This window comes from Zootoca vivipara, chromosome 4 (assembly GCF_965207765.1).
Source record: "Zootoca vivipara chromosome 4, rZooViv2.hap1.1, whole genome shotgun sequence".
Lineage (NCBI taxonomy): Eukaryota > Metazoa > Chordata > Lepidosauria > Squamata > Lacertidae > Zootoca > Zootoca vivipara.
In genome coordinates, this window is record NC_142587.1 from 83973748 (window position 1) to 84262105 (window position 288358).

At 43.1% G+C, this 288358-nt stretch overlaps 3 protein-coding genes and 1 long non-coding RNA gene across 8 annotated transcripts; 3 read left to right on the top strand and 1 right to left on the bottom strand.

The window, feature by feature from the left end:
• Positions 1–7391: 7391 nt before the first annotated feature.
• Positions 7392–238059, bottom strand: GRIA4 (glutamate ionotropic receptor AMPA type subunit 4). Of its 5 annotated transcripts, none has more exons than XR_015949708.1 (17): positions 237398–238059; positions 235948–236106; positions 136489–136728; positions 83562–83746; positions 66751–66804; positions 64209–64367; positions 63082–63249; positions 61442–61546; positions 53759–53869; positions 42073–42279; positions 38015–38385; positions 35376–35574; positions 32672–32919; positions 18341–18455; positions 16179–16293; positions 13281–13415; positions 7392–8544 (listed from the first exon to the last, which is right to left on the bottom strand). XR_015949708.1 is itself a non-coding variant. In XM_088668342.1 (17 exons), exons 1-16 carry the CDS (start codon positions 237483–237485, stop codon positions 11077–11079), a joined length of 2679 nt encoding a protein of 892 aa, XP_088524468.1. In that variant the 5' UTR covers positions 237486–238059; the 3' UTR covers positions 8407–8544; positions 11029–11076. The 5 variants fall into 5 exon arrangements, 4 of the variants coding, with proteins under 4 accessions (XP_060129839.2, XP_060129838.2, XP_088524469.1 ...); XM_088668342.1 differs by lacking the exon at positions 18341–18455 and adding an exon at positions 11029–11211 and having other exon boundaries at positions 8407–8544; XM_060273856.2 differs by lacking the exon at positions 18341–18455.
• LOC148686028 (uncharacterized) lies at positions 9640–17823 on the top strand. Its single transcript, XR_015949709.1, has 3 exons — positions 9640–10286; positions 16239–16463; positions 17707–17823. It is a non-coding gene; the product is annotated as an uncharacterized LOC148686028 (long non-coding RNA).
• A 14012-nt stretch (positions 238060–252071) lies between the features above and the next one.
• Positions 252072–254252, top strand: LOC118085564 (disintegrin and metalloproteinase domain-containing protein 20-like). Its single transcript, XM_035116365.2, has one exon. The coding sequence runs from the start codon at positions 252096–252098 to the stop codon at positions 254250–254252; it is 2157 nt and encodes a 718-aa protein (XP_034972256.2). The 5' UTR covers positions 252072–252095.
• Positions 254253–280647: 26395 nt separating this feature from the next.
• Positions 280648–283725, top strand: LOC118085517 (disintegrin and metalloproteinase domain-containing protein 20-like). Its single transcript, XM_035116256.2, has one exon. It carries the CDS (start codon positions 280648–280650, stop codon positions 282814–282816), a length of 2169 nt encoding a protein of 722 aa, XP_034972147.2. The 3' UTR covers positions 282817–283725.
• The last annotated feature ends 4633 nt before the right edge of the window (positions 283726–288358 follow it).

Below are 288358 nucleotides of genomic sequence, written 5' to 3' on the forward strand. Positions count from 1 at the left end.
GCTGGAATAGGGGTATGGTGAAGGGGTTCCTCTGCTCCTCAGTTGTTACTTGGTGTGAGCGTATTACACCACTCCTCCATGAACTACCACTGTTGTCTTGAATGCCTTGGCTATTCATTGAATTCACCTTAATTCCTTCAGTAAGTGGGCTGTGGTATACTGTGCCTGGTTTCCATTCCCTCCCACCGCACCCTATAATTGTACTGCTCAATCATTAGTCAGTTGGATCATAAGGCGTAGAGTTGCCAATTCATTTCATGCTGTGTAATGCAATACTTTAAAGTCTGTAATTACATTACACAAGGCTTATGATCCATCCTGAGATAGCTTGCTCTTGATGGATAGCACCATCAAGGAGAGCAGAAGAGCTAGAATGAGATGGGGAAAGAGTACAATTTTAATTTGACTCTTCTGTTTAGGAGTTTGAACACTGCTTTTCAGTGGGATAGTTATCTGCTGGGTAAGAAGATTAAAGGATTGAGAACTACCAGAGTTTCACACTCTAAAAGTTAATTTAGCTGCTTTAAAGTTCTGTTAGGTGATCATTTCCACAAACGAAAATCCATGTTTAATAGAAACACAATTCATTCTGTCACAAACAAGCCATATAATCCTAGCAGAGGATCATCATACACTTTCAACCTGATTGCAACAGTCTCCCATTTGGAGTGGTGGTTCTGATAAATAATCTGGCCGTGAAGTGGCCATTCAATGAGGCTTGTGCATAGGCTTCTTGTCCTTTGTAGTTGTTTGGGCATTTCCACTGATGTATACGTTGGAGCCTGCTGATTGCCATTACTTGGTTTTCAAATGAGTGGTACGGGGTGAGTTTACATCAGGCATCCCCAAACTTCGTCCCTCCAGATGTTTTGGACTACAATTCCCATCATCCCTGACCACTGATCCTCTTAGCTAGGGATCATGGGAGTTGTAGGCCAAAACATCTGGAGGGCCACAGTTTGGGGGTGCCTGGTTTACATCATAATTTCTGTTAACAGAATATATCCTTACCAGTAGAATGATGGAAACATCTGTCTCTGTCTCTAGGCATGATGGATCTCTGCAATTTGTTTTCTCTTACCACCCTAGGCAAATTATTAAGTGGTGGATTTCCCAGGGCATGATAAACACAGTTATGACTTAAAGGCAAACAGGGTTCAAGCCCATGAAGAACTAAGGCCTCATGAATAATGATTTGCTAATAGTAGTTATAACTACCATGGTGGATGGGATATTCAGTGATGCCCAAATATTTTCATATATGGACTCTGGCAATTATATCCCACCAGTTATCAATGGAAGCCACCGTGGTGTAATGGGTAGAGTGAATACTGAGATGTCACTGAGACTTGTGTTTTGTGGCTCATAAATTTTGATTTCAGGGACTTTTACCACTTAAACAGGTGAACTTTGATTATTCTTTGACTCCAAGCTGGAGAATGATGCAGTTCCTTCTCTCTCTAATATACTCATCACACAATTCCTGCTTTCCACCATCCAGACACCCATATCCCAAGATTGATGCTCCGGCATAGCATGTGGGAAACAGCAAAAAGGTTCTCTGTAACTTGCAGGTGCCCAACTGAGAAACAACTTTCCTTCTTTCCTTTCTCCTGTTTTCTACTAGAACAATAGCAAAGCAAGAGGGTGGGAGGGAAAAAGAACGAGTCAGAAGAAGTTTTAACGTTCATCAGACACTGGGGTCTGTTGTCTTGGCAGGGTCCAAATTGATTTAGATTGTATAGGCTTATGTTGAGCTGTTTCCCCATTTTTTGAGGTGGGGAATAGCTTGGTTTACTCTGAGCCATTCTGCAACATAGGAGCCCACCTATTACTAGCAGAAACATGAAACATGAGTCTCTATTTGCAAACTTGGACTAGTTGCTATCTCTTGACCTCATCTCTTGGATGTGAAGAGAAAATGGTGGTGGATGGCAAATCTGCACTACCCCGAGCCCCTGAACCCCAGTGGATGGGACAAAAATATAAGCAATGCATACGCATCATCTCCAGTATTTATTGTTGCAAAACAGCATATCTGCTAGAAGCACATCAGATGATCATCCACATAATGGAACTACTGTGTGTGAGAATAGCTCCTTAGTGAGGTAATTCACCACCAATAATATTTTGCTTCATACATTGGGTCCAAGAGCTGAACTGATATGCGCTATGCTATATTTTTTTGTTTTAAAACTCGTGTGTCTAGAATCCTGCTGAAAACATCAACCCTTTCAAAGCCCTTTCATCTTGGTGAAGAATAAATCACCTTGGAGAGCCGAACTTAGAAGTCTTTACATTTTAATATTTTCTGCTAATGAATGCTGATGTCTTAGATTGCCCTGGAGCCTGAACTCCTCTCTTTATTCACAGAGCAGACTTTGAATAGCTGACAGCAGAGGTATTTTGTCTGCAGCATCCTGACAGCCTGCTTCCTTTCAAGTCTAAGGAAATGTGGGGGAAACTCGCATCTCAAGCACCCATGTCAATCTGGAGCAGGACTATGTAATACGACATTTACACTTGAGCGAGTTATGAATCCGGCATATTGATTTAGCACACCCACTCATGCTGGGTAGGATGGAGAGAGTTCATGCATTTACGAACCAAAGATACAGTAGCACACATGGCAACCCCACAGTATAGATGCAGTGTGTGATGTGAACGTGTGAGTACAAAGTAGGCCCAATTGATGCAATACCTTCATAATCGGTTAACTTATCCCAGAGCCTTTGGGAGCGGAATGTCTCTAAAGCAAGAACTGCTATGTAAAATATTCATACTTTAAACAGATGCAAATCCCAGCTCCTCACAGTACGCAATCTGACCTCAAGACAATATGAACTAATTCTACCATTCCCAGCTTTAGGAAACATTTTCCCTTGGGTACGGTATAAATGTTGCTTCTCACCAGTTTTCCCCTTAGTGTGACAATTGGCAATGTTTGTGTCCACTTCTGCTGTAATGCAAACTTCCTCCTCTACCCCAAAACCAAATTAATTCAACTTTGGGCAGAATACACAGCAGTCTGTGTCTTGCTGGGACCCTAGAAGTCTGTAGCTATGGTGGTATTTTTTATATTTATTGTATTTAGCAGATGCGGGTGGCTTTATGGTCTAAACCACAGCCTGTTGGGCTTAGAATCATAGAGTTGGAAGAGACCACAAGGGCCATCCAGTCCAACCCCCTGCCAAGCAGGAAACACCATCAAAGCATTCTTGACATAAGCCTGTCAAGCCTCTGCTTAAAGACCTCCAAAGAAGGAGACTCCACCACACTCCTTGGTAGCAAATTCCACTGCCGAACAGCTCTTACTGTCAGGAAGTTCTTCCTAATGTTTAGGTGGAATCTTCTTTCTTGTAGTTTGAATCCATTGCTCCGTGTCCGCTTCTCTGGAGCAGCAGAAAACAATCATTCTCCCTCCTTTATATGACATCCTTTTATATATTTGAACATGGCTATCATATCACCCCTTAACCCTCTCTTCTCCAGGCTAAACATACCCAGCTCCCTAAGCTGTTCCTCATAAGGCATCGTTTCCAGGCCTTTGACCATTTTGGTTGCCCTCTTCTGGACACGTTCCAGCTTGTCTGTATCCTTCTTGAACCCTGGTGCCCAGAACTGGACACAGTACTCCAGGTGAGGTCTGACCAGAGCAGAATACAGTGGTACTATTACTTCCCTTGATCTAGATGCTATACTCTTATTGATGCAGCCCAGATTATAAGGTTGGCAATTAGAATCCCCACGACAAGGTGAGCTCCCGTTGCTCTGTCCCAGCTCCTGTACGGTAGCAGTTCAAAAGCCTACCAGTGCAAGTAGATAAATAGGTACTGCTGTGGCAGGAAGGTAAAAGGCGTTTCTGTGTGCTCTGGTTTCTGTCATGGTGTTCCGTTGCGCCAGAAGCGGTTTAGTCATGCTGGCCACATGACCCGGAAAGCTGTGAACAAACATTGGCTCCCTCGGCCTGAAAAGCAAGGTGAGTGCTGCACCCCATAGTTGCCTTTGACTGGACTTAACCATCCAGGGGTCCTTTACCTTTTGTACCTTATTTATTATAAGCACTTGTCTCGGTAGTGTTAAACTAGCAAGCTTTTGAGCTGAACCTCTTGTCCAGAGAGGCTCAAAACAATGCAGCAGCTTGGAGCATTTCCCTATCAGGCTCTGCTTGGATTTATCCAAAAGTTTAAATCTGGCATGCAATCCTTGGAAGAGAGGAAATTATTATATAGGAGTCAACATTAGAAGTTAACTGAAAATGGTAGCTCTTGAGTTTTACCTGTCTCACCTGTCTCACCTTTTGGCTTTGTTCCTGACATCATGACATGGAGCTTTCTCCACTTCACGCCACTGTCTCTGTCCTTAACTAGGTAGTGGCATTAGGACCTGAAATGTGTTAAACTGCACATTTCTTTTGCGGGGAGGGATGTTGCTGCAGTGAAATGAAATTACTGCCTTGTGCCGGCTCCTCCCCACACACCCCAAAATCACACACCCCATATATACATATTGCTTCTTGGGCTCCTTGACAGAACACGTATGTTACAAATATTATAATGCATAGATACACAAAATTATATATAGAAATAAAGCAAATGAAAAATGAAAATAAAACTAGCTGGACAAACGACAAGCATATTGTGATGTTTGACATGGTATTCTCTGCATGTCTCCAGATCTATCCTCCCCAAGTCGTCCTCCCCAATCTTTTCCTCATCCACTTGTGTTAAGTCACTCCTTCATCTTCACCATATCTCCAATATATAACATCTCTGATTTTATACAATGCTCAGGACTCAGGCCACACATTGCATCTTCTAACAGAGGGATGCTGCTCCTGAACTTCTTAGGGAGGTGGAACTACTAAGAGGGTCTCCTCTGCTGCTTAAGGCTATAAGCAGTAAGGTGAGCACCTTGAATTGAACCAGAAACCAACTGGCAACCAATGCAGCTGGTTTTAAACAGGGGTTGTGCTTTCGACTTCCATTTCTGTGCCAATAGTACTGTGCCATCATTCCAGACTACAGGACATGCTGGGTGGTGCTGATGGGAGTTGTAGTGCAGCAACATTTGGAGGACCACAGATTTCACATCCCATAAATTGTTCTATGGAATAAGGCACGGGTGGGAAAACTTTTAGCCTCGTGGGCTTTCCGATTAAGGAAAGGTTTTGTACTGCTTCTGGGAAATGATATACAGTGGTACCTCTACTTACGAATAACTCTACTTACGAATGTTAACTACTTACGAATGGACCTCCGTCCGCCATCTTGGATGCGGTTTAGATACGATTTTTTCTACTTACGAATTTTTAGATAGGGTTGCTTCGACTTACGAATTCTTTCTCCCAATGCATTCCTATGGGATTCGACTTACAATTTTTTTCGACTTACGAATGTGCATTAAATTCGTAAGTAGAGGTACCACTTTATAATGAGATGAAAAAGATGTTGAAATACACATTTATTAATGTGTATTTCATTTCTACTTGGTATTGTAGATAAGGATATTAACAGACAAGATAACAAACTGTTCTTATATGCGACAACAGCAGCAAGAGTACTATTGGCTTGGATGTAAGGACTGAACTTGCTCTTAGTTGTCTTGGAGAATTAGCATTGGAAATGTAAAACCATGTGGGTCTCCTAAGAAACTTGGTTCTATATTCTTCAAATGGAGGGGTGGGGAGATCCTGAATTGGGCCTCAGAGTTCATTTTTCATACTCCAATATTCTTGCAGAGATATATCAATTACTAGTCCAATGCAGGATTTATTAACAGCACAGTCCTTTTTTGGGTTGCACAAAGGGAAAACCCATGCTCTTTTTCTGCTATACCAGGTGGCAGGGATCAGAAGGGCAGGGGGAATTCATATTACCCCAATAATCCAATAAGGGAATTAGGTGGCTCCTGTATTTTGTGTTGGGAGATATAGCACAGCCTTTCCTTAAGCTACAGATTTGCTGGTGAGAAGAGGGGAAAACTATCACAAATAGAACACAAAAATGGTGCATGCAGATGCACACAAATTGAGTAGTAAATCCATTGCATAAGTGCATGTTGTTAGATGTACAATTTCCCTTCCTGGATTGGGGTCAGGGGAAGCTAGTTCTCAATTCCAGCAAAATCTATCTGCCCATATTGCTGATTGACTGACAACTAACCCATCTTCCTTTCTCCCCCTAAGACCGAGTCACTCTCTCTCTCTGTGTTTTCATTAAGTTGCGGAATGCACATTTAATTGAATCAAGGCACCTTTGGTCCTTCCTTTTTTTAAGAAAAGAAAAGATAGGTAGCCCTTCTGAACCATAGGGAATCAAGACAGACTACCAAATCAGTATTTGAGTCACTGGCCAATATGTCCATCAAGTAGGTTGTGATAGCAAGGGAAGCTGAGCTCAAACTGCAGCAGGAGGAAATATGGATCCAGTCCCAATTTGCATGCATGCTTGTCTTGGGGTAAATGACAGAAACAACCAACCCATTCCATTAATAAGCCGTGTCTGCGTGGCCAGAAAGAAAGATAGCTCAGGAAATTGAAAAATTCTTTTCCCTGAGTCTTGTATAGAAGCAACCAAGGGGCCACACATCAACTGTGAATGTTTTACGTAAATCCAAAATTTCACAACAGTCCCTGGCTGTTAGTAGCTGCCACCTGCCTGCTGCAGCTCAGTCGTAGAGCACCTGGGTTCCAGGTTCAATCCCTGACATTTCCAGGCTGGGAGAGAACCATGTCTGAAACCCTGGAGAGTTACTTCCTGCCAGTGTAGTCAATACTGGGTTAAATAGACCAAGAGTCCATTTAGAAGTCTTACTTTGTGACTGACTGCCTTATGTTGGGGCTTTGCAGATGTGCAGCCAAAAGCCAAGAAAGTGGTTTAGGGACCAGATCCTTAGCAGAGTGTGGACTGTGCCTCGTGACATCTCAGAAGCCAGGGAAATTGCTGAACATTGTTTCCAGTGCTCAGTGGTGACCTTCAGTGCCTTACAAAGCCTCCCCCATGACAAGCAGAAGCAGAAAATATTATGCAAAACAGAAAGAAAAAAGCTGAATAGACTATGCAATAGTTGAGCATAACTTGCATAATGTATGCAAGATACAGAATCACACATTTTTGCTGTTGCGGGATTTGGATTCCCTCAGAGCAGATTTATTTTTAAAGCCCAGGATACATATATCCCTGCCTGCTGTACATATGATTATTATGCTGGAGTGAACCAGTAGCAAAGTCAAGAACAGTCCATTGCTTCTCTGGCCAGAAACTCAAGCCTGGCCACACTTCTTGGCGTCAGAATGCAAATTCGTCTCAAATACAATTTGCCCTCAGCTCTATTGACCTGTTGGGAACAGCATTCCTGATAGTCAGAAAACCACTCCAGGTCAGCAGGTATTAAAAGAACGGTTGTTGTTTTATTCTTTTTTGGTGGGTACAAAAACCACAGTTTCATACACAGAACAAGATTATAAATAAAAGCGGTAACATGAGTGACCCGTAGTCTCTTTTGATTCTATACTGCAGACTGATGGTGTTCTCTAAACTTATTGGTTGGTTTCTTGTAGTTAGACAGATGCAAATCCATGGAACACGGAATGATGGGACAGAATGAGGATGACCAACAATGTTTATAAAAAAAAAGTCTCTGAATTTTATTACAGTGATGACATTTTATATCAATTATTGCAATGAATTGTTCCCTAAGATGGTTAGAAAAAAGAATTGTGTTGTCCTCTACTGAATTTACATCCGTTAAAAAGCAAGCATGTTTCAATATTCCTCTTTTTTCCCCCAAAGAAAAAAGTAATTAATTTCTTTTATTTTATTTTTTTCACAGGATTTACATATTTATTTTCTTATCACAGTTTAGTGACTTGTTTCCACAGCCGGACATTCTTCCCACTGTGTAATGTTGATCTTCGGGAAACACAGGTAAGCATGTTCATTGACTTCTATAGCAGTTGGTTCTCCGCTTTGCCAAGACAAAGACCGAAAGGTAGCCTTTTCCTCATGTGTATTCTTCATAGTTTTAATGCGCTAAATCGGCAAGTCCTATTAGTTGGTGGTTTTTGTTGTTTTTTTAAAGTCCACTCAAGTGAAATTTGTCACTGTTAATATTCCTGTCCCAACCCCGCCTCCCCCCAACAAAACTAAATTATGATTCTTTTTTTCCTGATATAAAATCTGAGTTTGGGTTTCCGAGCTGAGACCATGCACACACATTTGCTGCTGCTGATGTCTGGCATGCCAGGACGCCTTTCCCATGCTCAGCCCATTTCTAAGTTCATCAATGACATTTCCCCGTGTCGTGTTACAGTCCATGCTGTATTCCCGTCAGTCACTGACACAGTTTAATTAAGGCACTCGGATATTTTTTTGGTTTTTATGGTAGGTCTGATGCAATTACCGCCAATCCTGAACTTTGTCTCATTGCAGATCCACTGTGTACAGCCTTTGGGCAGTCGGGAGTCAGAATGCGTCCGTTTTCTCCCATGCTCCCTGTGATGGATAATCTGGCTTTGTTTCGTATGGCTTCAGAAAAGGTCAGCTGGGAGGCAGGAGAAAGGGGAGAGAGGGAGAGAGGGAGAAGAAAAAGGAGGAGGCAGAAAGGAAGTGTTACAATATTTCTGTTCCCCAATAAAACCAGTGCACAACAAACACCAAAAATATCTAGGTGTAGACATCTGCATTATCACGTTAACTGTTTATATAATAATATAGATATAAGTGCATTTAACACACTCTTTTTAAAAATAATAACCATAATCAATGCTCTAAAAGAGATTAAACCGGAGATTCTCATTCTGTTAAAATTTAGTAAAAGTCAAATCGCTGTGGGCAAGTGTAAAATGTTACTTAGTTGCCCAGTTTTCCTAGGAATCAATCTCTTGTTCCTCCCCTGCTCCAATCCATTTTCATGTATATGTGATAGCAGTAAGGCTCAGAATTTTCTCACAAACTAGCATGTAACTCTGAAGTCTGCCAAGCTGATATTATCTAGTTTACTGCATTTTTTGAATAATAATAAAAAAGTTACAGGCTTTCTGTACATTTAAATAAAAATCCAGCCAAAGTTAAGCTCCCTTTAGCCCCATTGATTTAAATGAAAACAAAATCCAAATATATGCTAATCTCCACAGAAATAAATGGGACTTAAAAGTGTTTGACTTTAGCTGAATTCTTCCTTCCTTCCTTCCTTCCTTTCCACTTCTACCTTGATTTCCTTTCAGTTAAAATTAAGACCAGTTGCAAATACTTAAAAGGCTAATAAAAACAACAGCTGTAAAAAAATAATATTGTATATACGTAATGTGAATAATTCAGAATCTGTCTCTTTAAATAATAAAAAAAAATGGTTTAGACCTGCCTGGGAGTAACCGCCCTCCTCTGAACTCAGTGGGACTTACTTCTGAGCAAACATGCATAGAATTGCACTCCAAGGCTGGAATCCTATTGGGGGTGAGGGTTGAGGCTTTCTTTGAGAAAGAAGCATCTCATTGTTTGCAGTTTCTTTTTCTTTTTTTTAAAGGCCCATTTATTTGAAACGGGACATTGGCACCACTAAGTTGTTGGACTGGGGCCAAACTCTCCAATAAAAGGAGTATATTTGCTGAAATCGTGGCAATAATCTGGGCTACACGTGGCTGCCATGGGACAAGAGCAACGCACGCACACACACGCACACACACACACAGGCCCAAAGCAGGACATTTATGGTGGATTAAGACAACCCCACCCCTCTCCAGTAACTGAGATTGTCCCGAGAGCACCAGCTATAAGGTTTTTTTTTTGTGTGTGTGCCTTGGGTGGTGCCTACAAATGAGCAAGTGACCCTCCTTGACTTTGCATGCAGAGCATTGGAGGGAAACGCTTAGCTTCTGGGGGAAGCCTCCTGAATCGTCCTTGAGAAAAGGAACAGAGCGAAAATGGAGAGTTGACAAAAATGTGGGAGAAAAAGGAAGGTGGTTGACATATCTCTTTGCTTTTCGAGGGATGGGGGAACCTCTGGATCTGGTTGCACATGCATCCTTTTCTTGCCTGAGACCTGAGGAAAGCTTTAATTATATTTGTTTTATCGTGTTTCTATAATCGCCTACATGAACACAACTCTCAAAGTAGCGTACAAAGGTGACGAACGAGCAAACAGATTAAAAGCAATTTAAAACAGAAACACCGAATCACGAGGAACATGGAAAGATACAGAGCTACTAACCAGGGAAAGCCTGAGGAAACCGAGATGTTTCTGCTAATGGATGGAACCACCCAATCATTGGCACCTTTACTGGACAGGTGAATGCTACATAATCCTAGTTATAGATGAAGCAAGGGGTGGGGGTGGGGGTTTAAAGTGCTTTTTGTTTCATTAATTAGAGAGGTTATATGGTACAAAGGTTGCTTCCCGACAGCCTGTTCACTGCGCATTCTCCCCGATGTGTTTAGATGAGGTTTGTGGGGCGATTAGAAGACATTGGCTTTGTATGGAGTATTTGTTCTGAACTGTTTGCAGGGGGTTTAGAGAGTGTGTTCTGTCACTCTCCTTATTGCAAAAAGTCTGATTTTGGGCAGAAGCCAGCTTGTTTTGCAAGGCCAAAATCAATTTGCCCTCTGCCTTTCTGCTTAGCTACTCTAAGAAGCTACCTTTGGAACAGCCTTCATGTAAAATGGTTATGAAGGCTGTCATTCACTACATTACCCAGTGCCCTCTATGTAAAAATCCTCATGAAAAATATCTGAGTTTCGCCACAATTCCCCCCAACACCAGGTGAGTTTGTGTGCTTTTTGCTGCCGTGCGTTAAAAATGGTTTAGCACCTTGAACAAGTGGAGCTGCTGCTGGAGAAACAGAAAGAGGAAACCTTCGAGAACACACAAAGGTTTTGAAAGCCACGTTCCCTCTTAAATTGTTTCTGGCAGAAACAAAAGGTAACAGACAAATGGGCAAGGAAATCTTTTTGGAAAGGGAATCTATACTTTCCCACTCCATGTGCACCAAGCCCCCTCCCACGTCTTCTTCACCCCCTCCTGGAAACCCACCTATTTCTCGGTGCTCTCCAGCTACAGTGACCACACGCCAATCTCTGGTCATACTGTGTTTGTTCTGCATTGTATGGTTCTGTTGTGTATCGGCTGTGCCTTTTGGCTGCAATCTCCTTGGGGCAGGGGCCTGCTATTTGACAGGCACACTTTGCCTGCTGTGCAGTGCCGTGTGCTCCAGCACTGCATGAATAAAAATAAAAATAATAAATAGAATGCCTTTCTTTTTAAAGTCTGAAGTGGCAAAATAAAACACTTAATATTTACACGCTTACACCTAAGCTTTATTTTCTCTGTGTGTTTTTTAAAATTGCCATATCACTGGTATTGTGGGTATTATTAAGTTGTACAGTCATACCTCGGAAGTCGAACAGAATCCGTTCAGGAAGTCCGTTCGACTTGTGAAATGTTCGACTTCCAAAGCGCGGCTTCTGATTGGCTGCAGGAAGCTTCTGCAGCCAATCGGAAGCCACAGAAGCCCCATCGGATGTTCGGCTTCCAAAAGAACATTTGAAAACTGGAACAATCACTTCCAGTTTTTGATTGTTCAGGAGCCAGAATGTCCGACTCCCAAGGTGTTTGGGAGCTGAGGTATGGCTGTACTGAGATGTGTGTGTTTTAGGACCCAATCTATTCCTGTGATTTGCTTTAACTGTTTTAATCCTGAATTTTAAATGGTTGTAACCTGCCCTGGGACCTGCTGGTGGTAGGGCAGGTAATAAATTTAATCATCAGCACCCTACTATGCACATCTACTTAGAAGTAAGCTCCATTGACTTCAATGGAACGTATTTCCAGGTGAATGTGTGTATGTTGGATTTGAGCCTTTGTACCTCACTGCAGATTTGACAATCCTAAATATTTCTGGCTCAAAGATGAAGGGGGATAAGAAAGAAGACAATCAGTGCACTGGTATGCTTTCCTAAGAGCAGCCACTCTCTTTCCTTCAGCCCCGAGTAGCTCTCTGCTTGTGACAATCAGGGCACTCTTTTCTATGAGCAAAAACTGCCGTTTTGCTTGCCACCCTGTGCTAAAGAATTTTGCCGTGGCCTTCCAAACTGCATGCTGCGAGGCACATCAGTTTCAGCTCACTGGAGGAAATCTTCTTGCAAATGCAGTAAAACTAATTAGGCAGCACAATCCTATGCATGTAGACTCAGATGTAAGCCACATTTATTAAGGAGATGCTTTTATTTTTTTTAAAGAAAAACATTGTAAAGCCCTGCTGGATCAGAGCAATGGTCCATCTGGACCAGAGCAAAGGTTCATTTAGTCCAGCATGCTATTTCCCTTATTAATCGGTTGCCTCTTGGGATATGTACAAGCAAAGCATGAAGACATTAGCCTTCTCCTGTTGCTGCTCCCAAGCAGCATGCCGTCTCTGATCCTGGGGGCTGCATAGAGCCTTATGACCAGTAGCCTTTGATAGATTTATCCTCCATGAATTTGCCTAATCCTTTAAAGCCATCCAATGAAGAGGTGGTCAACACATCCTGAAGCATCACCTTCCCCAAATTTGTTACACACTTATTCCAATGGAACATTTCCCCAAACAAGTAGGGAAAGGATTGCGCCAGAACTAACTAAACAGACTATCTACAGAGAACATCCAAGAACAGAAGAAAGTGACTTCCTCAAAACCAGGTGCACCAAGCCTGAGTCTTGATCCTCCTTCATATATAAAGCACCTAGAATTATTTGTTTGAAAAGCCATCTTCTCTTATGTCTGCCTAGGATCTTAATTGCCCTCATCCTTCATCCAGAAATATAAATGTTCACCATGAAATCTAAAATTTCACATGGCTGTAGATGTCACTGCAGATTTTTTAAAAAATAGATATATTTTTAAACCCATGGTATCCAATAGAGTTCTATCTCTCTATATATATCTTGATGCATTTTTTTAAATAAAAAGCACCAAAAAAACCCCCTTGCAATGCAGATGTCTATTAGCAACATGTAGGAAAGTATACTAAACATCTGCAGCCAAAATCAACCGAACCGTTTGTTTGTTTTTTCCAAAAGAGGAAGCTCTCTTGATAAGCAAGCAGTTACCAGCACTGGACAGACAGGGCACAACACCGCATGACAAGATGATGATACGTCAGCCACTCACTGTAGTAGGGCCCTAAGTCCTACCCCTAAATTTTAACACTCTCGGTTCCATATACGTTGTAACCTTCTCTATAAGTTGCTAAATTCTGGGTATTCTGCGAGGAAGTTGGATTAAAAGTCTGTGCACTCTTTGCCACCTTCATTCTCTTCGCCTCTGCCCTGGATTTGTAACAGAACTCTATCAAAGCCACCAGCATAGCCAGGCCCAGGCCTCCAACCAGAATGTAGAAGACGCCCGCAACATTGCTGAGACTCAGGGCGCTCGTCTTGTCCTGGGGAAACAAAAAGGGGTGTGCGTGTCAGATCAGAGGCGCGAGGCGGCTGGAGAGCAAACAAACAAAACAGTACGCTACAAGTACAGAGGCATAAGTGACGGCTTCATTGAAATACATGGGGAAAGGTGGCGGCGGGGGGGGGGGGGAGAGAGAGAGGCACTGACAAACGTCTTCTGAGATAATTGCCCTGCCCTCGCTTGCAAAACAAACATACGTATATAAGCAAACAATTTGTTTTCAAAAGCAAAAGATTACATGTGCTTAACCAATACTTTCAGATGCAATTAGCCCCTTGGTAATGAACGGCGGTGAAATAGTCTACCACAATTAACCGCAGCGTCAATAAAGCATATCTATCCTCTCTTGACTTGACGTTTAATGGTGGCCTGAACACGGGGTTGTTAGAGGATCATTAAGTAGCCTAAGTTATCTATGGCATGGCTCCTTTTAGGATAGATATGCTCCGATATATTTATTTGGAAAAGAAAACACCAGACCAGTCTTCCGACTGATGGTTAAAGAAAAGGTCCGTTACATTTAAATCACTCCTTAAAATTCAGGCAAACAAATTTGCTGTCACAGCTCCCGAGCCTCGTGTAGGATGTGAGCTAGGAGACAAACGAGTCTTTCCTCACAAAGCACAGCCTTCTCACTTCCTACTATACTGCTAAAGGAGAAGGTTGCCTAGTTTGGAAAGCACTTGCAGTGGGGTGGAGAGGGAGAGGGGCCTGGAGAGTTGGAAATTCAGGGAACAGTCTTGCTGCATCTGCAGAAGTCCATAAACAAGCGTAGCAGCATTCTCTGGATCGGGACCACTGGCTTGCCTGGTTTTCTCAGGATTGTTGTTTAAAGTACATATTATTTCTATCAGAGGAAGCTGCCTTGTATTGATTCAGACTTTATGTCCACCTAGGTCTAGTCAGTGGTCAGGTGTTTCAGACAGGACTCTCTCTTAGTCCTACCATGCCAGAGATTTAACATGGGATCTTCTGCATGCAAAACAGATGCTCTGCCAATGAGCTATGACCTCTTCTCACTAAGGGACTGCAGTGCTGATGCAGTAAATTAGATGCGTAATTTTTAAAAACCCATTACATTTTGTAATTTAAGACATTAATCTTAGTGTTAAGTAAGCATTTCAAATCGGTGGATGCTTTCCATCCTGCGAGTTCGTGTGGCCACAATCCACTGCCAATTTGAATGAGCGAATGGTATGAACACGAGACTGCACACTTGACATTTCAAGATTTCAAAAAGATGCATGTAATTGTACATCATAATGCTTTAGACTTTTTTTTTTTAAAAAGGAGTTGACATTATACCACACATTGCTATACTCCTAATTAAGCAATAAACACTTTTTAAAAAATGGGCTGAGAGTAATACAGTAATACTTGATTTTTATTTTTTTTATTCTGAGCTATGTGGAATTCGCACACCATGATGAGCGCTGAGTTCAGTTGCTGCAATAGTTTAAAGATGCATTATTCAATGTTCCAACTAAAGGCTGGGCAGGTGCAGGATGAACATCTTTCCATGTTGTTCATGTTGCGATGGGGGGCGGGGGCGGGTGAGGAACATAGCATTTTAATCTGCCTCCAAACTTGTTAGATTTGCAAAACACCTTCAAGAGAGATGGCCTTCCTTTTTAAAATGTGAAGTGGCAGGAGTCAAGTTGACATCGATGTACTGCCAGATGTTGGAACAAGGTACCACTAATTGGGGGTATCATTTTGCTATCATTTCTAAGACTGATCAACAGGACCATTCTGAACCTAAGTGGTTCAAGTTGGTTAGAGCGTGGTGCTGATAATGCCAAGGCGTAACCGGCTGCACATAAATGATACTCTTCAATGTATATTTCACAATATCAAAGGTTTTCTCATGCAAAATCAGCATGTAAAGATTGACAAAGTAAATAAAAGTCCAAATAAACCAGTTCGTTCATAAAGTCCCAAATTTGAGCTGTTTCTAATCCACATATGCCTCTGTGTATTCAAAAGGCCCAACGAATCCAAATGGAAGCTTGCTGCAGTTCCACGACAAGGATTTCTGGAATAATCATCCTGTTTTGGGCTTCGTCAGTGGTACATGTTTCATATAATGTATAACGAAATAATGGCTCTCATGACACATATATACATTATATGAAACATGTACCACTGACGAAGCCTTTGATATTGTGAAATATACATTGAAGAGTATCATTTATGTGCAGCTGGTTACGTTGTGTGTGTTTGTGAATGCCTTTCATGTAACCAAGGTTTGGTGTTGGTTTGATAATGCCAAGGCTGCAGGCTCGACCCCTGTATATTCCTGCATTGCAGGGGGTTGGACTAGATGATCCTCAGACTCCCTTCCAACTCTACAATTCTATGACTCTAAGTCCATAAACAAAAGACCTTTTAGAAAAGCACGTTCAGTGAGTGCTCCATAACTGAGGTGCTACCATGCCCTTGTATAAACCGGAACATCTTTTCTTTTTAAAAGTAACTTAAGGGTTCGGCATTTGGGGACATGCCTGGGACGAAGCTGGTGTTGAAGGGCTTTAATTTAATTAATGCTTCGCCTATGTTTTGCATTTCTCATGCAGGGTTTATGAATCCAAGGGACCACTTCATCTTGCCCCCCTGGGGTTGGGAGGGAAAGGATAAGCGCCTTCTGTGTGGTGCCTGTTCAATAGCTCATTTATTTCCATTCCTATGTGAACATTAGCTCCCTCGTGAACACAATAGCGGGTCCCGAACTGCAGCGACTGACCTTGCTTCCAGAGTCCTTGGGTCCACATTCCCCTTTATCGTACCACCATTTGTTTTTCAGCTTGTCTAAGACGCCTGCCTCACTGAGTTTCAGAACGGCAAGGTTTACAGGAGTTCTTCACGTGGGAAATAACATAAATAACATTATATATGTTATTTTATGTTATTCAAGTAAAACTACATAGAATCGCATTGCAAAGTGACGGAGCGGAGGCCACAGAGGCTGCTTATGTCGTGCATAGGGTTAGAGACAGACATACGACTGGGACCTGCTCCATCGCTTCAGGTAATGGGCACATACTGCTGGGGAAGGCTTGCGAAAAAAAATTGCGTGCAATTACTGTGAACCCAAAACTATTGGCTTTCACCGACACATTCAGTGGCCGACCAATAAAACGCAACCAGATGTTGGAAATGTTTCCAGATTACCAGATTGTCTATCTGTTGTCCTCAAACTCACCTAGCCTGACATTTGAGCAAAATATCAACTGGACAATTTAGGTGGCAGACCAAAGCTGGGAAGTAGGTTCCATGAGGTTGCAGAGTAAATCTGTTTAGGCTCACAATGCGCACCTATATGGATGTGCCTCCCTATCGTCGTATATTTCAGTACTCAGGGAGGATGTGGCGTTAGACTAAAACTGCCTCCCATGGAGGGTACAGATGGCAACACCCTTGATCGTTGTTATATCACCAACTAAAGACCTGGGTGTTTAGAGGAAGTCGGTAAAGATGGGTGACACCTGAAAGTTATGTTATGTTGCACTGATCGCTGCTATACTTTTAAACTGATTTTTATTTAATTTCATTGCATAATGATGTTTATGTTATAGCTGGGATCATTCGCTGACGGAGAGCGGCCTACAAATTTCATTTAAAAAATATTAGAAAGCTGTGCTTAGAGCACAGTATGTTGTGTGTCCCCAGGTCTACAAATCGAAACCCTACTGAACCATGCCATTCCTATGGGTGACACTGGGCTTCTTCCAGCTTTTAAGTTCCTCCACAGGGTTGTTCGAAAGATGACATGGAATAAGCCAATGGGTTATTTGGGGGAAGGGCGGAGTATAAATGCGATTGATAAATATAGATAACATAAAGGAAACACTCGCAATCGCATGATGTTTATGAGAGTTTACTATTATCTTCCCTATGGGAACTGACTGGCCCTTTGAGCAGCCAGGGTGGATCATAAAAATAAAGATTTATTTATTAATTTCTTAAATGTCTATACTGCCCTTCATCCAAGGATCACAAGGTGGTTTACATAGCAAGGCACAAAAATAACACAACAGAGCTTGGGCCCCACTCTCACAAAACTACGGTTCCCAGGTTTCGTTTGCAGAAACCACAACAATAAATCCACTTTTGTGTTGGTGTGCCCTAGAGGGAAATCATAGAAATGAGGCTATCCAGGCAAAGCCTGGCCCCTTCAACTAGCTAGCCTGCTAGTTGCCACCCACCCAAGAGTTAAAGAGAGTTTTTTGGATGAAGTAGTGACTGTAACCATGGGGGTTTTCTTTTTTCAGTGAAAGACCAGGGCTGTCTCTGTGGCCTACTGAAAACCTTCCTCTTCCAACAAGGCTTTTAAGGAGAGATCTTCCCCAGTCTGCATTTGTGCTGCAATTAAATGTTTTAAGTGCTTTCTGGCCTGTGTGTTTTCTGCCTTCTGCTCTTTTGGGAGGAGGGGCAGGACATAAATTTAATAAATGAAACAAAATAAATAAGTTGGCCCACCAACCTCCAGCTCCAGTAAAAACCAGTTAGTGATGCACAAGCAGCCTAAGTCATTCACTTGGAGAGACAGGGAGCTAGTTGGGCTCTTGTGATATTGTCTGCTGTGCTGTGCTAATGTCTTCTGCTGCATGTTCACCAAGCTGCTTTGTCCCTACCAACTTTTGGGTCAAATCTGTTTTGATTTTTTAAGAGATTCCAGGTATGACATGCGAAACGGCGATTTGGATTCCCAGGCCAATAAGTTGGGCTTGAGACTCAAAGAAGGATGCAAATATTTTTGCTTTGACAGTAATTGCACACATCTGGAAGTTGGTTTTTTTTTAATCAATGCCGTCAAGGATTTCATGGCAAGGAAGGAATGAGCCCCAGCAGATGCACCAATTACTCTACATACTGTTTACCCGCTTTGGTGACATTGAGGCTAACCTTGGAGTCACCTCCCCCGCTGCCACATTCTCCTTTGTCGTACCACCATTTGTTTTTCAATTTGTCCAAGAGGCCTTGTTCATTCAGTTTTAAAACTGCGAGGTTAACAGCATTTCTTGAAACGATAAAACATATTTTGTAAGAAACTGCATAGCCGTTAAGATGTTAGAAGGAACGAGGACTTAAAAAGCTCTTTTATCCACACACTAAATAAACCTCTCATTTGCATATTGTAACACACCTGTGGGGAGGAAGAAGCATGCTGGCGAACCAATTTGGGAAGGGAAAAATGCATTTTTTTTTTCAGTGGAGGGCAGCTTTATTGCTCAGTGCTTAAGTAAGGATAATATGATTTTGTAAACCGATAAAAAAAAGAGAAAAGGAGCTATTCATATATTTTCAATGTGGTGATAAAGTGCAGCCAGGATATAGAATTTAGATTGTGTTCATCCTTTCCCCTACAGTTTATAACAGACAGTAAAAAAGAAAAAGACCTTTGATTCAATTCCTTTAGCAGCCAGAGAGGCATGATTGTTTGTTGTACAAAATATGAGTATAAAATTTCAGTTCCCTTGAGCTGAAATAGTCAGCTCTTGTACTAGCATTAAAGTCTGGTGGTAAAGTGTGAATTAAATAGGTGTACAAAATGCGATCATGCCCCCCCTGCTCTTGTGCGAATCTCTACTTCTTTTTACAACTGTCCCAAACATAGGTATATGATGCGCAATTCAACCAAAGTTAAAACATATTGATTCCAATGGAAGGGATCCAACACTCCCATTAAAAACAATAACACTTAAAATGTGCTTAGTGTAATTATATGTGGATTATGCCCAGATGATAAGGCTACCTTATTGTTTATGATATTATGTTAGAGGCAGTGTCACTAGAGAGAACTCACCACCAGATATCTAAGGGAGATTGCTTCATGGAATTTAGGATAATGGTAGAATTGAAAACAGAGCACTTACCTGACACCATTGGGCTTCATATTGCAACAAACTACCCTAGACTTGGCTAGGGGCTTCTAGATCCTGGCATCCATGCATGATGTCATCAACATGCACCAGGGCTCTGAGATCCATCCCTGTTCCACCCACAGAGGAGAACAGGCAAAGGTTGCCTCGGTGTTTCACTGATGTATCAATGAATTCCAAACAAAACTGAACTTCAATTTTTGGAAACACAGGGTTGCTAACAATGGGAATCAGATAGCTCCTTTAGCAGAGGCTCTTGAAATCACTGTGGATAGGATTTCCATGGCACCACATTGTCTGATGCTATCTAATGCCCAGTGGACACTGAACAGCAGGTTTAAAGCAAACTGACCTTGCTTAATGAAAACGTTGGCCATGTGGCAACATGTAAAAATGCAAGGCAGTGATTTCATCCTCTGTCAGTGACTGTATTTTGCTGAGATTAAAGCTTAGAATTGAAGCTGTTGTAGATAAGCAAAGGAGCTCTCAAATCCAGAAACTTATTCTGGATGTAGGTGTTTTGTGGCCCACAAGGAGTTGGAAGGCTTCTCATTTTAATCAAAGCTTCCAGGCTGAAGCCTATAAGGGCATGCTGATATGGGTTAAGCAACAGGCCAGGGTACTCTTCAACTGGTCAGGACCACGGACAGCTCACCACAGGCCTGGTTAAAAGGTAAGGATAGATCAGGCATCCCCAAACTGCGGCCCTCCAGATGTTTTGGCCTACAACTCCCATGATCCCTAGCTAAGAGGACCAGTGGTTGGGGAAGATGGGAATTGTAGTCCGAAGTTTGGGGATGCCTGGGATAGATCAAAGACAATCCAGTAAGTGAAGAGTTTGGAGTGTTATTCTTGTGACATTTTGGAGCCAACTGTGAACATCAGTAGTTGGTGGAGGACTATGTGGGCTACAACGGGCTGCACCCTCATGCTTCAGCCCGAAGTCTCCTACTGCCTCGTGGACATGGCAAAGTGCCCTACTGAGTTGCCAGTGTCCTGGAGATGAGTTATGGAATCAAGGGGATAGGGCAAGGCAGAGGATGGAGGCAACACTTTCCCATTGTGGCTCCTCCAGTGCAGGCATGGGGAGTGTGTGTTGTCCTCCACATGTTGTTGGCTATCCATTGTGTACACTTAGTTGAGATTCCAGCATTGGACTACTAGATGATCCTCAAGGTCCCTTCCAACTCTACAATTCTACAATTGAACTCCCATCAGCACAGCCAGAAAGGCTAGTGGTCAGAGATTATGGGAGCTATATAGCCCCGGGGGGAGGGCATGTTCTCCATCTATGCTCTAGTGCGGGGTTTTCCAAACTTGGGTCTCTAGCTGTTTTTGGACTACAGTTCCCATCAACCCCAACCACTGGTCCTGCTAGATGGGGATGATGGAAGTTGTAGTCCAAAAGTAGCTGGAGACCCAAGTTTGGGAAACTCTGCTCTAGTAGGAGAGTTACTATGGAGGATATGTCCTTAGGTGGTTCTTGCTCCCAGTCCTTGCCATCTTCCATCTTGTAGAACTCCTCCTCTGATAGAGGGGGCTCTTGGGCCGTGACACCTGTACTGGTTATACCTTTGCCCTGATGATGCCAACTCATTAATGTGGACCACATAAGAGAGCATCTTTATAGGTCAGCTGTTTTGGAAACATTTTTTTGCCCTTTACTGCCTTTCATGCACTTTTTTGGGGGGGGGGGTTACACAGATCCTTGGTTTCACAACTGTCTCTTAACAGAATTGACCTGAGCCTAATTTCAGTGGCTGTTAAATTTGCATTACCTAGATAGTGAATACAGATAATGTAATTACTTGTCTGTTCCTGGAACTCAAAATGCAGGAATACAGGCTGTGGTGTTAGCGATAACACTCTGCTTTTTTTGTGGATAAAGCCTTTGGGGCTACGCTTCTTAGGCAATCTGACAAATGTAATTTTATACACGTACTCTAATTATGGTTTGTGATCAAGAGGGAGAGGGAAAAGAGCAAGACTGGACTGAAATTGTTCATTTGCTTCATTTGTTCCAGGAAGCAACTGCTTTTGAACTAGAGATATTTATTATGGATTTCCAATTAATCATTTAGATGACAATAGTTTTGTTTTCAGTTAGTACCTCAACCCAACCTTCCCTTGAGTATTTCCAGCGAACTGGAAATACATGGGGTGCTTTTTCTTGAAGATTTCAACCTCTCTTTCCATCATGCTGAAAGTCAAAACAAAATGCTACTCTGTACACAAGGGGTTGGATCCGGTATAGCACCAAGTTACTCATTCTGTCAGCACAAGGATGGCACTTCTCACTCTCTTTCTCCTGTATGCCCCCTAAATCTATTCTGCGTTTTCCATCAACCCTGTGGGGCAGATTTGGGGTGGGTGTGGGTGGGGCATGTGCAGAGGGAGGAATTCCACTGCCCAAGGATAAATCCTTGTGCTGACAAGAACATGTTAGGTGGATCCCACCACCCCTTGTTTTCCCCACTTCTTTTTTAAAAAATTGAGGACCACCGGACTCCTGAAACTTAACAGGTCTGGGTTTAGTCACTGCTTGGGTAGGTGGTTACTTCGTAACCACATGCAAGATGGAAGGAAGATGTAATGGGCAAGTTAGGCTGATAGGCAGTACTGGGCTGAGGTAACCCAGTGAATTTCATGGCCAAGTGGGGATTTGAACACTGGTCACCCAGGCCCTAGTCTAACACTCTAACCACTGTACCACAATGGCTCCCATCTTGCACTAGCAGAACAGAAATACTGGATGCTGCCCTGAATGTCTACAAATCTTATGCTAATGACTTATAGTACCAGGATATGTCCTCTTCCTATTTAGAGAAATTATCTGTCAATTGAAAAATTTTCAGATTTACTTGATTTCTTAAAAGAAAAACAAAGCAAAATCCATCGCGGGGCGGGGGGGGGGGGAAGAATTACTCACCCTGGCCAAAATTCACTATTACGGATCAGGAAGAATAAAACTTTTCCACTTACTTTTTTGAGGAAGGTGCAAATTGCTGTTGATAGTCCTAAAATAACAATTAAAAAACTCTATAAAAGCTAATCATGAGAGGGTTATTTAGTAGGGTTATTAGCCATATCCATAGACAATTTCACAGCACAATAAGAAAAAAAATGGAAATAAAAAGGAATGAAGTAAATGAGATTTTTAAGCGCCTCTCATTGTTCTGAAATTAAGCTCAAATTGGTTATGAATCTAACCACATTGCATTCCTTGCTATATCTAACAGGCCATGTAAAAAACACTTTTGTTTCACACTGTCTCTTTTTATAGCAGTGTAATTAAGATGCAACCCAGTGTATCAAAATAAGCTGCTGTCCACTTTGCAATGAAACAATATTGTTCTTCTGGCACAATATTTTACACCTGCCCACCCGAAGGAAACTTCTAGAAGGTTCATGGAAGGAAATGGAAATATTTTTCTTAAAACAAAACTCTCAGAAATACCCAGGGTTGTGCAGGCCCAGCTAAGTTGCTCAGGTTTTATTTTATGATTTAGAACTACAGTACATAACTCTATCACGGAAGACAGTAAGCTTCAATTCAGTGCTTTTAAAGGGGCACATTGGGAAGTCATAATCTTTGAACTGAATCCCACAGAGTAGTTCTCTCAGCCCCAGTCCAAAGATAGAGCTCCTTGCAAGTAGAAACTGTCTTTCCCCTTCAGTGCTAGGAAACTCCACATAGATTTTCTCCCTGGACATGCAGAGCTTACCCACCACTGAATATGGAAACTTCTGCACACATGGAGCTTTCCTGAGTCCACCAGAGCCTCAGCTTGCAAACCATGATTGGGGGCTATATCAAGTAGCTATAGGCAGCCAGTAGGGTTGCCAGACTCTAATAGAGGACAGGACTTCTGTGCCTTTAATTGCCCTGCTCTCTTTTGAGTCTGGAAACCTTAAAGAGAAACCAGCAGACCATTTGCTTGGAAATTAAACAAAGGGTCTGCTGGTTTCTCTTTAAGGTTTCCAGACTCCAAAGAGAGCAGGACAATTAAAGGCACAGAAGTCCTGTCCTCTTGAGTCTGGCAACCCTAGCAGCCAGTGCCAATAGAATTCTATGAACATTTCAGCAAACTCTCTAACTGTGAAGTTAGAATGCTCTGTCGCCAAGTTTTAAAGCTTATGCGGAAATGTACAACCAGAACATTGTCCTGAATGTGTTTTTGAAAACAGCAGCACATTGTGAAGGTTCCCCCCCCATCTGAGCCAGCCCAAGACATTCTGCCACCTGAAACAAGGGACAAGATGGCACCCCACTCACAAAGAAGCTGACTAAACTGGCCATTGAAACTTATTTCAATAATGGCAGCGTCTTCTACCAAAACTGAGGGGAACAGGCCAGGCCATGTGGTGCACACAGTTCTGTCCTCAAACACCGCCCTGCTGCCGTCTTTCCCCAACATCTACTGCCTGTGGTAACTACCTTATTCTGCCTAATGGTAGGGTTGGCCCTGAATACAAAACCACAAAAAAACCTGATCCTTTAGTCCTGATAAAATGCTCCATGGGGCTCTGATTTCCTGACACTTTTTTTTTTGGTGTCATTCCCTTTACAGACCCCTTAACTGAAAGTATGTCACAATGCTAATACTTACCTGTTTTGTTGCCCTCTGAAAATGGCACCCCTGGGCAAGACATTACTTCAAACTGGTAATCTCAGTTGAGAAGAGGCTTTCTAAAATTGTGAAAGCTGCAACACTATTTTTAAATGCAGAGATCTTGGAGACCATTAAAACAATGAGCTCAGCCCCCACTGAGGCATCTTAGAGAATCAGTTGTATGATTCCATGATTTTATGGCTACATAGAGGATTTTTGTTGCCGTTGCAAACAGAAGAGAAAGCATTAAAGTGACCCCTGACCTTATTCATGTGAACTGCTTGCCATTTCACTATTATCTTAGCAGGATAAATCTTTTTAAATGTCAGAATCCCCACAGTTTTCCCCTCCTGTTCAAGGCAGAGTACACTTGGCCTCTTTTCCTTTTCCATTTCCATGGCGGCTGCTATAAAGAAATATAAACTGTTTGCAGGTGCCATAATTTCCTGAGCATTTTCACATTTTAAGACCCAGAAACCCTACTGGCAAAATACGTAATGGAAAGAAGAAAAAAGATGTTAAACTTGTGCCATCAATAAAAGCAATATAATAAGCAACAGTCTTTTGGGCTTGGGGATATGCAGGGCTTTTTTTAAAAAAGAAAAAAGAAAAAAGATGGAACTCAGTTCTAGCCATTGCTATTATAAGAGAACAAGGGAGGTGTTCATGGTGAGTTCCAGCACCTCTTTTTCTAGAAAAAATAGCACTGGGGATATGACATGCAAAATCGGAGGAATCTATTTTGGCCAAAAGCCTAAGACGCACCTTATCATCTTGGTGAAACTGTATAGACCAGGATTCACAGCTTTAACACACACACACACACACTTTCACAAGATGGTGCCAATCAATTTTGATTGATTAATACTTTCCTCAGGTGCTTTAGTGCCATCTCTCTATATAAAGAATAACTTTTATAACAAGTGTATCTGAAGAAGTGTGCATGCACACGAAAGCTCATACCAAAATATAAACTTAGTTGGTCTTTAAGGTGCTACTGAAGGAATTTTTTTATTTTATAACAAGAGTAACACATTCCTTATGGTATATTCTGTGGACCAGAGTTAGAACAAGTCAACAATGGGTAACCCTCCATATTTGTTCTGTAGGAAATGGTAATCAGAAGTACACTTAAAGACTCAAGTTGCATTAGGTATCATGGCAGAGCAATGGCGTTCGGGTTGGTTTAGACTAGAGCTTTTATTGATGGAGTGAGCTTTGCTGGATAAGTTGCTGGATATTTCATTTGTGGCTCTCTGTACTGAATGTAACATTTTGATTTTAACTATTTCTGGTCTGGATTTATTGATTTATTGAGTTGTATGATTTGTGTTAGGAGACTCTTGAGAGTCCCATGGACTGCTAGAAGATCAAACCTATCCATTCTTAAGGAAATCAGCCCTGAGTGCTCCCTGGAAGGACAGAACGTGAAGCTGAGGCTCCAATACTTTGGCCACCTCATGAGAAGAGAAGAATCCTTGGAAAAGACCCTGATGTTGGGAAAGATTGAGGGCGCTAGGAGAAGGGGACGACAGAGGACAAGATGGTTGGACAGTGTTCTCGAAGCTACAAACATGAGTTTGACCAAACTGCGGGAGGCAGTGCAAGACAGGAGTGCCTGGCGTGCAATGGTCCATGGGGTCACGAAGAGTCGGACACGACTAAACGACTAAACAACAACAATGATTTGTGTTAATTTCTCCTGTTTTATTGTGCCGGTCTCACCAGGTGACATATAACCTTTTGATTTAAAAAGTGATCAAGGTTGAGAGAGAACACATTACGGTCATACATTATTCAAGTGAAACACAATTCAGATTAGTTACAGGTAGGTAGCCGTGTTGGTCTGCCATAGTCAAAACAAAATAAAAAAAATTCTTTCCAGTAGCACCTTAGAGACCAACTAACTTTGTCATTGGTATGAGCTTTCGTATCTGAAGAAGTGTGCATGCACATGAAAGCTCATACCAATGACAAACTTGGTTGGTCTCTAAGGTGCTATTGGAACACGGGTGGCGCTGTGGGTTAAACCACTGAGCCTAGGGCTTGCCGATCAGAAGGTTGACGGTTCAAATCCCCGTGACGGGGTGAGCTCCCGTTGCTTGGTCCCTGCTCCTGCCAACCTAGCAGTTCGAAAGCACGTCAAAGTGCAAGTAGATAAATAGGTACCGCTCCGGCAGGAAGGTAAACGGTGTTTCCGTGTGCTGCTCTGGTTTGCCAGAAGCGGCTTTGTCATGCTGGCCACATGTCCTGGAAGCTGTATGCCAGCTCCCTCGGCCAATAACACAAGATGAGTGCCGCAACCCCAGAGTCAATCACGACTGGACCTAATGGTCAGGGGTCCCTTTACCTTTAAGGTGCTACTGGAAAGATTTTTTATATTTTGTTACAATTCAGATTAATCTCACTAAACATGTTGCCATATTGGTGAATCCATAGAGCAAGTCAGGAGAAAAAAACGCTGCAAGTGCTAATAGCTTTTAAAATGAGAATTGTGGTGGGGGTTGAGGGAGGGAGGAAGTCACATGTTTGATTTCAAAGGTAGGCTCCCTTATATTCATAGAATCATAGAATCATAGAATCATAGAATCATAGAGTTGGAAGAGACCACAAGGGCCATCCAGTCCAACCCCCTGCCAAGCAGGAAACACCATCAAAGCATTCCTGACAGATGGCTGTCAAGCCTCTGCTTAAAGACCTCCAAAGAAGGAGACTCCACCACACTCCTTGGCAGCAAATTCCACTGCCGAACAGCTCTTACTGTCAGGAAGTTCTTCCTAATGTTTAGGTGGAATTTTCTTTCTTGTAGTTTGAATCCGTTGCTCCGTGTCCGCTTCTCTGGAGCAGCAGAAAACAACCTTTCTCCCTCCTCTATATGACATCCTTTTATATATTTGAACATGGTTATCATATCACCCCTTAACCTTCTCTTCTCCAGGCTAAACATACCCAGCTCTCTAAGCCGTTCCTCATAAGGCATCGTTTCCAGGCCTTTGACCATTTTGGTTGCCCTCTTCTGGACACGTTCCAGCTTATCAGTATCCTTCTTGAACTGTGGTGCCCAGAACTGGACACAGTACTCCAGGTGAGGTCTGACCAGAGCAGAATACAGTGGTACTATTACTTCCCTTGATCTAGATGCTATACTCCTATTGATGCAGCCCAGAATTGCATTGGCTTTTTTAGCTGCTGCATCACACTGCTGACTCATGTCAAGTTTGTGGTCTACCAAGACTCCTAGATCCTTTTCACATGTACTGCTCTCAAGCCAGGTGTCTCCCATCCTGTATTTGTGCCTTTCATTTTTTTTGCCCAAGTGTAGTACTTTACATTTCTCCTTGTTAAAATTCATCTTGTTTGCTTTGGCCCAGTTGTCTAATCTGTTAAGGTCATTCTGAAGTGTGATCCTGTCCTCTGGGGTGTTAGCCACCCCTCCCAATTTGGTGTCATCTGCAAACTTGCTCAGGATGCCCTCAAGCCCATCATCCAAGTCATTGATAAAGATGTTGAACAAGACTGGGCCCAAGACAGAACCCTGTGGCACCCCACTAGTCACTACTCTCCAGGATGAGGAGGAGCCATTGATGAGCACCCTTTGGGTTCGGTCAGTAAGCCAGTTACAAATCCACTGAATGGTAGCATTGTCTAGCCCACATTTTACCAGCTTCTTTACAAGAATATCATGGGGCACCTTGTCAAAGGCCTTGCTGAAATCAAGATAGGCTACATCCACAGCGTTCCCTTCATCTACCAGGCTTGTAATTCTGTCAAAAAATGAGATCAGATTAGTCTGACATGACTTATTTTTCAGGAACCCATGCTGACTTTTAGTGATCACAGAGTTTCTTTCTAGGTGCTCACAGACTGTTTGCTTAATGATCTGCTCTAGAATCTTTCCTGGTATTGATGTCAGGCTGACTGGGCGGTAATTGTTTGGGTCCTCTCTTTTCCCCTTTTTGAAAATAGGGACAACATTTGCCCTCCTCCAGTCTGCTGGAACTTCGCCTGTTCTCCAGGAATTTTCAAAGATTATTGCCAGTGGTTCTGAAATCACCTCTGCCAGTTCTTTTAATACTCTTGGATGTAGTTCATCTGGCCCTGGAGACTTGAATACATCTAAACTAGCCAAGTATTCTTGTACTACCTCCTTACTTATTATGGGCTGTGTTTCCCCTGCTGAATCATCTGCTCCATATTCTTCAGGTCGGGCGTTGTTTTCTTTCTTGGAGAAGACTGAGGCAAAGAAGGCATTGAGGAGTTCTGCCCTTTCTCTGTCCCCTGTTTGCATTTCACCATCTTCTCCTCTGAGTGACCCCACTGTTTCCTTGTTTTTCCTTTTGCTACGGACATACCCATAAAAGCCCTTTTTGTTGCTTTTAACCTCTCTAGCGAGCCTGAGTTCATTCTGTGCTTTAGCTTTTCTGACTTTGTCTCTACACGTGCTGGCTATATGTTTGAATTCCTCTCTGGAGATTTCCCCCCTTTTCCATTTTTTGTACATATCCCTTTTAAATCTTAACTCAGTCAAAAGTTCTTTAGATAGCCAGCCTGGCTTCTTTAGGCACCTTCCATGTTTCCGTCTCATTGGTATTGCCTGAAGTTGTGCTTTTAATATCTCCCTTTTAACAAACTCCCAACCATCATGAACTCCCTTCCCTTTTAGTATTACTGTCCATGGGATTTCACCCAGCGTTTCCCTAAGTTTTCTGAAGTCGGCTTTCTTAAAGTCTAGAATTTGGACCTTAGAATGCTTGGTTGCTCCTTTCCGCTGGATAATAAACTCCAGAAGAGCATGGTCACTCCCACCTAATGATCCTGCCACTTCTACCCCACTAACCAAGTCATCACTATTGGTTAGGACCAGATCTAAAATGGCTGATCCTCTTGTTGCTTCTCCCACTTTCTGGACAATGAAGTTGTCTGCAAGGCCAGTGAGGAATCTGTTCGACCTTATGCTCTTGGCTGAGTTTGACATCCAACAAATATCAGGATAGTTGAAATCCCCCATTACTACTATCTCACTTCCTTTGGAATGCTTGGCCATCTGTTCCAGGAAGGCATCATCTGTGTCCTCAGTTTGGCTTGGGGATCTATAGTAAACTCCCACAATGAGATCACTGTTGTCTTTCTCTCCCTTAATTTTGACCCAGATACTCTCAATTTGGCTTTGAAGTTTTAAATCCTGGATCTCTTCACAGGTATACATATCCCTAACATATAAAGCTACTCCTCCTCCTTTCCTGTTTGGTCTATTTCTCTTAAATAGATTGTATCCCTATTAGGCTAATGAATATCTTTGAATATTTCAAAGATATTCATTAGCCTATCTTTGAAATCAAGCATGTGGCAGGGAGCTCTCGCTTTATTTCTCCCACACCGTTTATGACACACTTCCAGCAATGTTCCGATAAATTATACTTATTTTTGAACCTTCATTGGGGAAAATGCCAATGGGGAATATTACTGAGTTGGTTTTATGGTATGTTTACATTTAAACTAACATGCACCAACCATTTTCTACATAAACTTACATTTATTTTGTAAAACTAGTCTGAAGTTCTCCCCCCCCCCCTATTTTTCTGCACAATGTTATCATAGAGTAAAATTTTATTACAGCTGAGTATAATTTTGGAAAGTGAGTTCTTTTTTTTGGGGGGGGGAATCTCCAAACAAAGACACATCTCAAATTCAGTTTAGTTTCTCATGGAAAATTTTTCTGAATTGGGCAATAGTGCACTCAAAAGCATTGAAAGAAGCTGACTCGTATTCTTTGTTCTACTGTGATGGGCTTTAATAATTTCAGTCTGGGTTGGATTGCATTGAATTATTATAATAATATGGTATTTTGTTCTCTGTGTTCAATCACTGTTATTATGAATTGCTTTGAGATGAGAGAGGCTTGAAGAAATAAAGGAACGAAGAAAGAAAGCCTGGGTGTTAGCTCCTGGCCACTTGAAGGAAGAAAAACAATATTGTATTTGAATTTGGAGCTTATATACAGGAAAAACAGCAGCAGAAACTCTAGAGACAAATAGCCTGGTGGACAATAGCCTATCTAGAGACAAATAGCCTGGTGGACACAGTCCAGTTTCCACTAGGTTGAGTGAATAAACTACTTTGGGGGAATCTTCTAATAAACTCAAAGCACAGTTCAATCACCTAGGTAGTTTTTGTTCTTGCCTTCCAAAGCACATAGACTGACCGTGCGTTAAGCAAGCCAGGGGCTAGCAAGGACATTTGCCCTTTAAAGCCACAATGGAGGAATAGAAATGGATAAGGAAGGCCAGCCTTCTCTAATCCCCTTTAGGTTGTACCAGTGATACAACTCTACCTATTTCTAATAACTTCCAACTCAGTGCTATTTACCAAAAGGAGCTTTGTTAAATTATAGATATTCCCTGAAGACTGACAGCAACGAACGAGGAACGGCATTAAAGTTTCAGCTACATGGAGCTAAATAAACCCTTTGAGAACAGCTACTGTATATTACCAAGACAGAGATGATTGTTCGGGGAGATTTGCTCCCTCAAACAAATAGCAGGAATTTTGTTTAACAGCAACCTCCACTGGGTGCTCATTGGTCGAAGTAGAAGGGTACAGAGACGAACGGTTGATTGCTTTCTAGCTAGGTTTAAGTGTTTGCTACTATTATTTATTAATTAAATCAATTGCACCCTGCCTCTTCCTTCCAAAAAATATTAAAATCATAAACAATACCAAAGTCAGACTCAGCCATACACTGGAGCATGACATTCTGAGAACAATTCTCCCTTTCTTCCCACCCAATCTAATAAGCGATTCTCTCTTTCCTCATATTAGAGTACAAGAATTCTTTTGCAGTCATTTAGCAAAAGCAGAAGTGTAATTGCTCCCGCTTGGCCTGAAAGTGGTTAGGGACACCGCCGACTTTCTGTCCCTAATGCAATTTCCTGTTCCTGTGATTTTCTGTTCCTAATGCGAAACCCACATTGTCAGGTGTGCAAAATCAAATACCCAGTAGTTCAAAATCAAGTACCCAGAGTGCAGTAGTTAATGAAATAATTCCACAACAACTTCTGCTCTCTCCCACACCCGTGCACATTCCACACCACCCCCAAATCTGGAGGATTGGGGAACACCCAGAACAATTTAAGGGGGTGCATGGGGACGAAAAGAAGGAAGGAAAATCCCATTACACAAGCGGAAGTTGTTCCCAAAGTGCAAGGAGGTATTTGTACTACACTGAATACACAACGGAGAGTGGATGAAAAATAGGTTGCAAACCAATTGTGAATAATGATATTGTTATGCAGTAGTAAGTGTGGAATATGCCGTGAGTTTCTTTCAATTCTTGTGATTTTGTATCTGTTGGGGTAGAACGTATTGGGAGCCAGTTTGCCAGACCGGTTCCTTTATTTAAGTAAATACTTTGGCTAACTAGTTAAGCACCATGATCAGCATAACCAAAGGAGTTGCTCTGTGCCATAGAACAAGTAGGCCTCCCCTGCCCATCTAGCTACTAGGTAGGACAACAAAGCCACTGTAATTCCCCAGTAGCCCTTGGTGAAACTAGGGGCTTCTTAAAGCCAGATGATTTGCAGCAACACAGCAGCTGCTAGAGGGGAAATCTGGGCATTTTGTGGACACATCTGCCATTTCACATTTTTCCTAGCTCGGCCTTCCCCAGTCTGTAATCCTCCAGGTGTTTTGGAGTCCAAACCCCATCAGTCCCAGCCAGCATGGATTATGGGATTTGTAGTAAAACATTAACTGGAGGGCAGCAGGTTGGAGAGATTATCCATGTTCCACACAATGTAAAACGAGGCATTTGAATTTTTTCATTCAAAGCTGCCACTGTTTCCAGAATTCAAAAGGATTTATGAGTTATTCCATCATCAGCACACATCAACACAACTTGGGAATCAAACTGATTCGTGGGGGGGGGGGGGGAAATACATTTGCATCTTTGTATGTAACAGCAAAGACATGAAGGAGAATCGCATGCATGTTTACTCAGAATGAAGTCTCCTATTTTTCAGTGAGGCTTACTCCCAGGTAGGTGTGCATGGCATTCCCATCTAAAGTTGTAGTCTAGTGTTCACTTACTTGTGAGTAAGCCAAATCAAACCCATTGGGACTTACTTCTGAGTTAAAACACATAGAATTGCACTGTATGGTGCGTTAGGTTCATACGGTATAATTTTGCATCCATTTTCTGAAAAAGTTTATTTTAAAAATTGTGCCTTCGAAGTCAGCAATAAAACTGGGAGTAAAAACGGCAAGGTTTTAAAATATTTTACGCACAAAAAGACACTTCAACAAAGGACTCACTGAGGCTGTTTTTGTCTCAGTCATACTGTCCTTTTGAGATCATGGCGGGACAAGGAGATTCTCACCTAATGTTTGGCCATCCAAAATATGACAGGCTAAAGCTGCTCAGTGCTATCATGTAATTCAGTAAAATAAAAAAACCTGTTGAGCCCGAATAGCACTTGGAGCTACATTTTTGTCTTGAGGAAAACTTGGAAGCAGTGTCTGACCAGTTTGTTTTTTATATGGCCTTGATAGATATGCACCAATTGTGACTATTCGGTTGTACAACCGTTACCTCCTTGTCGATCGAAAATGGGGAATGGGAAAAGGAAGAAAAAAAACGAACATACCATGTCCACAGAACAACACAAAAAGAACTAGATTAGGGGCATCAGGGAAGGTGGAATACTATAACAACACATCTTATATTGTTATACTATTCCACCCACCTTAATGAAGAACCCTTTGGTGTGGCTACGCCATAGCCTTTCGAATCCAGATTTCCTCCCACTTTCATGGTGTCACATGGCTTGCGCTGCTCAATGTATTCATTCATGGTGGACTCCAGGAGGAAGGCAAACTTGCCCTTGGACTTGCGAACACGGGCAACTCCCTCAGCTGTAGTCCTAGCGAACACGGACGGGTCTGTTGTGCTCATGTACGCCCACATCTTTTCGTACACTGCTATTTTAGATCTCTGAAGGAAATTAAAAGGAGATTAGATGCAGCAAAGGAACGAAGTTGCCACAGAAACAGGTGACAATGCATAATGTATCAGGAGTCAGGTGTTTTTGATCATTCCATGGGGGTGGGATGGGGTATACCTTTCGATAGCATTAGAGTCATTTGTAGAAAGATGCTGCTGTCCTGGCATTGCTTACCGCCGCACATGCGCATAAGTTTTATGCGCAGCCATGTTAAAATCATTTCCAGGCAGAATCCACGACAAACAGAAGAAATTATTTGAGGATGCACTAATCAGGTGTCAGAATGACTGGCAGGAAATGTAATGATTGCTAAGTGTAGCCTTTTGTACAGGTTGGTTTGATGCAAGCAACAAAATCTGGCTACACACAGGGCTGTGCAAGGAAAAGTTGCACCGACTGTTGATGTGTGATACAGCCTGTGCATTTTCTTCATGGAATGGTCCCATCCTGTGCAAATACGGTAGCCACCTCTGGATCATTCATAGAGGAGGTCATTTGGCACTACATGGGAGCATCGAATCTACCCAAAGTAACTCTTACTCATGCTATCTAAAGGCCAATTCCGCTATTCACCAGCCCTGCTAGACCTGCTAATAAAGGGAAAAGGCTAGGAAACAGCTGAATAGCACCAACATAGCCAGTTGATAGCTAAATATCCATTTCCGATGGTCAGATGCAAGCCTGAAATACTTGCTTGATAGACCCACCTTGAATAGATTTGCCAAAGGCCTGTCTATGGCCATTACCTATTAACTGTCTATTGCCCAGTTATCACCCTAGTGAACGGAAGGCAAAAAGAAACTCAGAATCTGCACTAAGGCAAAAAGTCACTAGTGTAGTAGAAATAACTAAATTCACAAGACATGCACAGTGTATAATGGGTGCATATGCAGAGTAAGAGAAGAAATCACACCAGTGAGAAAACCGGGAAGCTTTTATGTAGGTCTGAGGAGCACCTGTTCAGACATATTCTTGTTTTAAGAGGCTTAGCTTTTGAGAATGGCTGATCTGCCTACAGCTCCCCTTCTTGGCTAGAGCTGGGTTATGGCACAGACAATGAATCACCAACAGGCATCCTTTGAGTTTCACATTCAAACCCCACTGCAGGCTCAGGTCCTGGCAACCAGGGTGGTGGCACAGGAAAACATCCCTGTGGGGCATGTCCCAAGGCCTTTTTGCATTCCTCTGGAAGTATAACAGGGCTCAAAGAGGACATCGCTCTAGAACAGGCATCCCCAATCTGCGGCCCTCCAGATGTTTTGGCCTACAACTCCCATGATCCCTAGCTAACAGGACCAGTGGTTGGGGAAGATGGGAATTGTAGTCCAAAACATCTGGAGGGCCGAAGTTTGGGGATGCCCGCTCTAGAAGCTCCCTTAAGGGTTGTGTCAAACAGCTGAAACATGCATTGTCTAGTGGTTCTTATACAGTTTCATTGAACTATGTTCTATTCATATTTAGGGCAGAAGGCCATGGGTAAAAGTGATGGAGGACACTATTTAAAGTACTATTATACCACTTTAGCAGTCATGGAGAATCATGGGGACTATAGTTCATTCTGGGGATTTTAGTTCTGTGAGGTCAGCACCCCTAATAAACTGCAGTTCCCAGGATTATCTAGGACCTTTAAAGTGGTGCAATAGTGTTTTAAATGTATGGTGTGGGTGGAGCCTAAGAAATTTAACCATTTGCTTAACTATCCTATCAAAGGCTGGGCTGTTTCCAATGTTTAAGGGTCTATATTTAATGGCAATGAACACAATCCTGTCCAAGTTAAACACTTTCAAGTCTCCATGGCCAAGCATATAGTGGGGCATAAGAGTCCTTAATTATGCCCAGTAATTTCTGTCTCCAGGCTTCTAGAAAAGGGTAAATTTTATATTTCTGTAGCAGAAAAACAAAATTAAAGTAACATGAATAGAAAGCTTTACAAAATGAATGTGGTTAGGCAAATGACTGGAACAATATCTCTTATAGTTACAGACTTATAAAGCATCCCTTTTGCTTCATTTCAGTGCCTGGAATTACATTATTATGCATCTTTTCACCAAAGGGCGCCTTCAAAAAAACCCGTAAGCAAAAGTGAACCCGAAAGACCCCTTGGAATCATCATATATACTCCGTACTCCTTTTCGTCTCCATGCTGTGGTTTGCAATCAGCTAGCAGAGCAATGCTATCTTAATTACCTCTGCCTCTACAATCCCTAAGGGCAGTTCCTAGCCTGACATGTCAAGATCAATATATTTGCCACAAATTAAAATGATTGCAAACGCCAACAAGTGGAATTGGAGTTTTTTTTAAAAAAAAACACGCAATGCCAATATTGTAGGAGCTACAAGACCACAAATCTGATTTTCCATAATGCATCATTATTCCGACTGCGTTCCGAACGGTTCCCAGGTAGAGAGCAAGGGAAACAAGAACCTAGTAGGATTGCCAACTTACCCTGAAGAATTCTTTCGTCGACCCGGAGTCCAGGGTCCCATATGCAATTTCGGTTTGTTTGGCGAGGTCTTCTGCGCTTTCTATGGGGGAGACCATTCGCTCAACAGTCAAGAAAGCCGCAAGGTTAGCGGTATAGGATGAAATAATGATGAGCGTGAAGAACCACCACACACCTCCAACTATACGACCTGAGAGGGATCTAAACATGAATAAGATAATGCATGTTTTCCTATCTCTTGGCCAAGGAGAAAGAGAAAGAGAGAGACAGTGAGAGATACCATCATTACAGGAAATTTATTCGCCAAGCAGCAGTAACCGGGACTGAAACGTAACAGGACCAAAGTTCTGTTTAACCAAGCTTCTCCTGATATCCGGGGCTCAATCCAGGATACAGTGTGGCGTATAAATAGAAATGCAACATAGCTCTGAGTTTTAATTATATTTCTCAAACGAGAAAGCAGCTGCTACAGCAGCTGGAGTTCAGTGGTTTTCGAACTGCGTTCAGGGGAATAACAAGGCGCCTTGCAAGTTTATGAGTGAAAATATCATTCGCTGAAGGGAAGCTTCTTTGAAAGACAAGTTTGCCCACCACGACTGATCTTCCTCTCAGTAAGGGGGGGGTGTTGAATGGCTTGCAGGACACATTCTCAGTTAGTGAGCCTCAAAATACCCAGCTGTACATGGTCTGAGATGGAATCCTAAGCCCTGTGCCAGGGTTCTTTGGCAGACAGGTCTGTAGAAAGGATTGAGTGAAGGCTGGAAGTTTTTAAAACAGCCAGGCTACATTACCTTCTGTATTCCAGGAACATATTCTTACGTACTTAGCAAGGTATGCTTAAAAAGAATCCAGCGTGCTCTGTATTTGTTAGGACACCATATGAAAGAATACAAAACAAAGATGCCTGCCACCTCTAATCAAAATGCAGACAACATGGTCTATATGTATCCAATTGGATAGCTACCAGGAAGAACTCTTTGGATTTTCATGGCAAAATTGACCATCTTTGAAAACTGTTTACACCGCAGTCAATTCCATTAACTTTATAAAGTCTAGACTTTATAGACACCCAAACAGGCACACTGCTACCTGTTGCCAGGTTTGCCTAGAAATGAATGAGAACAGTCCTTATTCAGAGAAAGTCAGTGATGCTTAAGTCCTATTGAAATAAGAAACTGATTGGGACTCCTTTAAGGCAGTGTCTTGGGTCTGGGACCCTGAGAAAAATAGCAAAATGGCTTTGTTTTCACATAAGTTATATGCACCTTTGACAAATACTGGTAATACTCCACTATTGAAAAATATATATATGCACATTTCAACACAAAAACAGAAACTCACTCAAATGCAGCCCAGGCCTCATGAAATCCCTAGTTTCGCCAGGACTAACATCCAACAAACACCCTCTGCTTTGTATCCTAAGTGTGTACTCCTGTATGGAGGTTTCGATATTGATTTCTGTTCAGCATGGTTGCACCCTAAATTCTGATTCTCTAATTTACGTTCCACCTGCTGCATTTTCCATATTACCTTTGGTAGTCTGAAGAAATAATTTAAAACAATGCAGCTGTTTGAAGATTGCCTGCATTTGAGCATGGCCTAGGGTGGACATGTGGAATGCCTAATGGTTATGCAGCCCGATAGTTGTGAGATGGATGGGGAGGGAGGGAGGATGGAGATAAGCGGGGGTGGGGGTGGGTGCTGTCGAGGCAATGGAACAGATGCTACTTCAAAGGTAGATAGTCTAGGAGTGTAGCTGTTGATAAGTGTGCATGATCCATGCGTGCATGCTATGACAAAAATGTAAACCAGTTAGCTTAAAGTTCTTTGTTTGAGAAGATGTGTTAGAGTTCTTTGTACTATGCCCTGGACATCTCTTGCTCCCACTTTACTTGGTGGGTGAGGGATCCTACTGTAGCAGTGAAATAAAGATTTCCCACAGCAGTAGCATTTTGGCTCAAGAAATGGAAAAAACAGAGCAACTGAAATGCACTGGGAAAGCATTTTCATTTTGTCGTCATGTAATACAGAGGCTGCTGGCTTCATCCCAAGCCAGAGCTGGCCAATGCCTGTGTTTTGGGGGGACCCACTCTGCTTTCCATACGGGTCTGGTTGCCAGAACACACAAACTACAAGCCCCTGAGTGATCATATGCCACAATAAGTTTGATGTTACCTAGTTGTGAGGATTTCCCAGATGTGGCGCACCTACGCATAACATTATGTACAAACGTGCACATTTACAAACAACATACTTATTATATCCCAAATCTAAAATAGAGATGCGGCATTAAAAAATAGAATATCCATTACAATCCTTTCCCCCTACCAACCCAGGAGCTGCCAACTGGCTGTACCTATCTACTGCCATTAACACAATCCCTGCTTTGCAAAAATAAAACGAATACCGTGAAACTTTAAAAACTACAAGAACCTGAAACGTACGAAAGGTTTAAAAATGATTCAATGTGCCTGCCTGATTTGAAAGGGAGGCAATTACTCAGAACACGTTAATGAACAGAAGAATCAATTTTTAAACAGCGGCAAGCAGGTGGCTGTCCTTTGTGTACTGTATTGTGTATTCTCACCGCTGATCATAAAATATACATTTTTTAAAAAAACAGGTATTATTTCATACCAACCTGGGAGAAATATCACATCCTTGCTGCATGAAGGCACCCAGGGAAAACCAAAGGCTGTTGAAGATGCCAAATTCATTGGGAGGCTGGTCACTGGGCCCTTCTTTGCCGTCCTCTGGCTCCTCTGTATGCCACTCATATGGACTAAACCTGCTCACCAGGAACAGGACAACACTGACCCCAATGTAGGCAAAGACTATGCACATCCAGATCTCATAGGCTAAGGGGTCCAGAAAGGAAAACACTCCAGGTTTAGATTTCTGAGGCTTTTTGATCATAATGGATATGCCCAGACTCATAAAGGGCTTAGAGAAATCGATAACCTCCTCTCGTACCAAAGTGATGGTCAGAGGCGCGACAGCAATCTCTGCTTTCTGCAAAGAGAACCCAAATAACTACAGATTAGGGAAACATGAAATGGCACAAATTGTTACGCAACAAATGAATGCATTAGACTTTTGCCCTCTTAAAACTAAAGGCCAAAATGGATACCAAAGAAAGTGAATCGGGGACTGCGTGTGTGTACATGTGTGTATTCTTATTGCATAAATATCATTCTATAATCTATTATTGGTAGCATCAATGTCTCTTTGATCATGAAACTTGAAAAGTGCCTGGAGCTGAAGGAGGAAGTTGAATAAATGACAGTCTTCCTCACTTCCTCTTTCAGCTCTATGGCCTTCTCAAGGCTCAGATTAATTCTGCTAGATCCAACTTTTACACAGATCCCTTGAAAAGAGTAAAGCATGTATATACACTTCCTCTCTTTCTGTCTTGGTGGTGGCGGGAAACACCTGACCCAGGGGATGAACTGGAATGGTCATGCAAATAGAAATAGGTCATGCCATTTGAACTGGGTTTTAGTTTTTTGCTTTTCACCTGATTTTTCAAATATTCACCTCATCTTGAACTAATTTAAAGCATCGTGCTTATTTTGAACTAACCTACGGGAGGCCAGGCAGTGATGTAGCCTGTACAGCACCTCTCTGCACACTATGTACATTCCCAGTGGGCTTACAAAGCACACTCAAATGTTACCTTGCTTGTGGAGCCAATTGTGTGCAGCCTGGAGTTCCATGGGGCTTTGGACTGCAGCCAGTGCCCTCAGTTCTGAAGAGCTTTTACAATGTCTAGAACAGAGCTTTCCAAACTGTGTGTCGCAACACATTAGTGTGTCGGCTACAGGGTGTAGGTGTGTTGTGCGAACGCTCTTATAAGGGGTTAGTTTAACCTCCGGTTTGCTAGTAAAACTGTGTCGCGAAATGATGCATGTCTAAAAAGTGTTCCACCAACATGGAAAGTTTGGAAAGCTCTGGTCTAGAAGCTAATCACCTTCATGTTAAACTTTTAAGAGTGCATGGCTCCATTAATCAGAATGAGCAAGGCTCATTATCAGCTTTTCCCATTTTGACAAAGCAATAAAAAAAATAGGGATATCCAATAAAAAGGCATGGTTTAAAGTGTGGAATCTCTTGAATGCTGCCGCCTGTTTCAGTGGCTTAATTCACATTCTCTTTTTTCCTTCTCAAATATTCATTTTCAAGGAAGCTTAACAAAATGCAGCATAAAGTACTTGAACTTCAGAGCCTCATTCTTTGTTAGACTTTGACAGAAATGGGCAATGACCTCCTTATTCATCATGCAGTGAGTGGATAACATTCCATGGCAGAAGAATGAATATTTAACCAGAATTGACTGGAGATTTTGAGAACACCTGCAAAAGGTAGCTAATTGCATTCATCACTAGAAAGTGCTTTGATGAATAAGCTCATCACTAAAGATTATAGTGTTGTGCAGATAATATTTTAGTCATCTAGATTCATCAGAAAAACAGCAAGGATCCCCCTAGCTCTGGAGGACAGTGTTCTTCAGATATCTCAATTGGTAGAACATGAGACCCCTTACTCTCAGGCTTGTGGGTATGAGCCCCGCGTTGAGTGAAAGATTCATGCATTGCAAGCATGTTTAAAATTTCAGACATAGTCGACAATCCTATCCACAATTACCCAGGAATAAGATCACAGTGGAATTTTCTTTGGAGTAAATAAGCATTGGATTGTGCTGCGTACCAATACAAAACAAAAATATATTTGAATTCAAATAAATAAAAACAAGCTTTGGGTATTGTTACAAGGATTTTATTGCTTGCCTCCAATTTGTGTTCGGGAGTGAACCAAAAATGGGTTTGGCTAAAATGAAGGGCCATCATAGGTTGAGGACTGTTTCAAACATGATACTGCTTTCTCATACAGAGGTATATTCAAAAGTGTCAGGACATTAGATGATAGGTCAATCAGTAGAGCATGAGGTCCTTCAGGGTCGTGGGTTTGAGTCCCACGTTGGACCAAAAAAAAGATTCCTGCATTGCAAGGAATTGAACTAAATCAGGCACCCCCAAACTGCGGCCCTCCAGATGTTTTGGCCTACAACTCCCATGATCCCTAGCTAACAGGACCAGTGGTCGGGGAAGATGGGAATTGTAGTCCAAAACATCTGGAGGGCCGAAGTTTGGGGATGCCTGAACTAGATGATTCTTGTGGTCCTTCCAGCTCTACAATTCTATGATTCTATGATCACCTCCCAGCCATCCTCAGCAGGGCAGTTCATAAAAAACTTTTTGTTGAAAATGGCTGCTCCAAAGGTCCTCTCTTACTACACTAGGGATTATATCGCTATATCTGAAATTTCATGCATATCAGTTAATATCTTGACCCTGCTCCACTGAATTGAAATTTCACCCTTCACGACATAGGAAAACGGCCAAGTAAACAGCTATTTTCATGGAGGAGGGTCAAGATATTAACTGATATGCATGAAATTTCAGATATACCCTAAGACGTAGCCATAAAATAAGCCGTAGCAGGATTTTTAAGTTTTCAAGGAATATAAGCCATACCCTGAAAATAAGACATAGTGATAGGCACAGCAGCAATGCCGGCCGCGGCAGGAGGAGGAGGAAAAAAAATAAGACATCCCCTGAAAATAAGCCATAGTGTGGTTTTTTGAGGAAAAATAAATATAAAACGGTGTCTTATTTTCGGAGAAACACGGTAGCTATATAATCCCTAGTGTACTAAGAAAAGACCTTCGGAGCAGGCATTAAAAAAAAAAAGTTTGTTATGAACCGCCCTAATCCTCAGTCACTCAGTGAGCCAGCCAGTCTTTGAAGCATCTCCAGCCCTGCTCGCAAAGTTATGCTGATAAATGAAAATTCCTCTCTCCTCTTCACTCTTCCTAAACAGCAGAGCACGGCTCCAGTCCACCCAGCACAGAGATTGTTGGAACCAAACCCAGTGCTGTTTTTCTGGGGGTACACATACCCCTAAACATTTTGTGAATCTTTGTGCCTTTGTCCATTTACTGTATTTATTTTTCCTGTATTTGAACTATAAAATGGTGATTTTCTTGAGAGTACCCCTAAACATTTTTAGAGAGGAAAAAAAAGCACTGGTCCAACCATTGTTCCACCATTACTGTCTACACTGATAAGCTTCAGATCGGAGTCTTTTCCAGTTCTAGAGTTGCCGGGGATCGAACTGGGGAGCTTTTGTATTTGAACCATGATCTCCACCAGTTGAGCTGCAGCCCTGTCCAGCAATGAGAAGGTGGGGGGCGGCAGAGACAGAAAATGCAGCCTTATCAGTCTGCTTTTCAGGGAACACTTTCATACCTCACTAGTTCACTTGCAGTGTCAAGATGCATTTCCATATTTTCCTAAGTGATTAAAAGGGAATGTTCACACTCACTAGTTTAAATGTTCTGAGAAATGATCCATCAACAGGGAAATTGTTTTAATGTCCCTTCCAGCATGGAAATGCAATTTTCTTTCCAAGCGAAGCATTTCCTGAACATACATGCACAGTTTATAAAAGAGGTTGTGGCGTGCCACCTGCGTGTCTATTACAGCTCGGAGGTAATATTTAGATTATTCATCAGGGATTGTCAACATTCATATGTCAACATTTGCCAAGGAAAGTGCTGGGCAATCACTGGGACGTATATGACAACTACACTCATGAGAAGTTGATGCAAAAGTTGGCATCAAAAATAGATATGCTTACCCCATACACCAGTTCTCCCACCATCCCATTCCAGATTTTTGTGTTTGGATCCCTTGCTCCGTATTTTCCATCAGGAACAATAGCAATTTTGTACTTGAAGCCAATATGCTTTGCAATTTCTGATGCCAGGTCTACACAGTATCCTTCATACTTGTCATTCCCTTCAAATAGCTCTCTGTTTTTTTTCCACATAACATATGGGGCTTCCTACAATGAAAGAAGGAGAACTGTAAAAGATAAACATATAGCATAGCCTGTCCAAAGGTACATGTTATTTACCACCAGCTGTGTCATATTGAAAGGTCACATCAGATATTATTGAACTGATCACAAAATGGAAAAAGAAATCCATAGGAAATCTATCATCTATCTATCTTTCTGTCTATCTGAAGTATACTCGGAGTCGAGAGTGAATTTCATGCTCTTTATTCAGCTCGTAGTCATCAAGGAGAAGAAGAGAAGAAGAATGCCCTTTTCCCCAAACCATCTGCTTATATACATTATTTACACAATGGGCTTTGCCTGATTGGCTACTTCAGGGCTACACCTGCAGGCCAATCAGGTTGCGGATTCACTTCTGCCAGCCGCCTGATTGGCTGCTCCTGCAGGCCAATCAGGTTGCGGATTCACTTCCACCTGGAGTCGGATTGGGTGGCTCCTGCGGACCAATCAGACTGCTGATTCTGGATCCTATTGTTCTATGATTCAACTCAGTACATAACACTATCTATCTATCTATCTATCTATCTATCTATCTATCTATCTATCTATCTATCTATCTATCATCTATCTGTCTATCATCTACCGGTATCTATCTATCTGATTTGCAACACATGACATACAATTGTCCAGTTGAAATCAAAACCCAATTTAGAATTTTTTTTATCCTTGGGCACATAATAAGAATGACAAAATTAATGGACTAGTTGCTTTTAAAAAATTCTTTACAGCCATATTTTAACAACTTTGTTTATATGGATACCTTATTAACTTATATTGGAATAATTTTACAAAAAACAAACAGAAAAACACCCCTGGATATAGGTGCCTTTTCAATATGCTGAAGGAAGTATCAGCTACCCCTTATAATTCAATAAGCAAAACATAGCACTCACTGGGTTAGATCCAGACAGGCTGTTCCATGAGTGGAAGTTGCTCCTTCTGTTCATGGAAGGCTCCAAGATCCAGCAGAGGCTCCATGGCAGAGATAGGGGAGCCTTGCCCCCCCCCTGCACTATGTCTAATGCTGCTCTGGAGGATTGGCCAACCCACTACAGTTTTTCAGGGAGCAAAGAGGGCTGCAGGAAGGCGTAATCAGTGGAGATAGCCTATTTCTCTCCTTCCTCCTGAGCCAGCGAATACCTGCTGAGTACGTCTCTGGATCCAACCCACCATTGGGAATGTTTTAATATTTTTTTTTTATTTCCATTCCCTATAGAATCAACACAAGCAGAACTTAAAGAGAACTAAAAATAAGTAAACAAGCATGCTATTCATCCACAGCCCTGTTGATTAAAATCAACCCATACCAATTAATCAACCACACCTTAGCTGATTAGTGTGTAAATTTCAATCACGCAGTCCTCCATTTAAGTGAAACATAAGGAAAGATTGCATCCAAAGACTCAGATGTGTAGACTCAAATTCTGTTCCTTGGAGATTCAGAATTCTGTTCTTTGACTTATAGTTTAATTAGCTGCAATCAATCTTCAAAACAAACGAGGTCAACCATCATAGTGCTTATTTTCCCACGTGTCTCGTTGCTCTCCTAAAGCTGTTTCCCTCTCTTTCCTCCTAAAGCTCTCCCCACCCCCCCGAGTTCTCAAATGTGGTTGTGAGATCATTTCTCCTTCCCCACATGTAGTCAGGGGGGAGTTCCAAATAGTGTATTAAGTCAAAAATCCAAGCACCATGCGAAGATTTACATGGCATTTCAAAGGTACCATTTTTGAATGCAGTCTGAACATATTTGCAGTTGCCTTTTATCAAGTTAGGGGAGTGGGCCATATGGACCAGTACTGTCTGCTCTTAAAGGCTCCCCCATGTTCTCAGGCTCCAGTATGAGAGATCTTTTTTCAAGAGGGCATGTTGTTTTGTGTTGAATTTGGAACTCCCTGGACCCAACTAATGAGTTCTAAGCAGGGATGTCTGCAAATTCTGATGACAATGAACATGGGAGTGGAAACTGGCAATGTTCACTGATTCATCCCATGTTCAGGATGGAAATCAATCCAGTGAATGCGACTGGTGGTCACCGTTACTGCTGTGGTTTGAATCAGCAGATTGATTACCCCCTCCCGCCGCCACATATGTGTTGTGTTTTCTTTGCACTGAAATGAGTGGAACATGTAAAGACAACGGGATTACATAAGTTACACAATTAGTTATGTAAATTACACAAGTTATATAATTAATCGTGTGAAGTATGTAAGTTACACCATTTCCCCCCCAGTAGCCAGCAAGGTGAATTAATGTAGTTTTTGGCAGAATATGATCTGCAGTGGAATGGAAATGATGCTGCTTGTGACAAATGCAGGGTGGGATGGGAAATTATTCATTATTACGCCCCAAGCAAACACAAAAAGATCATTGTAACCATTATAGGCAAACTGAGAAATATTTCGGGAAGATGGTATTTTCACTATTGTACATCTTCATTTTGACATTGTGTCAATGCCTTTTCTTTGTGATTTCAGTACCTTATGTAGCAGCATCCCTGCGTTACCCGACGTATCAGTTCAGATATTATAGATTTAAGATTTCATTTAAAAAGGGGGGCGTTTGGCAGTGCCACATCACTTACATCTGATGACCAGATAAAAGACACGGAGGTTGTTGCCATTAAAGTCACCATTTGCCAATAGTTACCTCGTAACGGCTCCTCAGTCACAATTCAGTTTTTCCTCATCAACTCTCATTTGGGCTGAGCTGTGGCAACAGTTGGCAAATGTTGTGCCTTCAAAGGATAACCATAGCAGCCCCCTGCATTTGTGTCCTGTCCAAATAGATTATGCAACAATACACAGCCAAAATAGGAACGACTCAGATATTTACTGGAGCTACAATGCTGGAATTATTTGGAAAGCAAGAAAACTTTCATTCCATCTTCAATGAAAAATAATGGGTTCCCAAGGTCAATATTGTGTAAACCAGATAACATTCATCATTCGGAGCACGACGCTACCAATTATGGTTGTTCTTGTTTCTTTTTGCGGCTTCTGGGGTTCTCGGGAAGCTTATTATGGGATTCTCAATTAAACGATCAATGATAGCCTCTTCCTTGAAAAGTAGATCCCCCATATTTACCAATTTTCTTCTGCAGCATGCTGATTCGGAGGTATTGTGCTTGTTCTACAGGACACTCTCAGTTCATTTAGTGATGGAGAGGTCCTACAGTACTAGCCAGGTGAACTGACACTGTGCCCTAGAACTTATTGCAGAAATCTCCTGCAACATGCAGACAAACTGATATCAGGACCATCGACCTAAATAAACAGCCAAAGCATCGATAAGGCCAGGAGTTTAACTAAACAAGAGCATGGGTTCATTTTCATGGAGACACACTAATATATATCCATATTGTGGTCAGATAATGGTCACACACTACATGTTCAGATTGTGATAACCAAAGCTTACAGAAAATGCCAGCCCTTGTGTATGCTGTACTTTCAAGCTTGTTTCACGTTGTATTCAACTTTTGCCTTTGGAAAGAACAGCATTGCCAGTTGGGATGACCAAAGGCAACCCCCACACCCCTACAGTGAGAAGTGGTTCACTCCATTATTCCCCCTCCCACCTCATTCCATGCTCCTTCTTTTGCATGTGTACACCCAACCTTTGTTTGTGGAAGTTTTGAAACTTATGCAACTGCAACTATCTCGACACTGAAAGACCAATCATTACAAGGAATACTGTCTAATTTATATTGTAACAGGGACTCAAGGTGGGGGAGGTCGGGGGAGTCCAAAGGATAATGATCAAGATTTAAGTTAGAAATTTTTGTTTTTGATATTTTTGTATTTTGTAGTTTGTAGTTTTTTCTTTTTTGTTTTTTCTTTGTATTTTTTGTGTTTTGTATTTTTTTGTGTGTGTGTGTTTAAAAATCTTCCATAAATATATTTTTTTTAAAAAAATGAAAGACCAATCATTACTAAAAATAAAAAGTGCACTATCTCCTTTGCAATAATATCAGATCACCCCATTTCTCCTGTGGGCCAAATTTCAGTTGCAGGAACTCATTCAGAGCAGTTATATCTGAAACATTTCTAGAAATCCAGCAGAGAGATAGTGCCTTGCAAGACGTAATACTCTGCACACTTAGGGTACTTTAAAATGTGCTTGGGAGAGGTTTAGCTTTCCGTGATGTGCCCATATATACTTCCTTTGTCCCACTGTAGTTAAGCAGGCTTTGAAACCATACAAATACCTTCAATCAGAAGCAAAAGCCGGGTAAATTCAGTACTACCGGTATGTTGTGTGAAGGGATCCAACAAATGATGGCCTTCTTAGCCACAACTACTTGAAAAAGCTAGATTGTTTATGTGATGAATGCATAAATCATTGTTGGCTCCATCAGGCAACCCATTTTGATTTTGATTCCTGCCACACAACGGCTACAAAACTAAACACATATTGCGAAGATATCCACCCACCATTTGGTCTGATGCAGTTTCTAATTACAATAAAATTAGAACACTCTGGAGGAGGTTTATGAAATATAATTCCACAGGAAATCCACATTTCAAATGATTAGTAACAAAGTATGAACATAGATCATCAAAGCGGTACAAGCTTTACTTACAGAAATCTGGTATCTATAACAATGGTTAACATTTAAAATATACAGCTTGCTGTTTGCAACAATAGATTTATCAGCGTAGAGAAATCCTTCACAAACTTGCCAGTACACAGCTCATAATTAGAAACTAGGGAATGTTGTAAGAATAGTCTTTTTTTTTAAAAAAAGGACATATATTATCTCTATGCTTAATTTATACTCAGAAAAAATAATCTTGCACTTCCCAGAGAACTGCAAAGCATATGCTACAGTATAGAAAAGACATTAGTCAAAGGTTTGAAGGTCAGTCTTGCAAATAATAATAATCACCCGCCTTGTCATATATAATAAAACATTCCATGGGATTCAGTGGGAAGGCAACCTCTGCAGCTGAAGTCTATGTTTGGTAAATATGGAAGAATCAGGTTCTCCACACTTTTTCTGCTAACTGCTGTGTAGTCTGAACCTATTGGTCAAAACCTGGAGCTGAACTGGTTGCAACCAATGTTCCTTGTTAGTTCATCTATCTGAGCACCTACGTAGACCCTCCCTGACCGTTGACTTTAGGAATGTACCATTAAACAGATTATCCTCTCCTGCCTTCACCTTCCCAAGCTTGCACGGCCCAGTTCTGACGGTGCTCTAGCATACTTCAAAGTCCTGACAAAAGTTTTTGCTGTGGTCTGTGATCGGTGGAGGTTAGTTTCAGTCTCTGTGACTTATATAAGTGAAAAATATATAGGTAAAGTTGGTATTTGTGTTCTTCAGCCAGGAACTCTCCCTGCCTTCCCCTTCAGCACCCAAGAGAGCAGAAGAAACATGGATGCCATGGATGTAAAAAATGGGGGACACTCATATTTTTCTGTACAATTCTCTTGTCATGAAGTCCTGTTACTCTGGGGGGGGGGTGAGGGGTTGCTTTATTGCAATTCAAAAATGCACTAGCAAGCAGCCTGTGGGGTAGCCACTGTGGGCTATGAGCAGGTGCATGACTGATTTTGGAGCTTTTAAAAAAAGCCCTTGGAATGCAATGGCCTGATCCAGCAGGCTCGTTTCATGTTCTTATGATCATGTGGATTTTAAAAGAATCTCCATTTTAAATCCACATGGAAGCAGGATAGGCTGAAGTTAGTCCCATCCACATGTAGAATGGGGATGAACTGTTCTTCAGTGGGCCCCATCCACCCAGATTCACAATGAGGCATGGATTCCGGAAATGTGAACAAACCTGTTCACATGTGAACAAACCAACAGTAGTTTAGCAGCTAGACGCTGCAGCTATTTTATAGAGAGCAGCTTGTTAAATATTCTAAAAGCAAAACGGAAACGTCTGATCCAACCAAAGCACTTTCAAAATCCCATTACCGGTAATTTCAGTATCAAGAATTTAAGCAAAATATTAATTTTCCCATTCAAATCGGCTGTGCTTAAAATGGCTTGACTCCAGCAAGATTGTTTCTTCCTAACAATCGCTTTTATTCATATGCAAATCGAAGCAATTAAACACTCAGTTAAAAGATGCACAATTACAGCACAACACTAGACATATTTACTATTAAATCCCATTGTGTTGAATTTACTCCATAGTAAGTGTGCTTACTCTGGCAGCATCACTCACCAATTGTATACAGATTTACTCAGAAGTAAGCCCCATTGAGTTCAATAGGACTTACTCCCAGGTGCAATGCTAAACCCACTTATCTGAGAGTAAGCTCCCCAAACCTCAACGGGGCTTACTTCTGAAGAGACATGTATAGGATTTGTACTGTAAATCAAGTATGTGCCTTCATTATACACCTTTAGGCGCCAGGCAAAAACGTTACTCTTTAACCAGGCCTTTGGATGACTGACATCCTGTGCCATTTTAAAATATGTTGGGGGTATGTTATTGGGTTGTTTTTGTATTTTGTATTTTCTGATTTCATCCTGTGAACTGCCCTGAGACTTGTGGATATAGGGTGGTATACAAATTTAATTAATAATAACTACTACTACTACTACTACTACTACTACTACGATTTCTTTAATCAGCCAACACCCCCAAAACACTGAATTAGCAGATAAATGCACAAGGGAGAGAAAAAGAATCAAAGATGTTGTCCATAATATCCCCAACCTGATGCCCTCCAGAGGGTTATTCAATTAAGTTTTACTCAGAGCAGATGCATTGCAATAAATAGATCTAACTCAGTCATGTTTATTATGTTCAGTGGATCTACACTGAGCAAAGCTTAGTTGAATACCACCAAGGGGTTTTGCTAGTACTAGCAAGGAATGCTCATAAAACACAAATGGAATAGCTCCTTCCCTGTTCCACTCTTGAATACTAGCCTAGATGTTTTGGACTACAACGTCCATCAGTTCTAGGCAGCATGGCTGGCCAGGGATGATGGGAGTTACAGTCCAAAGCATCTGGTGAACACCAGATTGGGGAAGGCTGGCGTGTACTTTTAAGAAAGGACTCATTTGTATTCATTATGTGGATTTGGGGTCTGTTATGAACTGTTTTGTGGAATTATCAGGGGATGTTTCTGGGATCTGGGTTTAGACTAGGTGTTCATGATTCGGTACAGTTCTTTAGCATCCAATAATTAATTCACATGTTTATCCTCCCCCTTTTAGTTTTTGTAATTTAAGAACACGGCAGGTGATCTCTACATCATTAAAATTATTGCGCTACATAAATGTTAACTAAAGCTCTCTATTCTTATATCAGCTTTTTTTAACCCCACTAACAGCAAATTCATTTTTCCCCCACATTAAGGTAAAACAAAAAGCTAATCACATTTGCTATACAACTAGAGAACATATTGTTTTCTAAAAGTAGAACATGCTGATTTGAGCGGTGTAGATTAAGTTTACTGACATCCTGTGTCTACGAATGAAATAGCACTGCATCAAATGAAGCACAGGAACATACAAAACCAGAGGACTCTAAGCAAACTGCCAAATGTTTTATTAAAGCATGCCATGCGGGAAAGAGTTACTAATAAATAGATATACCTGCCTTCCAGAAACGGAAAAGCCGAGCATTACTGATTCCTAGGAACTATTTAATTAAATGTAGAAGTGGACCCAGATCCAATTTCAAAGCAGTCCCAAATCCCGTTTTTCCCAGTGGCATTGAATTAACTTTCCTTTAATATGAAGAGGGAAGTGAATGGGACATGTCACTCAAAGCAGCCTTTTCCACTTGCTCGCGTTACAGATGAAAGCACATTCACAAGATTCTGAAGATAGACCACAGCTAATTAAATGGATCTGTATATATACGTGTCTGAAGGGAGTGACGATGCTATTGCTGCAAAGCAGCACAGGTCACTGTTTGTCTTCAGAGTTACGTGCTGGTGCTCAATGCCTATAATTAGTTGGGCCTTGACTGTAGCCACGTTTATCGATTGCAACTCAACTAGCATAGGGCGAACTCTTCTTATACCAGATGCTTTGTGTGTGTGTGTGTAGGGCGGAAATTCCATTGCAGCTGCAATCTGGGACAGAAACCTGGGCGATTCTAGATGGGGCTGAATCATTACTGGACTCTAGAAGGTTGTGCAATACAAAGCCTAGTCCCCACAGCCAACAAAGCACGGCAAGGACATGGAAATAGTATTGTAGAGTGGGGAGCCTGGGACCCTCCATATCACAATCTACCTTGGATCATGCTGGCTGGTAATGATGGGAGTTGGGAGTCCCAACAGTAACTGGAGCTCCACAGCCGTCCCTGCACTACTGTCATGACACCATACACATGTTTTTTTCCTTAGAAGTTAACATGTGAAGAGATGTAATTTGGCGTAGAGATACCTTTACGTTGAATCTATTGGCGTTACCATTTGGCTACTGAGCTTAGTAATAAGCACCTGATTGTACCAAACACATATGATATAAGCTGAGTTCTCTGTATATTCTGTGGTCCAGGATACACCTGCTTTCTGTTTATGTGCAGTGGGTGCCGTGCACTGGACTTAATTCTTTAAGCACCATCACGTAGCAGTCTAAACATGAAAAAGTGGGGACCCTGGGTAGGAGACGTAGGTGTGAATGTTGCCTGGGAATGTCCTGGGCTGTGTCACACCATCTTCCAAGCTACATCTCTAATAGGTTGGATCTAAAGGCTCCTTTCCTCTGACAGAAGGAATCTTCCTCCAATGGAACAAGTCCTTTCTTCAGGCAAAGGAGTCTTTCCGTTTCAGAAGGACACATTTCACCACAGGAAACTCCTTTGGGTTATGGAAGGCAATCTTTAGGTCCAACCTATGTATTCGGAACCTGCTAGAAAGCAGCAAGTCACCCAGCTCTGTTCTGGAAATGTTTCTGCCCTGACCAACGTTTGTGGTTCTGGGTCTGGGAATAAGGAAGTTTAGACACTGTGCACGAGCCACTCCATATGAACAGCTCATTACAAGCGGAGAAGCAACACAGAAGTAACTTTCACTTGCACACTGAAGCTCAGCCTTAACACAATGGAAAGGGCACAGACTGAAACATTTAATAAGTTTTTCCCCTCCCCGGCTTTTGTATAGTTTTGTTTAACTCTGAAATGGCATGCTAGGGGAAACCTTGGCATGCTACATAAAATTCATTCAGATCCTTGGTTTGGAAAATGAAAATACCAGTCCTAGGACTGGTTGAGTTATTTTGCAGAGAACATTTATTATGCACATCAAAACGCTTCGCTGCAAACGAGACAAGACACTTTAAACAGTTTCTTTCCCTTGCATCCTGCTTCTTTCTCTTTTTGCAAGCACTGCTTAGTTGCTCCTAAACTTGGAAGTATTTTACAATGATTTACACTGTACATGTATGAAAGCCTTAATTTAAAGACTGGCATGAGAGGGAAAAAATGCAACTTGAAATCCCCATCATTTTCTTCATAGCTTGGCCAAGTTGAAGATTGAATGCCACCTGTTTTAGGCATTTCAGAATAGTCACAGAGCTTTTTTTGTTTTCCTTGATGATTCAGTGCCTGGTCATCCAGTCAGAGGATCAGAAATCCATATGGAAAAATATAGCTCAATTCTACTATACTGGAGGTTAACGCTTGAGCCTTAGTTAGGAATGTTCACGGCAGCATGGGACGCTTTTCTTCCTTGATCAATTTCTTAAAATAGGATTCTTCATCAGAGGCTGAAAAGAGGAGGACTGTACTGAAGTATGATTTTTCGATTACTGTGTCTTTTTTTTTCAAAGGAAAAAGATACATTTTTTTTATAAGTCCCATGCAAAAAAAGAATTACGCAATTAGGTTAGGTTTACACTCATAATTCCTGTACACAATATTAGTTCTTTCCACCCTAGAATGACCATTCTTAACAGGTTGATATGTCGTGATGGCAATGAATGCGTCACCATACTCAAGTCTCATAAACAATGCAACAGCTAATGGTGCAGAGAAATCCAGTCCCACACACTTTACCTTGGATTGTTTTCAGTTCATCATCAATTTAGAAATAAAATTTAAAAACAAAAATCTGGTTAAGGAAGACTAACACCACGTAAAGCACTCCGTGTTTCTTAAAACAAACCTTGTCTGAAATGGTTGGGGAGAATAATAACCCCATTTTTTTTCTAATGAGACATGTGAAAAAGACCAGTACAAACCAAGTTGGGGGGGGGGGGGAATTAAGACTATTCAGGTAAAGGTCATCCTTTGCCAGTCTGCTTTGACACACATCAAATTTAAAGGGCACGCCTGACTTTGGAAGAAACAAAAATATGTTAGCTATTCCCTTCAAGAGGTACAGCTTCCAATTCTGAGATCTACAGATCCCCTTTTTTATTGCTGATAGTTGTGAGTAAATGGTTACATTTTTGATTATTTCCTTGGTATTTTTAAAATGTAAAATTTCGTGATAAGTGCAGCAAATAATAATATAAAACATACTGGCCATAATCCATCCAAAGTCCAAGACTTTTTAATATCCCACTGATTATTAGGTGAGAAGGACCACAGCAGTTTTAAGGACAAGATTCCATGGGAGAGGAGGTGTCGCTACCTAAACCATGACAGGTCATTTTCCCCATTCCTCCCCACCTTAAAAAAAAATCCCTTCAAATGACTAGAGTGGCAGAGAAAATGTGCCATATCTAGGGTTGGTTTATGGTGGATCCAAGGTCTTCTCTGACACACTCAACGTGCCACTGGGATGCCCTGTTTCCAGGTCCGCTGGTGAAACTTTCTGCCACCATATTGCACAGTGGGGAGTGGGGCACATAGAATGCAAAGGACCCTCATCTGCCTTCTGTGCAAGCTAAGAACTGCTCTTTTAAAGATGTACATTTGCATCCGAATCAATGGTACTTAAAAGTGCTTAGCTTTGGATGTATTGTGGCGGCTGTGGTTTTGTCAGTGATATCTTGACATGGCAAAAATGACACAGAACCGGTGTCTGAGAATCAGCTTCTGTTCAAAGGCATGCTTTCAAAAATTATGCATGTTTCCATTTTGCACAAAGAAAAATGAGTAAATTGTTCTAAAATGAACTAACTAGCAAAAATGTATTGATTTGCTATAAGAGTCAGGGAACCTGCATTTCTTGCAAATTGCAATGCGTAACAAACATCCACCAGGTACATGTATTCCTCTATGTTTTTTTCCCCTTTAAAAGCAAAACGGAAAGCATTGCAAAAAAAAAAGAGAGGGCTATGTTACTGAAAGGTAGCTTTTTTCTCATTTCAGAACTTTTCATTTTTTGTATATGGTATACTTCATAACTGAAACATTTTAAATACAGCAATAATTTGTTTTGATCAAAGAGGACTTTAAAAAAAATATTAAAATTGTTATTTTAAGATCTTTTATCTGCCACTCTTCTGTTAACTTGCCCACTCTGATATTTACTTTGTGGGAAATCAGGCAAATATATGGCTTATAGGCTTGCACTTTATTCCTTTCTTTTTTAAACTTACCATAATTGTGGTTACGATTACTGTTCTGTTCTCAAGAGCTGACGTGTCATTTCCCAATGTAGGCTCATGCTGAATCAAAACGAATTTATCCATATCATTCCAGTAACCAATCTGAAACACATAAATGCAAAAATTAAGTTTGCATACATATATGTGAATGATATGATTTGAGCACCATGTTCCCCTTGTTTGGGATGATGTGATTTATTGATTATACATAACCAGATCTTCCATGGGGGGGTGGGGTGGCAGTATTGACTAGGGGCTCATCCAGGCTTCCTTTTGTGCTGAGTTTCTAGGCACAATTCTGGCTTTTAAACCGTGTGTCTGAGTCTTCCAGTCTGCTGTGGAGGGAATGGCGGTGCGCTCCATGTCGTCCGAGTAAAGGACGACACAGTTCTGGCTGTAAGGGCTCCGGGGGCAGTGCCAGGGCTAGGTGCCCCTCGGAAAAAAAAACCCACAGATGAGTGGGGACCCCAGGGGTCCAGCAGAGCGTGGAAGAACTCACCGAAACCCCTGATCTGCTCGCCGTTGCTTTTGCGAGGAGGGAAGGCAGGGGGTTGGACTGGATGGCCCTTGTGGTCTCTTCCAACTCTACGATTCTATGATTCTATTCTATGATTCTAAGGCGAAGAGGCTTGAGTCCACTCACAGCTCCATCACACCCTACAGCCGAAGCCACATGCTGTCATCTTAAGCAGTGGATCTTCCAATTAGAGGTAAAACCAAACAAAGCTTTAAATAAGAGAATTTGGCATAAATTAACTGACTTGGCAAAACGGAAGCCAAAAAGGAAGCCAGCTTCCGATTTCTGCGGACAGGCTCTGCAAGGGAACTTTTTGCGAATGGGAGCAGAGCAGAGCAATTGCAGCTAATGGAGAATCTTTAGCAAATTGCAGTTTCAAGAGACTCTTTTGGATACATATTGACTACAGTGGTGTCAGTTTGCCCTTCAGAGGGTGACTTTGTGATATAAGTTAACAGTCGGTGGAGCTACAATTTGCCAGAGTGATATCTGGCAAAAAAGACTGCTGTATGAAGAGATTGGATATACAGGATTTAAAGTCCCAAGCCCTGGAACTTGGAGGCACAAAACCGAGGCTAAGTAGGAGAATTCTCTATTTATACTGAGGGAGGAATTCCCCAGAAAGGAAAGAGAACCTGGAATAGTTGGAGTTGGATTGAAATAGAAGTGCTTACTGAGACCAGGGGACTTTATTGCAACATTACCTGCCAGCAAGCGACTTCTTTACACCTTCTGACATTTTTGGAACCATATCTCTTAGAGTTTAAAATTTGAAGACTCGGCTTATAATATACTGGATATATTGGATTGCAAAGTTAAAGATTTGGACTACAATATATTGGATTACAGGACGCAGGTGGCGCTGTGGATTAAACCACAGAGCCTAGGGCTTGTTGATCCGGTCAGCGGTTTGAATCCCTGCGACAGGGTGAGCTCCCGTTGCTCGGTCCCAGCTCCTGCCAACCTAGCAGTTTGAAAGCACGTCAAAGTGCAAGTAGATAAATAGGTACCGCTCCAAGCGGGAAGGTAAACGACGTTTCCGTGCACTGCTCTGGTTTGCCAAAAGCGGCTTTGTCATGCTGGCCACATGACCTGGAAGCTGTATGCTGGCTCCCTCGGCCAATAACGCCACAATCCCAGAGTCGGTCACGACTGGACCTAATGGTCAGGGGTCCCTTTACCTTTTCATATTGGATTACAAATTAAAAAGTTGGCTACTCTCCATTCACCACCATCTTCTGGAAAAGGAAAGCTACTGAAGAGAAGTATATAATTCTGTACTGACTCCTCGGTTTGGTTTGTTAAGTTTTTGTATATATTTTATGTCTGAATGTCCTGTCTGATTTGGGCCTATTAATTTTGACAAGTTTGGTTTAGGTACTTTCACTTCTGGGGAGAAGTAGAAAATGCAGCTATGGCTTGAACAGATCATAATAAAGATGTCAACTGTGAGAAAGACCTCTAGTATAGACATGGAAAAGGGGAAACATGATACGGGGGCTGTTACTAGGAAGGCCTCCATTGAGAGGAGATGTGCAAGTGTACAGGAAGAGACAACAACAGAAAAAGCAGGGAAAGCAGATTAAATGACTTTCTCACACAGCAATTTTTGGAATTTAGGAAAGAAATGGCCCAGTCAATGAAAAGCCTGGTGCAACAAGTGCACTCAGACTTGGAAAAATCTACTAACTTATTGATGGAACAGTTTGGGAAACTGGGTGAAAAGGTTAACAACTTAGAAATTAAGCTTGACAAGTTGAAAAAAAATACTGAGGGACTGGGCCAGCTAAAAGAGGAACAGAAAGCTGCTATGGGGACTGTGGGAGGCCTCCAAGAAAAACAAAATGATCTGAAAGCTCAAATTCTTCTTTTGCAGTTACGAGAGAGGGGGGAAACCTCGAGGATAAGGGGATTTCAGAGGAAGAACAGAACTTAGAAACATATATTGCAAATACAATTTCAGAATGGATGGGGGAGAGTAAAGAGTGGGTGGAGGAAATGATTGAGAGATGTTTCAGAGTCCGTACGAGGGAAACTAGACAGAGAAAGCAGCCAGGAGATGTCCTATTAACATTTGTTACAAAAAAAGCAAGGGATACAATCCTTCAAAAAAACAAAAAAACATTTTGAGGACAATCTTGTGGTTGCTGGACAGAAAATGGATATTTTTAGGGAAACACCTTTTAAACTCAGAATGAGAAGACAGAGATACCAACTCTTGACAACAGCTCTGAGAAGAGTAGGCATAAGATACAAATGGGAATACCCAGAGGGGATCTCATTTACATTCATGAAAAAGAGTCACAGGCTGACAACAGAAATGCAGGCCAGGGAATTTTTTTGAAAAACATAGAAGAGACCTAGATACCGGCAGTGTTATGTCATGGCGCTTTCCCAAGGAAAACCCACATTTTACTTGGAAAGTGTGGCACAAAAGGAAGTCTGGATGAAGATCTGTGTAAAGAGCTATGGTGATTTATTAAGTTAGTGAGTAGTATGGATTATTTTATACCAATGGTCAGGATTATGGTGGAAAACAACATTTATCAATATGCCATTTATCACTTCACTTGTAAGTCATAGACCTCCCAGGCCAGTGCTCACACACCAAAGTTTTGACTTATCAAATGTACATTCAGTTTATGATAAAAAGAAACAGAATTGAACAAACAGGAAGCCCACTGTGTGTATGTTTGTTTTCCCAGAAGAAAGCATCTGATTTTAATGGGATTTACTCCTTCCAGTTCTGTATGTACTTACATGGAAATTTTTCACAAACAGCACAGAGGGACTTATGCCAGAGCAGTAGTCTTCAAGCTTTTCAGACCCAGGACTCACGTTTAGTCCACTGGGGACCCAGTTACTGGTTGTTGTTGTTTTTATTAAAAAAACCACAAATATTTGCATGGTGATAGTCCTGCTATTGTGACCCACTTGAGGTCAGGCAGAGATCCAGAAGTGGATTTCCAACCAGCCATTTGAAGGCCAATGTTACATAGCAATCATATATATGGTTGGTCTACCAATTAATTATCGAAGAGAATTAATTAATGTAACAAAGGTTAAAATAGAAAGCAAGCAAGTGGACCCACATTTGCTTCGATTCATGCACACTTCTGGCTTGTGACCCAAAAGTTGGCAATAGGAAATGTAGTCAGTAGACAAGAGAGAGGAAGTGGTATAGAATAAGTGGTTACCAGAGAAATCCCAAAACCAAGCATCTTCCTTTTAAGGTCTACTCATATGTGCATCAAATTGATGCTTTTGAATTATGGTGCTGGAGGAGACTCTTGAGAGTCCCATGGACTGCAAGAAGATCAAACCTATCCATTCTTAAGGAAATCAGCCCTGAGTGCTCACTGGAAGGACAGATCCTGAAGCTGAGGCTCTACTACTTTGGCCACCTCATGAGAAGAAAAGACTCCCTGGAAAAGACCCTGATGTTGGGAAAGATGGAGGGCACAAGGAAAAGGGACGACAGAGGACGAGATGGTTGGATAGTGTTCTCGAAGCCACCAACATGAGTCTGACCAAACTGTGGGAGGCAGTGGAAGACAGGAGTGCCTGGCATGCTCTGGTCCATGGGGTCACGAAGAGTCGGACACGACTGAATGACTAAACAACAACATATGTGCAGAGCAATGTGGAAGCAACTGAGGAAATGGAGTTCACCTGTTCCCTTCAGTGAGCTGAAAAACTGCAAGTCTCCTGCTTCTATGTTACATTATTTCTCTTTGGAGGAAGTGATTTGCAGAAACAATTGTTGGTTTGATCATCAGAAGCAAATACAACTTCTTGGAACACACTGACCTGAGTCATGGGGAGCTGATGTGAGCCAAGTGGGACATTTATATTCTCTGAGATTCTTGTCCGTTATTTGTGAATTATTCATCTCACCTATCTATAGAGACAAGATTCACGGTATGCTTAGCATTCCCATAGCTACACCTATTCCTTGCTTGTTTTTCCGGAAAATGTTGCAAGTGCAGTTTGAAAGCAATATCTTTGGCCCAACAGAAGCTTGAGTGGGTTTGGGGGGGCATGTGCCAATGAAACAATAATGTTAAATCCTGCAGATGACAACTCAGGTTCATAATTTAATCACACAAATGCATTTGTGACTTTGAGTAGTGGCACATTACGGGAATGTTTCTTTCATTGACACTCAAGTAAAATGGGTGAAGAAAAAGGTTTGTGTTTTTTTTCTCTCTCTCCCCCTGCCCTTTTCTGTTCTGGTGAACAGAATGCCATGAGTTTATATTGCTGAAAGAATCATAAATCATGAAACACAAAACATAGGAAGCAGGGATGCACGTTGGCAATAGAAGTGAAAACCTATTACATTGCTTGTGCTTATTTCTGATGACTTGCCCTTGATCAGAACAATGGTGCAGCAAATGAAGTATTGTGCCTTTGGAAGTAACAAATGCTAGATACGTGTGAGATGGTGATGACTGGCTTCTGCACTTGGTACCTTCCCTAGAGTCTATGACCACAGAAAATAAGGCTGGATTTTACAGGAACTGGAAGAATTTTTATTCCTTAATTACTGAGCCGTACTATCCAGATAAGCACCATTCACATTTTGTACTTTAAGCAGCAAGAACAGAGCATCCAAATACCTTTCAACGAATAGCTAAGAATAAAATGTGTAGAAAGAAAAGTGAGTGAGGAAAATACAATAAAACCATGGACAGGCAAAGCTTCCCAAGACTTTGGGTATCTTGGCTTATAAAGAGGCAACATGGAAAAGAATGTGTGGCAAAGGATACTAGACATAACTCAGCGGCAAAGAAAGAAGTTCCTTGAAATAAGCAGTATTTAGAACTTCGACCACATCTGACATGCTATCAAATACAAAGAAATTATAGCTTGGTTCCCGAGTTGCCCTTCTGCACTACAGCAGAGAGCTGTTCACAGGAACTTAAATCCAAGCCACGTCTGCAAACCAACAGGGGCTAATCCTTTCAGGATATTGATTTGAAGACTAAGGGGATTTTAGCTTTAGTTAACATCTATTTCCAAGATAGGATGGAAAATAAAAATGGGGGGAAATGTTCTCTTTTGTTTTACACATCCGGCCTACTTGTGGAAATGAAATCTCAGTAGACTTGCAACTATGTAGTTGTAGACTTTAATTTGCACTCTTCCCTTGCTGGGAGCAGCAGGGATCTGCAGCTTATAAAAAATTAGAGGATAGGCTATCGCTCTGCAGTAGAGAATATGCACTGCATCCAGGAGGGTCCCAGGTTCAATCTCCAGCATATCCAGTTAAAAGGATGTTAGCTGCCCGGGGAAAGATCTCAGACAAAAACTCCAGAGACCTACTGCTAGTCAGAATAGAAAGTATCGGAAATAAATGAGTATAAGGTAGTTGTTGAGGTTGCTGCCCGACTGGGGTAAAGGCAAGAAGACAGGTGTCAGGGACTGGCTGGGTGAAGAGGACTGGAGGGAGACACTAGCTGAGGATACTCCAAGGGAAACCCCAGAAGAGGAAGGCTCAGAGCCAGGGGGGATTGGTGGTGGAACTCTGAGGAGCAGTCAGAGGGAGAAGATTGGGAGGAGGTGCTTAATGCTGAAGGAGCAACAGGGTTTAGTGAGCAGGGAGAGCCGGTGGCCAGGAGCAGTTCAGAATCCGAGGCTGAAGCAGAGGAGGGAGGTGAAGAGCTTGATGAAGAATCATAGGCATCTTCCTCTCCTACTGTGATTAGCTCCCCTCCCTGCTGGTCCCCAAGAACGCTCAAGATAATGAGGGCAACAGAACAGTGAGCAGAGGTGAGCAGGAGTATTTTGAGACTGCTTGGGCAACACCCAGGGATGGAGACTTAGAGCAGTGCAGAGGAAGGAGAGCAAGACCTCTTAGGAGCAAGACCTGCTAGGAAGTGTTGCTGAGTTGTATGCAGCAACTCTTAGTGTTGATATAAGAAAAAGCAACATCGTATAGAACTGAACAACAACGTGACTTTGACTCATAAACATATTATCCCTTGAGCACAGGCAGGCACAAATAGCACACTTCTTCCCTCAGAAATCCAACCTGACAGACGGAATTACAAATGGAAGCAGAAAAGAAACTCGTTTTACTGCTATTGCAAGGTTCTTCCACCCCAAAAAACTCTGCCTGATTGGGGGGGGGGGGGTAGCCAGTTCTTTGAAATACCCTAACACACTTTTTCAGGTGTTTATTTTTGGCCTGCAGCAAGGATACCACTGCAAAGTGATTGTCTGACCTTGGACTCTTAAGCTTTCTACCTTCATTTCTGTTTCTTTGTACCTCTGAATTATCATGCTTGTGAAAAAACAATTGTTGCAAAAAGCAAAATGAAAACGGAAGACCTCATAGCAATCAGCAGAGTCCATCTTTCTCAAAAGCACAGGCATTATGTCATATGGGAATCTGCATGCATCAGTTTAACATAATGACTCTGAAGAATCTGCATTTGTTTATTTGCATTGCTGGGTAATGAAACTTCAATGGCGCGATCTTCAGGTTGGATTCAGACTTAGTCATGCTTTATTAAAATGAATAAGTCCCGCTGGGGCCTACTCTGAGCATGACTAGACTGGATCCAACCAATCAATGGGCTTGGTTACCATGCCATAGACTGAAAATCCAGAATGCAGCAGCTAGACTGGTGACTGGGAGTGGCCGCCGAGACCACATAACACCGGTCTTGAAAGACCTACATTGGCTCCCAGTACGTTTCCGAGCACAATTCAAAGTGTTGGTGCTGACCTTTAAAGCCCTAAATGGCCTCGGTCAAGTATACCTGAAGGAGCGTCTCCACCTCCATCATTCTGCCCGGACACTGAGGTCCAGCACCGAGGGCCTTCTGGCGGTTCCCTCATTGCGAGAAGCCAAGTTGCAGGGAACTAGACAGAGGGCCTTCTCGGTAGTGGCGCCTACCCTGTGGAACGCCCTCCCATCAGATGTCAAAGAGAAAACAACTACCAGACTTTTAGAAGACATCTGAAGGCAGCCCTGTTTAGGGAGGCTTTTAATGTTTAATAGATCACTGTGTCTTATTTTTCTGTTGGAAGCTGCCCAGAGTGTCTGGGGAAATCCAGCCAGATGGGCAGGGTATAAATAATAAATTATTATTATATGAATGAACTAAAGAGTGGAGAACAGCTTGGAAGAATGGGCTGGCACATACCTTTCGAGGGCCATTGCTCTTCAGTTCAAACACATCCATTGAATAGTTGACTCGGCGGCCATAGTGGTCAAACTGAACATTTCCCGTAAGTCCTTGTATTCGAACCTTGAGACAGGAAATAAATCAAGGCATGGATAGTTAGTAAAAAGCATGGATGGTTGCAGTGCCTTTATGTGTGCGATAGGACACTCTGTTGAGTGACCTCACTGCAACATTGCGCACCAGCTGCAGCTTCTGGGTCAACCTCAAAGGAAACGTCACATACAGGACACTACAGAATCCAGTGTAGAGGCTTCCAGTTCATGGGCCACAGTGGCCAGGCTTCCCTGGTCCAGGAATGAGCATCATTGGCATGTGCCCCCTTGGAGATTTCCCAGGAGGGAATGTGGCCCTTGGGAGGAGAAAGGCTCTCCAGTTCTGCAATAGGGAAGAACTTGAAATAGGGTTCATGTTTCTGCCTGCCGCCTTGTGCTTAAGCACCACATCTATCACATCACTTAGGAATTCTTTAAACTCCTGAGACTCCCCCTGCTTCCCCCACTTTAAATAAAGACAAATATTGTAAATGTGTACCTTTCAAGCAGCAATCTTCCTTTGTCCTGCATTTTCATTGATACCCAAATTGCAATAAATTCTCACCACGCGCGCATAGGCAGAGAGCTGCCTGCAGCGACTTCTTTTCAGTGTCTCTACAGTATGCTCATTTGCGTTTGCAAATAGTTTTAAAATTCACTGTAGGCTCCCTTGCCCTCTCTCGCTCCTTCCTCTAATCCAGAGGAGGGGAACCTTAGGCCCAGGGAACAAATGTGGCTATCTGGTCCTCAGGAATCTCCCCAGGTCACTTCTCTCTCCAGCCATGCTCCACATCACCAAGTGGTTTTGCCTGTCTGGCATGTGTCGTTGATCTGCAGTAATACCTCTTCTCTGCCTGGATGCACAGATGTGTTTTGTATGTGTGCAAACCTGGAATGTTGCCTCTTGCACAAAGGTAAGAGCAGCATCTGCCTATACCTGCCACAGGTGTGTGGTCCCAGAAATGTTACCTGTGAGGAAATGTATCCCCCAGGATGCAAAGGGTTTCTTTCCTCTGCTCTACTGCAACTGCCCCTCCAGGATAAGAGAGATTTGAACATTTCAAGCCTCTTTTTTCATCAGGAACGCAGAGTCCTGACATCAGGGGGGAATATTTCCTTTTAAATGAAATAAGGAAAGTGAATGATACCTTTCTTTTTGCGAGTTACACTGGGCCAACAAGCCCAAATACCTTTTGAGGTGACAGAAATGTGTTTGGCATGCAGTAGTACCACAAAAAGTTCAAACAGCTCTTAAGAGATTTTTTTAAATAACAAAATCATTTTGTTTTATCAGTGTGATGCAAAATGCATGGTTAAAATCATTGGTTCAAATTCTTTCAGTAAAAACATTTGAAAAGGAAATTTAAGCAGGCTTTCGGTTCTGCCGAAACATTTAAAACCCTGAGCCAGTTACAGTAGCTTAGAGCTGCTCACCCGAAATAAACAAAAAACAAACAGTCACAATTATACAACAACTGCTAGTCACTTTATGAGTTTATGTTTTCCAATACCCATACAATGACATCAAAAAAAGCAACTGGGTTTAAGCCTTTGCAAGAACCACACCTGTTTCAACGTTCTCTCCATGTCAATCCCTTGGCTCCACGGTGCAGCTGGGTTTGCAAGACAATCCCCTGCATTCCCCCTCCTAGAAATGTCAATTTTCTGCCTTCGAAGGTTACGGAATGTCTCAGCCATCACAAGCACTCCATCGTAGGTTAGAGCAGAGGTATACTAAGAAAATGTAGAGATTGGGCATCAGTCTTAACAGTTTTGTTTTGTAAGGAAACTGATTCAACATTAAGAATCTAAAGGTAAAGGGACCCCTGACCGGTCGTGACCAACTCTGGGGTTGCGGCGCTCATCTCGCGTTATTGGCCGAGGGAGCCGGCGTACAGCTTCCGAGTCATGTGGCCAGCATGACAAAGCCGCTTCTGGCGAACCAGAGAAGCACACGGAAACGCCGTTTACCTTCCCGCTGTAGTGGCACCTATTTATCTACTTGCACTTTGACGTGCTTTCGAACTGCTAGGTTGGCAGGAGCTGGGACTGAGCAATAGGAGCTCATCCCATCGCAGGGATTCAAACCGCCGACCTTCTGATTGGCAAGCCCTAGGCTCTGTGGTTTAACCCACAGTGCCACCTGCGTCCCGGACACTAAGAATATATGTATGAACAATTTTCTCTCTCTCTCTAATGGAGGCTGAAGCTGAGTAGAATGGTTTTGTGGACCAGAGTTTGTGCCCCAAAGCAACTCTTATTCTTGAATGACTTCATTTTAAATAGCAATAGTTGCTGTTGTTGCTAATAATAACTGGGGCACCTTTTTAATAGAGCAAAAGGTTTTTAATTTACTGCTTGAACGGAAACTAAACCAAAGGGAGTCAATCTGGTGGCTTCCACATGCTGCTGAAGGACTACAACTCCCATCAGCCCGAGCCAGCATGACTGATGGACAGGGACGATAGGAATGGCAAGCCAACAAAAACTAGAGGGCACCACATTGGCTATCCCTGAACTAAACACACTGAACCCTGCAAAGATCAACCCAAATTATTTTAACACCCACGCCAGGAGATGGATAGCATTGACAGTTGCTGCAGTGATAATTATTTTTTTAATGTGTGGCAAGTATGCATAGTTTAAGTTAACCTATTTGAGCAGTCATTTTAGGATATGTTGCAGACAAGTACCTTAGGAGGGGTCTCTGACCCTGGGTATTCCCTCTGGTCCAGTTTCTTCCACCGTTGCATGAGTTTGGCAACCATAGGCGTATTAAAATCCACCAGCTGAAACCCTGTGACATTGGCCCCTCCATGCATAAATCTGTCCAAAGAAATATCCTTGAATCCCTGCAAAGATCAATCAACACAACACAAGTTGAAAATTCCCCACACACTTTCAGTGACCATACATAAACAGCCATAATGTAAATCACATGAACAAGGACTTAAATTAGAATCATAGAATTGGTTGTGACCCCAAATGTCAATGTCCAATCCCTGCAAATGCAGGAAACTTACTACTATAGCATCCCTGATATGCGGCCATCCAGTCTTCACTTAAAACATCCAATGAAGACGTGTCTCTCACCTTCTGAAGCAGTTTGTTCCACTGCTGAATGGTTCATGGTGTCATTAAGTTCTTCCATATGCTTATTATTAATCATTTTTCTTATTGTTTGAAACTACAGCTCTGGGTCCATCAGCTTGTGCCATGTGACAGCCTTTCAAATATTTGAAGGTGGCTACCCTATAAACTCTTAATTCTCTCTTCTCTCTGCTCCTTGGGCCTTTCCACACAGGACATGCACCCCAGGCCCTTCACCATCTTTGTTGCCCTACTCTAGTCAGTTCTAGTTTGTCAGCATCCTTCTTGAACTGCAGTATCCAAAAGTGCTTCAAATAAAGCCTGGACAAAGCAAAATACAGGTGAAATTCTGAAAATCAGAATATCGTTGAAAAGGGCATTTAATTCAGTAATGCAACGTAAAAGGTGAAACCAATATATGAGATAGATGCATGACATGCAAAGCAAGATAAGTCAAGCCTTTATTTGTTGTAATTGCAATTATTTGTCGTTAGGGGGGTCAATTATAAATGGAATGTAATTAATGAAATGTAATAGCAATGTTTATTTTTGTATTATTGTAACTATTTGTTTTATTGCTGTGAAATTTCCAAAAGAAAGCATTTGTAAAAATTAAAATAAAAAAATAATAAGTTGCATTACTGAAATAAATGCACTTTTCGACGATATTCTAATTTTTCGAGTTTCACCTGTACACTAGCATTACTTCTTTTGATCTGGATATCATATTTCTCTTGATGAGAGTTGCATTATTAGCCTTTATAGTGACTGGATCATATTTAGTTATTTGTCAGCTAAACCCCCTAGGCCTAGATCCTTTTCACATGACCTGCCAGCTAAACCCCAGTACTTGTGATTACAATATACTTTAAACAAAATACAAGTACTTAAGAATGAAATCTATTGCAACAAAAACTAAGTCCTTCAGTACCAGCTACTGTGGCTACACAGTACAGTACACAGTACACAGTACAGCACTACAGATCTCTTCCCCATTCCAGATGATGAGCCAAACATGTTCCAACTAAATGTTCACAGACAATAGCAAGATATTCAGCTCAAAAGACTTACTGGTGCCTGCAGTTAAGAGTAATCCCACCAGGGTGAAATAAATAACAGTGGAAACAATTGCATTTTCCTAGTGAATATTTTTCTGTAGCTGGAGTACTTGGAAGTTTTTGCAGCAGAATCTGGTATTTCTGTATGCAAGTACAGAATGAAGAAATGGCTGTGGTTTGCTGTTATGCCATCTTGTTATGGTTGGAATGCTGTTTTTCTGTTACTTCTTGTCTTTGGACTGAATTCTGTAATCATTATAACTAAGAACAATGGGATTGTGCCGAAGAGGAGGAGGAGGAGGAGGAGGAGGAGGAGGAGGAGGAGGAGGAGGAGGAGGAGGAGGAGGAGGAGGTGGAGGAGTTTGGATTTGATATCCCGCTTTATCACTACTCTAAGGAGTCTCAAAGCAACTAACATTCTCCTTTCCCTTCCTCCCCCACAACAAACACTCTGTGAGGTGAGTGAGGCTGAGAGACTTCAGAGAAGTGTGACTAGCCCAAGGTTACCCAGCAGCTGCATGTGGACGTGAACCCGGTTCACCAGATTACGAGTCTACCAGCCTTACACTACACCACGCAGAGTACATTTATTTATGTACCCATGTCTTTGCTACATTTGCATCCCATCTCTCTTCCGATACATTCAAGGTGATTTACAATTTAAAACAATAGCATACAACCTAAATAGAGATAAACTTGAGCAGAAAAGGGAGTGCAAAGAGAAAGGGGGGAAAAGCAAATTCAGATACCAATTAATATATAATGTTACGTAACTGTTACAATGAGCTAGTCACCTTTGATGCAACCGTGTGTGTGTGTGTGTGTGTGTGTGTGTGTGCGCATGCTAATGGGGACAATTCCAGTAGGTGAGTAGTCATATGGTTTCAACCAAGTCAGTGGAGGAAGCCTTGATGCATCAACTCTCCCTCAGTTGCTTTATCCCAGGAGCAAAACTATCTGTGAGATATTCTGATCCCCAATGAGCCAACCTTATCTCACTCTTTTTGACTGCACAATCTCAATTTAATAAGGCCATGAAGGATTTTGCCACCCAAGCACGGTTAATTCATAAAAAAAATGTTCTTACCAGGTTTGCAAGGATGTAATGATAGTTTTTAACATGCTTTCCAACACTCACAATCTGTAGGAAGAAGGAAAGAAAGAGACCAATGGATACAACATTACTTCAAACAGTGGGTATCGCTTATGACATATAATTTGGGTAACATAATGTTGAGATTGTTTTACCTCTTCATCAACATTACAAAGGTACCTGACAATTTCAGTGCCTAGATGTTGGAAAAGAGCTCAAATAATCCCAAATGTGAATTAAATTTCTGCCACGTTTCTGTGTTTTTCACTCTCTGTTTCACTAGCCACGCGAACGCTACCTTTGGAGGATCAGTTTGCAACTAGTTACAGAAGTGCAGGTTGAAAAAGCTATCAAAGGAGTATAGCAGAAAATGTCCAGGTTTGTCCTAAAGCAAGGTCAACCAAAGTTCCTCAAAATCAGAGCAGACAGATCTACAGAGAAAGTCAAGAGTTCCTTGTAAATGAAGATATGCCAGAGAATTTATTGTACAAGCCATCAACTTCCCTCACTCCACCCAATCAATGAGATGAAACCATCATATCAAAACCACATAAACATGGGCATGTGAATTCAAATCTGGATCATCCATTGAGTTGCCATCAGCCCTGTAGACACTTTTGGTCATTTGTAAAATATTATTTTGCACCTTTCTATTTTATTACACCTTAACTCCTGCTTTAACTATGGTTAATTTTTTTCTGCTGCTCTGTTTTATTCTGCTGTTTTTTGTATCTTACTGGTTTTAAAAACATTGTTTGTTTTTTTGTAAACTGCCACAAGAGTCTTATAAGTCAAAAGGCAAGGTACCGTTCCTTAAACACAGGAATAAATTAATATGGATCCCTCAAAACAAAACAACTCTTTCCTTTAAGTATTGTGAGATGCCACCCACAATCTATGAGTGGTGTGAGATTCCAGTGAGTTTTAGAAGCTCAGGATTCCTGTTTCCTTTTGGAAATAAGGTACAGCGAGACTATGGTGTCTTTAGGATATATTTTATTTACACATATATACAACCTGAGCCATGATAAAGGGGCCCACAGCATTATCACCTCAAGAGGGTCTTGCTTCTCCTGTATCAGCAACTTTGAATTCAAACTGACTTCAGCCATGGCTCTGACACTCTCAGCAGCTTGCTGACTTTTACAGACTGCAACCACTTTCCCCTTTGTCACCTCCCAGCCAATTCTAAAGACTCTCCTTCCAAAACTCTTCTTTGTTTTCCAGACTAACTCAGAGCTAGAGGATGGGCTTCACCAAACTGCCATCTGGCACAGACTTTACCTTCTTAATGGTTTTTCCAAATGGGCCATTACCTTCCCTTTGTCTTTCTTAATGGCTCATCTCCCAGGCAATTACCAGGCTGGCCTGTCTATTCCAGCAGTTGAATCTTTGCTGGATCCAGGCATTAGAATGGGGGGGGGTTGGTGGTTTCCAGGCATTCTGCCTACCCCAGAAAGCTCACCAGTCTGCTATTTTGTAGAGACATATTCAAGTTAAACACCTGTTGAAACATACTGCCTCCCATAACAAATGACAATGTTGCTGAGGTTTCTCCTGTACGACTGTGTGGCATATCCACTGCCTAGATAAAAAGGAAGACTTGCTGTGTTATAAATTTGTAAGGGGCATGGGGGCTTTTCACAAGTAGAAGGTTGAGACTAGAGTGGCAATATTGTGGCAGGAACAGCAACAATATATACATGGAAAGTGATGAGATTTCTATGCAGCACCTGAAGCAAAGATAAACCTTTCACAAAGGCATCCACAAAGTATTTTAAAAGCCTTTGAGGGAGGGAAAAAAAAGATGATTCACTGAGTGCAGGCGAACATTCAGTACCAATGCAGTAGCGTTGAAGTTAGCCTTTGGAGAAAGGCTGCAATACAACAGGTTTTACGGGTTCATTGGAGGAAGCAGCTGGCATTGAGGTGCCTGTTGATAGTTTTCATTCCAAGATAAAAAGCAGAAGCCCTAGCCAGAATACAACTGGCAGTGTATTCATAACTGGAAGACAGTAACTCTCCCTGCCTCCCCACCAAATGCAGAGGCAGGCTAGAGTGTTACGTTTACAAAGAAAGCACCTAGTTATATGGGAAAGGGGAGATACAAAGGACATATCAAAAAGCATTAACAAGTACGCTTTCAGCAAGTTTCCTGTAAAAGTGTGGGTTGCACTGGCTATCAGTGGGCTGATGCACATCTCCAAAGCTCTCCTCAGGTGGGGTGATGCCCTGCTGGGAGATGCTCTGAGGAAGAATGCTTTTGTACATGGTTCCCGATTGATCTTTCCCCTGTGGGTTTATGCAGATGGCTTTTTACAAAATTCTCGTTTACTTAACTGAAATCTCAGCTATCGCTATTTTATCCTAGATATGCTCGCTGACTTTTATATTTGGATACGTGCATGTACGTTTCATTATGGCTTTCTATTCCTATTTTAACGAAGGATTTGTGTTTTTTTTTTTAATAATGTGAACATCAACTACGAGGCCTTTATGTCACCGCTGTTATAACCACTGCTAAGCCTGCAGTTGTTTTAAACATCAACTATAATAATCCTTCTCATTAGGGGGACCCAGGTGGCGCTGTGGTTAAACCACTGAGCCTAGGGCTTGCTGATCAGAAAGTCGGCGGTTCGAATCCCTGTGACGGGGTGAGCTCCCGTTGTTTGGTCCCAGCTCCTGCCAACCTAGCAGTTCGAAAGCACGTCAAAATGCAAGTAGATAAATAGGAACCGCTACAGCGGGAAGGTAAACGGCGTTTCCATGAGCTGCTCTGGTTCGCCAGAAGCGGCTTTGTCATGCTGGCCACATTACCTGGAAGCTATACGCCGGCTCCCTTGGCCAATAATGCGAGATGAGCGCGCAACCCCAGAGTCGGTCATGACTGGACCTAATGGTCAGGGGTCCCTTTACCTTATAATAATCCTTCTCATTAGAGTTCTTTAGGCCAAGTTATAATGTAAGTTTATTGTTCCAGCCAAAGGCTAGAACATACAGCAGTATTTTGGCACCATAAAGGCTAACAAATATTTTGTGATATGAGCTTTTCTAAGCAACAGCCTGCTTCATAGGATTGTCAATCAATCAGAAAAAGCACACACTTGCTTTCTTTAAAGCCAATTACTAGAAAAGCAAGAGGCAAAGATTGTGCCTTCTTCTCTCTCTTTTTTGGACATAGACATATTGCTAAGCTCTGCCTCTGCACTTGCCCAAACCTTGTAAGCATTTGCCACTGTACATGGAAATGATCATATACTAGTATCGAAAGTGCCTCACGTGCATTAATCCTTGCAACATTCTATAAAGGTTGGGTAAGGATTATTTCCCCCATGTTCCAGTGTGTATGTGTGGATAAGGAGGTGGAGGAAGGATGGAGAAAGAGAGAGAGCTTGCTTACTTAAAGCTGCCCAGTGAAGTCACAGCAAAGACAAGATTCTAACTGGGAACTTTCTCATTTGAAGTTCAATCTTTTAACCATTATGCTCAATCAGGGTCAAGGCATAACTAAGCTGAGTTCAGCAATCCTACATTTTTGCTTAAGAACATTAAGGTTGAGTCACCAATGCATCATTCTGGACTCACAGCTGTCCGTGGAGGCGCAGATCAATTCTGTGTCCAGGGAAGCTGTCTATCAGCTCCATCTGGTACGCAAGCTGAGACCCTACCTGCCTGTGGACTGCCTCGCCAGAGTGGTGCATGCTCTGGTTATCTCTCGCTTGGATTACTGCAATGCGCTCTATGTGGGGCTACCTTTGAAGGTGACCCGAAAACAACAACTAATCCAGAATGCGGCAGCTAGACTGGTGACTGGGAGCGGCCGCCAAGACCACATAACCTACATTGGCTCCCAGTACGTTTCTGAGCACAATTCAAAGTGTTGCTTTTGGTGTTGACCTTTAAAGTCCTAAATGGCCTCGGTCCAGTATACCTGAAGGAGCATCTCCACCCCCATTGTTCTGCCCGGACACACACTGAAGTCCAGCGCCGAGGGCCTTCTGGCGGTTCCCTCACTGCGAGAAGCAAAGTTACAGGGAACCAGGCAGAGGGCCTTCTCGGTAGTGGCACCCGCCCTGTGGAACACCCTCCCACCAGAGGTCAGAGAGATAAACAACTACCTGACATTTAGAAAATACCTAAAGGCAGCCCTGTTTAGGGGAATTTTTAATCTGTGATATTTGATGTATTGTAATGTTTGTTGGAAGCCGCCCAGAGTGGCAGGGGAAGCCCAGCCAGATGGGCGGGGTATAAATAATAAATTATTATTATTATTATTATTATTATTATTATTATTATTATTATTACCATGACTAGCAAAGAAAAACAAAACAAAACCAAAAAACCAACGCTGATGTACCACAAAGAATTTAGCAACAAGTTAGAGGGAGGGATTCAACACCATGCTATGAAGAACATCCTTTTTGCAGAAGCACTACAGCCTGGCAGACAGAATGACCCCCCTCTCCTTCTCCCTTGTGCTGTTTGTGCAGTTCTCCTAAACTCCATGCCAAGTTAATTTTTGGGAGGTGCAGGGGTGTGGGGGGAGTGGTAGGGGGAAGCCTTGCTGTGCAAGCAGAAGTCCTTGTGCAAGGCCTCCATAGGTGGCATTCATTAGGTTAATCCCACCCTAAAATGTTTATTATGGCATATGCCAGTAATAAGGAAACTGTATTCGCCCCTGTATCATCCCTCTCTATCTGGCCCTTGTTAATCTTCCCAGGCTATACCCTATCCCTAACCACAGCCCCTCTAGCCAGGCCACATCCCCTACCAGTCCTGCCTTGCACCCTTTGTGTTTTGCCTAGCATGTGGACCTAGAAGGCTGCCCAGAAGGGAATTCCTTTCTACTGAAAAAGATTCCCCATACCTTTGCACGGACCATGGACCACTTAGCTATCTTCTGCCCAACCATCCTCTATGATTCTTTGCTCCCCCACCAAACTCATCGTGTTCTTTGTCTTGGGGCCATTGGCTAAACATTGCAGACAGCAATGGATTGGAGTACTGATGTTGATCTGGGGCCAATAGACTTGGAAGAACTTGCCATTTTAGGGTTTTTTGCAGGACATTTTTGGGAAGACATTGCATTAATCGATCCTCAAGCCCATTATTGTCTGTAACTTCTTTTGTTACAAACAGTCATTCTTCTAGGAAAATACAGCTAAGAGGGATGTTCTTTGTGTGTTTTTCCATTAGGCACATGCATACAACATTACATAAAGAAGTTACCAATCAAATCTGAGTTTTAACAGAAAAGTTTTTTAGATTAACAGGGTTTTTTGCCTCTCTACAATAGAGCACCAAATATTTGTGCAAAGTGGATGGATCTCTTAACATTCATTTCCATTTATACTTTCAATTCAGAATCTGTGGGTTGTTTTCATTATGACTGTGTAACTGGAGACGAAATGAAAGGTCTACTAAGTAATTATTGATAATTATGTGTGTAGATATATTGGGGCAGAAGAGTGGGAGTTAATTAATTTATACCTGCTATCGCATTATCAATGGAGCTGATTAGCAAAGAAGTTAAGTCTATTTTCAAAAATCAGATGGTCATTTCTATGGGAACAGATTCACGCCCAGTTAGGTCCAATTTGGTCCATATAAGCAAGCAAGCAAGCTTTTGAAACGGATCAGGATAAAAGTGATTTTCTGCAAGGGAATTGGAAAATTCAAGGGCAGAGGAGCAGAATTTTGGTAAGGTGGAGCGGTTGAGAAGGCACCTTCTTAAGTGTGGCAAAAGTTTGCACGACAAAATGCAGCAAAACTGCTAAAACATCACACTACGCCAAGAGGTCAGAAGCCTACTTCCCTGACAGGTGGTACACAGATGGACACTGCCAGGTGGGCTGCTGAGAAACATTTTTTAAAAAACCAAAAACACAAACAGCAGCATATTTTGCACTGGAATCAGCATTTGAATGAGTCATTGCAAGTAGTGCTGAGTTGTGATTTCAGTGGAAGGTTTCTTTGTCTCCCTCCAAAGCACCCCCAATCTTTTACTAATCTTTCAGGGGCAGCACCAAAGGTTTTTGTAAGGGGAAGGGCTTATAGAGAACAGCCCCCCCCCCCTCATCAGAAGCAGCCCATCTCCAAGCAGTCATGAAAGCGAAGGGGCGGATGAGGAAAGTCAGGAGACGGAAAGGGAGTGCCAGACCTCTGGCAACATCCAAGAGCCCCTGCTCCACAGGCAGGAAGAGAGGGAGAGGGAAAGAGAGGAGAGGAATCAGGCAGACCGCAGACCCTTCCCCCCTGACACCGGAATTGAGGAGGAGGAGAAAAGGGAGGAGATTCACTGTCCCGAGGCTTTTATGTTGGTCCAAATCGCGGAAGGGGGCAGTGCCGGATTCTGATTCGGAATGAGGAGACATGAAACCAACAGCTCACTACACTGTAAATAATGTGCACTAATAAAGACTTCTGAATGACAAGCATGTGGAAGGTCGTTACTCAGGAGTAGTCACAACAACCCTGACAGTTTTACCCGGAGAAAAGGGAAGGTACCAGCCTATCCTGAGGCAACAGGGTCAAAGAGTGATGAAAAAGCCACTTCAGTACAGCAAGGCAGGCACAATCAGCCTGGTTGCTTCTTGTGGCAACATGACAGGCGGAGCTTCAACTCCACTCTCCATTCAGAATGAGGACAATGCGAGGGTTTTTGTTATGTACTGAGCTGAATCCTAGAACAATAGGATTCAGAAACAGCGGGAGCTACCCAATCCAACTCCAGGTGGAAGTGAATCCGCAACCTGATTGGCCTGCTGGAGCAGCCAATCAGGCGGCTGGCAGAAGTGAATCTGCTACCTGATTGGCCTGTAGGAGCAGCCAATCAGGCTGCAGGCAGAAGTCAATCCACAATATAATTGGCCCACAGGTGTAGCCCTGAAGTAGCCAATCACGCAAGGCCCATTGTGTAAATAATGTATATAAGCAGATGGTTTTGGGAAAAGAGCCATTCTTCTTCTCCTCTTCTCCTTGATGACTATGAGCTGAATAAAGAGCATGAAATTCACTCTCGACTCCGAGTACATTTCACTGGCGACGAAGGTGGGATCCTGCTGAGCTGACCGCCACCACGCACTGCACCGCAGCACCGTCACCTGCTGCACTGCTGCATCGCACCGTGCATCCAGGCTTCAGCTCCAGGACCCAAGGAACCCAGAATGGCAACCGACAGCAGCTTCTCGCCATTCAAACCAGCATCAGGAGACTGGGAAGGGTACGCCGCCCGTTTCAACTTCCTCCTGCAAGCGAAAGAAGTCACCAACGATGCCATGAAGAGGGCGACATTCTTCAGCGTCTGTGGAGAGGAGACGTTTGAAATCGCCCGGGCTCTCCTTGCACCTAGAGATGTCGCTACCGTCTCTTACAAAACAATAATGGAACGGCTGAAGGAGCACTTCTCACCACAGCCCTCGGTGGTAGCTTGCCGAAATGCCTTCTACGCAAAGCGGCAAGCCCCGGGGGAAACCATAACTGGGTTTGTGACCTCCCTCCGCCAAGCCGCCCTGCTTTGCAACTTCTCAGAGTTGGAGAACATGCTTCGTGACCGCCTCGTCGGTGGCCTGAGGGACGAGATGTTGCAACGACGCCTCTACGCCAAAAAAGACCTCACGTTCCAGATTGCTCTGGAGGAAGCCCTGGCAACCGAAGCCGCCGAGAGGTCAACGCAAGAGGCACGACCGGCCCCGCCATCCCAACCGAGGGTCTACCACGAAGACCTCACCGACGAATCCGAATCTGACAGGGAGGAAGTACACCGAGTACAGCGGCGCACTCAAGCAGCACACACACCACAGCAGCCTCGATGAGAAGGAGGGAACTGTGCAAGCTGCGGGGAGAACCACGAGAGGAGGACCTGTCGTTTCCGCAACGCAGAGTGCAGGCAGTGCAGAAAATTGGGACACATCGCCCGGGTGTGTCGGGCTCGACTCACCCGTCGACAAGCATCAGATGACCGACCCAGGAGCCCCAGGTCACACGGCACCATGCACCAAGGCAACTCGACGGAGATCACGGACTACCAGGTATTCCAGTTGCCCCATCCCAGCACAGAGAAAATTTATATAGAGGTACAGATAGAGGGAGCCCCATGCCGCATGGAGCTGGACACGGGTTCAACTCTATCCATAATCTCGGCCCGAACATTAAGGGAACTGTGCCCTAATGGGGGTCCCAAACTAAGGCCGGCCCCATTCACCCTCCGGGACTTCCAGAAACGTAAGGTCCCTACAATGGGGGTGGGGACCTTCAGGGTGCAATATCGAGGGCGAAAGCAACAATTGGACTTGCTGGTAGTTAAGGGCCCCTACGTTAGCTTACTGGGACTGGCATGGTTTGGACCTCTGGGGCTAGCCGTTACCGGGGTGAACCGCACTAGCTTACAAGTGGACGTGGACGCCATATGCAAAGAGTTTCCAGGGGTTTTCGATGGGGCATTGGGACGATATACAGGACCCCCCATTGCCCTACAGCTAGACCCCGCGGTACGACCCATCAGGCACAAGGCCCGCCGGGTCCCGTTCGCCCTGAAACCCCGCATAGACGAGGAATTGGACCGACTCGTGGAGCAAGGAGTGCTGGAGCCGGTGCCCAACGCCCCCTGGGAAACTCCAATTGTCACACCCGTCAAGCCTAACGGTTCGGTCCGCATCTGTGCAGACTACAAATGCACCATAAACAAGGCTCTCACGGCCCATGCATACCCAGTGCCAGTGGTCAGCCATGTCCTCGCCACCCTGGCTGGGTCAAAAATCTTTGGCAAACTGGACTTGGCCCAAGCGTATCAACAGTTGCCTGTGGACGAAGCCACAGCAGAGGCTCAGACGATTGTGACGCACAGAGGGGCATTCAGAGTAAAGCGGCTGCAATTTGGCGTTAGCGTGGCACCAGGCATATTCCAGAATCTAATGGACTCTCTCCTTAAAGGGATTCCTGGCGTCACCCCCTTCTTCGATGATGTACTGATCGCCGGGCCCACACCAGAGGAATTTGAGGACCGCCTCCGCTCCGTCCTGCACCGTTTCCAGACGGCGGGCCTCAAGGTGAAGCGGGAAAAGTGTTTACTGGGAGTGCCGCAGGTGGACTTTCTGGGATTTAAGGTGGACGCAGAAGGGGTCCATCCAACCGGTGACAAGGTACGGGCCATTTGTGAGGCCCCAGCGCCCAAGAGCAAGCCCGAACTTCAGTCATTCTTGGGACTATTGAACTTTTACCATGCCTTTCTTCCGCATAAGGCAGCGGTAGCGGAGCCCCTACACAGACTCCTAGATAAAAGGGCCCCTTGGGTGTGGGGCCAGCGACAAAGGGCCGCATTCCAGGCAGTCAAGGACTTGCTCGTCTCGAACTCGGTCTTGGCACACTTCGACGAGAGGCTGCCAGTGGTGCTGGCATGCGACGCCTCTCCCTATGGCATCGGCGCTGTCCTGGGACACCAACTCCCGGATGGAAGAGAGGTGCCGGTGGCATACTTCTCCCAGACGCTTGCTGCAGCCGAACGAAACTACTCACAGATTGACAAGGAGGGTCTGGCAATCGTGAAGGGCGTAAAAAAATTCCATGATTTCTTGTACGGGCGGCCCTTTACCATAGTGACTGACCACAAGCCGTTGCTTGGCCTGTTTGCCCCCGAGAAGCAGACCCCCCAAGTGTTGTCTCCACGTGTCCTCAGGTGGTCAATTTTCCTTGCCGGCTACCAGTATGCACTAATCCACCGCCCTGGGAAGGCGATGGGCCACGCAGATGCCCTCAGCAGGCTACCACTACCAGAAACAGGCCCCGACCCAGCGCCTGCGCAAGAGGTTATGACCCTGGAGCTGCTTCCCGACCGACCCATTCAGGCACAAGAAGTTGCGCACCATTCCACAAAAGATAGGGTCATCTCCCGGGTCCTGGACTGGGTGTGGCGAGGATGGCCCAGCAGCAGCCCCGGGCCAGAATTCGCTGGCTACACAAACCGCAAACATGAACTGTCGGCCCACAAGGGGTGCCTGTTATGGGGAAGCAGGGTTGTTGTTCCCCAGCCCCTCCGCAAAAGGGTCCTCACAGCCCTACACGAGACACACCCAGGGGTAGTGAGGATGAAGGCCCTTGCCAGGAGTTATGTGTGGTGGCCGGGGATTGACAGAGAGATAGAGGCCTGGGTCCAACACTGCCAGACCTGCCAAGAATCCCGCCCGGATCCCCCAAGGGCCCCAGTCCAGCCCTGGGAGTCCGCCCGACATCCATGGTCACGCTTGCACGTGGACTTCGCTGGCCCCTTCCAGGGAAAAACATTCTTCATAGTGGTGGATTCCTACACCAAATGGCTGGAGGTCGCACTGGTACCGTCCACTTCTACGGCGGCAGCCATCCGGGTACTACGTAAGCTTTTTGCAACCCACGGGCTCCCTGACACCCTCGTCTCGGACAATGGAACCGCATTCACGTCAGAGGAGTTCCAGACCTTCACAGCGCAGAACGCCATCCGCCACATCCGCTCAGCACCATTCCACCCTGCCACCAATGGCCAAGCGGAGCGCATGGTGCGGACCACCAAGGACAGCCTCCGCCGCATGACACAAGGGGACTGGGAATACCGCCTTGCCGCATTTCTTCTAGCACAGCACAGCACCCCAAGCACAACGACGGGCCGGAGCCCAGCTGAACTACTAATGGGCCGGCGCCTTGCAACTAGACTGGACCGACTTCACCCCGACAGAGCTCAGGATGAGGTAGTGGTGGGGAAAGGCAGGAACCCCCGGACATTTGTGGCCCAGGACGCAGTGTACGCAAAGAATTTTGGGGCAGGCCCAGCATGGGTACCCGCCACAGTCACCAAGGTGACCGGTCCCGTGTCGTACGAGGTACTAACGGAAGGGGGGCAATGTTGGCGCCGCCACTGCGACCAGCTACGGCGACGATTCCCAGGAGGAACCCGGGAGGAGAGCGGGACAGAGGGGTCCCAAGGGGACAGCAGGGCAGTGAGGCCTGTAGAGCGAGAGGGGTGGGCAGGGGAAGCAGAAGCAGTAGGCACAGAGGGGCGCCCCGAGGCTGGAAGGACACCGGAACCAGAGCCACAACCTAGTGGTTCAGTGGCGCCAGACCAGACAGCCCCGGCACAGCCAGCAGCCTCGGAACACGAGCCAGAACCAGAACCCCTGACCAAGGAACACCCCAGGCCACAACGCACACGGAGGCGGCCAGCAGACCTTGGGGACTACGAATGCAACTTCCCGGGCAGGACTGGAACTTAGAGGGGAGGGGTGTTATGTACTGAGCTGAATCCTAGAACAATAGGATTCAGAAACAGCGGGAGCTACCCAATCCAACTCCAGGTGGAAGTGAATCCGCAACCTGATTGGCCTGCTGGAGCAGCCAATCAGGCGGCTGGCAGAAGTGAATCTGCTACCTGATTGGCCTGTAGGAGCAGCCAATCAGGCTGCAGGCAGAAGTCAATCCACAATATAATTGGCCCACAGGTGTAGCCCTGAAGTAGCCAATCACGCAAGGCCCATTGTGTAAATAATGTATATAAGCAGATGGTTTTGGGAAAAGAGCCATTCTTCTTCTCCTCTTCTCCTTGATGACTATGAGCTGAATAAAGAGCATGAAATTCACTCTCGACTCCGAGTACATTTCAGTTTTGTTTGCTGCAAGTGACATTGTCATGTAACCACATCTGATTCCCTACGTGGGATTGTGATTTCATCCCGCTGGTCACTGGATTCCTCATGGGCTTGGTGTTAGGCAGCCAGAAAGAATAATATGCAGTCGCAGAAAGGGGTGCTCCTGAAGCAGCAGCTCAACCAGGTAGCAAGGAAGATGAGCAAAGGTGTGTACGCTGGGGAACATATTGGACTCTCAAAAAAACCCTGTTCTTCAGGCAGGTTTGCTGGCAAAATATCCATTGCAGGAGTGACTGTAACATTTCAAATACCCTATTCTATGTCACGTGTATAACCGTATGGTTAAGTTAGTTGCAATATATCCCATTGGCATTCATAGTTCTTGCATAACATGGCCCGAATTCCTGTTTGTAAGAGCCCAAATAAGACAATTTATTGATGAGCTCAGTATATTTATGGCTATTGCCTTTGGAGGAGAAAATGGAGTCCAAGGAAATGATGTTGATGTTATTCAAAATAAACACACACATTTTTTCACCATCATCAAAAAGCCTGCAAGCACGGCACTCTTCCGTCAAGCAAATCTTTACCATTTAATTCACAAAAGTTCATGTAGCTTCCTTTGTAAGAAAAGTGATACAGAACTGTCAAACAGAGAAAGTATTACCATAGTACATAAGAGTTTACTGTGCAAAGGAAGGAAGCCGTTTATATTATACCCCTGCACTACAGCAGAATATTCCATACCCTTAATAGGTCAGCCCTTTGTATCCAATCTATCCAGTGCTATACAAAGCAGTAGGGCAAACTGGAATCATGCCAGAAGTACAGGAAGGAAAAAGTGAGGAAACAAACCTTATTGGCTGCTGAAAATTCCTGCCTACCAGCCACGAAGGCTATGTTTTCCCTCCACTGTTGGAAGGAATAGGCTTCTTAAAACCAGTTGCTGGGAATCACAAGTGGGGAGGGTGCTCAGGTTCTGCTTGTGGGCTTCCCATGGGCATCTAGCTGGCCACTGCGAGAACAGGATTCTGGACTAGATGGGCCATTAACCTGATCCATCAGGCACAACTTAGGTTGTTTTCTAAGCCCTAAAGAAGGAATGTGATCCTCCACCTACAAGCCAGTGTCTGATGTGAAAGGAAACTAGATGCTAGCAGAAGATATCTGAAACATCTCAAAAAATTATGACCGGGAAAGGGAGATATATAAACGTAATAAACAAGATTTTTTTTTCTGCAAACAATTACCGTAAAATGCACTTTCAAGACTTCTTACTAAACGCAAACCTTGCCACTATTTTGAGGCACCTGCCATAGAAATCTGACTTCTAACTCCATTAAAGTCAATGACAAAAACTCGTATTGATTTCAAGCATGATGGATTATGCGTCAATCCTTCTTGGTGGGTGAAGACTATCAATTGTGTTGAAGGAACAGGTTCCATTCACAGTTCAAGAAGCCCAATTATAAAGATTAAACTCAGGGGTGCAAATTGTACAAATAGTGCAATATTAATTTCTTGGAAATCAATACTAGATGTGCACACATCTCTTTTAGCACGGGAATCCTGCCTGCAAGCTGAGGGATGATACAAGGATTCCAGGGGGACATTTATATCCATAGCGCAATGCTCACTTCATGAGTCCCATCCCACTGAACTGGGCGAATGCATTTATTAGTGTATTTTACTATTTCTGTTGGAAGCCGCCCAGAGTGGCTGGGGAAACCCAGCCAGATGGGCGGGGTATAAATATTATTATTCTTATTCTTATTATTCTTATTATTCTTATTATTATTATTATTATTATGCAGGATTGGACTGTAGATCACTTGTTATCACATGACACTAGGATTTGGGTCACAGTAGTCACATTAAGATTCAACACTACACCATAATTTGCTTTCACCATGGGTTGTTGAAGAAGCTAGGATCCCAGTTGCAGACAAGTGATTGCAAATGATTGCAGCTAAGGAAGGGGAAGGTTCCAGGGCAAAGCACAATCCTAAAGCTCCTCTTTGTTAGCTCTCTCCTCCCCAATCCTACTGAACCAAAGTCCTTACTGCTGTGGGCATTCCTTCAATAAGGATTAAAGTCAGGATACTGGGTTTTACTGAAACACACAGATTTATTTGTTGGTCCCAAACGAACCATAGCTAGTTGGCTGGGGTGTGTTCTAAGCCAAACAAACCATGGTTTAGCACGATGTCCAAACCCAGCCAGTGTATATATAAAAAGCCATATAGTCATCAGTCAATCGATCTATGAGTTTATACTCAGGTATTCAAAAGCTTTGCAGATTTACCCTTCATACTATGGTGAAAATGAGGCACTGGACTGTTTAAATCAACAGCTGCAGTGGAAAACATTTGTTCTCTTTTTTTATAAAAAGATCATTTTCATTCTCTTTTAGAATGATAATGAGATTTGATTCTAAGGTATAATGTGCTTCAAAATACATTCAGAGCCCTGCAACAACAAACAAGTGTGCAAAATTTGTTTCCATGGTGGTACCATTGTTGTCTCTGCAATGGTTGTAGAAACACCTAAATTTCGAAATTTGCCACATCACTTCCCTCCAATTTCTTCATCTCTATAGCTGTCTTCAAAGGGGTCAGAAAGCCTTTTTGCACAGCTTCAGAATCACAGCACGTCTGTTTCTTATGCAGGAAACTGCGTTAAATACCTCAAGCATGCCCCGTGAACAAATATAAAAACAGCAGCATAACAAAATAGCCTGCAGCACCACTAGGTGGCATTGCTTCACCAGCGCTGCTGCAAAGAATACTTTGACGAAACCAAGGTTCACGTACCCATTTGTTTTCAGCTCTGACAGAATTTTCAATCAAGGAGGATTAGATACATATGATTTATGACCTTGTGAATTATTCTAAGGTTATCTGAATGCAGCTTAGTCTGGATTGCGAGTCTGGTTCACATCTACATATACTTGCTTTCTCTAGACTTGATTTCCATAGAGTTTATGAACTGGCAACCGAATGTGTGGACTGACTCAACAAAAGGAGCACTGCATTTGAGGTGATGCAGGCAGGGAGGAGATGCGAAAGCTCCTAATTGTGATACTGGTGCTGTGGCTTTCTAGCTTGTTGATAAATGATGTGGAGTTCGTTGGGAACAGTGAGGCGCCCAAGGGTGATGATGACACGGAATTATTTAGGGTGGGAACAGCCAAAAAAGGACAGTGCAGAGCTCTCCTTACAAGGACATTTCTAAACTCAGGGATGGTTATTAAAATGGCAAGTGCAGTTCAACATAAGCAAATTTCAAGCGATGAGCATCTATACCTGTTGGTCAGCACACAGGTGTATACTGATCTGCTCAGAAGACCAGGGCAACTAATGTAGATTTGAAGGGAGGCTATATTTCAGCAAGTGTTTTATTGCTCCTCAGTGAGGATGACAAAGGTGGTTCCAGCTTTCATCTTCAGACTAGAACTGGCTTCAGGGCAGGGATTGTCCTGAATGGTTCAGCCAGCTCAGCGTAATGATGGGGAATATTCCCACCTTGCTCACCAGCTCCAAGAGAAAGAGAGAGAGAGGACGGTTAGGGGAGGCTGCTTTGGAGGTGAGTGGCCATGATACTTTGGCTAAGCATTTCCAAAACAAGCCTCAGCCTCTCACTGCATTTCCAGAGAAGGTTGGGGAAGGCTGTTTTGGTGCAGGATGGTTGAAGCACCCCGAGATAAACAAACATAGGACTGCACCCCCAAGTCTTTGATCTTGTGCTACATCTTGCTGAGCTGGAGGAGGCTATTGCTGAGCTTAAGGTGATCAGCCCAGAAAGGATGAGATGGAAGAAAACTTGGGTCAAGAAACTTACCTGAAACATGCCTGAACGCCTGTCTTGGAGGGGGGGAAAGAGAAATGACCCCCCCCCCCTGCCTGGAGTGTGAGAAGCAGCAATGCTTACAAGGCCTTAGTCAAGCTGTGATGGTGCACTAGTTTGAAAAAAGATGGAAGAATTGCTGCTCCATGTGTCTAGCACCTCTGAGTGACCTTTGACAATGGAAAACTGTTTCTGGAGTTGCTTGTCCCACAACTTGTTCCCACACAGAACAAATTTTAGTTGTGAGTAAGAGGGGAATGGAAAAGGAACCTGTCCCCTATCATGTGCAAAATAAAAAAATTCCTTCAGTAGCACCTTAAAGACCAACTAAGTTTATATTTTGGTATGAGCTTTCGTGTGCATGCACACTTCTTCAGATACTATCATGTGGTTAGGGCAGCTGGGATAATGCTTTCGCTAGAGGGTTGGTGGAGTTTAGGTGCAGCAGTGTAGGATTAGGTAATGGTTAAGTTGTAGTTGATTTTAGTTTTGCTTATTGTTGTTCTGGGTAGAGTTTATTAATGATGTGATCATGACAGGTAGATTTATTTAAACCCAGACCTTCTCTCTCTCTCTCTCTCTCTCTCTCTCTCTCTCTCTCTCTCTCTCTCTCTCTCTCTCTCTCCGTGTGTGTGTGTGTGTGTGAGAGAGAGAGAGAGAGAGAGAGATTATTAAGGCTGAAGGGGCGTTCAAGGGAGTGGGAGGTGCAGCTCATTTGTCTGCCCCTTCACTCTCTTCTACTCAGCCAAGGTCCACTAGTGTGTAGGACTAGTGTAGTGTAGTGGTTAGAGTGTTGGATTAGGGCCTAGAAGGGCAGGGTTCAAATCCCCGCTGGGCCATGAAGCTCACTGGGTTACTTTGGACCGGTCACCAACTCTCACCTCAGGGTTGTTGTAAGGATAAAATGGGGAGGGAGAGAACCTTTGTAGCAACTTGAGCTCCTTGAAGGAAAGGCGGGATATAAATATAACAATAAAACAAATAGATAGTGAATGTGGGTTTGGCTGGACAAAAGCACTGGGAGCTTCAGGCGAGTCTTGTAGAGGATATGGGGTGGGTTCAGTTCCCTTTTGCAGTATCAGCTGTGCCCCTGCTGTATCTGTGTGCGGGACGCTTTTTTCCCTACTGGACTGAGAAGCTGCTTGGTGGGAGCTTCACATCAGTGTGCAAATGGATCCAGCGGTGTAGAGTAAACACCAGGCTGTGTATAAAAGAGTGGAGGGAGGAAGCGCATCATGAAAACAGTCCTGGCCTTGATTGGCAAGGTAAAAAAACGAAAGGCAGAGGAGAGAGGCCGCTCCTCAGGGGCCGCACTAATGTGTTTGCAGTGACATTAAAAGCAGGCATTACCTGTTCTAAGAGATTCTGAAGCCTCTCTATTTCACAATCTATTACGAATTTCTTTTCCTGTCTCCGGTCCAAGTCTTCTAAAAGCTGCCTGTAGCTTGCATCATTAAAATTCTCCACACATATGGCGCTGACTTGCCAGCTTTTTTCTCCTGCTGTTTCCATAATAGCTTGAAGTATTGAGTAACCTGAAAGAAAGGGACACAATACACTAATGACACAGTCCTTGCATTCTGTGGATCATAAGACTGTTTAATCAACATCAAGTTCCTTACGGAGCTGGTGAGGAGTTAAGATTTACAGTTACTATGTTGTGCTTTCTCTCCTCTCCTTATTATGTACACATACTGCGGCTGTCAATCCTTTAAAGACTCCTTAGTTCATTGTGTGGGCAATCCAGAGAAAGTCAGGCACACAAACCTAATTCCCACTGAAACCCGCAGGACCCAAAGGGCACTGTTACAGAAATAGTTACAGGTAGGTAGCCGTGTTGGTCTGGCATAGTCGAAACAAAATAAAATGTCTTCTTCTTCCAGTAGCACCTTAGAGACCAACTAAGTTTGTCAATGGTATGAGCTTTCGTGTGCATGTGAAAACTCATACCAATATGTGTGCATTTCATACCATTCAAGAAAGAAGATTCCACCTAAACATTAGGAAGAACTTCCTGACAGTAAGAGCTGTTCGGCAGTGGAATTTGCTCCCAAGGAGTGTGGTGGAGTCTCCTTCTTTGGAGGTCTTTAAGCAGAGGCTTGACAGGCATATGTCAAGAATGCTTTGATGGTGTTTCCTGCTTGGCAGGGGGTTGGACTGGATGGCCCTTGTGGTCTCTTCCAACTCTATGATTCATACCAATATACTCATACCATATCTAAAGAAGTGTGCATGCACACGAAAGCTCACACCAATGACAAACTTAGTTGGTCTCTAAGGTGCTACTGGAAGAATTTTTTTTAAAAAAACATTTTTTGTTACAGAAATGTTCTTTTGATTTCAGTGGGAGTTGGCACCCCTGATTTCACCTGCATTGCATCCTAAATCACAGGTAGCCTACCGATGTGTGTCCGGGCATAAAACTTTATCTGACCAAATTTTAGTCAATATGTAGTGAAAAAACAAGTTTCCATAGTTTGCTCACAATTCCCCTTGTAAGCAGGGGGGGGGGGGAGTGAGAGACCCCCACCTGTATTTTATATACATTTATAGTGTATTTTCTCTCCTGGAAAGACAGACCTCCGCTCTGCCACTCTGCCTTTGAGGGAGTTTAGAGGAATAACAGTTTATTCCTCTGCTCACTTTCTCCTCACCAATCGATGACCTCATTCCATCCAAGTGCATGTTCTTCATATCTGTGAAGTCCATGCCACTAAGTGACACCAACTTCATTTTACAGATCGTTCCAGGACCTGGACTAGTATTTGGAGAACAGAGTTGTCCTCAGGGGTACAGATATTCGCCATCCCCAATGCGCAGCTCAATCCTATAAATGTAATTTTATTCAGAAGTAAGTCTTATTAAAGTCAATGAAACTTACTCCGAGGTAAGCGTAAATCATACTATTAATAAAAAAGCCTCAACATCTGTATAACATTTTCAAGTGCCCAGGGACACTTCACGTACATTATCTAGTTGTACTGTAAATCTTACAGCAACCCTATAAAGTACTGTAATTCAGTATTATCATTTCTCATGCTGCATAGGAGTTCAGCCTGAATTCCTAAGTATTTCCCATATTTAAATAATGATTATAGCATCTCAATTTAGTGATATTTTGAGGATGTATTCCAATGGCAGCATTTCAGCTGGCTAAATACCATAAGTGATTTTAATGATCGAGGGGAAATTATGTTATATGTGACTCTCAAATTATACAGTGTACCTTTAGAAGATGCACAAAACTCTAATTCTCAGATTTAGGCAATGCTGGTTGCAGAATAAGACACTGTTTGCTACTTTCTTTATTTCTATAAAATTCCTCCTGTTGCGGAGGAATCTAAAAATGCCATATCATCTTTGGATAAAGGCCTTTCCCTCCTGGCACAGCTGCCTGAAGTACTCTTGTACGATTTTTGTGCACTTATTTATTTTGCTGCATCAAGCCATCTATCTTAAACCTGCTCATTAACAACTTAGTTTGCTAATATACCAAACGAACAGTTGATATCTTCCCCCCACACAATATGCACACTTGAAGCATCCATTGGCCATGTTCACACATAATGCTAAGCTAGACCATGACTTGCATGAATGTGCAAATGTATGGGTTCCAGGGGAGAACCCGCCCCCACCCCAAACTTTGCTTCTCTCTGGTTTTTTATCTCAGCATAGCATGACAGCTAAGCTAAACATTGGCCTAGCACAGGCATCCGCAAACTGCGGCCCTCCAGATGTTTTGGCCTACAACTCCCATGATCCCTAGCTAACAGGACCAGTGGTCGGGGAAGATGGGAATTGTAGTCTAAAACATCTGGAGGGCCGAAGTTTGGGGATGCCTGATCTAGTCCAACCCCCGACAATGGAGGAATATGCATCTGTCCCTTACAGGGACTGAACCTGCAACCTTGGTTTTATCAGCACAACACTCTAACCAACTGAACTATCCATCTACAACAGGCAACCCCAAACTTTGGCCCTCCAGATGTTTTGGACTACAATTCCCATCTTCCCTGACCACTGGTCCTGTTAGCTAGGGATCATGGGAGTTGTAGGCCAAAACATCTGGAGGGCCAAAGTTTGGGGATGCCTGGCCTAGCATGTCACCAGAACTCAGGCTCATGGTTAAGCTCTTTCCTCCTTAACCAAAAGGTGTAACCAAGGTTTTCTACAGTTTGTGGTTAAGGTTCAGACAACACACAAATCTAAAAATGACCAAAACAGTTCAAAAAATGGCATCTGAAGAAGTGTGCATGCACACGAAAGCTTATACCCAGAACACACTTAGCTGGTCTCTTATTTTGACTGCGTCACACCAACATGGCTACCTACCTGAATCTCAAAGAACCATGTGGGTGAGAGGATCCCAGAAAATGACAGGCCACTGGCTGTGATTGCACATAACATGAAACCATTATTTAGTGCTATGGAACAAGCCTGAGCAAAGCCTTGGTGGTCATAATACTCTTCTCCTCTCTCTTTGTCCCATGCTGCTAGGAGGAGAACTTCTGCCAGCAATTAGTTTCAGTTTCACAGAATCTTGTCGCTGCTTACAAACCAGAGATTGTGGTTTATAGCAAACCATGTGTTATAAAGCTGGCTTGGTTTGAAATGGACTAGAGTTTGTGATAAACTATGGCTCTGATTCATATGCAACAGCGAAGAAGCTTCTGCAAAAACAAAACTGAACATTGGCCAGGTCTTTTTTCTGACAGCACAGGATGAGGAGGAAGCGAGGGTTTGTCCCAGCTCATATATGTAGTGCCAAATCGTTATGTGCAAAATGGGCTATTTACTCAATGATGGGTCTGAGTAAAATATTTAACCCATATTTGTGCTATGTGTTATATAGTCATAAGATTAGTCATTAATAATATCACCATCATTATTATTTTAAAGAAATAAACAGGGATTACGCTTCTCTGGCTTAGGGGGAGATTTTGAGCTTTAATTAATTAATGTTTATAAAGGGTTTTGAGCTACATGAATACAAGGCATATTGAAACTGCTCCTCTTGTTCTCAGACGTAGTTAAAGCAGATGGATTATTAGCAATGGAATTAACCTGCCTTTCAATTGCAAAGCCCGTTTCGTTCCAAGTTCACGAGGCAAAAAACATTGTTAGAACTATTTGCTGCTGTTCGGCTTCCCTTTGTTATTTTTTATGCTTCTTTTATTCACTTAACCACCCCTGGCAAATTCTGAACTCCACAAATACTGGAATGTTCCTTTGAAAACAAAAACAAAAAGGTAATGTCTAATTAAGCCTCCAAATCAGAACTACGACAATGTATATTACTGGGCACAGCAGCATGGAAGAGGTAACTAAATGTTACGTGTGGTTCCACGTTGCATGCTCTTGTCTTGACGTTTCAACTCCCTCTCTTCTCAGGCTACTCATTCGCCCTACTTTGCACCCAGGGTGTTTATTGCTTGACTGGAACATGTCCTTGAACTCTGTTAATGCCTTTTGATTTTCCAGAAAGAGGACATAGAGGGGTGAGTGTGGAAACCGACCACCTAGCGTGGGCGCACTGAAGTATCACAGAATGCCCAGCATAAGCCTCTGCTGGTTCTCAGTTCCCTGTCATAAGCACAGCCATTTTTATAACTCCGTGCTCAGGAAATCTGATGGTCCCTAATTTAACAAGGGATGAAAGCCCAGCAATGCTGCTTTTTGCTACCGGCTTACTCCCTTGCAAACAGAGATGAGCAAAGGGTTCCTCAACCTTCTCCACTCAGAACCAACAGCAACAGAGGCTTAGGCAAAGGGTAGAAAAGCGCCATAGTTCAGTGGTACAATGTGTGATCTCCTTTGCCCTACTGGGCTGGAACCACCTGCTATGGTCAATGCATTGCTACTCTCCACTCTTTCTTGCCAATGCCTCATCATTCAGATCACAGGGTGGCATCAGGCCGCAAGTTCCCCTTGCCCCTGAAACCATTGGTTGCCATTTGCGAACAGGTATGTGGCAAGTTTTGCATTAAATGTTACTGGAGGAGAAGAAAAGGGACTCTTGATTTTAAACACTTGCCTTGTTCCAATGGCCTCAATTTTAGCCAGCAAAATTGGCTGAGCACGAGCCTCTGTGGATCCTCCAGGCAAAATGTTTTATAATGGTTTTCTACACATACTTCTGAGAACGCAAATATTTTAAAGCTTACAATCATTACAAGAACCCACAATCTCACCTCAAGTACATGAGTTAGATTACAGGTTAGCACTTCAGATCGTTTTACAAATGTAAATTTCTTGACATGACGGGTGAATATGTTTCCATAGTCAAGGTTAATTTTTAACCTGAAGTCGGGTTTTTTTTTTTTTTGCAGGGAAAGAATGAAGAATTCTTTTTAATTACTGCACAGTTATTCAGCTGCTTCTGTAGTTATATACTCCTTTTTTTTGTTCTGCTTCTCTATAATTATCTTTTCAAATCATGGCCAGATCCTTTCCAAATAATATATTCTTAGCCTCATTTCCTATTCACTTCCATATATAGCTCCGTAGTTAAAAGAACATCAGGATTTTATACATGCTCATGACTCACTGGTGGTGTTAACTTTGAATTGATCTTTGGTAGTGACCCAGTCAACATTTATTTAATCCTGTTTCTTGTCACAGATTTGCTTAGGTTCAGTGAGAGAGTCATTCAGAAAATCAGCTGGTCTTCTTTTCGAATTCAGACTTGGAACCTTGACTCCCATTAACAAATTATGGGAGACACGATGCTGGAATAGTCGGGTCCTTTTGCCTGATCTTCCTATATTTCTGACTTACAAATGCTTTATGAACAGGTGGCTCAGCCAGGAAGGAAGATAACAGGGCCAGCCAACAATGGCTAGTCAAAGATTTCTGGGAAAGTTCAACACATGACCACTCCATCCATTGTTTGTTCCAAGAATAAAATATTCAGAGACATACTGTCTCTCTTAACAGAGAAGTTCTATTTAGCAATCATGACTAATAGTGACTGATAAAAGTTATCTTCCACAAATTTATCCAACCCCCACTTTAAAGCTATCTAACTCAGCCATCAGAAACACCTTGTGGTAGTGAATTATATATGTCAATTATGCACTTTGTGACAAAGTACTTGCCTTGCCGGAACAGAATATACTGCCCATTAATTTCACTGGGTGACCTTGAATTCTAATACTATGAGAAAGAGAGGGAGGGAAAAGCTCTGTCTGCTTTCTCCATACCACATGCAGTTTTGCAAACCTTTATGGTGCTATTGATTGCATTCCTCCCCCAAACAAAGGCCTCAAAGGCTCCAGCCTTTCACCATAGCAAAGATACGGCAACCCCACTTTTCATTTTTGGTTTGCCCTTTCGCTCCTGCAACACCCACTTTGCACATTGGACATTCCAGGTTCGATCTCTGGCATCTCTAGATAGGGCTGGGAAACATCTTGCTTAAAACCCTGCTGCCGGTTAATGTAGACCAGCCTTCCTCAAAATGTTGTCCCCCCAGATGCTGCTGGACTCCAACTCCCATCATTCCTGAGTGTTGTTCATGCTGGTTGGGGATTATGGGAGTCAGGAGAGCAACAGGTTAGAGAAGTCTGGTGTGGTCAATACCATATTAGGTGGACGAATGGTCTAAACATAAGGTGATCTGTATGTGGCTTAACCTGCAGACATTTTGAAAGGCATTACTGCTCTATTTTTAAGATCCTGGGTTTTCCCCTCTAGTTACTTATGGTTGATTCAAACCCCATCACTCTGTAAGTGTTGTCTCACTGTGTGTCACTATTCTGAATCCCTCCCTGCTTCACAGGAGTTTTACTGCAACCTGCTCTGTGGCCCAGCAGACAAGAGACAAAGCCCATCCCAAGGCACAAAGGGACGCAAACATTACACAACGTTACGGTCAAATCAATATAAAGGGACTCACATCTTCCACTGCTCAGTAGTGTGACTACTACCAAATTAATGAACAGTCCTGAAGTCTAGTCAATTTTTATACCTTTGTTTTCCTTTATTATAAAACACGCCAGCAAGGAGTCTTCTTTTTTTACAAAGCATACTAATGGTGTGGGGAAATAGCTTAACTTTAGGACCCATTACACTGAAGTGGCGTAAGAAATTGACAAAAACAATAGAAGGAAAGGAAGAACGTTTATTTTCCTACTGCAAAGGTTTCTAAGAAGTAGTTAGTAGGGGGTGTGAGCAAGGAAGTTGGAGGATGACCAGGGCTGGAGTTAGGTTTGATGAAGCCCTAAGCTACTGAAGGTAATGGGGCCCTTTATATGTCACAGTTTTTTGTGTTGAATATATGCTATGGTAATTTATGGACCTAATAGGTATCTAAAGCCATTTGCACATAACAAACTATGTATTTTATCAAAGTAATTGTTTAACTGAAATACAATTAAGAAGTATCCAGGTTTTTTTCCTTTAATTTTTTGCCCCCCCCCCAAGAGTGGGGTCCCAAGCTATAGCTTGTTTAGCTTATATGTAAATCCGGCACTGGGGGTGACCCTCAACATTCTTCTAACATTGTGTATCCCATCAAATGCCAACAGTGCCCTTCAGCTCTCTATATTGGACAAGCAGACTAAACCCTACGGCAAAGGATAAATGGACATAAATCTGACATCAGGAATCACAAGACAGAGAAACCAGTAGGAAAAGACTTCAATCTTCCAGGACATTCTATACAAGATCTCAAAGTAGCTGTCATATTACAAAAGAATTTCAGAAATAGACTGGAAAGAGAAGTTGCTGAATTGCAACTTATTACCAAACTTAAAACCATGGAGAGACCTGGTCTGAATTGGATTCCTATCTCATTATACATGATGAAGCTATTTTTAGCCATCTCACCCCTTGCTTTTCCCTGTAAGACCAACTGCAGCCATTAACAGTCGTCAACAGGTTTACCACACCTATCAGCCAATCACCCATTCCCACCACCCTTCTGAGTAATACCCCTCCCCACCCTCTCACTATATATAAGGGTCTGCTGAGTTCTGTTTCAGTGTATCTGAAGAAGTGTGCATGCACACGAAAGCTCATACCAAAAACAAACTTAGTTGGTCTCTAAGGTGCTACTGGAAGGATTTTTTTTTTAATTATAACCCTAGCCAGCTTGGCCAGTGTTCAGGCACAATGGGAAAAGTAGCCTCAGAACATCTGGTGGGCTGCAGGCAGTTGCATAGCACGGGTTGCCAGCACCCGGGGCTGCATGGAAGGGACGGGAGGGAGGGAAACGTATGGAGTGCACATGCCCATTCAACTGCCTAACTGCATCCATGCCACCCAGGAGAGTGCAGCCTCGGAGATAAGAAAAGAAGAGTCATTCCATTGTCTGGAGAGGTCCCTTCCTGGTTTGTATGGAGAAGCTGTTTTCAAACGGAGCCACACGACAGAAGCACGCAGCTCTATTGAGGCAACACCAGGTGTTGAAATGTGTCCCTAAACAATTTTGTGCACGCTCCTCTGCCCCCCCCTCTCCCCACACTACGCCACTGACTGCAGGTCCCCCCCCCCTGCATGGAACATTGGCCCACAGTGCAAAATCTGAGACTTGGACGCAGAGTGAAGGTGAAGCAGTCACGTGATCACCGCACCAGAATCCCCAGACCCAGAAACTCTACCTTCAACATCTTCAAGCTGTTGCATGAGTGGCCCAAAGACCCCCTTGGCATGCTCAGTACAAAAGTGAAGCGGTTCTGGCCTTGCAAGCTCCCACCTGGGAATGTTGTTTTGAATCAGCCGCCGGAAGAGAAGGATGTAAAAGTGTAGTTAAACAAACAAGTTAGAAGGCCACAGAATTTAACCTACTTTTCGGGATCACTGTTCCTCGGGGATAGCAGAAAAGGAGCAAAGTGTAAGCACATTTGCTAAGCTGAAGTAATTATGAGCACAGGTACCGCAGCATGAATGTGTGCGAGAGAGATTCTGCTCATTCCTCATGAGTGGCTGTGTTGGACCTCCGTGCTTCTAACATAAAAGTGTGCAGGAATAGAAGAAATACGCGTGATGGACCTAGACAGACCAAGGTGTTCCAGGTATATATGTATATTGGACGACATTTCTCCAGTTCCTTTATTTATTTATAGTTCCTTTTCTGTTACAAGGAATCAAAGCAATTTGCTGTTAAAAACAAAATACGGTAAGCAATACGCTAAGAAGCAAAGCAGCTAAAAAAGTAGCTCCCCTTAAACAAAGCACCATCAATGATGGGGATATGGGATTTGCACACAGAAAGTCCCTGGTTCAACCTGTGACCTCTCCAAGCAGGGTAAGAAATCTCTCCTGCCTGAAGCCCTGGGGAATTGCTACCAGTCAGGCTAGACTATTAGGAGCAAGGACTGCTAAAGCTATGGGGAGCGTGGTTTGCACAACTACTTTTGTGCCTATTCATAGATAAAGTAATCTTTGGACTGAGGCTCTCCTGGCTTGGTTCATGTCTCCCCTCTTAGCTTTTATACTACAAGCTCACTACATTAAGAGTCTCCCTTCTGTCCCTATGCTGCATGTACAGATAAGCTGATACGTACATTTATGCATCAAGCAATAATGCAACCGTTGCAGTGTTCTTTGATGGATTAATTCTGAAAAGCCCCTGCTTCACTGAATTATTCATTCCCGTTACACTGTGCAATAGAACTGAACATCTAACTGGCAAATATGTTTCCTGCCTAAGACAATGATATCATTCTCACAGACAACTTACCGTTGGCAATCTTCTTCAAAAATTCCAGCAATCAATTACCTATGTTATAGTTAGGATTCCAATAACTCTCAGCGAAAGCATTTATTCTGTTAGCACCCCCTTCCATAAGGACATTTGCCTGTTTTCATTCAGTATCCCATTCTCATCACCCCCTCAGCCCCACCCCCAATGCATTAGCAGGACTTTGGTACTTAATCTGCCAGAAATGACACAGCCTACTTGTGCAAGAAAGAACCAGCTATGTTTGGGTTATGTACAAGCTAGGCAAAACAAACGGCTTCTTATACCAGTAAATCATCTGACTATCTTCCAAGGGTACCTGTTTATGGTACGCTTAGGCCTTAGGCCCCTGTGCTTCTTTTACTAGCAAAATACAATATGCCCACCTTAGAAAATTGGAACATGGATTGCATGTTTTCACTGTTTGTCTTGAACTTCAAAGTTCTGAATACTCTTCTTTTTTAGGATATATGCAGCAGCAGCAGCAACAAGGGACATTATTGCCACATAAATAAGCAGCACATATCATAATTGTGTTTATGCACTGGAAAAATCAATAAAACTTCTTATTTAAAAATATTCTGTGCTCCTTCCTATGAAGTTAGACAACACTGCAAGAGACTGGTTACTAGTTAACTCTGTTTGCCAAATGACATGAAGGATTTAAATACTTAGGTATTAACCTCACTGCTGACATAAGACAAGTGGGATGTAGAAACTACAGGGGACTGTACTATAAGGGCATTCAACAAGAACTTACGAAATGGCAACATCCCAGCTGGGCAAGTAGCCATAGTCAAAATGTCAGTGTTACCTAAATTATTTTTCTTTCTTTCAAGTTTTGCCTATTCCCATCCCAATACTTCAGGATAAACAACAGAACTCTCTATAGAGATAGAACGAAATGAGGGGTGGGAATGCCTGACTTAATGTTATATTGCGCTGCTTTTCACATAAAATCCACAATCTCATTGGTCAGGGGAAGGACAGACTAACAAAATGAATTTCAGAAGGGACAAATGTAAGGTTCTGCACTTAGGCAGGGATAATCAGCTGCACAGATATAAGTACATGTGAAAAGGATCTAGGGGACTTTGTAGACCACAGGCTGAACATGAATCAACAGTGTGATGCAGCAGCAAAAACAGTGAATGCTTTTCTAGGCTACATCAACAGAAGTCTAGTGCCCAGATCAAGGGAAGTAATAGTACCACTCTATTCTGCCTTGGTCAAACCACACCTGGAGTCTTGTGTCCAGCATGGGCAAACTTTGGGAATCTTTCATAATATGGCATCCTGTGCAAGGTCAAAATCTGACAGCCCCAAATGGATCTTCTCAATTTTGCGCCGTCTTGCCTCGGAGCTGGTCCTTTCTTGACCAAAGTGGAGTCTTCTTACAGCCCAGAGACAAAAGGTTTGTAAGAGATCCCAATACTGAGCTAGATGGACCAATGGTCTGACACAGGATAAGACAGCTTCCTGTGATTTTTCTGGACCCTGTGTTGTGAAACCTGAATAACTACTGTAGAGCTCTGCTACAGAGACTTAACAGTCCAAGGCATTTGACATCAGACAATTCTCTTTTCCTATTCTCTTCCTTGTCCTGGTTTTCTGAAATACGAAGATAAGAGCACATACTTTTGAGAGTCCCCCCCCCACCCCACATTTTATTTTATTTAAAGCTGTAGTCAGGCCTCTCTGCTGCTGGATTCATGATTAAAACTCCTAACAATGTCTGTTTCTGTTTCCACTGCAGATGTACTGCAGCACATTCCTGCCCTCCTCTCTCTTTTCATTTCTGAGGCTTCCCGACAGTCATGGGAATCACACTGTGAAGGTGAGCTATCAGACTAGAGAGTGACAAAGCCTGGTGGAAACCCGAGAAGACCCTGAGGACAGAGGCACGGTGGCAGAGATATCCACTCTCATTGTTTCACACGCATTTTGCTATTTATTCTTCTCAGACAGAATAATCCTTTCTACTTCATTATGTTTGGAATTTGAACTGAAACTACTGGATCAAAGAACCTTACTTTGCTCACTGGAAAAAAGGGGGGGTTTAGGATGAATAAACTGCCTGCTTTTGAAGGCAAGCAGTGAAATGACATTATTTCCATGCAGTATGTAGTATGGAAACAGTTTACTGTGCTTAAGAGGAAAGGAGAATTGGAGGCTGGATGCATGGGTTGGCATACCAAGTATTACTGGGTTTTAGGGAGTGCCCCCAGGGTTCATATGTGGGCCTGAGCACGTTCATTAATGGCATTCGTAACCCACCTTTCACCAACTGCTCATAGGGTGGGAACAATGCAATGCATCAAAATTAAAATAAACAAGCTCAGCAAATGACAAACAGTTCAAACTGGACAGATTGAAGGATACTGACAAACTGGGACGTGCCCAGAGGAGGGCAACCAAAATGGTCAAAGGCCTGGAAACGATGCCTTGAGGAACGGCTTAGGGAGCTGGGTATGTTTAGCCTGGAGAAGAGAAGGTTAAGGGGTGATATGGTGATATGATAGCCATGTTCAAAAATATGAAAGGATGTCATATGGAGGAGGGAGAAAGATTGTTTTCTGCTGCTCCAGAGAAGCGGACACGGAGCAATGGATTCAAACTACAAGAAAGAAGATCCCACCTAAACATTAGGAAGAACTTCCTGACAGTAAGAGCTGTTCAGCAGTGGAATTTGCTACCAAGGAGTGTGGTGGAGTCTCCTTCTTTGGAGGTCTTTAAGCAGAGGCTTGACAGGCATATGTCAAGAATGCTTTGATGGTGTTTCCTGCTTGGCAGGGGGTTGGACTGGATGACCCTTGTGGTCTCTTCCAACTCTATGATTCTATGATTGTTGCAGTTCCCACACCTTCACAAAGACCTGGACAGCACCAGAGTGTTGAAGACCGCTGTAACATAGCTGTCAAGTTTTCCCTTTTCTCGTGAGCCTATTCAGCATAAGGGAATTTCCCTTAAAAAGGGGGTGAACTTGACAGCTATGGGCTGTAACCTGTTGTTTGAAGTGTTTGCACAGTGGTCGGTTCATATGAAAGAAAAGAAAATATTATGCACTAAGAAACCATGAGAACTGAGCCCAGTTCTTTAAGATGTACTAGCAACTGGCATCACTCAGGGATTCTAAGAAACCAAACAATCAGTGCAGTTCTGAAAGGTTGAGTTTGCTGTCTTGATTCAAAGCTGTGTCCCATTGTCCCCCCAAAATAGATGAATACCTGCTCCCACATGCACCACCAGGGCCTGCATAATGCCACCCCACCCCGTTCTGCCCCCCACCCCATTTTGTGATGTTTTCGTGTCACTTCCAGGTTCAGCGTGATGCACGCATGCACAATCACACGCATATTGGGCGAGCCTAAAATGGTCACTGCCTGCAGTTCATGAGAGCTCAAAACCAAATGTCCTTCTCAGAAGGTATCTGTCTCTGAATAACAGACACAAGTGGGGAAGAGTGCTGTTGCACTGATGTGCTGCTTGTGGGCTTCCAACAGGCATCTGGTTAATCACTGTGAGAACTGATCTAGGAAGGCCATTCTTAAGTTGTACATGGCATGTAATACCCCCTTGCTGATGTTAACAGGCAAGCCGGGAGCAGCCCTCGCTACAGTTTCATGAGCTTCATAGGAACATAAGATATTGGCATATTGATATGCCCCATACCACACACAAAAATACCACTCTCTGTGTTGGGCTATATGTCCCCTAGGCACGGTCTGCTCAGAATACATACAACAGATTAAAAGCTGAGAGTCTCACATTACCAATGAATGCTGCTGAAAATTCCACAGGCGGAATGCAAAATGCCAGGGGTTGATCTTAAACCCAGCACTCTAAGGTTCCTGACCTTTAAATTTGATTGTTTTGTAACACTTTCCAATTGCTAATATCATCCATTTAATATACCAAACCCCATCTGACAGACTGAATGTTTCTAGCATGCACATCTAGCTACAGAGGATTTATTTGAAGGCAAAAGAAAGAGAAAATCTTGACGTGTCAAGCAACTTTTGTCTGTCTTCAAAATCGCTGATAACGATCACTTAGCCTCTTGATCTCCTTGATCTTTGATAAGTTAAGTAGACGGAGCTCTTGAAGGTTCCCTTTCCGAACCATCTTTTTCTGGCTTTACATAATATATTCCCCAGCCCCCCCCCCCGAATGCTTTCCAACCATTCACTAGAGACCCACAGCCAAACATTTATTCAGCACTACAGAACTACAAAACTTACTTTTAAACATCTGGCTATTTACTTCAAAACAGCATGTGACATTCAGCTCAGTCTTTTGGACAGGCAAACTCAGCCCTCCAGATGTTTTGGGGCTACAACTCCCATCATCCCTGACCACTGGTCCTGTTATCATCCAAAATGTTATAAAGACATTGAGCCTGCATAGCTCAGTTGGTTAGAGAATGGTGCTGATAATGCCAAGGTTGCAGGTCTCATCCCCATATGAGACAGCTGCATATTCCTGCATTGCAGGGGGTTGGACTAGATGATCCTCAGGGTTCCTTAAAAGGTAAAGGTAAAGGGACCCCTGACCATTAGGTCCAGTCGTGACTGACTCTGGGGTTGTGGCGCTGATCTTGCGTTATTGGCCGAGGGAGCCGGCGTACAGCTTCCAGGTCATGTGGCCAGCATGACAAAGCCGCTTCTGGCGAACCAGAGCCGCGCACGGAAACACCGTTTACCTTCCCGCCGGAGCGGTACCTATTTATCTACTTGCACTTTGACGTGCTTTCGAACTGCTAGGTTGGCAGGAGCTGGGACCGAGCAACAGGAGCTCACTCTGTCGCAGGGATGAGCGAGATGAGCATCGCCACCCCAGAGTCTTCCGTGACTGGACCTAATGGTCAGGGGTCCCTTTACCTTTTCTCAGATGAAAGTCCATTGAGTTGAACATGACTTGCTCCCCAGAAAATGTGTATAGCAGGGATGGGAAGCTCCCAGCCTGCAGGAAGACAGACAAATTATAAGCTGTCTGCACACACACACACACACACACACACACACACACACACACCAGCTGCTGAGGTGGGAGGGAAGAGGACTTTGATGTTGTGCAAAGTGTGCAATTGCCTATTCCTCCCCTGCAAAGGAGTGCGACAAGTTCAAAGGAAAGAGGCATGTGTTCTTTATACTACGCAAAAAGTAGTCTATGCATTTTGCAATTGCACGCATTCAATTTTCAGGATGCAATAGTGTGTTGAAGCTTGAGACTTTAAATAGTTGTTACGCAGGGCTTGCAGCTCCATTGTGCATTGACCTTATTTGCACTCTCCTGATGGATTCCTGAGTTCTTTTTGCCTTTTGCACAGTCAAGAAAGCTAAGGGATGTAGAGGGTGGTTTTTTAAAAAAGTCTATGAAGAAAGTGAAAGGCTCAAGTGGAGTTATTAAGAATGAAATATATGTCATGAGGAAATAAGTCTGTGTGGATCTTTGGCTGTATGAACACATGTGTGGTTCATACCCACCACTTGCATCTTTCCATGTGGATGATATGACCTTTGACTTGAAAAAGGCCCCCAATCCCTTGTGTACCGGATTTCAGCTTAACCTCTTAAAAACTAGTGAAGGAAAGGGAAGACGGGAGGGAGGCATCAGATGCATAAACAAAGAGGGGGGAGACTCCAAAGGTGCACAGCACAGAAGATAATTCATTGGACAATTCTTCTTCAGGGAGGGCTCTCACCCAGTTATTTCAAAGAGCTCTAAAGCTTCTTCCACATCATGTCATTTTAAATTATTTTCCATGGATCTCGGAGAATCCCTCACCTTTTCTTCCATAAAACCAACCAAAGTGAAAAACCCATTATTTCTGAATGTTATTTGTGTGGATACTGTTGACCCTGGGGGGGGGGGTTATACATAAAAGGCTTATTTGAATGTAGTGTATGCAAAGTATAGCCATTGTAGCTAGTAGTTATTATTCATCTTATTCCCTACTACGGTAGCTGTTCCCAGCCACATGTTGCTGTGGCTCAGTCTGTTAAATGGGAAAGTAACTCCCACACCCATGCACATTGTGGAAAGTCCCCCCACCCCGTCCTGACCCATTCATCCTCCCCAAACCCATGGCCCCCAAACCCATCAGCGCCCCCGTTCCCCACCCCAGCCGCATGACATCACAACATCCCTCTCTCTGGTCCCCCCACCACGTGACGTTATAATTCTCCCGCGTGACGGCATTCGCCACCTGACCCCTCTTTCTTGCATACCCCATGTGCATCTTGGGGAAGGCCAGGCTAGTTCCCCTTCCCCCGGCGGGTCCCAGTGGATGAAGGGACAGGATCCGACCCCCGCCCTCCCCGCCCGCCAGACATCCACTCCCAGCAGACTCTGCGCGCTCACACATTTATATTCAGTAGGTTACTATGTTTTCTGTGATGTCACAGATAGTCTTTAGCCAATGGCAGCAGCTGAGGCCTGAGATTATGATGCAGCATCCTCAGCTGTGTTGCTTTAACATCCAGCAGATGGCGCTGGTTTTCTAAAAAAGCATGTTTTTACCTGTTGCAGGTGTGACATCTATATAATCTATGTATATAAAAACACTCACATATGTGAATGCAACGTTGTGTCAAAATTTCAAAGCAATCGGTCAAGTACTTTTGGGAAGCATAGATTAGTAACAAATGGACAGTTACATTTTTATTTCTATAGATAAAATAAAATTTTGTCTCATCCATTTTAAAGGGTATAACATACCACATGGTTCAATGTCACCAGGATGGGGCAGATGAGAGGTTCATATAGGGTAGAAAGGCTAAGATTATCTTTCAGAGAAACCACAGCATGGATAGTGCTTAGACATGCAAGTTGTCCTACAAGAATTAAAAGCATAAATGTGATGAAAGAGGGTCTACTATGCATGACTGGGCTGGAAATACTTGAGAGAGCCTAATTTCTTACATGTTAGATCTAAGCACAGCAAAAAGCTACTTGTACAGCTATCCACATTTTTTAGCAAATACGTGGAATTCACTTCTGATTAATTAAGTGCAAATTGCTAAGGATTGAAGTATAATTGGCCCACAACAGCCAGGTGCGGATTATAGCTAAATCACGGTGGATAGGCTGTTTAACTCACATATTTGACGGAACCCACTGAGCATTTATTGGCAAGCCATACTACAGACGTTAGGATGCATGTTAACAGGTACCAATCATGCCTCAGAAGAAGAAAAAATGAACCTGCATTTATGTTACTTTCGCTTTGCAGTGCATTCCACCATGATCTAATATAACTTACCATTTGCTTAGCTATTATGTATATTTCTTTATTAAGCTATAATAAAGTGTAGTCCAAAGGAGAAAATAAAAGTGGGGTGGGGGGAGCTACATGACTAGGCAAAAAAGAAGATCTAGCCTGTGCCCCGGGACTTAAAACACATCTGAACCTTCTATCACTTATTTATTTGTTTACTTTTAAAATAAAACACAAAAAGCAAACTTTGAACTATTTTTCTTCAACATAATACAATACTGTACATCAAATCCTTAATTAATTAAAACACATACAAATTTAAAAAGTTTGGTTGAACAAAATTATTTTAGCCCAGTGCAGAAAAAAGACTGCAGCATGGGCCACAGGAGACATTCTGGGTTTCAAACTGCTCAAAAGTCTCCTGGCAGCATTTGATGGTGGTTTTTAAGGGGATGTGGATCCAGTGTTTTTGCACCATGACATTGTTGTACTTTTTATGGTTCAGAAAATGGAGGTGATTGTGATTGGTGCTGTGAAGGTGGTTTGGGGTGTAAAGGCCTGTGGGCACTCAGGGAAGTGCCACCCCCCCCCGGGACTGTGTTGAATACCCCAGAGCTACATGATGTGAATTAATAGGAAGCATACAAGATTGTGTAAGCGATGAAAAATAATTGTAGGGTCATTCAATAAGATTCTTATACAGTGGTATCCCGGGTTACAAACGCTTCGGGTTACAAACTCCGCTAACCCGGAAGTAGTTCCTCGGGTTACGAACTTTGCCCCAGGATGAGAACGGAAATTGCAATTGCATACTGGTGGCGCGGCGACAGCAGGAGGCCCCATTAGCGAAAGCGCGCCTCAGGTTAAGAACGGTTTCGGGTTAAGAATGGACCTCCGGAACTAATTAAGTTTGTAACCCAATGTACCACTGTATTAATTGTCACTTTAATTTTAGTTATGTGATATTACTTTAAGTGCAATGATAAACCAGAGAAGGGCCTTTTCACTGGTGGCACCCATGTTGTGAAATGCCCTCACTGTTGAAATAGGAGAGGCTTCATCAGTATCGGCATTCTGCCGGCTCCTGTGTAGGCAAGCATTCCCTTGCAGCTGAACTTCTGATCTTACTGTTTAAACTATTTTTTAAAAACTGTTTTAATTGTCCTGCTTTTTAACTGACTAATTGTTTTGTATATTTTAATTATTTCTTAATGCCCTGATGAAACCATTATTGTGTTTTTTAATTATGAATCGATTTTATAGTTATAAACTGCTTAGAAGCCATTTTGGCATATAAACTGTATACGGTATACATTAAATAATAACAACTTACAGAATGCATTTTCTCAAAGTGTATTTTATATTAATATGGATATATTTGAGTTGCATTGTGTCTTCTGTTTCTAATCAAATGATTTGGAAGGTTGACCATATTCAAGCTTCCACTTCTTTGTCCTTATGCAGAATCCTCCAGTTAACAACACACATTCTCTGCAACGTTTTAACCTGTATTTGTTATTTGTGGATAGTATTCTTCATGTGAAACATGAGGTTAGTGTAACTGCTAATAACTGTCTCTGCTTAGAAAACTAAGAAGTGTTATGTTTTCATATTAACACTACTTAAGCAAACAAGATTCAAACAAATTTATTTTCTTAACTTCAGCGTGTTTGGTAGTAAATAATATATTAAAAACATATCCTGGATTAAAACGCACACACACACTCCAAATTAAAAATTCAATGAAGTATGTAAATAATTTAACATAGCTGGGTGTTTTAGATCTCATGTAATAATAATCTACTACCAAATCTTGCAGGAAAGAGGATCAGTCAAATGCAGGCAATTCTCCAGTGGCCTGATTATTTCTGGAGTGTGATACTCCCCACAGCAGTTCTTTACAATAGTCCCACACGTTGGTTTTTTTAAAAGTATGAGCTAAGCAAAAAGAGGAAAAATATATATAGTCTAAACAGCATGGTTGCACACTATATTATGAACACATGACTGTGGGTTTTTATTCAATTAATATTCTAGTCCTTATTAAGCATGTATGGCACATAGAACACACTGCAAAATTGCACCCTGGCCATATGGTCTAAGGAGTTCATAAGAACATTTTCTGACTTCAGCAATTAATAGCGAAACAAACTTTTTTTAAAAAAAATAGTCTGAACCTTTAGTTGAGTTGAACTTTAATGGCAAAGAAATCAAATGATATATGCACAGACGGGGGAAAGAACCCAGTAGCTTCTGTTGGCCAATATTATTTCTTAAAAGTGAGCACCCAGTAATACCTAAAGCATGTCACCCCTGCAGAAGCTCGGTCATTTATTGAAAACCTCCAAAAGAGGTTCAAAAACCATCCCGGGCACTTTATTCTATTGTTGAACTGCATTTGTACGTAAGAAGCTTTTTCTTAATGCCTAATACAAATCTATATTCCAGTACTTGAAGCCCAAGTTTAGCAAGGTTGATAATCCCATGAATGTGTCTTATAATGCTTAAAGCTAGAAAGAAATGTGTTGGTGTCCTTCTGGGTAAGACCATGGCAAATCACCTTAAGGACTTGCACATCTGTGCTATGCTATTTGTATGTGTGTGTGTGTGTGTGTGTGTGTGTGTGTTTCTAGCTCAAACTGGAAACCAAAATAGCGATGTCGGCTATTGGAACACAAACGTGACCAAAGCTATTAGCATCTCTTTCTGTCTTTGTGTGAGCATGTGTGCGATAACTTAAAAATAGCCGCACAGATTTGGTTTACATTCTGGCATGCCTGTTCTCAAGCTGAAGCAAAAGCCTGGCGGCCAAATTTTAAACTCCTAAAAATAGCTCTAAAACCAGAATGCTTGCAGAAAACCAAGAATAGCAGCAGGAACAACAATGGAGGAGGATGACATGTTGGAACGACATCTATAGGAGGGAACCTTAACCATGCAATTGTCTATTAGTGTTTGTGTTAAATCTTTACAGGGAGGGAGGGGGAAAACCACATTTATTTCCATTCACTGACTCTCAAAATATGTCCAGTGACTCTTGCACAGAAGACAGAGGAGAGTATTGGAATTCACTGTTCATTAGCCTGGAATTTATCCCCTCCCTACACATAAGAAGGCTAATAATAGGGTGAGCCACAAAACATAAAACATAACAAAACCCTGCATTATTTATATTCCACTTTATTTATCCCCCCATTAATTTTCCCCTCTTCATTTCAGGGTACTAAATGTGGAGCGAAATTATCAGCAGTCAATGCGGCATGTTTCTGTTCTGGTTCTAGCTCATATAGTAGGCCTGGCAAATTGGCTCCGATTACAACACTTTTTATAGCTTGCATTATCTTTGCCGGCTATAAAACAAAAAGGCCTTTAGGAAAGTGGCATCTCTCGTTTTCTCATGCCTTGAAATGTAAAATATGAAACAACGATCCTGTCTTACCACTTGGACAATCACTCTCTTTAGAAAATAGCAATAGGCTATTCTTTTCTTCTATGTCTTTCAGGGACATCTAGGAAGATAACATGTACGTATTTAGTCTAGGCTCGCTAAATCCAGAATCCCCAAATCTAAGAATAATGTGCATATTATGAACATTTTATTTTCACACTACTAGAAAATCCATTTATGCAGCCGTTGTTTTCTCTGAATCATATTCACATCTTGTAATTGCAATGTGCTTATTACAGGTGCAAATAAATCTAAGAAACTTTATCCTGAGGTCACGTGCTATCACAAAAGCGATGCTCTCTTCTTCTCAGGAGAGGTTCCAGAAATTAAGGACCACGGCCCCATTTCTATGGTAGTCACAAGCAATGAGTTCTAGATAACCTTTCAGACAAGGATACACGTCCACGTCAAGATACACATCTTGTCATTTCAAAAGGACTCAGTTGGGTATCATGATGTGATTGTAGAGAAAGAAGTGTGTTGCTACTGACAACAGTTTTGGAAGGCTTACACCACACAGAGATCTCTCTAGCAGGATGGGTGGCTGGGATGGAGAGTCATAGAGCATGCATTTCTTTCTAACTATGTTATCTGGAAATAGTCCCCCTGATTTCTAAAGCTATTTCTTTTTCTGAGGTTCCTCAGTCATTGCCTGCTGATATTTCCAGTTTTGATCTTTCTCCTCAGATAGATAGTATTCCTTTCACTGCTATCAGCTGGGGGTAAATTGTGGCTGTTCTCGCGACAGCTGATGTTTGCTAATCTATGAGTCTGCCTATAGAAGTGACAGTGAATGTTACCGAAATGTTTATGCTACAAATCTTGTGTTTTTCCTTTGCCTATGAAGTCTGGACCACCTGCCCTCCATAGCTGTCAATCAGCCAACCTGAAAGACTTTGTCTTAAAATGCCTTTCCACAGAAGAATCATATTTAAAAGAGTTTCTCTGACACTTGTCATCCTTTCCTGACCTATTCCTCCCCCCCCAACCTTTCCCCCCCGCCTCTCCTGCTGCCAAATTTGGATCAAGAATATATTTGCTTTTAAAGAAGTAGTACTGCAGAGAGGCTGTCTTTTCCCTCTTTCAAGGACCCAATTTGTAATTGGGCTCTGCAAATAAAGCCACTACCACCCAAAACCTGGGAGTCACTCACCTTACTTCAAGCCTACCTGAAACGCCCCCCCCCCCCCGAGTCTCCAAATTCCTTCCCTTTCCCTCAAACACAATGTACCTCACCTGGAGTACTGTGTCCAGTTCTGGGCACCACAGTTCAAGAAGGATACTGTCAAACTGGAACGTGTCCAGAGGAGGGCAACCAAAATGGTCAAAGGCAAGGGAACGATGCCTTATGAGGAATGGCTTAGGGGGGAGCTGGGGATGTTTAGCCTGAAGAAGAGAAGGTTAAGGGGTGATATGATAGCCATGTTCAAATATATGAAAGGATGTCATATAGGGAGAAAGATTGTTTTCTGCTGCTCCAGAGAAGCGGACACGGAGCAATGGATTCAAACTTCAAGAAAGAAGATTCCACCTAAACATTAGGAAGAACTTCCTGACAGTAAGAGCTGTTCGGCAGTGGAATTTGCTACCAAGGAGTGTGGTGGAATCTCCTTCTTTGGAGGTCTTTAAGCAGAGGCTTGACAGGCATATGTCAAGAATGCTTTGATGGTGTTTCCTGCTTGGAAGGGGGTTGGACTGGATGGCCCTAGTGGTCTCTTCCAACTCTATGATTCTATGAATGTTGCTGCCTTTGATTTAAGTTTTGGTGGTCCTGGGGTGTGTAATTTTCCCGGGGTTACTGATGTTGCAAGGGCATCAAAGCCCTGGCTAGAACAGATCCCAAAATGTCTAGATATCTGATAGCAGTGCTTCAGCACAAAAGTGGTTAGACCTCCATCACTTTCTCCATCTTCCGCACCAAGGGAGCAGCAGCCCAGAAGTTGGTTTGAATTTAACCATCACCTTGTGATATGATAACTGGGTAACTGCGCTGCAGAAAGCAGGCTGAGGAGACTGCACGTTCCGAGTATAATTAGGAGAATGGTTTTAATTAAAGAAAATAACAGAAGTTACATTAATTCTACAAAAAGTTACAAAAGCATGACCCATCCACCCACCAGGGAACTGAGAGAGGTACACAAACCTCCTTATATACTATATCCGATTGCTGAAACAGTTTAATTAAATACAAACTTAACATCACCTGCTGTACTGCCCCACAGCTGCAAAACTAGGTCATGACATTTACTTTTGGCTTTTAAGGAGATATACATTCTTGCGAAACAATAATGAACCTCAAAACTTAAACCATTCAACAATGTGGAGTTCTTTGTTTGGGGTGCTTTGCTTGTTGTTCACGTGTTTCACAAGGGGGTGGTTGGGTCTCTGGCTTTCTACCTCAAAAATCCAACTCAGAAATCCCATGTCAGCTTCGCATGCTATGCAATGTGATGTGCAATGTTGACACGATATTCAAGTGGGACACAGTAAGTTATTTTCCTGACGAAGCAAGTTACCCAGAAGCCGGAATGGCTGCCCTTTCAGGGACAATCTAGCTCTTTTTGCCCTCTATAGTTTCAGTCAAAGTTCCGGCACAAAGGAGATAATACAATTGGCCTGAGCAAAATGGCAATATTTGTAAAGGGCAGACACAGCAGAAGTAGAAGTCTCGACTTGTATTTCACTGATAGCTATGCTCGATGAATGTGCTTCCTCGACATGGTTATAAAAAAAAAGCAAGAGAGCAGCAGAAAAAATAAATACATTACTATGCATAACTAGGGAGAGCCTGAATGCATGGGTGAATTGGAGTTTCAATTAGACCTCCCACGACCCCTCAAATTTTAAGCATGGAAATGGCATTTTAAATTCTCTTCCACTTCACTATGCAATGCTGCTGGTGTGGCTCGGAAGCAACAACATAACTCTTGACTGCTGTTATTCTTCCTTCCCGCCTGGCTGGCCATTGAGAGAACAAGATGCTGGACCAGGAAACTAGATTGAACCTGATCCAACAGGTTCTTCTTATGTTCCTTAGATGAATTATGGGAAGGAAGAATGGCAGCGGCCAGAGTTCTGCAGCTAAACCAGCAAAGCTGGAAGCTTTAAAAAGTTAAGTGAAAGAAAGGGAGGAGGAACTTTACAAAGATGAAAACAAGGGTGGAACCCCACCCTTCCCCTTCCCCGCATAATCAATAACACCTCCCATTTTGTTTCACTTAGGGGTTTCAGCCAAACTAGCTCCCCAAATTTGACCAAACCCAAAAATTGAAATGAAAGGAGATAGTCTTATGAATCATACAAGACCTATATAGAAGAAACAATGTAGCATCTAATGTAGCATCTAATTTTCCACATGTACCGACACAGTAAATGTAATGTTCCAGGGGCGTACCCAGAATCAAAACTGGGGGGGGGGGCAAGCCATGGTCATTCAGGGGCAGGGCCAAGGCATGGGAGGGGAGGGGCCACAAAGTGGGAACGTGGGTGGGGCTACGGAGCCCAGGTGAAACTGACTCTGGGAAGAAGTTTCATCCTGGGCGCCGCCCGGGGGGAGAGCGCGCGTGTGCGGCCAGGGGCGTCGCAATAGGGGGGCGGGGCCCCCCGGGCTCCACTTTGTGGGGGGAAGCGCGGTGCCCCTGCCACCTCCACCGATGGCTGCCCTGCCTGAGTAGGAGGAGGGAGGGAGAGAGGGAGGGCTGGCCGAGCAGCTGAGCAGCTGCACGCTCGAGTTGCCTCCGCTTCCCACAGACTCGGCGGGGGCACGAGCTGAGGTCTGCCCTCCTTTTCATCCGTCCCTCCCCGGGGGCAAGGCCTGGCTCTGCAGCTTAGAGCCCCTTCGCCTTCTCCGCCTCCTGCTGCAAAGCCCCCTCCCCTTTCCGTGGCTCCTGCTGCCGCTGCAGCCCAAGCAGAAGTGGTGGCGGCATCTGCTGCACGCTCCGAGGGCGCACCGACCCGGGAGCTGCTGAGGCGCTGCACCACCATGGGCTATTGTTGCAGCCGCCAGGAGCAGCCCATGTGCAGCCTTCGGAGTCGGGGCCAGCGGGGTTGGGCATGCCGCCGGGCCGCGGCTGGCGGGAGCAGTAAGTGGCGCCGCCGGGGGTTGGGCTGGGCTGGTTAGGGACGCGGCTCCCTCACTGCCCTCACTCTGGAGCTCGAGGAGGGGAGAGAGAAATGGAGAAGAGGAGGAAGCTGCTTCCCTGTCTCCATTGCTCCTCCTTTCCCTTCGCGTGGGTCCCTTCCTTCCACCAGTGTCGCTAGCCTTTATGCGCGTGACAGACGCCCTGCCCCCCGGCGGGGTGCCTTCTGATTTGCTGCCCCAGGCAGCCAGAAGGCTAGTGACGCCGCTGCGCCTTGCTGAGCCGCTTCAGGCTCTTCTTGCGGGTCCCCGACGCGTCTCCAGCTCAGCTGCAGCCACCGTGAAGCAGGACGATTTATTTATTTTTTGCTTCGGGGGAGGCAGCTGCCCCCCTGCCCCATGCTGGGTACACCTGTGTAATGTTCAGACTTGGTCCAGGTAAATGGGTGGGTGGAAAACAGGGAAGTAGCTGAGGCCTACTGTGTGACCGAGGCAAGTAAGAACTTGTGACTTATGAGACACAGTCTCTAGCCATCCCCCAGAAAGAAAGTTAGGAAGCAAAATGTGCAGGTACTCTACTAAGTGTTTTCTGTGAGGTAAGCCAGGCTGGCCACTCCTGCCTTTCCGTGTTTTTAGACAATGAGTGAAGTCAAAGCTACGATTGATAAGTGAGGTGCTTGGACACCAGGCAGTAGGAATCCCTGGGCTCCAACAGAGCTATTTCTCCTCCCTTTTGATACACTTTTACAGCTTTTATCTTATCTTCTAGTCCTTGGAATTTCCATCACCTGTCCTTAATTTTTCCCTAGCCACCGAAATGCTTCTTTGCTGTGGTGGGTTTGTCTGAGATCAGGGCTGGATCTAGACGCATCAAAGAAGCGTTTCAGTTTAAAGCACTGTAAATTTTAACAGGGGAAACAGGTAGAGAAAAACGGGACTATACTCTAGTGGCACAATGCTGTATCGCATATACAATGCATATAAATCACTTTTTCTTTACCAGTCCAGCTGAGTCCTATGTAGTCCCTCAAAGTTATTTTGTTGAAATACTAATGCACAATAACTTCTAGGAACTACCTGATCTCAGACAAACTCACCACAGGAAAGCTGCATCTTGGTGGGCAGATGCTAAAGAATCCCCCTCCCCACATAGGCAAATGTGAAAACTTTGCAACGAGGTTTAGGCATGTCTCCTGCTGTGCAGGAGCTGGTGTCTAGGCACTGATGAAGAATTCATTGTATACTTAACATACAGTACAATACTGTACGTGTCTAGTTCAGAAGTACTGTACTTTTCCATGTATAAGACAATGTTTTTTTTCTTTAAAAATCATGCTAAAAAAGTGGGGGGTTGTCTTATACATGGGTAGTGCATAGGGTAGACGTTCGATTGCTTGCTGCCGAGGCTGTCAGCGGCTATTGTGCATGTTATTGGTTGCTTCATCAATGGGTGGTGTTGATTGGCTAATGCTCTGGCAGTTGGGCGGGCAATTGGCAGTTCTGCCGGCGATGGGACAGACATGAGGTGGATTTAGTGATGTGTGGTTGAGCGATTTTCGGCAATCCGCCCCCTCCAAAAGCTCACCAACCCTGGGTAATCCTCCACAAAAAAAGCTCAAGAACTCTGGGCAATACTCCACAAAAGAAGAAGAAGAAGCTCTGTGCCATCTCCCCCCATTTTCTTAAATTTTAGTCTCCCAAAATAGGGGTCATCTTATACATGGGGGCGTCTTATAGACAGAAAAGTACGGTAAGTCTCTTACTGCCAGATAAGAGTGCAGAAATAGCAGTCTAAGCTTGGGTTTAGGATTGGCACCAGGGGAACCAGGGTTTGTGCCTTTCACAGCTGTATCATGATAAACAGGTCCAAGCAGGACATATCTGACTTCCCATGGTAAACATGAAGTTGTCTGTAGGAGGAGACACAGCAACAGCTGTAATCTCTCTTTTTGTGTTATGCCACATTCCCATGGCAGCCATTTTGTGACTGGCACCAACAGCACTCTCTCAACATTCATAAATGAGCCCACTGGTTCCAAAAGGTTGGCAACCCCTATTGCTGTTGATGAACCATACCACTCCAAGCTTCAGGTGGAATTCTCCTGACAACAGTCTATTTATTGAGATCTTGTAACTCTTTCATATAAAGTAGGAAATGTCCACCCCGGAACCGTTAAATATTGTAGATCTATATGCATTTTCCTGTCCTGATTCTCCTCCAACCAGCAAAGAAAACTTAACCAGCTATCAGTAACTTGTCAGGATCAGGAATAATTTGGCATGACAAGAGAAAACAATGTGCCAGGGGCAGAGGGTTACCTCCTGCTGACATAAATTGGTGCATCTCTGGAGAGGCCAAGAACACTTGTCCCTTTAAATTTGTGGAGTTATTCACTGTTGGAAATGTCACTGCAAGCATGGCATGTGTGTCTTTTTTCCATAATGATGTCTGCTCAGCCCTTCCATCTGAATACAGCAACATGCCCACATCCAAATAACAAGGCTCGCTCTCAGTTTTGAAAGCAGAAAAGCATAATGGGGGAGGGCAGTAACCGTGTTGGCTCCTCATAAAAATATCACAGAAATGAATGTTGACTGTCACTGACAAGGAACGATGTGTTGCAACCTGTGGGGCTGTAGCTCATGCAGAATAACAAATAACAACACTTAGGGCTGTCACCTGGCTAAAGAAATTGTAGTCAATTGATTTTGGCTTTTAATCTACTGAATGAATCTGCATACATTTGCATATGAGTAAGCACACAGAGGAGAGCATGGTTTCTTTCTTTTTAAGAATACCAAAATATGATGCAACAAGAAGCCTCTTAGACACATTCCCTGCTGTGTGAGAAGGAGAATGGACCTGCCTCTTTTAAGGTAGCATCTTCTATTTTGGCTTTTGTAGGTATTTGCATTAAACAATGTTGTTTTTTTTAAAAAAGGTAATCACCACTATAATTTATTAAGGATGAAATCCCAACTCCTTGGCCAGCACTGTAATGCTGAATGGAGCAGTTTAGCCGCTGCAGCATCCTTAGCCCTGGCGGTTGTGCTCCCTGGGGTGGAAACAGGGTTTTCTTTTCTTTTCACAGAATCAGAAAATTGTAGAGTTTGAAGGGACCACAAAGGTCATCTAGTCCAACCCCTTGCGATAAAAGAGTATTTTGTCCAATGTGGGGATTGAACCCATGATGCCAAGATTAAGTTTTTAAATAAGCCACCCTAAGGCCTTTTGGTGAATGGCAGAATACAAGCAATGAAAATTAAAACAACCAACAAATAACAGTGATGTATATCTCGATGTCTATTTAGTGGCCATTTTCATACACAGAGGGAATGCAGAGGTTGCAAATGCAACATTCTCAATCAGCGTTTAAAGAATTTGCACGTGTCCATCTCCTGTGCCCTTGAAACCCGAAGTTGTGATCTTGAAATCATTGGCTCACCTGCCATTCAGTTCACATCAATGGATCTAGATCAATGGAAGTAATAGTTCCACTGTATTCTGCTCTGGTCAGACCTCACCTGGAGTACTGTGTCCAGTTCTGGGCACCACAGTTCAAGAAGGATACTAACAAGCTGGAACGTGTCCAGAGGAGGGCAACCAAAATGGTCAAAGGCCTGGAAATGATGCCTTATGAGGAACGGCTCAGGGAGCTGGGTATGTTTAGCCTGGAGAAGAGAAGGTTAAGGGGTGATATGATAGCCATGTTCAAATATATAAAAGGATGTCATATAGAGGAGGGAGAAAGAATGTTTTCTGCTGCTCCAGAGAAACGGACATGGAGCAATGGATTCAAACTACAGAAGAAGATTCCACCTAAACATTAGGAAAAACTTCCTGACAGTAAGAGCTGTTCGGCAGTGGAATTTGCTACCAAGGTGTGTTGTGGAGTCTCCTTCTTTGAAGGTCTTTAAGCAGAGGCTTGACAGGCATATGTCAAGAATGCTTTGATGGTGTTTCCTGCTTGGCAGGGGGTTGGACTGGATGGCTCTTGTGGTCTCTTCCAACTCTATGATTCTATGATCCATCTCATAGCGAGAAACAAGCACAACAAGCAGCGAATGCGTATTTATTCTAGCTCGAAGTTCACGGACAGCATAGTAATTTACGGGAAATATATTTTTATGAGTTAAAATATATTTATGTTAAAAGTAAGCAAATTTGCACAGCTTTCTAAAATGGAAGTGCATGCTCCTTGCGAGCACTGCTTAGTAGTAGTGTTTGCAACGATAAAACTATGTTTTCACCTGCGCTTCTATTTATAAGACAGCAGTGAGTCCAGCCTCGCCAAGGAAACAAATATAAAGCAGCAGCGGATACATAAGTGTGCACCATGGAGTGAATAAATTATGCTAGACCCAGCAGGACTGTTGAACATAACAGCAGGGACTGTGGCATTTTAACAATGTAGGGTGTAATGGTCTCTCCCATAAAACGACGGAGAGCCTGAAAAGGGATAGTCCACGTGTCAAGCTAACAAATACCCTCCTTTCGACTTAACAGATGGTTGCACCTCTCCAGAGCCAAAGGACTCATTGCAGACTGCAGCAGGGATGTTTTTGTTCCCGAAATGATCTGGAGATGGTGGGTGATCTTTCATGTCGCACTGACGCACTTCTTCATCCTTCAGCAGACTCCTGTGCTTTTACATCAGCCCACTTTATCATGGCTGCAACCCATTAACATGGAGCTCTTCCAAAGCATTACTGCATTATTCCACACAGCAGGGGTTGTTGTGCTACCCTCTGGCTGACTTGGAATGGACCCTGCTCAGCAGTTCCCATTAGGAAGAAGACAATAGCACAGAGGGAGGGAGTTCTGTGCGAAGGGAGATCCCATTGCTACCGCGCAGGTCCAGAGCTGGGACGAAGGAGTCGCCTCTAAAACGTAGCCTTAGCCTGTGAAGTGTGCTTCTCCAGCAAACGTTTAAGCAAAGTGAAAGTCTCTCCCTCAGCCGATGGTACAAAAGATAAATATAAATAAATGTCCTCTCTCTTTCTCCTGGGCCAGTGTATCAGGTGCTAAGATACTTGCTCCTTCCTCAGTCTTGCCAGCTCCCCTCCTGACTTACAAGGAGGTGAGCTTGAGGTGTCCTGAACAGCTGGGACAAGAGACAGGGGACGAAATAAGGAATGCGAAGGAGGAGAAGCCACAGCTGTCTTGTCTAGCCATGCATCTAGGAATGTAAAGGTACAGGAGGTTCTTTGGATTGCAGCTGCATTGCCAAGTTACATTAGCTAGCGACTTTCTTTATTTCTCTCTGCAACACATGTTCTGGCTCCTTTGCCTGAGTTATGTGGAGCTGTTGTCTCCATAGGCACTGTTCCTGCACTGCTCTCCTCTTATGGAGCACTGTGAGTGGAAGGAAATGGCCTTTCTCCCTTTCAACTCAACAATTCCAAAGCAAAAAGGACACATGTGATCCAGCCCATCATCACAACTTGTGGCGCTGCTTTGGCATGGCAAATTAGCAACACAGAGTTCTGGTGTTGCTGCACGAGCAAGAGTCTCGCAAAGTTATGTGGAAACTGGGCTGCTTCGAGTATTTTAGAAACACACATTGGGGACAGGCTCCCAGACTTGGGAACTCCCTCCCTAGGGATGTTATCCTTTTTGTCCTTCAACCAGCAGGAGAAGGCTTTCTTGTTCCAACAGGCTTTTGAGAACCAACTGCTTTTAAAGAAAGGGCTGGTGCTATGCTGTTTTTATTGTAGATATTTGTATGGTTTTAATTTTTTTTAAAAAAAGTGTGTGCATGTGTAGTTTCAATTCTATCAGTGTTTAATTGTTCTCCAATTATTTTTCCAATATGTTTTTAGCTGTTCTTATTTTTTATCTGCAAGCCATTTTGAGTCCCTGGTAAGGGGGAAAGGTGGGATATATATGCATAACAAAATAATAATAATAATAATAACAACAATAATAATTTATTATTTATACCCCACCCATCTGGCTGGGTTTCCCCAGCCACTCTAGGTAGCTTTCAACCGAATATTAAAAACAATACAGCATCAAACATTAAAAACTTCCCTAAACAGGGCCGCCTTCAGTTGTCTTCTGAAAGTAAAATAGTTACTTATTGCCTTGACATCTGCTGGGAGGGCGTTCCACAGGGCAGGTGCCACTACCGAGAAGACCCTCTGTCTGGTTCCCTGTAACCTCACTTCTCGCAATGAGGGAACCACCAGAAGGCCCTCGGTGCTGGATCTCAGTGTCCGGGCTGAATGGTGGGGGTGGAGACGCTCCTTCAGGTATACAGGACCGAGGCCATTTAGGGCTTTAAAGGTGAGCACCAACACTTTGAACTGTGCTCGGAAACGTACTGGGAGCCAGTGTAGATCTCTCAGGACTGGTGTTATGTGGTCCTGGCGGCCACTCTCAGTCACTAGTCTAGCTGCCGCATTCTGGATTAATTGCAGTTTCTGGGTCACCTTCAAAGGTAGCCCCACGTAGAGCGCATTGCAGTAGTCCAAGCGGGAGATAACCAGAGCATGCACCACTCTGGCGAGACAGTCTGCGGGCAGGTAGGGTCTCAGCCTGCGTACCAGATGGAGCTGGTAGACAGCCGCCCTGGACACAGAATTAACCTGTGCCTCCATGGACAGCTGTGAGTCCAAAATGACTCCAAGGCTGTGCACCTGGTCCTTCAGGGGCACAGTTACCCCATTCAAGACCAGGGAGTCCTCCACACCTGCCCGCCTCCTGTCCCCCCAAAACAGTACTTCTGTCTTGTCAGGATTCAACCACAATCCGTTAGCTGCCATCCATCCTCCAACCGCCTCCAGGCACTCACACAGGACCTTCACCGCCTTCACTGGTTCTGATTTAAAAGAAAGGTAGAGCTGGGTGTCATCTGCATACTGATGAACACCCAGCCCAAACTCCCTGATGATCTCTCCCAGCGGCTTCATATAGATATTAAAAAGCATGGGGGAGAGAATGGAACCCTGAGGCACCCCACAAGTGAAAGCCCAGGGGTCGGAACACTCATCCCCCACCACCACTTTCTGAACACGGCCCAGGAGGAAGGAGCGGGACCACTGTATGACAGTGCCCCCAGCTCCCAGCCCCTCTAGACGGTCCAGAAGGATGTTATGGTTGATGGTGTCAAAGGCCGCTGAGAGATCCAGCAGAACTAGGAAACAGCTCTCACCTTTGTCCCTAGCCTGCCGGAGATCATCGACCAGCGCGACCAAGGCAGTTTTCAGTCCCATGATGAGGCCTGAATACCAATTGGAAGGGATCCAAATGGTCCGCTTCTTCCAGGAGTGCTTGGAGTTGTTCAGCAACCACCTGCTCAATCACCTTGCCCAAGAATGGTAGATTTGAGACTGGGCGATAGTTGGCCATAATGGCCGGGTCTAAAGATGTTTTTTTAAGAAGCGTTTTAATGACCGCCTCTTTCAGTGGGTCTGGAAAGCTCCCTCATAGAGGGAAGCATTCACTACCCCGCGGAGCCCATTACTCAGCCCTTCCCGGCTCGCTTTTATTAGCCAGGATGGGCAAGGATCAAGGAGGCAGGTGGTCGGTTTCACTCGTCCAAGCAGCCTGTCCACATCATCGGAGGTAACAGATTGGAATTGATCCCATAACATGACTAGACAGGGCTCTAGCACTCTCCCGCCCTGGCCCTGCTCTCACGGTGGAGTCTACCGCCTTCCGAATCTGAGCGACTTTATCTGCAAAAAACTTTGCAGGAGAAGCCTTGCAGGAGATCTTGGGGTCCCTACCAGGCCCCGATGATGAAGGTGGTTCCGATAGACTGCGAACCACCTGAAAAAGTCTCCTGCTGCTGTTTTCTGCAGATGCAATAGAAACGGTGAAGAAGGTCCTCTTCACCGTCGCGATTGTTTCATCACCCTCAGCTCCGGGGGAAACCACGGGGCTGTCCGGGCTCCATGCAATCGGAGAGGGCGCTTTGGAGCCAGACAGTCAATAGCCCTGGTTCATTCCACATTCCAGCAGACCACCAGGGAATCAGCTGAAAGGCCATCAACATGGGATAAAACATCCCCTACCACTCTCTGGAAGCCAATTGGATCCATTAAGAACAAGAACAACAGATACAATAATGACATATCTCCAAGAATGCAAAGTTTATCCACAGTCTCCTGATGAGCCTCTTCAACAGCAAATGCAGAAGAGGTATCATCAGAAAGCTTGGAGAGAAGGAAAAATAATCTGAAAGGACGTCCCACCCCTACCCTGCGCATGTCTCATTTGCTTAAGAAAAGCAGCGATAAGGCTCTCTCTGTATTACAGTATTCAGGGATACTGTAACACCACAGATGGAAAAAAGAGAGTTTTTGGGGGGATTGATAAACAGTCACTTGAAGCAGTTTCATGTGGTAAGCAAGAAGAACCTTGAGGCTTATAGGTAAGGGCATTTTTGTAGAACAAAGAGTAATTCCCCCTTGGGCCAGTCACACTTCTCTGAAGTCTCTCAGCCCCACTCACCTCACCTCAGTGTTTGTTGTGGGGGAAGAAGGGAAATGAGATTGTTAGCCGCTTTGAGACTCCTTCGGGTAGTGATAAAGCGGGATATAAAATCCAAACCCTTCTTCTTGCAGGCTATCAATGTCACACAAATGACTAACATTTGTGGGCAAGCAAGCTAGTGAAGAAATGCAGCCAGCTATTACCTTTTCTCAGGCTACCTGTAATGTTGCATTATACAGCACAGCAGGAGTTCAAAGAGAGGTCCTAACAGCAGCAGAACAGAAGGTAATTAACTTTGGCACCATTCTAAAAGCCTCCCATCCACCTTGGATCTCACAAACATTTGTCTTCCAAACATTATTTTTAAAAATGCTTCTTGTTTTCCTCTTAAGCTTCTAAACCAGATATTCAATTAAAGTAACATCCCACCTTTTTGTACATTGCAAATGGTTCCGAGAAACAAAACAGACCAAGTTCGCAGCCAAAAAGACAGCTTAATCTGAATAAATCTGAATTCGGTCTCAACGATTGGCAACTTCAAAGAATGTGTATTTCAGGAAGTCTCTGGTGTGCGTTTTGCCAATTTGTTTTCCATCAGGCTGTCTTTGTCAGATGCTTCACAGCCTTATGCGCTCCTTTGTAAAAAGGCAATCTACTGTGTTCCAATCACTAGACTGAAAATATCTTGGCAAAAATCTCGTCTAATATAGTCTTTCTCTCCCCCCCCCCCCCGGCAAAAAAAAATACAGATGCCGTTTTCAAAGTAGATAATATTTCTGCTTGAAGGACAGAAGCACATATCAAGAACAGGCCACAAATGATGCTTCCCTGAATCAGATTATGCAAAAGACTGGTAAAATCTCTTTTGATGCTTATTTCCTTTCCTCACTCCTGATTAGAGATGTGGCATATGTATAAGGGCAGGGCCTCTTGATTTGGTTTTGTGCTTCTGCAGTTGCTTCTAAGTTGAGCAAAAGTTGAAGAAAACCTGCATGCATCCTCTGCCACTATGACAAGCAACCACCATCCTATTATTAGTGTCAGAGGGATGAGTATTTAGGTACCTCAGGGCCTAGTTCCACATTTTCCCATCTATAAACAATGTGTGGGCTAACCAGCATGCTTGCACCTAATTAAAGCATGAAGGGGTTAATATAATAGAGTATTATAGACTCTATAGAGGACCCAGGTGGTGCTGTGGGTTAAACCACAGAGCTTAGGGCTTGCTGATCAGAACGTCGGCGGTTCAAATCCCTGTGACGGGGTGAGCTCCCGTTGCTCGGTCCCAGCTCCTGCCAACCTAGCAGTATGAAAGCACGTCAAAATGCAAGTAAATAAATAGGAACCGCTACAGCAGGAAGGTAAACGGTGTTTCCATGTGCTGCTCTGGTTTGCCAGAAGCAGCTTTGTCATGCTGGCCACATGACCTGGAAGCTATATGCCGGCTCCCTCGGCCAATAATGCGAGATGAGCGCCGCAACCCCAGAGTCGGTCACGACTGGACCTAATGGTCAGGGGTCCCTTTACCCTTTACCTTTAATATGTCCTATCATGCTTAAAGGTAAAGGTAAAGGACCCCTGACAGTTAATTCCAGTTCACAAACGACTCTGGGGTTGCGGTGCTCATCTCAATTTACTGGCTGAGGGAGCCGACGTTTGTCCACAGACAGTTTTTCTGGGTCATGTGGCCAGAATGACTAAACCGCTTCTGGCGAAACCAGAGCAGCCCACGGAAACACCATTTACCTTCCTGCTGAAACACCATTTACCTACCTATTTATCTACTTGCACTTGGACGTGTTTTCAAACTGCTAGGTTGGCAGGAGCTGGGACCGAGCAACAGGAGCTCACCCTGTCGTGGGGATTCAAACTGCTGACCTTCCGACCGGCAAGCCCTAGGCTCAGTGGTTTAGACCACACCGCCACCCGCGTCCCTCCCTATATAAACAGCATGCTTGAGCCTAATTAAAGCATGAAGGGGTTAATGTCATAGAGTAATATGTCCTGCCACGCTTAGTCTATATCATTTCCTCTCACCTTGGGAGGAAATGGACAACCAAACCTTTTGTTGTCTACATCCAGATTTGGTGTGTGAGGAGCTCTGAGCTGCTCCCTCCGGCCACATGGATTTAACCAACCTCAATTGTTTCAGACAAGAATGGAATCTGAAACTAACATTGTCCTATACCAATAGTTTAGGGTTGTTTTTTGTTTTTTTACCATTTTGCTATCAAGCAGTGTTTTACTGCCTCTGCAACTTTTTCTGACTGCTATATGGAAAAGCACATGAATCTGACATTTGAAGAGTTTTGTAAATTAACTTATAACTTACTAAATGTGAGGTCTAGCTGTGTGCTATGGAAGTGGAGTACTTTGGGAATCGCTGGAAAGGGCACATTTTAAAGGTTTTACAGCCTCTATTTCCTCACTTTTATTTGCTGCATGCTTTGCCATATTTAATCTTTGCTAGGGTTCTTTCACCAAAGAGTACTTGCCCCAAACTTGGGATTCTGACATCCAGGATTTCCAATGCAACGCCCAATTCTTTCATCTTCTCCTCAGGTCACATCAAGACAAGAGGTTGCAATGATTAGTCTCTGGTGAAACCTCATTTCTCCAAGAGGGAAATGACCATCACTAAGCTGTGATGGTCTTAATGAGCAACTTAATTGAAGTCAATGGGCATATTTCTTATCAATAGTAAAGGTAAAGGGACCCCTGACCGTTAGGTCCAGTTGCGGACAACTCTGGAGTTGTGCCGCTTATCTCGCTTTACTGGCCGAGGGAGGTGGCATACAGCTTCCGGGTCATCTTGCCAGCATGACTAAGCTGCTTCTGGTGAAACCAGAGCAGCGCATGGAAACGCCATTTACCTTCCCGCTGGAGTGGTACCTATTTATCTAATTGCGCTTTGATGTGCTTTCAAACTGCTAGGTTGGCATTAGCAGGGACCCATCAATGGGAGATCACCCCATTGCGGGGATTCAAACTGCCGACCATCTGATCAGCAAGCCCAAGAAGCTCAGTGGTTTAGAATATAGTCAGCTCTTAAAACAGTTCCTTATCATTTCAGTAAAAATCTGAATACTTGAAGTGTTTCAAGTGGCTTTTTAAGATGCTGTGTTCTACTGTTTCTCTTATACAGTGCCAAGATGATAGAGCTTAAAATGGCTCGAACCTATGGCAGATTACTAATTTTAAAAAGAAAGATCCTAGTGGAATGGGATCTTTGGACATCAATATTTATGAGCTTAGGCTTGCTGTTTTCTATTTTTATAAACCCATTAGGCCTCACCAGAGATCTTTAATACACCATTTTCCTTTCAAAGCCCTGCTTGAAAATTCAAATGAATGTAACCTTCAAATTAAGCCAATCTAAATTAATATGTTGTCATATATAATATAAGGTTCTGTTTTGGAACTGAGAATGAAAAGAAGATAGTTGATAGAATAAACGTGAATGTCAACATTCTAGTATTAAGTTGAGTTTATTATTATTTTTTAAAAATAAAACACAACGAAACAGGCAAATTGCTTTATATTTTCTACAAGGTCTAAGAGTAATGCTCTGAGTGGTATTCAGCTAAATAACTCAATGCACCCCCGCCATCCCGAAATCTGCTGCAGAGAGCTGAGCTGAGAAACCCAGAACAGATTTAGGTGGGGCGATGAGAGGGAGAGACTGTTCTGTTGTGCAAGGATGTGCACCCTTCCTCAGTCAACAAAGTGAATGTTTACCAGGCTGCTAAATCTGGTAACCTTACGCTAAGTGGAACTCTCATCCATATAGGGCATAGCTGCCAAGTCTCCCGTATTCCCCGGGAAATCCCCGTTTTTCCAGCTGTTCCGAGCTGAAAAAACAGATTCCCCCCCGGTTTATTCTGGCATGGTGGCCATTTTGGAACTGGGCGAAGCATGCTCAGAAGCGACTTTTGATGCTGCTCTGCCCAGTTCCAAAATGGCGGCAGCGCTACTTCCGGTCTGCTACTTCTGCCCGGTCCCTTATTTCTCTGACAGCAACTTGCATAGCTGCCAAGTTTTCCCTTTTCTCGCGAGGAAGCCTATTCAGCATAAGGGAAAATCCCTTTAAAAAAGGGATAACTTGGCAGCTATGGCAACTTGGCAGGTATGATATAGGGCTCATCTGCAATTTGCATGTATGACTCGGCAAATCTGATCTTTACTGGCCAACTATGCATGTGCTTATATCCTGATCTCCTATGCCACCCATGTTACAACAAGCAGGAGAAATAGAGCTGGTGGGAGTGACAGAATCTATACTAGGAAAGGTTGGCTAGAAACCCACATCATGGCTCTCCCTTTGCGGGCCAAATTAAATGATACACATAAACACATGTAACAACATTCTAAGGCAGGGATAATCAATGTAGTGCCTTCCAGATGGTATTTGACTCCAGCTCCCATCAGCCCCAGCCAGCTTGGCCAATAGTCAGGATTATGGGAGTTGTAGCCCAACAACATATGGAAGGCACCGCAATGGCTATCTCTGCTTTGAGATTTGGCAAAGAAATGGTGGGTGCTAGGTAAGGAATGTTTAGCAGAGGTCGGCAACCTCCAGCCCATGGGCGGAATGTGGCCCACAAAGGCCGTTTATCCAGCTCATGGGCTGCCCGTGAACCGAGCCGCCTGCTCAGCGAGCCCCCCGTGCGCTGTGCTAAACCGGCACAGTGTGGCGCGGGGACTTGCCAAGCAGCTCCAGAAATTGCATCTGCGCATGCCCAGACGCTGAAAATCGCTTTTGCACAGGCGCGATTTCCGGCGTCTGCGCAGCCGCAGAAGTGATTTCTGGCACTGCAGACATGCGTAGACGCCATTTCCGGCATCATGCTGCGCCCGTCCGGCCCACGGGCGATGTCCGTGGGAATGATCCGGCCCATGGCCAGATAACCTTGCCGACGCTTGCCCTAAACTGTTTCCCAAGTTCCTTGCCCCAAGAAGAATTTCAAAGGTTAAACAAACATTTTGAATAGAATGGGGTGTGGAGTAGTGGGAACAATTTGGAGCAAAGAAAGAACAGGTTCAGAAAAGGGTCAAGCACACACCACTGTTTCTTCATTGAAAATGACCCTTTCTGAAAGCAACTTTTATAACAGTTATGCACAGAAGCACAAGAAAACTGCTGGGTGGACCTGCTCTTAATACACCATCGCCAATGTAACTTTCCTCAGGTCAGAGGCTGCTTTATAAAATTTCTTCATTGTCCCACAGAAGAGAGTCACTAGCAAAAAATGGTGCTTTTGGGGTAGCTTTGTTGGAACTGCGGTTTTGGATTGGGGGTTCCCTGAAGTAATTTTAATATTCAACAGCAATGACTGCAGAATGATGACAATTGCACAATTGCTTAAACACTCTGCAGAGTTAAATCTCAGCCAATCAATTGTCCCGGGGGCTCCTCCTACTTTTTCCTATCTAAGTTTCCATTCTTTATACGGCCCTGAATGTCAGCAAGGAGTGTGGGCCGGGAAACAAAATAGTAAGAATGGCTCACAGGGGCATTGGGGCTATATTAAATACATTTTCAGACCTTGTTATTAATTCTCCCTGCTTGGCAGAATGTTTAAAAATTGGCAAGGGAGCATTAAGAGACAGGATGTCATTGCAGCCGCGCACAGGTGGAAAAAGAGAAATCGCCAAATGGTTCGCTGCAGGTTGGTGGACAGGCCCAAAGGGGTACAGGGAAAAATTATAAGTGACATGTATGATTGACACTCCACCACAACGCAGCATTGAAAAAAGAGAGAGAAAAACCTGCTGGTTTGAAAGGGAATACTTTGGCAGGCAACTCAAATGCATCGTACACTGTTATTTGGTCTCTAAAGAGGTACCCCATTCTGTTTCTCCTACCCATCAGGGAGAGAGGAGAGGCAATTTATATTAATGATCACGGATCTGCAGAGGAGAAGGGTGAAGAGGTCATATCTGAAAAACAGGGGTGGATATTCTTTCCATGGTTTTACTCCATGTGGGAAAATGAAACATTTAATCCTTCTACCCTATCAGAAAAATACAGCTCTTTGTGAAACTTAGCAGCTGCTGCCATTGCCCAGAAGCTGCTGTCCTTTCTCAGAATGTGTGATGATTCTATACTCCCCCTGCCAGTTCTTCCTTACTCTTTAATTGGCCCCTCTTCTATCCGCCCCCTTGATGCTGTCAGTCAAAATCAACATTTAGTTGCACTTCTTTCTTTGGGGGAATCACACAGTCATGCCTTTGTTACTGCATAGGGCTGGGTGATCCGGAGAGGTATCAGGGATCGTTCAGCTGGGGGGTGGGGTGGGAGCAGTTGAATGCTCACCTGGGGAACAGGAATCCCTCAGCCCCCAGCCCCTGTCTCCTCCCTGGCCCTGCGAGGCGCTGGGGTGAAACTGCCTCATCTCCCTTGGTGAGAGCGGTGGCAGTTTCACCCCGACACCCTGTGGTGCTGGGGCCAATGCGGCTTGTCCTTTCAACATTGCAGTGTACTGCCAGATCACGATGTTTGGCTGGTGATACATCACGATGCTGAAAACCTGACATAACCCAGCCCTAGTTTGAACATAAGAGGTAGTAAAGGTGTAGCTGACAAAGGTCCGTATAGTTAAAGCTATGGTTTTCCCAGTAGTGATGTATGGAAGTGAGAGCTGGACCATGAAGAAGGCTGATCGCCGAAGAATTGATGCTTTTGAATTATGGTGCTGGAGGAGACTCTTGAGAGTCCCATGGACTGCAAGAAGATCAAACCTATCCATTCTGAAGGAAATCAGCCCTGAGTGCTCACTGGAAGGACAGATCGTGAAGCTGAGGCTCCAATACTTTGGCCACCTCAGGAGAAGAGAAGACTCCCTGGAAAAGACCCTGATGTTGGGAAAGATTGAGGGCACAAGGAGAAGGGGATGACAGAGGACGAGATGGTTGGACAGTGTTCTCGAAGCTATGAACATGAGTCTGACCAAGCTGCAGGAGGCAGTGCAAGACAGGGGTGCCTGGCGTGCTATGGTCCATGGGGTCACGAAGAGTCGGACACGACTAAATGACTAAACAACAACAAAAGCGTAGCAGTGGCTCATATCTACAGATTCAATGCAGCAAATGCAAGCTTTAAATGCTGTTGAGGGCTTTAAACACAAGAAATGCACATGCTATAAAAGACATGCAGCCAAGAAAGATAACTAACATTGATTCCAATCATCCAAACTTGTTATGTATGCCACAGCCATCAGGAAGAGCTGTGTAAATAAAACAACATTACTTTCTGGCGTTTCTGATGAGCAGATGTTCTGGTTTTTGTCGATTCATTTATGGGACAACCATTTCTTCTCTACGACTCTCCCCGCCGCCACCCCTCCACCGCCGCTCATTCTGTACTTCCTGCATTCAGAATTGTCCAAGTGAAAGCCGAACGGCCCTGACTGCGCCTGATTGAACAACGTCCCGTTTTAACAGCTGTGTGTTGGTAACGCTGGAAATGTCTCTCTCTCAGAGGAGAAGAGGTTCTGGTAATCAGCATTTTAGCTTGGTCTTTCATACCTCTCAATGCACCCTCACGCTTGAAGCCCTCTTCACTCCTCATCACTTCCTTTGCATAACAGGGCAACAGTGAGAGTGCTTTAAGGTTTAGAGTTTTTAGCAATGAAGCAGATTTCCTCCTGAATTGGTCTATATGAAGTAAGCATTTCGGAAAACAATTTTGCAAATTAAAGTGAATAATGATATAGGAGTATCTTAGTCTTTTTGAAGCCTCACACACATTTTGCATTATCCTTATATTCTGAAATATCAGTTTAAATGAAGATAATTCAGTTATCTGAAGAAGTGTGCATGCACACGAAAACTCACACCTATGACAAACTTAGTTGGTCTCTAAGGTGCTACTGGAAGGATTTTTTATTTTATTTTTAATTCCTCAGAAACAGCCCTGCCTATTTTTATTATAAATCAGCCACAACACTCAAACATATATGATTTGCTGCAACTGGATTTTAAATATATCCAAGCACATCAATGGCTACTAGCCACGATGGGTATGCTTTGCCTCCCCAAGTGCAGACAAAGTACCTCTGAATACTGGTAGCTGGAAACCATAGGAGGGGTGATTTCTCCTGAGCTTCGGTCCAGCTTGTGGGTTTCCCACATGAATCTGGCTGGCCACCACGAGAGCAGGTTGCTAGATTACTTGTGGCATTGGCCTGATCCAGCAGACTCTAATTACATTCTCTACCTCTCTTTCAAATCAGAACCAGTGAAGGCGGTGAAGGTCCTATGTGAGTGCTTGGAGGCGGTTGGAGGATGGATGGCGGCTAACAGATTGAGGTTGAATCCCGACAAGACAGAAGTATTGTTCGTGGGGGACAGGAGGCGGGCAGGTGTGGAGGACTCCCTGGTCCTGAATGGGGTAACTGTGCCCTTGAAGGACCAGGTGCTCAGCCTGGGAGTCATTTTGGACTCACAGCTATCCATGGAGGCGCAGGTCAATTCTGTGTCCAGGGCAGCTGTTTATCAGCTCCATCTGGTATGCAGGCTGAGACCCTACCTGCCCGCGGACTGTCTCGCCAGAGTGGTGCATGCTCTAGTTATCTATCGCTTGGACTACTGCAATGCGCTCTACGTGGGGCTACCTTTGAAGGTGACCCGGAAACTACAACTAACCCAGAATGCGGCAGCTAGACTGGTGACTGGGAGCGGCCGCCGAGACCACATAACACCGGTCCTGAAAGACTTACATTGGCTCCCAGTACGTTTCCGAGCACAATTCAAAGTGTTGGTGCTGACCTTTAAAGCCCTAAACGGCCTCGGTCCAGTATACCTGAAGGAGCGTCTCCTCCCCCATCGTTCTGCCCGGACACTGAGGTCCAGCGCCGAGGGCCTTCTGGCGGTTCCCTCGCTACGAGAAGCCAAGTTACAGGGAACCAGGCAGAGGGCCTTCTTGGTAGTGGCACCCACCCTGTGGAATGCCCTCCCACCAGAGGTCAAAAAGAACAACAACTACCAGACCTTTAGAAGGCATCTCAAGGCAGCCCTGTTCAGGGAAGCTTTTAATGTCTGATGGATTTCTGTATTTTAATATTTTGTTGGAAGCCGCCCAGAGTGGCTGGGGGAACCCGGCCGGATGGGCGGGGTATAAATAATAAATTATTATTATTATTATTATTATTATTATTATTATTATTATTATTATTATTTTGACTTTAACCAGGGCTTTTCTTCTCAGCCAGAACTCACTTCCCGCACCTCTCAGGTGGGCACCATTGCCCTTATAAGATAATGAAGGAGGAGTTCATGGTGAATTCTGGCACCTCTTTTTCTAGGAAAAAAAATAGCACTGCTTTGAACCATGCTGTGAATTTTCTTCTCCATAAAATTCCTTCGCTCTCCCACCCATGTAAATGATTCCCCCTTCTTATTTTCTCCATATAAACTGGCAATCGAAGGATGTGGCTGATGGTGTGCTTTGAAATTTCAATTCCCACAATCATTTCAGGAAATGACAGACAAGCAGGTAAGGACAGCGAATCAGAACAGAAGCCTCCTGGCTTGTGTATTGAGCTGCTTCCTCCTGCTAGATTCCCCCCCCCCCCTGCAACCACTCCCTTCACCCCTTTTTAGCATGCAAGCGGAAAGCAATTGAGCTTTTTTTACAATCAGGTTATTGCATGCATTACCCTTGGGTTTTTCTTTTCTTTTCAGGAGCTCTCAAATTTTTGAGTACTTGAAGCAGGTTCTCATACAAAACTGAGCCAAACAGAATCCCATGCACCCCAACTTTAATTCCAACAGTCAGGCCGGATTTTTATTAAACTCCTCCCAAGTTACATAAATCTTAACATATGAAGTGCATAAAAATATTTATTCAATAAGAATATGTGACAGGTTTCACAAGTCTGGTGTTAGTGGTGAAGGAAATATGATATAAAACAGACTCAGTGGATCTTGCTAAACAGAATGAAAAATGCGAGCCAATGAGTTATGGATCTCTGCCAATTCGCTGTGTGTCTTTTAGTCAATCCAGACTGGATATATGTGTTGGGGAGTAGCAGACTGATAACCACATTACATTATGAAATTTGGCCAGTAACAAAGGTATGTACCCTGTTTCTCCAAAAATGAGACGTAGCCATAAAATAAGCCATAGCAGGATTTTTAAGCATTCAAGGAATATAAGCTATACCCCGAAAATAAGACATAGTGATAGGCAGCTTAACCTTGTAGGTTAAACTGTTCCATACTTAATAAAAAAAATAAGACATCCCCTGAAAATAAGCCATAGTGTTGTTGTTTTTAAGAAAAATAAATATAAGACTGTGTCTTATTTTCGGAGAAACACGGTATATGTTTCCTGACTACCACACCTTCATGCAATCTTATCTGAAAAAGGTTTTCTGTTTTGTTTTTAAACTGGTGATGAAAAAGAGAGAGAGAGAGAAATCTTCCCAATAATTGCTTTTCAAACCAGTTACCACTCAGTGCACCTAATCCTAACTGATCCCAACACAGATCACTGGGGATTAGGTGCAAAGTCGCCTTGTATCTGGTTGGTTCAATGGCCAGCTGTTATTGGTGCAGGTCTTTTAGGATACCTAGAAATTCTTCATCATTTGTTGTGACCTGAACACACATCTGTCGTAACACGTTTTTCTTTAGATAATTCTCTTGATTTCAACCTTAATCCCTAGCCATTTTGGCCATGTATATGTGATAGCATGCCCTAAGTACTACGGCAGGGGTCCCCAAACTAGGGCCGGGGCCGGATGCGGCCCGCATGAGCCAATTGTGTGGCCCCCGACGACCCCCGCCGCCCACTCTTACCAGCGCACCGTGGTGCAGTTGCCAATCTCCGGGTTGGCACAGCGCACAAGCTATTTCTGGCACTGCGCCGACCCAGAAGTATACCGGAAATGACGTCTGCGCATGCACAGAAGCCATTCCCAGCGCTGGCCTGCGCCAGAAAAAGTGAGTGTGCACGCATATGGCAACGTGTTTCCCCGCCCTCTGGCCCGCCGCGTGACTGGCGCCAGAGGAACTGGCCCAAAGCCAGGTAGGTTTGGGGACCCCTGTACTACGGTCAATTACTTTTGAGGCTAGCTCCTATCAGCTGCCTTGATTCTGTAGAGGAGTTTGTACCTTTTGAATGTTTGGCTCTCAAATACTCGAAAGGCATAAGGAGCTCCCAGCTGGCTCTTCCCTGCCCTTCCTATAAAGTTTGCGTCAAGAGATAACCATATACCACAGATTCTTTCCATCTGAGGTTTTCATTTCCCACCCACTTTATATCTGCTCTGGTTTAAAACTACATTCTCCACCTCCTCCATCTTGGCTCAGAAGCTTCTAACATTAGCATATAAAACACCTACACAATGCCCTATTCAAATGTAGCTCTGTGAAGCTAAGGAGGTGTAGACCTGACTGGTTCCTAAATGAAACCAGTTTGCTGCACTTAGTTTTCCCCAGTGAGGTCCAAGTACAAGGAAACAATTAACCCTCTGTTTATTTAATACACATATTTAAGCATCTGTGCCACAGCCAATTAATTTTACTTAACCACCTACATGTGCCCTGTTTATAATAGTTCTCCCAAGCTTTTGAACATTTGTTGACTTTATATAATCAAAACATATTATTGGTGATAAGTTTGAATTTAGGAAATGTAGCTGTGGATTTTTGTTTGTTTATATTGGTGGGTTCCCCCCCCCCCCATTTCTCAAATGATCTGCATTATTTGTTCTTTTTTCTCTAAGCCCCATGACCCTATTCAACTTTGCTAGTTTTTATCCATGCTGGATGTTATTTGCATTTATTCTGCCTTTTCTGTACTTTTTTTTTTAGTCACTTTTTTTTAGCTTAATAGGAAGCTGATTCATCTATACAGCCTCTCTTCCTTAGCTTCCTTATCTATTAAATTTGCTTTGTAGCATCCTCCTCTGAACATTTTATGCAAATTCCATGGGGAATTTACGATAAGCCACCTAAAGGAAATATCTCAAAAAAAGAGAAAGTGTCTTTTTAAAAAAAGAGAGAGAGAGAGAGCGAGCACACAATAAATACAACAGAAAGAAAGACAGAATTTACAGCAGTGGTCTCATCTTTTATCCACCCTACGCTTAAGTTTCAACCCCATAGCACCAAGAGTTGTTCTCACAGAGCCCCATGGGTCCAAAGGCTATTTGGTGGAGGCAGCCAGGGAGAAGTAAACACTTCCACTTGGTGGCAGTGAGAAGTTTGCAGGAAGGGAAGGACAAACAGAGGTGGACACTGGTTGGCCAGGTCTCCCTTCCTCACACAGGCCCGGGTGTAGCTAGGGACCCGTAAATGCATGTATTTCACCTTGGCATCACCAGATATCTAATCCTTTTAACTGGACGTGGTAGGGGTAGAATTTGGGATCTTTTGCATGGAAAGCATGTGGTCTTCCATTGAGCTATGCACCCTTTCTTTTTGGGATGAGAGGGTAAAGTCAAAGCCTTTAGAGAAAAGTGGATTTCACACACTCTTGAAATTCAGGAGACTTTCAGAAACAGGCTGGTAATATGGCCTAGAGGTCTGCTGCTCAAAGAAACCAAAGTCCTTTGGTGCAGATCTTTGGATCCTGGCCACAGAGAGAAAGTTTGTGATAAGTTCCTGGAGATGCAGCCCCTCCAGAAATTCTCACTGACTTAATGTTAGGTTTGCTTTATTCCAGTGAAGCAGCGGACATTAAACCCTTGATTAACTTGTCCCAATGTGTGTGCAAGAATGTGAAATAGTTTCAGGAAAGCTAGTAAGCTTCTGCTTTTGCAAAGCATGTGTCCCCCCCCTTTTTATTTGCTTTTTTATACACACACCCCATTTCAACAAAATGCGTGACTTGTACCTTGTAACAGCTTTGGATGTTCGTCTATAGTCCTCAGATAATGCTTCTCAAAAGACAAGTTAATTTTCCTGAACTAGAAACTCAATTTGGAGCCCAGTTGGCACATATATTTGTTTTACATTCAATGTTTATTTGGCACCACTGCCAGGCCCTGGCAGCTGCCACTATGCCTGCCTTTGTTTCCCACAACTATGTGTTCCAGCGCCGAAGCCAACACCTGTGGCTGCATAAAAGGCTAAATACAGCAGCTGCCGGACTCAGATGTCCACAGTGAAATAAAATTCTAAAGCATACGAGTTTGGATGTGTGGCTGGCTTCCTCCTTTGACTCTTTTCAAGGCTTCCTTGGATGCTTGCTCTGCAGGATACTTCATTTATCAACTGTCTGTCAGCCAGTGTTACTGACCTTAGGTTTATTAGTGGCCTTGAATACCCCCATTTTATTAATGATGCACCAAGACATGCCAAAGAGGTAACTCTGAAGGAACTTCCTGGAAACCAGTGCCTTGCTTTAAGAGATACTCTGGTGTAAGACAATGAAGTTGACTCCAGCTGTACTTCACAACCACTAAGGAGGGTATCTGGCACAACAGATGCTGCTTAAACAGGCTGTGTTTGGTATCCTGTCGAGAATATCACAGCACCTGTTTTCTCGGTGACAAATGCGGTTCCTATTCTGGAAACAAAAGGGTTTCTCCCTCACATTTGAGAATAATCCCAGCGTCTCCTTCACAATGAAAAATAAAAACAGCAGGAGACACCCTTGGGATGTGTGAAACCTGTCCCTTTATTTTCAAGGATATTTCCCCCCTGCCCACATGCTGGCATCAAATGTTTGAGACGCTTATCGTCAAAAGCAGGTACAAAGTTTTGCAAAGCAGATCTGAACCATTGTTGCTTGCTGCATACAGATCACTATCCATCCAGGAGCACAGACACCAAGACAGCCCTGAATCACTCTTGCGTACCGTATGCAAAATTGTACAAAATTCGGTCCACCCGCCAATCATATTAACCGTGAACCTGCTGTCTACTCAGGACACTTATATGAAAATTAATTATCTGTCCTGTTTTACTTTTAGAAGCTGTATTCAGAGCATCCTTAAATGCATCCAATATTTTGTCAAAAGTCTGAAATATAGGGCACATAAATCTGGCATAAATCTCGAAGCTACGAACATGAGTTTGACCAAACTGCGGGAGGCAGTGCAAGACAGGAGTGCCTGGCGTGCTATGGTCCATGGGGTCACGAAGAGTCGGACATGACTAAATGACTAAACAACAACAACAAATCTGGCATCAGCTTTGTTATACAGTGGTACCTCTACTTATGAATTTAATGTGTTCCGAACGCACATTCGTAAGTTGAAAAAAATTGTAAGTCGAATCCCATAGGAATGCATTGGGAGAAAAAATTCGTAAGTAGAAGCAACCCTATCTAAAAATTCATAAGTAGAAAAAAATCCTATCTAAACCGCATCCAAGATGGCGGACGGAGCTCCATTCTAAGTAGAAACATTCGTAAGTAGAGGTACCACTGTATATTTTAACCAGGGTATCCACACTAAATTGGGTTCTGGTTGTTACATGTACAGTCATTCATCATTCTGAACATGCACATGTCTGTTTCTAAATGCATATGTCATGGCTATATGCCTGTGTACCGGAAGGAGCATCTTCACCCACATCGTACAGCCCAGACACCGAGATCTGGCTCCGATGGCCTTCTGCCAGTTCCCTTACTGTGAGAAGTGAAGTTATAGGAAACCAGGCAGTGGGCCTTCTTGGTAGTGGCACCCTCCCTGTGGAACACCCTCCTGTCAAATGTCAAGGAGACAACTTTCAGAAAACATTTGAAGGCAGCCCTGTGTAGGGAAGTTTTTAATGTTTGATGTTTTACTGTGGTTTTATATTTGTTGGAAGCTATCCATAGTGGTTGGGGCCATCAATCAATGACATTAAACAACCTTGTCCAATCCACTAAGTATCCTGTCTCCATCAGTGACCTGATCCCAATGGTTCCAATAAAATATACAAAAGCACAGCATGGCAGTGGATTTCTGAACATTTTGAAAGCATGGAATAAATGTGGGGTCATTATTTCATGATACAGATAGTTTTCACCTCACAACTGAACTGCATGTTAATACCATCTGTTACAAAAGATTTGGTTTTCTTTTCGAGTATTCCAATACCGCACCCTTACCCACAGATATATATTTAAAAATATATTTTAAAAAAAACCTCTAAAAATTGGCACATTTACTAAAAAAGGGGGGGGGGTTACTCTGCTGCATATGCTTCCTGTATTTTTAATCTGACCTCAGCTGTATTTGCAGGGCCTCCCAGGTTGCTTGCCATTTGACGTATACAATACCAAAGGTTATGTAGGGGTTGCAACAAGCACTAAAGCTGCCAGCTCCTGTCTGAACAACTCACTCAAATGCATCAGATCGCCTTACGATCACAGTCTCCTGTTTATGGTTTGTGTTCAATATGACACTTTTTATCTGAGCAAATTTCAATTTACTCTTTGAAATAAAACCGCGCAGCACACTCTGCTAACTGCTCTGTGCACCCTAGCAATGCAGCTGTTCCCCAGAAAATCTACTCAAAGGTACCTTTCCAATGTAAAACAACGCTGCTTCCAACAAACATTGCTATGGTTTCCCAAACAAAACACTGCTTATTGTAATTATGATTAATCATTGTCATGGCACTTTTCATGCACAAGGTGCTTTCCAATCCCCCTCACAATGACACCTCCTAGAAGGTCACTTCTCAAGTACAGTGGTACCTTGACTTACGAACGACTCGACAACTGAATTTTTCGACCTACGAATGGGGCAAATGGCCGCATGCTTACTAATTTCTCGACATCCGAACGGAAGCCGCGGCAGTTTTAGATGGGGTTTTTCGACTTATAAATTTTTGATGAGGTTGCTTCGACTTATGAATTTTCCCATTTCTAATGCATTCCTAAGGGAAATTGCGTTTCCAATGGCGCTTTTCGACTTACGAATTTTTCGACCTACGAAGGTGCCTTCGGAACGGATTAAATTTGTAAGTCGAGGCACCACTGTAATGGAATGATAGGCGATGGTAACTTGCTCAAGACCACCCAGTTCTTGCAGGGGAAGAAAAATAAAACACTGTATTCAGTAAACTATACTGGCTCTCACTGGAAAACTCATACTTATGCACTTGCTTTGGAAGTATTTCTGTCAGAAAGCAAGCCCTGACTCAGAAGCTCAGCAGGTGAAATGCAACAGTCTGCAGGAAAGCGCACACCTGTCAACAGACCCACAGTTTAGTAAAGATTGTGTGGGCACGCTGAATGCGGTGAACTGGATTCTGCATATGGGGGCCTCAACACATGATTCCTGCAATTTCCAGTAGGGCTGACTTGGGTTGCAACTGCAGACCCAGTTTTAATATTGTTTAATTTTTTTCATATTTTGTTGAAACAATGGGCTTGTTCCCTACTCCTTCCCAAGTCTCCTCTCTCAGAATAATTATTTCCTTCATCCGCCAATATGGCCTAACAAAAAAAGTTTCATTCAATAATAGCGCGGCTGAAATTTCTCAGAAGATAATTTCTGAGAAAGACTGGTGGGTAATTTCTCAGTCCCCACCTGCCACCCCAAGCATCGGTTTTGCCACCCACAAAGAGCATGGAGAATTTTGGGAGGCCATTTTCACTCAACTCCTCATCTGTATGGTTACAGTGACTGTTTAAACAGCTGTAAGAAGGCAAGGTATGGCAGCCTCACATATAGGCGTCAAACTGCAGTGGTGGTTCATAAAACTGGACCTCTATGCAGTGAATGACGTGGTGTAGTGGTTAAAACATCAGCCTATGACCTGGGAGACCAGGGTTCAAACCCATTCAGTCATGAAGCTCACTAGGTGGCATGGGGCAAGTCACCAATTCTCAACCTAACCTACCTCACAGATTTGTTCCGAGGATGATATAGAGACGGGGAGGACAATGAGTGGGAGGAGCACTTTGAGCTCCTTGGAGGCAAGGTGAGAGACAAAGTGTAATAAAAAAAACTACGGACTCCTCAGTAGCCATGCGCTTCTGTGGAGCACTGCAAAGGTCCTTCTGAACTCATGTGGATGCTAACACTCAGAATCACAGGGTGAAAATCAGAGCATCAGATGAATTTTAAGCCAACAATTAGTTTAGCTTTGATTTGTTGCTGGCATCCATCTGTCTCAAGAGACAATGGAGTGCACCTTTAGGGTGCTGTCAGCAACAAAGTGACCTCCCCAGGGTGCTAGCCTGGGCAGTGTGTATGGGCAGTGTGTATGGACTGCCCAGACAATGTCCCTCCTCTTGACCTCATTGATGTGGTCCAAAGGAAAGCAGAGCAATACACTGGCACCAGCTTGGCTCCAGGAGTTGCCGAAAGGAGGCATACAAGGCGCCATCCAACCATCTTAGCGACTGCCAGATTTGTGTAGGGTTTACTCCTTGGCCTTTTCTTCTCCCGAAGATACCTCACAAGGCAGTGGAGGTTTAGGATCAGAGTTTTCCTTCTCCTAGATGGATGACCTTTCCAGGTTCATGAGCCCCACCTGCTCCTCACTTCTTTGACTAAAGCTTTTGAAAAGCAAACATTACTTCTAAAGGGGGGGGGGGGAAGATACCAATACCAATAAATATAGTTCAATAGTATTGAACTATATTTACCTTTGAGCACTCAGGAAATCTGCCCTGAGTGCTCACTAGAAGGACAGATCGTGAAGCTGAGGCTCCAATACTTTGGCCACCTCATGAGAAGAGAAGAATCCTTGGAAAAGACCCTGATGTTGGGAAAGATTGAGGGCACTAGGAGAAGGGGACGACAGAGGACGAGATGGTTGGACAGTGTTCTCAAAGCTACGAACATGAGTTTGACCAAACTGCGGGAGGCAGTGGAAGACAGGAGTGCCTGGCGTGCTCTGGTCCATGGGGTCACGAAGAGTCGGACATGACTAAACGACTAAACAACAACAATATTTACCTTTTTATAATATCACTTATGATATCAAAATGACTTTGTGGGGAAATACATTTATCTAACTTGTCTAGACTATTTCCTTATTTAACTCAAAACCTAATAATAAACTGATTTCTTTCCACTTACTGGCAGTGAAGCTTCCAGCCCTCTTTCTTTCAGCTCAGCCTTTGTCAATTGTGTCTGGGTGCTCTGCAACATTCTCTGTTCCTGCCTCATTCTTCTGATTTCCAACTCTTAATTTATCCTACATACTTCATGGTAAAATAAAGAAATTCCTTCAGTAGCACCTTAATTTTTAATTTTTTTAATTTTTTTTTATTTTGCTTCAACTCAGACCAACACGGCTACCTACCTGTAACTAGATACTTCATGGTAGTTTCCCTTTCCAACTTCGTAGCCAGTCAAAAGGGCTGTTCAGTTTTATAAAGTTTCAGGTTCCCATAGTAACTAGGCTTCCCCACACAAATTTGACCTTCCTAAGCTCGCCTGTTGCACCATTTATGAGTTTTCAAACCCCCTGGCAAGAACAGACTGAACTTTTCAACTACAAAAAAACACACAAAATTGGCTGAGAGTTTTATTCCTTTACACAACACATGCATTTAATTAAGTGTTTCTCAATGGCATTGCAAGTTGCATGGAAGTAAATGAGAAAGGAAGGGACAACTGTAATCGGCTGGCTAAACACTCTCAAGTGGGAACTACATTTTTTGGTGAAAAATAGCCAACCTCCCCCCCCCCCCAATTGGGCAACAACCCCTCTAATGTGTGGGGGAGGGGAGATGCTCATTTACATTTTCATTGTATTTTTTTCAACAGACAGCCTTGTGACACCTTCAAGAATAACAAGCATAGCATCATGGGCTAGAAGCCACTTCATCAGATGCATTTGACAAATTAGGTCTTGCCCCCATGAAATATTATGCCATTATAAAATTTTTAAGTCTTCACATTGCAAACGCTCTTCGCTGTTTATGCTGTCATGAAGGAACACACCTCCCATACTGATTTTTTTTTTCAAATGCAGAAAAATCCACCACATAATAACTATTTCATCTCCATTTCAAAAATGCATTGAAGATTTCAAAGTTTCTGAGATAAGTTCCTGAAGAAAGCTTTACAAAGTGTGCTGTCAGAAATGAGATTCTGAAGCCGTCCTTGGTGTGCATTGCATACTTCAATATGCTGCGCCTGTGATTAGCCTTTGAAATTTTGATGAGAAAAGGTGAATTCAGGCTAGGGATTGATTTGTTTTTTTTTGTTTTGGGTATTTTTTAAAATAAAAAACACTGCAAATGTTTTTGGCTTTGCATGAAGAAGTACAATTGTTTATTTGTTTTCCTACTTGATTCCTAATTACTTCAGTTTGATCACAGAACAGATTGCAAGCTAAAAAACGTCAACAGCTCAATAGGGTCCATAGATACTGTTTCAAAGCTTTCTTATCTGAACAGTTTAAAAACAAAGGGGGGGAAAGATTCAGTATAGACGTGAGCGGTACATGCAAAGGTGCACAAAGTCATCAGCGCAGCAAATCGTGCTAAGGGAGGGCTACAGTTAAACGGCATTGCTTGTTTAGAAAAATCGGCCATAATATTACACAGCGGATATTAAGCCACAGCTCAAGTTCGTATTGTAGATAATTCTATGATACAGGATGTGTTGCAGTTACAGAAACATAGGAAGCTGCATTTTCCTGAGTCAGACCAATGTTCCATTTGGCTCACTATCATCCACAATCACTGCCAGCAACTCTCTGGAGATGCAGACAGGGGACACTCCTAGCCTTACCAGGTACCGCCTGCATGCAAGACAGATGCTGTCCTGCCTCACTGCTATGTCCTTCAAGCCTTGAATCTCACCCACTGAAATTAATAAGGGTTAGAGGTGCTTACCTCTCTGCTGCTGGATTGTGTGTATATTTATTTCAGGATTATTAACCCTCAGTGCTGAACACTTTCAAACGGCCCATTAATAGGGTTGCCAGACTCAATAGAGGACAGGACTTCTGTGCCTTTAATTGCCCTGCTCTCTTTGGAGTCTGGAAACCTGAAAGAGAAACCAGCAGACCCTTTGTTTAATTTCCAAGCAAGGGGTCTGCTGGTTTCTCTTTAAGGTTTCCAGACTCAAAAGAGAGCAGGGCAATTAAAGGCGCAGAAGTCCTGTCCTCTATTGAGTCTGGCAACCCTACCCATCAAGAAGTTTGCAAACTTCATAATATTAAGCGAGTCTAAGAATCATGAAGGGTTTCTGTGTGCATGCTTTTAATGACAACCCCCCCCCCCTGCTTTTCATTTTGGAGCTCTTCAAACATATTGCTGTTATTCTGAAGCTAATTTTGGCACCTGCGAAAGCTAAAACCTAATGCAAAATAAAAGCCAGTAAGTCCCATTGAGTTCAATGCTGCTCACTCCCAGGGGGGTAGAACTGCAGCCTACATTAAGAATGTGAAGTCCCCCCCACCCCCCAAAAAACCAGGATCATCTTCTTTCTAAGGTGCATAAATGCATCTGGCTGTAAACAAATTGAGCAGAAAGCTGTTACACTACTTACCTCTGTCTGTGTCATAAAGAAAGACAAACCGGTTCCATTTAAAGTGGCCCAGCAAGCTTAGCAGTGCTCCCTGTAAGGAAGGCCTCAGTTGCAGCACAAACTGGCTCTCGCCCTCGGTGGGGAAACTCGGCGTGATGAGGGAGATGTGCAAGGCGCTGCAGAATGAGGTCAAGGTGTGTACTGATCTTTTATCGTACAGTCCAAAAATGGCAAAAACTCCTCTTGAATACTGGGAGCAGACTGGAAGAAAGCAAAACGGGGAAAAGGTGTGATTAAAAACAACAACAATAAAACACTTCCTGCTAATTAAGATAGCAAGTTCAGCATCACGACCATGGATTAGGAGGGGGCAGCTGAGAATATGCAGGAACAGTGTCATGCAATTCCGCAGCAGAGCTAGTGGCCGTTGAGACTTTCACAGAATGGTAGTATGAAATACATGATCCACACATCCACATCCTTTGAGAACAGAAGCCCAAGTAGGTCCATGTTAGGACATATGCTTTATAGGCCAAAGATTCCAGGTTCGATCCCGGACACCTCCAGAGCTAGGAAACATGCTGTGTGTCAATGGTAAAATCTTTATTACAGATAGCATAAGGCAGGGGTCAGCAAACTTTTTCAGCAGGGGGCCAGTCCACTGTCCCTCAGACCTTGTGGGGGGCCAGACTATATTTTTTTTGGGGGGGAAATGAACAAATTCCTATGCCCCACAAATAACCCAGGGATGCATTTTAAATAAAAGCACACATTCTACTCATGTAAAAACATGCTGATTCCTGGACCATTCGTGGGCCAGATTTAGAAGGTGATTGGGCCAGATCCGGTCCCCGGGCCTTAGTTTGCCTACCCATGACATAAGGCAGGTATCCCCAAACTTCGGCCCTCCAGATGTTTTGGACTACAATTCCCACCACCCCTGACCACTGGTCCTCTTAGCTAGGGATCATGGGAGTTGTAGGCCAAAACATCTGGAGGGCCGCAGTTTGGGGGTGCCTGGCATAAGGTAAAAGCATCTACATACATAAGCAGAGCATGCTGAATAGGCTATAGGGCAACTATAGAAGTAGGGGGTACACATACTAATTCTCTCGATTACAATAGACCAGGATATGATAAAAACACATAAGGAACAAAAATCAAGCAACAAATATATTTTTTTAGATGCAAACCTTTAGACCTGTTTTGGGGCACATACCACCCTTCAATGTATATCAATCACAGCAGCACAATATCTGGTGAGTGGTGTGTCCTGGAAATTTATGTATTATTGGCAGAACACTGCTGTGGGAAGCCCTGGAGAGGTGCTTGCCAGTGTGTAGACAACTCTGAGCTCGACCGGGAGCTCCCATCAGCTGTTTAAATGATAAACGCACTTGCTGCTTCTCCTCTGCTAGATAGCTGATCTGCTAGCGAGGAATATAACGTAGCCAAAGTAGATGTAACCAGATGTGAGGAGAGATAAATAAGCTGCTGTGAAAAAATAACAATAAAGTGGAACTTTGTTTCCCGTGTTTCAAGAACGTTCAATTTATATATAAAAAAAACTTTAAGCACAGGCTCAACGACACACATGGGAGGTCTTGGCACAGATGCAAAGTTAAGAATGCTTGGTGTTTACGGGAACTAATGCCCTGATAGGTACCTCATAAAACGTCATCTATGGATCCCCTGTTTCTTTCCACCAAATCTTTCAAGCCTCAGCAGTCCAAAATATCCATAAACCACAGCAATATCGCTCACATAACTCTAACTTCCAGAACTTTGAGACAATGACTTACACGTTCACTTAAATGTACTCTCTCCGAGGAACAGCGGAAAATGCCTGCTTAGTGTTACTAGATCATATGCCAAATTGGAAGCTTGCAGCTTTGTTTGCATAAGTGCCAACTAAAGAGCACATTGCAACTCAAAAGGCATTCTTGTTATATATTTTAATTAATTATTAGGTTTGCATTCCATGAATAATTCTTGGGAATTATCTCTAAAGGCTGTTTCAACCCAGGATAAGTTTTTTGAGATAATAGCTGAAGCTTGCAAAGCATTTTTTATGTAAACTAAATGGGAAGGGAAAATTAAATTAGCTGTAAATTAGCTATGCTGAAGTATATATATATATATATGTTTCTTTTACAATAAATTTGAATATCATAATGGGACAATTTGCAAATCATCTTCACAGACAACTGCTGCTGACAGCATACAACAATAATTTGAAAGATCTTCACTGGAAATAAAAAAGAATAGGAAAACCAGGACTTTGAAGGATTGGGTAATCCTCATAATGGTGCAATCTCTATTATCTTCTATGCAGCAAAGTTCATCCTTGTCTTAATTATAAGAAACTAAGGCAGATTAACACTACTTATAAAGCTGGCGCTACTTGACTAACATTTCCCCCCACTCTCCTGTAATTCAAAACATGCTCAATTTAAAAACTATTTATCAACTTATTTCTCAAACATGACAAGAAGGAAAGGTTTGTTAGCAGCTGCTGGAAACTAAAATACCATTTTCCAATACATCAGTGTTTTGCTAACAGATTTTTAACAGCCGTAAGAAAACCGAGGAAGCAATGTGTGAATGGAAAGATAAAACGAGTGGCACAAAATATGAGTGACATCCCCTTAAAAGTGAAAGTTGAAACCAATCCGTGTGACTGTGTTGATGCATTGGTGACTGCAAGCGGAGACCAGAGCTGCACCTTCACCCTGCAAATCACAGCAGAACTGACTTGGAGTAACCATGAACCCTACCATCCCTGATGAGGCCTGCATTTCATGAGACTCCCCCCCCCAAAAAAAATTCCCAGCCCTATCCTACCCATTGCCAAGCCACACAAACATATCAGGCTGACAACCTAGCTGCATGATTCTCCCTTCCAATGTGAGTAGTCTTAGGCTCAGTCAAGCCCATGCTGCAAGGGAAATGGGTACACACATTTCTGGAAGAGCAGCAGCTCAATGTCAGAGCCAACCTAGGAATGACACTAGACAACATCTGATGGTGGGATGCTAAGAAGTGCCTCTCCATCACCACAGATGATAGTGTTTGGTGCCATGTCTAGGTTGGCTCTAATACTGAGCTACCGTTCCTCCAGAAAGGAGGCAAGACTCTACAGTGGGAGGTAGTTAGGTCTTAAGTCATTCAGGGCTTATAAGTTATATGCCTCCAGCAAGCTGCCCCACTTCATTGCCCAAAATCCAAATTTTGCAATAGCTGAAGCTTTCCCATCATTATCAGGAGCAACCTCATGTAGAATGCATTACAGAAATCCAAGAACATATCATAACAACTTAAGAAAAGTCTGCTGGATCAGGCAAGTGGCCCACCTAGTCCAGCACCCTGTTCTCATGGTGGCCAGCCAGGTGTCTATAGGGAAACCTGGAAGAAGGACCTGAACACTCTTCCTACCTGCCATTTCCAGCAACTGGTATTCAGAAGCATGCTGTCTCTAACCGTGGAGGCAAAGCATATCATGGCTAGTAGCCACTGAATGCCCTGCCCTCTATGCACTTGTCTAATCCTCTTCCAAAACCATCCAAGTTGGTGGCCAGCACTGCCTCCTGTGGGAGCGAATTCATAGTTTCAACTGTGTGTGTGTGTGTGTGTGTGTGTGAAACAAACACTTTCTTTGGTACGTATTGGATTTTCTGACATTCAGCTTCATTGGATAACTCCAACCTCGAGTGTTATGAGAGAGCTCCAGCATGAATTACTGTGACCATGCTATCCAGGAAAAACCACCACTAGCAGGGGCGTAGGAAGATAGGGGCGGGGCGCCCTGAGTGGCACGATCTCAGGGATGCCATCGCGGCCGGGCGCCCCGCCCCGCCACTGTGCATGGTGCACCCCGCCCCCAGAACGCGTGCCACGTCCCTGGGGGCAGCGCGTCAGTTCTTCGCCCCTCGTGGCGGAGCATGAAGCTCCACCGCTGACCACTAGTGGACCTTCTGGCATCCTGCACCATTAAAGATTTAAGTGATTTGCTTGCATCCTGTTCCTTAACTGCAAACTTTTAGGAACTTCTAGGAAATTCAAATTACTTGTGAGAACAACTCAATAATCATGTACATCTAAGATTTATGGGAAACCTGACACAACCAGATTTCTTCCATAGTTTTCTTAGTCTTAACCAGAAGGAGCTTTAAAAGAGATAAATACCGTATGTATCCCCTGTCCTCCCTAACTCAAGCAGGAATGTGCTGCTACTGATTAGAATAACAGCATTTCTGTATACAATCAGTTTCCCAGAAATAAATCTCACAACCCCCTTATAAAATGTAGTCTCACATCTATTTAAATGAAAAAGGAGGTGGGCATAAGCTTCTCCCCCTTTTTAAGTAGCAAATACTTTGATTGTCCAATTTTACACCATCAGTATTCCACTTTCTTCTTTATCTTGAAAAGAAAGAAAACAGGCTCATTTATAAAGCTAGTATTTCTTTCCTCTCAAGAAAGTGCTTCTAATTTAAAAATGGGAGGGTTGTTATTAACTCAACTGTCTGTTCTAGTAAAAAATAGCATTTTAAACATAGTAACTCTTTGGAGACTAATCATATGTACCTCTTCCCCCTCCAACCACTTCAAACAAAAATACTATTAATTTTCAGGAAGGGAGGAAAGAATAACCTCAGCACTTTCTCTTTGTATTTATGAATTTTGTCAGCAAAGCTTTCGCTAAGTGGGATTCAACTAAAGTGGGTAGAAATACTTTCATTTGTAGACTGGGCAGCCAGACAGGTAAGGAAAAGAAAGGCTAAAATGTTTGTGGGATTCTACATGCAGCTGTGCAAGGTGCAATTAAGGATGTTCACCTACACATCCCAGAAAATTCTGACAGGAAATGAGAAGGGATACAGCTCTGCCTGTATAGGTGTGTCTTGCCAACAACACATCCAAGAGAACATCATCAGCTTTCACCAACGTGTAAAGGCCTCTCTGTACAAGTGTGGATTGGGTGTTCTTCCACTTCTTGGTTACCACAGTTGCAAGGAAGTCGTCCTCATATAGGGAGAACCCTAATCCGCAAAACAGAGATGATACAGGGACCTCTAGGGGGTCACTTTGTGCAGTGAAGATCTAGGGTTGCCAGACTCAATAGAGGACAGGACTTCTGTGCCTTTAATTGCCCTGCTCTCTTTTGAGTCTGGAAACCTTAAAAAGAAACCAGCAGACCCTTTGTTTAATTTCCAAGCAAAGGGTCTGCTGGTGTCTCTTTAAGGTTTCCAGACTCAAAAGAGAGCAGGGCAATTAAAGGCACAGAAGTCATGTCCTCTATTGAGTCTGGCAACCCTATGAAGATCACTGCCATGGTGTCCCTGCATAGACACATGCAGAGATGAGGAACAGGCTGCAAGTTCAGAGCTCAGAATAAAATGAAATGAAAATGAAACCACCCAGAATGAAAACAATATAAACTAAATCACATGCTGGATGGAAAACAAATTGACTAGAGCAGCATTTAAGCATCTACAGCCTCCACGACAGTCTCTTACTAAAGGATTGTCTGACATCACAAAATTCTCTCAAACGAATTGTGAAATTGTGCTTTCCCACACCACAGTCCGACATAATATTTGAAAATGAATGTCATGGGAGCTGTTGTTTACACAATCCCTCCATCCATGCCCCCCTCCGCCACCCACCCACCCAAACAACCTTGCATGAGAAGCATAGAAGAGGAGACATGACTCTCCTATCCTACGGCTTCAATAGAAAAGATAACAACAACAACAACAATTTATTTATTATTTATACCCCGCCCATCTGGCTGGGTTTCCCCAGCCACTCTGGGCGGCTTCCAACAGAAAAATAAAATACAGTAATCTATTAAACATTAAAAGCCTCCCTAAACAGCTACAAAGAACATGACAGTTTCAGAAAGGAAAACACATCTTCATGATATAGTGTCCTTAGGCTGCTCAGTTCACAGCTACAGGATTCCCTCCTTGTGGACACATACGCATGCAGGTATTCTACAAGGCATTTCAGTGGTTTGGACAAAGGTTATTCAGCTTCAAGAATTACACTGCAGAAAAATACAATGGGTTGCGTTCAATGCTGCTGTTACATGCACAACAGGCTTCTGCTTCCTCCTCCTCTTCTGACCTATAGAACCCTGTACACCCTCAACAACCCTCTCTCCATGGGGTAGGGGGCCCCTTTGGAAGAGATCAAGGAGGAAACTATGGGGAGAAAAGGAGAAATCCCTTTCTGCTCCTACAGCCTTGCGTAGAACCCAGTACACAGTTTTCCATGTTCCTGCCACCGTTTTCTATCTTGGTTTGCAACACACAAGGTTACATAATACAGCTACATATGTCAACTTGGTAAAATGATGGTATTAACAAATAAGAAGCATGTTTTTGATTAAGAAGTGTGTCATAACACGTTAACCAAAGGGTGCTTTGGTAAAGTCTCTCAACCATTTAAGCAGCTGAAAGAACAACTGTATTTATGTTGTCTTACCCACAAATATAACATGCACATGTTCTAATCAGCATTTTTGTATCTTTGCAAGCAGGGCTTCAGCTGGAGGCATCTTTGATTGTGCAGACATTAGCATCTCATGAGCTTGACAGAAACTGTCAGCTATGCATCCATCCTGTTGCCCTTTTCCCAGCAGTCTTGCGCTACTTTTGACGGCGACTGACAAACTAGCTCCACCCTAATTCACAGTCTTCTCACCAAGTTATGGATTTGATGTTGTAAAATTTGGTCAAAAGTCATTTGATTCTGAGATTTCATAATACCTTTTAAATCTGAACTTAGGGTAATATGTGGTGGTCCAATGACTTCTAAACTATTTTCTTCTTTGTATTCATTGAATTATAGAGTTGGGAGATGCTCTGAGAGTCATCTAATCAAATCCCCTGCAATTCAGGAATCTTCAACATCCTTAGAGGTAAAAGCCTGAGTGGCTGGCTATGAAGCACAGCCCCTGGTGCACATTTTCCAAAAACAGGGTAAGGAGTGCTCCTTACATTGCAGGAAATGTGAGCTGGAGCCAGAAACTGAAGCCAGGGACAGGGCAGGAGTATTAAGAGCAGGTCTCCAAAGATGCTGCTTTTTGAATCACGCCAGGGCACAAGGCCAACATTCCAGAAAGTTTCATCCTTTCAGTGGCACATGGCTGATTCTATCTGTGCCTGAAGAAAGATCCATGATGTGACTTCCTAAAGTCCTAGGTAGCAGCTTACTGTACTGGGCTTGGGGTAAGTTTCTGTCTTAGCCCATGAGGCTTACGCCCTGCAGTCCCTGATTCTCAGGTTGTCAGGAGTATGGGCAGGAGTCAGGCTCTGGGGCCTGTAGTGCTTTGCAGGACTGGGGCCTGCCTCAGCTTGTGCTGGAGAAGCAAGGAGTGGCCACTCAGGTTAGGCCACTTGATAACTCACTGCACCTGGTGGCAGGAGCTGGGAGGGATAAAAGCTCAGCATTTCCCTTCAGCTCTTTGCCACAGCAACACTATCCCTGCCTGGTTGCATCTGGCCTCTTGCTCCTTGCTCCTTGGACCCTTGCCTTGCCGACGCCTTGATCCTTGACCCTTGGACCCTTGCCTTGCCGACGCCTTGCTCCTTGGACCCTCGCCTTGCCAACACCTTGATCCTCGACCCTTGAACCTTTGCCTCGCCGACGCCTTGCTCCTCGTCCCCCCCAGACCTTCGCCTCTGCCCGGCTCCTTGACCCTGCAACTGCCTGCTGCTGGACCCTCAGCCCTGCACCTGTTCCTGCTTCTACACCACTATCTTGCCTCTGGTCCTGATGTCCTCAGCCAGGGCTTCAACCACCCGCTGACCGGACCGTGACACAGGTGACTTCCAGAAGCAAAAAAAAAAAAGGGGGGGGTAAGCAAGCTTTGGTACAACTGGAAAGCAACTATCTGAAATAACCCAAAGACATAAAAGCAGACCGGTTTTCTTTTGACAGATGCGGTGCAGTGTTATCATTTTGACAGAGTGAGTAAGGATTTGCTGGCAATAAAAGAAGCAATGCAATTCTGACTTCAGTGGCTAGCATGGTATGGATGTTTTTAGGACTACAGATAAAAGTGACATTCCCAAGGTCAGACGGAACAGCTAGATGCCTAGAGCAATTTTGTGTGACCGGACAGCCTTTTATCAGAATCATGAAAATCCCAGCCTGGTCAGCTTTGTGAAGTAGATTGCCAGTATTAGGGGAACAATTTACCTCTCATCCCCACCTGCTGCTTGCTAATCTTACTCTTTACTTCCTCCTGGTTTCCTTTGTGTAATGCTGAGTTGAAGAATGTGAGCTCCTGACCCACAAAGCTCCTGGGTTCAAATCTCAGTTCAGCTACAAGCATACTTAAACAAGTCACTCTTTCTCATCAGACTCAGGCCACCTTCTGCAATATGAGGCTAACAACACGGGCTGACGTTGTCAGAAAAGGCTTACAGAGATAATGAAGTACTTTGAGCACTTAGGGAAAAGTACAAAAGCCAACTGACATAAGCTACACTGAAGTTATGGCAAGGCAGGGTAAATCAAACTATAGAAATTGCTCCCCAAGGAGGCAGTGGTGACCACCAACTCGAATGGCTTTCAGTTGGTTCGATTGTGGTGCTGATAACATCATTTGCAGGTTTGATCCCCATATTGGGATAGCTGCATATTCCTGCGTTGCAGAGAGTTGGACTACATGATCCTCAAGGTTCCTTCCATCTGTACAATTCTGTGATTCTATTGCAGTGAGAGAAATTCATGGAGGAGAGGGCTACCAGTGGCTGCTAGCCATGATGGCTACTAGCCAATGCTTCTGAATACCAGATGCTGGAAACCACAAGATGGGAGTGTGCTCTTGTGCTCATATTCTGCTCACTAGTTTCCCACAGGCATTTGATTGGCCACTGTGATAACAGGATGCTGGACAAGAAGAGCCACTGGCCTGATCCAGCAAGGTATTTTTATGTTCCAGTTTATGTTTAAACTAGTCTCATTCAGCCCGTTAAGAAAACGGGCGCTAGAGGTGTGACGGGGCCACGGCCTTCCCTCCCTTTTTGCGCTCAGCCGCAGGGTGTGTCGGGAACGCAATTAAACAAAGTGCTCTCCTGTCGTGTCCCGCGGCCGAGCACAGAGAAGGAGGGAAGGCCGTGGCCCCGTCGCTCCTCTCACGGGCCAGGTAGGGTTGTCAGGAGGAGGAGGCGGCGGACCAAGATGACGGCATTGGGCTCCGGGGCCGCGGCCCGTGGCGGCGGCGGGAGCCGGACCGGGCTCCCGCCAACGCGGCCCCGGAGCCCGATGCTGCCATCTTGGTCCGCCGCCAAAGGGAAATGGGAGGCAGATGGTTGGGGGGGGGAGAGCACGCGCACGTGTGCCTCTTCGTCCAGTCCCTGTGTCCGTGGAGCACATGCGCATTAGCGCGGACACATGGACACAGGGACTGGACACAGAGACACAGGGACTTTATTATATAGGATACATATAAACATTAGCTATTGCCACTGTATATTGCAAGAAGTGCAATAAAAGGAAACCCATTGACATGTAGTCTATTCTCTTCAGGTAAGCCAGGAGCAAACAATATCTCTTTCTCACAGATGCCTATTTTATTAAAGAAAGATATCTGTAAAACAACCAGCTCAATCAAAGCAAACCATGTGAGGAAAAGGCGTCAAACACACTTGGACGGTATTTCCATACCAGCCCAGGGGAAATTGCTTCTTTACTTGAAATGCATTAGCCTTTCAATCTTATGCATGAAACAAAACTTATCAACTAAGCTTTCTAAAACTTTCCTGGCCAATGCCATCTAAAAGAGCATGCTTAATTCTTTTCGGAAAAAGGATCCACATCCAATTCAATTCTGCAACATATATGTTAAGGTCTCCTTTTTTTTCTTGCGGTTTGTGTCCTTTTGGCACAATTGAATTTTCCTCCCATTGCTACCCTCTTAAAATAAACTTTTAAAAATGTTCTTGTTATCATCAAAGGTCACCTTAGATTGGGGTCTTCCTCAGTTGTAAACAACTTGGAGATGGTAGAGATATATAAACTGTTAAATTAAATTAAATTATGAATTACTTCCTACGAAGCATCTGAAAGCATTTTCACAATAAAATTAAAAATGTATAAGAAACATTTATATATGCACACACAATTAAAACAACTGCATATATAAAACCACTTCAAATAAATTCATATACATTAAACAAACTATTATAATACCCTTCTCCTGACCTAAAAAATACAGGCTTATATCTTGAGTTTCTTGAGAAAGGCTCCTTCCGTTTATGGAAATATTAGTGATGCAGCAGTTAATCATGCTGATGGATAGAGTGGCACACTTTCACCAAGTCCCTCCTCCTGAAGCCCATCCACACTTTAACTAACAATTTTTCAGGCTAAAGGCATCTGAAGGAGGAAGGGAGGAATTACAGAAAGGTTCCTCAGCACTTCCACTGGCAGGTGAGTCTTGTAAGTGTAGCTCTGCTCAAAGGATGTTCACACCGGTAGAAATGGACTCAGGATCCAGCCTACTGCAAATTAAATTCAGAGATGACATTCAAGAGCTCAACAAATTAATAACACAACACTGACTGCTGGACCAAATCCTCTGGAACATACAATCAAGTCAGGATAGGTTATGAGCATTCTCCATTTTAGGTCAGCATATGACCTAAAATGATGGATAATATTGCCTCTCGAATATATGAAGATTTCATTTAATTATCATGGTTAGTTATGAGATGGCTAGAGTGCGATGATATCCTCCACTAATCTGCCCAATTATTTTTTAAAAAACCACCTGACCAGCAGCCATCTAACAATCTCTTCTATTTTATTTACTCTTAGCCTATTTGCTTGACACTAAAGCCACTTTGCTTAGTTTTGAAAGCAAAGAGAGAAACACAGTACGTAGTATTATAGGGGTTATCAAATATTACTAATTTTCTCGCGTTGTTGGCCGAGGGAGCCGGCATACAGCTTCCAGGTCATGTGGCCAGCATGACAAAGCCGCTTCTGGCGAACCAGAGTCTGGTAAATATTATACTATCATGGTTATCAAAAGGAAGGAGTTGTATCCAACTCATACCCAAAGTAAACCCAGTGAAATCAAATGGCTAACAAGTACATTCATTGCAATGGGTCAAACTCTGAATATTAAATAGTTGGAGACAACCCCTTATATCGAGTCAAGATTATTAGTTGATCTAGCTCAGTACTGTCTACAATGACTGGCCGCAGTTCTTCAGAGTTTAGGCAGCAGTCTCTCCCAGCCCTGTCAGGAATTGAACTTGTGACCTTCTACTGGTACGTGCAGAGCAAATACATGATCAGTGAGCTACAGCCTTTCCTTTAGCTTTTAGTTTCCTTTTACACCATTTTACTGATTTTTATTTCCCCATCCTTGTTATAACCCCGCCTCCTTCATTAAACCGGCTTTTTTGCTCTCTACCGCTAGCTCTAACTATGATCCAGCTTGCCTGTAGATTCAGTTGCTGCAGCAGGCCATTTCAATTGCATTGTTCAATTGTATTGTTCAAAAATACCTTGTCTATTTTCCCAAGGCAATGATACAATCACAGCTAAGGAAATCTTCAGACCTGTAGACTCCACTTACTGTAGACTCATCATATCAAACAGATATCGTGGGAATTGCTGCATGAGAGAGGTGAGAAGTCCAAGGCTTATGAACACCGATGTTGTGCTTCTTTCTTTTCCTCAAGTTTTCAAAATTCTCCAATCGCTTTCAAGTTAATACAGAACCATCTTCTACCACCGCGTACTGTTTCCTTTCCATTAGTAGTCATAGAATCATAGAGTTGGAAGGGACCCCAAGGATAATCCAGTCCAACCCCCTGCAGCTGTCCCATGTGGGGATAGAACCCGTGACCTTGGTGTCATCAGCACTATGGTCTAACCAACTGAGCTATCCAGTGCTCAGTTGTTTGTTTTTAAGGCTGCCCAAAGCAACAAATGCAAGCTGATCCAACATTAGGCCAAGTAGATGTTCCATTGGGAAGTTTAGATCTAATCATACGCCTAACATTTCCATTCATCCTATCTTGCAGATGGAGATAAAGCAAGGCATAGACAATATATTCTTTTCAGGCCAGTGTGGTTTAGCGGTTAGGTGTTGGAATATTACCAGAGAGGCCAGAGTTCAATTCACCACCCAGCCATGAACCTCATTAGATGCCCCTGGGCCAGTTGTGGAGTCTCATATTATCCTACCGCATGGGGTTGTTGTGAGGATAAAATGGATTGGGAGACAACAATGTGCGACACCAGTAAATTAATGGTACACAGTACAGTACTCCCAAATCTGCTATCTACTTGACCACATTTGGTTCTCAAATATGAACATTTGGGTGAAAGGCACCAGGCATACTCCTAGAAACAGAAGGAAGAACGAATGGGAAAGAAATCACTTCTGATGTCTCTAATTATAAAATCCATTACTCCAAGATGTCACATAGTCATGGAAAGAAGAAGGATAATGTCATTAACTGCAGATGCTGGGAGAGTGTCACGTAGAGAACCTGGCACGCCAAAGAAGTAAATAGAGAGGGATTTCTGCACTGCCGTGACCTCTCTCAAATATTACCAATTTGAAAAGGGCTGCCCTCTGCTGCGAAATGTTACTCGTTCATTTAGAAGCGACAGCTGCCTCTGAGCATTTAGGCAGGAGCATTAAAGGTATTCCTTAGATGTTCATGAGATGCAATGTGGATGAATACTGAAAATTCAGAAAACAGTGAGTTCTGAAAGTTTCAGCCAATTTTTTCATGAGGGTGAGCGAAATCTCTACTCCAAATTGGAGGAGAGAAATTGGAGGAAATTTCAGACAGACTGCAGGACAGGAGGAAGGCGCTGCCATTTACCATAAAGCTGCCATTGTGTCTTGTCGTTCCTGGTACCTTCCTTCCCCCCACCCCTTTTCCCTCTTGTAATCCTCAGAAATGGTGCTTTGCAGCTTCCCCAGCAAGTCATTCCTGCAATGGACACAGGAAGACATAAGACGGATGCAAGGCTTATCTAGTCCAATGTTCTGTTTCCCACAGTGGTCAACTTGAATGCCTATCGGAAGCCCACAAGCTAGAAATGAGGGCACCAGATTTCTCCATGGTCACTAGTGACTTGTAACCTGCTTTCCCTCCGCAAACCCATGAATAAACCCAGAGCTCTAGGGAGAAACAGTGGTTAAAAAGAACTGTAATTTTCCCTTCTTTCACCATCAATCCTGAGAATGCAAAGAAATTAAAAAAAGGGGGTGGGGTGGGTTGATTAAATAAGCAAGAGATTTAACATCCTGGATGTAAATAATGTAGGAGTGTGTCATTTGTAATAACGCTCAGAGATGCTTTAAATTATTTTTGCCATAAAGACTGCTTTTGAAATCAAAGTATATATATATTGTAAATTCTGCCTCAGGCATTGCATAAGGCTAGTAGATTTTTTGTGTGGCAGCATTTGCAGTGGGTGGAGGGGGAAAGGATCAGAATTAGTTAGCGCAGCTCACAGCTGCAATCGGGAGAGTAAAATTTCACAGAGGCTGCTAGCTCAGATTCGGAGCTGCAATTGCAGCTGTGCTTTTACTACTGCTCTGCTGGGCCTAATGCTAATACTATTTAAATGGCCTGTTAGTTACAGCCATGGCCTCAAGCTACCTCTTATTTCAAACCCTGTTTAATGCTCATGTTTTCTTTAAAATGTTTTATGATCTTAATTTACATATATTAATTTCTAATTCTCAAACAGCCTCCTTGTTAATAGTGGGGCATGCACAGGTGCACAAAATGCACACAGAGGCACCCACAATGCATCAGGACTGAGGCCAAAGAGCTGGTAATTTACATCCCAAACCAAATCAATCAGGCAAAATGGGTAAGTGCAGCCACGCTGCTTTGCGTGCGAATTCTCTCTGCAGCATCACACTGGCTGCCCTTAGAATAATGGATTGGTGTTGTTTGTAGGCACACAGAGGGAAAAACACAAAGCCTCTGCAATCCTAAGCAGATCTTTCCCATTTTGTTAACTACGGTACGTCTCGGGCTTAGCCATGCTTACTCCAAAGTAAGCCCCAATGAGCTTAATTGGATGCACTTCCACTTAAGCAGAATTGCAGCCCTGCACAGGAAAGGACTCGTGATCCTGCAAAAAAGGGCATTTGAACACGCACAGCTTTTCTGTTATTGGCAAATTATGTCACTTTTTTTTAAAAAAAATGTATGTAGTCAATACAAACAACAGCAAATCGAATGCCCCATTAATCAACCTCCTCGACTTTCAAGTTTCCTAAGCAGCTAACCCTACATGGCAAGCTAAATCTGCCTAACTCACCTCTTCCATATTCTACTAATTACAGGCCTAGTATTATAGCTATAAGAGCAAATCAAAACATTTATAGATTTTAGTGGGATTTTCTAATTGGTACTTGTTATACAAGGGAATGATCTTCGGCTAGTTCCTGGTGGCAGTGTGATCGTGCTTCTTGCAGTGATGTCAGTATTTATTTCTTTTTAATAACGGTAAGGTTGTAGAAATGTTGCATTCCTTTGGTCACTCCATCTTTCTTTTTTCTTTGATCTAGCTATCTCTTTCCTTCCTGAGCCCTTTTACTGAAGCAACACAGCTATTAGCTGCAATGAGAAAACTGGATGAAAATCGGGGGGGGGGGGGGAATCTACATATGCATGGCCTTTTTACCAATTCTGACGCTGAAATTCCTCATGGAGATGTTCTTTTCAAGTAAGACTTTACTGCTAATGGAAACCTATGAAATTAACGCCTGCACCTCAATATCTTCTCAATTACCCTCGTCACCTCTTTGCTCCAGAACAACAACAAAAAGTTTAAAGTAAGACGTTTTGAATGCCTGAGCGCGCGCGCGCGCACACACACACACACGTGCCTTCGTTAATTAATTAAAATGCATCCAACTTTAAAATTGCCTGTTGCCGAACACTGATGCTGAACAGGGAGCAAAAACGTCCAGGTGGTAAAAGCAAACACTATCAGGGCCACTTCAAAGCTGGCTAAAAGAAAACCCTGTCTGGCAATTAAATGATGCAGATCATAATTACAAATTAACTCCTTTCAGTCAACTCTTGCCAGCGATCAGCATGCCCTATATAGTGTAATCCCCACCCTCTAGCCAGCCATGTTTAAACATCAGAAATGCTTCGTAACCAAAAATATATATCTCAACCTGATAAATTGGGCAGCTACTGAATGTGGCACATTCCCTCTTCCACTTCAAGCTATATTACCGGGTAACTGTCCTTAGCATAATTAATGTGCTTTGCCAGGAATGTGGATGTAGTTTAACTATAACACTACACATTTTTTCGCCACTGGTCTGGAAGTGAACAGAAGGTGAGGGTTTGCCCATTCATTCACCTGTATGAAGCTGCCTTATGCAGGGTCCATGTATCTCAGTACTGTCTACTCTAGGGAGGGGGAACCAGCTGTTGCTAAGCTACAACTCCCATCATTTCTGCCCACCGTGTCTGGAAATGATGGGAGCTGGGATCCAGTAACATCTAAAGGGCTACAAACCTTGGTCTATGCTGACATACATGGACTCCTCAAGGTTCTCCCAAGCCCTGTTATCAAATCTCCATCTGAACTGGAGATACTTGTGATTTAATCTCAGACATTATGCTTGCAAACCATGTGATCTCCCACTGAGCTATGACCTCTTCTTCATCATCCACCTATTTAAAAATACAAGATTGCTAGACATACATCCTGTACTTCCTCTAGTCTGAAAAACAGGGAACTACTTCTTAAGTTTCAAGATCACTATTGGACATAGGGTTTATTCTACAATAGGTAAACAGCAAAGAATTCAAAAGCTGGCAGCATTTTATCATGTATCTATTGGGTTTCTAGCCCACCTTCTTCCAAGGTGTACAGAGTTCCCACATTTTAATCTCAAAAGAACCCTGCAATACCTCTAGATCAGACATCCCCAAACTTCGGCCCTCCAGATGTTTTGGACTACAATTCCCATCTTCCCCGACCAATGGACCTGTTAGCTAGGGATCATGGGAGTTGTAGGCCAAAACATCTGGAGGGCCGCAGTTTGGGGATGCCTGCTCTAGATCATGTGTGTGAGTGGGAGAGACTCAGCCAAGACCACACAGTAAGCTTCATTGCTAATTAGGGCTACGATTAGCCAGGTCTCCCCAATCCTAAATTCAACTGCAAAACACTAGTTATCCTATCTTGATGCTTTCACTGGGCCTGGATACTACATAATGCACATTGATTAAGAGATCTTGTCATAAACACTTTGGCTTAGAAATAAGGGCTACTTTCTCTTGCTATCAATTTAGTCAGAAGAGTTTCATGTTCTATTCCTGTAATCCACAATGAGTCACCTAGAAGTAATGTGACTTCCAGTTAGCAGTCTTTCTTCACTGGTTTGGACTGCCACCCTGCAATGTCTCTCATTCTGGAATTGTACTTCCTTTTCAGGTACAGGGCTCCAAAAGTGATACAGTGGTAGAAATTCAGTATGTGAAGCTTTTCTCGTCACTGTGCCCCCACGCCAAGAAAGCTACAACCTGTTTTTCCACAGATCATCCAACTCTACTGAAAGCTACATTGTTTCTTTTTGTTTTACACTTTCTTACCATTGCATGATCTTATTTTTAATCCCCACAAAGATTCCAGAAACATTATTAGCACGAGTGTACTTGTATCCAGGGAATTATACACAAATCCACCTCAAACAGTTCAATCTTTAACTGTGTCTCAGTAGTTCTCCATGAATAATACTAATACTTCTGGGAGGAAGGACATCTGAATGTAAAACATGTGAGGAGCAGTAGAGGGTCTTCAAGAAGAACCAGGGACAAGAAAAGACACGGCGAGACCCAAAACTAACCAACACACCTTGCAGAGCTGAAGCAGAGTTGCAAACAACCCCTGACTGAAAAAGTCGCAGGCAGTAAACATCAGGAAACCATGTACCAGATGTTAAGATACCACAATACATGCAGCAGCAATCCATTTGCATTTTAAGGGTGAAAAATATTGCATAAAAAGAGCCTTTGCCATTTCAACCAGCAGCCAGCTGAGTGACCCATAAAACAGCCAGTGTGGGGTCTGTCCAGGACAGTTTTCCATAACCTGGTTTCCTCCAGATGTTTTGGAGTACAACATTAGGAAGAACCTCCTGACAGTAAGAGCTGTTCGGCAGTGGAATTGGCTACCAAGGAGTGTGGTGGAGTCTCCTTCTTTGGAGGTCTTTAAGCAGAGGCTTGACGCATATGTCAAGAATGCTTTGATGGTGTTTCCTGCTCGGCAGGGGGTTGGACTGGATGGCCCTTGTGGTCTCTTCCAACTCTATGATTCTATGATCCTCCATATGTTTTGGAGTATACAACCAGTCCCAGCCAATGGTCATGGATGATGGGAATGGTAGTCCAAAGCATATGAAGGGCACCAGCTTGAGGAAGGCTGGTTTAGGACATGGGGGAGCCATGCTTAATGCCCCACTCATCCATGAAGTGATCATTGGGTGATCTGGGTATTCAGAAGTATACTATTTCTATACACAGAGGTTTCAGGTAGCCAGCATGGCTAATAACTGTTCCAAGGCTGTGTGCAGCCAGCACTCATGTATGTTCATATACACACTTCTGAGAAGTTTAGGATCTTTTGCTGGAGTTGTGATGTGCGCTATGGATGTGTGTAAAATCTCCACCCACCCAATGGTAAGGCGATTTGAAGGCAGGAAGCAGACAGGGATGCTTAGGTTCAGATAATGGCTTTTGCTAAGGAAAGAGGATGGCCAGTTTTAACTATTTCGCACTATTCTGGAAGGAATTGTGGAAATTGTAGAAATCACTCAGTTCACAGATTCAAAGGTTAGTTTCTTCCCGCTCCAACAGAACAGCACTCCGCAGGACTCAGCACACTTCTGCTTCATTTTAAGTCCAAATACTCTTCCCCACCCTTCTCTCCATGTCTAGTTTATGCCCACGTTGCTGTAAGACTTTTAGGAATAGTTAGGGAATCTTTTACTCTTTAATCAAGATGTCTCTGTACCTGCTTAAATGGTAACTTCGCTGTCTGAAGCAGCATGCATAGATCGATAGAGATCTATTTCATATAATATAAAAGCTTTCTTTCTTCCTTTGTGTGAGAGCTTCTTGTGGGCATAAGGTTAACGGTTAGCACACATCTATAGCAAGTGTGATGCTTGTTTGGAACTACATGCAGCAGTTATGTTGTTGTCGGTAGTGGCGCCCGCCCTGTGGAACGCCCTCCCATCGGAGGTCAAGGAGATACTGTAAACAACTACCTGACATTTAGAAAACACCTAAAGGCAGCCCTGTTTAGGGAAGTTTTTAATCTGTTATATTTTAATGTATTTGGATATTTGTTGGAAGCCGCCCAGAGTGGCGGGGGAAACCCAGCCAGATGGGCAGGGTATAAATAAATAAATAAATGTCAACCCAAAGGCAGCAGTAAACTGGCAAAGGGACACCACTATCTAATCCAACTCTCACCCTCTCCCCTCGCTCGGCCTGTCACCAGGCCACAGTAAGCAAAAGGAAAAAGCTACCTTGCAGAATTGAAGTATTTAACTACAAATGAAGCGCTTTTTTGGCTATAGGAGCACCTACATGTTATTTACCATGCTAGCCAAACATGCACAAATGAAGATGGGTGATTTCATTGCATCATCCAATCTGCATTCCACCACATTTTCAAGGCTAGCAGGAAGCAGGTGTAAGTCACACATAGGGTCACCTGCATCTCTGTGTCCATACTTGGCCTATCGAACTTGATACCATGTACCGTAAACACAATGGAGGGCCTGTCTTCCATTGCTTGCTATGCAGAATGGAAGTGCTGAGCAACCATTTTTTAAATGCAATCACTCCAAGTACAGGCACAAGTAAAACTGTCTGAATAAACAATTCTATTCCCATAACAGCTAAGGGACAAAATTCCAGGCCTTGCTGCATGCAGCTGGTTCCCCTCGGAAGGGTGCACTTTATGCAAAGCTCAGAGAAGATCCAGATAATTCCTGATGCTTCAGCACCTGTAATTAGCACCATAATAACAATACGCCGGGGGCAAGTGCTATGTTTGCTTGCTTTCTAGACAGAAACAATGGAACAAGGTCAAGGTTTACCTTGGTGCTTTCAATCTCTCATCCCTAAGTTTTTATCCAATGGTTAACTTATTTTAGGAAATGGGTCTTGTTCATTGCACCTTTCTGTAACAAATGAATGGTAAAACAGCTTGGTAGTGATGTTATTTTATCTTATCTCAACATCCTAATGTTGTCCCCAGAGACATGCTCCAATATCATGTCCATGTCAGATTTTGACATCATAATGTCATCCACATAGCTTTGTACTGACATTAGTTTTAAACACTTTGTGACAATTTGGGGGACCCAACAGGATGAACAATAAACTTGAGCTGTCACAAAAAATATACGAGGGATAAAACAGTAATTGAACCTGACTTGTAGCTAATTTCCTGATCAAATATTGAGCGTATTTATGCTGTCATCCATGAATCACTTGAACTGATATACATGCATTTAATCTGATTAACACACTATAACATTAATGACTTTAAAATGTGGTTATTTAGCTCACACAACTATTTCAGTTACAATTTTCAAAAGCATTTAAGTTATTAGAAGTATTAGCATTTATTCAACTTTGGCAGAGTCCCTATGCTTTTAACAGCTGCTTAACAAACAGAAATTTAGCAGGTGAAGCTTTTTCAAACACAGAGATGCAGGCAGAGATGCAGTAAGTTCTTCACTTACTAGATTTCTGCATGTTGTGAAGTAGTTAAAGGCACAGGGGCAAAGGTAGGAAATATACTGTCAGCACTATTCACTATAGAAACAAGCTAAATAATTAGATATCACCCCTGAACTGCCATCAAGATGTGCAAATTTCGTGTTGACTAAACGGTACACAGACCTCATTCATAAGTGCTTCCAGTCTTTAGAATGATCTTTAAAAAAATGCTTGCAAGGCCAAAGCATCATACATAGGTGGGAGAACAGGGTTTGCAGGCTTTTCCCATTTCCTATTCCTCAACATCTTTGTCTTATCGGAAACAAGTCTTTCATAATTTCCCTCCATCTCTGGAGTATTGTATATCAGGGGTTTCCCAGAAGGCAAGAACCGAAGTTCTTCTTTGGGCAACATGGAAAGCAGCAAGCTGACATGTGGGTCTTGACAGCCTCGGTCCTATATACCTGAAGGAGTGTCGCCACCCCCATCGTTCAGCCCAGACACTGAGGTCCAGCGCTGAGGGCCTTCTGATGGTTCCCTCACTGTGAGAAGTGAAGTTACAGAGAACCAGGCAGAGGGCCTTCTCGGTAGTAGCGCCCGCCCTGTGGAACACCCTCCCACCAGATGTCAAGGAAATAAACAACTATCTGACTTTTAGAAGATGTATGAAGGCAGCCCTGTTTAGGGAAGTTTTTAATGTTTAATGCTGTATTGTGTTTTTAATATTTGGTTGGGAGCCACCCAGATCGGCTGGGGAAACCCAGCCAGATGGCTGGGGTAGAAATAAATTGTTGTTGTTGTTGTTGTTGTTGTTGTTGTTGTTGTTGTTGTTGTTGTTGTTGTTGTTGTTAAGCAGTTTCTGAGAGGTTATTCTACTTATGCCAAGCTCCAGTTAGATTATAAATAAGAATTAGCTTTCAGAAGAGCTGTCTTCAAAGAGCATTTGAAAATAACAACAGGTTCAAAATCAGTATTATATATTTATTTATACGCCACACCTTTTCCCCTGATGGGATTTAAGGTGGTTTACAGATTTTTGAAAAAAGAAAAAGAAATGGAGCGTTGCAGATTTTATATCAACTTCCCTGGTTGCCAGTTTGTTCTGGGCTCAATTTAAAGTGCCACTTGTCACCTTTAAGGTTTTAAATGGTTTGGCCCTTGAAAAGCTTAACAACCTCTTCCTTGTCCTGTATACCTCTGCCCAGGTACGGTATGTAAGATTTCTGGAAATTGTTGAAGTTGTGAGAAGAGAAAATTTTCCCCTCAGTTTGCTACCTCACAAAAACCCCACCCCCACCCAAGAAATAACTTAAAATTTTAAGACAAACTAAAATATGTTTGGTACTTACTGTTTTACAAAAGAAATCAATGCAACATATTGTTTTACTACCTTAACTACATAGCATGCATCATTTATAGCTTAGTTAAAATAGAAAATTTTACTGTTTGGTATATTTATGAAACTTAAAACTGTTCCATACAAGCAAAATCATGAATAGAGGCAGCTCTCAACTTATGCTACAGTTATGTTCTGGGGATAGCACAGAAAGCAAAAATTGTGCATAGTCAAAACACATTAGGTTCAATGGTGGGTGGGATTGCCGAAGTATTTTTTCCTGGACATTCACCCCCCCCTTTCCTCCTTTTTTATTTTTATTAATTGCCAAGTGTGTAAAGCTGAATGTGTGTAAGTTAAATGTGCATAAGTTGCATGTTATCTGTATATCCAATTGCAACCCACTTCCTCCTGTAAACCTTGGTTAGAGCTTGGTTTTCCTCTAAGTTTTGCTACTTATAGCAGATTGCTTGCAGTTTCTGCCCCCTTTCCCACCTCCCCCTAACAATAAACTGCTTGCTTCCCAACCTTTAGTGGATGTTTGTATCACAGTTCCTTGAGGAGAAAGTGAAAAGCTTGAGTACAAAATAGAGGTGAGGTCGAAAGGACAACCCAAACAGGATACTTGCTTCTAGATCTCCAAGCTGGATAAAGGTCACCAGGAGAAGGAAGCAGCAATTCAAAGGCAACTAAGCTCTTGTATGTTTTCTTGAAGAATGGCAACACTCGCTCGTTGCAAAAATGCAGTTTGGATTTCTGTGTGGCACACACCACAATTATTATTTTCTAAAGTGAAAAATACTGAAAAACATTTCACTCATACTAAAAGATGAAGTGTCATGCCTAAATTAAGTCATACTCAAGAGTAGAGCCATCGAAATCAATAGCCTTAAGCTCATCGATTTCAGCGAGTTCACTCAGAGTATGATTTAACCAGGTATCACCCAAAGTATTTCATAGGAGGTTTTTTTTTCCAGCCCCTTGCCATTTTTTTTCTTGGAGAAATTGAAAAAAAGTCCTGAGGAGAAATATTTTTTCTCCTGAATATTTCCAAATCTCTATTTTAAAAACTAAGAAAACTGAAACGGAAACTGATGGATACACCCATCTCTACTTGGAAGTAAATCCCATTAAATTCAGTGGGGGGGTATTCCCAGATGTGTGGGCTTAAGATTGCAGCCTCAATATAATAATAATAATAATAATAATAATAATAATAATAATAATAATTTATTATTATTATTATTATTATTATTATTATTATTTATACCCCGCCCATCTGGCTGGGTTTCCCCAGCCACTCTGGGCGGCTTCCAACAGAAAAAATACAATACAATAATGGATTAAACATTAAAAGCCTCCCTAAACAGGGCTGCTTTCAGATGTCTTCTAAAAGTCTGGTAGTTGTTTTTCTCTTTGACATTCGATGGGAGGGCGTTCCACAGGGCGGGTGCCACTACCGAGAAGGTCCTCTGCCTGGTTCCCTGCAACTTGGCTTCTCGCAACGAGGGAACCGCCAGAAGGCCCTCAGTGCTGGACCTCAGTGTCCGGGCAGAACGATGGGGGTGGAGACGCTCCTTCAGGTATACTGGACCGAGGCCGTTTATAATAATAAATAATAATAAATAAATAAACATCATATGCAGCGTCAGTTAAAAAGTATCTGGGAGCCCATTTCAGGATGCTAGGAACACATGATGCTAGTATTCTTACATTTGCTGTAGATTTTAATCGTCTTCTGGGCACAAACACAGGTGGCACGTTTGACCTAAAAGCTTTGATGAAACAAATACAACTTATTTAAAACATTTATGGGGAAAAGGTCAAGATTACCCTTTCTTTCAGTGTTGACGCATAAGATCTCCAAAGGCTGCTGCGACATCATGGATGATTCATAGCTTACTATTATAGTACCCTAATTTGGTAGCAACATTCAAGGAGGAAGCAAGGAATTTCTCCCTCTGTGAAATGATAATACATCCACTCACCACTTTTAAAATTGAAATGTCATACTTTTTAGTGGGTGCAGGGAGCAGGTGTTACTAAAGTTAAATCAAATAAACATGCTAAACATTATCCAAATAGATTTTTAAACACTACTAGTGGATGGAACATGACACAGGAATTGGGGAGATCTGGGTTCAAATTTCTACTTTATTATAAAAGCACATTGGAGCTGGTCACTGACTGTCAGCCTGACAAAGTTGTTGTGAAGAGGAGATAGAGGAAAAGTTATTAATATCACCTTAAGCACCTTGGCGAAGGCTCGGGAAGTGTACAACAGGGACACGCAGACAATTATTTTCTTTTTTATAGTTCCTTACAAAAGGAAATATATACCAGTACCAAACACTTCCCTTAGAAATGGGAGTACAGCGGTGCCTCGCAAGACGAATTTAATTTGTCCCGCGAGTCGCTTCGTATAGCAAAAAAAATGTTTTGCGAAGCGGCTCTCATAGGAACGCATTGAAGTGCGGTTTCCCATAGGTGCCTTGCAGGACGAATAAAAATTTTTTGTCTTGAGAGGCACCCTATGGGATTAAAAAATTCGTCTTGCGAAGCGCGCCATAGGAAACTTCGTCTTGCAAGTCTCCATTGAAATCGCAAAACGCATTCGTCTTGTGAGGCATTCGTCTAGCGAGGTACCACTCTATCGTATCCCTTCCCCTTATAATAGAAATATCTCTTCAAAGTATCTCTTCAGGAATGAGGAGTGTTTTTCCAAGCAACATTAAAAAAGAAACCTATTATTGTCATTGAGAGAGAGAGAGAGAGAGCAAGTGTAGCAAAGCAGTTTGTTACATTTGCCTTGCTTACCTCTTTAATTAGGAAAGATCCATGCTCGTTGCACAGATTTTCTGCTATGCTAAAAAGGTTCTTTGCCTGCTTTGGTCCATGCACATAATGGCACAGTTCCCGTTGCACCAGTTTGCTTTTAAAATCCCATATCGTATATTATCAGAAAGTTGTTTCGTGTTACTATGGCAACAGAGACAGGCTGGTGGTCTGTGGGGGTAGGTCATTAGAATCACCTTAGGCTGCTTATCTGTCAGGTTCAAACAGTTTCACTCAGTCTAAGCAGCTAAAGCGGCACAAACTCCCCCTCCTGTCCTCTCTTCCCCCCTTGGTAGCATCAATGTCCGTTTATTTCATTTCTGTTTCTTTGATCTCTTTTCTCCATCTTATTGTGATACACGCCGCCAATTTTTCATTTTATACTCATATGGTTTTGTGTCTCATCTACCATACGCTCAGAAGAATACTAGTTTTCTTCTTCTTTCTCACCCTTTCCTAATAGTAGACTTGGGATGACGACGACGACGTTGCAGCAGTATGACAATGAAATGACGTCACCTGTAGACAATATAGGAGTTTCCTAAATATTCAGAAGACTCCTTGAGTATGCGGTAAAATGGTACTTAGCTTATGAAAAAATAAAAAGCCCAGAGGGGGAGAAAAAGGATAAGCAAGGCCGCCCTGTCGGAGTATGACTTTAGAAAACAATCTGTATCCCTAACATTATGAAAATGAAAGGGGGGAGGAAATTGATTGAATCAACTGGGAGGCAGTTCGTTTACAGACAGGAGTTAAAACCATACCCTCCAACATTTCTCTGATGAAAATAGGGACACCCTGTTCCATTGTGGTGATGATGATGACGACAACAACGACAACGACAATTATTTTATTTATACCCTGCCCTTCTGACTGGTTGCCCCAGCACCTCTGGGCAGCTTCCACCATACATATGTAAACATAACAAAACATTAAAAAGCTTCTCTACAGAAGGCTGCTTTCAGATAGCTCAGGGGTTGCATAACTCCATACCCTCCAAAATTTATCTAATGACATTAGGGACATTCTAAGGAAAAGCAGGGCATTCCAGGATCAAATCAGAAACCAGGATGGCTTCTGTAAATCCGGGACTGTCCCTGGAAAACAGGGACTCTTTGAAGGTCTGAAAAACTATTGTTCCTTGTTCCAAAATGCTGTAGATTTTGTTTGGTTAGCACACCACACTAAGGTCTTTTCCACACTTATCTTCTGGCACCACTCTTTCTGGGCCGTAAATGGCAAGTTGGGCTTTCTGTGGATTGCTGTTTGCTCAGATTCAGTTTTAAAGAGCTCGGGTGCCAAAAAAAAAGAGCACTTGGATACAGAGCTTTAAAGTGTGGACGGTATTGTTAGAAACTAAAACAAAAAACCTCTCAAAAATGTATAATTTATTGTTGGAATGGCATATGAAAGATGAACAAATGAAATCAGTAATGATTAAATGGGCAAATGATGTGGGACATAATATTATGGTGGAGGACTGGGAAAGGTTATGGAAGAAAAGTATTAAATTTACCGCGTGTAATACTTTAAGAGAAAATATGATGAAAATGATGTATAGATGGTATCTTACACCAGTAAAATTATCTAAGATTTATCATAAACATGATAATAAATGTTGGAAATGTAAAAAACAAGAAGGAACCTTTTACCATATGTGGTGGAGTTGCCCCCAAGTAAGAGACTTCTGGGAAAAGATTTATAATGAATTGAAACAAGTCTTGAAAAATACCTTTGTTAAAAAACCAGAAGCCTTCATACTTGAGATAGTTAGAGAGGAAATACCCAAGAAAGATGTTACATTTTTTCTGTATGCCACAACAGCAGCAAGAATATTATTAGCGAAGAATTGGAAGAATGAAGAATTACCAACGATAGATGAATGGCAGAAGAAGATGATAGAATTTATGGAACTGGCAGAGTTAACCGGGAGACTCCGAGACCAGAGGGGGGAAGAGGTGGAAGAAGATTGGAAAAAATTCAAAGTGTATTTAAGAAATAAACATATTATTGAAAAGAACTAATAGAAGTTTAGGAGGTACAGGGAGGTTGCAGAAATAATAAATGTTTAGATAAATATTGATATGGAGATGTAGTTATAAATAAGCAGTATGTGTGAGATTTTGTGTTATGATATAAGATAAGATTAGGAAAAGAATAGTTATAAAGTAAACAAGGTATAAGAATAAGATTTAGAAATTACTACAGAGGATTTACAATGTAACGCAGTTGAAAGGGACATGAGGAAGTCACAGCCACTAGAATTGATACAAGTTGAAGTTTTGGAATTTTTGTTTTGTCTTTTTGTCTTTTGTATTTTTTGTCTTTTGTATTTTGCCTATTTTTTTTGTCTTTGTTTGTTAAAAAGGTAAAGGTAAAGGGGCCCCTGACCATCAGGTCCAGTCGTGTCCGACTCTGGGGTTGCGGCGCTCATCCCGCTCTATAAATATATTTTTTCCGTAAAGTGTGGACGGTGTCCTGAAAGCACAGAGGAAAGGTAAGTGTGGATAAGCCTTAAGCGAAACCCATGGCTCAGTATGAAGACACAAGTGTGTGGGATGTCCATGTTCAGAGAATGTTAGAACAAAATAGCTGGAATTAAAAGGGGGGGGGGATATATGAATGTAAGTCCAAAAAGGGGAAGAAGAAAAACCCACAAGGGACAAAGCTGTCTCCAGCAAGGCCTATCTGAGAGAAAAGGAAGATCCAGAAATTTTGAAAATTAATAGAATAAACTCCATATAAAAAAAGGAAGAATAGTGTACTTGCATACCCCACTAAAAGGTAGCAGTATATAAAGTAGTAAGAAGGGGGAGAAAAGATGTTTGGTTTCAGTTTAGTTGCCAGGCACAAATATGCCCAATGAAGACAGAGGGGGGGGGAACCTGTGTGCTCAAAAGACGGCTTATTAGAAACGCTAATAATATTTGTAAAATAGATGCAAAATAGATTAAACTATCAGTAGCTATGCAGATTTATGCATTATAATAAAGGGGAGTAAAAGGAAGTGTTGTATAAATACACTGTTTAGAAAGAGGTGGAAGATTAGGGGTCAATCAAAGCATAAGCAAAATGAAGCAGGAACAGGGATGGGATGAAGTTGGGGGAATGACTTCTAAGTTCACACACAGTTAAGAAACTAGGAAGGTCACTTGAAACAAGTTAACTTTATATGTGACTAAAGGTAAAGGGACCCTTACCATTAGGTCCAGTCACGGACGACTCTGGGGTTGCGGCGCTCATCTCGCTTTACTGGCTGAGGGAGCCAGCATGCAGCTCCCGGGTCATGTGGCCAGCATGACAAAGCCACTTCTGGCGAACCAGAGCAGCACACAGAAACACCGTTTACCTTCCTGCCGGAGCAGTACCTATTTATCTACTTGCACTTTGGCGTGCTTTCGAACTGCTAGGTTGGCAGGAGCAGGGACCAAGCAACGGGAGCTCACCCCGTCACGGGGATTCAAACCGCCAACCTTCTGATCGGCAAGCCCTAGGCTCTGTGGTTTAATCCACAGCACCACCCGCATCCCAGGTAGATGTGACTAATGTTGTACTAATTGCAGTTGCCCAAATGTTTGTATTATATTCATCCAGTGTTTTACAAATTAATTTAATGAAGTTGCACTTCCACAATAAGAGTGAAATTCCACACCACATCACTTCTTTCTATTTTCTGGGTCAGTCATACTCAGAGTTGACCCATTAAAATCCATCAACCTGCCCAGTGATTCCAGTGGGTCTTCTATTTCACATATTTCAGGCATAACATTGAAAACTCTTCCTTTCCTTTCTTCCATATATCTCATTTGAAATCTTGCCACACACATCCCAGATCTGATTATTTTTCTTCTTCTTTCATCACAAAAATGTTCACATTGTCCACATTTTATAGTCCCTGTCACCACTCTTGATTCTACTGTGCCTGTTTAGCCTAGAGTTCTCTTACATCCGTCAAATCACACATACACTGCAATCTTACACCTACATATGCAATTTTTATTATAAGCAAGCTTGTCAGGGCTTGTCCTAAAAGTTGGGGTAGATTGATTTCCTTTTTTTAAAAGGAACTTCAGGACATCTGATCACTTTGGGATATCTCATCTGGCTTGGCCATGTGTATTCTTAGAACAGAAAACCGTTATTGCCCCCCCCCAAGGTGTCCAGTTAATAAGTCATTCCAATCTGTGAACAAGAAATGCTATCTATTTTGAACCACCAGAGCTTGGCAGAAATAACAAAGCTTTTGTTTGTTTCCAAGCCCAATTCAAAATGCTGGGTTGCTGTTTTTTAACTGCACGGTCCTAAATGGTTTAAGGCTAAGATATTGAAAGGTCTATCTACCTCCATATAAACCATATAAATTTTCACTCTCAAATATTCAGCAGAGGCTCTGCTCAGTGTGCTACCAACAAATGAGGTACAGCATGGGTGGGTGGTGAAGTTTTGCCTTAGTGGTGGTGCCCAGGAGTCTTGCATAGTTCTTTCTTTGCTAGCCTTAAAATGTCAGGTTAAAACTGTTTGGGTACATCTATATCTTAAGCAATAATGGCCTGGTTTGCACAACACTGTGACTTAATTAGACCATGCAATGCATGGGCTTCTGAAGAGGAGCACACCGTTGTTTTGCTCCTTTCGGCCCTGTTACTGCTGTGTCATTCAGAGCTATGCGAAGGCTTGGCTTAGTGTGCCAGATGAACCAGGACACATGGTCAAGGCTTGCTGATCAGAAGGTCGGCGGTTCGAATCCCTGTGATGGAGTGAGCTCCCGTTGCTCGGTCCCAGCTCCTGCCAACCTAGCAATTCGAAAGCACGTCAAAATGCAAGTAGATAATTAGGAACCGCTACAGCGGGAAGGTAAACTGTGTTTCCATGTGCTGCTCTGGTTTGCCAGAAGCGGCTTTGTCATGCTGGCCACATGATCTGGAAGCTATACGCCGGCTCCCTCGGCCAATAACGCGAGATGAGCGCACAACCCCAGAGTCGGTCACGACTGGACCTAATGGTCAGGGGTCCCTTTACCTTTACCTAACGTCCAAACTGCTCGACTTTCACACTCCCATTACTTCTGCATGTGATGTGAAGAAACTCTTATATTATATGGGTGAATACCAATCTGATGGACATTTTTGCTTAAAAAGGAATTTTAAGAAGCCTATTAAATGAATAAATAAGGACCAGACTTGCAACTGTCCTAGTCCATTCATCTATCTCTACCTTCACTTGCGTCCTGGCTTCTCAGTTTCCATAATGGACATTAGGTTACTCCAGATATGGATCACAGGCCTAAAGCCACAGCACAAAGAAAGTGTCAGTGTTTGAAATTTTCCTCAAAGATGCACTTCTCTGATATAGCTTAGATAAAAAGAAGCTAGTGGTCTATATATCGATTCAGCAAATTAGCTCTCTTACTGAACTGCACATCGGTCTGAGTTGAGGTTGTAAAGATGCTGAAAATGAAGCTGATTATCTGTTTGAAATTTGCTCTTGAAAGACATCCAGGCTTAAAGTAGGTAGAGTAATATGCATTATGGATCCATTGGCCACGGATGAAATAGAATACAAGCTTTGGGACTTTACAAAGCTCTTGTTCTGGTAGGAATAAAAAGCAGAGTGCAGTGAAAAAAATAATTAAAATGTTAAAAGCTTCTTCACATTCTGCTTTCCACTACTCTGCGTAATGTTATCTACACTGACTACTAATGTATTTGTAGTCAGTCAGAAAATTTGCCTCTCTAAATCATTCTTAAAACATTAGCCATAAGCAGGTAGCCTATTGTTTTGAAATATAGAGGAAAACTATTTTTTTATTATTCATTTTGCTGCTCCTGCTGCTGTCCAGGATCCCAGGACAATTTACAAATATTCCCTCCTCCTTCCCAATCCCTTTTGTTTTATCTTTTAGATGGAAAGCCTCGAGGCAGGGGCTGTCTTACCATTGACATTTATAAGTTGCCCTAGGTTGCTTTTTTGGCTGAAGAGTGGGATTAAAAATGCTTTAAATAAAATAAATGAGGGGAGGAATTCCGTGCCCACACACATTGTGGTTAGCACAAAACAACCCTTCAACATTTTTTAAAGGAACACCTTGCCAAGACTAAAAGCTAGCAGTTTCATCCTATTGATCAGCTGTGGAGCATCGAGGAGGCACAAAATGCATCTTGTACATTGCCATACATACGGTAACTCATGGTTCAATATTACTGAACTCTTGGAAACGGGCTGGTGGCAAAAGGGGACTCCAGTGTCCCTCAGGGCTGCCCACAGTGTGGATGCACCAACTTTAGACAGCATTCTAATAGATTTTCTGCAACAATAATAGTAGCAATAATAATTCACACCAATATAGAACTATAATGCCAAGAAGCATTTCACTTGTATTCTCAGTAATCCTTACAACCCTGCAAGATACTACAGTCGTACCTCAGTTTGGGGACAGCTTAGTTCCCAAACGTTTTGGCTCCCGAACGCTGCAAACCCGGAACTGACTGTTCCAGTTTGCGAACTATTTTTGGAAGCCGAATGTCCAACGGGGCTTCCTTGGCTTCCAATTGACTGCAACAGCTGCACTTTGGTTTCTGTTCAATTTCCAAGGTATGACTGTATTTTAAAAATATTTTTATTTACATATTTAATTTCTATATTGCCCTTCATCCAAGGATCACAGGGCGGTTTACAATACATACCATAGTAGCAAAGAATACCCCACCCCGCCACCCCCAGTTTAAAAGATCATAAATTGCTTAAATACCAAAAGGCCTGAGAGAAAAGGAATGTTTTTGCTTGGTGCCTGAAGATATGTAACGAATGTGCCAGGCAAGCCTCGCTGGGGAGAGCATTCCACAGGTGGGGGATGGTTGGCATCCGTCTGACTCGAGAGACAAAGGAAGAGACCAAAGTGGGTGAACCATGTGACTCCTACCTTTGTAAAATAGGCCTCATTGAAGCCATGCAAAAATATGAGGTTTCTATACTTTGTCCATCTCATGAGAAGAGAAGACTCTCTGGAAAAGACCCTGATGTTGGGAAAGATTGAGGGCACTAGGAGAAGGGGACGACAGAGGACGAGATGGTTGGACAGTGTTCTCGAAGCTACAAACATGAGTTTGACCAAACTGCGGGAGGCAGTGGAAGACAGGAGTGCCTGGCGTGCTCTGGTCCACGGGGTCATGAAGAGTTGGACACGACTAAACGACTAAACAGCAACAATGCATGCAAATACATTCACTTCTAGCCAGATAAGCAAAGAGACATTCACAGTTCAAGGACAAATACCAGCAGATCAAGATGCTAGAGGACATGGAGAAATGCCAGGATAGGGCAAGAAATGCCTCCTTAGCTTGCCAACAACAGAAACTAACAGCCCGGTGTCTAAAAGAGCACAGCTTTGTGTTCCCATGGACCTGCCTCTCTGCCATTGCCATTCTGCAAAGCGTTTAAGTCTGGATGATAAAGAAAGAACATACCACAGCTATGTTCATGTGAGCTCTTAAGTGTTTGGAATTAAGCACTGTGTTGTAACTGAGCAGCTCACATTCACTAGCAGACTCTGCAGAAACTGCTTTTTCTTCCCAGGGAGAGCAGACCAGTGAAGACTCAATGAAGTGAAACCGTGGTATGTAATAGCAACAGGTATCTTGAGACATAGCAAGTTGTGCTGATTGCCACTGCTGTGTCAAACATTGCTCCTCCTGGTACTGGACAACAGCTGCATTGCAAGGAAGAAAAGCATGCAGTACTTTCACCTGAAGAAGATGAATTTCACTCACCAATTCACATGCAGATCGTAACAGAAATAGGTTTCAAAAAAAGAGTTAAACCGAAGGATTTGCAATGTATCAGGGTTGCCATATGTCCGGAAGTTCCCAGACATACCCGGGATTCAGCCGTCGGGGACAGTGTCCAGGAAGAAATTGCTGGAATGTCCGGGAAAATCTGGACATGTGGCAACCCATATCAGAAGTGATGATTTTGATGATTTCTCGGGGGGGGGGCAACTTTTGTGTCCACATTTTCACTTTCTGAAGTATGGCAACCCTACAACGTATATTATCGGCAATAGCGGCTTGAGGGAAAAAAGACCTCTATGAACAAGGTGAGATGGAGCTGCTGCACACCGTAATTTAGGCCTGGGAAAGATCTGCCTGCTCTTAGGGTCTGACAAAGAGCAGCATCTTCAAAAACACTAATTCCAGGTATGTTGTTCCTGCAAAACGGCACCAAAGCCTTTCCTTCTCCCTTGTTAGTTTCTTCCATTTTTTGCAGGAAGTGAAATGAACATATAAATGTTTCAGTGGGCACCCACACAATCAAGGGGCATTTAACAGTTTAGATAAATAATTTTGAGCTACGTCAGTATTTTCAATAATATATTACATACTGAAATGGAGCAAGACAAAATAAAATAAATACACAAGTTCAGGAAAGCTAAGTAATTGAACATTTGTGTGCTCAGAAGCAAGTCCCACTGAGTTCAGTGGGGCTCAGTTCCAATTAAATGCTCATAGGACTGCAGCCTGCATGATGATGATGATGATATACCAAAACTAAGTGTATTTCCATTCCTTAATTACATTACACAAATGTTTATTTTTCTGAGCATTTCTCTAAAAAGGATGAATTTATGTTTCTGCATGATAATGCTTGTGCCTATATGCTATTTCTAGACTGAGATAATAAAAATAAAAATTGTTTACTATGTGAATGGTTTCATTTTTTAACTTTTAACTTTCATCTTACTTTGCCGATATATTTTTTAAGCTGGCAAAACCTAAAATATACTTAGTCTAGCCCTGAGTAATCACTGTCCGAATAAATTACACATTAACATATTAAGACTACGAAATGTATCACGTTTAACTTAAAAGTTCAGGATATTTCCTAAACTAAAACATCTTCGGAAAATTAACTACGGATTCAATTAAGGAGAGGCTTCAGCCACAGAATCAGATCATGTGCTTTACTACTTCTCTTTCTAATTATAGTTTCTTATTGCGCCCATACTTTGATTACTAGACATGGCAAGTTATGAAATTTCTTCAAACAATATAAATCTAGCACACGGCCTTAATATATTGTATCTTTTTTTTCATATCTCTCTGAAGTACTGTAGCAGGACTGCAGTATGTTATAACCTTGAGCCCTTCCAGTCTCATTTCAAGCTACTACTGAAGTTAATTCAGCTATATTTTGCTGACACTTTCCCCTCCATTTGGGAAGTATCTGAATGTAGTCACAGGGTGAAAGATTACCAAAAATGCAGTGTGTCCGACTGCACCTGAAAGAGCCTTGCGATGTGCAAGTGGAATGGGTGAGATGTCAGAGCGCAGTCTTCTGCTTCAAGCCCTGTCCGGTCCAAGTCTGTTTCACAGAACCGCCAAAAGGGAGTACAGGGGCCTTGAAGTGGCCCATCGACATCTAGAACCCTGGAGAGCAGACTGCGCAGTCACACAGGCACTCTGGTCCCAGTCCTCCCACAGTGAAGAGATGCACTGCATTTCTATTTAAATTTTAAAGTTTGTTTTCTTCATCAGGGCAATATGCACAGGGAAGCATAGGGCGCAAGGAGTGGGGCATGAAGACAGGACATGGTGTCCCTAGAGTGCTGCAAGATCTTTTAGTGTGCTTGTCATAGCAGGGGTGGAGGGGGATACAGTCATACCTCGGTTTAAGTACGCCTCCGTTTGAGTATTTTCAGTTTAAGTACTCCGCGGACCCGTCTGGAATGGATTAATCCACTTTCCATTACTTTCAATGAGAAAGTTTGCTTCAGGTTAAGTACAGACTTCTGGAACCAATTGTGTACTTAAACCAAGGTACCACTATATTACGGTCTGCTTCAGTAGCAAGATGTCTTGCACTATGTTCCATGTATATTATATCTTTACTGATTTCAGTGGACTCGCTCCCAAGTACAGGACTGGCATATAGGATGAGGCCTGCTTCATACTATGATAATGTTAAAGCTTATTGTTGGCATCTGTCTGTCTCGGGAGACAATGGAGGAGTGCTGTTAGATGGCTGTAGAGACATGTTTTCTTGCAGCTGGCGCAGGTGAAGGCATCTGGTTGTGCTGCTGCAGATGCACCTTGGCGTTTCTTCTCTCTGTGCTCCTCCCAGCAGCCACTCCTCCTCCGGTCACTGCTCTGGATACACAACTTGACTGCCTGTTTCCAGACACTGCGGTCATCTGCAAGGGATTCCCACATGGTTGATGTTGCCAGCCTTCATGCCACATTTGCAGACACCTTTGTAACACAGATTTGGTCTGCCAATTGGCCTGGTGCTGGTATTAAACCTAGGGCTTGCCGATTGGAAGGTTGGCAGTTCAAATCCCTGCGACGGGGTGAGCTCCCATTGCTCGGTCCCAGCTCCTTCCAACCTAGCAGTTTGAAAGCACGAAGTGCAAGTAGATAAATAGGTACTACTCCGGCGGGAAGGTAAATGGCATTTCGGTGTGTTGCTCTGGTTTCGCCAGAAGCGGCTTAGTCATGCTGGCCACATGACCCAGAAAAACTGTCTGCAGACAAACATTGGTTCCCTCGGTCAGTAAAGCAAGATGAGCGCCGCAACCCCAGAGTCATTCACCACTGGACTTAACTGTCAGGGGTCCTTTTACCTTTATTGCTAAACCTATCAGGAAGCGATAACCGACTAGGCTACCTTCACTCAATTTCCATGTCCACGGTGCATAAGCTATGCACAAAAGGGGAACTGAAAAATGGAAAGGGAGGATACTGACAACAAATGGTGTCATTCTTGCTGCAGTGGAACTTCAGGCATTTTTATAAGGGTCAAAATACACTGGCGCTGGGTTAGCCCACAACACAAGGCTCCTGCTTTGGGGCCACAGTACCCATTGCAGCCTCTTGCCCAGCTCCCCCTTAGCAGCAGCATCTGTGACTTAACTGAGTACTGGATTGTCTCATTTTAAGAGCATCAATAATTAAAGCTTCCCTAAGTGATAGCTGTCATACGGTCTAAGCATGAAAAGCTTTTTTTTTTTAAAAAAAGACTTAACAGTGCCCAAATGTCACAATTAGCTTATTTTGAAGTTGAAGTATATTTAATAATAAATGGAAACCCTCTGGTGGCATTAGCACCACATGCATAAATAAGATATGAGCAAACCAGCATGGATGAAATACAAAGCAGCTTAGTTATAGGCTAGGTTTATGGGACTCTGCTTCTTGCAAATGCCTCCTTGGACTCTTACTGACATTTTTAGGAGACTTGTTGTTTATTTCTGTTTTGCCAACACTGTGCTTTAGTCTGTTTGCTAAATCCAGAAGGACACCACTGTCTAGCCTTTTATTCATTAATGATATGTAAGCATACCTTTATGTATCAGTTTTGTCCAGGCATTTTCAAATGTCACCATCCTTAATAGCTGATATGACAAAGCAAGGAAGAGCAACTAGAGATTCTCATGCAATGTTAAGCAAACTTCTGCTGAAACTGCAGAGCCTAAGCAGTTTGGCTAATGCGTGCCAGACACACACAAAAATACAGGAAGCCTTTTTATTTTTTCCTGTTCAACATATAAAATCATCTAGCAACACTACAAAATAATTATGCAAGATCAAACAGTGGCACTTTTCAGGGGTTTGGAATTAGTGGCTTCCCTTGAGCAATGCAAAAAGTCACTTTGAAGGTTAATCCGCTGGTCACGTCTCACTCAAACACAAAAAGGTAAAAATGCTACCTTTGGAATTTTGCAAAAATAAATAAAAATGTTCTATTTCCTCCCCTGCTACTTCGTTTGGTCTACAAAGAGAATCTATCAACCTGTGATAGCAAATATATGCACTGTGTTCTGAAACATGGGAAGAAACACACTGTGAACCATAACACTTCAATCGCATTTGGAGCATATACAAAGAAAAATATGCATAGTATATTGGCCACAGAATACAGGCGTAAAGAAAGTACAACGTATTATGGGTAGCGATCAATTAATAGATTTATGAAAACAAAAGCCTCTGGGGAGTATTGCTGAATCCATGTAATGTCCTTGAATTTTAGAATATATATCTGAAGTGCTGAGCTAAAAGAATGACTATATGTAACCAGTAGCTTGTCATAACCTGATTATATCTATATATATACCACCCCAACAGATCAAGGCAGGTAATACAATATGAAAACAAACAAACAAAAGAATCAACACTTAAAATCAATCAACACATGAAAAGCAGCCATTTAATTTCCAATGGGTATGGATATTACACTTTTGTCACCTACTATGCTAATTTAAATCCAGCCACCGAAATCCAGACCAGATTTCAAGAAGTGTTCAGGGTGAATGTACCTTAAATAAGTGCTTCAATAAGTGTCAGGCACTCGTGTGTTTGTTTTCCCCCTAAACTGGGCTCCTCTGGTCCCAATAACACAAAATGTGTAGCTGGTTGTTACGTATTAGGCACACATCTAGTTTGGACCACAGATTCAGGAGTTTGTATTCTCCACAAGGCGGTACTCCAAAGTTGTGGGGCAGGACACTTGAACATAGCTGTTATATCCTGACCTGTTACACTGAGGGTATTAGTGGCATCCTTATCATATCTAAAAAGGAAAGATGGGAACATGCAGTCTCTTGCACCTGAACATTTAGGAACTTTACAAATCAAAACAAGTCCATATGTTATGTCCAATCAATGCAAAGGTGGAAGAGCAGTTACTGAAACACCATTTTTATATGCTGCAAATGATGCAATCATGTGGGGCTTTATCCTTCTTGCAAAGTAAAAAACACACACACACAACTTGTACAGTGGTACCTTGGTTTACGAACTTAATCCGTTCCGAAAGTCCGTTCTTAAACCAAAGCGTTCTTAAACCAAGGTGTGCTTTCCCATAGCAGCGGGAATTTACAAATGGAACACACTCAACAGGAAGTGGAACATGTTCTGCTTCCAAGGCAAAGTTCACAAACCAAAACACCTACTTCATAAGTTGTTCATAAACTAAGCTGTTCTTAAACTAAGGTGCCACTGTATTGTGCAATGTTTCAGATACATTTTATGCATCTCTTATATCAAGGGCATCTTGTTCAGAAGTGAACCTGAATATCGTGACCCAAGTTCTGTACTGAGTGTAATTACCATAATTTTATTGTTAAGACAGATATTATTCTTAAGCAGTTATTCTCCAATGTGAAAACTTTAGTGAGCCAGGAAAAAATATTGGTATGAGGGTGTTTGCAACTAGTGTTGCAGTGCTGAAAAACATAATGTGGGCTTTTAAAAAAATAATGTAAAAAAAGATTGTATGATTGTTACCAACTGTCTAGCATTTGTTGACTTTACATTTTCAAGTAACCATAAGGTCTAGAAACAAAGTTCAGTTTTCTGGGTAGAAACAGTATCATAAAAATGTACATTGAGGCTGCAGAAAGAAACAAGAGGGTTTCTGAGAAACAAGAGAGTTTGTCAATCATTTCCTTATTTCATTAACACAAATTTGTCATGGAAAGAATATGATTTTGAAATTATTTTGCTTGAAAACAGCTGTTAGCTTTTCAAAGGCAAGGAGGTTTGATTTTTTTGATGCTACAGACATGCACAACTAAGATAAAATAGACCGATTCAACCCTAAGCATGCTGTAAGCAGCTAGGCCAGATTTGGATATAAAGAACATAGATTTTTAAAAGAAACAAAAATATAAAACCTCCTAGACATTGAGATAAATTTTATTAAGGTTATATCCCAATGATCTGTGGAATATGAGATGCAACATGATGAGCAATATAAGACTTTATACAAGCAAAGGAGTTTATTTTCTTTCGGCCATAAATGAGAGAGGGGAAAAAACATTTCTTATATAAAAAGTGCTTTGCTTCCATATTCTTGAAAGCATCTCAGAGGAAAGCTGCAAAGAGATGTAAAGGAAATTATTGTGCAGAACAGTTTTACATTTATTTTCGACAACTTACAGCAGGTGTTTTTTAATAGGCATTTATGTAGAATAGACAAGAAAAATTCAAATAGCATCATTCACTGTATTCATGGGCTTGTGAATTCATAAATGATTAGGTTGATGGTGGGGTATTAAATAAATAATATAAATGTGGTGAAATTCACTTTACACTTCATAATTTCTTGGAACAAAAAGCAAAATACACTTGTAAATTCCTTTTTTTAACGGGTTGTTGGAAACGAGGAAAGATTACAGGGTAAGGAGCAAGGAAGCATAAAGTATAAAATATTGAGCCCAAGGAAAAACCTCTTCTTATATTATGATGCTAAGAGGCATTCTTTCTCCAGAGCCACAATGATGGTTGATTAAAAGCCTCTGGCTGCAACTTAAGCTTTAAATTTCATCTTAAAATTAACCCCACAGAAGAAACAAAGGAAATGAACTTGTGGATTCAAACTGAATCACTGACATAGGTAAAGGCAAAGGGACCCCTGACCACTAGGTCCAGTCGTGACCGACTCTGGGGTTGCGCGCTCATCTCGCGTTATTGGCCGAGGGAGCCGGCGTATAACTTCCAGGTCATGTGGCCAGCATGACAAAGCCGCTTCTGGCGAACCAGAGCAGCACACGGAAACACCGTTTACCTTCCCGCTGTAGCGGTACCTATTTATCTACTTGCACTTTGACGTGCTTTCGAACTGCAAGGTTGGCAGGAGCTGGGACCAAGCAATGGGAGCTCACCCTGTTGCGGGGATTCGAACCGCCGACCTTCTGATCGGCAAGCCCTAGGCTCTGTGGTTTAACCCACAGCGCCACCCGCATCCCAAAATCACTGGGAATCACTGACATAACAGTGTCTAAATCATTGTAGTCCAGCATTGCAAACCAAGGCCATGATAATCCATGCTTACAACACCGCCTGCCCAAATGTGCGGCAATATCCCTTGAAGTGAAATGAAAAGGCATGCAAAGTCTTAACTTCAGAAAGAAAAGAAAAATCAGACACTTAGGATCTACCCGATTACTCAACCAGGTATAATCCACCACATTTTGTATTAGGACTATGGCCCTAGAGATCATGTTGATGAGTTTCTCAGTAACAACCTTATACCCAAAGGATAGTTAAAGAGAGGTAAAATTAATACTTGCGCATTAAGAGCAGGTTCCGACCCAGGTTAATAAATGTAAGAATGGAATCAATGAACATGAATTGACAGCAATGGTAAGGGCCTACTTCACACATTACATTTTTGGGTGGACTGCTCAGCCATTCTAAATATGGAAAACATGGACGTTAACAAGCATTTGTTGCAAAAATTCAGCCTGAGGAAGATTCTTTGTGACTCAAAAGCTTACATGCCACATTTTTAACACTCTGAATATATTGTCCCACTTTCATGACCTCTCTGTTTGACAAAGTCCCCAGTCATTCTGAGTTTTGCCACCTTGAACAAGTGAGTTACATTTCAGGCTTGGGTCTGCATCTATATAAAGTGAGTGCAAGATTATAGCACAGAATGCATGGCTGAAATGAGATTTAGATGATGTCCCAGGAAGAAATCAGTGGGTATAGCGTGAAGGCTTATAAATGAACAGCTGTCCTGGATTAAAGGTGTCTGTCCTCAAACAGTATTTGAACACTTTAAAAGGGTTTCTGCCTCACAGAATCATAGAATTATAGAGTTGGAAGGGGCTCTGAATATCACCTAGTCCAACCAATGCAGGACACTCAACACATGTGATTTTTTTATTCTATACTGTCTTTCCAAAACTCAGTGACACTTCTTACATTCAGGCATTACAATTTCATGAACACAACAAGCAAACAAGTAAAAATCAAAGAAGAAATCCATATGCAGCTTTTTTAAAAAAAATGGTGGCAGCACTACAATATAATTAAAATAAAATTTTGATGCATCCAAAATGTCAGCACTCTTCTAATTTTTCATATCCTTAATGGAAAAAAGTCTCAAATACTGTAGCAGTCTAAACACCAGGAGACAGGTGTTGTTGGGGGTAATTTCACACTTCCAGGGGCAAAAATAGTGCTGTAATCAGGAGCGGCTAACCTGTGGCCTTCCTGGTGTTTTTAGATTCCCATCAGCCCCTGCCAGCATGCCATTGACCAGAGATTATGAGAGTTACAGTCCAGAACACCTGGAATGGCCCAGGTTTAGCCATCCCTGCTATAAAAGATCTGCAGTTCTCATATAGCCAGGAAAACAGCAGGACATTAGCTGGTCATGGTCATATGGGGAAAGGCAGACTCTAATCCAGTACTACGGAACCTGTGACCCTCCACGTGTAGCAAGAATACATCTCCCATTATTCCTGGTCATTGGCCATGCTGACTGGATTGCTGGCCAAAGCTTTAAAAAAAAATTCACTTTTGTGCCTTGTCTCCGCAAGTCACTCACTGGGAGCTCTCCATGGTGCTGAAGCAGCAGCCTTGGAACCTATAAAATGAGTGAGCATGTGCACAGTGCCTTCCCCAAAACATTATAGCAAGAGGAGTTGCCAACCTAGCAGTTCAAAAGCACGTCAAAGTGCAAGTAGATAAATAGGGAAGGTAAATGGCGTTTCCGTGCGCTGCTCTGGTTCACCAGAAGCGGCTTCGTCATGCTGGCCACATGACCTGGAAGCTGTACACTGGCTCCCTCGGCCAATAATGTGAGATGAGCGCCACAACCCCAGAGTCGGTCACGACTGGACCTAATGGTGAGGGGTCCCTTTACCTTTTACATGGTTAGTAAAGAGAGAGCTTAACTACAAATTCAGTTTTAGATGGCACATTAAGCCAGACCTTGACTGAGCTTAGTGCAACACGTGAATAAAAAAGATCCAATAAGTCAATTTGGCATACCATGTCATTTGAACCAGGCCATAGTTTGGCTTAGTTTCAAAAGGGCAATGGGTGTTCTACCTCCCTAGAAAAGGTGAGTTATGAGAAGAAAGTTGAAGGAAGTACGGTCACACAGAGGTATTCTAGTAGGCTGTTTCTGCCAACATATTGGGTCCAAAACAATCAAAGATTTGAAGTTCCAATTCCACAGAGAACCTACTGAATTCAATATGCATATTGTTATCTTTTTCCCATTAAAGGGGAGGAGGAGTGGAATGATCAATTCTCACTCCCACTGCTCCTGGGTATTTTGAAGCACTGAATGTTCTTATATAGAATTACCATCTAAAATGCTTTCTCTGACACACCTAGAACTGCACCCAGCCTTTGTTAATTCTATTTCATAGTTCTCTTGCTAATAGCACTAACAAATCGGTGAAGAAATATTCCATGAATTGTAGATAAGCCTTTGAATGGCTTTTACAGTTCAATCTTCATTCTCCTAGACTGCACACTTTACAGTTCATGCAAAAGGTTAATGATCATTCTTCCATCTATCACAAAAGATTTACTAGAAACACAAGACCTAACAGCCCTATGATTTCACTCCTTAGCTTTATGTACAGGACACTCCACTTCTACTACATATAATGATTTAAGCTGCAACCTATTTCCATTCTATGTTGTTCTGCATTCGTTCAATCATAGGTCAGTTCTGTTTTATTGCCATTGTTTCAAACCCAAGGGGGTGGGAATCACACTTAAATTATACTCATAAGTATTGCCATCCCAAAATATGTATACTGTATGTGTATATATATATATATATTTAACACATTTCCCTGTAAATTGCACATGTGTGTGTTTATTTTTTTGAACTGAAATCGCATCACAAAATTTGGGGAAATACATAATTTGATTTATAGCTGTATTCAGATCAGTTCACTTCAAAACTTGATCTGAATGAATTTACTCTCCGTCCCTAACTACACGCTCAATTCAGGTAATAAATAGCTGTTTTCCATAGTATTGTTTAATTAATATAAAAAATATTCTAGCTATGCCGAATAAATAATTAGATATTACAAGCATTTCCCCTTCTTTCTTGTCACATGTAGGTGCTCACCTCATGATGTGACCAACACTTTCCAAGACATCCCAACCCTCATAGCTGGAAGAATATCCAAAGTAGAACTCAATACAAGGAAGCAAATTTATGCCACATACAACATGAAGTTCAGGTTTTAAAAGGGCAGTAACTCTCCAGAAAAGGGAACTTGGGATCGTGGTACTGAAAATGTCAGTGTGAATAATACAAATTCAGTGTTAGAAATTATTTTGAAAGGTATTTTTAAAAAATTAAAAGCCATGGTGCCGCCAGATTCAGAATACTGTGAAAAAATGGATGATAACAACAACAACAACAACAACAACAAATAATAATAATAATAATAATAATAATACCCCGCCCATCTGGCTGGGTTTCCCCAGTGCCATCTCAAAAGGATTTCAAAGAGCTGGAAAGTGGTAATCAATATGATCAAGTGGTTGAATCAATTTCTGCCCAAGAAAATGCTAAATAAAGTTGAAAGTGTGTGTGTGGCCACAACTAACAGCACATCCTGCATATTTTGATTTGGCATTAAGTACAGATCCACTGTGTTTAATGGGGTTCTTAGCAAGTGTGCTCGGAATTGGGGTGGGGTGGGGGTAAGGTGCAAATTACAGAAGTTCGTAACATTATAATCTGTATGCACAGAGCATGTGTAGAGAGAAAACCCTTCATTTCCTACATATTGTTTTGTGTCCAATGTGAGTACAGTACACAGGAACTCACAAGGGAAAATCTAACAATAGATAAGATTCCTTTACCCGAGCTTGCGAATGTGGTATGAGAAAGCTAAATTAGCCTGCCTGAAATTAATTGTTCTTTCCCAATCACATTATAAACAAAGTTAGAAGCAGATTAGGAAGATGATAATTACCTAGCTGATCAATCAGGTGCACACCCGGGGTGTGTGTGATGTGGAACACACACACACACACACACACACCACCATTTGATTATCTTAATCCAGGGCTTTTTAATCAACATTAATGAAAAACAGTTTCTGGACACACTAAAAGGCTGCCCAAAAGAAGCAGGGATGATACTGAGTAGAAATTGCATTGTGCGAAGAACAAAAACACCTTACTAAATAAATAAGAATAGTGATAGGAAGTTTCCACCCCACCCCCCACTACCCTTGAAGTCTTTAGCTCACAGAACAATCCTGAGCTAACCTCTGGAGTTCCATTCCAGAAAACAAATTGTACCAATATACCTTTAGGTCTTTGGTGCACTCAAAGACATAATTAAAGGCATTTTGTATTTAAGCAGTAAACACCTGCCAGAAAAATGTGCTAGCATTTTGTTGTGAAAAGAAGTCATGACCTTGATTCCGCTCACACATTATACAAATATGTCACTGTATAGCTATTCCCTCCTAATGTCTCTGAGATTAGCTGCTGTGCTACTAAATCTATTCAGAAATGTTGTTTTAAATCAATATGCTGTGGTGGCAGGTCCTACTAAAGCGCACAGGGTTTTAGTATAGGGTCTGGGTTTATTTATCAATGTACGGAAACTGCCACATGCGCTGGTTTTCAATAGCTCACTTGTTAGGTTACTAGCAATTTTCTTATTGACTCCAGTTAAAAGTACTGTACTTGCGGGGCAAAGTTTTGCAATGTGCATAGAATTAAACCTCCAAAATAATAATAATGGCATTGTTTTATAGCCAAAGTTAAGTAAACCTGAAGTTGAGGATATCTGTTCAGTCAGCAGGCGTGATGACTCAGAATTTCTAATAAAAGAAATTCTTGCAACACATGTGGCGTTCACATAGTTCAGATTTGTCTTCTGCAATAAGAAATGCTGGGATGTTGATTATAGTATGGATGCATGTATCCCAAGAACACAGTACACATATCCCTTGACCTTCCACATGCTTTCCTTAAGCACACTGGCCCAATGCAGACATTACGCTGTCCAATCACAAAGATGAGAAGCGCCACACAGGCTTGCGCACTCAACACATCCCTCCTCCAACTTCCCTCCCAGGCTCTCACACACCTCCTTCTGGTTAGTGAAAAGGGTTAGGGTTTAAGGTGGTGGATGGTTTGAGTACATTACATGGATCCTGGTTTGACCGCACTAGCTGCCAATTAGTTTCTGGGCCCAATTGCTGGGTTTGACCTATCAAGCCCTAAAAAGCTCAGGACTTCAATACCTCAAGGACTGACTCTCCCCATATAGACCGACTCTGACCCTACGATCATAATCTGAGGCCCTTCTTTGTGTGCCTCCTCCATGAGAGGTCTGGAGCGTGGCAACATGAGGACGGGTCTTTTCTGCAGTGGCTCCCTGTTTGTGGAATGCTCTCCCCCAGGGAAGCTTGCCTGGTGCCTTCATTACATATCTTTAGGCACTAGGTGAAAATGTTTCTCTTCGACCAGGCATTCAGCAGATTAACATTCTATGGCTTTTTAGATATGTTTATTGGTTATTGGTTAGTTTTTGTTTTATTATGTATTTTACATTCTCATTTAGTATTTTCTGTTGTGAACCACCCTGGGATGTTCAGGTGATTATTAATCTAATGGAGTACCATATTAAATGCTTTGTACCAATGGTCCTGTGGCAGAAACACCCGACGAGGTAAAATGTCCTTATCGCCATGACTTTAAATAGGTTGTTTATTTATGCTAATATACTGATCTTTTGTAAACCAATCTGTCATCCTTCATCAGCCGAAGGATGAAAATACTTGAAGTAAGTAATAAGCAATACCACTCGATTTCACTTCTACCAATGTGAATTTTAACTTCTTTGGTTGTCAAAATTTATCTCTGGCTAAACTTCTCATTAAAAGATACAACTTGGCTGGCTGGGTTTGCAAATCTGTGTTTGCCTGGCTCAGGCCTGCCAAGCTCATGACACACCATGCTAAATATATATCAGATAAATAAACAGATAAAGAAGTGAGTATATGTGTGTCTTATCACGCCCCTGCATGTGTGGTCCCAAGCAGAGAACAGAGCCAAAAGATTTACCAAAGTCTAACAGACTATCATATACTGCTGGTGGACTATATTGGGTTTGGTAGCTCACAATCTGTGCAGGCCAAGCCTGGCCCATCAGAGCATAGTAACATCTGAACATTTTAGAGTAGTAGTTCTGTGCTACTCTAAACTGTATGCCACTTTTCTTCAGCCGGAACTCACTGGAACACAGTTCTGGTATCTCTCGGGTAGGCGCCACTACCCATTATAAGAGAAAAAGGTCATGGTGAGTCATCCCCGTCCCCCCGAAAATAGCACTGCATGTCATATAGACAAGATCATACAACTGTGGTCCACTTCCATTAAATCCGCATTTGCTTTTCCCAATGCTTTCCCTTCCCACACACCATCATGGTGAGAGCCAATGTGGTGTAGTAGTTAAGAGCAGTGGATTTGTAATCTGGTGAACTGGGTTCACTTCCCCTTTCCTCCACATGCAGCTGCTGGGTGACCTTGGGCTAGTCACACTTCTCTGAAGTCTCTCAGCCCCACTCACCTCACAAAGTGTTTGTTGTGGGGGAGGAAGGGAAAGGAGATTGTTAGGCGCTTTGAGACTCCTAAGGGATAAAGCGGGATATCAAATCCAAACTCTTCTTCTACATGGCAAATGCACATGAGGAAATCTCAGCTGGTGGGAAAGGTGCTAACAGCTATGGAAGAAAAGCTGCAGGTGGGGAAAGAGCTAAGCAGTTCTCTTCCCAGTCACTTCTGCCCCGCTTCCCTTGCTGCATTTCAGCTACCCACATTGCCCTAGATTAGCCACTGAACTATTTCAGCTCTCTGAGTAAAGTTTCAACTTTACACTAACGTCCCTAGCCTTAACAAGACCCCACACAAATGCACTTGAAAATTCTCTTTTATGTAAACAGAGCCACATCATCTTCTTGCGAGGGTAAATTATCTGCTTAGACACTTAATTGGCTAATGGGCTTGTTGAAATCGAAAACACTTCGGTCTCCAAAGATCAGCCTTTTTCTTTCACACACTCAACAGTGTAGCCTTCAAATCTCCATTATACAAGCCTCTGAAGATTACAAGGAGATTAATATTATAAGGTAGCTGGAGGAAAAGGAGGAGCCATACATTGCTGAATATTCACTTTTGCTCTTGAGTCTCCAGGCTATGTCAGTAACAGTTTTAGTTTAAAGGTTCATTTTATTCACCTCCATTGCTCCAAACTGATGAGAACTATACATTCCAGATGCCTCGTGGATGGCTTGCTTAAGAGGTTGAAAATGTATCTTCTTTGATAACTGTGCATAACTCTCAGTAGGATTAGAGGGAATTATATATGTGTCTCATAAGTCAAAGCCATGTATGAGGTCCAGGGAGACGAGGGGCACTGCACTCTCACGAAGCAAAACATAAAGGTCATGTGCCTGATTCACTGACTAGGCAAGACTGTTTTCCCTTTGGCATAAATTGAATGAGCCAAGCATATAGTTTCATTTTAGGATCTTGGAAACTGTGGAAGGGCAAAACTCCTTAAAACAGCCAAGTGTGCTAAATATTTAGAGACTAACATAGGACCATTGCTCCCTTTACATCCCAACCTTTTTGTGTGGTCGATTTCACATCACCTATTTATTACAGAATTATGAAGAGTGGAAACTTCATAACATGCAGAAGTAATTTGTTGTTGTTGTTGTTTAGTCGTTTCGTCGTGTCCGACTCTTCGTGACCCCATGGACCAGAGCACGCCAGGCACTCCTGTCTTCCACTGCCTCCTGCAGTTTGGTCAAACTCATGTTCGTAGCTTCGAGAACACTGTCCAACCATCTCATCCTCTGTTGTCCCCTTCTACTTGTGCCCTCAATCTTTCCCATCATCAGGGTCTTTTCCAGGGAATCTTCTCTTCTCATGAGGTGGCCAAAGTATTGGAGCCTCAGCTTCAGGTGGCCAAAGTATTGGAGCCTCAGTTTCAGCTTCAGAAGTAATTAGCCATGGTAATGTGGGAACCAAGGAATCATATTCCACAGCTGTCAAAGGGCACATTCACAGGGATGTGAGAACAGGGACAAGGGCACCGGAGCTTTGACTGAATGCAGAAATCACACCTGAGGGCTGTGGTCAGGCAAACCAAACATTCAAGATTGGGGTTTGAACTGATGCAAAGAAACTACATGAGACTCTCCAAGCCAATAAAAAAACAAACAAACATTGCCTTGAATACTCTGTAGAATGTCAAAGAACGATAAAGCAGAATAATTTTTATGAGAGCCAATGGGTTGAGGGTCCTATATTTGGACTCAGGGCCAAATCAACTTTTGTGTCGAGACTTTAAATACACAAGTTTTACATGCGTAATAGTTGAACTCTCCCCCACCTTAAGATCGCAATCTGTTTTCTGTGGGATTTTTTTTTTTTTGTTTAACTAAGCACTTGGAAAATCTTATGGTCTCCGAGCAGGCTTGAAAAACTCAGGGGCATTATCCCCTGCCTTCCTAGCCAGTGCCCCCTCAAACAATCTTCTCCTTGAAAAGTTGTGTGTTGGGGTGTGTATGAAGGGACAGCAAGGCAAGGGTGGCCAGTTATGCACTACCAAACACAAGTACTGTACAAAAGAAGACACAAACTTGCACCTGCTGATTTATTAATATAATGGCACATTTAGAAATAATTGCTATAATTTAAATGGGAAATGCTGCTGTCCTGGCACTAACTGTGGGTGGGCATTTCTCAAGGCCTTTGCTCCTTCCTTTGCTAGTGACAAGCCCGGGCCTTCTAGACCTCATCATTGAAGCCTACACTTCCCTGAGGCCTAAGCTCAATTCACTGCATTAAACGTCACTGGAAACAACAACTCCCATGCTGCCAAGCAAGAAAGAAGCTTCTTGAGCAAGCGCAGGATTGTCCAGACATTAAGGCTAATGCTTACAAAGCCTCTCCTGTCACTAACCAGCCCACCCTAACTAACCCTGACATCCCTCTTTTCAAGAGTAAGATCATTTGGAAATGGAGAGGGTTGCAGAGAGGTGTGGCTGACTAAGAACCCATTACTAGCCTGGCAGGAGTCATGACATCAGGCTGTAATAGAAGAGGGGTGAAAAGAGAATCAATATCATTACCAGCTCTGCTGAGAAGCCAGCTCCTCCTTCCATCAACTGTCACTTGGCAGCAGCCATTGCACCCGGCTGTAACAGAGGAAGGAAGAGAAGGCATGCAGAACTACTTTATTGGCACAGAGGAAAAATAATTAGCTTTTGACTCTTCCTCTCCTTTTCCATCCCCGCTGGTCATTAGAACTAGTAACTAATAACTGGTACCTAACTTGGCTTAGTTCCTCCTCCCTCCTAATCCATTTTCTTTTTGTGTCATGTCTTTCTGAATTTTAAGACCTGAGGGCAAATAATGCCTTGCTTTTATTGATTTGTAAGGCATTGTGGGATCCTGTGTGTGTGTGTGTGTGTGTGTGTGTGTGTGTGTGTGTGTGTAGGAGCAGGATAATAATCCTTTTAAATAAGTAAATAATAGTCAGCTCCAGATTTCAGAGTGAATTTGATCTCGGCTCTTAATTGAGCCAGCGTTTTAATACTGAATGAGCTTGGTTTCTAAATTTCCCCATCTTGAATTAACCGGAGCCATCAGTTTAAACAGTAAAACACATGTTTTATATACAGTGAAATAGGTGGTGCTCCTGAAATAAGCACAGAAGTGGCAAGCAGGATAGGTCTTGGCTCTAGGTCTGCTTCTCGCAATGAAACCTGACCCTTTGGTTTAAATATGCACTTAGTATTTGCAATCAATGAAGCCATGTGTGACTTTTGCCTTTTAAATTCAGGTGCTTTTTGCACTCAGGTACTAAAAGGCTCTCAAATGACTCTGCTTCTAGTTTTGTGTGTGTGTGTGTGTGTGTGTGTGTGTGTGTGTGTGTGTGTGTGTGTCTTCCTGCTTTTGGTACTAAAATCTGATGCAACAGTGAGAAAGCTTGGCAGAAGAAATGCCCTAAGGTGGTGGCTGCAAGTTGAGGGAAGGGATTTTTCTTTTCTTTTTCGTCAATTAACAGTGAAAGATCAAATAGCCATGTCCAAAGGACCTATGGTTGTCCTTGGACATTTTAAAAGTATACATATCTTTATATGTTTTTATATAAGGCAACAGAGAGAAACATGTTTCTGTGACATTAGATACTATTCTGTCATTTGGAAGTTTGCGTCAAGTGTCAAAAGGGTCCACAGTGAGATTCTTTGAAACAATTGTTATCTATTAAGAGGTGTACTGAAAAAGAAAGAAAGGGGAATTGGTTTGAGCGTAGTACATTTGTACCATCATTTAAAACTATTTTTTTTACTTTTTTTGTTTAAAGATCAAAGCAGACTGTCAAACAAAAAGTTACTCTGTAATTTCACTGAAGTATATTACAACCTAATAAATGTTTAACAACATAATAAAACAGACTCTATTGGAAAGTGGGAAATCAGAGAAAGGTCCATTGGACTCATCTGAAGTTTATATATCTATCCCAGCATCCTGGACCTAAGTGGAGATTAACACCACCCACTGGCTTGAGAAAGGAACATAGTCACCTCCTGGGGACATTTATTGTTGGTGGTCCTGGAAGCAGCTATGGTTTGCCATTTTGCCAAGCTAAGAGGAAAGCCATAAACAGAAATGGAATAGCTCAGAGGTAAGTGCAGTTGCTAAGGTGGGGTGTGTAATTGATAATCCTGCACTTTAGGGCATCCCATCCACATAGCAGGTCATGGTCTTGGAGGCTTGCCTTGTCTGAACACCTGTTGTTACGCTTGCACCATTGAAGGATAACTGTCCAGCTGCTTTGGCACAGCCAAAAAGTAGATGGCTGTAATGTCGATAGGATGATCCCCACTATGTTGGGGGACAGACCTGATTTTAAGAAGCATCTTTGTTTAATTGCCACGCAGTCAGATTGAGCCATTCTGGGTCTGGGTGAGTGTCCCTGTGTGAGGAGGTCTTGGGGACACCAGGAGATGTCAAGAGGTTATGTTGCAATGCATGTTATCTCAGAAACCAGGGTTCCTCGACCTGCAAGGAGCTACCATTACTACTTTGTTGTGTCCCTCCCATACCTTCTTGAGGGTCCTTGCTAGAGGGGTGTGGGAGGGAATGCAAAAATAAGTCCTTTGGGCCAGTTGGTGGTGGTGGTAGGGCATCTGTGGCCTCCGCCCATGGGTGGTACCGTAGTATCTGGAGAAGAACCTCAAAATTTGGTTGACGAGGTGTAAGGCAAATTAGTTCACTTCAATTAGCTTGGATTTTCTTTAGATTTGGTGGAATAGTTTTTTGAACAGGTTCCACTCCCTTTGGAGCTCTGTCCCTTTATATATCAGAAGGCACATTCTCTGCTGTCTTTTTGATGCCTGCTAAATATGTTTTTCTTTCAACAGCCTTCTAAAGTCTTTCTGTTGGTATCTCTCCTGGATCCAAATTGATTTGACGTATGTGCTGTTGTTTTAAACTGTTCTTTTATATCCATACTTGTTTTTTTTAAAATTGTTTTTATGTGTAACTGTTTTATATATGTTACTATATTATAAATCATTTTGGGGTGCCTCATGGGAAGCAATTCATAAATGGATTTTCCCTTTTTTCTTTATTAAAGCAAGAAAAGTATCTTACAGAAAGCACATCATAATTAATAACAAAAATAAACATCAGGCTGGTATAAATGTATTCATCACCATCAGCAACATCACCAAGCCTGCCTCAGTAAGAGGACCATACTCTTTTTCTCCACAGGGCAGCATAAAACAGAAAACGAGAACAGTCTTTTTCTGAGAAGGATATTTTGGGGGAAATCCATTCCCTACATCTCCTGGCTGTAAAATAAGAGTAGATGTTTTGTCATTACCTGTAGAATCGCTACTGCAATACTATAACATATTTATGCCAAAAAAGCAGATTTATTTTTGCAACAACTCCTATTGAATAAGATATAAATCTTGCTGAGGCTTCATCTTAGTTAAGTTGCATTCTACCTCCACCCCTCAAAAATACTGTGTGCTGTCATTTGTGTTTTACTCTCAGTCAATGAATAGAGATAGGCCCTGGTCTTCAATATCTGACATGAAAGAGAATCCCACTGAAATCAGTGGAAGCGAGAGGAAGAATAAGCAAGTAGTGAGTCCCCTTGCAGGGACCCAGGTGGCGCTGTGGGTTAAACCACTGAGTCTAGGGCTTGCTGATCAGAAGGTCAGCGGTTCGAATCCCTGTGAAGGGTTGAGCTCCTGTTGCTTGGTCCCAGCTCCTGCCAACCTAGCAGTTCGAAAGCACGTCAAAGTTCAAGTAGATAAATAGGAACCGCTACAGCGGGAAGGTAAACGGCGTTTCCGTGTGCTGCTCTGGTTTGCCAGAAGCGGCTTTGTCGTGCTGGCCGCATGACCTGGAAGTTATACGCCGGCTCCCTCGGCCAATAATGCGAGATGAGCGCGCAACCCCAGAGTCGGTCATGACTGGACCTAATGGTCAGGGGTCCCTTTACCTTTACCTAAGTCCCCTTGCATGCAGAAGATGGAGAAATGCTATTGGGATACAGAGACAACTGCTCAACACCTACTTTGCCTGTCTTTACCCAAAGGGCAAACAGAGTCCAACCTGGTGATAACAGAATTAACAATGCAAGGACAGAGTTGAAGCCCAAGCTTGGTGGATAAGGGGAATTCTGTAGATATAGTGTATCTTGATTTCAGTGAGGCTTTTTGACAAAGTCTTCCATTATATTCTTGTGGGGAAGTTGGTGAACTGGGTGAAGTTATGGCCATCTGCCATGTATGATCTAGTTGAGATTCCTGCATTGCAGGCATTTGGACTAGAGGGCCCTCAGAGTCCCTTACAACTCTACAAGTCTATGATTCCTCAGATGCAGAGTCCTTGTACAACAGTAGACTTGAGGCCTGAAGATGAATCCACCAGTCCTTGCCATGTCAATCGTCTGGCACTGGAACCCACATCTTGTCCCCTGAACAACAAAGGAGGCACCTCTACCACTGGACTCTGATGACTCAGCCAGTCTCCTTGAGGAATCATGAAAGAACCAATAAGCTTTCCACAAACCGGTCCCTAAAGTTTGAAATCACACTGCCTAGAACAGGGGTCAGCAAACTTTTTCAGCAGGGAGCCAGTCCACTTTCCCTCAGACCTTGTGGGAGGCCAGACTATATTTTTGGGGGGGAAATGAACAAATTCCTGTGCCCCACAAATAACCCAGAGATGCATTTTAAATAAAAGCACACATTCTATTCATGTAAAAACACCAGGCGGGCCCCACAAATAACCCAGAGATGCATTTTAAATAAAAGGACACATTCTACTCATGTAAAACCACACTGATTCCTGGACCGTCCATGGGCCAGATTTAGAAGGCAATTGGGCCGGATCCGGCCCCTGGGGCTTCGTTTGCCTACCCGTGGCCTAGAAAGTGCAGATGGCTGCAGGAAAATATACCAGCCTATTAGCTGTCCAGATGCAGTATTTAGGGGGCAGGTCTTTTGTATAAACTACTGCCAGCTGCTCCAAGAAACTGCTGAGACAACTTACTTTTCTTGCTTCAGCTGTAGTTCAGAAACAGCCCCTTGGTCCTTGTCCAGGGTCCTGACCCTAGCTTTCCCTTAAACTTCTAGTCTTCTTCAGAATTTCAGTCCTACTGGACTAGATCTTCCTAGACCAGGCATCCCCAAACTTTGGCCCTCCAGCTGTTTTAGACTACAATTCCCATCTTCCCCAACCACTGGTCCTGTTAGTTAGGGATCATGGGAGTTGTAGACCAAAACATCTGGAGGGCCGCAGTTTGGGGATGCCTGTCCTAGACTATCACCTTCCCTTGATGATGCACATCACAGTAGATTTTAGGAAAGAAAAGCCCACGCCCAGAATGTTTCTTTTGCATATACTGCCCTATCAGCCATGTATGCTGATCATGTGCACTCTCAGTGTTAGATGGGTGCAGAGAAAGAGGCACTCAATTTTTATTTTTATTTAATGTGATTTTTAGGCTGGCTTTTAAGGCATGTTCCTCATAAGATATCAAAACACAAAATACATAACATTTAAAATATATCATAAATCCCAACTGAACAGCAGCAGGAATCCATAACAAAACAAAAGCAATTAAGAACAGTCAGTCCGGCATATTATCATTAAAATCAGATAAATATATTGAAAATATTCTAGCAGGAATTCAGGGAGCAGCTAAGCAAGGATTTGAACTCGGCTCCATGCTGCTATAACACACTAGCACCAGTGATTGTCATTCAACACAACCTTTCGCTAACTGGTGTCATCTATAATGCCAAGCAGTTGCTGTCCTCTGTAAAATATGATCCCTAAATCAAAGTGCAAATCTAACTCATCAGCTCAAAGTAATGAATTCTCTCTGGGGACAAAGGGGTTTGATCTTTTTCACTACCTCTTAGTAAGCAAGAAACTTTTTGTGTATCTACAGAGTTTCTGACAATTATTTATCGCCTTGACCTTCTTGAGATTGCCTCGGCCACTCTAATAAAAACAGTTTTCTTCACCTGCGTACATTGCTCTGCAAAAATGCTATATATCTGAATGAGACAGAAATATTACAGTCATTTATAAGCCAGGCTTCTTCTACAGCCGCAACTCAAACCACAATGGTCAAAGATACAGCGCACAGGGTTTTATTATTAATTTTAAAAGGCTTCTAATTCTAAGCTTCTCAAGCTGTGTTCCAACAAAACCTGGAGTTCCTCAGAAGGGTATTAAGGATCTTCAGAAGATTCATGAATGAGAACCTTAGTCATGGTACCTGCATGTCTAGATAATGTCCTGAACGAATAGAGTGTATGCTGTAGAATGGGCTCCAGAATCTCCTGAAACAAGCTAGGGCATATATTGTAGAATATAGGAAACACCCCCCCCCCCAGTTCTAAACTTCTTTCTGAATTCAATTAGAATGGTCAGTCTTAGGAAAACCAGACTCTATCCCTCCCTCACTTTCATGCATGTGCACAAACGCACACACACACACAATTTTTTTTTTGCAGAATGAGTATAATTATACTTACCTACTTTGTGATCATTGTAAAGACACTAAGGTAATTACTGGCCTGGCTCACATGCAACATTAAGCAAAACCATAGTTTGCCACAAACATGCAGGGTCCTGGAAGGGGAATACCTGCTGCTTTGGCCCTCCTCTAGCCATATTGCAGCAGCGCTGAGCTAAGACATGGTTTGGCAAGGTATGCTATCCAAACTTGGGCTGATGGTTATTTAGATATTTAATTAATGCATATACTGCCCTTTGCACAAGCCACAGGGTGAGTCAGGTCTCTCCAGCAAACCATGCACAGTTGATATGGGATAGTGGGGCATTTTAAGCCAACCTACTGCTTAGGTGACAGTAGTCACAAAATTAAAAGACGCCTGCTTCTTGGGAGAAAAGCAATGACAAACTGAAATAGCTTCTTAAAAAGCAGAGACATGACCTTGCTGACAAAGGTCCGTATAGTTAAAGCTATGGTTTTCCCAGTAGTGATGTATGGAAGTGAGAGCTGGACCATAAAGAAGGCTGATCGCCGAAGAATTGATGCTTTTGAATTGTGGTGCTGGAGGAGACTCTTGAGAGTCCCATGGACTGCAAGAAGATCAAACCTATCCATTCTTAAGGAAATCAGCCCTGAGTGCTCCCTGGAAGGACAGATCGTGAAGCTGAGGCTCCAATACTTTGGCCACCTCATGAGAAGAGAAGAATCCTTGGAAAAGACCCTGATGTTGGGAAAGATTGAGGGCACTAGGAGAAGGGGACGTCAGAGGACAAGATGGTTGGACAGTATTCTCGAAGCTACCAACATGAGTTTGACCAAACTGCGGGAGGCAGTGGAAGACAGGAGTGCCTGGCGTGCTATGGTCCATGGGGTCACGAAGAGTCGGACACGACTAAACGACTAAACAACAACAAAAGGAAATCAGCCCTGAGTGCTCACTGGAAGGACAGATCCTGAAGCTGAGGCTCCAATACTCTGGCCACCTCATGAGAAGAGAAGACTCCCTGGAAAAGACCCTGATGTTGGGAAAGATTGAGGGCACAAGGAAAAGGGGACGACAGAGGACGAGATGGTTGGACAGTGTTCTCGAAGCTACAAACATGAGTCTGACCAAGCTGCGGGAGGCAGTGCAAGACAGGGGTGCCTGGCATGCTCTGGTCCACGAAGAGTCGGACACGACTAAATGACTAAACAACAACAACTGCTTAGGTCAGTGCAGCACCATGGCAGAACAACTGATGGAGGAGCAAAGCAGCCATAATCTCCTATCCTGGGTGCCTGCATGTTTCTCTGCCCATGATAAGCCAAGTTCTATCTTGGCATACTGTACAAACAACTGTACTGCCACACTATATAAGTTCTAAGTATTAAATTATGTACTGACAAATGTGACTTACTGAAGATTCAATGTGTACACTAGATCATTAAAGCACATTCTCATAATATACACTAACTCTGGCTTCATCCCCCCCCATTCCCCATTGCTGTTTTCTTCTCATTGCCTTGCATAATTGACTCAAGACATGACCACATATCAGTTGCAATTCTTCCTTCCAGTATTTCATGGGAGGAGATCATTCCCTCACTATATAACAGTAGTCCTGAAAGACCTACATTGGCTCCCAGTAAAGTTTCCAAGCACAATTCAAAGTGTTGGTGCTGACCTTTAAAGTCCTAAATGGCCTCGACCCAGTATACCTGAAGGAGCATCTCCATCCCCATTGTTCAGCCCAGACACTGAGGTCCAGTGCCGAGGGCCTTCTGGCAGTTCCCTCACTGCAAGAAATGAGGTTACAGGGAACCAGGCAGAGGGCCTTCTCAGTAGTGGCACGCGTCCAGTGGAATGCCCTCCCATAAGTTGTCAAGTAAAGAAACAACTATCTGACTTTTAGCCATCTACAGGTTTACCACTCCCATCAGCCCATCACCCATTCCTACCCACCCCCACCACCCTCTGTGTATATATATAAGGGTCTGACTCTTCTGTTTCAAGTGTATCTGAAGAAGTGTGTATGCACACGAAAGCTCATACCAAAAAAAAAAACTTAGTCGGTCTTTAAGGTGCTACTGAAGGAATTTTTTTCTATTTGACTTTTAGAAGACATCTGAAGGCAGCCCTGTTTAGGGAAGTTTTTAATGTTTAATGTTTTATTGTGTTTTTGATATTCTGTTGGGGGCCACCAAGAGTGGCTGGAGAGGCCCGGCCGGATGTATGTATGTATGTATAAATAAATAAATAAAATAATGATCATATACTACACACCCTCCCCCCACAAAGGGTCTGCCACACTTCTAATATGCTTCTGCAGAAATCAGGGTGAGTGCAAATACCAGTGGTTTCAGTAGTGATTTGATTAGGGTTCTGCTGTGCTCTCTGAGCCGATCACTTCACACTGTACATGCATGCACAGACACACACAGAGGCACATTTAAAACATATCTGATCTATTTTTTTCTATCATGGGATAATTCCTACCATAACTGCTATGATCAGTCTCCAGCACTTGAGCAGTTCCAAGATCCACCATGCTGACTGATTAGAGGGCCACTGACAATTGCTGCTCTATATGAACTAATAATTACTAAGGTTTGTGCATTTTGTGCTTTACAAATGTTTGTTTCCTGCCTACTGTGATTTACAGAATAGTTCCTCATGCTTTTATATTCGTCTCTGCCCTGGTTTAAGAAGCTAACAATAGTAAATGCCCACCAGGGCATAAAATGACAAGGTCAAATTTAGGACAGCAAGACATTTAAAAAGGTGTCTTTTACCGAAACTGACAGGCTGTGATGTGATCTTTCTATCTGCCTTCAACAGGGTGTCTTTTATTTTACCTGGGCAAACCAGTCCAGAGTTACAGGAAAATGTGAGGTAAAATCAGGCAAGATACAGCTTGATCATCACATGATGACTAAAGCATTAAGTGAGGCCCGAATAACAGATGGAAATTCCTTATATCCTCATATGCCTCAAACACAAAAGTTTTTTAGTGGGGCCCATTCACACATTTAAGCTTCAGGTCATGAAGTAGCAAGGAATCATAAGGTATAATAAGCATAAATGAAGCAGCTGTGCCAGAGCTAAATTTACTGCTATTAAAATTCAACAGGCCCAATATTTCACTGCATATTTCACCATTACTGGCTTCACTAACCACCACCACCCCCACAATTTTTTAAGGACGTAATATTTGTGAATATGCCTCTTTGACATCAGTAGCGTTTACTTATGAGTAAAGGCATCTTTGCATGGGGCAAGTGTGTCAAACTGTGCTACTACCAAATGTTATGGTCATGCTAAAGACAGAATATCAATTTATCATACATACTGTTTACCACTAAAGGCAACATGGTTCGGATTCAGGAATCCCAAGTCTTGACCAGCCTTCCAAAACCTTGAGCCTTTCAGATGTTTTGGATCACGTCATCCCAGAACTTCTAGAGGGCACCTGGTTGGGGAGTCTCTAGACAATTAATTCCCAAACTGGAGGCAAACCTTTTGAAAAAGCCTTTGTTTAGGTCTGAGGAAGAGCGTAATGTTGACCCTCTTCAAATATTTCAGCGAATTACCTTTGTTCTCTCTGCCTCTCACTACCGACAACCTGTATGCACATTTGTGTTACTTGATAGTTACTTGATAGCAACCAATGGACAGCAAAGGGAGAAATATAATTTTTTGTCTGACCTCTCACTTCATTGAAACCTAAAGCCCCAGGAATAGGCAATATGCTTTGGATTAAAACTCCCATTATCCCTGACCATTCGACATGCTGGCTGGGGCTGATGGGAGCTGAAGTCCAACATCATCAAGAGGGTGTCATGTTTGTTATCACTGCTCCAGCAGACAGAGCTTATCAGTCTGAACTTACACTATTAGTGCACCTGGCAGTATCACCGTTTCCAATTCCAGGACAAGAGTAAATTTAACCATGCGTTCTTCATACCTGAATCAAATGCATTTCCCATTACATAGGAGGGCATGGAGAAAGGCTGTGTATATGTCTGCCTGCGTTTTGTGCCTTCTGAAAGATTTATTGCAACCTCATTGCTGCCAGAGTGCTGCTAACGGCCCAAGTTTGAGGCCTTGCACTATTACTATGTTGCAGGCCTGTTTATCAGCAACTGCTTGGTGATAAGATTCAGAAAGGGGAGAGAAAGAAGACTGCTTTTAATATTTATAGCCAGGGCCTGGATCAGATAAATTCATTTTTGATTGGTCTGGGAAACAGCATGCTGCGGCTGAAGGTTCTAGTCGGTGAAAGATAGGCAGTTAACTGTCATTTGGGACTGTCAATTGGGAGTTAACTGTCAGTTGGGAAAGTTAGCAGATGACGGAGGTGTGAGGCAAGAGCAGAGAAGACTGAAGTGAAAGTAGACAAGAGCACGGAGTTGAATATTAAGCGAGCCATCCCCAGTGTGCATTAACAGTATTCTGCTGGTGAAGATAGGAAAAAGGGAGACAGTGACTGCATTGTTGTTGCTTTTGTTGTTATTTATTATGCAGTCTTCACCATAGCTGTCAAGTTTTCCCTTTTCTCGCGAGGAAGCCTATTCAGCATAAGGGAATTTCCCTTTAAAAAAGGGAGAACTTGACAGCTATGGTCTTCACCCTAAGGTCCAGGCAGTGGTGTCGCAACCGGGGGGGGGCGGTTCGCTCTGGGTGCCCTGTCTTGGGGGGGGGGGCGACAAGAAGGCACCCCACGTGTGGAGCAGACGATCCTGACACCGGCGGATGTTTATTCAAAACCTGCCAAGGAGTCCAAATCCTTTTGTTGTCTTTTTAAATCGTTTGTAAACAGTTCCCATTCTTCTTTGAAGTCACGGTTGTCCTTACATAGTTTGTATGCCAACTTTGCCAACTCCGCATAACTCATCAGTTTTTCTTGCCATTGTTCTTTCGTTGGGGTTTCCTCATTCTTCCATCTTTGTGCTAACAAGACTCTTGCCACCGTTGTAGCATACATAAATAACTTCTTTGTTTTCTTTGGTAGGTCTTGTCCTAGAATCCCTAACAAAAATGCTTCTGGGTTTTTTTTTTTTTACAAATGCCATTTTAAACATCTTTTTCAATCATCTCCCAGAATTTTTTGACTTCTCTATATTCCCACCACATATGAAATAAAGTACCTTCTTTTTCTTTACATTTCTAACATATGTTTGACCCGGTTTTATACATTTTTGCCATTTTTACTGGTGTAATATACCATCTGTAAATCATTTTCATATAGTTTTCCTTCAAAAGAGAACAATCTGTAAATTTCACATCTCCCTTCCATAGTTTCCCCCAATCCTCAAACTGTATGTTGTGTCCTATATCTTGCGCCCATTCGATCATAACTGATTTAACTTCCTCATCTTTCGTTTCCCTTTCCAGCAGAATACTATATGCTTTCTTCAGTAGCTTCACGTCTTCTTTTATAACCTCCTATGGAATCTAGAAATTGTATAGCTAAACCCTTTTTATTATCCCCCTTATACATCTCATTTAATTGCCTGCAATGTAACGAACTCTGAAAATGTTCTTTAATTTCATCATTCTCTTTTCATTTTCATTTTCCTTCTTGATCTCTCAATAGGTCTCTATATGTAGGCCACTTTTGCTTTTCACCAAGCGGTTTGAGTAACAAAGCTTTAATTGGTGATAACCACCAAGGTGTTTTTTGTTCGATTAAGTCTTTGTACCTCTCCCACCCTCTCATTAGTGATTTCCTGATTATATGATTGTAGAATCTTTCATGTACTTTCCCTTTCCCGTACCATAAGTAAGCATGCCATCCATATCTGTTATCGTGACCTTCCAAATCTAATGCTTCTTCCTTTTCCAGTTTTATCCAGTCCCTAATCCACACCAAACATGCAGCCTCGTAGTACAATTTAAAGTCTGGGAGGTCGAAGCCTCCTCTATCTTTTGTATCTGTAAGTATCTTTTGTTTAATCCTTGGCCTTTTGCGCACCCCCCCCGACAAATTTGGAAATATCATTTTGCCATCTTTTGAGGCAATCGTCCTTAACCATTTCCGGGACTGTCTGAAAAAGAAAGAGCATTTTCTGCAGCACATTCATTTTTATTGCCGCAATTCTTCCTAATAGAGAAAGGTTCATTCTACTCCAGATTTCTAAATTCCTTTTTATCTCACACCATACTTTTTCATAATTATCTTTATACACATTTATATTTCTTGTTGTTAACCATACCCCTAGATATTTTACTTTTGTATGGATTTCTATCTCAATACTTTGCACCAAATCTTTTTTCTCTTCCTTTTCTAAATTTTTAACTAATAATTTAGTTTTATTTCAATTTAATTTAAATCCTGCCAATTCAATTCTTGAATTTTCTCTATCACCTTAGGGAGAGAATTTTCGGGTCTTCTACCATAATTACTAAATCATCCGCAAAGGCTTTCAATTTAAATTCACTCTTACCAGTTTTTATGCATATAATTTCTTTTTATTTTTCTGTTGTGTTTTATTTTTCTGTTGGAAGCCGCCTAGAGTGGCTGGGGAAACCCAGCCAGATGAGCGGGGTATAAATAATAATTTTATTTATTTATTTATTTATTATTATTTTCTGCTCTTATATTTCCTGCAAGTACTTCCAGGACCAAGATGAACAACAGTGGTGATAACAGACATCCTTGCCTAGTTCCTTTTTGTATTTTACATTCCTTCATTATCACCTGATTTACAATTAATTTTGCATTCTGTTCTGAATATATTGCTTGTATTCCTTTTAAAAATGTATCTCCACAATTAATTTCTTCAAGCAATTTTTTCATGAAATCCCAGGACACATTGTCAAACGCTTTTTCAGCATCTATAAACACCATTGCCACTCCCCCCCCCATTTTTTACCTCCAGGTATTCTATCACATCTTAGATATTTCTTATATTCTCCTTCATTTGTCTACCAGGAAGAAACCCTGTGATCTTGATATATATATGTATATATTCACCTAGAATCTTTTTCATTCTATTAGCCAAAATATTTACAAATAATTTACAATCATTATTTAATAATGAAATAGGTCTGTAATTTTTTATTTGCATTAGATCTGAATCCTGTTTTGGAATCACTGTTATATAAGCTTACTTCCATGTTCCTGGGATTTCACCTGTCTTTAAAATCTCATTCATCACATCTTTCAATGGATTCACTAATTGTTAACTTAACTTTTTATAATATTTTTCAGTTAGTCCATCTGGCCCTGGAGACTTACCACTTTTTGACCAATTTATTGCCTCTAAAACTTCTTGAGCTATTATTTGGGTATTTAAAATCACTAATTGTTCCTCTTTTATTTTTGGCAGTTTAGCATTTTTTATATATTCCTCTATTTTGGGAAAAAATTTCATTTCCTTTTTTATACAAATCCAAGAAATATTTCACAAATACATTTCTTATTTCCTTCGTCTTATCTGTAATTTGTATCAGGATCCGCTTGTAAACAATTTTAGTTAATAGTTTCATCCCATCTCTAGTGCTGCTGTTTATGTCACACCTAACTATATAATATCAAGCTACTAGGGGGTTTCAAAGGCATTCTAAGGGAATGGGTGGCAGCAGAAAAGGGTCACGTTGAGAAGCTCTTTGAGTCATGGATAGGGAGACCCATGGAACCCTGTATTATAAAAAAAATAAGAAGCACAAATACTTGAATTGTGTTTGTAAAAAGTGAGACTGAGGTTTCAACAGAGGCATAGCTGCCAAGTTTTCCCTTTTCTCACAAGGAAGCCTATTCAGCATAAGGGAATTTCCCTTAAAAAATGGATAACTTGGCAGCTATGAACAGAGCTGGCGGCAGTGGAGACAAAATGAGAAATCGTGGTAAATTCTGCCTTCATATTATATGGCTCTCAAACAAACCAACAGAAACAGGTTAGTACCTGAGGACATAAGAATGTCTCTTTGATACACATCCTGAGACTGACCTGACATTGTCATCATTTCTGAACAATGATCCTACAAAACAACACTCTTGCAAGCATATCTATGTCACTTGCTTAATAACCATAGGAAGCTGCCTTATACAAGGTCACATACTTTGTGTCCACCTAGCCCAATATTGTCTATTCCGACAGGCAGCTGCTTTCCAGAGTCTTAGACAGAAGTTTTTTCCATCACCTGCTATCTAACAGGAGATGCCAGGAACCGAGTCTGCAACAGGCCTCAGATAAAGCATATCCTCTTCTATTTAGGATATGTTCAAGTCCCAGAGTCATTCCCTTTACTGTATCTCTTCCCAGAAATTATGTAAAGCACAGAGCATTTTAATAAAAAAAAATACAGCTACTCTTTTATCCTCCAACATATAGACCCCTTCCTTCTTTCCTTCTGGTCCTGAAGCAACAAGTTCCCATTTCCCCTCCGTTAAATAAATCAGAAGGCATGGGCCTAGTTGGGTGTTCAGTTGAGTGAGGGATTATCCTTGGGATCTAGTTTATGATCTTAATCTTTGTTTATTTCAGTGTCATGGGAAATGTCAATTTCTCACATCCTAGGGTGTCATCCCTGAGCCCACTGGATTTGTTTTGGGATTAAAATTTAAAACCCATCTCGGGACCCAGGTGGTGCTGTGGGTTAAACCACAGAGTCTAGGGCTTGCTGATCAGAAGGTCGGCGGTTCGAATCCCTGCAATGGGGTGAGCTCCTGTTGTTCGGTCCCAGCTCCTGCCCACCTAGCAGTTCAAAAGCACATCAAAGTGCAAGTAGATAAATAGGGACCGCTTCGGCGGGAAGGTAAACAGTGTTTCCGTGCACTGCTCTGGTTTGCCAGAAGCAGCTTTGTCATGCTGTCCGCTGTCTGCAGACAAAGCCAGCTCCCTCGGCCTATAGAGCGAGATGAGCGCCGCAACCCCAGAGTCGGACACGACTGGACCTAATGGTCAGGGACGCCTTTACCTTTACCAGCCTCCCTCTAGAAATGACAACAGTACAGCATTCAGATTCAGAGTCTAAGTATTAGTGAAAATGTCCAACCAATTTAAGAAATCTGCCATTAAAATTCTAGTCCATGAGTCCTACATGCACCTGTAGCTCACCTTACATGAGTGAATAATTACACAACATGGTATTTGTGAGTCGGAGAGCTTTTCCTTGAGGACTTTCATGTTCATGAGCAGAAGGCCTTTTGCTTCTACTTCACCTGCTTGTTGAGTGCTGATGTTTTATGCATTGCCTTCTCTTACCAGGTAATCTCTTGCTGATTATAGGTAGCAGTATGGTCAGAGCTGATTTTTCAGCATAAATAAAGCTTGAAAAAGACCCATCTACAACAGTTACACTGTCCCTTTTTGCGAAAAACCAAACGCAACAGAGAAGTACATGGCAATGAAGTCACTCACTCTTCCTTTACATGTATTTGGATGTTTAAAAGACGGCAGGGTTTATTCACAATCGCCAATATTTATTGACTATTAATCTTGAGATTACTGCTGGTAATGAACGCCTCTGCAGGTAAATGGATTTCTATTTCAAAGTAATATTTTCATTACCTTTGAAACAGAGCATGAAAGATCACTCTTTAATGCACTTATCTGTTCATCCAAACTGTAATTTAAATGGAAATATTTTTACAGGTCATATAGCCTGCTGTATAAGGCACAATAAATTCACTAAGCTTTAAATGCCTCTTCCTAGAAGAGAACAGAGTCCAAACCAATCTGAAACATTAAAGCATAACAAATATTGGCAAGGTACTATTTCCTTACTTAGCTTGACCTCAGCTGGTACAAAATGTAATAAACATATACTTAAGGGCTCATCTTTCCTCCTCTTGATCCTAATTCTGGCATATACTAATAGCTGATAATGCAGATTTTTTGTTGTTGTTCATTATTGCTCGGGAAGAGGGTCACATTGGAAAGGCCTCTTGCATTACTCATGCACTGCTTGTCAGCACACAGACTGGAGCAAGATTACCAATACAGCTGTCTAATTTTGCTGAGACAGTTGATGTAAGCACTTGAATATTCCCTGCCTGCACAACCAGAAGCCAGCATGTTGGAAAAAATAGCTTTTTCTTGTACACCCATGTGATTGTGAAAAAATGGGGGAAGAGATGCAGTATTCTTGCCCAAACATATGGTGGTAACATGCAAGAGTAATCTAGGACCTGCATGCTACAATTTATTACATAAGGGTGGTTTGCATATACGCACACAGGGACACTGTCTGAAACTGCACCGAGATTGTGGTACCCAGCACTGTGCCAACATAGGCTGAACATGAAACTATAGGCAGCTGCCTCAGAACCACAAGGAAGAAGCCAAGGACTGGTCCATGTAACTGGAATTTCAACAGTCCTCTTTCCAACCACCTGAATGTCCAAAGCGATGCTCCAGAGTCTTGTCCCACATCTTGCGCCTTCTTTCTCTAATGCACAGATGCTTCCTAAGCATTTAAGTCTCACAACCCACCGAACTGCTTATGTGAATATTCTGTTCCAGTTTTACCTGCTACCTGGTTGATTCTATCACCCCATCTATCAATTGTTTGTCCAGGCAATGTTATTATTATTGTAAGTACAAAAGTGAGCCAAAGTGACTTGCAGACACAATATAAACACTAAAACTAATTACAACAACACAACCAATAACAGAAGGTAAAGAAAATTGCTTAAGCCTCTGCATATGTTGGTGGACTAGTTGCATGATCAAATATTTGTCATGGGTGATGTAGGAAAAGCTGGGTGGGAAGTTTAGCATTGTCTATGAACTAAAGAACATTTTTATAAGGGCTGGATATACTGTATGTTTGTACCTACAATGCCATTTATGGAACTCAACAACATCTAAGTCAGGCATCCCCAAACTGCGGCTCTCCAGATGTTAGAACTCCCATGATCCCTAGCTAAGAGGACCAGTGGTCAGGGATGATGGGAATTGTACTCCAAAACATCCGGAGGGCCAAAGTTTGGGGATGCCTGATCTAAGCAATACAGGAGAGTTCAACAACTATAGACCCCCTGAGTCAAGCATGGTCCTCAGAGATGCCACCTAGCCTCTAATTAAGAGCAACAAAAGTGTGCACAGAGCAACAAAAGTGTGCACAAAGCTTTGTCATGTACCAATTTCGAGTGGTGTTCTGGCTGGCCACTGTTCTTATACTCTTCTCAAAATGGTGCTGTCAGAAGTCTACTTCCTAAATACAGTAATATAAAATAATCTATGATTAGCTTTAATCTTATATAGAAGGGGTGGCTACCTTCCCAGTTCAGGAGCCTAACCCAGCCTCCAAGCGAATTTTTTCTGGCCACCTATGACCCAACTGATTTTGGCAGCAAAAATGAAAACATAAATTAGATACAGCATTGGAGTGGGCAGAGCCCAGCAACCTAATGGTGATGCAAATCACCTCCCTCCTCAGTCATCAGCTCATTTAATGAGCAGATAGTGGGTGACAACACTCTTCCTCAGCTGATCTGCAGCTGTGTGTCTGTGTTCCTGTGTATCTCTTCTGCCATTGTGTCCATGACAGAGTTTGCATGTGTGAAGTGACCACATCCACTTTTGGCCACACACTGTTGGCGTGAGGCCCCTCAAGATTGGCCAAAGGTGAATGTAGACCACAGGCCAAAATAAGCTAGCCATCCTTGATTCAAAATATGCAGAGCTGAATGACATCTTGTTGCAAAACAGGATATGCGGATCACAAAATTTGGCATAACTTTGTATTATGTTGTGTTTACTAGCATATTTGCTCATTAAAGCTGCATTGTTTTATTTGTCTCAAAAGCTGGACCCAATTAACTGTCAGATACAACCCCAGGATACTTCTTATCTTGTGAAATTTAAATACAGAGGTGTACAGAAATCTATTATTTTATAAATTTCAGGAAAAAGCCTGCTGTGTTATGTCTGTCATGTAAATCTTTTTGAACAATGCATATCAATCAAAGATCATTAATGGTAGTAAATTGTGCATTTTGATTTTTTCAATTAAATAGCAGAATCAGATGAACCACAAACTACAAAGAGATGATTATTTAATGGCTTCATAATTGCATTAAGATTTTACAGCTGCGGTAAAAAAAATGAATTACTATAAGGCAAAGAAGCATAGAATCATAGGGATAATATGAAAATGGCTTCCAATTCGTTTTAAAGTAATTCCATTAGCCATTCCTTGCACAGATATTCACACATGAATTTGCAATCCCTGGAAGAGCCAAATATTAATCCATTGGTGTGTTTTTCATAATTCTAATTAATAATGAGGAAATCAAATTAATAATGAGTTTTCAATAACTGATGAAGCTCCCTCTGTGGGGGCTATTCCATAGTTTAGGTGCCACAATTGAAAAGATCATCTCTGTCTCTCAACCCAAAGTGTTGGTGCTGACCTTTAAAGCCCTAAATGGCCTCGGTGCAGTATACCTGAAGGAGCGTTTCCACCCCCATCATTCTGCCCAGTGTCAGGAGTATGGGCAGGAGTCAGGCTCTGGGGCCTATAGTGCTTTGCAGGACTGGGGCCTGCCTCAGCTTGTGCTGGAGAGGCAAGGAGTGGTCACTCAGGTGAGGCCACTTTATACCTCACTGCACCTGGTGGCAGGAGCTGGGAGGGATAAAAGCTCAGCATTTCCCTTCAGCTCTTTGCCACAGCAACACTATCCCTGCCTGGTTGCCTCTGGCCTCTTGCTCCTTGCTCCCTTGCTGATGCCTTGTTCCTTGGACCCTCGCCTTGCCGACGCCTTGATCCTCGAGCCTTGGACCTTTGCCTTGCCGATGCCTTGCTCCTTGACTCCCAGACCTTCGCCTCTGCCTTGCTCCTTGACCCTGCAACTGCCTGCTGCTGGACCCTCAGCCCTGCACCTGTTCCTGCTTCTACACCACCATCTTGCCTCTGGTCCTGACGTCCTCAGCCAGGGCTTCAACCGCCCGCTGACCGGACCGTGACACCCAGACACTGAGGTCCAGCGCTGAGGGCCTTCTGGCTTTCTCTCACTGTGAGAAGCCAAGTTACAGGGAACCAGGCAGAGGGCCTTCTCGGTAGTGGCACCCACCCTGTGACACGCTCTCCCACCAAATGTCAAAGAGAAAAACAACTACTACACTTTTATAAGACATCTGAAGGCAGCCCTGTTTAGGGAAGCTTTTAATGTTTAACAGACTATTGTATTTTAATATTTTGTTGGAAGCCGCCCAGAGTGACTGGGGGAACCCAGCCAGATGGGCGGGGTATAAATAATAAATTATTATTACTAATATTATTATTATTAAACCCCACCAGATACACTTCTGGCCTCAAAACTCAAATCTTGAACAGAAGCATACAGAATAAGATGGTTCCTGATAAAATTTTGATACCAGGCCAGTTAGGGATTTAAAAAGAAAAACCAGTTGCCTTCAATGAACCCCCCACAAAAAACCTGAAAGCCAGTGAATCTGGCAAAAAATGTAGTATGGTCTATTGTGGAGTTCGTAAACGGGATAGTTCGTTAACAGGACTGTTCTTAAACCGATGTACCACTGTACTGAAATTCTTGTAAGTACAGGGAGACCTTAGATTGAAATATTTTTTTCACTATGTTGAGCAGAACAGTATGCCTAATGGATAATGTTGGAAGCTTCAATAATTCAAAGCATCATTGGCAAACATTTCAAAGAAAATTTCAGCCCCATAAACAGGCACATTTCTTGCCAAATAACACATCAAAAGTTTCTTATAACTTCAAAATTCAGCAGTCTACTAATATGGTTAATGTTAATTTTTGAATAAAAACTCCTGATTGTTAATTATCTGTGTCTTTCCTATAAAAATGTTAGTTCATAATCAGCAATACTGAGGATTCTTTGATGTTCAGATATTTGAGCAGATATTTTCCTTTCAATTCACATACATAATTATTAAGTATAACAATGCAAAATGAAATGCAAATGTAGCTGTCTTGATCCATAAGTGCCAAAATCCACAGCCTTTCCTAATATAAAGACTGCCATGCAACTCTAGTTCTGCTCATTGCTTAACCAGAAACATGGTTAACTGCTGGAATTTGTTTCTAAAAAGTCAGAAGTCAGCCTTTGCTTTTTTGTTGCAGGATCCTAGGTATAACCAGCAACTTGCAACAAGCTGGTAGAAACTAATCCAATCTATTCTGTTGTCTTGATCTTGTGTTTGAGACTAAAGGCAGCATTTATGGCTATACTGAACCAAATTTTGTTATTTCTTTTCCCTCTTTCCTTCACTCCCATCAAGTCTGAGAAAGAGCTCTGGAAAGCTCTTTTATGTCTTCTGCTTGATGAAGATACTCTCCAGCTGCAGGACTTTAAATGGTTACCTTGAGCCATCGTCTACCAAACTTCTATTTTGGAAACATTTTTCAGCTGATGTTCATATTTTAGATGTTAAGCTATAACAAATGAAGCTAAACAGAATCAGAATGGTTAGAGACCATAGAATAATAAGAAATCCAAGAATTAAACATGAGTGTTCCTATGCACTGATATTAACTCAAAATTCTTTGTGCCCATCCTTTCAGATCTGAAGCAAAATTATAATAAAATTTATTTAAATGTAGCATTTTCAAAGACTGAAAGAAAGATGCTTGGATGGGCAGAACGTTTGTTATTTATCCCATTGTCAGCCTTCACTTCAGCACAGAAAAGCCTATGAGTGGAGTCATACTTGAAGATCTAGACCATGTAGATCAGATCAATGAAAAGGTCATTGATGGCCACAACCTCCACTTTACCAGAGTTCACTGCAGCTCTGGTGACCAGGCGGCCAATGCCACCAAATCCATTAACTCTGATTTTCACTATTTTCATCTCTGGAAATTGTGCTCCCAAAGGGTCCCTGGCCTAACTCCAGTTTGTTGATCATGCTCTGATTTTTTTAAAAAATGTGTCTTGTTAATTGTGTTCACATACAGTGCTGTGTTTTAATATTTATTGAATGGGCATGGCCCACCACAGCATTACAAAGTATGGTGTGGAATATCAGGATCATGTTCTAGATGCACCAGTGGCCCAGATTCTTCCAGGTTCATTTCAGGGTGCCAGTGCTTACTCAGAAAACCCACCACGGCCTGGGTTCTCCAAAGAGCGCCTCTCTTTATTTGGCTGGTTAAACAATCTATGGCCATTTAAATGTGCCTGTGGAAGAGGGGGTTATTGGTTGTTCCTGTTGTTATAATAGATATTTTGTATTTTCATGCTGTAAACCGCCCTGTGATCTTCAGATGAAGGGTGGTAGATAAATATAATAAGTTATGTTACGTTACATTACGTTACATAGAATCGTAGAGTTGGAAGAAACCACAAGGGTCATCCAGTCCAACCCCCTGCCAAGCAGGAAACACCATCAAAGCATTCTTGACATATGCCTGTCAAGCCTCTGCTTAAAGACCTCCAAAGAAGGAGACTCCACCACACTCCTTGGGAGCAAATTCCACTGTCGACCACCTCTTACTGTCAGGAAGTTCTTCCTAATGTTTAGGTGGAATCTTCTTTCTTGTAGTTTGAATCCATTGCTCCGTGTCTACTTCTCTGGAGCAGCAGAAAACAACCTTTCTCCCTCCTCTATATGACATCCTTTTATATATTTGAACATGGCTATCATATCACCCCTTAACCTTCTCCAGGCTAAACATACCCAGCTCCCTAAGCCGTTCCTCATAAGGCATCGTTTCCAGGCCTTTGACCATTTTGGTTACCCTCTTCTGGACACGTTCCAGCTTGTCAGTATCCTTCTCGAACTGTGGTGCCCAGAACTGGACACAGTACTCCAGGTGAGGTCTGACCAGAGCAGAATACAGTGGTACTATTACTTCCCTTGATCTAGATGCTATATACGTTACGTTACGTTGTTGTGTTGTGTTGTTATGATTTCAGTTTCAAGTTTCACCACCTCACTGCCATTGTTCCCCTGCCTAATTGCTACCACCTGCTTGCTTATCAGGAACAGCCGATGAGCAAGCAGACAGTGGCAGCTCCTTCTTCCTTTTCTCGCCAGCTTTGTTATTTGCTTGCTCGTTCCCTTTGGACCAGAGTGAGAGGCAAGTGAACAAACAGGATACAGTGGTGAAGAAGAAAAGCGGGCCCAGTGGGTTCTTGCTGGTGGGCACAAGACCGAGGGGAGGGCTCTCGACATGTGTCCAGCAATTCTGACCCTTGATGCCAACCCTGATTGCCAAGAGGAGGTGCAAGCATCCCAAGGCTGAAGAATGAACTTTACCCTGAGATATGCAGCACTCCTCCTTTACTGGTCTACTGAAGGCAGAGGAGAAACAAAATGAACAAGATCCAACTCTTCTGCATGGCCTTCAGATCAATTGGCTAGTCTTGTTTGCTTACAGTGGTCCTGTTTATTTTATGGTTTCACTGGAGGGATTTATTCACATTTGTTTACTTCGTCTTATTTGCTACTGTACAGTACCTTGAGCACTGGAAAAGCACGTAACAAGTTATTTAAATAGATCAGTAATGTATTAGTAACACTTTGACACAACACAATTATTTCAATATATGAAATCGTTGTAATTGGCTTTCTACATATATATATATTATTGTTGATGCTCTTGCTGTTAAATTGCTTTAAGATATTTCATGGGAAACCATTCATAAACGGAATTAAATAAACAGGACACTGCACCAGCTCACATTATACTGATGAGTTTTGCTTATTGCCGAGCAGGCCTCTGTGGCTTATGAACTCACCCTACCAGCCAGAAAATGTGGCCAGCTTGGCAACCCACCCACGTTTTGCGACCCCAGGAAGGCAACAAAAGCAGGATATTTTATGAAGCTTCCTTGCATATACTATGAATGGTGCAATAGTATATGAGTGACAACATTCTGCCTGCACCAAGACACCTTCTCCTCTCCAAGGCCCACAAACTTCTAATTTCATTTCAACAGACTTTCAGAGTCTTTCCCATAGCCCTGCTATTTTATGCTGTATTATAAAGTACAGAGCTTGTACTAATATGTCAAGTAATATTTGTAAATAAGGCAAAGATCCACTTGGTATCAGGAAGAATTCAGGGCCAGTCAGTATTTCTAATTAGCTACGTGTCATTTTCTTATAGTTGGCTGCTTTGCTGATGTCAGGCTGACAGTTAGGAAACTGAATGTTTCTCTACACAATCCCAGCCTCTGAAGAGGGAGGAAAGATTTCCTGCAAGAATTTGCTTTCAGCACATGCCAAGTCTACAGCTTTGCATTTTCATTTTAGACAGATTTCATACAGCAACTGCAGCTAATTGTTATATGGGGCGTGGGGTGATCATCACTGATATTGTATTGTGCTACTTTGCATTAAATTATGTTAGATAGATAGATGGATAGAGATATGTTGTTGTTGTTGTTTATCGTTTAGTCGTGTCCGACTCTTCGTGACCCCATGGACCATAGCACGCCAGGCACTCCTGTCTTCCACTGCCTCCCACAGTTTGGTCAAACTCATGTTCTCTTCTCATGAGGTGGCCAAAGTATTGGAGCCTCAGCTTCATGATCTGTCCTTCCAGTGAGCACTCAGGGCTGATTTCCTTCAGAATGGATAGGTTTGATCTTCTTGCAGTCCATGGGACTCTCAAGAGTCTCCTCCAGCACCATAATTCAAAAGCATCAATTCTTCGGTGATCAGCCTTCTTGATGGTCCAGCTCTCACTTCCATACATCACTACTGGGAAAACCATAGCTTTAACTATACGGACCTTTGTCGGCAAGGTAATGTCTCTGCTTTTTAAGATGCTGTCTAGGTTTGTCATTGCTTTTCTCCCAAGAAGCAGGCGTCTTTTAATTTCGTGACTGCTGTCACCATCTGCAGTGATCAAGGAGCCCAAGAAAGTAAAATCTCTCACTGCCTCCATTTCTTCCCCTCCTATTTGCCAGGAGGTGATGGGACCAGTGGCCATGATCTTGGTTTTTTTGATGTTGAGCTTCAGACCATATTTTGCGCTCTCCTCTTTCACCTTCATTAAAAGGTTCTTTAATTCCTCCTCACTTTCTGCCATCAAGGTTGTGTCATCTGCATATCTGAGGTTGTTGATATTTCTTCCTGCAATCTTGATTCCGGATTGGGATTCATTTTGTCCAGCCTTTCACATGATGAATTCTGCATATAAGTTAAATAAGCAGGGAGACAATATACAACCTTGTCGTACTCCTTTCCCCATTTTGAACCAATCAGTTGTTCCATATCCAGTTCTAACTGTAGTTTCTTGTCCCACATAGAGATTTCTCTATAGATAGATAGATTTTATATTTTCTAGACACACTTTGATGTAAACAGGCACACCTGGAGTACTGTGCCCACTTCCAGGCACCATAATTTAAGGAGGATATTGACAAGCTGGATGTTTCCTTCCTTCTCTCTTCTGGCACCCCCTTTAGATCTACTCTGGAGCCCCCCCCCCAACTCCTGCAGCAGACTTTGAGAGTGCATGGGGAGGAATGTTCTGTTGTGATAAAAAAGGAAACCTGTTGTGTGAGCAGAACAGACACGCTGGATTCAACCCTGTGCTGTTTTTGAACATATGGGCTTAATCGGACTAGAGAACTCTTCTGCAAAACTCCAGTTGCAAACATGCTAAATGTTAGATTTTCCAAAAATACAAAGCATGGCTTGTGGTTGTCTGTATTAAGGAAAGAACACCAACTCCTAGAGCTCAACATGATCCCCAAGCATGATTTTTCTGTCTCATTCTTTACAGCTACAATACACAGCTGAGCCTGCTTATTCACATAGAGCCAATCTGACTGCTGTTGAGTAAGTGGGTTGTAGACTATGGACTTAATGAATAACTGCAGCAAAGGAAAATGAAAGGGGAGAAATTTTCACCTTGAGTCTGCATCAATATTTTCCCATTTAATCTGTATAGCCTGCTATTTTCAATTTAGCCTCCCTCCATTCCAATCACAGCCTGACTGTTTATCTACTTCCCATTAATGAATTATAAATAAACTTGATAATTAAAAGCTGGTATTTACAATCCTTGCTACGCAGCCCTTGTGCAATAAATGGGTGATGTGAGTGAGGCTGTCGTTCTGCATTACATGCCCCTGTTTAAAACTCGGTGTTTTTTTGACAGCATTACCAAGGTTTTTTAGTAGCAATGGAAATTAAGGAATGGTAACATCATAATAATGCTTATAAATGACTTGCCCTCATCTGGTTACTCATGATTTTAAGTCCCTGTAATAAAACAGTAGATTATCAAGTACTGTACCATAAAGGCAATGTGGCACACACAAGTTCTACATTGAAGTAGCTTCCACTGTTGTACTATCATCTATCTCAGTGTTTCTCAACCAGTGTGCCTCCAGATGTTTTGGGACTACAACTCCCATCATCCCTAGCTAGCAAGACCAGTGGTCAGGAATGATGGGAGTTGTAGTCCCAAAACATCTGGAGGCACACTGGTTGAGAAACACTGATCTATCTATCTATCTATCTATCATCTATCTATCTATATCTATATCTATAGATATCTATATCTGATTGTGTGCTTGCGCACATGTAAGGGTCCCCTCCAACCCTACAATTCTATGGTTCTATGGTGCTCCCTGGAAGGACAGATCGTGAAGCTGAGGCTCCAATACTTTGGCCACCTCATGAGAAGAGAAGAATCCTTGGAAAAGACCTTGATGTTGGGAAAGATGGAGGGCACTAGGAGAAGGGGACGACAGAGGACGAGATGGTTGGACAGTGTTCTCGAAGCTAAGAACATGAGTCTGAACAAACTGCGGGAGGCAGTGGAAGACAGGAGTGCCTGGCGTGCTCTGGTCCATGGGGTCACAAAGAGTCGGACACGACTAAACGACTAAACAACAACAACATGACTGATTGATTGATTGATTTATTACGGTTCTTGACCAGCACACATAAATATGCAATACATAAAACAATAAAAGAAAAACAGTAATAATCTAAAAATAGGCAATAAATATAGGTTTTAACAATCGTTTAAAAGAGAACTGATTAAAAGGAGTGTTACTACTTAGGGAGGTAGACTACAGCAATTAATAACACTGGGTCCTCTTTAGCTAGTCCTGAAGATGTTCTGAAGATATTTGGACACTGCTAATTAGATTAGACCGAATTTTTATGACTCTAGCACAGAATTTGGCTACCTTCACTGACACATTAGAGTTAGCGTCAGAAAGAAGCCACTCTATATAGAAATTATCCGAGCGTCCAGGTAGCTCTGCCAGTATAGTGTGGATAAGCTCGCCTCGCACCTCCTCGTAGAAGCAGCATCACAATAGTATATGGCTTGATAGATTCCACTTCTCCTGATCTGCACAGGCACCATCTCTCACATAAAGGGATCCGTTTGTACTTCCCTTGGAGAACTGCTCAAGGCATTATGCGGTTACGGGCCAAAGTGAATGCTCTTCTATGAGAGGGTATTTCCAGGTGGAATAAATATCTGGCTGGGCGGGCCAAGTATCTCCTTTCCTCCTCAATTAGAAAGTGAGGTTGTTGTTGTTTAGTCGTTTAGTCGTGTCCGACTCTTCGTGACCCCATGGACCAGAGCACGCCAGGCACTCCTGTCTTGCACTGCCTCTCGCAGTTTGGTCAAACTCATGTTCGTAGCTTCAAGAACACTGTCCAACCATCTTGTCCTCTGTCGTCCCCTTCTCCTAGTGCCCTCAATCTTTCCCAACATCAGGGTCTTTTCCAAGGATTCTTCTCATGAGGTGGCCAAAGTATTGGAAAAAATACTTTGAAAGTGAGGTACTTTACTCAAATCCTTCTGTCTTTCTATATTTATAATCTTCTGTTTAATAAGGGTCTTTGCTGTATTAAGATCACGTGACATAAGGCTGGATGGATTGAGGCCTATACTCAGCATCTTATTCACTATGGTCTTGCTCCAGAGGGATTGATAGTTATCTTTCACTAGCAACAGAAGTAGGCCCTGGGGGTTCATGTTAAGTTTCAGCCATAGATTACAAGCCTGCATCCACACTCTGGCCTCCACACAGGTCAGGCCTGTTTCTAATCGTATGACAGCGTTTGACACACACGGGGGCATTTGTAAAGCCGCTCTAAGGAATTTGGACTGTATTCTTTTGGCTGTTGTCAGATTAGGTGGCGGGATGTTAAGGTTGGCCCCAAAGAGCAGCTGAGCCATCGCCTTAGCCTCATACAGTTTTAAAGCCGCAGGAATATACTGCCCCCCCTTGTTCTAAGAAAGCTTAGAATGGCTGTAGAGGATTTGTGGGCTGCTGTTACTGACTGTATTAAGTGGGCTTTCTTTAGCCCTTTATCATGAAAGACGACGCCTAGATATTTTAGGCAGTGGACCTGTTCTATTTTTTTTTTTACTATGGTTCTATGTATACTGATGACACTTCAGAGCAGGTGTTATGTATTGGTTTAATTTGTGTACATGAGTTTCTCTGCTAGTCCTGTAACTACCTTTCCCGCTCCAGGGTGATTCAAATGGGTGCGGTGACAGTTGCTATTGGTTAACTTGTTAGCACAATTTGGATCCTCACTCTGATAGGTTCCCGCCAACATCTAAATGTATCCTTTCCCCAACCCCTGCTCCTGAGAGTATAAAAGGAGCTCACCCTTTCCCTCCAGTCAGTCAAGATTCCTACTGCAATAAAGAAGACTGTTCTTGTGATACTTGACTCCTAGCAGTTACTTGCTAGTATGCTGAATCACTATTCTGAGCTGACTTCACGAAGAGCTGAAATCACACTCACGACATAACAGCAGGTATGATAAGTCCAGTGGATATTGTTAGTCTGTCAGCAACTATGAATTGATGGTGAAATTTTTGGAGAGGCGCCTTGCTGATTCCAAGGTTGCTGCCCAACTAAAAGTAGATTCAATAGGCAACGGAACATTTAAGCTTCCTTAAAAAGAGGCAAGCTATTGGCTCATTTAGTTCAGTACTTTCTAGCAATTATTTTTCAGGGTCTTAGTCAGAAAGCTTATCCAAGATAGCTAGATATGCCAATGGGTAGAACTTGGAACTTTCTACATGCAAAGCTTGTGGTCTGTCACTTAGTTATAGTGTTTCGAGTGCACCTGCAGAGCTCTGCTGGTGCCAATAGGCTTCATCAAACCAGAGGTGCTTAAACAGGCAAGCGCAGAACCAGACCATCTACTGTCCTAAGTGCCACTAACTTCATTTGCACAAGCACTGACTTGGCATGTATTCAAATTAAGTTTCTGTATACAGGAACAGTAGGAGGAAGCAGGCATAGCCCAGTCAAGACATAGAATTATAGAATCTCAGAACTGTAAAGTTGGAAGGGATCCTGAGAGTCATCTAGAGCAGTGTTTCCCAACCTTGGGTCACCAACTGTTTTTGGACTACAACTCCCATCATCCCTAGTTAGCAAGACCAGTGGTCAGGGATGATGGGAATTGTAGTCCGAAAACAGCTGGAGACCCAAGGTTGGGAAACACTGATCTAGAGCAACCCCCTGCTATGCAGGACCTCAACTAAATCACTGAATTATGTTCCTATTTGTTTAATAAGGTTTACTCACAAATAACCACGCAGGCTTATTCTGTAAATGGCTCATATGCGTGTTGAAAGCTGCCATATCTCAGGTGTGTGGCAGTTAATGATCCATGAAATGGCATTAATCCAGAACAAAACCCACCCTGGTGTGCTGCAGAGAAGTTAAGCTTGTCATGCTCTTCTCCGTAAGGCCTGTTGCAATTCCAATCATGCATAATGGGCCACTGGTGCATGATAACACCATTTTGTGGCTCTGGGTAAGCAGCAAAAACAAGAGGCGCAAGACCTGGCAGCTTTGCTTCATATATGCCCCAGGGGTTGCTCTACTTTCTTTCTTTCTTTGACTTTCTGCAGTGTATTCATATTACACTTTGCAGCCGGATTTCCTCTTCACTTTCACATGGGAATGACTGGGGAGTGCATCCTCCTTGGGGTGACTATTATAGGAGAATTCAGCATTTGAGGATTCCTGGTGTGACGGAGTGGGCTGTCTTGCAATAGAACTCCAGGGTGTTAAGCGTTAAACCCAACCTCCTAGTTGAGTGACGCATTCCATTCCTGAGGGGCGGGACTGCCACGAGTTTAAAGGGAATGGGGAGCAGTTATTTCAGTGGATAGAGTTGAGAGGGTTTTGGGAGCGGGAGCGTGTGGGTGATAGTGGATAGTAGAGTGTTTTGAGAATTTACCAGAACTATATTATCTAGCCAGAGTTATATGTAACTAAGAATATGATCTAAGCGATTATACGAATGAAACCATAAAGAATTTTACATGTCCTCTAGTTAAATAAAGCTTTCTTAAATGTTATGTTAAAAACGGATGTGCCTTATTATTCCAGCAACGTATCCTAACTCAAAAGGGTGGTGACTGAAGAGAGGAGGCTAGACTAAACCTGAGGAGCAGGGAAATAGTTTAAACCTCAAGGTCACACACAGGGGAGGCGAGTGCCAGAGAAAGGGTGCCACAAAGTAGCAAGGGTTGCTAGGGCAATCGGCTGCTGAGGTGAACCTTAGGTGAAAGGGAATCCTTACTGTGGGCCAAGTCTGTTTCTTGTTACACTTGCCGGGAGTTATGCAGGATACTGAGCCATGTTATTGTGAGAACTGGAACTGCACTTCAATTACTAGCAGACCCCATAAACAGGGAGTTTATTTGGGAGGAAGAAGGAATAGTGGGTTGTTTGTAAAATAACTAATTTCCTTTGACACTCTGCTAGTGATAGATAAGGGAGGTACATCACATTTTTGGTGGGATCCGCACATATTTAGGTGGGATCATCAAAAGCTTAGTGACAATGCCGGGATTGTCGCATTATTTGGTGGCAACACCTGGGTTCGTCGCACCTGGTATGAGGCCATGACAGTAGGCAAGAATCCATTTTCAGCAGAGATAGCTAGTTTGAGGTAGCGAGTTATGATGCAATCAGTGGGACTTGAACTGTTATGCTTACAACGTTTTCATATAAATCCTCAGTGGGGGTTACTTATCCTCAGCCCCACAATTTCCAGCAAAGTATCTTCTCTCTTTTACTACTTTTGTTCGCCATAAAAACCGCCCTCTTTCACTGCAGTTTGTCCTTTTTTTTTTTGCGTGTGCATAAGCAGATATCATTTCCGAGATTTCACAGTTTGGTCATGAAAAAGAGTGCTTTGTACTTTTAATTAGTGTGTAGCAGCACAGATTCAACACATGCAGCTTTTCATGTTAATGAGCTAGTACAATTGGAGAAGCTGCCCCTTCCATAATCTGCATGCTATTTAAAGGGGGAAGAGATATCTTTTCAGTCAAGATTTGGCAAACCTGGTCAAGATATGCATGTTGCCAACATCTTCTTGGCTGCAACTCCCCAGCCATGAATTATGCTCTGCATAAAAGGAATTAGAAACTGACTGAGCCAAGTAACAAAGGCAACATTTAGCATGATAAATAGGTGGACTTGGTCATCATTTAAGGATGCAGTTCCATCACAGGAAACAGCATCAATTGGGAACTATTACAGAATAAGGCCGCATCATTATCTGTAAATGATCCCCATTAAACAAAGAGGAACATACTTCAGTGTAAACATAAATAGGATTGCAGTATAAGGCTGCAACCATAATACAATAGGCTCAAATTCCATTGACTTCAATCAGATCTGTAAGATTGCGCACACAATGGCCACTGAAAGAAATCTATATCCTAATGTACTTGGGGATTTTTCAGTAGTGGTAAAACTGCTGACAATGATCGTCTGAGCTACCGTAACGTCTCGGAGGGCTGGAGCAGACAGAAGGATCTTTGGATGCCAGTAGCAAAGCTAATCAGAGGTAGAGGATAGGACGGAAAAGCCTTGAGAAAATGCAGCCAGCGATCTAAAATGGAGACAGGCCCAAGGAAGCAGAAGGGCTAAAATGTGGTATGATTCAGAGGAATGAAAGTGACATGAAAACAGCAGAGACAGGATTCAGAGATGAAGACAAGCTAGGGAGAGAATGGGTAAATGTTCACATGTGGATTTAAAACAATGACCTAAATCTTCAAAAGCAGGCTTAATGGAGCCTACCCTCCACCTGGACTATCTGACTACACTAATTTCCACAACTGAAGCATTTTAGATAAGCTGTCCTTATCTTTGTGGAATGCTGAGCAATGCTGAGAGTGACAGTAAAATTTCAGAACTGAAGAAAAGAAGCATCAATTTGCAGACATGTGGGCTGAGTCCAGATGTTGCAGAGACAAACCATCTGGATGCAGTCAAAACCATGGTTTCCAATCCTGGAGCAGAGACAAACTATGAGGTACAGTATGATGTAAGGGGAATCAGGGTGTGTAAGAACAGAAGGAAAGGGGAAGAGGGAGCCCTTTAGCTCACTGCAGTAAAGTGTTACCCACTCGCAATGTCCAATCCATGCTTTGGCCACTATAAGTGAATCAAGGCACTTGATTGAAACATGCCAAAATAAATTTATCTTAGCCATCTATTTCCATCCAATGCTAAAATGATTTTTCCTCTCTCTCAGGCATAAATATGTATGTAGAAAGCAGTGAAAGCAAGCAACAAGCTCTAACCTATATTTTGTCTAATATATGTTTCCTGCTTGGCAGGGGGTTGGACTGGGTGGCCCTTGTGGTTTCTTCCAACTCTATGATTCTATGGTTCTATGATATAATTTTTTTTCCTATCGCATATTGTGTTGCCAGGAAAAAGTAAAAGTAAATAAAGTTATTACAGAGTTATTCCTGAAGCCATTAAATTTTTTTATAAAAAAAACCCTGCCTCTATGAGTAAGTGAAATTTACAGTCCTTTAGGGATTATCATAAATCCACATTCTGTCCCCAAGTGCTAGATTTAGTATTTGAGCCTTTGAATTAGCTGAGGGGAGGGAGTGTAAAAAAGCTCATGCAGAGACACAGCTGCCTTTTGGCTACGCATCCAGACAGGCTTGTTGGCAACAGTATTTCCCCCTAAAAGGTGACAATTGACTTTCAAATGATAATCCACTGCCAGTTCAACTATTTTCTCCTCCAGAAATCAAAAGAATTTCTATCCAATGCACCTGCAGGAAGAAGGTCAGCCATGCTTTTAATCTCTTCATTTAAGGCACTTTTCCTTCAAACCGGTGGACTTACTTAAGCAAAATATGTATATAGGCTGTTCTCAATAATAATAATATAAAACAAAAAAACTCATCAAGGTATGCAACTTACCCAATATTTGACAACAAATATTCACTTGTTCAGCTATTAATCCTTTACAATGGCATTTCATTTCATAGAATCGTAGAGTTGTAGAGTTTGAAGTGACCCTGAGGGTCATCTAGTCCCACCCCCCGCAATGTAGGAATCTTCTTTGGCTTCCTTCTGCATGAATATACACAGAAAATCTCTTTACAGAGATCCCACAAAATATGCATTTTAATGGCAGGTCATTCTTAATTCCACCTCCTTATGAATAGTATCATCACTCAAAATATAATTTGTTTCTCCACTAAATTCATAGCTGCCAAGTTCTCCCTTTTTTTAAGGGAAATTCCCTTATGCTGAATAGGCTTCCTCGCGAGAAAAGGGAAAACTTGGCAGCTATGACTAAATTGCCTTTTTGTGGATGCTTATTCTAATATAAAAACAGTGAATAGGGCTGGACAGGCAGAAGCCACAGTCATCTGCTTGGCAGAGATCTCTTTATGTTTCCACCACACAATAAAAGCTAGCCACAGAAAAGAATGCAGCCCGATACACTCAGCCATTGACGCCGCACTTGTTCACAATGAGTTTGGCACTTCCTTTCCAAACATGCATTGCTGTTTACCCAGACTCTAGCACAATGGTGCTCAGTGGTAGTATTTACGCTTTGCACAGATGGCCCAGTATTTCAGACTGTGAGGCAGGACCCTCCTGCGTGCAAGATGTTTACAAGAGGGATCCAAGTGTAGGGACCCCCTCCCTGGGACAGTCATGTGATGGACTGCTGTCTTCATTCTCACTGTTTTGGACCACTAATATGCATTAAACAGAAAGACCGGAGCAACAATGTGCAAATCCTCCACTGTGTTGTTGGAACACAGCCATCGGGACAGCTCCAGTTCCAGTGGTTGTGTGCTGGTGGTGCTGCTGCTGTCACCACCACCTTATAATGAGCAGCAATGGACCAGTTCCAAAATTTGTGCTTCACTGAACTTCACCTACATTGCCAGCAAAGGGTCACTAAATGTGGAATAAGAGCATTCCTCTGACTGGCTGATTAAATATCAAAACTTGGCCATCTTCAGCTGAAGCCAGGTTGCTCCAGATGGCAATCTGTGTGCTAGAGGGCTACATACTAGGCCCGTCCTAGCCATAGAGGCTACTGGCGCAGAGAACCACGGCGTCGGGCGTTGGAAGGGCGCCAAGTGAGTGCAGGGTTCCGGCGATCTGGCCAGGACTGCGCTCCTTCTCCGAGGACTCCGCGCTGCGTCTCCTTCTCATTTCCCCAGTGCTGGGTTCCGCTCAGTCGAGCTTCGCTACCAGCGCGCGCACAGCGCCCAAGCAGCTCTTGCTGGTCCCGCGGTGCGCGCGCTGGTGGCGAAGCTTTACTGAGCGGAACCCAGCGCTGGGGAAACGAGAAGGAGGCGCAGCGCGGAGTCCTCGGAGGTGGCCTCCCGCTGCTGCCGCGGTCCGCTTGGCACTCCCGGGCCCTTGGAGAGGCGCTGGAGGGGGGCGCTGGAGGGACCTAGCGCCAGGGCGCTGGGTGGGCTTAAGACGTCCCTGCTACATACCATTTGAGACTTATTGTGAATAAGCCCAATGTCCCAGCACAGCAGCTCGCTCATGAATAAACACACATGACTTGAAATACCTTTACGAAGTTATCTCAAAGGAAACTATCGAATCAGTTAATTATGGGATTTGTTTGTTTGTTCCACTGTATATTTTAAAAGGTAGTTAACTGGTGGTGAGTTTGCAATTAACAGAAACAATCTTCTGAGAAAGCATTTGTTCTGTAATCAAAGGTAGATGCAAGTTTAACTTTCTTAATTTTAATTAATTGTGCAAAACATTTTTTTTTTTTTTTGCAGGAAAAGGGTCCCGGTGGAGAACATTGAACTAGATACAAACCACATCAATAAATCCTAACAGTCCTCCGACAATACTTTCGTAGCAAAAGACTCAGAGGGAAAGCAGTGCAACCTCTTTATTGCACTGCCTAATAAACCAACATTTTAATAGCTAATCCTTTGGGCTATAACTCATGGTGCAAAAACACTTAACTTGCATTAGAGCTAATGGGAACTATATGTGCCATTGAAAGAAGAATGCACTGCTGTAACATAGATTTCCTTTGTAAGGAAACATACCATAGATATACTGAGAATACCTCCCATGCTAATGGCCTCCCATATTTAAAAATCAGATAAAATGTTTTTTTAAAAATGAAAAATAAAAATAAAAATGGTGGACAGTTACTTTAATCACTAGTCATCCACAGTAGCAGGCTGTGGCTCAATTTTATTGTTCCATTTAGGGTTTTTTCCTCTAGGAGTCAGGAAATGCTGCAAATTGAACAATGTCAGTACTAAACCCAAATTTGCAAATAGAGAACCAACATATTTTTGCTAACTTTGTGTGTTTGCAGCTGGAGAGAAGGTATTTCCTTAAGTTTTGAAGAATAACACAGGAGAGAGGCTTCACAAGTAAATTGCCGTTGACGATACAGTCGTACCTTGGATCTCGAATGCCTTGGCTCCCAAACAAATCGGCTCCCAAATGATCAAAACCTGGAAGTGAGTGTTCCGTTTTTCAGGCCCGGGTCTAGAGGTAGTCTCGGTGGTGCGGGGCGCCAGGGCGCTGGGCCGGCAGGAGGGCGCTGTGCGGCGAAGCCACGGCGCCCGGGCGCCTGACCGGCTTGAGACGGCCCTGCCGGTTTTTGAACGATTTTCAGAAGCCGAATGTCCAAGGGGGCTTCCTGCAGCCAATCAGAAGCCATGCTTTGGTTTCCAAACATTTTGGAAGTCAAATGGACTTTCAGAACAGATTCCGTTCAGCTTCCAAGGTACAACTGTATTCCCTTTCTCCCTGATTGCTGCCCTAGCCACTGCTCATGTGCACAAACAAAAGTAACATCCAGTAGCATCAGAATCCATTCATTCTTCTCCCCCTCAACACCACGACGAACAAATATATGACCCAAAGTGATTTTTCCATTCCCATTTCGGAGCATATCGGAAACACAAAATTATGGCCTACCATCACCCACAGCAAACAAGGCAGACCAGCCTATTAAGGAGGTTTGTGGTAGCATGCAAAAATTAATTCATTTCATTCATCCATTCCTTAACTTTGTATACCACCCTACATCCGAAGATCACAAGGCGGTTCACAACATAAAAATACAAAACGAGAACACAAAATGCATAACAAAACAAGAAACAAACCAATAGCCCACCCAACTCTGCCAACACAGATACATTTAAAAGGCCATAGATTGTCTGATCAGCCAAAGGCCTGGTTTATAGAGCCTCCCTGAGGAGAGCCTACCACAAATGGGGAGCCACTGCAGAAAAGTCCTGTTCTTGTGTTGCCGCCCTCCAGACCTCTCATGGAGGAGGCAGACAAAGAAGGGCCTCAGAGGGTGATCTCAGGGTCCATTCATGTGGGGAGAAGCACTCCTTTAGGTACAGTATTGTGGTTCTGAACCATTTAAGATTTTATAGGACAAAATCAGCACTTTGAATTGGACAGCCAGTGCAGTTGGGCCAGGATTGGTGTTATATGCTCAAACATCTTGCCCCAGTGAGCACCCTCACCACCCAATTCTGCACCAGCTGAAGTTTCTGAACCATCTTCAGAGGCAGCCCCACGTATATTGCCGTAATTAACCTAGAGGTTACCAAAACAAAGACAACAGAAGTTAGGCTATCCCTGTCCAGATAGGGTGTAGCGGGACCACCAGCTGAAGCTGATGGAACGCACTCTGTGTCACCGAAGCCACTTGAGCCTCAAGTGACCACAGTGGATCCAGGAGTACCCCCCAAGCTACCTACCCACTCCTTCAGTGGGGGTGTAACCCCATCAAGCTTCAGCCTGCAACAAGTGAGTGATTCGTTTGCCATGAGCAGGCAATGCCTCCAGCACAGAAAAAGGTGCCATAGATAACTCCATATTCTGATGATATTCTATGTGTATCTTGCAGGTTAAATAGGTGAAAATATCATATTTAAGATACATAGAATCCAAGATACTTAATGCTCTTCTTTTGCAGACATTACATACATTTGCATACATGTATGCATTATTTTTTTACTACGTGGCACGAATATGTCTTAGGCTCTCATATAATTGTATAATTTATTCTATTCCTTCCTTCACATAGCTATTTTGTTGTGCAGTTTTTCTGGATTGTAGTTTGCAAAAGCTTGTTTCCTCATTCCCAGTGGAGTTTTGCAATTGTGTTGCTTGAAAAGCTGTCATCCACTTTGCACAGCAAACTGCTTTTGAACTTTATGATAATTTGCAATAACAGTTTGTGATATGGCATGCAGTGGTTTCTTGTCTTAAGAAACAAATCAAAACACCCGTGGATTTATGCAAGCTCCTAAGTGTGCTTAAAGTAACTCTCAAGTTAGGGATACAAAAATATTTGCTATTTTCATGGACCCAAACCGAAATTGCCTATTCACTGGTGCATATGAGTATTCCAAACAAGCAACAAGATTCAAAACATATTGTTAAGTGCACACATACACACACATACACAACCTGATCAGCAACTAACAGCCCAGCATGATGTAGACCCCAACATTGAAGGGGGTCCAATGATCAATGATTTTTAAAATGATTTTTAAAAGCTGGTTGGTGCTCTGAATAGAGCAATTGCAAAAAAATTGATATCTGTGAAAATTGTCCTGAACAAATCATTCCAATCCAGGAATAATTTGAATGGGTTTGCATATGCTTGTGCTATATGATGGCATTTATGTTTATGTATACAGCCCTATTACTAGCTTGCTACTGAAGTGTTCCATAGCTTAGTGACAGAGCAAATGTTTTGCATACATAACACTCCTGGCTAATTTCCTGGTAAATCCAGTCAAACTGATTTCAGGCAGCAAGAACTGGAAAACAAGAACTCTGGCTAAAACCTGGAAGGGTTGTTGCTTGTCGGAGCACACTGCAGTAGTCTAGATGGTCTGATTCAGTATAAGGCAGCTTTGCATACACAGTGGTACCTTAGTTTAAGAACAGCTTAATTTATGAACAACTTGGATTAAGAACGCTGCAAACCCGGAAGTAGGAGTTTTGGTTTGTGAACTTTGCCTTGGAAGCAGAACATGTTTCCCTTCCTGTTGAGTGTGTTCCATTTGTAAATTGAATCCCCCGCTGCTATGGGAAAGCACGCCTTGGTTTAAGAATGCTTTGGTTTAAGAACGGACTTCCCTGTTAAGGGGCTAGGCACCCACAAATTTCAGCACCAGGACCATTAACGCTGCATGGCACCCATGGCCCCGATTGCCCACAGTCACGGGGCCAAGCTCAAACCCTCCAACATTTCTCCAATGAAAATAGGGACATCCCATTCCATAATGATAATTTTACTATTTATATCCCACACATCTTACTGGTGTACCCCAGCACTCTAGGCAGCTTCCAACATATATAAAACATATATTAAGTTCGATTAAGTTCGTAAACCAAGGTACCACTGTACTGTGATTATTTTCACCACTTTGGTCTTACTTTTCTTTATCCTGGCAAGCAAAAGGCCTGCAAAGCAAATAGATGGCGGAGCCTTAGCGGCTGCCAGTAAAATCCTTTCTAGACAGCAACTGATCAGCATTCAGGTGTTTCAGCAGAAAATAGAAGTGCACAATTTCCCTCCATCTGTCAGACGTCAGAAGAGGAACACAGAATCTTATGGATACTACCAGCTCTCTTTTACACTTTAGAGGTCAAAGAGTACAGTGCCCGGTAGATACGAATGAAAATGAACTGAGGAGAGATGTAGAAGCAAGCAACTGACACTATTAATCTCAATCTGAGTTGTTAAGTGAAAGGAAACAAACAGTAATTTCTTAATATATTTCTTCAGTGCTCTGAAAAATGAGTGGAAGCTTTCTGCATGGTATAGCAAAATATTGACAATGGCAATTTCTGCTACTGTTGTGGCTAAAACTCTACTTTCTATCACATCAGTAATCCCCAGCCATGTTTCTAGCACATTAACATCCCCGCAGTGATTACTTTTAGAAAGATAGAATCAGAGGTCCAAAAAGTTTTAATTAAAATTAAGAGCCAGCTTTATAATTTTTAAATCCAAGGGAGACATCACCCTGAGAAAGAAGACTCAGCATCCACCTCTGTTTTGGAAGCCAGCAAGCCAGATCTCACAGTACAGCACACCAGCAATCCATAGCACCTGATTCTCTCCATCAGTGGAAAGTTTAAAGCAGCTACTGGGAGGCATCATAGTGCAACAATTTAAGTTGAAGCCCTATACCTTTAAGAAACTTCCAGCTCACAGTTGAGAGGTAGGACTTGGAGAATACCAAATCAGTTGTATTCTGGTACTTTAAGGGCTCAGTTTAGCTCAGGCTTCTTTCAGAATGTCTCTGCTCCCTGAGATCTATTAAGCACTGCAGACATTTCCTCTAACTCTTTGGTACCTTGCACTGGTCTCCTGACACCTGCTGCTTCCAAATCATCACCCAAACCCTTGGCAAGCATCTCCACAGTCTGCAGGAGACAAGTACAGGAAAGGGGAGCCTTTGGCATTTGCATTTACAATGCAGTTACACTGAGATTGCTTCATGGCAATATTGTGCATGAAGGGAATCACACAGAGAGGATAAAGGGGCTGGTTCACAAAAAGGATCCAGACCATAAAACATTGGCTTGCCTTTATCAAATATCAAAGTATTTCACTTTGGCCCAGTTTAGGCATTACTCTAAACAATGGTCTTGTGTTACTGAAATAAGCATGCATGAACCTCGGGCTCCACAATTCCACCCCTGCCCCAATTGCAAAGAGATTGAAGTGTTTTCCCCTTGTGATATATGAATGGGGTTTATTCAAACTACGTACTATTAGCTAACCAGAATCAAACCTTCCTAGCACTGAAACAGAATTTTGCTTATATCAAACCAGGAATGTAGCATAACACACTCCTTTGGCTGGCTAATGTGTGCCAAAACTTGAAGTCTGCTGTCACTCCCCCCATGCCATGAACCACTGCAAATCCTGACTCCCTAGTGAGTTGGGGGAACCTAAGAACTTTTAGAAAAAACAACATACCATATATTCCGGCGTATAAGACGACCCCCAAGTTTTCCAGTTAAAATATGGAGTTTGGGATATACTCTCCATATAAGAAATACAACCCGGCGTATAAGACAACCCCCGACTTTTGAGAAGATTTTCCTGGGTTAAAAAGTAGTCTTATATGCAGGAATATACAGTATTTCATTTTTTTTTTAAAAAAAATATTTTTATTAATTTTCCAATTAAAACCAATTATATCACATTCAATATTTCAAATTATACACATATATATATCAATCAAACCGAATGTTATGCCAAATCATCTAAATAATTTATTTTTGGGTTCCCATGCTTCAAGAAATTGGGAATTCCTCGCAACTGTCCACTGCCGTCTTATTTCTAAAGTTCAAATCGTCCTCCAAGCTCATAATATTCCAAATCTTCCCCTTACAGTCACCTAGATGTTTTCCACTTTCATCCGATTGTTCCAGCTGCTGAGATAAATGTCAAACGAAGTTTCACAGATGTTCTTTCTCCTGTGTGAGTTAATCAGTCCAGCCTCCCCATAAATCTTCTTAGTGGAGCTCCCTGTTGCGACGGAGTAGCAGCGCCATCTTAAAAGGCTCAAATCACTTTCATTTTCTCTCATAGCCATGAAGATTTACGATTTATTTATCTTTATAGAATTTACAGCTTTTTCAGGCAGGAGACCCAAACATCCAACCATGAACTCTTGGTAAATTAATGGATCTCCTTGCCCTATAGCTGAACTTAGCTTCAGGTCGCTGCTCCAATTTAAAGTGCGTCACAGCTCATAAATCCTCCGAACGCGTCCAGAACTCCTTCCGTCTGACTAGGGGGGGGCTTTTCTCATCGGCAACTTCACATCTTTAAGGAATATGCTCAGTAACAACAGCTATAAAGTTCAACTCACACAGTCTTTTGCTTCTCTTTCACTCCAAACAAGCCAGGACATCGCGTCCGGGAAGATACGAGGCAACAATATGAAGAAAAAATAAAAACTTGCTTCCCTTATCGCTCCGTCCCCATCAATCCTTCTTCCAGATGCCGTACATTCTTTGACTCCTCTCGCTCAGCAGCATAAAATTCTCAGCAGTAAACAGCGCTTCTTCCCCTCCTTCTGAAGTATGTCCATAGATTTAAGCCTAATTATCTTCTTTAACCATGGAAATCCCCGCCATGTAGATTAGCGTCCGGGAGTCCTGGCCGTCGTAAGTGCTCAGCCCAAGCTCCCCCCACTCCAAAAACAGTCGGAGTGGGTCTGGGGGCATCGCGGGCCAGCGGCCCCTCTCCGTAACCCCCGGAGAGGGTAGGGGGTTGCCATTTACTCCCCTAGCAACCGCCAAATTCCTTACGAAGGTCAGAGAGATGGAAAACAGGTCCGCCATTCCTGCAGGCGGAAACCGGAACCAGGAATATACAGTATTTCAAACTCCCCCCTTCCATAACCCAGTGCTTCAAAAGCATCTCTTTTTGTGACCAAAACCCAGCAGTTGGCAACCCTGCCAACTATTAAAGGGAAATGTTGCATTCCACAGCATATTGACCCAGATAAAGCCATATTAAAATAAATGAAACTATTCCAGAGTCAGTAGGTTGTTTAATTCATCCAAAGTTTCCACTTAAACAGCCGTTGCTGGTGCTGTGCCAGATTGTTATTTTTGGTGGTGGTGGCTGTTATTATTTAGCTTTCCACGCTTCTGCCTAGGTAGGCAAAAATATGCCACAGGGGACTAATGTTCCTGAGATGGCACAAAGTAGCCAAAAGAACTCTAAGCACGATGCACCCAGGGTGAAATATTATTGTAGAGCCCCCATGAACACTTCTCTCAGTGAGACAAGTAGCCACAATATGCTAAGAGTTACTCTGACAAAAGGACCTCTGAAATGAAAGGGCTGTGCTGAGTCAGAAGGAAAAGATGGCTGGAAACATTAAAACTGAGGCCTGTGCAGGAGGTGTCTGAATATTTTAACTGCAAAATACTTCGTAATACTTCCCCCCCCCCTTTTTGCTAACTTACTTTATTCATTCATTTATTTATTTTCTATACTGCCCTTTGTTCAAGGATCACAAGGCAGTTTACAATACAAAAACACAAAATACATAGTAACCAACAAAAACAATACCACACCCGAGTTGAAAAGGCCATATAGATTGTTTAATTAGCCAACGGCCTGGAAGAAGAGGAATGTTTTTGTCTGGTGGCTAAAGATATGTACCAAAGGCACCTGGTTGAGCCTCCCTGGGGAGAGCATTCCACAAATGGGGAACCACCACGGAAAAGACCCCTTCTCGTGTCGCCACACTCCGAGCCTCTCGTGGAGAAGGCCCACAAAGAAGGTCCTCAGGTGATGATTTTGCGGTCTGGGTTGGTTCATCTGAAGTGCTCCTGGAGGTATTGCAGTCATGAGCCATTTAAGGCTTTATAGTTCAAAATCAGCCCTTTGAATTGGACCCAGAAAACTAATTGGCGGCCAATGCCAGTCAGTCCAGGATTGACATTCTATTGTAAGCCAGCTTCAACCACAGAATAAACATGGACAAGTTAGAAGCTCTCCCACCAGGGCTGCTTTACTTTCAACATGCCTTACGTACCAGAGAGTAAGAAATGAACAGCTCCATCTGTTGATGGGCAAAGCAATTGTCACATAGTGGCTATCTCTGCACTTTAGCAGCTGTTCAATAAACTCCAGTGCACTATGAATGTACCTATGATATTTACACGGCACTATTTTATTTTTATACAAGTCTAAATGTGAGAATTTTCCCCTGTTAAAGTCCTGCGAAGTATAATTTGATGGAGGAGTTGGGAAATCCATGCCACAGATCACTAACTGCCCATCACAGAATTACTGTTCCCAGGATTTATTTAGAAGGAGGAATACCTGTTGAGCCATTTTAAGTCTGCAGTATAGATATGCCCACAGAGGCTGTAAAATGATGGCAACAGACAAGATTTAACTGGCGTAGTACATAAAGCCAATATAATGTCCTTTCGCACAAGTACCGGAAGTCTCACCCAGAGAATGTTGTAGGCATGTTAAAATCTGACTACATATACTTTAAACCAGAATCCAGTTACTGCTTTCCTTCCCTAAACCAAAACAGAATTAGTTTACATCAAACCAGGGATGTAGCATAACACAGCCCATTAATTTGGCTATCTCCTCTAATCAGCAGGGTGCAAACAAAACATTTTCTTACCAATGACTAGGCATTGCAACACAAGTGGGAAGCAATTAAGGAAACAAGCAAGTTTGAATAAAGAAAGAAGCATTAAAATATATATCTTAATCTATGATGTTCTGATCACCCATTTCCCTACATTTGCTAAACATTTGCTACTGCTCCTTTATTTGGCTGTAGAAAGAGTAAGTGCTGTTTTTTTAAAAGGTTATTTACACCCAAGAGGATGTCAGCAACAATAATCTCACCCAGTGTTTCTCAACCTTTTTTAGGCCAAGGCACACTTGTTCCATGAAAAAAATCACGAGGCACACCACCATTAAAAAAGTTAAAAAATTTAACTCTGTGCCGCCCTATATTGACTATATAATTATGACTGTAAGAAACACTTGCCAATTGCTGTGTTGGTTGCAATCTCCTGTAATAAGGCTTCACAAGCCGCTGATTTCTCTGCCAGCACAATCCTTTGCTCAGCAAGTTTCAGGTTGAGCTCATCCAGCCAGCTTCTTTAAGTTTGTCTAAAACCACCCTCCCGTGGTGGTGGCTGTTGAGAGCTGCGCTCGCCCCGCGTCGTGACCCGGCCGGCTTCCTTTCTGGCGGGTCAGTGTTGGTTATTGGCGGCCGCCAGGCACGTGACAATGCAAATCGCCCTTCTCGTCGCCGCACGTCGCGGCACACCAGCCAGCGTCTCGCGGCACACTAGTGTGCAGCGGAACAGCGGTTGAGAAACGCTGATCTCACCTCTCTAGAGTTCAACCTCATCTTGTAATTTAACTTCACCATAATTTATTATATAGCTCCATGCAAATTTGCTGCCCCAAGAAAGAACAAGAAACAGAAACTGCTAGCGGAACAATGCAAACTCAAACACTATTTGCATGCAGGTGTTGGCTATCACCCATAAAGCTAAGAACATCAAGGGAAATGATGGGGTGGAAGGAATCCTATTCAACAGTTCAGTCTCCAATAGTAAACCATTTCTGGATCCTATAGGTCAGGGGTGAGGGAACCTGTCTCCCTCCAGATGTTGATAGGACTTCAACTCCCATCACCCCCACCTAGAATGGTCCAATGGTTAGGGAACATGGAACTTGTAATTCAGCAACATCTAGAAGGCTACAGATACCCATCCCTTGCTTTAGGTAAAATGTATAGGGTGGCGCTGTGGTCTAAACCACAGAACCTAGGGCTTGCCGATCAGAAGGTCAGCGTGACGGGGTGAGCTCCCATTGCTCGGTCCCTGCTCCTGACAACCTAGCAGTTCGAAAGCATTGCTCCTTCGGCCTATAGAGTGAGATGAGTGCCACAACCTGAGTCGTAGGCGACTGGACCTAACGGTCAGGGGTACCTTTACCTTTATAGGGATGTAAGGCATAATAAAAATAAATTAAGGGAAATCTCCACAACAAAGGACACTGTATACTGAAAAGAGGCACCAAGCGGTTTTCTGAAGTTCTCTGTTGGAAGATGATGAAAAATGAGACAGCATTACAAACAGATGAATGAATTGTAAACCTTGTCTCCATCTGTTCAAATTTAATATATTTTTCTAACTAATGCAGTTTTACTATTTGAACTACAGAGATGAGAAACACAGAAAATGATTTAAGCTTCACATGTCCCGACATACAACCTCTACAGCAATGAGTTCTGGTTTTTGAGAAGTCCTCCACACACTCATCCATTTCAATGTGCACATGCACACCAACACACACACACACACACCAACACACCCCTCTATAAAAGGGGCAAGCATTTCCAGCATGGAAACGATGCTGAATTTTCAATAATTGAGAAGGACATAGTACGACCTGTAAGCATCTGAGGATCCTATGCCGCCTCAGAATTTTCAATTATTTTAACTGGGGTAGCTCCAGAATAAGAAGACTTGAGTACTGTACTAGACTTGGAAGGTTATGATAATGCATTTGGTTGGCATGCATATTTGTGGTATGACAAGGGCAAGGTTCACAAAGGCTTTAAGAATCATATAATTAGAAAATATTTGTTTAATGTGTGGAATAGATATAAAGAAATAGATATAAAGAAAGAAAAACACCTAAATGGATTTCACCATTAGAGGCTAAAGCTCATAAGAGATTGAATATGGAAACCAGTTGGTTGAAATATAGGGACATTCTGGTAGAAGAGGGTGATCAATTTAAGCTAAAACTATATGAACAGTTGAAGATTAAGCTTGATGATTGGCTCCAATACTATCAGATCAATGAAGTATTTAAATTGGATAGGAAAATTGGTTTCCAAACAGAGAAGTCAAAGTTGGAAACAGAATTGCTAGAACCAAAAATAAAAACACTTTCCAGAATGTATAAGTTATTACTTGAGTGGCATACAAAAGATGAGCAAACAAAAAACGTTATGATACTTTGGGCTAAGGATGTGAGTCATAATATTTTAATGGAAGATTGGGAAAGGTTATGGAAGCATTATATGAAATTTACTGTGTGTAATCTTTTGAGAGAAAATATAATGGAGATGATGTACAGATGTTATCTTACACCAGTTAAATTAGTTAAGATTTATCATAATCAGGATAATAAATGTTGGAAATGTAAGAAAGATGAAGGATCTTTTTATCATATGTGGTGGACTTGCCCACTAGTAAGGGATTTCTGGGAGATGATTTATAATGAAATTAAGAGAGTGCTGAAAAACACATTTATTAAGAAACCACAATCCTTTCTACTGGGCATAGTTGGAAAAGGGATTCCCAAGAAAGATGTAACCTTCTTTTTGTATGCTACGACGGTGGCAAGAGTATTGTTAGCGAAGAACTGGAAGACTCAAGAATTACCAACAGTGGAGGAGTGGCAGATGAAAGTGATGGAGTATATGGAACTGGCTGAAATGACCGGGAGGCTACGTGACCGGGGAGAAGAAGCGACAGAAGAAGATTGGAAAGATTTCAAAGTGTATTTTAAAAAATATGCTAAAATTGTATATTGAGATTAGATTTAGAAGTGAATAGAAACTGCGGGTATGTGAATGATGTTAATTAATTTGGTGAAATGAGATATTCAAAATAGGAAGGAGTTTTAAATAATGAATTGGAAATTGCTAAAGATGAATTTGAAATGAACCGCAGGCGGGGGAATTCGAGGAAGTCCCCCCTTTTACAATGTCAATGAAATAGGATGTATGGTATTTTGATCTTGGTGTTTGTTTGTTTGTTTTTATTAGTATTTTTCTTGTTCTCTTTTTTGTATGTTTGTATTATGTACATCTGCAAAATGAATAAAAATTATTTTTAAAAAAAAGAAAAAAAAGAAGAAGACTTGAGTACTGCAAACTCTCATATTTTACATCCGGTAGATTAATATAAATTAGATTAAAACAAACAAACACCTGACACAGTCTTTAAAAAGTTTGCAAGCTTGCTTGTTCATTGCCTGTTTTAAATCAGTGTAGCTTCATCGAGATGACCCATTCCTCCAGAAGATAGTTAAGCTGAAACAAATTGGTAAGCGCTCTGAGACCTGCAGGTATAGGACAGTATACTACTACTACTAAAGGTAAAGGGACCCCTGACCATTAGGTCCAGTCGTGACCAACTCTGGGGTTGCGCGCTCATCTCGCATTATTGGCCGTACAGCTTCCAGGTCATGTGGCCAGCATGACAAAGCCGCTTCTGGCAAACCAGAGCAGCACATGGAAACGCCGTTTACCTTCCCGCTGTAGCGGTTCCTATTTATCTACTTTCATTTTGACGTGCTTTCGAACTGCTAGGTTGGCAGGAGCTGGGACCAAGCAACAGGAGCTCACCCCGTCACAGGGATTCGAACTGCCGACCTTCTGATCAGCAAGCCCTAGGCTCGGTGGTTTAACCACAGCGCTACCTGGGTCCCTACTACTACTACTACTACTACTACTAATAATAATAATAATAATGGTGTTGGTTCACACACTATAATGCCATGAATACACACCTCCCACACTTTGTTTAGTGTCCTTTCTTCCTAAGAAGTGTACTTCTGTGTTAATGTTTCTAAAAGTTTCTTCAGTCACATTCATACATTACCTTTATCACATTCATGTTATCTATCTAAGCCTTCTCCAGCCCTCCAAATGTTTAGGACCATCAGCCCCAGCCAGCATAGCCAATGGTCAGGAATGATGGGGGAAATAGTCAAAAACATCTGGAAGGCACCAGGTTGGAAAGTCACTTTTACTTAAACACTCTGGTGCACAGAGTGATCTCTAACACTTGTACCAGCATATCAGCCAACAACACCAAGATACTATCCCCGCAAAGCCAGCAAAACATCACACTATATGATACAATACTGTACTGTGTCAATTTCCTACAACACATGTAATTGCTGGTGCAGCAGGTGTAGGCTCAGAAAGCAACAGCTCAGATACAGTCTTACTCAGTCAGAGAATCTTGATTTGGCTATAGAGAATGCCAAATCTTTCAGTTTTGGAGATTACCACGGTTAGTATTACATTCGCACCAACACTAGTGATAGCACCAAAACAAAGTTTGAAACTATGGGCAGAAGCAGTTTTGCAAACTGTGGAGAGGTGAGCTATCACTGGTGATATCCTCAGTGCAGATTAAATGCCAATCATAATTACTGGTATCTCCCAAACTGAAAAGGGAGGGATGCCCAAGCAAGAGAAGCAGGACCTAATCCAAAAAGTGGAAACACATCACCAAAAAAGAAGATATAGATCTGCATCGAATTTGTATTTGTTGATTTATATGTATGAATGAAAAATTAGAAATAAGTGTATTGTATTTTTATTTATACTATAGTAATTAACTATAGTGAAGAAAAATATGGCCAGGTGATCCATGCATCCACATTCTGCTGCCCAGGTGCTATCTAATGATGGGTAGCTTTTGATCCACTCTCTGTTTTTAGGACTATTGCTGACTAAGTAAAGGTAAAGGTAAAGGGACCCCTGACCATTAGGTTCAGTCATGACCGACTCTGGGGTTGCGGCGCTCATCTCGCGTTACTGGCCGAGGGAGCCGGCGTACAGCTTCCAGGTCATGTGGCCAGCATGACAAAGCCACTTCTGGCGAAACAGAGCAGTGCACGGAAACGTCGTTTACCTTCCCGCCGGAGTGGTACCTATTTATCTATTTGCACTTTGACGTGTTTTCGAACTGCTAGGTTGGCAGGAGCTGGGACCGAGCAATGGGAGCTCACCCTATTGTGGGGAATTGAACCGCCGACCTTCTGATCGGCAAGCCCTAGGCTCTGTGATTTAACCCACAGCGCCACCCGCATGTACTCAAAGTAGATCCATTTAAATCAATTGACCTAAGTAAGTCATTCCCATTGTTTCCAAGTGGGGCGCCAGGCTGCACTAAAGAGGAGGTATGAGAAGGGAAGTCCCCAACATGTTCCTGATCATCAAATCATGGTTTGGTGATTGCCAACATTATATCTGAATGGGGCAACAGCAATAAACTGGTTCCATCTGGTTTGGTTCAACTGGGTTATGCACTGGGTGACAAACTATTTATTTGTTCTGGGACAATGAAGCCGAAAATTTAACTCATTGATTATGAAGGGCAGTGACTGATTTCACAAACAATCAGCATCTGCCTAATTTATGTACATGGACCAATATGAACCAGGGAAGGACTAGGACTGTCAGGCTGCAAGGAAAGTGTTTTAAGGAGAAAAAAATGTTGACACAACAATTCTAGATTTATCCTTTCTAATTTTGCATTGTCCTCTGCGGGGGAACTGCAGGATTGCTTCTCAACAGCAGTTTTGTAACAGAATATCTGGGCCCATTGCAAAAGAAATGGTTACATCTGGAGGTCAACATGCTTTTTTTTGTCACACTTGTATCCATTAATTAATTTTCTAGAATAGGAAGTCTTCAGATGATTACTTATAAAAAAATATGTATGCAGAAGTGTGTTAATGCATTGTAATGGAACAAATATACTCCTATACAGGCCCTTAAAAACCAAATGACAGTTGGAGCTTAAAAAGTGCAATTGCAAATATATATATTTCTGCATATATTATGCCAATCACTATGGAACCCTGCTCTAATGATATGGATTTAAGTTTTATAAGACTCTAGCAATTAAAGTTATGCACAATCCATATTTACCCGTAAACTGTAGCCCAATTTCATTTAACACACATTTCTCTCACCTGCAAAATATGCACTACGAAAGCAATATATTGGGGGGGGGGAGGCTCAGCACATAAACAGGAGGAAATGAGAACTAAACTAGCATAAATCATGTCAGTTTTATTGAACCACAACAGAATCTATATGCTAAAATAACCTGTGTTTCTTAAGGTTTGGTGCCTGTATAAAGTCAGAACAAATAGAACATATATTCGGCTTTGTACAAAGCAAAACATAAGAGAATAGATTTAAGTCTGTATGTGTTTGTATTCAAATATCAAGGTGCCAGAGAAGCAGCCAATTCATCATGGCAGTCTACCAAAGAGAGAGAGAGAGAGAGAGAATCCAGTTCATTCCACATGCTTCTACTGTATCATTCCTGATTATGCTAGTTCATCTTTAAGACACAGATCCTTCAGGCTCCTTGTCCGTTGTTCCTAACCCACAAAATGGTCCTGGCACTGCAGCTTCAAAAAGTAACCTCTGCAGCGAAATGAAAAACGGGGAAAAAAGCGAACTGATCACGTATTAGATCTTTATGCTTGACCTCACATGAATATTCATTTCTGTCCAGTAGCTGAGAGGCATTTGTACCGTATCATTTTGGGACACACACACACACTTGTGTTCTAAACAGAATTGCTCTGAATTTTGCCGTCGTTTCCCCCACAAAAGCCACTCCAAAATAATCAGATTGGTCAGGCTTGCCACAGTATTAGTTACTGCATTCCCCCACCACCCTCCCCATAAAGATCTTTAATTAGGTTAGAACATCTCACACATCTGTGTTTTGGAAGCTTCTGTCAACCCAGCAAATGCAATCGCATGGAAACCAATGTCCTACAGCTATCAGACAATTGATTTTTCCCCCCTCTCTCCTGGATTCTGCTCATGTGTAGCTTAAGGGACATGTGATATGTTCATTCATTTGTCAGTCAGTTCTCCCATGCTTCATTAGCAGAGAGCAGTTTTTCTCCAAACACTGAAATAATTCCGACTGCCCCTCTCCAAAAATTACAAAACCCAACAACTTCAAGACACACACACAAAAGAAAGAAAAGCAACTGCCCTTAAAGGGTCCATCCAGCTCAATGAAGTTTCATCCATGTGAATGGGCAGAGTACATGCTGAAATTATCCATCAAAATAAATGAGACTTGATTCCAAGTGCACCATGCCCAGAGTATATAACTTTAGGACAAAGACACAGCTGAAAGTATGGCTTGAGCATGGTCTGTCAGAGTACTTTAAATTATGCACACAATTTCCCTTAAGATTCCACTGTGTGGGAGATAATGTGTCACCAATCGATTACTAAAATTGTTTAGAACTGCAACACTGTTTTAAAAGGTGGTGGTGGTGGTGGTGGGGAGAACCCAGGAGAAAAGATAGCATCACTTAAGAGCTTTGCCTGCATCACAGAAAATTAAAACTAGTTAATCGTTGAATCCAGAGAACTATAATTGCTGCTTCCAAAATCATTCTTCCATACATGTGTGATTCCATATATATCAGAATTGCCCCCAAAATCTCTTGATTAGCCGTGTGCTTATACAAAATACTTGATATCCTAAGCAAAGATGCTTGACAGTACCATATAGCATAATCTCTAAAACAATGTCAGAGGGCAGGATGCAAACTCAGGTTCTCAAACTCTTTGAATATAAGTACCCCAAAGCTGTAAACATGCAGTGTCAACTCGAGTTGGGAAACCCATGCCCGGTGCCTGCAAAAACCTGGAAGAGACTGCAACACTTGTCAATGAAGCGTACTTTGGCAGGAATCTTTCCTCCAGTACTATCAATACATAGCATAAGACTTCCCACTTATGTAGCATAAATCATTCTGCATAAGACGTCTTGGGAGGAGGAGAGCATACTGTGTGGATTTCGAAGCTTTCCTTGTTAAACAAGGTGCCAAGGTCATGTAAAACTTAAAAGAATCGCTCCAATTTTGCTTGACGGCTGCCCCGCAGGTTGTCTTTTGGAACAAGCTTATGAGATGTATCCTGATGTTTAGATATTAATGCGAGAAAGTTCAGGGTTTTTTTTTTGTAAGTACATACTCTAAGGGTATGCACTAAGAAAATCCTCTGCAATACATTTCTACCTCTGAAAGAAACAGTGTTTGGAACTGCTTGTTTAAGGACAAAGCAAACAAACAAACGATGCAATAAAGGGAGGGGGAGAAGGCATGTGGGAGAACTGGAAGTTGAAATGATGCACGTACATTTTTTCAAAATTCATAACTGAATTTAAAAGAAAGAGGTTTTTCACTGTGACACAGATAGCTCTGATTTTGCAGAGCTACCAAATCCACTGAAGCTGAATGGATGGAAACAAGAGGCATGATTTGCATGCCTTCCTGCTCTCAGTTTCACATATGTCCTGCTCAGTGTTTTAGCAGGCTGAAAATGGGGGTCTTCAGATATAGCCTTTAAAACAACAACAACAACAACAATCTATCATATCTGAAAAAACCCACCACCATTTAAAAAAATATGTGGCGAATGCACTAGCGCGTATACACAGGGGCACAGTTCCAGTTGGGGTGGTGTGTGCAATCAACTAGATCAGATACTAACTTGACTTGGCACCAATGTATGGATGCACGGAGACATATCCACAGGATGTATGCATTACGAGATGATAAGCGACATTTACAACCCAGAATATAGGAGCAGGGCAGCCTCAAGTGACATCACCAGATCAACTGCAGTGTCAAGCCACTCCAATATATTACCCTGCACACCACTGCTTTCACGGCCGCCTTTCTGCTCTAGCCATTAGAAAGCAGTTGTGATCACAAATATTAGGGGTTATTTCCAAACACAGACAAGGCATGCCATATCCTGTTGGCAGAGAGGAGAGATTGTGGAGGCTGCTAAATTCATCAAGACACACACACACACACACACACACACACACACACACACACACTTACAACTACAAAATGCATCACCATAGAAACCAGAAAGCAAGAAACTACAGTAATAATGCTAAAGTAAATGCCATATCCAGTTAGTCAGTACAAGGAAGCCTAAGGGATTTCACCAAGGATAGAAACTAACTAGGGTTTCGGTGCATTCAAAGAACGGGGACTTTGAAACTGAAGAGGAATGTAATTATGCTTCCTCTTCTTAATTTCACTGTCATTTGATGGCAACTTTACATAAATGACTTTTTTTTTTTACTTACAGGCATTTGTTACAGCGAAGCTGTTTGCTGTTTCAATGTTGTCTACATGAGGAACCAAATTAAAAGGTGCTTCAGATGCGTTGGGGCTGGTGTTGTGAAGAAAAATTGCTAATCGAAAAGCAGTATATTCCTGATCTGTGTTTCGGATGAAGAGGCCACCTACCAATAAATAAATAAATGATACCAAACAATAAAAAGTGTCACTGTTAATTGTTTCTATGTCAGGCAGCAGCTATAGTAAAAACAGCTCTACATTATTATTAAACAGCATCTTTAGGTCATCCTTGTAATAAATACATGTTTATGCACACGGAGATATGAGGTTTATGAGACTTTTAGGATCCCAGCTCCTGTTTTTCCATTAGTGGGGCTCCTGAGCTGCACTGGTCCTCCTTTTTCATGCCTTAAATAGCCATATCTCTTGTGATGAGAGCGACCTTTGAAACCATTTAGCATCCATCTCTGTTAACGTTGAACACATTGCTAAATTGGCCCTCCCTGGTATTCAGGGGCAAGGCAGATTGAAGAGTGGATCTTCTATCGAGACATATGTTGGGGGTATATGGGCACGTTCCCTTTCTATGTGCCTGTGCAGATGTACATTTACCTTGGGACACCAGAGAGAATAATCTATAGGGAAGTGGAGCACCACAAACTTTGTCCCTCTGCAGCCTATGGGCCGGCAGCCTTATTAGCAACACCTTTTGGAGTGCATGAGAAATGATGCAGTGATGGAGCTGCAACTGGAAGGGATTCAAGAGCTGCGTCCCATCCAAAGATGGGGGGGGGGAGCAATAAAGGGAAGGCAACCTGGACCAGGCAAAGAAGAGGCACAGACCCAAGCTGGTGCTAGGGAGGGGGAGGCCAGGGGGTTGGCAATATCAACATTGGCAGGGGGGGGGAATGCCCTAAGTTTCCAAGTAGTGCCCGGAAAGGCTCTGAAGCAAGAACAGCTATTCCCTCCTCCCGCTCCGTGGCAAATAGGTTACTGCAACGTGCAGTCTGTGCTAGACGAGGTACCACGGAGCATCCTGAAGAGGAGATGCAGGGCAGCTCAAGGGTGAGCCTTGCGGGGATGGGGGGGGGGGCTCAGAGAGCATCTTCCCAAGTTTGCCAACACGCCTATGCACAACACGCACGCATTCACATATGCATGACTCTCCCTACCCCGGAGGCATAAGCATCACCATCTCTCTCTCCCCCCCCCAACCCTTCCACGCCGCCCTGCTCCCCATCACGCAAACACGAGGGCAGGAAAGAGGGTATATGGAGGGGCTCTTCATCCCCTCGCCCCCCCAATTCCTGCGGCCCGCATTTGATCTCCCACCCTCTTCCTTTCTCCCCCTACCCTTCCCACTCTTCCTGCCCCCTCCATCCCGTCCCGTCCTCCCCCTCCCCGTCCGCCGCCGCCGCCACCCTCCTCTTCCTCCCAGCCCAATGCAGCGCTTACCTATTTGCACGCTGCTAGGAAAAGCGCCCATTGCGAGTCCCCAAAAGCCAGAAAACAACAAGACAAGCTGTCTGCAAATAATCCTCATCTTCTTCTTTCTCTTTTTGCCTCCCCGGGTCTCCTCCTCACGCTCTCTCCCTAGATGTTGTTCAGAGAGGCATTGAGGACGCGCTGGTGGTGGGGGGGCAGGACACAAAATTGAGAAAAGGGGGGAGGGAGGGAAAAAAATTAAAAATGGGGTAGGGAAGAAAAGAGAAGAGGGTGGGTGGTTTTCTCCCCCTCCCCCTCCCTTCTCTTTTTCTCCCCCCTTCTTCTTTCGTCCCTTTAGTCTCTGGATAAATCTCTCCCTTTCTCTCTCTTCCCTCCCGCCTTCCTTCTTCCCCTCAGCAAGCCATCCTGCTGAGGCGGATTTTTCCCGCAGTCTCCATAGCCCTGGCAGAGGTTTCTGTCCGGCTGCAAATGTTTCACATGCAAAAGATGGTGGAGAGTTTGGTGGTGCTGGGGAGAGAGGAGTCTAGTGGCTGCGCTCAGAAATAAAGACATGCGCTATTCCTCCCGCCTTCCTGCTCCGACCGCCGCTACCCTCCCTCCCTCCTTCCTTCCTTCCCGCCTTGGCGCCCCTCAGCAGATACACAAACACACACACAGACACACACTTGCACACACAACGGGGATGGCGGCGGCGGAGCGCGCGCTTCTCAGCGCCTTTGGCGCCATGGGTTACTTAACGCGCGCCACACAGATGATGGGTTCAGAAGAGAGATGGCCCTGCCGCAAATTCATGAGGGAGTGACAGCCCCTCAGGGCGCGCTCGTGTGCACGCGCCCTCTCTCAGTGCGGGGAAGGCGTTCTCTAGTCCACACGCGCAAAAGGCAGATGGATGGGTTTCCCCCTCAGTACACACGTGTGGACAGGCCCCTTGGGTCTCCTCCCTCCTTGCGCTTCCTTTACTAACCCTTTGTTTGTTTGAAGGGATAGTGGTACAGTCCGGTCAGCACTTTTGAGGCAGAACTCCCTCAGAGAGGGGTAAAACCAGTGCCATATCTTTATTTTTGTTTGAAAAAGAGGTGCCAGAGCTCACCATGAATGCTTCCTTTGTACTCTTAGAATGACAATGTCACCCATTTGAGAGGTGCCAAAGTTGAGCTCCCGTGAGCTCCAGCTGGAAAAAGCAAGCCCTGGATAAAATCATTAAATCCAAAGTCTATAATTGCCCTAAGCGCATCACTGTGAATGGACTCAGCTGAAGAACAAGTGGCTTGAGTAGGGCTGTGGCCCATGCACACATGCAAACCATCCCTTCAGGATCCAGGCCCAACTGCCACATTTTGAGAAAGGCATTGACAAGCTAGAGCAGCCTCCTCCCAAGCCTGGGTCTCCAAATGTTGCTGTACCACAACTTCCATCGTTGCTGAATGCTGATGGTGGTGGGATGATGGGATTTGTAGCCCAACTAGAGCATGTTCAGATGAAGTCAACAAAAATTATGCAGGGTGTCATGCCATGGAGAGCAGCTGAAAGAGCAGGGTACATTTAACATGGAAAATAGAAGATTGATTTATTCTATCATTTAAAACTATTTTTGGACCGCCTTTCCGGAAAATGCCTATGCAAGGTGTCTTACAATAATCTGAAAAGAAGAACTCAACAGTAGGAAAGCTAAACCCATCAGACCCTCCCCTTCCAAAGATAAGAGACAATAAACCCAAAAGCCAATAAATGGTGATATGATGTGAGTCTTCCTCAGATATCTGAAGACAGAGCAGACTTGTTTTCTGTTGCTCCAGAGGGTAGAACAATTTAATGGGTGGAATTTGCAGGGAAGCAGATTTTGGCTAAACATTAGGAGAAACTTCCTAATACTGCAAGCTGCTTAACAGTGGAACAGGCTGCCTCAGGAGGTGATGGGCCTCTTGATCCTTAGTGGTGTTCCAGAAGCCATATGCCAGGAGTTCTGCAGATTCCGGCTTTGAGCTATGAGTTGGACAGCTCCTTCCAACTCTAAAAAGTCTATGATTCAAACATCAAAGCCCTGATCTGTTGTTCAGTATCTGTGGGTGTGAATGCGTGTGTGCAGAAAACGTTCTGCCCCTGACAAGCAAGCATGGTTAATTTGATTGTCTGCACAGGGCTCCCTATGCAGCTGTTCAGATTCTCTGTTCAGGAGTGCAAATGAACCAGCTTCCACCACTACCACCATGAATGTCCAGTACCTGTTGCTGAATGACTGGACAGGGCTATTTTCCATTCCATTCCAAACCTTTATTGGCATCATTTACAAACATTTAAAAACAAACAGACAAACAAAACAAACCAAAAAGAGTCCAGTGCGATCCCGTCACCAACCCATCAGTACAAACACTCGCCAAAGGGAGGGGAGGCCAGCAATCTGTTTCATCTTAGTGGGTCTCCAACAGGGGCAGGATCCTGTAATGTACTTCAGCAGCAAAAGATCAAATAGAGGAATTCAGCTACAGTCCTCGTATGCTCCTGATCTCTCCCCTGTAATAGGAAGTGTATAACCTCTATCTCCGGTTTCCAATTTAGAATACACAGTTGGTCCAAGTATTGGTGACGGATATCATCGTACATTTCGCATTCAAGAACCATGTGAGCCAGAGTTTCAATCAAGTGGGCATCACATGGGCAGATCCTGTCTTCTTCTGCCGTCCCTGCAAACCTACCCCAGAGGAGGTTAGAGGGGTTAGCGTTGAACCTAGCCAGCATGAAAGCCCTTCTTTCTTGTGGGTTGTACAGGAATTGTAAATAATTGGGAGTAAATTCTTGCACCCAGGAGAGATGAAATTAAAGAGGGGAACATATTTTCCTTGCGGCTAAGGTCAGTTCCTGGACAGGACTAAAATAGTAAGCTAGGCTAGAGGGATGGTCTGGTATAGAGGAGCATGGTATGAACTATGAGCAAGAAAGTCCCTGGTTCAGATTTCACCTTGGCTATCAATTCATTTGTCAAGCACTATCGCAAAACCTCTTCCTTCCCATAAGGAAAGCCCTACTACTGGATCAAAAGCTCTTCTGGTCCAGCTTGCTGTTCCTACAGTGGCCAGCCAGACATCTAAGGAAAACACACGAGTAGGAAATGAGCACAGCAGCATTCTCCCGCTTGGGATCCCCAAAACCGGTACGCAGAGGCACGTCGTCTCTCATAGACATTAATGGGCTTATCTTCCATCATTTTGCCTATTCCGTTTTTTTTAAAACCATCCAAGTTGGTGGCCATCATTAGGTCTTGTGGTGATCCAAAGTTTATGCACCGTATGAAGAAATAGTTCCTTTTGCCTGTCCTGTATCTTTCGACATTGAATGAGCCCTGATTCTAGAATTAATGAGAGGGGAAAAAGAAATTCCTCACCTCTCCATCCACTTTTCCGCATCATGTGTAATTTCACGCACCTCTATCATTCCACCACTTACTCGCCTTTTCCCCAAACTAAAAAGCTGCAAATATTGTGACTCTATCATTGAAGTGGGAGTTGCTCCAGCCCCTCGAACATTTGGGTTGTCTTTTCCTGCCTCTTTTTAGCAGGTATGGAGAGCAGGGAGCAGGTGCGCTGGGTATAGGGGGCTGAGCGGGCTTCAGTTCTCCCAATATTTTTGGGCAGGGGGCAGTGTCCACCCAATATGGAGGGGGCTGCTATACCCCACCACTGGGTCCATTCCGCGTGCCCCAGTCCCAGCCTCTGCACAGCAGCCCAGCAGCCCAGGAGCTGGGCGGCAGCTGGGACAAGCGAGATCTTTACTTTGTGCATCCCAGCTTCTGCCTGGCAGCCCAGGAGCCCAGGAGCCAGGTGGTGTTGTGGCAGCCCCCTCTCAATGTCGGCGCCCCTAACACATGGCACCTTCATTATATGTCTTTAGGCGTGAGGCAAAAACATTTCTTTTCAACCAGGCTTTTTGGCTTATTAATATTCTGTTGTTTAGTCGTTTAGTCGTGTCCGACTCTTCGTGACCCCATGGACCAGAGCACGCCAGGCACTCCTGTCTTCCACTGCCTCCCGCAGCTTGGTCAAACTCATGTTCGTAGCTTCGAGAACACTGTCCAACCATCTCGTCCTCTGTTGTCCCCTTCTCCTTGTGCTCTCAATATTAATATTCTACACAGCTTTTAAAATGTGGGAGGGGGGTTCTTGTTTTGCTGTTTTTCTTTTAACTATTTATTTGTACTTTTGTATTTTTATCTTGTGAACCGCCCTGAGATCCTGTGATGAAGGGCAGTCTATAAATCTAATAAATAAAAGGATTCCAAGTGTGATCGCCCCTCACAGATTCGCATAACTGTTTCATTTATAGGTAGGTAGCCGTGTTGGTCTGAGTCGAAACAAAATTAAAAAATTCCTTCAGTAGCACCTTAAAGACCAACTAAGTTTTTATTTTGGTATGAGCTTTCATGCTCATACCAAAATAAAAACTTAGTTGGTCTTTAAGGTGCTACTGAAGGAATTTTTTTAATTTTGTTTCATTTATTTATTTAAAGCAATTACTTATTTTGTTAAGCCCACCCGTCGTCATAAAAGTTCTGCGGCACTTAGCAGGGTGCATGCGTAAAGGTACATCATGCAATGTAATAAAACTTTATCATAAGATAATGAGAGCAATAAAACGCTAAGTCCAATCACAATTCCTATATACACCAATGTTGCAGGCAAGATGTCTGATACGTAAGCCTATCCAATTACATAGCCGTAAATGAGCAGAGAAGCCCTGAGCAAATCTCTTGAGTTTGCAGCTGGTGCCAGAATGTACAGTAGGGTGGGTCATAAAAAACTTTTTTTAAAAAAATGTTTCCTCCCTTGATCTTATATCAGGCGTATGGTATAAACATAGTCAAATATCAGATTTGGGACAAATTGGTTAATATTTAGACCCTGCTCCTACAGATTGAAGTTTTGCCTCACTACAAGTGATGAAAACATAGGAATCTGACTCATTTATTCTCAGTATGTTAAATTGTGAACTAATAAACATAAATTTTAGGTTTTATGTAGAGCAATAATAGTTGCATACTATTATTTTCTGCAATATTTATTTATTTAAGATAAAACATGTTGATAATTCACATGAAAAACCAATGGTTTTGAACAAATAATATGGAACAATTAAGCAAACGGTGTACTAAACAAGTAAACATAAACAATAAACAATAAAACACCACTCATATTATGTGTTGCGTCAAAACATCACATTATACTTAATTACTTAGGTATAAATTGTACTAAATGCTTACATTTTGTGTAATTAATAAAATTTAACAGAGGAGCATATTTCAATTGTTTCATTGCCTGATGGAAATTACATTGGTGGTCATGTTACACCGGTTGATAGCAAGGTGAAATCTACTGCAAATTCTCTTATCTCATTTCTCAGAGAAAAAGACCTAGAGTGAGTCTACTTGCAGCAGTTGCTTTGATGGGACAAACACAAACATAGGTGCCCCGGGAGGAATTAACCATCTTATTGAAATAGACATTGGTCGGCCATTGCATGGAATATTTGCCTCCTTCCTGATCATGAACTGCCTCTACAACATCTCATCATTGAACTAGATGGACCCACATCTGGGGCTAACACCTTTTCAGGGCATATTGGGAAATTACTGCCCAGTGTCACTGATTTGCCAGTTGTTGAATATAAATGCTTTGCACGATCAGATTCGATCCCAGAAATGCCATAAGTAGTTTGGAAAAAATCTATCTACTGACAAAAAGTATTTGTGGCAAGTTACATCTGCACTCATCTCTGGAGAATTCAGCAGTGACTTACAGCTGCTCAGAATTGGCCCATGCAGCCATTGCTGGTGGCTCACTAGTGCCTGTCGTATCTGCCGGCTGTATGGAACAAATGATAAAATGGTCAGAAACAGAGACATATATGAGCCACCAATAATCAGGAACATGACAAACAATGAACTGTTAAATATTGTGACCACTCCATTAACAATTCCAAAATTCAAGTGCCATTCGCAAATGGTTGAACGTGCAGTGAAGGAGCTTACTAGAGCATCTAGGATAGTTATTGGAGAGAAAAGACGCGATGCTACCCTGTTTCTCATATTTTAAGGCATCCCCATAAAATAAGCCATAGCAGGATTTTTAAGCATTCAAGGAATATAAGCCATACCCCGTAAATAAGCCATAGTGATAGGAGCAGCAGCAATGCCGGCCGCGGCAGGAGGAGGAGGAAAAAAATAAGACATCCCTTGAAAATAAGCCATAGTGTGTTTTTTTGAGGAAAAAATAAATATAAGACGTGTCTTATAATATGAGAAACACGGTACCATCAAAACAACAATGAACAATCACTCTAAATTCCCCAAACAAGAGACAAATAAGGACTTCCTTAGACGTTTTGTGTAATGCATAAAAGCATATTTTTAGCATGATATAATATGGTGTACATGTACAATGTATAATATTGCATAAGGCATAATTTTATTAATTACACAAAATGTAAGCATTTAGTACAATTTATACCTAAGTAATTAAGTATAATGTGATGTTTTGACACAACACATAATATGAGTGGTGTTTTATTGTTTATTCTTTTCATCATATGTAGTGGTCTTCTAGTAAGGTTAGAGCTCACTGGGAAATGATATATAATGAATTGAAAATGATGTTTAAAATAACAGTTGTAAAAACAAAACAAAACAAAACCCAGAAGTTTTTCTTTTGGGAATAATAGGGACAAAACTACCTAAACTGTATAGAAACTTATTTATTTAAATTGGGTTTTATAAAACAAGAATAATGTTATGCAAACAAGTACACCAAGTTTTCTCAGGTCATTTGTATATCACAAAAATGGCATAATAAATGTGGGGAAAATATCTACAACATAGGTCTCATTATTAGTGGTCAATGTATAAGTTCTTGGTTTATGAATTGGTTTAAACAATTAAGAAGAAGAAGAAGAAGAAGAAGAAGAAGAAGAAGAAGAAGAAGAAGAAGAAGAAGAAGAAGAAGAAGAAGAAGAAGAAGAAAGAAAAGGGGGGGGAGAGAGGGAGTGGCAAGTGGGGTGGGGTGGTTATGCTTTTATTATTCCACTTTGTGTGTGTGAGGGGTTGTGTCAACGTTACTTGTATAACGTTACTATTCACTTGTATTTTCTTGGTGGTGAGAGAAGTTGGGGTGGCTTAGGGTGTGGTTGGTTGTCTTTGGTTGGCTGTAGTGATAATTGTTTTTTTGTGTGAGTGGGGTATATATGCTACTACTGCAGCAAGAATGTTACTTGCCCCAAAATGGAAAGAAGCAGAAGTCCCAGCAAAGGAAGAATGGATGCAAAAACTTATGGAATATGCAGAAATGGCGAAACTTACGGGAAGAATAAGGAATCAAGATAACAAATATTTTATAAAAGAATGGAAATGGTTTATTGAATATTTACAGATAAATTGTAATAACATTGGCAGGATTACTGCAATAACCTGCAGTTTCATTAGAGCATATACTTAAAGTAGATGAATAAATGAACAAATTAAGTTAATCTAGATATGCAGAAGATATTAAAAATATTTTTTTAGGAACCGCAGAAAGAGGGGGAAGGAAGTCAAGTTTCGAAATGCTAAAATGATTGTAAAATTGGTGAAATGTATAAACCTGAAAATCATAAATAAAAAAATCAACAATACGCAAAAGGCAGCTTCCACACCCTGCCCAATGGATGGGCCAGCCCTGATGCCAACAATTCTTCTCTGGGCAGGGCATTCCAAAGGTGGGGAGCAACTCCAGAGAAACCCTCTCCGATATTGCCACATCACAGATATTACCCAGAAGAAGATCTTAATGCAATCCAGCCCTCCAACCGGTGAACCTGTGTGGTCTTTCCCTCACTGCCACCCTGCCCCATCCCAGTGCAGTCTAGATAAGCAACAACACCACCACAATAATTCAACCCACCACCTACACAACTACTGGCCACAACAACATTTGCCACATTTGCCACCAGCAGTGTTCTCATTGGATGCAGAGAAGGCATTTCAGTACAGTCCTCTACAATCCCTTGCATCTACAGTGGTACCTCGCAAGACGAATGCCCTGCAAGACGAATTTTTTGCAAGGCGAATGCGTTTTGCAATTTCAATGGAGACTCGCAAGACAAAGTTTCCTATGGCACACTTCGCAAGGCGAATTTTTTTCGTCCCATAGGGTGCCTCACAAGATGAATTTTTTTCCGCCTTGCGAGGCACCCTATGGGAAACCGCACTTCAATGCGTTCCTATGGGAGCTGCTTCGCAAAATGAATTTTTCGCTATACGAAGCGACTCGCGGGACGAATTAAATTCGTCTAGCGAGGCACCACTGTAATTGCATCACACTGCATCCTAAAGAAAGCAGGCACCTTCCTAAAGAATTTGTGGAACTAATTAGCAGTGCAGCCCTAATTATGCCTACTCAACAGTGAACCCCATTGTCCTCTGTTCCTTCTTTTAATTTTAATTTCTACAAAGCCCTTAGTCTGGGTCATAAGGTAACACAAGGAAAACCAGGCACGAAGGTGCAAGCAACACTTCTCAAAATATGACTCTCCACATTAAAGCCCCATTATGTTAAACACTGTTATTGCAGCACAAAACAGAAAAGTCAGTCTCAAAAAAGGTGGTTTTAATCCAAGAATCTATCAGAATGCAAGACAAAATGGTCCAAGTCCAGTGGTCCAAGACATTTCCCCTGGCTGCCCCCCCCCAGCACAGATTATTACTGTGGGAGTTTGGATTGCAATAAAAAGTCATCAAATATTTAGGACTCTGGTTAGTCTTTAATCAAGTAGAAATCATGGTCAAATTAAAACTGGGAAGTAAATAGGAGGGAAATCTGTTGGGTCTTAGAAAGATGGACAGTTCTCCGATTAAGTCTATGGGTCACAGTTCATGTCCTTAAAATGAACATTACAAACACTACATTACACTTGGTGTACATGTTTAGATGCCTCATTATCCCTATTCTGCAATATTTATCATCTATCTATCTATCATCTATCTATCTATCTATCTATCTATCTATCTATCTATATCTAACTAACTAACTAACTAACTAAATAACTAAATAACTAAATAACTAAATAACTAAATAACTATATCTATCATCTCCTGCCAACTGGACACAATTTTCCTTTAAAATTGCTCTTGAACCAGGGGTGTAGGAAGATAGGGGGGGCGGGCGGATCGCCCCGAGCAACGCGATCCCAGGGGCACCATCACCACTGCCCACCCTGCCCCCAAAACATGCGCCCAGCCCCAAAACGCGGTGCACCCAGCCCCAAATCGCGCGCCACGTCATTGCGCATGGCGCGCCCCACCCCCAAAATGCACAGAGCGCCCTGTCCCCAGAATGTGCGTAACGTCACTGGGGGCAGCGTGCCTGCTCTCTGCCCCCAGTGGGGGAGCATGAAGCTCCGCCGCTGTCTTGAACTGCACTCCCTAAAATACAAATGGCACTGGGAGATGGAAGATTCCAACCAGCGGTGGAGCTTCATGCTCCGCCACCAGGGACAGAGAGCAGGCGTGCTGCCCCCAGTGATGTGACGTGCGTTCTGGAGGCGGCATGGGGCGTGGCACACATTTTGGGGCAGGGCATGCCGTGCGCAGTGACGTGGTGCACATTTTGGGGCGGGCAGCGATGATAGTGCCCCTGGGATCATGTCACTCGGGGCGCGCCGCCCCCACCGCCCCTATCTTCCTACACCCCTGATTCCAAAAAATAAAATAAAAATCATTTTCATAATGTTTTTCTTATATCACCATCTCAACACTGGTGTGTGGACTGAAGGCCACATTTTTATTATTATTATTATTATTTTTAGTGAAGATTGAAAAGATTTGGTTTACCCTACAAAAGAATACTACACTCAAAGCATGTCACTGCATTCCAGGAGAAAGCACCCATGAGTCATGCCGCTACAATAGCCCCACATTCAACTGCCGTACCCTTGCAGCACTTTGAATCATAGAATCATAGAATCTTTGAGTTGGAAGGGACCCCAGGGGTCGTCTAGTCCAACTCCCTGCAATGCAGGAATCTCAGCTAAAGCATCTATGACAGATGGCCATATTAGTTCCATGATCTAGTTGTCCTGAGTGGTGTCTGTTTTTATTGACTGATTGGTTGGTTGGTTGAATCCCCGCCCCCCCACTCTTCCTTGGAGGCAGAGACCTCCATAAACCACCACACACACTGATGTACATAGATGAATAGATAAGCAGACTTCTATTTAGAAATGCTTTGTAATTCTGCCCAGGATCCATTTTTGATGTGTCCTTAAGAGAAAGGAATTGCATGACTGCTAGGAAGCCACCCATAACATCCTTCTGTGCTTTCCTTATCCCCTCCAGAGTGGAATACACTTCCCCCATCCACTGAGTCCACAACACCCCACACAGATGCCAACATCACCCACAGCTGTGTCACCACCTCCCCACCATCATCACGGAGGGTGTGTAGCACCATGAATGAGGCAGTGGTGGTGGCTGGCTGTGTATGAGGCCGTGGTGGCATTTTGTCTCCCGACAAGCTGGAAACTTCAGAGGAATGGAGCGACAGCAGAAAAGTTACCACATTTAATAGGTCTGACAACATCCATCAGTATATTTCAGGAAATAATCCATTTATCAACCTTTTGTCAACTGGAGCTCATATGGAAACAGATGAGCCTTGCAAAATAGTTTCAGCATGAAGGCTCCCTAAAACAAACAAACAAACAAACAAACAAACAAACATATATGAATCTCTCAATTAAGGCAATTTACCAAAGACAATTGGCTAAATGCAAAAGGGCACATTCCTACTCTCAAATACATAGCTGCCAAGTCTCCTGTATTCCCCTGGAAATCCCTGTTTTTCCAGCTGTTCCTAGCTGAAAAAACGGATTTTTTTGTTTCCCCCGGTTTATTCTGGCGCGGTGGCCGTTTTGGAACTGGGCGGAGCATGCTCAGAAGTGACTTTTGATGCTGGTCTGCCCAGTTCCAAAATGGCTGCAGTGTGACTTCTGGCACGGCGGCCATTTTGGAACTGGGCAAAGCAGCATCAAAAGTCACTTCTGAGCATGCTCCACCCAGTTCCAAAATGGCGGCAGCGCTACTTCCGGTCTGCTACTTCCGCCCGGTCCCTTATTTCTCCGACAGCAACTTAGCAGGTATGCAAATATCTGTGGGTATCCCCTGCTGTTTTAAGTGGGATCCACACTTTGTGTGGCTGTCAAATTATCACAGTCTTGTATTATTCAAGGGAAAAGGAAGTTTGAGTCCCTTAACCATTCTCTGAATAACACCAAAGGTTTAGGATCCATGTTGGTCCTTCAGGACAAAGAGCTAGTGAACTGAAACCACTATTGGACCAACTCTATCGGATGAACAGAAGACAACAAAACTTCCAGTATGTCCGTATTTTATTGTGAAGAGTCATGATGAGGTCGCATTTTATAGCGTGATCCTACATGCACTTTTGCAAGAAAGTATGTTCACTTGATACCGACAAAATTGTGCGTTTTCTCTCTCTCTCATGCAGTGAGTGGCTCTGTGAGCTCTTTGTTTGAATTGACAGACTCTTAGATGAGTAATAAAATGTCAGGTGACGACTGCTTAGCTTGGAATGTTCTATTCAGTGGTAAATACAGTTCTGGAGATGTATAAGGCAGGAAAAAGTTTTGTGTGGAATATAAAGGGGAACGGGGACCTTATACACAACACCTCAATCTGTGTAAAATCCGGGGAGTTCCAGGTGCTCACCGATGACTCCTTTAGGAAATAGGGCACAGCAGAGATTGTGGTGTCGTTATGATATATAGTTTACTAGCTGGCCCTGCCACGTGTTGCTGTGACTAATCCTTGTGACTGCCACCACCCTGTGTCAATCCGTGACGTATCCTGCCCCCTCCCCCCACCCCCTGGCTTTTCCCTGTGATTCCCACCAACCTGTCCCCTCCCATGACGTATCACTCCCCCTCCCCCCCCACCCTGGGTCATCCCTGTGACTAGTCCCACTGTGTCCTGACCTATCCCGTCCCCTCCTCCCCCCAACCCCCACCCAGGCAAGTCAGTACCTCCATTCGGCCTAGTCTGTAAAGGCTTTGGTGCTGTTGAGAGGGAATGTTCTATAGGTGCAGTACCAGTGTAGCTGCCACTAGAGGGCGGTGGTTTGCAACCTGGTTCTTTTCCCAGCATGCACTTTTGGCTGAGTGGTGAGTTCTGGAACAGGGTTTTTGGGGGGTTTCACCTGGTGGAGGTGTGGCAGCTGTCTTTGAAACCCTTATAAGAGCCTTCAGACATTCGCTTTGGACGTTGTGTTCAAATTTGAACGGAATCGGTGAAGCGGTTTCGGAGAAAAGTGGATAGTAACCCACATGCCCAGTTTACATTTATATATATATACAGTATATAGATTTACACATATATACAACCTGAGCCCATGATGGAGGGATTCACAGTATCAACACTCCAAAAGTGTATTGTTTCTCCCATAGCTTTGGATTTAAGCAGAAATCAAATGTTGTGCACTCTCTCTGCCTTTTCCAGTCTGAACCCCCCCCCCCACATCAGAGCCTACTCTAAATGCTAAACTCTGGCTTTTATTCTTCTAAATGAGTTGAGAGATGGGCCTATGCTTTCTTAATGGACCATCACTTTTCATTTGGTCTCTTAATGGCTCATCTTCCAGGCAATTTCCTGAACACAGGAAACTGGGTGCAGGGATTAGGAGTCTGGCATCCAGTTTACCTTCCCAAGGCTTGATTAGAGTCCAGGAATTTAGGGGCGTCTGGCACCCACGAACTCATAACAGTATAGCCTGTAGTTCAAATAAGTAAGCACGGCTCTGCATTCTGGCATATTTGTGGCCCAATTGTATTTAAACCCAGAAAGTAATCTGAAGTAAAATGGCACGCTTAAGCAGGTCAGGTTGGGATGGGGGGGTCATAGAAAATATTTGAGCAAGCTACCTGACAACAAGATAGCCATGGATCGCTCTGCTCCCTTGCCAAGTGTGGGATTTGATGTGCTATCTTGATTCATACAAAACAATGTAATAACTTTTTTGATGCTCTTTGGACTGCACCTTGCCTGCTAATGTGGACATATAGGTTCAGGGGCCTGGAACTTTATAAGAAACCTCAAAATGACTGGGTTGAAATTCAAAATTGCACTGATTACATAGAGTGCTTTGTCCAATTTGAAAAAAGGCAGACCAGTGTATGTACCTGGTACATGCATGTTCCATGTATGGCACAGGAATTCTGTGCATGCAGGTTCTTCATCCCCTTCATGTGTGGAGAGTAGTTACTGGATCTGGGTGTCATTTTTCAGTTGAGACCGTCCCTAATGAAGGGGAAAGGTTGCTAAAGTAAGGAAAACCAGGAAATAAGGGGGAATAACTTTGTCCTGACCCTAATGGGCTTTAGAGGCACTACGAGAAGTCTGTTAAAACATTCCATTATCTCACTAACCAGGACTACCATATGATTTATCTGACATTATTTTCAGTCCATCTAAAATAACTACAGGCCTTCCACCACTATCAAAATTCCACCCCATCTGTTCCACTTTAATCCTAAAATTATTCCTTTCTCCTTCCTGATTCCTTATGAATTTTAAAAACAGCCGGTTACCCAGGCTTCTCTTTCAGCTTTAGTCTTTTATATCTTTCACTATCTTTTTCTTGTTTTCTGTGTTTGCTACATTGTTGGCCAACCACCATTAACTGCCGCACATCCCAGAGGCTTGTTCTGGTGATTATAGCCTTGATCTATCAATTGAGGTTCCGTAAAGGGCAATGTTTTCTTTTGGTTCATTCTCCTGAACCATGTAAGATAGGGAAACGGTCACAGGAAGTCTAACATACCTTCCAGATGGTGAAGGTAGCAGGCAAAGCTAAAAGCTAGAATTGGTACCACTTTATCCTGATTGGGCCCCATGATGTTCAGGCCCTGCCCTTCCACTCTAAATATATGCAGACCATCTCATCTCCAGTATTAGGTGTGGTGTGGCCACATTTACATCGCTAAAAATGAGAAAACGCATCACCGAAAAGGGAAATGCGAGGTGGCAAAGATTTGCATAAAACTGGCATTTGTTCATTTATAGGTAAATGTAGAAATAGTGGCCATAATTTATATAGAAAGGCAGTACGTCATAGCAAGAAAGACTGTGACCTGTGTGTGTCTGCTCATACATTGCTCATTGTTGATGGACAATTTCAACATCCTCTTGCTCCCCTTCCACGTGATTCTTTATCTTTAAGCCAGTTTCTATATTTTGCATACATTTAAATGCTAATTGAATTGCCGCAGAAAGTACTTTTCATATTCCATATCTGACAACTGAAGATTATAACCGGTCCACTGTAGTATGAAGTGGCCTCATGTCCACTGACTGATACCCAAATAAGTGGGCTCCCCCCCCCACTTTTTTGCTCTTCTTCCTGCAACCCTCTCAGGCAGAAATTTCTTAGGGACCTTCTCTTCCCTGCTCTTCCTCTACCATTCTGTTCCATCTTTGATCCTCCAAGCTCCACCCCCATTCCACAGACGGAGCACACTGGCAGTTGCTAGGCAACATATCTCCCTCCTCTTCTAATTCACATATAGCCTTCTTCCCATCTATCTACTAACTTGTTCACAACTCTTTGGGGCTTCCCTTTCAGGGATGAGATGCCAGAGGCGGTGCTTCAAGAGATTCTTTCCTCTTTCTGGGAAAATGAGTGGCAGCCTGGTATGGCTGCTCATTATGCTCTTGAGGAATCTTCTGAATGAGACTGGTGGCCAGACACCACCTCAGGGCTTTAGGTATGCATCTTATGAGGTGACCATCCCAAGGAAACTGAGCTTCAGGTATGGACTACAGGAAACTCAGGATGTCAGCTACCTGCTACAGATTGAGGGGAAGGGCCAGGTGGTGCACCTCAGGCGGAAGAGGGGCACGATCCCTAAGGACTTCCCCATCTTCACATACAATAAGGAAGGGGACCTACAGGTTGACTATCATTACATCAGGGATGATTGTTTCTACAGTGGCTTCATAGAGGACAAGCCTCTCTCTTCAGTCACTCTCAGCACTTGCTCAGAGGGACTCAGGGGCCTGTTACAACTTAACAATGAGACATATCAAATTGAACCTGTCCAGCCATCTGCTACCTTTCAACATGTGGTGTATCGGCTGGAAACAGTGGAGGGTGCCGTGCACATGAGGTGTGGGTTGACGGAGGAAGAGCAAAGGCGTCAAGAGGCCATGATCCAGGACGCAGAGCATGTGGCTGTCAAAAGTGCTCCAGCAGAACTCTGGCGGCCACACAAGAGACATGCAGAAGTGGCATTTGTGGTGGAGCATGAACGATATGTTAAGTTTAATAGAAATGAAACTTATATTGCTATGAAACTTATCGAGACCATCCATACGGTAAATTCATTTTTTGAGCCATTTTTAGTTGAAGTGTCTATAGCAGGACTGGAGATATGGTCAGAAAAGAACCTCATACATATTGGTGAAACCATAGGAAGCACACTTAGAGCTTTTACTGAATGGAGACACGACATTCTACTTAACCATCTAAAGAATGATGCTGCTCACTTAATTGTATATAGATCATACGGAAGGACTCTTGGACGAGCAAATTTAGGACAAATTTGTAAAAACAGGGCTACTGGTGTTGAAGTATCAAGAAATTTCAATTTGTTTGATTTTTCTGTACTTTTTGCCCATGAATTTGGACATAATCTTGGTATGAGACATGATGAATCAGACTGTAAATGTGACCGAAGTGCCTGCATTATGTCTGCTTTGTACTCACGGACTGATAAGTTCAGCAACTGCAGTTACCATAAGTATTTCAATCTAAAAGACTCACCTTGCTTGTTGATTCCGCCAGACCCTGATCAAATGTATAAACTCAAATACTGTGGGAACAAAGTAGTAGAAGAAGGAGAGCAATGCGACTGTGGTTCAGCTGCGCAGTGTAAATTGGATCGATGTTGTAGGCCAGATTGCACGTTGCGCCCATTTGCCAAATGTTCTTCTGGACCGTGCTGTTCCTGGTGCAAGTACCGTCCCCCTGGATCCATTTGCAGAAAGAGTATTAGCACCTGTGACCTGCCTGAGTTTTGCAATGGGACTTCAGGCGAGTGTCCGGAAGATGCTTATGTACAAGATGGTGCCCCTTGCGGTGATGGAGTCTATTGCTATCATGGCCGTTGTACTACTCCCAATGGGCAGTGCAAAAAGATATTTGGCAAGAAAACCGTACGAGCTTCAGAGGATTGTTTCAGAGGACTGAATGCTCGAGGTGATCGTTTTGGCAACTGTGGCCTTGAACATGGTATTTTTAAGAAATGCAATGCTGAAAATATTCTATGTGGCCGAATGCAGTGTAGTAATATCCACAAGTTACCTAATTTGGAGGAACACCAAACCATCATTCAAACCACTGTTGGCAAAAGTAACTGCTGGGCTACAGACTACCACAGTGGAATGGAGGTAGCTGATATTGGAGCAGTGGAAGACGGTACACCTTGTGGCTCTGGCATGATGTGTATTAGTAATGAATGCAAGAACGTTTCCCTCTTGCAATATGATTGTAATGCCACAAAGTGCCATAATAGGGGAATATGCAACAACTACAAACACTGCCATTGTTTTTATGGCTGGGCCCCTCCTGACTGTCGAGAGAAAGGATCTGGGGGCAGCATTGACAGTGGGCCAACTTCAAAAAAACGGAATGGTGTCATTGTAGTTAGTGTGTTGGTTCTTTGCATGGTGACTGCTGGTGTCGGCCTGGGTGCATATTACAGGTTTGTGCTAAGCAACAAGGTTAGAAGAATGAGTTTAAGAATCTCTCCATCAGAATCAACAGAGGAATGAAAACCACTCCAGATCACAGAAGCGAACAATGCAGAAAGTTTAAAAAGGTTATGATGGGTATTATGAGCACTATATATAACATATATTTGACTCTGTAAGCATTGGTTCAGTTCATCTCAAAGGGAAATATTCACATATGAAAATCTTTGGCAATACTTTCACAGTATGTTGAGAGTCTCTTTGTTGTTCAAGACAGAAGTCCTATCCTATGTTCAGTGGGAGAAATCTTTCCAGTGGAATCAAGTGTTATCATACAGGAGGATAGCATGCTACAGAAATGCATGGAACCAGTGGTATTTTGAATATCTCAGATTTTCTCCCAAAGTAACCTTGAGTGTACTGGGATAGAATCACAACCCAATCCTCTAATGACATTGAAATGCAATATTGGTATGTTTGTAAAGTGAATTCACATCAAGTCTAGAAAGCCATTGCAAGAATTGTACTGATAATTATGTCGACGCAAATGTAAATGTTGAAATGAGACAGTTTATCAAAAATATTACAAAACCACCAACACATAATATTTCAAAAAGCTATAATGGAAATTATGGTGAATGTTATGTAACATATTTGAGGGTGTAATCTTTTCATTTAAGTTTTATTTTTGTTTAGCACCTTGTTGATCAAATTTATCACACAGGATAATCTTTGATTTATCCACAAGGGGAAAGTATTTTCATATATTTAGAGCATCTCTGTGCTTTAACACAGAATCATGTCCTTTTAGCCATTGGAAGGTGGTCAGTGGGTGGGAATCTGTCTTTAAAAAGGAATACTACATGGTTAGAAGATCTTCTTTTTAGAGAAGCCAAAACACCTTTTCGATAAAACTAGCAGGTAAGGGTGTTCTCTGATAATGCTAGATCCCCTTTCTGAAATATTTCACATGCCTCTGAGAGTTTTTAACTTCTCTTACCTAGTTAGGACAGGAAGAGCCATAGTTCTGTGACAGAGCCCTTTTTTATGCAAGAAGGCCCAGGATGAATGTATTTCTGTGACTCCAGTCAAAAGGTTCTCAGGTAGCAGAATGGCTAGGAGAGCCACTGAGATCCCAGAGAGCCGGAGGGATCCTCCAGACGACCTGCTTATTGAGCATTCATCTTGATTTGTTTCTGCCGAGGTTCTGCATTTCCCCGTCACTCCTCTAATCACTAAAGAAAATCCATTTAAAAAACAAATTTGAATGTCAGAGCAAGAGTGCTTTTTAGTCCAGTTTAATTGCACAATCCCACTTGCAAAATACTGACAGTCGGAAAGTGACCTGTGTCCCTTGAGATCCTTTGCCGTATTGCACGTTATTGGTTTGGATAGATGACAGGTCTGACTCATTGTACGGTAGTTTTGCTATTACAGGTTCAAAATAATGAAAATGCAGATTAAATACATTAATGGAAACATTTATAATTTGCATCATTTATTCCAGTTACCAAATTGTGTTGCGTGTGTCCCAGCCTGTTCAGTCTTGAATCATTAAAAAAAAAACCCTGCTTCCCTAGAACACAGTGAATATCTTAAGATTTATTTTTCCATTCCAGGGATGAACATTTTTTGCAGGTAGACTGAACGCTTATCAAGGTTAACACGAAAGGTTATTGTATTCCTTTTGCAAGTTCTAGATTTTCTTACTCTGAGAAGCAAGCCCTTCTTAATACGTTAACTTGAAAGCTTAGGAGCTTAAATGTCAGTCCTTAATAACGTAGTCTCTATGTAGCATTCTATGGAGAATTCTGTGTTTTTGGGGAAGAATACAGGAAAGATAATGCTCCAGGTCAGCATATGCTGAATTAATTATTCCTTTAGAGAGTTGTTAGTAGAATATTCAGTGCAGTGTGTGTACCTACCACGCAGAACTTGTGTGAACCGAACTGAGATCTTTTCATATTCAAAGCAGGTAAACTTCACTTCTGAATATCACTGTAATTAATTCCCTCAAGGGGCATGTAGAAATGGTAGGTATAATTAGCTATGAAGGTACCTAACACTGCTGTCCTGTATCAGGGAAGTTAAATCGGTAAATGCTCCGTTTACTTTTTTAAAAAAATGACTTTGCATCAAACAATACTTTGAACTATCCTCTGATAGTCCGTGTGCAAAACTACGCTCGTGCCAAATACATTCCCCCCCCCCCGGCCAAACAAAAATAAATTCACTTGAAGTTGCCATGGCGTTTTCAGTCGTATCAGTGCTCGTTTCAACTGCCTGTGAAATGGTTTGTCAGGATGAAGTCACTCATGGTTTTAATTAGAGCTACCACTGATTTTTCACCTGTTAGACAAATTCCAAGGTGGATTTGATCAGCTGAAACATCTAAAGGAAGCTAGCTTATTGGGGAAGATTAGAAAGAGGCTCAACTCTCTTTTAGCTTTACAACTACTACTAATAGTAAACTTAAGTGGTGAGTCCCAACAGGACTGTATCCAAAGCAGAGGCAGGACGAAACAATTGGTGGGGTGAAGGTATCAGTGTGCTCAGTGAAGTCCCATGGACTTCAGAAATGCTTGTTGTTGTTTAGTCGTTTAGTCGTGTCCGACTCTTCGTGACCCCATGGACCATAGCACGCCAGGCACTCCTGTCTTGCACGGCCTCCCGCAGTTTGGTCAAACTCATGTTCGTAGCTTCGAGAACACTGTCCAACCATCTCGTCCTCTGTTGTCCCCTTCTCCTAGTGCCCTCAATCTTTCCCAACATCAGGGTCTTTTCCAAGGATTCTTCTCTTCTCATGAGGTGGCCAAAGTATTGGAGCCTCAGCTTCACGATCTGTCCTTCCAGTGAGCACTCAGGGCTGATTTCCTTCAGAATGGATAGGTTTGATCTTCTTGCAGTCCATGGGACTCTCAAGAGTCTCCTCCAGCACCATAATTCAAAAGCATCAATTCTTCGGTGATCAGCCTTCTTGATGGTCCAGCTCTCACTTCCATACATCTCTGCTTTTTAAGATGCTGTCTAGGTTTGTCATTGCTTTTCTCCCAAGAAGCAGGCGTCTTTTAATTTCATGACTGCTGTCACCATCTGCAATGATCAAGGAGCCCAAGAAAGTAAAGTCTCTCACTGCCTCCATTTCTTCCCCTTCTATTTGCCAGGAGGTGATGGGACCAGTGGCCATGATCTTGGTTTTTTTTATGTTGAGCTTCAGACCATATTTTGCGCTCTCCTCTTTCACCCTCATTAAAAGGTTCTTTAATTCCTCCTCACTTTCTGCCACCAGAAGTGCATTTCCGCCCAAAAGCAGGAACAGTGTTCTCAGAAGCAGCCCAATGAGGACTGGACATGTCTAGCAGCCTTGGATTATGGAGAAGACAGTTTACCCACTTCTGCCACTGGGATCTCAGGCGGCCTGATTGACCTAGAGCTCCTTTAACTAAGTTTGGCTGGTAAACCAGCTACAACAGGGTGGGGAGCCTCCAACCCACAGGCCAGAGTTGGCCCTCCGGGAGTTCAGATGTGGCCTATCAGGTCATTTCCCCCAAATCATGGCCACCTGCCCCACACCTGTTGCCATATATCACGCGTGGGGCAGCTTGAGACGTGGCTGGCAATGCACAACTGGGAGCTTTTCAGTTTTCAGTTTTGCACGTCTTTATAAATGACTTGAATGAAAGATCTGAGGGGATGCTCATCCAATATGCAGATGGCACAAAACTGGGAGGGGTGGCTATATTCTTGAGCTGCTGAAGGGGTGATGGAAAGAGTGAAGGAAGCCTCTGACTCCATCAGCAAACTTACTTCCCTGCACCTGAAGGCCTCCTTCCACTTTTTAATTCAGGCATAGGCAAACTCGGCCCTCCAGATGTTTTGGGACTACAACTCCCATCATCCCTGATCACTGGTCCTGTTAGCCAGGGATGATGGGAGTTGTAGTCCCAAAACATCTGGAGGGCCGAGTTTGCCTATGCCTGTTTTAATTGTTATTGGGAACAGAATGTTAAGCTAAGAAGATCTAGAATATAACCCAGAAAATAAACGAGTGCATACATACACCATTTGCAAAGCTGGGTTTTGCACATCTCTCAGCTGCCAGTAATTTAAAAGGTAAAGGTAAAGGGACCCCTGACCTTTAGGTCCAGTCACAGATGACTCTGGGGTTGCGGCGCTCATCTCGCTTTACTGGCTGAGGGAGCCAGCGTGCAGCTTCCAGGTTATGTGGCCAGAATGACAAAGCCGCTTCTAGTGAACCAGCGCAGCACACGGAAACACCATTTACCTTCCCGCTGCAAATATTTATCGACTTGCACATTGACGTGTTTTCGAACTGCTAGGTTGGCAGGAGCTGGGACTGAGTAACGGGAGCTCACCCCGTCACGGGGATTCAAACTGCCAACCTTCTGATTGGCAAGCCCTAGGCTCAGTGGTTTAGACCACAGTGCCACCCTCCATAGCAAAACTTGAGCCATATTTGAAAAGCCCTATCCTATGTCAATGAAAATCTCCAGGAGCCTCAGTAAGATGATATCACACAGGTAGGGTGGGGCAGGGTAATTGCACAACCCTAGATAAGAGTAAAAACCAGCCTAGTCAAGTACTCTCTCCCTCCCAGTTGAGGCTAACACCAGATGCTCACTGGATGATGAAAACTCACTGTTTTGCATGCCTGGTAGGACTTTGAAAGTCCATTGCTTGAAACTCCCAAAAGTTACTGCCATCCAGTAGCTATGGACCAATGATCTGATTAAATTTAAGGCAAAGGTTTACAGCCTGTGCCACTGCAGCAGACTTCAAGCAGGGAGATTTGCAAGAAGAAGAAAGAAAGCAGAAAACTAATATATCAAGAAGCAGACTGAGCCAGAAGTTCTCTCTGGTATATCTGTTTGCCTGTTAAGCTTGTGGCATTGCTCCTGTAGTCAGAACCTGGCCTACCCACTCTGCTATCTGACAATTTTACTACCTCAGCCTCCATACCCTGAGATTCAAAGGCAGAGCCTGAGAGCTCAAGTGTGGCACCAATTCTTCAAACAAACAAACAAACAAACAAACAAACAAACAAACAAAAATAAATTCTAGTTAAGATTCTAGTTTGTCTTGTTAACAGGTCCTACTGTGGGATTGTTGCCTCATTTTGACTGTGTTTACTCAAAGCATGCCTGTTTTTGGTGTTTACCTCTCTCAAAGAAACAGAGTGACACTAACTGTAAAAAGAAAAAAGCTGGAGAAAGGAGATAATTTAAATTTCAGAATGTGTGTGAAGGCTAGAGACAATAACTTGCCCCATTCTTGGAAAATAACTTGCCCCATCATGCTATGATTCCATGGCAGGGAGCTAAGTTCACTTTCCCCAGAGCCAAATCCAACACCTGCTTGCCGACAACTACAAAATTCCTGGCTTGGATGGCTCATTTTAGAAACCAACAAGTATTTGCTATTCCAGCTCAAAGCAGATTTAGAGAAAAGAATACAAAAGAGCACACTTATTTTTAGCATATTGGGTTTTGTTTTTGTGGCCAAGGTTTGTTTTGTGTGTGTGTGTGTGGGGGGGGGTTCTTTCATCTTTCATTCAACAAATTATCTCACCAGCAGTCTACACTTTTGCAGGCTTCCCAGGTGCCTCTATCTTACTCTTAGAATGGCAACGATGAGCACCCGAGAGGTGCCAGAACTGAGTTCTGGTGAGTTCCTGCTGGAAAAGAAAAATCCCTGGTTTTCGGGTCTCACACAGACACCTTTCCCAGTCCCGACCTGGCATCAGGAATTACAGGGGTTGTAATCCAGCAACAGCTAGAGAGCTGCAGGTTCCCTATGTCAGCTAGTCCAACCCTCCCACAATGAAAGAATATGCATCTGGCCCATATGGGGATGAACCCACCACCTTGCTGCTATCAGCACCATGCTCTAACCAACTGAGCCACTAGAAGCTTCTAGGTCCTCTTACAAGGAGAGCAGGGACATACAAAAAGCAAAGAATCTGCCCCCACCAACTGCAAGTGTAACCACGTTCTCCTTTGGCTTCTGGGCTGTTTTTGTGCCAGTAACCTTTCTTGGGAGAAAAGCAATGACAAACCTAGACAGCATCTTAAAAAGCAGAGACATCACCTTGCCGACAAAGGTCCGTATAGTTAAAGCTATGGTTTTCCCAGTAGTGATGTATGGAAGTGAGAGCTGGACCATAAAGAAGGCTGATCGCCGAAGAATTGATGCTTTTGAATTATGGTGCTGGAGGAGACTCTTGAGAGTCCCATGGACTGCAAGAAGATCAAACCTATCCATTCTGAAGGAAATCAGTCCTGAGTGCTCACTGGAAGGACAGATCCTGAAGCTGAGGCTGCAATACTTTGGCCACCTCATGAGAAGAGAAGACTCCCTGGGAAAGACCCTGATGTTGGGAAAGATGGAGGGCACTAGGAGAAGGGGACGACAGAGGACGAGATGGTTGGACAGTTTTCTTGAAGCTACGAACACGAGTTTGACCAAACTGCGGGAGGCAGTGCAAGACAGGAGTGCCTGGCGTGCTCTGGTCCATGGAGTCACGAAGAGTCGGACACGACTAAACGACTAAACAACAACAAACTATGAAAGATAAACTTGAAGCTTTCCCCTGATTATACAAAGTAGCACAAATGCTCCGAAGTGCAACAGCTGTCATGTGAATTTCTAGACACACCTCTCACACACACCCCGAGCTGTAGATAATGTTAATCTTGGCACATTACATCATGCTTGGATATTTGCTAGAGAGGAGGCTTCCCTCCATATAATATCCCACTAATGCAGCAATGAAACTGCCTTCATTAGGCAGAGATAAGGTAATGCATGTGATAATCTTTTTGGGAGAAAGTTAGCTTTTATGGAGTGAAAGGGAGCCCTGCTCGTTTCTATACAGGTACTTTATGATGCTGAATTGAGCTCCTCAATTAATAATTTCCCATATGGTGCTTGCTCATTAATGCTGGAAATGATTCTTTTTTGGTCTCTACTTTTGTTAGCTAATAAGGCTCGAGGGCATCTTCAATGATAGGCGATAGCTGAGGAAGAGAACAAGTTATTACTTATGTTGTTTTACACAAGTGCAAATACAGTAGTAATACATGAGTGCTTAGTGACAGCTATTCCACAGAGCCTAGGGCTTGCCGATCAGAAGGTCGGCGGTTTGAATCCCTGCGACGGGGTGAGCTCCCGTTGCTCAGTCCCCGCTCCTGCCAACCTAGTGGTTCGAAAGCACGTCAATGTGCACGTAGATAAGTACTTGCAGCGGGAAGGTAAATGGCGTTTCCGTGTGCTGCTCTGGTTCGCTAGAAGCGGCTTAGTCATGCTGGCCACATGACCTGGAAGTTGTACGCCGGCTCCCTTGGCCAATAACGCAAGATGAGTGCCGCAACCCCAGAGTCGGTCACGACTGGACCTAATGGTCAGGGGTCCCTTTAACTTTACCTTTAAGCGACATGGATGGGCATCAACTACATGGGAAACCAGCTGTTAATTGCAAACCTAAATGCAAAGGGGACTCTGAAAAGTACAAAAGACCCCATGCTTCAGAACATTGTATTTCAGAAGTAGGGAGGTGAATGGAACAGCAGTGTTGTGTGTGTGTGTGTGTTTACACTGCAGAGGTAGATCATTTGTCCTGCCTTTGTGTTAATTGAACATACTTTTGAACACTGGCATATCACTTGGGCCAAGGCTGAGTTCTACATCTTTTACCGTATCTGTGTCTTTTACTGTAACAACATGAGCAGTAAGTGAGCTATAGCATTGAGAGGTAAGAAAAGTCCCGAGAAGCCTTAGATTACCACCACTTCTGTCACCAATGTTGAGTTGAGTTGGCATCTGTCTGTGATGGCAAAGTCACTTTAAAAAGGCAAGGGGAGAAGGAGGCAATAGCTAAAGGTAAAGGTAAAGGGACCCCTGACCATTAGGTCCAGTCGTGACCGACTCTGGGGTTGCGCGCTCATCTCACATTATTGGCCGAGGGAGCCGGCGTACAGCTTCCAGGTCATGTGGCCAGCATGACAAAGCCGCTTCTGGCAAACCAGAGCAGCACATGGAAACACCGTTTACCTTCCCGCTATAGCGGTTCCTATTTATCTACTTGCATTTTGATGTGCTTTTGAACTGCTAGGTTGGCAGGAGCTGGGACCAAGCAACGGGAGCTCACCCCGTCACAGGGATTCGAACCGCCAACCTTCTGATCAGCAAGCCCTAGGCTCAGTGGTTTAACCACAGCGCCACCTGGGTCCCTCATTTGTGAGCCTGATGAAGCCATGAACATCGGTAGCAACCCAAAATATTTATGAGGAAAAAAGGGGGTAAGCAGATTCCAAGGGGACAGGCATCACTTCACGCATTAAACCAACTCTATTTCACAGTAATGCTCCAATCCTAAAACATATTTATTCGGAAGTAAGGAACACTGATTTCAATAAAATTTACATCCAAGTAAATATGTACAAGATTGAAGACTTAATCAACATTTTAATTTATTTTTTATTAGCCACACTCTCTTGGCGCTGCTAAAAATGCTTTGGTGCAATAATGAGAACAATAATGAGGATCCATCTCGATCTGATTTGTAGAAGTGGGTCTTGCGCAACTGAACACTTTTCTTTCACCAGCATTGGCTGGCGTTGAAATGCAGGGACAGAAAGCATTGCCTGTTGGGTTTCTGCCTGTGATGCTGCTGCGAAAAGTACAGGAGTCCTGAGGGAAATATATGGCAGTCACAGATACTGAGGTGTATGTCAAGAGGTCCCTTGAGAAATGGGTCATTCAATCCACACACACTGCAGGATAGTGAAGTAAATGTGGATAATATGGAGCCCTGGACACACAATATCAGTTCACAGAGAGGTGGTCATTTCTGGCTTAGGATAGAAAGGCCTGTCAATTTCTATTCTATTATTTTTCAATATAAATTTGGTTCTCAACATTACTGCATCAATTTGGCTATATATATCTATATATATAAAAATGTAAAAATCGTGAAATGCCATTTGCCACTTTTCTCCGTAACCGCTTGACCGACCGTCCTGAAATTTTGACACAATGATCCAGGCCACTCCTAGAGCGTTGTTGGGGGCAAAAATCCCTCAAATCGCACACCTGCCCAGGTACAGACCTGCTTTTCCACCAAGTCAAACAGCGCCCTCAAGTGGCGTAGTACCCTCCTCCACCCCCTCCCTTCCTGTGAAATATAAGCCACACCCACAAACCAAATGACATCATCATCAACCAAGCAAATCAAACCCCCAAGGCGGCCATTATCACACCACTAGGCTTTTCTTTTATGTAGGCCCCTGACAGGCCGGGGGGGGACCCACAGCAACCCAAGGCGTCCACTAGGCTTTTCTTTTATGTAGGCCCCTTACAGGCGGGGGGGGGGGGAACCCACAGCAACACACTTGGGGGCACAGCAAGGAGTTTTTACTTCACCATTTACCACCACTATTCCTCCCACAGTACACCCCCTCCCTTCCTGTAAAATCTAAGCCACCCCACAGACCCCGCCTCCGCCACGAGATCCAACACTAACGGATATCCATCTGTCAGAGCTATCCAGGACCTCCTCGGATATACCCAACACCAGCGTTGCAACCATTGAAAAAATATACCTTTCCCTCTCACACTCCCTCAAATGGCCAATCTCTGATCCATTCCCACTCAAAGTCACATCCCCCCACAGACCCTCAGATACTCTTTCATCTTGCTGCCCTCCTAACCACCATCCCCAAATCCTCTCCAACAGAGTCCTGCGACCCCTTCCCTCTCACCGTCCTCCGATCCTTTTCCACTCACAAACACACCTCCCCACAAGCCCTCACAGACTGCTTCCAACATCTTCCTACCCTCCGAAGCATCGTCCTTCAATCCTCTCCATCGTCCTCCGATCCGTTCACTCTCACCATCCTCCGAGCCTTTCCGTCTCAGAAACACACACCCGCACAGACCCTCAGATACTATTCCCTCCATCTTCCTACCCTCCTAACCAACTTCCTCAGAACCTCTGCAGCAGCGTCCTCCGATCCTTTCCCTCTCAAAATCAAACACCCCACAGGCCATTAGAGACGCTTTCCGCCATTTTGCCACCCTCATTAACAACATACTCCAAAAAGCTCCAGCAGCGTCGTCCGATCCATTCACTCTCACCATCCTCCAATCCTTTCCATGTCATAAAAACACACCCGCACAGACCCTCAGATAGCATTCCCTCCATCTTCCTCCCCTCCTAACCAACGTCCTCCGAACCTCTGCAACACCGTCCTCCGATCCATTCCCTCTCAAAACCACACACCCCACAGGCCGTTAGAGACGCTTTCCGCCATTTTGCCACCCTCATTAACAACATCCTCCAAAAAGCTCCAGCAGCGTCGTCCGATCCCATCCCACTCACAATCCTCCAAGCCCTCAAACATACTTTCCAACATCTTAATATCCTCCTAACCAACATCCTCCGAACCTCTACAGCAGCGTCCTCCGATCCTTTCCCTCTCAAAAACACCCCTCCACAGGCCCTCTCAGACTCTTTCCGCCATCTTCCTCCACTCTTAACCAACATCCAACTATACTCTCCACCAGTGTCCTCTTATCCGTTCCTTCTCACCGTTCTCCGATCCTTTCCCTCTCACAAACACCCGCCGAAAGAGCCTCAGAAAAGCTCCCTTCCATCTTCCTACCCTCCTAACCACATTTCTCTGATCCTTTCCCTCACACCATCCTCTGATCCGTCCCCTCTCTCAAATATCCCCCAAACCCTCCAATACACTTACCCCCAAATTCCTCCCCTCCTAACCACCTTCCACCAAAAATCTCCACCACCGTCCTCCGATCCGTTCCCTCTCACAATCTTCCCACCCACATAGAAACTTTCCGCCGTCTTGCTCGCCTTAAAAACAACATCCACAAACCCTCCCCACCAACATCTTTCAATTCATTCTCTCTCACCGTCCTCCTATCCATTTCCTTTCACAATCACACCCTCTTACCATCACTAAACACCCCTCACACCTCAATTCCATTATCCAAAAACTCAATCAAACGACCTGATAAACATAAAAAAAAAACCAAGGGAGGCAGACCACTCCAATAACCATTTGGACCTTCACAAGATCCAGCCTACACCATGAAAAACTTCTATCAACAAAACTACAACTCCTCCATTCAAAAGGACTCTAAAGGTAAGATAACACATCTCTACCCCCCCCCCAACATGACTTCTTAACTTCCTAATATTTACAATTCTTTCCATTTCTCATATCTATAGATAGCCACACAAAAAACCCTTCACAAACCTACCTCCCACCCTTTCATTACAGGCCACTCCAACATCCACTTACACCTTCCAGAGATTCAGGACAACCCCGGGATAAACTACATTCAACAAAAGCATGCTCAAGAGTTGGAAAACCAGATAATCTCTACATCTTCACAACAAATGGAACAACTAAAAATATTGTCTACCCACAAGTACTATCACATTTAAAAAAAAAAAAACCCAACCCAGAAACTAACAGTTCCTTCTCCAATGGTGGGGGCCAAGGTATGGAGATACATGGGGGAGGGGCCAACACTCCCCAGGGACAACAGAGGAAAGGGTATCCTACCGAAACACAGGAATGAGCCGGGGTGGAGGACGGAGGGGCAGGATACGTCATGGATCGGGACAGGATTGGGGGGGGGGGAATCACAGAAAAAAAACCACAGCAACGCGTGGCCGGGTATACTAGCTGACCCGGCCACGCGTTGCTGTGGTTTTTTTCCTGTGATTCCCCCCCCCAATCCTGTCCCGATCCATGACTTAATTTTCGTGAGGATATATATATATATATATATATATATATATATATATATATATATCCTCACGAAAATTCCTCAACATTTTAGTGTGAATTTCTCTGACTACATTTTTAATGCAGTTTTGACACAAGCACATTCCAAATATAATACATTTTCGTATGTTATTGAAACCAATATATTCATTTTTAGGCACACCTGGACCTTATATAATGCATTTTTGCAAACATTGGTTGCTTGGAGAACTGTGTTGCGAATTTCAGATGGCTACAAGGATGGCTACATTTCAGTTCTCATACTGTTTCAGAAAGTGTGAATTTGATCGATTCAGATTTAAATGTGAAGTGAATCGATTTTCTCCTCCATCCCTATTTCTGACGCGAAAAGGGAAAAGGCAGAAGAAGTGGATGAGAGTTAAGCATGCATTGCAAGAACAGAGAATCCGCCTCCATATGTAATCATATCATTTTCCTTTGCATTCAGCCTGGAATAACTAACTACCTAGTTAGTGAGACACATTCATGTCTCAATTATTTCTGCATCCAGACCTTTAGAGACTTTGAATTGCTTCGGAGATTGAAGGGATCCAGACCGGAGCATCTCGGCTTCGAAGACAAATTGCTTAAGGCAATCAGCAGAAGACAGGGGACGGGAAACATGAATTGCTGTAGGTTGTACACACGGAAGTCATCCCATTAGGGCAAAGACTTACATCTGCACAATGAGACTTCCTCTCCCTATTTTCTCCATATGTCACCCTCCCAATCTGCTCTGAACCCCCATAATTGAGAAACAATAAACAGCACAGTTTTCTGGGGTGGCATTTGCCCATCTTTGCTCCCCATACTGTCACTTCTGGCCAGGAACAGTACAGCTGGTCTAGCCTGACCTAGCTAGGCTGGCTAAGTGCTTTAAGCCAAAATGAATATTTGAGCCTTGGCCAATACTGGACCAGCACAATGCATTTGGGCTTTATCATGTCCACTTTTTCTTGGAGGGTAAGACTGCATCCTTATAGAATTGTAGAACTGAAAGGGACCATAAGGATCATGTAGTTAGTACAACCCAATGTGGGGCTCGAACCCACGACTCTGAGAATAAGAGTCTCATGCTCTACCAACTGAGATCACTGCACCTTGCTTGATTGCCCTGACCAGAGATGTATAAGTGAATGGTTAGTTAATGAGTCTTTCCTCCTATAGGCCACATTTCTTTTCGTATCTAATCTAATTATTATGAGACTGCTGATAGATTGGGGAAAGGAAGTTGATTAAATAAATTAATAAATTAATTAAGAAAAGCAAATAAAAAATGGCAACAAACGGTATTGATGGAATGATGTATTAAATGTAGACTTTGGGATGTGTGCATATTTTGCAAGGAAATGAAGGAAAATCTGTTGGTTTCACAGAACTTGCTTCTAAATTCTTCATTCTGGTGGAAACGAAACAAAAGGCTTGTGTGGGTTCGAGATAAGGACTTATTTGGGTAAGAGAATGCTCCAGAGCAGGTGTGGGGAAGTTTTGGCCCTCCAGATGTTGTTGAACTACAACTCCCATAATCTCTGGCCATTGGCCATTGACCATGCTTGCTGGGGCTGCTGGGAGTTGTAGTTCAGCAATAGGGCCAATACCTGATCTAGAAACCATGGTGGATTGGTCTAGTTCAGGTATCCCCAAACTGCGGCCCTCCAGATGTTTTGGCCTACAACTCCCATGATCCCTAGCTAACAGGACCAGTGATCAGGGAAGATGGGAATTGTAATCCAAAACATCTGGAGGGCCGAAGTTTGGGGATGCCTGGTCTAGCGGTTCTATAAGCCATGATGGCAAAATGGAGAGAGAAAGCATGTCACTGAATGGCTATTGCCATAATAGCTATATGGCCAGTGTGGTGCATTATTGATTGATTGTTGATTGATCAATCGTTTCCATAAAATTTATGATTGTTGGAACCTCAAAGCCATTTACAAAAAGAATAAAACAATAAAATTATCAGTAAAAAGGTTAAAACAACATTTAACATGGAGAAGAGAAGATTAAGGGGTGATATGATAGCCATGTTCAAATACATAAAAGTATGTCATATAGAGGAGGGAGAAAGGTTGTTTTCTGCTGCTCCAGAGAAGCAAACATGGAGCAATGGATTCAAACTACAAGAAAGAAGATTCCACCTATACATTAGGAAGAACTTCCTGACAGTAAGAGCTGTTCAGCAGTGGAATTTGCTACCAAGGAGTGTGGTGGAGTCTCCTTCTTTGGAGGTCTTTAAGCAGAGGCTTGACAGGCATATGTCAAGAATGCTTTGATGGTGTTTCCTGCTTGGCAGGGGGTTGGACTGGATGGCCCTTGTGGTCTCTTCCAACTCTATGATTCTATGATTCTATTTTTAAACATTAAAAAAAAGTAAAACCAGCAATTAACTAAAAACGGATGTGCTTTAGCACATCAACATTCCACACATCTGAATCACCTTGTCTAAACAAAAAAGTTTTTACAGGTGCCGAAAAGAGTTCTGTGAAGGTACCTGCCTGGTGCCAAGTGTAGGTGCTGCCTCACTAAAAAGACTGATTTCCTACAAATGTGGTAAAAGTAAGAGTGCCAGTTTCACCGATCAAAGCAGTGAAGTGGGTTGGTATGGGGTAAGCTGATCTCACAGGTAAGCTGCTCCCAAGCTGTTCAGGGCTTCATACACTAAAAGTAACAACTTGAAGCGGGCCCAGCAGCAAATCGGCAATTGTTGCAGGTCTCTGAGCACAGGTGTTATATACGTAGAAGATCTCACTCTTACCAGCAATTGTGCTGCAGCACTCTGCACTAACTGCAGCTTCTAGATCAAGCACAAGGAAATTCCCACATAGAGCACATATTGCAATAATCCAGTCTTAAAACAACCAGTGTATGAACTGACTGATGGACAAGTTTCCCTGGTCCAGGAATGTCCGTAGCTGTTGTACCAGTTGCAGTTGGTAAAAGACACTTCTAACCACTGAGGCTACCTGAATTCTGAAACAACCTCAGTGTTGTGGTTTAGTTAGAGTGTTGGATTAGGACCCAAGAGACTGGGATTCAAATTGCTCCCCATAAAGTCTAAAACATTCAAAAAAGTGGGCACCAGGTTGGTGAAGGCTGCCTTAGATAGTTTTTGCCTGCTCTTTATATAGCGCTATACTGTTTTCCTTTATGGCAAATATTTGCATGAACCAACATGTGAAACTAGGCTGTGTGCATCCAGCTCTGACAAAGGAAGGCTGACACAGAATTCCAACTTGCCAATGAGTGATCTAAAAATTGGACAGCCTGTAGGAGCACCACACCTATGCCCAGTCTGCTGTCACTAGCATAATCTCCTGCCTTCTCTCTCTTTGTTTTTAACCAACTTAAAAGCATTTCAGAAATGATACTGATAATGTAGCAATAATCCTTAAGGCTTGGCAACCCACTTCTTTTCATTCCAAGTGCGACCAGCAGCATTCATTAAATGAGCAACCTAGTTTTGATGGATTGCATAGTGTCCTAATGAGGGTTCATAAAATGCCCTGTTTTGCTAGGTTGTTACAGAAATTAGTATTTATTTATTTTGTTTTACTAAAAATAAAACCCAACCAAATGCTACTGTTATTAGAAAACATTTCCTGAATCTAGCGAACAGTGGCACAGTCTTCTTGACTTAAAAACAATATTTGAAAAGCAAAGCTCACCAAGGCCACTGGGCTTCGGCAAGTTAGCACCTTCCACTTTAAGAGCCCGGCACTTCCAATCATCTGTTACAAAGACCCACACCTGGGGATGAATAACAAAATGTCAGCATGGGGTCAGTGTGGGGATTGTACACTTCTACTTGCAAGGCAGGCATTCCTGATAGAATCCCCTTAATTACTGTCACCCACCCTGCCTCTTAGTGAATCAGATTCCCATTATTAAATATTCAAGGGAGGACTTCGGACTCAGCACAGCGGGACTATTCATTTTCTGGTGGAGGCAGTAATCATGGCAATCTTACTTTCCACTTCCAAAGGTGTAACCCAGACCCCTTTAGGGGTTTGTTTGTGTGTGTCAAGTAGCCTGCAGGGCCTCTGTACACAGCCAGAGGCCTGGATGTAGCTAAATAGGTCTCAAGTTAAACAGCTCTGGAACAGCTTCTGACACTGTGTGAGTGATCCAAGTAGGATTGCCACCCGTCCCGTATACAGAGGCGTAGCAAGCCCAGGTGGTACCCAGTGCAGAATTTTTTGTCACCCCCCCCCCACGCGGCTCTGGCTCTGCCCGTATAATACAGGATTGTCCTGTATTTCAATGTAAAATACTACATCCCCTATTGATTCAATACAAGACACAGTTTGTCCTGTAGTTCCACTCTGCTGTACTCTCTCTCTCTCTCTCTCTCTCTCTCTCTCTCTCTAGGCCAAGTTAGGGATGCTCTTCAAACGTCTGACCCTGCTCCAACAGGGAAGTCCACGCTGGCTTGGCTGGAGAAACTGTCTCTTCTTTCCTTTCCTGCCCCCCCTCACTCCCTCTCCTCATTCCAACCCCCCCCCCCGGAGGGGCAAACCAGGGCAAGGCTTTCATGTCATCACTTCCAGTTTTCTGCAGCTTTGGTGTGGGTTAAGCCGGCAGCCATCTGCAGAGCCACGCTGAGTATTTGACAGAAAAACCGGGTATGGATTTTGGTAAATGCTTATTTCCTGTTTTGTAGCAGTTTACATTAAGCGCAGGAGAACAGTGTTTTGAGTCAGGAGTTTCGGCTGTGTTCTAAAGTGCTTGAATCGGTTGACCAAATCTAGCCTGGCTCATGGCTTTGTGAGGTAAATAGCCCAGTGATATGTTGCCAAGGGAACAACGATGGCCCAAGAAAGTATAGTAATGGGCAGAGATTATTTATCATTATTCCCCCCCCTCCACTTCAGCTAGGTGCCCAGTGCTGCGCAAAGGGCGAGGACAAGGCTGCATTTTGGTTCAGTCAGAGAACCATGAGCTTTGCCAAAGGTGCAGCCTGTTCCACCAAGAAGACCTGGTGTGGAATCAATGGACTTTGGGTGTCTGTTGGAGTGTTTAATCTGCACCTCCACCTATGCTTGACCTGCATTTTTGGACTTGGTGGACAGTCACCCTGTATAATATTCAGGGGAGGCCTTGCCAGCCATGCCGTGGTCAGTGGAATGTCACCTCGTGTCATGGTGGAAGCCAGTCTTCTTGGTTGTGGCACTGAACATCTTCTTTTACACAATTCAGGTGATGTTGAACTCTGGTGCATCATAGAGATAATTGGCAATGCTGTCTCTCTGGCTGCTGGCATCCAACAACATCTGGATGACTCCATGTTGGCTAGCCACATCCCAAGTTTGTTTGTTTGTTTTGCAAAAGTCTGGCAAAGACCCAGATTCCTGGATAAGATAAAACAGGCAAATATTTATATGACAGGGTGGATCAGAGACATACACAGATGAATCAGTTTTTCTAGCCAAATCCACTTTCACCAGACATGTCTATGGCAAGGTGTAATGAAGTAACCCTAGGATGATATATTTGGTCACAGCCTGGATGTATAAGGGTTAATGCATCTCCTACCCTGAGTTACATCACATGCTTGTGGGGGCGGGGTTACGAACATTCTATGAGGAGAAAAGAGCAGTTATGACAGTTGGGAGAGAGAGGGAGATGAAGCAGGAGAGTGTGAGATTGGGTGATGGTAGAATAGGTTTATAGAGTAGTGTTAGGTGAGGAATTGGTGAGGTTTGAAGTTATATGTTTAACAAGAACAGTTCCATTGAAACCACATGCTTGTACACATGAACCTTGAATGCAACCGTTAAGTTCATAAGACATTAAATGTTAAATTAAAGTTCCATCCGTACCATCGTCTGTGTGATCTTTCCAGCAGAGGTATCTATTGCTCATCTGGTGGGGATACTCATTAAAAGGACAAAACCCCTTATCCAAGGCACAAACGATAGGTTGTTGTCCCTTGAGTGCACCGAGAGGAGGAGGAAGAGGGAGACTGGTTCAAGGGTGACACAGAGTTTCCTCAGGAGGGAGGAAAGCTTTGCAGTGGGGAAAGCCCAAGAGAGGAGAACCCCTTACTGGTGTGTACACTAGGAATAGTCTCATATCACCTCAGAGCTTTAAAAAAGGCTACGTTTTGGGCTGGAAGAGTACTTTCATTTAATCTTTAAACCCCAAGCGTTGTGAGGGGCTTTATAAGGAGAATAACTGGGATAGTGGGAGGTGAACTTTACCTCAGGACATCCCCATTAAAGCTTTGCACAATCTGAGAAGTAGGTTGTACAATAAAGACGGAAAGTAGAGGACTTTCGTCACACAAGGGCTACAGCTCAGTGGTAAAGCAGTTGGATTGCATACAGAAGGCCCTAGGTCCATGATGGGCAACCTTTTGAGCTTGGTGTGTCAAAATTCGCCAGAACACCAAGCATAAGTCAGTTGGTGTGTCACTTCGAGAAAAGACACCATAATTTCGTGATATTTATAGTTTAAATAACAAAAATGTATAATTGTAATATATAACTGTATTTAATAAACCGAAACCTAATCATTTAACCAAATCAAACCAAAAACTCCTTATTTATCACAAAGTGCCCAGAGTTGTTGAGATTTTTTGGGGGAGCTGCTGACCAAAGTTGGAGGTTTTTTGGGGGGTGCAAAAGTTGCTTTGCTATTTTTTTGGGGGGGGCAAAGCTGCTGCGTTTTTTTGGGGGGGGGAAGAGAACCAGAAATAAATGACGAATAATACCTTCGCTGGAACTAACACGCAGCACCGACGTAGTCTGCCAAAGCGCCAAAAAACCCAGCACAGAACGGGTTAAAAAATGAATGCTGTTACACCCAATCATCTGCCAAAGCGCCAGAAAAAACAGCACAGAAAGGGCTAAAAAACCTATCTCTGGCTACCAGCAGCAGCAACAACAAAAAAGGACCTGGGTTTTAACAGTGGAGACAAGCTCTAGCGGAGACAAGCTGTAGGAGGAGCGGGAGAACCAATGGGGGGGGGAAACAACAACAACAACAGCACGAATGGGCCAATGGGGCGCATGCCAGCAGTGAGGGCTCTGCGTGTCACGTCTGACACGCGTGTCATAGGTTCACCATCACTGCCCTAGGTTCTGCCCCCGCCATTCCACATAAGGCTGCAAAAGGCTCTAGTCTGAAATTCTGGGGAGTTTCTGCATGTCAGTGTAAACAATGCAGAGCTAGATGGTCTTATCCTGTATAAGGCAGATTCCTTTGCTCTTTTCTGCAGGCCAGCTATATTTAAAACAAAATGTAGCATAAGCAGTTGGGGTGTTTCTTGCACACAACCCCCACTAACTTACCTTTAAAAAAAAAAGAATGCATATATTGCTGGAAGAATGTGTCCATTTTGTATTTGCAGTTACTCTTGTAGTGGCAGGAAATAATATCACCCTTTTATTTGCACAACAGTGCATTCGTACTTCCTAACACTTTGCATGAAAGCTGGGGTTTGGGAGATGGTCTATTTCTATTATGTAAGAAAATGACACCCCCCCCCGGGGCAAACTGTTCCCGTCTTCTGTTATCAAGCTGTGCTGCCCTGCAAGCTCACAGGAAAGGCTACAATGTGGTTGCTATGTGAATTTTGTGGGTCGTGCAACCATCTGTGAATTTTAGCTGTTAAGAATATTAAAGAGAGCTGAGAAAGGAGGGGACTGCAATAGACCAACTGCTGGAAGTAAACATTTTGGCAAGGAAGAGTCTGCCATGGAAGATGGTACGTGTCAGAGGGCCTGATATGGCTACTCTAGAGTAACGACTCCAGCATGGTCTTTTAAGGCTTTTATTAAGTGCTGATTATTTACAGTGTGCAGAGCAGTAAAAATGCATCCTTAAGGTGAGGTGTCAGAACCTCCGAATGGCGATTGGCGCGTTTTCTTCCAGCACCAAAGCTTTGGCAGACCCAACCTCTTCCCCCTGCGTTTGCGTCGCAATTCGGGAGTTGGGGGGATTGGCCTCCCCCCCCCGTGCGTCCAACTTCCTGTCCCACCTGAGGCATGGGCTCCACAACCTTGCCTGAGCCTCGGACACCACTTCCTGACTCTCCGCTGGAGGCAGAGCTCTCCTTACTCTCTCCAGCGCTTGGGGATGGGCTGGAACTTAAGATGGGAGGGACTTCCCTGTATCCCTTGTCCCTCACAGTACGCCTTCTCTCTTATCCAAGGATTGTCAACGGGAAGTTATGGAGGTAAGAAGAGCCCTGGGGGGATGAGACCAAAGGCCCATCTATTCGGTTTTCTCAATGGCCAACCAGATGTTTGTGGGAAGCCTGCAAGCAGGACCATCACTCATGGTCCCCAGCAATGGAGGGATAATGCGAGGCATCAGAAGCATGGTGGGATGGTATCATGTAGGGCTGCCATATTTTGAAGAGCAAAAAAAAGGGGGACATATTTGCCGACTTCTACTTCAACTATGGATTGCTTATGATGACTCTACCCATGAAAAAGAGGACATATGGCAAACCTAATCATATTCATTCATGCTATGATTTCCCTCACACTTATATGGATCCAGTCATACAGAGTGGAAAACTGGGGAAATTACCAAAATGTCTTGAATTGGCTGCGTGCCTTTGGTTTGGTATTTCTAGCACTTTTACCAGTGCTAGAAATAGTACAGTTAATGAAGAACTAGAGCTCCTGTTTCTTTTTGGCAAATTTGCAAACTGGATATTAGATATTATTCCCCCCCATGCCGCTACATTGCCCGACAAGGAAACTTATAATAAATGTGTTAAGAACAAAAGAATTGAACATAAAGATGACATAAAAACAAAGCAATCAAAAAGGTGACATCAAATAAAATGTTTCTTTTTAAACAGTCTTTTGGTTGGTTTGATTGACATCCAATGCCCTTAAAAATTTTTTTGGGGAGGGGGGAATTATTGGGTTGTTGTTTTTGTTTTGATTATGTATTTTGTTGTTTTATATTTTGATTTTATTCTGTGAACCGTCCTGAGACCTCTGGGTATAAATAATAAATCAGCTGCAAAAAAAAAAAAAATCAACAAAAAGCTTGGAAGAATCAGAAAGCATTTAGGTTCCTCTTAAAGGCCCAAGGAGATACTGGGACAAGTGGGAACTTTGGAAGGAGTGGGAGGGAATTCCACAAGGATTGTGGAAAAATTTAGTGTGACTTTTGCTGGCTTGGGATGTGTGTGTCTGTGTGGATCCCATTTTTAGCATTCACAGTCCTTTTTAACGGTACCGGCACCTGGAGAACAACAGCATGCCCAGCTCACCCAAATTCACTAGGTGAAGATATTCCCATCACTGCATCTCCATGGCAAGAAAAGCTTTACCTGCACATTTTAAACATATGTTTATTTTTGTACATTGTGCAGGAGTAGTACATTAAGGAAAGTTTCCAATCCTAGACAAGTTGAACATTTCCTTCTGGAAAACTCAGTTTTAAAAAAACCTGTTGGAGAAGAAAACTGAACGCAAAACACACATATTCCATGCTTGTCTTCTGGTTCCGTCATTTCTTACTGAAACTGCCTTCTGTGACTATCTTAAGGCGTGCAGGCTTCAGACATCAGAAATAATGTACTGTAAGATAAGAATTTATTCTGCCAGAAATTCTTCCTTAAAGAAATAGCAGCCCCATGAGAGTGCACCATGGAGGATTTCATTTATTTTTGGCAGCATATACATATTTAGGTCTGATTCAAATAACCAGCTCGGGGACTTCTTTGAGATGGACTCTTAAAATAATGTCCCTAGGCCAGGAATTAGGAATGATCTTATTAATTTCTTGTCCATTGTAACAATTTTTGTCAACCTAGGTTGAGGGTGGCTGAACAGTTCACTAGTGGATTGAGATCCTGATTTAATGTGGCACGGCCAACAATCTCCCCCTTCCGAGCTTTTGCTGTGTGAAGCCTTCGAAGCTTTGGCAGGGAATTGGAATGCATCCCCTAGTACAGGGATGCCCAGCTTCAAGTAGGCTGAGATCTACTATTCAGCATTAAAAACTGGCAGGGATCTACCACCAGGGCTGGCTCGTCGTAGACCCCCAGTGGTGCAGGGCACCATGGCGCCGGCCCGCCAGGAGGGCACCACGAGCTGCGCCCGCCCGCTGGCCGGCCGGTCTGCCGGTCTGCTGCACGCGGCGCCCACCTGCCCACCGCGCTGAGAAACGGGGCGGGAGGGCGCCGGAGAGATCGCGCTGTGCCTGCCCGCCCGCCCGCCGTGCAGCAGCGCCGCGCCCACCCACCCACCCACCGCACTGGGAAACGGGGCGGGAGGGCGCCGGAGAGATCCAGCGCACCATGGCGACAGGGGCGCTTAAGACGGCGCTGTCTACCACACTACCCCATTGCCATTAGGCGCAAGGGGTAAGGTGTTGGTGGCCAGGAAAAACCCCTTTCTTTCATTAGCAGGGATTTGTGGTCGATTCCATCGCCTTCTTCCATGTATTGCCCAAATGGAGGCAACAGCTGATTAAACCACAGGTTGCTCTGTATGGAGGAGGAAGGAAAAGCACCCTTCTTTTATCCAGCCTCATCCTGAATGCGGAACATCGGGAGCCCCACACCCCACTTCCCTTTGCTCCTGAGGAGGAATGCTGCACCCTCCACATGAGCACGGCCCTGCAGCACCCAGTAAGGGCTGCCCAGCCAAGGACGGCAAAAGCAGAGGCAGAACTCTCTCCCTCCTGCAGCCGTCTCGCAAGCCCCATTCAGCCTGCCGGTGTGCACTGTGGAGCTCATGGGACCGTGGAAGCGGAGGCGCAGTTCCCTCCCTCCCACAGCCAAGCCCTGGCTGCGAGGGAGGAACAAAGGCTGCCTGGCCATAGTGCGACCGACGGAAATCCATCCATCTACCTGTCAATCATGATTGACACGTTGGACATGTCTGACCTTGTTGTTGTTGTTTAGTCGTTTAGTCGTGTCCGACTCTTCGTGATCCCATGGACCAGAGCACGCCAGGCACTCCTGTCTTCCACTGCCTCCCGCAGTTTGGTCAGACTCATGTTGGTGGCTTCGAGAACACTGCCCAACCATCTCATCCTCTGTCGCCCCCTTCTTCTTTCCCAACATCAGGGTCTTTTCCAGGGAGTTTTCTCTTCTCATGAGGTGGTCAAAGTATTGGAGCCTCAGCTTCAGGATCTGGCCTTCCAGTGAGCACTCAGGGCTGATTTCCTTCAGGATGGATAGGTTTGATCTTCTTGCAGTCCTTGGGACTCTCAAGAGTCTCCTCCAGCACCATAATTCAAAAGCATCAATTCTTCGGCGATCAGCCTTCTTTATGGTCCAGCTCTCACTTCCATACATCACTACTGGGAAAACCATAGCTTTAACTATACGGACTGACCTAGTATATTAAATTTGCGGCAACAATCCCTCGGGGGTGGAGTGGGGCTTGATATGCACCTAATGCAAATACAAACAATGGCTTAGTGCAAGCGCTGGAGTATAAAGGACCTCAGCAGAGAGAAGACTGCAGCCACTTTGCCTCTCCTCTGGCTCTGCTGCTGTTGAGAGCCAAGCCATGGTTTGGCTTCGTTCACAGCAGCATAGCAACAGCAGGACTGGAGGAGGAGGAGGAGAAAAGCAGTTGCAATATCTCACCAGAGAACCCACATGCTCAGGCGTGGTGCTAGGGCTTTTTTCGCCCTAAGCAAAACACTTTCTGGTGCCCCCCGGGCGCATGCATCATGACACATGCGTCATGACGCACACACACCCCAGCGCGCCTGCGGAGCTTTGCGTGGGGAGTGGGAGGCTGAGGCCGCCTCAACTGAACAGCTGAGAGGTGCAGCGAGGTGGCCCCAGGCTCACGCTCCCCCTGCACGCGTCCAGAGCGCGAGCTTGGGGTCTCGCTGCACCTCTCAGCTGTTCAGTTGAGGTGGCTCCAGGCTGCTGCTCCCTGCACGAAGCTCTGGAGGCGTGCGGGGATCGCTGGGAGCCCGAGCCTCGGGGCGGGGCTGCCTCCTCCCACTCTCTGCTCCGCTGCAGCCTGCAAGACCCTGCTGATCATGCTGGCTGGTGGGCCCCGCTCGCCCTTCTGCCGCTGCCGCTTCTCTGCCGCTCCCCACGCACCTCCGGAACTTCTCACCGGGAGCGCAAGCCTGGGGCCGCCTCGGCCACCTTTCAGCTGTTCAGAGGAGGCAGCCCCAGGCCCGCGCTCCCCGCGTGCCTCCGGATAGCAGCTTGAGGCAGCAGCGGTGGGCGGCGGGCGGCCTGGTCAGTGCCCCCTCCATTTTGGCACTCTAGGCCGTGGCCTAGTTCGCCTTAATGGAAGTGTAGGGGCTGCACACACTGATGCTTCTGCACTAGGCCATGAATTGCTTTAGCATTACATAGGAAGCACGTGTGTAGAGCTATCAACAATGGATTTGCCAGAAATCTAGCTACCTCCAGAATTAGTGATCCCATGTGAAACTGGAGGGGGGGGGCAACTTCTCCTGCACTCCTTTACACCTGTCTTCTAGGGTTCAAAAACTAAAGAACAGACCTGAGATGTGTTGGCTTGTCAGGAAAGAGAGAACCAAAGAAAAAGAATTGTGCTCTCACTTCGTAAATGTTCTGAGCCTGACACCTACCACACACCATTAGAAGATTCCCATCAAAGGAAAACACTTTAGTGCCTTGTTTTTGTCCTACCTCCAAGAAGAACTTACATCACAACACAAAGCAACACCTTCCTCTGCAACTTTGCTACCAAACTGATAAAAACTATGACATGCATTTAGAGAGCACATCTCTAGTCAAGAGGATGTTGAAGCACTGGAATAATATTAGAAATCACTTCACCTCTTTAGGGCAAAAAAAAGTTTAAATAGTTGACAGGGAAAAAATGGTAACAGCTAGACAGGGTGGAAAATGCCGTATTCTAATGTAGTCTGAAGAGTAGGCGGAGGTCGAATAAAGAAGGATGTGTGGTTTCTGTTTACTCTGTATGTAGGTAAATTGCATTTTGCAGTAAATGAAGAATTGCTATCTTGTCTGTTGGTCTAATAAAGTGGAAAGTCTGGTACCCTGGATTTGCCATTCTGTTGGCTAAGCTCTTGTATTGTCATGGAACATTTGTGAATGTTCTGAGTTGAATGGAAGGTTGAAAAGCACTGCCTGTCTTAGTGGGAAGTGGCAGGTTGCTTTTGATGGGGGGAATTCAAGGAACTTAGGTATGGGCTACGGGCTGTATACATGAAGAAGGGGTGTACCTAGGGGTTGACCAAGGCGGCCCCCACCAGAGACACAGGCCTGGGGTGTGCGTGCAAAAATTGTGCTTCTTGCTGCGTCGCCCTGGGCTGGCTCCTGGATGGAAGGGTTTTTTTTTCTGGGGTGGTATAGGCCACCCAGCAACACCCCTGGGCCAACAAGCAGTGTGGTGAGACTGTGAGTCAGAGGTGAACACAGCCCCTCCACCAGGTGCTGGAGCAGCTGCCAGAACGAAGCAAGTCAAACCGGAAATTGGGATAGAACTGAGGTGATGGTTGTGAATTTGTGTGGGGGACCTGGGTGCCCGTTTTATGCCACTGAGGTGCTTCACCTGGGGAAAGAAACTGTGGAAGATTTGGAACTCAAGGGCTGGAGGAGGGGCTCATGGAAGTTCCTGTTGAGGGCAGCTGCGTTTTGGTGTGCAAAAAAGGAAGATGCTGAGGGGATTGGGAGGGATTAGAGAAGCCATTCACGTTGGGTGGTTTTGACTGGGCACTCCCTGCTGGCTTCCCTTCTCTGAAGGAGGTGGACGAGTGAAAACCGTGGCCGGAAAAAGCACTAGGCACACCTGGGCTTCTGCAACTGGCCAAGTGAAGAGGAGGTGTTGCCTCAGAGCTGAAAAGGAACTCAGCAACAGGGCCGTCTTAACCATATCTGGCGCCCTGGTGCCAAGATCACTGCGGCACCCCCCCCCCCCGGTGAGTGAGGTGGGCAGGAGGGGCACGCGGGGAGCTGAGAGGCGTGGAGGAGGCAGCCCCAGGCTCCCGCACCCCACGCGAAGCTCTGGAGGCGTGCGGGGAGTGCGAGCCTGGGGGCGCCGCGCTGCGCCTCTCAGATGTTCAGGCGGCCCCAGGCCAGCGCTCCCCACATGCCTCTGGAGAGCTGCCTGAAGCCGCTCAACAGCAGAGGAGCGCGGAGGCAGACACCAGCGTTCGGCGCCCCTTCCGCGCCCCTGATGGCCAGGCACCCTGGCGCCTTGCGCCACCCAGCCCGGGCCTAGGGGCGGCCCTGATCAGCAATGCAAATATGATTGTTCTATCACCAGTAATTTCTATGTTTTGCATACATTTAAACTCTAATTGAATTGTCACAGAAAATACTTTTCATATTCCATACTTGAGAGCTAAGGATCATACCCCATAGTTTATAGGAAGTGGCCTCAAGTCAACAATTATTAATCCACAAGACTCTTTTTTGCTCTTCTTCCTGCAACAATCTCAGGCAGAAACTCCTTAGGGACCTTCTCTTCCCTGCTCTTCCTCTACCATTCTGTTCCATTTTTGATCCTGCAAGCTCCGCCCCCATTCCACAGACGGAGCACACTGGCAGTTGCTGGCAACATACCTTCCTCCTCTTCTAATTCACATATAGCCTTCTTCCCATCTATCTACTAACTTGTTCACAACTCTTTGGGGCTTCCCTTTGAGGGATGAGATGCCAGAGGCGGTGCTTCAAGAGATTCTTTCCTCTTTCTGGGAAAATGAGTGGGAGCCTGGCATGGCTGCTCATTTTGTTCATGAGGAATATCCTGAGTGAGACTGGTGGCCAGGCACCACCTCAGGGATTTAGGTATGCCTCTTATGAGGTGATCATCCCAAGGAAACTGAGCTTCAGGTATGGACTACAGGAAACCCAGGATGTCAGCTACCTGCTACAGATTGAGGGGAAGGCCCAGGTGGTGCACCTCAGGCGGAAGAGGGGCACGATCCCTAAGGACTTCCCCATCTTCACGTACAATAAGGAAGGGGACCTACAGGTTGACTATCATTACATTAGGGATGATTGTTTCTACAGTGGCTTCATAGAGGACAAGCCTCTCTCTTCAGTCACTCTCAGCACCTGCTCAGAGGGACTCAGGGGCCTGTTACAACTTAACAATGAGACATATCAAATTGAACCTGTCCAGCCATCTGCTACTTTTCAACATGTGGTGTATCGGCTGGAAACAGTGGAGGGTGCCGTGCACATGAGGTGTGGGTTGACGGAGGAAGAGCAAAGGCGTCAAGAGGCCATGATCCAGGACACAGAGCATGTGGCTGTCAAAAGTGCTCCAGCAGAACTCTGGTGGCCACACAAGAGACATGCAGAAGTGGCATTTGTGGTGGAGCATGAGCGATATGTTAAGTTTAATAAAAATGAAACTGATATAGCTAGGAAACTTATTGAGACCATCCATTTGGTAAATTCATTTTTTGAGCCATTTTTAGTTGAAGTGTCTATAGCAGGACTGGAGATATGGTCAGAAAAGAACCTCATAGATATTGGTGAAACTATAGGAAGCACACTTAGAGCTTTTAGTATATGGAGCCACAACAATCTACTTAACCATCTAAAGAATGATGCTGCTCACTTAATTCTATACAGGTCGTATGGAAGTACTATTGGACTAGCGTATGTAGGACAAATTTGTAGTAAGTACTGGGCCACTGCTCTTGAAGTATCAAGAGATTTCAATTTGTTTGATTTTTCTGTGCTTTTTGCCCATGAATTTGGACATAATCTTGGTATGAACCATGATAGTTTGGGCTGTTCATGTGATCGACGGGCCTGCATTATGGCTGCTTGGCACTCACAGACTGATAAGTTCAGCAACTGCAGTTACCATAGGTATTTCAATCGAAAGGACTCACCTTGCTTGTTGATTCCAGCAGACCCTGATCAAATGTATAAACTCAAATACTGTGGGAACAAAGTAGTAGAAGAAGGAGAGCAATGCGACTGTGGTACAGCTGCGCAGTGTGAATTTGATCGATGTTGTAGGCCAGATTGCACATTGCGCCCATGTGCCAATTGTTCTTCTGGACCGTGCTGTTCCTGGTGCACGTACCGCCCCCCTGGAGCCATTTGCAGACAGAGTATTAGCTACTGTGACCTGCCTGAGTTTTGCACTGGGACTTCAAGTGAGTGTCCGGAAGATGTTTATGTACAAGATGGTGCCCCTTGCGGTGATGGAGTCTATTGCTATCATGGTCGTTGTACTACTCCCAATGGGCAGTGCAAAAAGATATTTGGCAAGAAAACCGTACGAGCTTCAGAGGATTGTTTCAGAGGACTGAATGCTCGAGGTGATCGCTTTGGCAACTGTGGCCTTGAACATGGTATTTTTAAGAAATGCAATGCTGAAAATATTCTATGTGGCCGAATGCAGTGTAGTAATGTCCGCAGTTTACCTGATTTGGAGGAACACCAAACCATCATTCAAACCACCATTGGCAAAAGTAAATGCTGGGCTACAGACTACCACAGTGGAATGGAGGTAGCTGATATTGGAGCAGTGGAAGACGGTACACCTTGTGGCTCTGACATGATGTGTATTAGTAATGAATGCAAGAACGTTTCCCTCTTGCAGTATGATTGTAATGCCACCAAGTGCCATAATAGGGGAATATGCAACAACTACAAACACTGCCATTGTGCTTATGGCTGGGCCCCTCCTGACTGTCGAGAGAAAGGATTTGGGGGCAGCATTGACAGTGGGCCAACTTCAAAAAACTGGGAAGGTGTCATTGTAGGTCTTGTAGGAAGGGCGTTGGTCCTTTCAACAATGACTGCTACTGTTGTCATTGGTGTATATTACAGGTTTGTGCTAAGCAGGAGGGTTAGAAGAACGAGTTTAAGAATCTCTCCATCAGAATCAACAGAGGAATGAAAACCATTCAAATCACATAAGCGAACAATGCAGAAAGTTTCAAAAGGGTATGATGGGTATAATGAGAACTATATAACACATATATTTGACTCTGTAAGTATTGGTTCAGTTCATCCCAAAGGGAAATATTCACATATGAAAATCTTTGGTTATACTTTCACAGTATGTTGAGAGTCACTTTGTTGTTCAAATGGGAGAAATATGTCCAGTGGAATGGAATGTTATCATACAGGAGGATATCATGCTACAGAAATGCATAGAAGCAGTGCTGGTATTCTGAATATCTCAGATTTTCTCCCAAAGTAACCTTGGGTGTACAGGGATAGAATCACAACCCAATCCTCTAATGCCATTGAAATGCAATATTGGTATGTTTGTGAAGTGAATTCACATCTGTCTAGAAAGTCATTGCAAAAATTATACCGATAACTGTGTTGGCACGTATTTCCCCCCAGAAATATGTAATGGTCAGTATGGCTGCCTCTAATAAGTAGCTACTAATTAGAGCTTTGCTTTTTAGATCTTTGTAGCTTCGGGGAGAACATATTCCACTAGCTGAACATCCAGCTCTGTGTGCTGATTAGTTCTATCTTTCCATAAGATCTTCCGATTTTGAGGGAAGGTCTCAGAACATTTTCAAGTTAATCTGAAATGAGCTCAGAATAACTTGCCTATCTCTAATTGAAGTATTCAGACACAACACAACTGTGAGGGAGAATATTATGGGAAACCAGCTTTCACCTAAGTCAAAAGGTGGCTCTTCCTTGCCCTCTGAGTTTATACTGGGTTTACAAATGCTTCTGCAATAACTCCTATTGCACGTAAAATTTGCTCAAGACTTGTGTATTTAAAAGACCAGTGCATATAAATGCAAAATATTGTTTGCACTTCACACATTAAAGAGTTTATAAACCCATTACTAGGAAAGTAAGCAGGAGTCTATATCACAGTAGAACATAGACAATAAAAGGATTATTTACAATGAATATCAGTGAACATGGTAGATGCAGAGCAACATTTATTGGACTTGGCTTGATTACATTTACAGCATTACTCAAGTTGAGTGATTAGTATATACAGCCCTCTCATTTTATGTCTAAATATATGGAATATGGAAGGGCATGTTTCTGTACTGGAACAAGAGGAATGCAAAATGACGTTGAGAAAGTGGCTTGACCATCTAATATAAAATATAGAGGTTTATAAAAAGAGCTTTCAGGGCCTTAAATTCCGGAGGCTGCAAAACTGAGGCATAAAAGCATATAAATTCCCCCTTACCCAGCCACAACAACGTCATATAATTTATATAAAGACTCTCTACTGCACAGTTTAGGTTGTCTACTCATTCTGCACTATGAACAAGCATTACGTTCCTTGTACAAATATTAGGGAAATTAATGGAAGGACAGCCTAGTGAAGACTACTAGGTTGATAGCTAAATGGAACACCCATTGTAAGAAGACAAATCTCTCTAATTACCAGATGATGGGAAGACCATCCCCAAATGGCTGCATGTGTGAAGCGTGTGGGTGTGCCACTGGAGTATATCTGAGTTTTTGAAGTGCTGAAGTTCAAGGCAGCCATTCTGTGCCCATGTACCCTGGGAGAAAGCTACACTAAATTTGACGGGACTTGCTTCTGTATAGAATTGTTTGAGGAGCAGATATATGCTGCGAGAGGTCCACTTCATATACCTAGGGAATCGTAACTTCATTCTGCTCACCCAGTTGTTTTGAGCCCTGAACTTGATAAATTGGCTTGCAAAATCATCAGATCAAGAGAATTATCAGCTGCTTGGAATCACAAGTAGGGGGAATACAATGGCAGTTAGGTTCACTGTGAGAAGAGGGTGCTGGACTGTGCTGGGCCTTTGATCTCATCCAGCCAGGCTCTTCCTATGAGAAATGTAGGGAAATTCGAAGCTAATGTGTTACTGTAGCCTCACATTGGCCAGTCGCATGCCGACAGGAAGCCTGCAAGCAACACTTGAGTGCAACAGTGCTCTACCCCACATGTGATACCCTGCACCTGATATTGAAATGCATTTTATCTCCAGCAGTGTCCTGCTTCTGAACTTCCCAGAGGAGGTCATGGCGGCCTACATAGACTATTGCTCCTATCTAGCATGGTTCTCATTTTCTAAGCTTCGAGATTGATTGCTCTGCAATTCCTCCTTCTCTCACAGGACATTTTTGTTAAGATCAGGTGGTTGTTGCTCTTTTTAAAATGCCATTAAGATCCCCCAAATAAATTCAAGCACAGCATGCTTGCAGCTTTCATGATTACACATTTTATGCATGGTGTTATAATTAAAAACCAGGTTTTTTTAAAATGAAAAAAAAATGCAATTATAATATGTAGAACTGAAGCCCTGTGTAGGAGAGGGGAAAAAAAAGTTATTTTGCATGTTGAATCGAACAAATGGTTCAGAGAACGAAGATTGGACTACCTTCTGCCAAGTCGGTTTGTAACATATGTGCAGACAGACACCACTGGCTTCTCTAAATGTTTTGGCATAAAAAGGATTTGATTGGGAATATTAAGGATGAGGAAAATATTTCTGTGAGTCTAATAATAATAATAATAATTTATTATTTATACCCCGCCCATCTGGCCGGGTTCCCCCAGCCACTCTGGGCGGCTTCCAAAAAAAAACAGAAATTCTAAAATACAGAAATCCATCAAACATTAAAAGCTTCCCTAAACAGGGCTGCCTTGAGATGCCTTCTAAAGGTCTGGTAATTGTTCTCTAAGAAATATTTAACGTTGTGAGTCCTTGCTGGAGGAATAGTTGGGAAAAACGGCTTCATGGTACTGTTGGCAGGAGCATCAAAGCAGAAAATCAATAGAAATAACAGAAGTATATCCTCAGCAGTGACGGCGAGAGGACAAATGAGCAGGAGTGTACAAGTCAATATCACAGAGCTGGCCCCAGGCTTTTGGGACTTACTGGGCACTGTCCCAACTTCACTCTACTAAGTATTCAGTGACCTCCAGCACCTCAGGACTTCAGGGCATCCTAGACTGATGCTGCCATGCAAGCCTTTGGGAAGCAGAGATGTGAGAAGGCATCAGAGGAAGGGAGGGAAGGAAAGAGGGACAGAGGCAACTGTTGCCCGCAGCACCCCTGGCCATCCTTCAAGTCACCCCAGGGTGTCACAGCACACTGCTTGAAAACCACTGCTTTAAAGGGATACAACCTCCTAGGATCTGGGTATGCATATTAGGATAGGACTTCTACCCCACCCTCAAACAAGGGAACCCAGTACACCTGCCTGAGGATGGAAACCATTGGTTCAAATGGAAGACTTTCCATTCAGTGTTTGCTATGCCTGTTTCCACTTGCTGTTTCTGATCTATTTCCTTGGTTCTTTTAACATGGAGAGGAACATTCAGTGATACAATGCATTTATGAAAACGGAGGTCTTCCTGGGGAAATCTGATTAACTTCCTTGAGTAAGTGTCAATAAGAGACTACAGGGAAGGGAGCAGCGATATAATCTGGTTGGGCAACAGGTTTTTCATACAGAGCTATATAAAATAAAAGGGCAATATATGAGAGAGAGAGAATGTTTGGATTTGATATCCTGCTTTATCACTACCCGTAGGAGTCTCAAAGCGGCTAACATTCTCCTTTCCCTTCCTCCTCCACAACAAACACTCTGTGAGGTGAGTGGGGCTGAGAGACTTCAGAGAGGTGTGCCTAGCCCAAGGTCACCCAGCAGCTGCATGTGGAGGAGCGGAGACGCGAACCTGGTTCCCCAGATTACGAGTCTGCCGCTCTTAACCACTACACCACACTGGCTATGTTATCAGTGGTGAAATTCTCAGCTGGGTAAGCACTGTTTTAAGTGAGAAAGGTCTCTGTGCAGGAGGACAAAACATAAAAAAAATATAAAGTGAAGAGAAAAGACAGGTCAACTGCAAAATACCAGTGATGGTTATCAGGTCAGTTGGGTGGGAATTATGATGAAGGGAGGTCAAAAGTTCCTCACCCTTAATTGCGGAAAGGAAATCTGAGTGAGTCTGGAGATATTCCAAAATGATTGGTGAAATGTCTAAGAGCTCAGCAAGTGTGCTGTAACAATGGGAATTACTTTGCACTTATAGTGCTCATTTTTAATCCTTACAGCTCAAAGCTTTTTACAATGAAGCAGGCGACATTGGTCCACCACTCTTTATCCAGGCAGGCTGCCAATGCGCTTAAAAGAGGAATCATAAAATCATAGAGCTTTATGGGACCCCATGGGTCATCTAGACCAACCCCCTGCAATGCAGGAATCTCAACTAAAGCATGCAAGATTGGCCATCCAATCACATTAAGTTTACAAATAATAATAATTTTTTTGTAGGATCCCTAGGCTCAATGGTTTTCTCTTTTGCCAGGGATGGGGGATTTGTGGTCCATTGGATGTTGTCAGACTCCAGTTCCCATCAGCCAGCACAACCAATGATCAAAGATCAGCAACTCTGGAGGTCCAGAAGTTCCCCACCACTGATTTACACACTGGATTCCTATGTTTAACTGGAACTTAAGTCTGCAATCCTACATATGATTTCCTGGGAGTAAGCCCCATGGAATTAAACAGAATTGCTTCATTGTATTGTAAATTCCATTGATTCCTGCAGCACCTGCATAGGATTGGAGCCTCTTGGTTCATTTGGCATATCTGATACACTTCTTTTCCAAGTATTTCCTGGCAAACTGTAGCATGATGACATAATGTGAATGGTTCATAAGACAGAAGTAACAAATCAAACTTGCACTGATGCAAGGGTTTTATTTTAATTGCTTGTTCACTTTATTTGGTCATTTCCTACAAAATGCCTATGATAATAGTTCATGTGTAACACAGCATCAGAGTAGGCTTCTATGTCTGAAATATTTGCATCACCAAAAAAACCTCATATTGGAGATTCAATTAATATTGGTTGCTGTTTTAATTGGTGACCAGAAAATCCACTTTGTCTCTCTTTAAGACAGCTGGACTAATAAGTGAAAAATATGCACAGAGAGATTTGTCTTCTATGATATCATTCTTGCAGGACACTATTTTGCAGCAGGGGGAAATGTTGCAACTACAGTTCAAGGGCACCATTGTTCACAAATGCTTCTGCCCCATGGCTACCCTTTTCAGGAGCACATCAGCCTCACTCGGTCCACCACTCTGGGGTCTCTAGGCTTGTCTGGAAAGAAAGGTGATATATACACATAGAAAAGACAGTGCCCCACAATCGCATGCGCTGCCTCTGTTTTCAGGGTGGTCGGTCACATGACCACCTTTGTGAATTGCACCACCACAAAAAAGGTCTGGACATGGAATAGACCATGGCTGAAATTGCTGCTCTTCTGTAAAGCCATGTGGATTCCCTTGAGCAGCCTAAACAGCCCCACAAGAGAAGTGTGAGGATAGGATAGTCCACGCTGGTTAACTTCTGCACCTGGTATTTCATGTGTATGTTGTACTTCAATCCAGGAAGCAAAATGTATTGGGCCAGCCCTACTGCTCCCTAATATTCTTCTCTCCTGGAGGTGCTGGTG

What these genes read in the sequence shown, in the direction of transcription:
- GRIA4 (XM_060273856.2), bottom strand. Translation starts at nt 237,485, where the DNA reads ATGAGGATTATTTGCAGACAGCTTGTCTTGTTGTTTTCTGGCTTTTGG. An exon ending in TCCTAGCAGCGTGCAAATAG is followed by an intron (nt 236,107 to 237,397) that starts GTAAGCGCTGCA and finishes ATTTATTGGTAG; the next exon opens with GTGGCCTCTTCATCCGAAAC. An exon ending in TTCAGAATCTCTTAGAACAG is followed by an intron (nt 66,805 to 83,561) that starts GTAATGCCTGCT and finishes TTCTTCCTACAG; the next exon opens with ATTGTGAGTGTTGGAAAGCA.
- LOC118085564 (XM_035116365.2), top strand. Translation starts at nt 252,096, where the DNA reads ATGAGTGGCAGCCTGGTATGGCTGCTCATTATGCTCTTGAGGAATCTT.
- LOC118085517 (XM_035116256.2), top strand. Translation starts at nt 280,648, where the DNA reads ATGAGTGGGAGCCTGGCATGGCTGCTCATTTTGTTCATGAGGAATATC.